Source organism: Megalobrama amblycephala, linkage group LG1 (genome assembly GCF_018812025.1).
Source record: "Megalobrama amblycephala isolate DHTTF-2021 linkage group LG1, ASM1881202v1, whole genome shotgun sequence".
NCBI classification, from domain to species: domain Eukaryota; kingdom Metazoa; phylum Chordata; class Actinopteri; order Cypriniformes; family Xenocyprididae; genus Megalobrama; species Megalobrama amblycephala.
In genome coordinates this window covers 72,176,974-72,417,327 of record NC_063044.1, presented here as the reverse complement: position 1 = coordinate 72,417,327, position 240,354 = coordinate 72,176,974, and the positions used below count along the sequence as shown (strand labels likewise).

The window sequence follows — 240,354 nt, the reverse complement described above, 5'->3', positions numbered from 1 at the left end:
AATATATTTCTTTCTACCCTATATTTTCTACATTCCAGGAAAACACACCTTTTCCAGACTCCCACATTCCCATAGTCCAGAAACATGTTTTCCTGCTATACATAAAGAGTACTTTAACCCACAGTGCTCCAACCTCAATCCACACAGTTTCACTGAATTCCTGCGGGATATCAAAGTACAGAAACATCTTTTCTTAATGTCAGGTTTAAAGAAAAGTAGTGTGTACCCCTAATTTCCTTTTCCCACCCAATTTGCCATTCTTTTATTAAGTCCTCTTTAATTCTTTCTCTCATTTCCACTCTCCCAATAACACATGAACTTCTCCTTCTATTCCTAAGCTCAATGTTATCCACCTGCTCATTCCCCCTCACCCTGTCATGCCCGGGAATCCAGATAAAACTGATATCGCAATCAAACCTAATCCTAAAAATCACATTCAAGATGTCATTTACAATATCAGGACGAGCTTTAGATCTTCCTGCTCTTAAATGTTGTAGAGCATCAGCAGAATCAGAGCAGATAATGACTTCTCTAGGTCTGACTTCCTCAATCCACCACAGAGCCCATAGAATTGACATTAATTCAGTAGTGAACAGAGCTTCCATTAGAAATGTGCCGTCCAATCTTCAACCCTAGCTGCTCCACATACACCCCAAATCCTGCTCTCCCACTAACTGGATCTCTAGATCCATCTGTAAAAACAATCATCTCACTGATTCAATGAAGATATTCCACTATTTCTGGTGTAACCTCCCACTTATCTTTTTCCTGAAGGAAAGCAAGCTCAATATTCAGTTCAGGCATCATCCGATAGGGCACAGGTAACCATCCTGCATGCTCTACAATACCTCCCTGTTCCATAAACATCTTCCTAGCTCTCTGATTTACTTTGACAACAAATATATTGTATTTATTATCTCCAGTAAACTCTTGTAACAGATCTTGCTGTGAAGGTATGATTTCACCCGCTGAGTTTTGCCCAGTACTGTAACCCTAAGTTAATGTGCTTTAACCATAAGGGCATTTCTCCCATTTCAGTGAGCAGCCATTTTCCAGCCAGACCTCTCATAACATTCAAAACTTTCACACTTTAACACAATTTTACCCACATGCACAGCCCAAGTCATGTGCTCTTCAAACCAAATGCCTAAACATTTAAAAACCTTCACCTTCTCCAGTGGAGACCCATACATACACAGCCCTAGATTAGGAAACTTTCTTTTAAAAACAAATACCATATATTTAGTCTTAGAAGCAGAGATTTTAAAGCCCCATGAATCCCCCCATTCCTCTACAGTTACTAACGCTCTTTGAATCTGTTTTAAATTGTGTGGTCTGTTAGGGACTGCTGAAGAAACATTAACATTTATAAAGTTGCGTCCAGAATTCTGCATCTGAAGGTTTCAGGTCAGTGTACATTTTATTTAATGGCAGAACATAAAAATGTAAATAAAACAAACACCTGTGGCACTTTGTTTTTCTGTAATGTTCAGCAGATATGACCTCTTGAGTAGCTTAACCAGCAAACCTGAGCTGCAGAAGCTGGTTGACCGAGGAAGTGTTGTGATTGAGCTGGTCAAGGGAACAATGGGACACAACAGCATCCAAAACACAACTTGTGCATCAGGAAAATCTGTAAATATACATGTAGTACTTCTGTAAGGGTGGAACTCCTACAGCGGTTCAGACTGTAAGGTTTGCCGAGCGACTAAAGAAACTTTATCAGTAAGATGTTAGAATACTGTACATTTCTTGTCTATTACCACCCACTGCAACTTATACCAAAGACGGAAATAAGCGCAGTTACAATAGCAAAATATGTGGGAGAGCGTTGCTATAGTGTGACAATATTGTATTGCAATAGGGAGAACATTCATGTTCATACTAAATCAAAACTAGTTAGCACATCATTTGTAATTGAAAGGGTTTAATGACAATATCTGATTATGGTTACACTTAAAATAATCACAAAATAGATGTATGAGATGCATAATAACAAAACAACAAATGTTGGTTTAAAACACCCCATTTCATGAAGAGTATTATCAAAATATTCAGTGTAACCAAATACAGAGATTCAATTGAATAAATGTCCAAAAACATTATTACAAGTCAAATGGACAAAATACAAAAGAAACATATGAAGTAAGCTTCAGAGTTGTTTCAAATGCATTAATGATAATACAAATTGTGTGCTTAGGTAGAATGAGAAATACTAACATTTTGATATTTAATTTGGTGAGACAAATAACGAAGTGATTTAGTAAGTCCAAAGGAAAACAACAACAACAACAACAACAACAACTGGATGAAATTCACAGTTATAGTGCAGTCTAGACTTAAAGACTTAAAAACAAAAACATTATATGCAAACATTTTGTGAGGCATATGTAGATGTAGATTTGACTTTGTGTTTGAAGATCAAATCTATGCGGCTGCATTTAGCTGTGGCTATGTGTAAATTCAATCATGCTCCAAACAAAGGTGAGGGAGTTTTACAATTGTGATGCAAATTTGGTCCTGTTGTAACAGGAAGCCAGCTTGAAGATGTGAGTATGAGGTGTGATTTGGCTCAAAATCCTTCTACACCAATGTTTTCGTTAAGGAGCATGATAAAGTGCAAAGTTCAGAGTTTCTGAATCCTGTTGTGAGGAAAGCATTTTCATGGTTAATACAATTGTGAATCACATTGTAGCCACATGGCAATTCTGTGCTCCTGTACATGGTTTTACTCTAGCTATATGGACAATAGCAGAGTTTTCCACTTAGGAAGCAAACAAATTCAACATAGTCACACATGCAACTAGAATTGCTACACAATTCCAGTACTACACTTATTATTCCAATTTACACAAGATACTTGGCCTAAAATGCATAGCATCTACAACCTATAATCTAAGTGTTTAATCCAACACTTACAGTAAAGCAATCATGTGTTTTAAAGAATAAACTCAGCTAGTCTTTGTGTACATATAGTATCACAAACAACTTTAATGTGTGTTCTATGCGCACAATGTGTTTAGCACAATCACAAATTTGGAAATACAAACAGGATCATTGCTATTGGGCTGCTAATCCACTAGCAAGTGAAGTCAAAAGTTGGAGGCCTTGCATGAACAATGCAGTTAACTCACTTAGAGTTTTACCTGCAAATGAGCTCTGATCTTTACTCTTAAAACGTGGTTTCCTACCTTTCTGAAAATAAGGTGGAGGCCTACCCCTACCCAGTGACCAGCATTTGTCCTCTGTATGGCCTATTTTCTGACAGGAACGGCAAAACCTGTTCTCTTTGCCACAGGGTTGTTTGCTGTGTTCTGGAGTTTGAGGGTTTTCATGACTCTCTAATGCTTGAACACCATGCGTTCTGGTACATGACTCTGCGCTATTACGGTGCTGCATCACCTTAAGAACTGAAATAGGCACACTTTCTTTAGCAGTGACCTCTGAACAAAACATTCCAGATTCATCAGAGCAAGTCACATCATCTAAGGAGTGAACATGCTTTTTAGCCCCATCACTGTTAAGCGTTTTGGGAGACTTTTGAGCATTTAGCTTAGCCTTGAGATCTGCAATGGTCTCTTTGTGTTTTTTACATTTTTCAGTCAGAGCTAACTGTTCAGCTAGTAAATTATCTAGCTGTGATTGAAGATCCTGAATCTTTGCCTCACACTTTTGTACCTCTGCATTTTTAGAATGCACTTCTTTACATTTAGCATCTATACATGAAAACAGAAATGTGGTCACATCATGCAGCTGTGCACAACTTATGAAGTTTAAAGCCTCAATTATTTCACCATGTTTTGATTTCTTTTGGTGTTTGCCAATTATGTCCCACCATTTGAGCATTTCATCATCTGAACATTTAATCCCAATGTATTGTTTCTTGAGTTTGCACAAGGTAGGCTCAACTTTTTTGCTCCATAAAGCAAACAATACTTCACTCTTTCCAGAAATTTTCCCTTTCATCCCTGAGGAGATCTGAATATCATACCATTAAACAATTAAAACAGACTTACCCATTCCTTGGTGAGATGGTCAGCTTTAATCCATTCACAAGATCAACTGTGAAAAAATGTCCTCATTCTGATGAGCAATCAAAGTAGATTTCAGAAAACTCACTGCAAGGGATGCCGGGTTTCGGCACCATCTGTAAGGGTGGAACTCCTACAGCGGTTCAGACTGTAAGGTTTGCAGAGCGACTAAAGAAACTTTATCAGTAAGATGTTAGAAAACTGTACATTTCTTGTCGATTACCACCCACTGCAACTTATACCAATGACGGAAATAAGCACAGCCCTTACGAAAAAGAAGTTTACTTCAAGTTCATTTTATCAAGTATACTTTAGTAATGTTAAAGTATATTTTTTAAGTATACTTTATGTAGTAAGTATACTAGTATCAATGTACTAGTAGTAAACTTGTAAGTGTACTATTTTAATACCGCTTGGGACTAAATTGGCCCAACTGAAGTATACGTTTAAGTGTACTATAAGTGTAACAGTAGTAAACTTTAAGTACACAACTAGTTCACAGTTTCGTTTCTCATTTGTACTGCATCTGTACTACAAGTGAACTTATAAGTATACTAGTAGTTTACTATTTTAATACTAGTAGTACATTTTAGTATATAAATTGAAATATACTATCAGTAAACTACTGTCACGATATCCAGTTGGAGTACCCTGGTTGGCCACCAGAGGGCACTCCAGCACGGACTACGTCACCAGTTTTCACTTCATTTCCCATAATTCACCCCTTGGACTTATCAGCCTCATGTCATTGCACTCAGGTGTTTTGTGTTTGCTCATTAGTTCGGTCTATTTAGTTTCAGTGTTTTTTTGCCTGTGTTTGTGGTTCGTTGTTTCCTGTTTTTTGCACTTTGTTTCTGGTTTCTGTTTTTGTGGACTGTTTATGCCTTGGACCTACCTCATTAAACTGCACGTGGATTTTATCATTTCGTGTCTGTGCATTCCGTGACAGAACGAACCACCCATTTAAGATCCAGCAGCATGAGGACTATTCTGTCAGGCACATGCAGGGAGCGTGTGGCTCTGCTTGGGGCAGTGATGGCGTTACGCCAGGAGGAAGAAGAGGTAGGATGCTTCGCCAAGGTCTTTTGGACAATGGCGGTGGGGCTGAGGTACAACGATGCGGCGCTGAAGGATATCCTTAATGGCTGCATTGACGATCCTCTACCTCGGTGTGAGATGGAAGGGCTACAGGACTTAGATTTCTGGAGATTCGCCGCCTATCTTCGCCATCGGGTAGATTGGGCCTCACCAAGTCAATCAGGCAGTGTGCTTGCTCCAGACCATGAATCCGTCTCTGAAGTCACCGGGGAGGTGGGCACTGAGCCTCAGCTTCACCCCGGTAAAGCGAAGAGGAGGAGAAGGAAGGTTTCCTTCGGACGTCAAGGCCCGGAGGCCGCCCCAGTCAGTGAGTCCACTCCAGAGCTCGCTTTAGTCAGTAAGTCCAGTTCAGAGCCCACTCCAACTAGTGAATCCACTCCAGAGCCCGCTTTAGTCAGTGAGTCTACTCCAGCCAGTAAGTCCACTCCAGAGCCCGCTCCAGCCAGGGAGTCCACTCCAGAGCCCGCTCCAGCCAGGGAGTCCACTCCAGAGCCCGCTCCAGCCAGGAGTCCACTCCAGAGCCCGCTCCAGCCAGTGAGTCCACTCCAGAGCCCGCTCCAGCCAGTGAGTCCGCTCCAGAGCCCGCTCCAGCCAGTGAGTTCGCTCCAGAGCCCGCTCTAGCCAGTGAGTCCACTCCAGAGCCCGCTTTAGTCAGTGAGTCTACTCCAGCCAGTAAGTCCACTCCAGAGCCCGCTCCAGCCAGGGAGTCCACTCCAGAGCCCACTCCGTCCAGTGAGTCCACTCCAGAGCCCGCTCCAGCCAGTGAGTCCACTCCAGAGCCCGCTCCAGCCAGTGAGTTCGCTCCAGAGCCCGCTCTAGCCAGTGAGTCCACTCCAGAGCCCGCTTTAGTCAGTGAGTCTACTCCAGCCAGTAAGTCCACTCCAGAGCCCGCTCCAGCCAGGGAGTCCACTCCAGAGCCCACTCCGTCCAGGGAGTCCACTCCAGAGCCCGCTCCAGCCAGTGAGTCCACTCCAGAGCCCGCTCCAGCCAGTGAGTTCGCTCCAGAGCCCGCTCTAGCCAGTGAGTCCACTCCAGAGCCCGCTTTAGTCAGTGAGTCTACTCCAGCCAGTAAGTCCACTCCAGAGCTCGCTCCAGTCAGAGAGTCCACTCCAGCCAGTGAGTCCACTCCAGAGCCCGCTCTCCCTGATACGGCCACGGAGGCCGTCACCGAGCTGTCCGCTCTCCCTGATACGGCCACGGAGGCCATCACCGAGCTGCCCGCTCTCCCTGATACGGCCACGGAAGCCGTCACCGAGCTGCTCGCTCACCCTGATACGGCCACGGAGCGCCCTTGGTCAGCCCTGCCGCCGCTGCCATCCAAGCCTTCTGCTCTGCCACCGCCATCCAGGCCTTATGTTCTGCTGCTACTGCCCAGGCCTTCTGAACCGTTGAAATTTGCTTGGTCAGTTCCTCCAGCGCCGCCCTGGCAAACAGCTAGGACTCCAGGCCTGCCAGTGCCCGCCTGGTTGGTTCCTCCAGCACCGCCCTGGCAAACAGCTAGGACTCCAGACCTGCCAGTGCCCGCCTGGTTGGTTCCCTCCAGCACCGCCCTGGCAAACAGCTAGGACTCCAGACCTGCCAGTGCCCGCCTGGTTGGTTCCTCCAGCACCGCCCTGGCAAACAGCTAGGACTCCAGACCTGCCAGTGCCCGCCTGGTTGGTTCCTCCAGCACCGCCCTGGCCTTCGGGGGAGCACGCTGGATCTGGCCCGCCATCCCTCCCCCTGATCCTCCTCCTATCCACCTCCCTCCTGAGTTTTTTGTTTTGTTAAGTGGAGCGTCTGGTATCCGCTCCGTAGGGAGGGGGTAATGTCACGATATCCAGTTGGAGTACCCCGGTTGGCCACCAGAGGGCACTCCAGCACGGACTACGTCACCAGTTTTCACTTCATTTCCCATAATTCACCCCTTGGACTTATCAGCCTCATGTCATTGCACTTAGGTGTTTTGTGTTTGCTCATTAGTTCGGTCTATTTAGTTTCAGTGTTTTTTGCCTGTGTTTGTGGTTCGTTGTTTCCTGTTTTTTGCACTTTGTTTCTGTTTTTGTGGACTGTTTATGCCTTGGACCTACCTCATTAAACTGCACGTGGTTTTTATCATTTCGTGTCTGTGCATTCCATGACAACTACTAGTTTAGTGTACTTGTAAGTACACTTGTAAGTTTCCTTTAAGTGAACATAACATCACACTTATAGTTTACTTTTTATATATTATTTGTGGCAATGTAAGTATACTACTATGTTCCTATTTGGGTATTATATTTTATACTTGAAATACCTTTAACTGTACTTGAACTCTTTCTATTTTAAAAACATCCTTTTTTTATTAACACTCAAATGTGGGTTTTTTATCAACACTTAAATGTGGGTAACATTTTAAATGAAAAGCTGAGAAAATTGCATTTTTGTCAAAGACTACGTCTGTGTGGGATTCAGAAAGATGATCAAACACAGGTAGAGTAGATTGAGTCCATAAACACCCCCAAAGCTTCATAGTCCTCATAGTCCACAAAGCGTTTGGCAGTTTTTATTTACATGCTGTTTAATGTTTATGATCACTTTATTTTATATTTGCATGAGTAATCTTCTATCGCTCGTTTCAGCTTATTCTTTTCCTGCGTTTTGATCTGGAGATTCTGTACTCTTTCAGAAGATGTAAAACAGCGCCCCCTACCATTATAAAGCCTGAAAATTCAATCAATGCCTAGGAAAGAGGGAAGTAAATTCCTATGTACACTACTAGTGGACTAGCCTACACAAAAATTCAGATACTCAGAATTTGGAATATATCTGTTTCTTTATAAATCAATATTTTCAAACAATGTACTTTTATACTATACTTTTACAAATATACTTTTAAGTATATCTCGATCAAAGACTGTGTCCAAGTATAGGCCAAATATACTTAGACTTTTCTGTCAGTATAAGTCAAGTATACTTAAGTGCAATTTTAAGTATATTTCTCAGAAGTACATAAAGGATATTTCTGAGAAGTAGACTGAAAGTATACTTTCTTGTTTTTAGTTTAAAAGAAGTATGCTAATAGTACACTTGAATAAACTTCTTTTTCATAAGGGAGTTACAATAGCAAAATATGTGGGAGAGCGTTGCTATAGTGTGACAGTACTGTATTGCAATAGGGAGCACATTAATGTTAATACTAAATCAAAACTAGTTAGCACATAATTTGTAATAGAAAGGGTTTAATGACAATATCTGATTATGGTTACACTTAAAATAATTACAAAATAGATGTATGAGATGATAAAATCATATACCATTAATCGTACACAGCATGTATGAAAAACTTACCTGAGAGAGAAAGTGCGTTAGGAAAACTGTTCTGCAGCATCATAAACAGCCGGATTGTCACACACATCTCCACACACAACATTTTAAATAAGGCACAAATTGGATTTTTACCAAAACAACGCACATCCGATCACATCTATTCTCTTCACACACTAATTAACAAAAACATCAAGGACAAACAAAGAAAAATATTTGCATGTTTTGTAGATTTTAAAAAAGCATTCGACTCAATTTGGCATGACGGTTTACTGTACAAACTCCTACAAACTGGCATTGGTGGGAAAACTTTTGACACCATACAATCCCTGTACACCAACAGTAAATGTGCGGTGAAAATCAATAACCACAGAACAGCGTTTTTCCAGCAGGGACGTGGAGTGAGGCAGGGATGCAGTCTGAGTCTGACTCTATTCAACATCTACATTAATGATCTGGCATCAGTGCTAGAGCGTTCTACTGTCCCCGGCCTCACTCTACACCACACAGAGGTCAGATGTCTGCTGTACGCAGATGATCTGGTCCTGCTGTCCCGCACACCTGAGGGTCTCCAGCAAAGCCTGTCCCTGCTGGAACAGTACTGTCATGAGTGGGCCCTGACAGTCAATCTGGACAAAACCAGAGTAATGGTGTTCCAGAAAAAGGCCAGATCTCAGGCAAACAAACACCAGTTCACTTATAAAGGCCAGGTCCTACAGCATAGCACCAGCTACAGTTATCTGGGCATCGACATCAGCACTTCGGGAAGCTTTGGTCTGGCTGTCAAAACACTGAGTGAAAAGGCTCGGAGGGCTTTTTATGCTATAAAGTCACGATACGGTCACTTAAAATTACCCATTAAAACTTGGATAAAATTATACAATTCAATAATTAAACCAATTCTTTTATATGGATGTGAAATTTGGGGACCAGTACAAAATTTTAGAAATTGGGATAAAACTTCAGTAGAAAAACTACAATTGGAAATTAGCAAAAACATTTTAGGGGTTCACAGAAGCACATCCAACGACGCCTGTAGGGCTGAATTAGGTTTGTACCCGCTGAACATTGAGATCCAGAAGAGATGTGTTCAGTTCTGGCATCACCTCCATCAGTCTGATCCTGATTCAGTCCAATATAAAGCCCTCCTCGCCAATGAAATCTCAGCAGTATCTCATCCTCTAAACACACTCGCTCTTCAACTTGTCCATGAAACTCAATTCCCAATTGACCACAGCTACAACCCTAATACTATTATTAAAGAAATTGACAAAAATCTAAAAGATACTCATGATGAATCACTAAAAGCACATTTTGAGATCCAAAATAAACTCCAATGTTACTCGACCCTAAATAGAACCACTAAATTGGCAAATTATTTATTAATCAAACAATTTAAAGAAAGACAAATCCTCTCCAAATACAGATTAAGTGACCATGATCTAGAAATAGAGAGAGGAAGACATAGACAAACATGGACAGCGAGAGAGCAGAGGATCTGTAGACACTGTGATCTACAGCAAATAGAGGATGAGAAACACTTCCTACTCATCTGTCCTAAATATCACAATGCAAGAGAAACATTTCTCTCCATACTTGGAACACTATTTCCATCATTCATTGAACTAAGTGATACTGAAAAAATGCCCTTCATGCTTGGTGAAGATGACAACACAGCTAGACTAGCTGCAAAATATGTGTTAGCCATTCACAAAATTAGAGATGGATAACTCTCTAGAGACCTGCTTTATTTATTAATTTACTAAGATGGATTTGTTTGCATTGCTGCATGTAACATGATGTATACATATATGTTTTGTTTGTTTGTTTATTTTATTATTTATGTATAATATGTTAATGCTTTGGCAACACTGTGATTCACAGTCATGCTAATAAAGCTCATTTGAAATTGAAAATTGAAATTGAAATTGAATTGAAAGAGAAATAGAGAGAGAGAGAGAGAGAGAGAGAGGGCAAGAGAGTGCCCGAGATCCAAGGAAGAAGAGCATAGAAAAAAGCAGAGCATAGAAAAAAAGACAGAGCGACAATTACAATCTTCTTTTATGCCTTCCTTGACCATGTGACTTAAACCCAAATGTGAGACATTCAAACTGACCAATTAGAAGATTAAAACTTCCCCCCACTGTACTAAAGGTGTGACCATTTGTAGACCCCCGATGTAGACACATCTTGGCCTACAGGCCTTGATCACTATCAACACCTTTGTGCCTTCCAAATGGCAAGAGAGAGGGGGTTGAAACAGTAAAGCAAATGTCTTTGTTCATTTTAAATTATCTTTGTATATTTTCAATTCTTACAATATAATCTTAGTGTAAGAGGTAAACAGATTTTGCTTGCTGTCGTCTATAGAGGGGCTAGGAAAGGATTTTCTACTCGAGCTCCGATTGCCCCCTTATAACAGGCAAAACTGTACAAAAAGCAGGAGGAGGAGGGATGCTGAAAGAACTAACAACAGGAAGAGGGAAGATGCTGGTTTTAAACCTTGGTATTAATTGGAAGATTTCACAGACAGGGCTTAGCTTAAAGGAACTCTCCACTTTTTTTGAAAATAGGCTCATTTTCCAACTCCCCTATAGTTAAACAGTTGAGTTTTACCGTTTTCGAATCCATTCAGCCGATCTCCGGTTCTGGCGGTACCACTTTTAGCATAGCTTAGCATAGTTCATTGAATCTGATTAGACTGTTAGCATCTCGCTTAAAAATGACCAAAGAGTTTCAATATTTCTCCTATTTAAAACTTGACTCTTCTGTAGTTACATCGTGTACTAAGACCGGCGGAAAATGAAAATTTGCGATTTTCTTGGCTGATATGGCTATGAACTATCTTCTCATTTCGGCATAATAATCAAGGAACTTTGCTGCCGTACCATGAGTGCAGGAGGCGCAATGATATTATGCAGCGCCTCTCACAAATGTCTCCATGGTTGCAAGGCACGCTCCCTGTACAAACAGGGGCTCACAGGCGCTTCCGCCTGCTGCACTCATGGTACGGCAGCAAAGTTCCTTGATTATTACGCCTAAATGAGTGTATAGTTCATAGCCATATCGGCCTAGAAAATCGCAACTTTTAATTTTCCGTCGGTCTTAGTACACGATGTAACTACAGAAGAGTCAAGTTTTAAATAGGAGAAATATTGAAACTCTTTGGTCATTTTTAAGCGAGATGCTAACGCTCTAATCAGATTCAATGGACTATGCTAAGCTATGCTAAAAGTGGTACCGCCAGAACCGGAGATCGGCTGAATGGATTCGAAAATGATAAAACTCAACTGTTTAACTCTAGGGGAGCCTATTTTCAAAAAAAGTGGAGTGTTCCTTTAAGATAGGACTAGTCCTTACTTCTATTATGATATTGAAAGTGAAAGTTATTTTAAGTTAAAGGGATAATTCAACTAAAAATGAAATTTACTCACCCTCGATTCTAAACCTGTAAACATTTCTTTGCTGAAGACAAAAGAAGATATTTTTAAGAGTGTTCATAACCAGTTTTCGAGCCCCATTGACTTCCACAGTGGCCTGGAAGTTTCTAGTATGCCAAGTAAGAAGTTGATTAGCTGGTTCAGGTGAGCTAAACTCTGTAGGACAGTGCAGGCCTCCAGCAGCAGGACTGGACACCCCTGGACTTGGTTCTTAGTCACCAAAACTGACAGAATTAATAATTAGTGAATTACACGCACTGTTTGCTGACACTTGAGTGATTCACAATGTATTTCACAGAAGTCAGTCATGTGGGCAAAATCATGAGGGTGAGCAAATAAATCTCATTCTTTATTGTTCATTTAAGCAACAGAGCAGAATACTGTTAATCTTAAGATACTTAAGTTATGTTTTAACAGCAAGCACTTTTTCACACAGGGCCATGAGGGTTTGGATTTTATTTTCCCTTCATAATAAAAACCTTCATTTAAAAACTGCATGTTGTGTTTACTTGTGTTATCTTTGATGATCTGAAACAATAAAGTGTGACAAACATGCAAAAAAATAAAAAATCACTTTTTCACACCTCTGTATTTATTGACATGGTTTTAAAGCTATTTGCTATCCTGTTTGTTGGCCTTAAAACATCTTAAACATGTACATATGTACACCAGGGAAATCTAGATTTTCTAGGGGACCATGCCCCCGTACCCCCCAAACAAACAACATTTTCTGACCAGGGTAATTATGAAACCCTGCGTACGCCCAGCTTATATTCTATCTAATGAAATCTGAGGTAAACGTGTATTACTGTGATCAAAAATAAATGGGGCCAAAGGTAAAGGTTGTGTCTCATTATTCTATTAATAACTACCGATTGATTTTGCATTTCTATCAGAAATTAAGAATTATTAGTGTCATTGTAAATTGTGGTGCAAATATCTAAGCTTTCTAATACTTAAAATCTCAAGGTTAAATCAGAAGATTTTTTGTAAAAATGTTTCTGTAACAGCTGCCAAAAAATAGTATATAGCTCCACTGTGGTTTTTAACAAGATTAAAAAAAATAAACTTTTCACAAATATTTTTAAAGCATTGTTTGTACCATATTTGTCACTGTTTTAATTTTAATATATAAAAATTATCTAGTAAAATAGTTGGATTTCAATGCACTTCTGTGATTGTAGACAATGCATGACTTTTATTTTGGAGTGACGACATGACGTCATAAGACTGCGCCGCGCTCCTGCATCTGTGATTCTGCTGAATAAAGGTTTGTTTTAAGAATTTAAGCTGTTTTAATCGACAGAAACAGTTTTGTAGTTTTAATAATTTTACCAGCAATGTTAAAATAGTTTATTTACTATTTAGTAACATTGTGATTCTTTATCTAACAGTAATGAAGGATATTTGTGTGAGTAAAGCTCATCCACTGATGAGAAACAGTAAACCTGCGTCTCATTTCTCTCTCTATATATCATAAATCAGTTTATCATGAACACGAGTTCAGTCTCTGGCGAGTCATGATGGAGAAACTGAACTTTTCAACTCCGAGTCAATTGAATCAAACCCTTTGAGAAATGATTCAGTGAATCACGACTCGTGCTGTTCGAACAGTGAATATGAACGAGAACAACAAACACTAACAAACTAACTAGGCTAATCATGTTTTCATCAAAGAGTAATCATCTAAATATAATCTATATTTTTTTTGCATACCAAATGTAGATCGTAAATGCCTGAAATATGAAGTTTATTAATTTGTAGTGTTAGTTTTGAGTGTTTTTTTTTAGTCCAACAGGTCCTTGAAGATTTTTAACTCTGTTAATTATTCTCTTCTTACAGATGGAGTTTATTAAAGAGGAGACTGAAGACATGAAGATTGAGTTTAATAAAGAGGAGTTTGAAGAAATAAAGATTGAAGAAACATTCAGTGTGAAACATGAAGATACTGAGGAACAAACAGGTTGGTTTTATTCTCACAGCTGAACTCAGTCATTTGATCATTATTAAAATGTCCAGCTCTACAGAAATAGAGAATATACAGAAGTATAATCTTACAGATAATATTACAGAATCCATTCATTCCAGCATAATATCATTCAGGTATAAATTCCTGTTTAATTGATCATGAAATNGAAACATTCAGAGTGAAACATGAAGATACTGAGGAACAAACAGGTTGGTTTTATTCTCACAGCTGAACTCAGTCATTTGATCCTTATAAAAATGTTCAGCTCTACAGATATAGGCTAGAGAATATACAGAAGTATAATTTTACAGAAAAGTGTCCTAATTCACTCAATTCACTTCTTCAAGTGCACTTACTTGAGTTAGGGTTTGGTTACTTGTAATTAAGCATTATTAACTCATTACAATAGTGAGTAAATGTAGTAATGTGTAACTATATCACTTTAAATTCAGTGTTTCCATTAAGGGTGCGTTCACACTTGTAGTTTGGTTCGTTTGTTTCATTTGGTCCGGACCAAAGAAGAAAAAAAAACATTTAGTCCTGGTCCGATTAGCATTCAGATTAGCAATTTTATCACCGAACCAAAAGATACCGAACCTTAAGGCACAGGGATACATTCACAACTTGATTGGTCGGATTTTATGATGCATTGCCTATTTTGAGACGGAACTTACCGAACATCCAAAACAGTGCTGTGTGCTGAGGTTAATGCACTCGTTCTGTGTGTATTTAGTGTTTTTAGGGTCTCGTCTTCCTGTTTTTGGTTCGTTTACATGTCTTTGGTCCGTGTTGCATTCATATATCATTCGAACCGCACACGAGTTCGTTCTTTTCAGCGGTCTCGGCCCGCTTGTTTGGTGCGCACCAGGGTTCGGATGGCAGCGTTCACACATATTCAAATGAACCTCACTAACTGAGCAATCGCACCAGGGTTTGTTTTAATCGAACCAAACGTGAACGCACACTAAATCTGATCCTGGACCACAAAACCACGGGTACAAATATACCCGCGCAAGTTGCAGAAAATGTTAGTAAATTAGTAAGCAGCTACCTAATTCAGTAACTTGCTAACTAATAATTTTGACGTGATATAAGGTAAGTAAGAGATTCATTGTGCAGTGTAACCAGGTTCATTGATTATTACAGGAGTTTACACAACAGTGCAGAACTTGAAGTTTGAAAATTATATAGATCGACATGATGATAACCAGCATTGGACGGGACAGAAATAACTAATAGACCTGCCACATATTCAATTACGTGTTATGGGTTTCTTTATTGTTCATCGACTTTGTCTTTGACTAATATTTTTATTTTCAAATAGTTAAACAAAACATTAAATTAGTTCCAATATTTTTTGCTTTACTAGTATCGAGAACAGTTTGTCATAATGTATGATTAAGAGCTCATATTAAAAACTGATTTTATAGTTAAGTCATGGCAATAAACTATGGAAGTTTCTGCTGCTAAATAAAAAATAAAAAAGGTAATTGCAACTTTTTATCTCAAAATTCTAAAAAATTCTGAGCTTACATAATTATGTATGATATATAAACTCGCAATTGTGTTATAAAGTCAAAATTATAAATTGCATAACTATGAGATAAACTCGCAATTGACCCTTCACCGGGAGTTTGATTGACACGCGATTTAACCAATCAGAACGCAGAATCCGCCATTTTGTCCGACAAAGCAGTCACGAGTTAGAAGATTAACTTTGGTGGAGTTAAACTTGAAAAATTGTGTATATTGACATCTCTGCAATGTATTTTTCACTGTGTGTGGCGTGACAGCGCCACGGCTTGTCGGACAAAGCAACAGTAACTAAGGGGGGCGGGTCTTTGCGAAGGGTCAATTGCGAGGAAAAAAGTCAGAATAATGAGATACAGAAAAAGGTAATTGCAACTTTTTTTTTAAATTCTGTGGCGGAAACAAGCTTCCATAGTCATAATGTATGATTAAGAGCTCATATTAAAAACTGATTTTATAGTCAGGGCAATAAATCATGGCAATAAACTGTACGCCTTTTAAAGACTTAGAGAGCAATATATTACTTTAGAGTGTGATCCTTGTCTTTTATTCCTGCCATAGTAAAATTTAAAATGTCCTGGAAAATGATCGCTGAAAAAGAGTGGGAACCCTGAAATGGTTATCGTGCCACCAGCTAGCAGCAATAAGTGTGGCACATAGTCAAGCCTTTAAAATGATAATTTTATAGTTACAGTATTTTCTGGAACATAAGTGCCTCTGCAAATCAGCTCCATAGCAGATTCTAAGCAATCAAGAGCTTAGAGAGGTACATTTAACCCTTATAGGGTCTTTGGGGTCTTTTTAGTCTTTGTCCAAATGACATGAAACTTTGTACAGGGATTAATACTTTCTAGATCTACAAAAAAAAAATAAAAAAAAAATGGAGTGATATCTTGTTTTTATATTAGTGTAGAAAAAAAAGTCACACTCAGGGTACAAAATGTAATTTTGTAACAATTTTTTTTTATTTTTTTTTTAAATAAACATAATTTTACTCTGTTTATTAATGTATTTACTTCATATTTTGGAAGATTTATCAGATCTTTTAAATTTATATAAATAAATCCTTTTTTTAGTAGGTTTTTATTCAAAAACAGCTTTTTATGTACAATTCACTTTATAAATTTCTAAATTTCATTCATGGGGATAACATGGATAATTTGACATGGTTTAGTGTAAGATTTTTGCTCATCTTTTGGAAAGTGCAGTTTTAAAAGTAAAAAATTATGCAGAGCTCTGCACAAATGTTGAAAAAAGTAATGAACAGAGTAAAATTACATTTGTTTTTGTTTTTTTGTTTTTTAAAGACAATTATTTTGTTACAAAATTACATTTTGTTGCCTGGGGTCTGTGGAGACCCCAAAGATCCTGAGTGTACTTCCCAAATGAAGACTGCACAAGGGTTAAAGTAGCTAGACAGATTCTGCCAGTGTTGGTTCAGTGTAAACAATGATGTACACCTGAGTCCTTAAGATGGAGGGAAGTTAGCAAGGGAAGGGCTGATCAAACACACCTGCCCCTGAAGATCTTAGTTCACTGCTTCAGGTGTGTTTGATCAGAGCTGGAGCTGAACTCTGCTGGAAATGTAGATCCAAAGCCACTGGAAGGCAAGCCTGCAACCTTTAGCCAAAAAAGCATAACGGCTAATGCTAACGCTCCGCCCCAGCGGTACGCAGGGAAGAAGACCAGAGGCTGTTTTTTGAATGGATGTCAATGGATGAGAGGCTTCACTATGCTGATTAAACAGCTTTTGTGGGGAAATAGTTAATCATTTAATTAATTGACAGTCTGTTTGCTGATCTTCAGCATGTTTTACACTAAACAATACTTTAGAATAGACGCGTAACATTTTTGAAGAGGTGCACGGCAGGCTGCAGCCTATGGCGTACCTACGGTGTACGCGTGACGCAGAAGTATAAATCAGTCTTAAGTCTTCAGGAATGCTTGAAAATTACAGGCAGGTATATTTGATTAGGGATGAAACTTAACTCTGCAAAAGAGTGGCCCTCTAGTACCAAAGCTGCCCATCCCTGATCCATAGGATACAAACATGTTGTTGGTTTTGATGCTTTAAATGTCTAAATTGTTTTGTCTATTTTTGTCCTAGACCTGATGGCACTGAAAGAAGCGAGTCATGAACTTAATGAAAGGGAAGAAGAGAAAGAACATTATAATTCAATGAGTGAAGAAAAATCAACAAAGTTTTCCTTACAAAAAGGAGCTCAAAAGACAGGAACTAAAAGTTATTTCACCTGCCAACAGTGTGGAAAGAGTTTCAGTCAAAAAGGAAACCTTAAGGACCACATGATGATTCACACTAGAGAAAAGCCTTACACCTGCACTCTGTGCGGGAATGGCTTCAAACGGGAGCAAAGCCTCAGGCAACACATGATAACTCACACTGGAGAGAGCCCATTCACCTGCCAACTGTGTGGAAAGAGTTTCATTAGAAATGTAAACCTTATAGTCCACATGAGAATTCACACTGGAGAGAAACCTTTCACCTGCCAACAGTGTGGAAAGAGTTTCAGTCAAAAAGGAAACCTTAAAGGCCATATGACAACTCACACTGGAGAAAAGCCTCAAGCTTTGATTCATTATTTTCTAATATCAAAATAAAATTGAACAGCTCAATATTGCAATAAATCGAGGTTGACACAACAGTTTACAAAGCTTACGCTACTATTACAAACTCAAAATTCCTATTTTTTGCACCCTTTACAGTTGATCAAATCTATCAAACCGAGAAACCAGAATGAGCTTTTATCATTTACATAACTTGTATCTCTTTTTAACTTTAAAAGTCACCTTTTATAGCGTTTTGTGTCTGCTGATACTGAAATGAATATGGATTCCTGCTTACTTTATTTGTTTTTGACTTGGTTAAATATTAACATTCTTCATGGTATCGTTTGCAGGGAAGAGAAGATATTTTATCCCATTGAATGATTATTTAGTGTTTTCACTTCAGTTTTGAAGAATTCTGTTTACAATGTTGATCTGGTTACCATGAGAACTGTGTCACGCGCTGCTGCTTCAGCCATCATATGGGAGAAAATGTCAGAATAAATAAATGTGTTCAACAAGCTGACAGAAGTCGATCCATTTCTTTGTTGGTAGGGTGTAAATATTCACTTTCCCATATGGCCGTGGAGGAGAATCGGATGGGCATTCAGCGGACAGACATCGACACACTGTATTTTTTTGTATTTATTTCAACAAATGACAACCAAAATCAAACCCATAGAAGCTTGTGAACAGTTTTTAAGTGGCTGTGTGCAAGTTATACTCATTCACAAGCCGAGTGAGAGTCATACTCGCAAATGTAATGTTAATTAGCCTTTCGCCGAGCCCCGCCCCCTTAGTTACTGTTGCTTTGTCCGACAAGCCGTGGCGCTGTCACTCCACACGCAGTGAAAAATACATCGCGGAACAAAGAGGATACTGACCACACATCGACAGACAAGACAGAGCAGGTTACTTATGATATTAAACAAAGTCCCAGCTTTCAAACCGTGTAGTTATTAAAGAAATTCAAACAATAAAAAACGTTTTGTTGCTCTTTAATGTGTCGTGACCATGGTCGTGACAGATTGCTTTAGATCCTCAGCTCAACCGCTCGTAAAAACCGATCTCTTCCTATTAGTCCATGAACATGAGAATGAATGTTGTTGCAAACGTGGAAAGAAGTCAATCCACACCGTTTTTCAAGTTTAACTCCACCGAGGTTAATCTTTTAACTACTGGCTGCTTTGTCGGACAAAATGGCAGATGCGGCGTTCTGATTGGTTAGATCGCTTGTCAATCAAACTCCCGGCGAAAGGTCAATTAAGCTGCAAGCAGCGCTGAAAGGGCCCTCGCACCAGGGCTAACCACCACCCACTGGCCTTAGGAAAAAAGTGAATAGTGGGCGACATGCATGTAATCGAGTAAATACAGGAGAATTATGGCAAAGTCATTTCAAAGTGGCACACTTCCCGCTGCCAACAATTGGCATTTGACCATAACCGAATATTGTGATATAGATGTGTTCAGGCCAGAAATATTATCAAACGTGTGACGTTTGGAGCAGATCGGACATTGTATGCCTGAGTTACAACAACTTCCTGTTTCATGGCGTTAATTGTATACATTAGCACTTAGAAAAAAGCTGCATGATTTAACGTGTCTCGCATGTTTGGTACTTCATGGCATATTGAAATGTGTTTCTGGTGGTGAATTAACATGTAAAGCATGCCATTTCCTGTTGCCAGCAGGTGGCGCTACGACTAACTGAATATTATCATAAAGAAGAAATGCTTTAGGCCAGGCCTGCGTTCCACCAGAGAATCTTCCGAACTCCTGAACTCCCTCCATATTTCGTGGCAGATTCGATGTTTCTTTGTCCCTTCAGATCTGGTCTCGAAGAAAAACTCGCAGAGTCTAAGTTTCAGGTCTCAGAAAAACTCACAGAATCGAAGTTCCAGGTCTCAGAAGTATTTAACTTTATTGTCAAGCAACAAAGTGAGATGCCAGCTCCGCATCTGAGGCTCCCTTAGCTGGGGCTCAGTTTTATACATTTTTCTTATCTCTTAAAAACACACCAAATTAATATCATTGGCTTTTTCTTATCTCTTAAAATACACCAAAGTAATATCATTGGCTGGTAATATTCACCCTAACAGTTATTTTCCATGATATCATCTACGGGGGCTCTTCTCCCACACCTCCTTCCCATGTACTCCCCGACCTTTCTGCCATAGTAATTGCAGGTGTTTCTTGTGTAAGAGAATTTTCTTAGTAAGGGTGACCAGCTTCCAGCTACTGTACATCTTTTGACTTCATTTCTCATGGGCCTTCTGCCAATTTGATGGTCAACCCTTTTCCCATTGGCCAAATGAAACATTATATCAAAACAGTCAACAATCCCCAGAGGCAAGAAGCCTTCACGTGACACCCTTAATAATGGTCTTGTTCATTTCACAGCCACCTGTTGTCTGGTGGAAAATTACCAACAAAATATGCTCAAGTAAACTTGTTTGACCCTTACAGTTACAAAGGCCAAGAGGGCCTCACAACACTTCTAGCTTTTATAGTAAGCAAACAAATTCTACAATTGTTTTCTATTGGATTGATAAAATACTCCATCAATGGTAAGTGTTGATTTGCATTGGTTCAGTGGTCTCTAGATCAGACGCTGGAGGAGCGCGGGGGCTGCGTTTGGGAACAGCTTTACGGGCACGGATAAGGTTATCGATATGGATAGTGAGTTTGATAAATTTGTCCAGACTCTTCCCCTCATCTCGGCAGGCTAATTCAGTCTGTAACTCATGAGACAGTCCCCTTCTGAAACATACTTTGAGTGTGTCATTCACCCAGTTGGTCTGTGCTGCAAGTGTACGAAAAGCCAGAGCATATTCGGCCGCCGTCTTACGTCCCTGAGTAAGTTATATGAGGCCCCCTTGCCGTCACCGGGATGATCGAACACCTCTCTGAACCTCTGTAAAAAAAAAAACTCATACGAGGGAAAAGCAGATCCATCGTCTCCCCACACTGCTGTAATCCAGTCAAGCGCTCTCCCCATAAACAATAAACAAATTAGAGCGATCTTACCGGCGTCAGTACTAAACAAGGCAGGTTGTTGATTGATGAAGAGGGAACACTGATGGATGAATCCCTTACATCTTGCTGGATCGCCGTCGAACTTTTCAGGCAGAGAGAGGCGGGGATTAGTCGTCGGCAGCCTCCCTGCCACGTGTGCAATGGCGGCGGGCGGTGGAGACACTGCGGGAGCGGTGAGCTGCAAGCCCTGGAGCGCTTTCACCAGTTCCTCCGTGAGATTAGTGAGACAGTTGAGCTGGTGCTAGAGAGCAGCCAGCTGACTGGCCTGGGCAGACATGTTGTCACACAGGTGAGAGAAAGCAGCTGGATCTGGGTTTGGCGAAGTCTTCTGTAATGAATCATCACTTAGGCTGGGATCCATTTGCATGCTTTTATTATAAACAGAGTGGTCGTACAGGCTTGGTCAAACAGGGGCAAACAGGGGTGACAGAGGCAGACAGAATCGTGGTCAAATAACAGGCAGAAGGTCAGGACAGGCAGATATCACTCACAGAACAGTAACCAGGCAGGGATCAAAGGGCTGGCAGCAAGGATCAGGAAACGGGGTCAGAGGTAGTCAGCAACAGGCAATCAAACAGGAAAATAACGCTCAGAAATGTTCACCTAGGCAAAACAAGACTTTGCGATGTACAAAGGTGTAAGACAGTCTTTTATAGTCCAGGTTATGGGTTACAGCTGGTAGTGCAATCAGTCCAAGGTATGGGCTTGTGGGAAATGTAGTGCAAGTGTGAGTGTTAGTATTCGGGTGATGGCTCCCTCCGATGGTCAGAGGAGGGAACCATGGAGTTCGTCTCTGTGACAATAACACATTATCAATTTATATTTCCAATCCATTAAAGGATTATTAGGCTGCATATATTAGGTCAGCCGGAACCGGGAACACTTCCTCTAACACCAGATGTACTCCTTACATCAGAAGAAGAATGGCATCTATGTTAATATTAGTCTCTCTCTTTATCCAGAGGTTTACCGTAGTCAACCAGATCCAGGCCGTTTTCAGGTGAGATCGAGGACCTGCACCTGGACACAACCACAACGCAGCCCTGAACTATCAGCAGAGATTGAGTCAACTAGATCATCCTTTGTGAAGGCCTCATAGACACAACAGCCAGTGGCACAGTTCCTCAACAAACCGTCCATAACGGTGTGATGAATACGATCCTCAACTGGATGGAACTGGATTAAATACTTTAAATGTTGCGATCCTATCGGACTTATGATAGTTACCTGAATCGTAACAAAGCACTTTTTGCCAGAGGAGAACTGGCCTCCCGACTAAGCCTGGTTTCTCCTAAGGTTTTTTCTCAATTTTATCACCTGTTGGAGTTTGGATTCCTTGCTGCTGTCACCTTTGGCTTGCTTAGTTGGGGACACTTGACATTTGCTATTCTGGCCATGCCAGTTATCTCTGTATGTATATTTTAGGCAACAATATAATTAAAATATTAATACTCATGCATGTGGTTCAGGCAACGCAGTCAATGATTATCTTCACTACATGTATATTTACAACCAAACAAACTAAACACCAGAATGGTATAAACCAGAACTATAAAACTTCCTTTTTTCATTTACATTTTTAAAATATTAAACATATGTGGTTCAGTCAATATGTGCATATAGTTTGCAATCATAAAACACAACTCTGTCTCATTTTGTTAAATGTCAGTTTTAATGATCAATAACAGCCATTATAAAAATATAAGCAAAAGGTACATTTACATGTATAAGAAGCTACAATAAACATTAAAGCAAACGGTTCAGTCAAACGTTCAAAGTCAACGCTCTAATAGACTACAACAGTAAAGTTAAATAGCCTAAATATATAAAGTTATGAAACTTTACTTTACCCTCAGCCAAAACGATTTTCCAGGGAACAAATTATAGATTAATGAGACCAAAGATTGCCTGTTACAAAAGATGAATTATATCTCATGTTTAACCACTACAGAGTCATCAGAGTCAGCGGCAATCATCAGAAGGACTAGCCGAGGTAAGGCTGCTCTCGGCGGTGTACATGAGCGCTGAAAGCCCAGTGATCGTCTGGATCTCACAACTCCGACAACGTCAGATCAAATTTTCAAATAGGCGCTTTCTTTATCAATAAACCACAGATTTGATCTTGGTGCTGTTGCTCTGTGTCTGCTGTTGAATTATCCAGTGGATGAGGAGCGACCCCTGATGTGATTGTGAAGCACTTACGGTGTACAGTAGTACATAGTAAAGTGCTATATAAATGCCTCATTCATTCATTAGTTATCCATTTTTTAATATGCGTTCTTGTCTGTTTTTGAAACGTCATCAGCTGCTGCCCGAGTACTGATCCAATTCAAAGTTCACATCTAGCCAAGTACAGTTCAAATCCCCGGATGTGTTCTTGATCCGACTTTTATAGAGGATGCGTCGAGAGGGGACTTGAGACAGCCAGGTATCCCAGAATGCATCTCACATCAACCAGCAACAGTTAAACTCCATGTCAAGACATAATAACATGGGGGACATTGGGGGTATTTTTCCCAAAGTCAGATGTCAGCTCCAGTCCACTACAATTTGGAGTGGTTAAGGCCGGGGTATATGTCATTTCCCATGTTCTGCTCCATCTCGCGCACAGTTGAGTGTGCAAGCCTTTCAAAGATAATTCTTTGCCTGTGAGCGCGGAAAGACAGCGCGCCATCAAGCCCCGGGTCTATTTCACTTTACGCGCCTGGACGTGTCTCACGTGCAGTCGTGTCCGTGCATCTTTCAAAGTATACTAAACCACAGATGCACGTGGATCACCGAGTTTGACACATGCGCAATAAAAACTTTTCTATACTATTACCAGACATCATGTAATTAATGGGACATTTGCTGCCTGAACACCGTTTATCCCTTCACAGTGGCGTATAGTGGATTATTGTTATTATTATGCTACTTTTATTATTAAATATCGCAATTCATTTAACCGACGCACTGCGAGCATAATAAAAGATTAGTTAGATGGTATACTCCTCATTTAAAAAAACAACTTGTTTAACCTTATAACACTCTTATCAGTCCCACTAACGGACCACTGGGTCGTTAAAGGGTTAAACTTGTTTGCTTAAAATTTTTGTGAATAATTTGCTGATGCAGGTACAAAAATATGTTTAGTAACTGCAAAAAAATATAAATAAATAAAACTTGTCGCCCATGGTGCCAACTATAGCTGGAGAGGAGAGATTTGGCTGTGGCTAACTTACACAAAAGAGATTTTTTTGTTCAGCACATAAAAATGAACTACTTATCATGATTTCACACTGTGGTGATGTGGTTTCTCCACTGCATGGATCTTCATGTGTATCTTCAGGTGACTTTTAATAGTGAAACTCTTTCCACACTGATCACACGTGTGCGGCTTCTCTCTGCTGTGGATCCTCTTGTGTGTTTTCAGAGATGATGACTTATTGAACCTCTTGTCACAGTGTAAACACTTGTAAGGTTTTTCTCCAGTGTGGATCCTCTCATGTGTTTTCAGATTTGATGACCGACTGAATCTCTTGTCACAGTGTGAACACTTGTAAGGTTTTTCTCCAGTGTGGATCTTCTCATGCCGTTTCAGAGTTGATGACTGATTGAATCTCTTGTCACAGTGTGAACACTTGTAATGTTTTTCTCCAGTGTGGATCCTCTCATGTGTTTTCAGATATGATGAATCACTGAATCTCATGCCACACTGTGAACACTTGTAAGGTTTTTCTCCAGTGTGGATCCTCTTGTGTGTTTTCAGATTTACTGACTGAGTGAATCTCTTGTCACAGTGTGAACACTTGAAAGGTTTTTCTCCAGTGTGGATCTTCTCATGTGTTTTCAGATTTACTGACTGAGTGAATCTCTTGTCACAGTGTGAACACTTGTAAGGTTTTTCTTCAGTGTGGATCATCTCATGTGTTTTCAGAGATGATGACATATTGAATCTCTTGTCACACTGTGAACACTTGTAAGGTTTTTCTCCAGTGTGGATCATCTCATGTGTTTTCAGAGATGATGACATATTGAATCTCATGCCACACTGTGAACACATGTGAGGTTTTTCTCCTGTGTGGATCCTCTCGTGTGTTTTCAGATTTACTGACTGAGTGAATCTCTTGTCACAGTGTGAACACTTGTAAGGTTTTTCTCCAGTGTGGATCTTCTCATGTGTTTTCAGAGCTGATGACTTATTGAATCTCTTGTCACACTGTGAACACTTGTAAGGTTTTTCTCCAGTGTGGATCATCTCATGTGTTTTCATATGTGCTAACTGACTGAATCTGTTGTCACAATGTGAACACTTGTAAGGTTTTTCTCCAGTGTGGATCATCTCATGTGTTTTTAGATTTGATAACTGACTAAATCTCTTGTCACACTGTGAACACTTGTAAGGTTTTTCTCCAGTGTGAATTCTCTGGTGCTGTTTTAAAGTTTTTACTGTAGTAAAAGTTCTCTCACACTCAAAGCACACATACTCTCTCACACCAGTATGAATTTTCTCATGTTTTTGTAAACTACACAGCAGTAAAAAACTCTTTCCACACACAGAACATGAATGTGGCTTCTCCTTTGTATGAACTGTCTGGTGTGACTTTAGGTCTGATGACCTAATAAATGTTTTGTCACATTGATCACATGTGAACGGTCTTTCTCCTGTGTGGATCCTCATGTGTGCTTTAAGGTTTGCTGATTGACTGAAACTCTTCCCACACTGATCACATGTGAATGGCTTCTCTCCTGTATGAACTCTCATGTGAACATCAAGACTTTGTTTGGTTGAGAAACTCTTTCCACACTGAGTGCAGGTTGTAGATTTATTTGCTCTTCTTTTCTTTAAAAATTTATTTTTAGTCTTTAAGCGACTCAAAGGTTTTTCTCCAGGTTTGTCATGATGTTTCTGCTCCACTTCACTCAGTTCTTCACTCTCCTCCTTCACTTCCATCAGCTCTGAAATGAAAGAGAAAAAAGTAATTTCATTTTCAGTAAATCAAAATAAAGAGAGAAATATGAAGTTAAAGGTCATAAAATTGAGACTTCTTGTGATAGACAACTGCTACAAAACATTACGATCATTTTGATGCATTTGCATAAATCAGTTGTATATGTCCCTGAAACTTTAACATTAATCTTCCGATCGTAAAGGACCAGCTGTCGTTCCAACGACAGAATCCAGTGGTCTGGTGAAGGTATAATGTGTGTACGTCTTTTCAGCGCTCCTGTGAAGTTCACTTAATTTTAGAATTTGGTCTCAATTTTACTTTAGCTGCTCGTTTAATCTGACTCCAATTTCAAATGTTTTTACATCAAGATTTACTGAATTCAGACAATCAGCACTGAATGGAGGTCTTCTGGCTACAGAATTTCCCAAATAGCTGCTCTGCCACCTTCCCTTAAATAATTCTTAATAATTTATAAATAATATTAAGAAAATAAAGAAAACATTGCTCTGAAATATTTTCAATCAATGACAAAATGATCTAATGTGATATTAACAGCCATATTTTGACATTTGATATTTAATTTATTTTCCTAAAACTGTGTAATTATTAAGGGCCGGTCACACTAGACTTCTCCTTCCACTGACTTCCTTTCATACACATGTGAATGTAAGACACTGGAAACACAAGATCAAGTGAAGTTTGCAGTAAAGTGGAGTAAATTGTAAGGCAAGGCAATTTTATTTGTATAGCACATTTCATACACAATGGTAATTCAAAGTGCTTTACATAAAGAAGAAGAATAAAAATAGAACATAAGGAATAGAAATAACAGTAAAAACAGAATTTTGCTATCTGGATGGATGAGCTAGGAAGTCTCAGAGAGTTTTTTGTTGTTGTTGTTGTTGTCCATCAGAGTGGATCTAAACGGATCTATCCATCAGAGCAGATCTGAATGGATCTTCCCCACACGACAGGACTGCTACCTGTTAAGGCACTTCAAACTGATACACAAAGTTTCAATCTCCCCTTTTGCCAAGACACCTCAAACTGCACCACACAGCCCTAATTCCCCCTTCCGGAGATATCTTATCTATGCAACACAGTTCAAATTTCCCCCTTTGGAAAGTGTCCTGACTGTAATCCAGAGATATCTTAACCATGCACCACAGCTCAAATTTCCCCATGGTTTGTACCAAATTTTAACCTAATTCTCCCAGCTCTTTCAACCAGACAGCAATATTTAAAATGCATTAAAAGTCAGAAAGTAAGATGATACGTAAAAGATATAAGATACATTAAAAATGAAATAAAAACAGGAAAAGGAATTTAAAAGAATAAAAAGATAATACGTATAAAATAAAATGCAAACAGTTCGGACATAGCACAGTGCTCAATCAGCAAATGCATAGGTAAAAAGATGTGTTTTGAGTCTGGATTTGAATGTGGCTACTGTTGGAGCACACCTGATCTGTTCTGGAAGCTGGTTCCAGCTGCGGCTGGCATAACAGCTAAAAGCAGACTCTCCTTGCTTTGAGTGAACCCTTGGTATTTCTAAATGACTTGATCCTGATGATCTGAGTGATCTGTTAGGTTTATATTCTATGAGCATATCTGCAATGTATTGAGGTCCTAGGCCATTGAGTGATTTATAAACAAGTAACAGTACTTTAAAATCAATTCTAAATGCAACTGGAAGCCAGTGCAAGGACCTGAGGACTGGTGTGATGTGTTCATGCTTTCGGGTTCTGCTCAGAATCCTGGCAGCAGCGTTCTGTACGAGCTGCAGCTGTCTTATGGTCTTTTTGGGAAGGCCAGTGAGGAGCCCATTACAATAATCCACCCTGCTGGTGATGAAAGCATGAACAAGTTTCTCTAAGTCTTGACTGGAGACAAAGCATCTAATTCTTGCAATATTTTTGAGATGATAATATGCTGATTTAGTTATTGTCTTTACATGGCTACTGAAACTCAGGTCTGACTCCAAAATCACACCAAGATTCCTGACTTGATTTTTAGTTGTTTGACCCCTAGAGTGAAGGTACGTGTTCACTTTGAGAACTTCATCTTTGTTTCCAAATGCAATGACTTCAGTTTTGTCTTTGTTTAACTGAAGGAAGTTTAGGCACATCCAGTTTTTAATTTCATCAATGCATTGGCACAGGGAGTCAATGGGGCTGTAGTCGTTAGGTGATAGGGCTAGGTAAATCTGGGTGTCATCTGCATAGTTGTGATATGCAATTTGGTTCTTTCTCATTATTTGGCTCAGTGGCAGCATATATAGGTTGAACAGGAGGGGTGCGAGTATTGAACCTTGAGGGACTCCGCATGTCATGGATGTCCACTCAGACTTATGGTCACCAATACTCACATAATAACCTCTCCCTTCTAAGTATGACCTGAACCATTTAAGGACCATCCCAGAAAGCCCAACCCAGTTTTCCAGCCTGTCAAGGAGAATGTGGTAATCGACAGTGTCAAACGCAGCACTGAGATCAAGAAGAACCAGCACTGATAATTTACCTGAATCTGTGTTTAGGCGAATATCATTTATTATTTTTATGAGCGCTGTCTCTGTGCTGTGATGCGGTCGGAAACCAGATTGAAAGTTGTCAAAGTATCCATTCAAGCTTAAGAACTTGTTCAGCTGATTGAAAACAACTTTTTCAATGATCTTGCCTATGAAAGGAAGATTTGAAATTGGCCTGTAGTTGCTCAATATGGTGTTATCCAGATTGCTCTTTTTCAGGAGGGGCTTAACAACTGCAGTTTTCAGGGATTTTGGAAAAGTCCCAGAGAGAAGTGAGGCGTTTACCACTTCTAGGAGATCTGCTTCTAAACAGTTAAACACGCTTTTGAAAAAAGATATGGGAAGTGTGTCAAGGGCGCAGGTTGATGTTTTAAGGTGTTGTACTGTTTCTTCCAAAATTGTACCATCAATTGCTTCGAAAACAGACATAATAGCTACTTTCTGAGGTTGTAATCTGATCTGTTTTACCCCGGTGCAGCTCAAGGATGTGCTGATCGCCTTTCTGATATTATTAATTTTCTCAGAGAAGAAGGAAGCAAACTCACAGCATTTGCTGTCTGAGAGCATTTCACTGGGGATCTGACTTGGGGGGTTTGTTAGTCTCTCTACAGTAGCAAAAAGATTGCGTGTGTTGTTTAAGTTTCTGTTTATAATATTTGAGAAGAAGGTCTGTCTAGCTTTGCCTAGTTCCACATTGAAAGCATGAAGAATATCTTTATAGATGTGATAATGGATTTCGAGTTTTGTCTTTCGCCACATGCGCTCAGCTTTTCTGCATTGTCTTTTCATATTTTGCACTGCTGTTGAGTTTCTCCACAGTGCTTTTTGTCTGCCACTTTTCTTCCTGACTTTCACAGGAGCAATGTTATCAATAACGTTCTGTACTTTTGAGTTAAAAGAATCAAGGAGAAAATCAACAGAGTCTGCAGATATGCTTGGTGTTAAAGATATAGCCTTCATAAACAGTGCACTAGTATTCTCATTTAAGCATCGCTTTTTGACCGAGACAGATCTAGCTTCAACAGTTGGAGAGATCAATATATCAAAGAAAATACAGAAATGATCAGATAGCGCTACATCCTTAATGACAATGGATGAAATGTTTAGACCCTTACTGATAATTAAATCGAGAGTGTGTCCACGATTGTGTGTGGGTCCATGTACATGCTGAGTCAGATCAAAAGTATTCAAAACTGTTAGGATTTCTTTTGACATATTGGATTCTGCATTTTCTATGTGGATGTTAAAGTCCCCAGTAATAGCAAAACAGTCAAACTCAGAGGAAATTGCTGACAACAGTTCTGTAAAGTCCTCCACAAAGGCTGGAGAGTATTTTGGAGGCCTGTAGATAACTATAAGTAGAATGCGAGGAGCACCTTTTAACACAATACCCAAGTATTCGAAAGACAAGTAATCACCAAATGACACTTGCTTGCATTGATAGACATCTTTAAATAGAGCAGCAACACCTCCACCTCTCCTAACAGCTCTGCAGACACTCATAAAAGTAAAGTTAGGAGGGGCTGTTTCATTCAGGATTGTTGAACTGCAACTGTCTTCAAGCCATTCATTTAGAAGCATAAAATCTAGGTTGTTTGTGGTTATTAAGTCATTGACTAGAAGTGATTTATTTTTAAGTGAGTGGATGTTTAAAAGTGCTAACTTAACAGTCTTACTTTCTGTCTCTACAGTAATCTTAGTTTGACGTGTAATAGGCAGCAGATTAAATGGGTTTGCCAAACGATTTGAGAAGGCTTTAGGCTTTCTATCACATAATAAAACAGAAATAGAGAAAGCAACAGGCACACTGGGTTCCCGCTTGTTCTGTAAACTTTTGATAAAGTCACTGTTATCATAGCGGGGACCCGACACACATCACTGAGAGCTGTTATCGGTTGTTTTTGATTCACCTAGAACAGATGGAGGAGGATGTGGGCCCTGGCGTTGTGGCAGGGGCCGAAAAGCTCTCGCAGGAGGAGGAGGAGGGCGAGCTGGGCCCACAGGCTTTGGTGGTTTCGGGGCTTGACGCTTTTTTGTTGATATCTGGGGGCTCGCAGCAAAAAAGTGGGAGAGTTTGGTTCCAGCATACACCAGTTCCTCCATTTTCTCTGAGAAGCACAGAAGAGGGGATGCTGGAGAGAGGGATAACGTGTCCGGTGAGAGGGGCTGTTGCTCTGGTGTTACCGGAGGCTGTAATATGTTGTCCTGGTTTCCCTGGCTGTTTTCCCGAAAGTCGTCCTTGGGTGCTAAATCTTGGAGCAGTTCTAACACGTCACTGGCTCTCTGTGAGCTCTGTGGGCAGGGCTCAGTCAGGATTGTGTCCGTGAGCAGTGGTTGTTGTGGCTGCATGGTGTTATCATTGACCTTGTGGGATGTGTCAACCGCATGTCCATTCAGGTGTTGAAATGAAGTCCTGTGGTCAGTTGTACTCTGTCCAGATGTGTTTGCGCCATTCAGATTGGCACACACTGCTGAAGGATGAAGGAGGGAGAAATAGATATTGTCCTTTAGCACTCTTGAGCCCAGTTTGTTTGGGTGCAGGCCATCATGAGTGAACAGTTGTCTCTGACTCCAGAACAGATTGAAGTTGTCGATGAAATTCAGTCCCTTTAAGTTGCAGGTTTTTTGCAGCCATGTGTTAAGCCCAAGCAACCGTGTAAATCTATATTATTATTGTATATTATTATTATTTGTTATTTATGTTTTTAAAAATATATCACGTCATATCTTGACGGTTACTGTGTCTGAATGGCTGACAGGGTTGTGAGTGTAACTTGAGCAAAATCTCTTCTTACAGTAACTTTGGTAACAGGGTTGATGAATGCAGTCATTAATTTGTGTAAAAACTGAGACAATGGATTGAGATTATTTTCATGTCCTCCCATCATGCTGTAGAAAAGAGCCCAGATGGTCACTTCCTGGGCGTCACAGTTTTAAGAAATCATCTGTCTTTAAAAGGAGGGAAATCATGTCAGAAGTAACAGGGTTGAGTGAGTCTAGACTTTGAGCATGTGAACTTTCTACAGACACGACAACGGTCCAGATATGATGTGATATATTTTTAAAAACATAAATAACAAATAATAATCACTACAAAATTTTAAAATATACAATCTACTCCACTTTACTGCAAAATTCACTTGATCTTGTGTTTCTGGTGTCCCACATTCACATGCGTATGAAAGGAAGTTAGTGGAAGGAAAAGTCTACTGTGAACGGCCCTTAATAATTACACAGTTTTAAGAAAATAAATTAAATACTACAGAAATATGCTCATGTTTTTAATTAAAAAAATGTGTAAGACTTGATTTTCTGCAAGCATATTTTGGCATCTTTGTATAGTTTGTATAGTCTCACTCAACATAAATAGTTTTTTTTTTTTTTTTTTTTTTTTTTTTAAATCTACAATTTTAACTTGATAACATGATAACGTGATAAAATCTAATCATATGTTACCAAAATAAAAAAAATTACCCCAAAAATCAATTCTGGCCTGGGTAATTAAATGAAGATGGCAGATCAGCCATTGCAGTGTGTCCCACAGTCAGGTATACATTTATTATGCTTAAATTTATGCTTTGAGCAATTTATGTATTTCTTATTTTTAAATTGTACTTGTTGGAAATAACAGCCACGCTTTGCAGAGTTTATTGGTGTTATTGCTTAGTCTGACTATCACCAGACCAAGCTCAATTTAAAATTGAACATTGGTCTGGGGAGTTTGCTATGTATTTCCTACTGCACAAGAGGCATGATCAACGAGCATTAGTCACGCAATTGGATAGTCCTACAACCAATCAGATCAACGATCCGGGTGACGTACTTTGCAGAGCAATGAGAAAACTCCAGACAGGCTTACCGTGTGTCTCAATCAGCTCCCTACTTCAGTAGTTAGGGCACTGATCAGGGAATCAGCCACATTCACTTTCATGATATACTGATTCACGACCTAGGGAACTAGGGAGCTGATTGAGACGCAGGTTTAGTTTGTATTGGTTTGTAGCATCGATCCGCGGTTTGCAGAAGCAGCAATGGCATCAAGCGATTTTTGCAGGTTGTGCAAAAAAACATGAAAGTGATCGGTATTTACACCCACTCGAGCAATTTGTTTGCTAACTAAAGAAGTCATTCAGCATCGTCGAGAGTTTAAAAGGCGACTCTGATACTGTTCTGGTTCAGTGTAAATGAACGCGGAATATAACCGCCCTAAACTACGTCATTGTCATGACAACCAAAAAGAATTCCAGTCAGCTCAGGCGGCACGAGATTCAAGAAGCAGGGAGACGAAACATATAGAGCAAATAATAAAAATATTGTCTACCATCAAGGGGCATTGAAGTAAAAGAGTCCTGTACTCACATCGTGAAGCAAACCACCAAAATAACAGCAGAGAACCATTGTGTGTCATTAATCGCTGTTTGTAATCTTCCTATGAAGAGACTGTTGGATCAACGCTCTGCTACATTTCTCTCAGATAAGGTAAATGTTTAACACAATCGGTGTCAATGTGATTGTGCATTGTTATATTGAAGTGACGGGTAGATCAGATGTTGAAAGCTGCTTGCCGCCGCTTCTCTATCGCCATCGTGTTATACCCGCCAATAGCGAGCAAGGTGGATAAGCCAGTCTGTGATTGGTTCCCGCAAAAGTGTAACAGCGCAGCAGAAATGAATGCATGGGTTTCCAGACTGAGTTGCCGAGCGAAATCAAATCGCCGGCAGATCAGGCTGGGTTTACCCAGACTAGTTATTGCTTGTTTTTCTCACAAACTGTGTTGTTGCTGTGTTGTTGTAGCATTAGTTTCGATTTGACCTATTCACGGACTTTAGGCTTTGCAGTGCTAATTTTCAAGCTGGGCTTGGCGGGAGAAAACATTCTTAAACTCAGGTAATTTAGAAGTGAGCAGGAGTTGCAAGCTGACAGTGGTGACGGCAGAAGCGCCTAAGTGTTTTGCTTAATATCTGTTGTGGTCAGTTGCTTCGTTTATTATTTGCTGCTAGGAAGGATTAATTCGTATCTGTGCCTGCATTTTCTACCTTGAATATAATTGTATTTAATTGTACTTGTTGGAAATAACAGCCACGCTTTGCAGAGTTTATTGGTGTTATTGCTGGTTTTTCGCACTTAAACACTGTGTTGTTTTAGCATTAGTTTCAATTTGACCCATTCACAGGTTTTAGGCTTTGCAGTGCTAATTTTCAAGGCAGGCTTAGCTGTCTTCTAGCACGTGTTAATAAGCAGTATATTATTGCGTGTGCACGCTGTCGCGGAAGAGTCAGCCTCCTCGTGTGAAGACCGACTCGGGTAAAGACCTGCGACTCTACCTGCGCTACTCCACCGAGCAACGACACTGATAGGCACTTAAGTTTCTTCATTTCCTTCACACTTTTCCTTATCCTCAGCATGTGCTTTCAACACATTCCTGCTGTCTCACGGCAACGCTCCACTAACCCACGTAAAAGGCAGCGCAATGTGTCTAACCTGCGCCCTATTTACTCCTCTTCTAACACTAACACTCCTCTCTCTGTCTCTGTGGGTCTATGGAATTGTCAGTCAGCAGTTAACAAAGCTGACTTCATTCCAGCCTTTGCTACTAATTCTTCTCTCAATATCTTGGGCTTGACTGAGACCTGGATTCGTCCAGAGGACTCAGCAACCCCTGCTGCTCTCTCTAACAACTTCACTTTCTCTCATACCCCTCGCCAGTCTGGGGGGGTGGGGGCACAGGTCTTCTCATTTATGACATTGGAAATATTCTGCACATTCCTCTCTTCGCAATAACTTATTTGAGTTTCATGCAATTACAATCTCAATTCCTGTCCAAATTCATATTGTAGAAATGTATGACCCCCCAGGCCAACTGGGTACCTTTGTAGAAGGAACTGGACATGCTGCTGTCCTCATTCACAGAGGATGGTAGCCCACTTGTAGTTTTATAAATTTGGGCACCCCAACAGAAAAATCACATCAATATTTAGTAGAGCGTCCTTTAGCAGGAGTAACAGCCTCTAGATGCTTCCTATAGCCTGTAATGAGTGTCTGGATTCTGGATGAATGTATTTTGGACCATTCCTCCTTACAAAACATCTCCAGTTCAGTTAGGTTTGATGGTTGCCGAGCATGGACCGCCCGCTTCAAATCACCCCACAGATGTTCAATGATATTCAGGTCTGGGGACTGGGATGGCCATCACAGAACATTGTACTTGTTCCTCTGCATAAAGGCCAGAGTACATTTTGAGCAGTGTTTTGGGTCGTCGTCTTGTTGAAATATCCAGCCCCGGCTTAACTTCAACTGTGCGACTGATTCCTTAACATTATTCCCAAGAATCTGCTGATATTGAGTGGAATCCATGCAACCCTCAACTAGGGCTGGGCGATATATCACATGCGATTCTCACGCGCATTTCGTCAGTAAAGCCGGTTCCCTGATTACCGCTAAATCGCCATCACCTGCTTTCAAATGGAGCGCCTTTTAATAGACAGAGCCGTAGTTCACTGACAAGCCACGCAAAATCGGGTTCATTATCGAAGTCGATTCATCTTCGATACTGAACGCAGATTGTCACAGCTGAATCATCAGACTAGGTAAGCAAGCAAGGACAACAGCGAAGAATGGCAGATGGAACAATAATAACTGACATGATCCATGATATCATGATATTTTTATGATATTTGTAAATTGTCTTTCTAAATGTTTCATTAGCATGTTGCTAATGTACTGTTAAATGTGGTTAAAGTTACCATTGTTTCTTACTGTATTCATGGAGACAAGACTGTCGTTATTTTCATTTTTTTTAAACACTTGCAGTCTGTATAACTCATTAACACAACTTCATTCTTTATAAATCTCTCCAACAGTGTGTAATGTTAGCTTTAGCCACGGAGCACAATAAAACTCATTCATAACCAAATGTCAGAATCAAACTTACATGATCTGATATGCTGCATGACAAACACTTTGTAAAGATCCATTTTGAGGGTTATATTAGCTGTGTGAACTTTGTTTATTCAATGTATTATAGAGTTGCGAGCTCGGGGCGGGGAGCACAAGGATTTAAAGGGGACACACACAGATTCGGCAAATTTTTAATGATGCCCAAAAATAGGCAGTTATAAAATTGAATTAAAAAAATCTATGGGGTATTTTGAGTAGGGCTGGGCGATTGTCACGCGCATTTCGTCAGTAAAGCCGGTTCCCTGATTACCACTAGGCATGTGACGGTATCAAATTTTCATGTTGCGATTAATTGACGAAGCTTTATACGGTATTATCACGATATTAAATTAAGTTGCAAAACAATTTTTGTCATAGTTTAACAGGTTTAAGAACTCTTTTTGTAATAAAACAAAAACAACTCTGACTGAAATTTTCAAACAGATTAAAATGCAAAAGAATTAGGCTATAAAGAACAACAGATAACACTTTACTCTATTTAATGCATTAACTAAGATTGAGCAATAGCTACATTTGTTACAGAAAGTGTTAGTTTTTGTTAATGTTAGTTTAGAAACACTGATCATTGTTAGTTTTATCTCAGGTCCATTAAATAAGTTATTTGATTTTAGTAATGTTATTAAACAGTAACTAAGAAATTAACATTAATTAATAATAATTAATACTTTATAAGTATTTTTATTCTCAGTTTAGTGATAATGAATTAACATGTTAACTAATGAAGCTATATGTTTTACTGAGCAATAACAAATAATCAGAACATTTCTAATCATTAGGGCATGTTGTAGTCCAGATTAAAATATAAAAATGTTTAGGTTTGAAAATAAATATCCTTTTAAGTCTTTTTTAAGTATTCAGTATTTGGTGCTGTGATGAACAACACTGAGATTACAAAAAAATGAATGGCTGTTTGAAGCAATTTAAAAACTTCACTAGCGCAGTTACTTTGTTTGCACGGTTTCCGTGGTAACCGCTGCACGCTGCTGTTCCATCAGCGCCCTCTGCTGTCAGAGAGTGAATGCGCACTTTCATTCAGCACGTCTCCTTCACTCGTTCCGCCATATGCACGTTGGGATTGTTTACATCTGAGCGCGTGTCCTTTTGACGCAGAATACAGCGGTGTTGTGCATTTTATACGATTGATGGGTAAAGTATTCTTAATTGCCTTATAAAAATTAATAATTGGTAATAAATTATTATTTACGGTATTCTGAAGTGCCCACGATTACAATATTGTGCATATTCATTATCGCGATTTATCGCATTACCGAATATCGGCACAAGTCTAATTACCACTAAATCGCCATCACCTGCTTTCAAATGGAGCGGCATTTAATAAACAGAGCCGTAGTTCACTGATAAGCTACGCAATATTGCGTTCATTATTGAAGGCGATTCATCTGCGATAATGAACGCGATATTGCATAGCTTATCAGTGAACTACGGCTCTGTTTATTAAATGCCGCTCCATTTGAAAGCAGGTGATGGCGATTTAGCGGTAATCAGGGAACCGGCTTTACTGACGAAATGTGCGTGACAATCGCATGCGATATATCGCCCAGCCCTAATTTTGAGCTGAAACTTCACAGACATATTCAGGGGACACCTTAGACTTACACTCACCTAAAGGATTATTAGGAACACCATACTAATATTGTGTTTGACCCCCTTTCGCCTTCAGAACTGCCTTAATTCTACGTGGCATTGATTCAACAAGGTGCTGAAAGCATTCTTTAGAAATGTTGGCCCATATTGATAGGATAGCATCTTGCAGTTGATGGAGATTTGTGGGATGCACATCCAGGGCAAGATTCTTCAAAATATCTTCTTTTGTGTTCAGCAGAAGTAAGAAACTCATACGGGTTTGGGACGACAGCAGAAATTTCATTTTTGGGTCAACTATCCCTTTAATGTTTATTCACACAAATCCAGTGCTGCTGATTTAATTTGTTAGTTTAATAAAGACCTTTTGAACTTATTTCAGTTTGAATCAGACTTTCACAGAACATTAACAAAAACATGTAAATGACAACTATGTAATTTCCACACCATTTCATCTGCCAGTGCTTACTGATTTCCAAACTACACCTGAACCACAAATGACAAGGTGAATATTTTCACTGGTTTCATCAAATATTAGCAGTTCACTGTTCAAAATGTTTTACACACTTGCCCTGCTGACTTTCCTCCATATGACACACACACATTAAATGGTTCTTTATAAAATAATTTTTTGCCTGATTTAATGTTCAATGCTGTTTATGTTTAATTTAAGTAAAGCACTTTTCAGCATTAAGATGCTCAAAGATTGTATTTATTTTTTCATTGTTCTCTATTCAGAAGTAGATATTGGGTTTAATGTTGCACAAAAGAGCTGGACATTTTAGGATCAATAAAACGGTGAGAATAAAACCAACCTGTTTGTTCCTCAATATCTTCAATCTTCATGTCTTCAGTCTCATCTTTAATTATCTTAATATCTTCAGTCTCCTCTTTAATAAACGCCATCTGTAAGAAGAGAATAACAGAGTTAATTGTCTAATGACCTGTTAAAAAACACTCAAAACTAACGCTGCATATTAATAAACACTTCATATTTAGGCATTTATGATCTACATTTTAGTATTTAGTGAAATATAGATAATTAAATGATTACACTTTGATGAAAACATGAGCAGTTTGTTAGTGTTTGTTGTTCTCGTTCATGTTCACTGTTTGAGCATCACGTGTCGTGATTCACTGAATCATTTCTCAAAGTATTTGATTCAATTGACTCGGAGTTGAAAAGTTCAGTTTCTCCATCATGACTCTCCAGAGACTGAACTCGTGTTCATGATAAACTGATTTATGATATATAGAGAGAGAGAAATGAGACGCAGGTTTACTGTTTCTCATTAGTGGATATGAGCTTTACTCACACAAATATCCTTCATTACAGTTAGATAAATAAATGCATTAAATAGCAAATTAACTCATTTCACATCGCTTATTAAAAAACAAATATATAATTCATTGAACTGTTTCTATCAATTAAAACAGATTAAATTCTTAAAACAAACCCTTCTTCAGCAGAATCACAGCAGATGCAGGAGGTCGGCGTAGTCTTATGACGTCATGTCGTCACTCCAAAATAAAAGTCCTGTTCACACACTGCAATCTAACTGTTTTACCAGATAATATTTGTATTAAAATAAAAAGGGACAAATAAGATACAAACAAACATGTTAAAAATGTTGTACGAGTTCATTCATGTGTCCATCTAAATTGAAACACAATTTTCTTTCTAAATTGTACATTAAATATACATATAGAAAAATGCAATTAAATAGGAGGCATACGGACATCACAAAAGATTATAATAATTAAATCAACACAGTATTACATTTCGTCCATGTAAATTAAATTATAAATGTAAAGGTTCTTTACAACAGACTCAAGGATGTTAAACATTTCTGACACCTTTGATTTGTTAATGTTTTGACATTTTCTTAAATTAAGTAAAAACTAAAAGTGGGTTTACAGTGGATAATTCTGGCTTTGTAAAGATGAAATTTACCCAGAAGACAAAGTAGTAAAATAGTGCAATCAAGTATAACATCCTTAGAATGAAAATCAGACAAGAAAATGATAGATTCAGTCATTTGTACCAGTTTGTTACAGCAGAAGAAAACTAACATGGTAATTTCTGACCAAAAAGATTTAGAGAATGGACACTGATAATACAAATGTAGAGTTGATTCTTCTTCAGGATTACAAAAAAAACATAAAGAAAGACACATTCTCAGAAAACCTGCTCAAAAATAAATTACAAGTGTAATACCTATGAGAAATTTTAAAATGGGGTTCTTTAATTTTACTTTGAATCAAATTAAATCAGAGTTCGGATAACAGATATTCCATGTAGATTGTGCTTTAGGGAAGGTTATTGAAGAAAAATCATTTCTAATAAAGAAGTTATTGAGTTAAGTTAATCACCTTATTAAAGTCTCTTAATGAAATTGTAGCACCTTTCAAATACACAACATCAGAAAAAGAGAGAAGGACTCCTTGAGCACTAAACAAATCAGAAACAAATATATTTTGACTCACCCATTCATTTAAAAAAAGGGATTTGTTACATTTTTCATTATTCCACATAATACACGTGTGTGGGGAAAGATTATGATTGAAAGCATCTTCCAGGAATCTAGAGCTTGTTTGTGGAAATTCAAGAGTTTGATAGGTAATTTTCTGCACTTAATATTACAAGATAGTAAGAATTTAAGGCCATTAAACACCACAGTGTTTAAAGATAAGGTTAGGGATCCAAAACCAGGGTAATCCATTATTAGAAACACAACTCTTAATCCAGTTAATTTTGAATATCTGGATGATAGTTTTAAAATCTAAAGCATTAAGACCAAATCTAAAGTGTTACCCTCCTAGTAACGTCTTACCAAGGACTTTTTTGAACACATTATTTTATTTCTCCAAATAAAACAGAGAGTCAATAGATTTAATAGTTTTATTATCAACGTCAATACATAGTGAAAGAGCAGGGTAAACTAGGCGTGATATTCCCTCAGTATTAGTCAGCAGGACTCTCCCGTCTCTCTGCAGTCAGCATAGTTTTTTTTTAGTTTTATCTAACCTTGGCTTAAAAATTTTAATGAAGATGTTCTGAACCTGATGTGCAAATATCGACCACAAGATATTTTACACGCCGTTTAACTGTAATGCCATCGACAGAAACTTGATCTGAATCATGGTACATACAAAGATTAAAATCACTTATGGCAACATAGACTTGTGATTCATTTTTAAGAAAAAGACTAACTGCTAACTGACTAATTATTAAAGAATTCTCTCCAATATTTATGCCTTGAATATTTGAGTGTTTTATATGCAAGCTTAGTAGCTCGGCAGCCAACAGAAAAAGAAAAGGTGATGGGGCATCCCTGGCCAATACCTCGATCCACAGAAAATCTGGGGGAAGTGCCGGAAACTAAGGAGACACAACTATTAATTCCTTTGTAAAGAGTACAAATCATTTTAATAAAGGATCTACCAAAAACAAACTTAGAAAGGGCTTCAAAAATAAAGGAATGCTCAACTGTATGGAAAGCTTTATAGAAGTCGATAAACCAAATTAAAGCCTCTTTGTTTATAAATTCAGAATAATCTATGATTAATCTAATATTATTAGAGATGTCTACCTTTTTAAAAAAAACAGATTGAGTGTTAGAAATTATGTCTGCTAAACAAGGTTTGATCTTTTCAGCATAAACAGAAGTCAATAACCTATAATCAGAATTAATTATCTAAAAATGTGTTATCCTTATTATGCTTGAGTATAAGAGAGATGAGGCCTTGTTTCATTGATTCTGCCAATTCACCTTTCAATGCACACTCAATAAGCTTATAAAGAAGATGCTTAATAAAGTCCCAAAATACTTTAAAAATATTCAAAGGGTAACCCGTCCGGCCCTGGGGATTTGTTATTTGGCATTCTTTTTACTATATTATAAAGATCATCTATATTAAAGGGTTCCTCACAAAGTTCTCTGTTGTGGTCATTCATTTTAGGAATCACAGATTGAATATTATGAAAAAAATAAGATGAAGCATTAGGGTCAAAAGAAGATTTATAAAGATTTTGATCAAATTTAAATACATGGGAAGAAATAAAAAAAGGGTCATTAAATAACATATTATTAATACAAAGAGAAGAGATTTCTTCTCTAGGTTGAAAAAGCAAGCAGAGTTTTTCCCCAAACTCAAGCCATTTTGCCCGTGATCTAATAAATGTGCCCTTTGCTTTCACTAGAAAGATAGTTTTGGAACCACACTACGTAATGGCGACACTCAAGCACCTCAGTGAAATGGCAATACCGAAAATGTATGCAGCGGTTAAAGGTCCCGTTTTTCGTGGTTTTTTTGAAGCTTTGATTGTGTTTATAGTGTGCAATATAACATGTGTTCATGTTTCGCGTGTAAAAAAACACAGTATTTTCCAAATAATTTACTTATCTGTATACCGCTGTTTCCTCTTACCATAACGTGGAGATGCACGCGCTCAGTGTTATTGTAAACATGTCTTTAATTTTACCCTATCAATCTGAGCCGGAATCAGACCCGGTGATTGGACTGCAGAATGAAAATAACAGCGTTTCGACGACATGGCGACAAACACACTCTACAAACGCAACTCTTGTGTATTCCTGTGGGCGGAGGTTAGTCAAAAAACTGTTTTAGTGACGTCATTAAAGAAGGAAGTAGAGGGATGTAGTCCAAACTGGCCGTTCGATGTAGGCGACTTCTGTTAAATAAAATATCTCGCTTGGCATTGAACTTTGAGCTTTAAAATTTTACAGATTTTATTTATACTCTAACAACAACATTACACACTAACTAAAGTTTGAAACATGGGATCACGAAGAACGGGACCTTTAAGAGCAATGTCGCAGCGTCTCTCCTGTCGGCAGAAAGAGTTGCCCTTACCTGTGACAGCTGGACATCCAGGGCAACAGACTCGTATGTCACTGTAACACAGTTCGTATAAACGGGAAGGAGGAGGCGGGAACCGGCGAACGTTCAAACAAAACTTTAATATATAAATAAACAAATACAAAACGAAAGTAATGCCGGCAGACCCTCGTGGACGTCTGCCGGCCACACAAACATAATAAAACATAAAATAATATCCAGGCCTGGTCCTCTCTCGTCCTCAACGGTCGTCGCTCCTCCGCGAGAGACTCAAGGCCGGTGCGCCTCCCAGGTGATGCTTGTTATCACTTGCGTCACCGGCCTCGTGCCGTTCCCTCACGGCTCTCGCCCGCCCTGGTCGCCACAGTCACCATCACGTGTTATCTGTTTAACTTTCTTAAACATGTTTCAGTGTGTTAATGAATTTCACTGTCGTCACAATGTTTGTAATTCCTGAAATGTTTTCCTCAAAAAAAAACAAACAAAAAAACAACATAATTTCTTTACAACTGAAGAAAGAAAGACAGTAACATCTTCAATGACAATAGGTTGAGTGCATTATCTGTAGATTTTTATTCTTAAGTGAACTAATCCTTTAAGAATTTTAAAGTGTTTTTCTTGCATTGACTACAGAAACCACGTACTAATGTACCGGATCATATCATTTGAAGTTTGCCAACCATCAGAAAAAGTACCCTAATTTTTGCAATATACAGAACAGAACATTAAATGTGTGTCACGGCACACACAAAGACAAACAGGGTAGGTCCAATTGCAGGTATTTATTGGGGAAATCCAGAAACGTAATCCATGAGCCAGTCAATAGTCAAACATCCAGGGAGACAGTCCAAACAAAACAATGACAGGAACAAAACACAAAGCAAACCAAAACACAAAGCAAACCAAAACACAAAGCAAACCAAAACAGAGACTCGGGAACATGAATGAAGACACCATGACAAAAGCAGAGACAAACCAGGTATAAATAGACAGACACTAATTGAACAAACACAAAACAGCTGGGGGCAATGACAATGAGATAATGAGTCCAGGGAAGTGAGTTATGGGTAATGTAGTCCAAGGGGTGAAAACAAGAGTCCAGGATGGAGTGCCCTCTAGTGGCTGACTAGGGCACTCTCACTAGTGATCATGACAATGTGCACTTCAATGTATTTTGATAACATTACAATTGCAACTAAATTTCACTTTAAGAGTGTTGGACATACATTTATGTTATACTGAGGCCATACTATTATTTTACTAATAGTGACATTAAAACATTTCAAGTATAATAAAATTGTATTGTAATAACACTTTGAGTGAGATGTAGTATGCTGAAGACATACTCCACAAACTGCTTGCAATGACATTGGAAGTACCTTCAACTCAGGCTTCTATTGTATTTTAGGTAACACTAAAATGTGCTAAAAGTGCCATTTAATTTAACTTAAAGTGTCATTAAAATACACTTCATGCAGGCTAAGACTTCTGTTTAATAGTACCTTGAGAGCACTGAAAAAAATTGGCATTTCGTCATAATCTACTTACAGTGATTTATACACCAGGATTAAATATTTGCTTTACACTGACATTTCATTTCATACAAACCACTTTATATACAAACAACTCCAAAATCTTGTGCTTGTCTAGATTTGAACCCAGGTCTCTCACGGACAAAGGCACTGTCTTTACCAGCTGCACCACCATGCAATTGCAGTGCATACAGAATTAAGCCCAAAGAATTAAACATTTGCTGCCTGAGAAAGTCTTGGATTGTTGGTCTTGGTCTGGATAAAAAAACAAAAAACAAATCAGTAGTACACAAAGTATGATATTTTATACTTTCAGAAATAATACTTACTGGCCTGCACAGTTCCATAGTTAAGTTTTTGGCATCTAGAGATGCACTTCTCTTCATTCGTTGACCTCTTTTTGCAGTGCTCCATATGTCTTTTCCTTGCAGAAAAGCTTTTTTTTCTCCTCCATATCTTTGTATACTGCATACAGAAGGAACATCTTTAAAAGAGTAAGGACAGAAAAAACTGCAGTATGCTCTTTCAAATGTTTATTTTTTATTTTATTTTATTTTTTTACATTGATGGTCATTAAACTCACAGACCCATTCTACAGAAAGACATGTGGTCAATAGCCAAGCAGAGAAAAGCAATCTGCAAGGAGAAAATGTTTTAGAAATGGAGAGGTGGACAAGTATGGGCAAGAGGATGGAGCAGGAGAAAATGGCAGCCAGTGTAGAGCAGGGAGAGGGGAGAGCCAAGAGAAATATATGAGAAAGGACAGGAGACAAAAATAATGCAAAGAAAGCTAGAAAGTAAAGGGAAGAGGTGATAAAGAAAGTGCTGAAGAGATGAGGAAAGTGCTGGAGAAGGAGGAGGAGAGGAGGAAGATGGAGAAAATAGAAGAGAGTAACAAAGAAGATCTCCAAGGGAAACTGTACATGAAAATGTCCTTGAAGGTAAAGGAGAAACATGTAAAGTATGGACTTATATTTAGTTATTGTCATAGACAATTAGTTTTATTCTGAATTTTATTTGCATTATATTTTTGTATTTGTATTGTAAAGAGAAGTCAACTTTTAGCATTTGTCCTCTATCACAGATGACACCTAATGATGATCTTATTTATCCTGGTGCTTCCCTTACAAAAGCACAAAGCCTTCTCTTGCTCCTGTCATTTGTGCTTAGACACAATCTGACTGGAGTGGCTCTCCAACATCTTGAAATTTTCAATGAACATTTTCTTGGCTTTGTACCTGCAACAAAATATCTTTTTTTATCAAGGTTATGGAGAATTTGGCCATTATGAGCCACACTTTTACTGCAGTAAGTGTGAGAGCTACCTAGGACCAAGAGAGACGCCTCTAAAACAGTGTTTTGCAAGCATGACTTTGATTTGGATTCAAATCTAAGAGTTGGTGTATATTTCCTTGTGCTCAGGCTATTATTAAACCTCTTATTAAAAAACCTCAACTAGATCTGAGAGATTTAGTAAATTACAGGCCAATCTCGAATCTACCTTTTCTGTCAAAGATACTAGAAAAGGCAGTTTCAACACAACTGTGCTCCTTTTTAGAAAGAAATGGAATCTGTGAGGATTTCCAGTCAGGATTTAGACCATACCATAGTACTGAGACTGCTCTCGTTAGAGTTACAAACGATCTACTCTTATCATCCGATCGTGGCTGTATTTCTCTATTAGTGTTATTAGATCTCAGTGCTGCTTTTGACACTATCGATCACAACATTCTTTTAAAAAGACTTGAAAACTATATTGGCATTAGTGGAATTGCTTTGGCATGGTTCAAATCTTACTTATCTGACCGTTATCAGTCTGTAGTAGTTAATGAAGAGATGTCGTATCGATCACAAGTTCAATATGGAGTACCACAAGGCTCAGTACTAGGACCGTTGCTTTTCACTCTGTACATGCTGCCCTTAGGAGAGATAATTAGGAAGCATGGTGTTAGTTTTCAGCTCTATATTTCCTCGCGCCCTGACGAAACCTACAAATTCACAAAACTAACAGAATGCATAGCTGACATTAAAAACTGGATGACAAGAAATTTCTTATTATTAAATTCAGAAAAAACTGATATCCTAATCTTTGGACCAAAAACTTCCTCACGAAAAAACCTTGAATACTCTCTAACACTTGACGGGTGCTCCATTAAATCTTCGTCCTCAGTTAGGAACCTGGGTGTGCTCTTTGATACCAATCTTTCATTTGAAAGTCATGTTCTACTGTAAAACCTGTAAAACCGCCTTCTTCCATCTAAAAAATATATCTAAATTACGACATATGCTCTCAATGACAAATGCGGAACAGTTGGTTCATGCATTCATGACCTCAAGACTAGATTACTGTAACGCTCTACTGGGTGGTTGTTCTGCTCGGCTTTTAAACAGACTACAGTTAGTCCAAAATGCGGCAGCTAGAGTTCTTACTAGAACCAGAAAGTATGACCATATTAGCCCAGTTCTGTCAACATTACATTGGTTCCCTATTAAACATCGTATAGATTTTAAAATCTTGCTACTTACTTATAAAGCTCTAAATGGTTTAGCTCCCCAATATCTAAGCGAGCTCTTGGTGCATTATAGTCCTTCACGTCTATTGCGATCTCAGAATTCAGGCCAGTTGATAATACCCAGAATATCAAAATCAACTGAAGGCGGCAGATCCTTTTCCTATTTAGCACCTAAACTCTGGAACAATCTTCCTAGCATTGTTCGGGAAGCAGACACACTCTGTCAGTTTAAATCTAGACTAAAAACACGTCTCTTTGCTCTTGCATACACATAACACATTATCAATACATAAACATTTTTTCAAATCCGTTAAAGGATTGTTACGCTGCAATAATTAGGTCGGCCGGAACCGAGAACATTTCCTATAACACTAGATATACCTGTACATCAGAATAAGAATGGCATCTACACTAATATCAGTCTCTCTGCTTATCCTGAGGTTTGCCGAGTGCTGGATCCAGGCCGTATCCAGATCAGATGGAGAACCTGTGTCTGGACCTGACTACAACGTAGCCCAGGAGACAATGGGCCTACAGATCCAGTTCTGGCTGCATCTATAATTCAGATTTTTAATCTCCGTATCCACCTACATATATTTATATATAATCTATTTTTAATCTCTATAATAAAATTGTATAATTCAGATTTTGATCTCCATATCCGTTTACATATATTATATATATCTTCCAAGGGTTTTTTTCCCTCCTAGGACTTTTTTCCCAATGTTAGCACGCTGGGTTTTTCTCCTAGGGGGTTTTTTCCACCCCTGGGAGTCAGCCGACATTGGCTTAATGTAGCACCATCTTGTATATGTTACATATTACCACGCTTGCTTGTACAGCTTATTTTTAACCACTTCTCTTTTTTCTGTGCTTCTAATATGTAAAGCTGCTTTGAAACAATTACCAATTGTAAAAAGCGCTATATAAATAAATTTGACTTGACTTGACTATATATCTATATAACTTTAACATATATACATGCCTGTCAGCGACTGCCCGCTGTGCCACCGTAGCTACAGCCAGCTGAGCCAGCACCTGGGGGTGAGCCACGGTGTCAGGAACAAGGCCGAAAGGAAGCTGCTACTGGCCATTCCATCCGGGAGGGTGGACGTTCGCAAGGGCACCTGCCCCCTGCCCGCCTGCGGTAAATACACCTCCCGGATGGACCGCCACCTGGCCACCCACACTGAGATCACGGTCGCGGCCCGCCGGAGACCTTCAAATGGAAAAAGATCATGGAGGGTCTTGCTCAGCTGCGGACCAGCAACCCGGCCGTGGCCATGGTCTCCACCCTGGACGTACATGGCGCGGAGGAGCTCGAGGACCCTAGCGTTCCTATGGACGAGGAGGAGGCGGCAGGGCAGCAGAGCGCCTGCAACGACCCCAGGTGCCGGGAGGAAAAGGAGGACCTCCGGAAGCAGGTGGACATTTTGAGCGAGTCACTCAGGAAGGTGACTCGCCGCTACCGCCTGCTGCAGAGGAGGTCGCGGGGTAAACCATCTAGCCAGCTCGCCCGAGTGACCGGCAGGCTGCTGTCTTCCCTTCGCCTCCCCGCGCCGGGAGAGGCCGAGGAAGAGGAGCCCTTGGCCCTCCCCTTGGAGGAGGAACCAGCCTGCCAAGACTCGGGTCCCCAGGCCCCCGCCCCCCAGCCGCCGGCCAAGGCGTCGACCTCCTACTCCTCCTCTCCGGAGAAGCACCCCTTCCCGGACCACGTGGCGGCCCTGAGTGAGTACCGCGCTCTGTCGCTTCTCCCCGTCTCGCTCTGCGGCCAAAGTTTCTCTCTCTGTTCTGACCCCATTGTGTGTTTTCTTTTCGCAGACGTCCTCCTCGAGGAGTACCGGAGCCACCAGGAGGGGGCCGCCATGTACCCACTTCATTGGGTACATGGCGGCGGGGCAGACGGACCTGGCCAGCCTGGGCTTCCTCAACCACACGGCGAGGATGTGGTCTTGGCACAACAGCCTGAACCAGGCCAAGATCGCGGAGCCGACTGTGCACCACTATCTCAAAAACGTGGCCCAGTTCCTGGCCTACGTGGAAGAGACCCCGCCGCCCACCTGCCGACTCTCCCGGACGGTCATGGTGGGGCTGAACCGGGAGATAAAGACGATCCGGTCAGTGCGGCGGAAAGTGGTCATGCACGAGGTGAGGGTTAAACAGGCCAAGGAGGGCCGCCTCATCGCCAAGGCCACTCTCCGCCAGTGCGTCGCCTCTGCCAAGGCCGCCATCCCTGACATCCTGGGTGAGTTTTTGCCTCCTCTCACACTCGTCTCTCCGACCTCGCACGCGCCTCGACACTTAACGCTTCTCTCTCTTTTCTCGCAGCCCGTCTCAGAGAGACGGCCAACAGGGCCCTGCATTGGTCCTTCTACGGGCACCTCACCGCCTACCTGGCCTGTATCTACGGCCATCGCGGTGGGGTGTTCCAAAACATGACCATTGCGGAGGTGGAGGCGGCCAAGACCGGATCGCAGGAGGGGTGCTTCGTGATCAACGTGAGTGCTTTTGTTTTTCTCTCTCTCTCTCCTTCTCTCTCCCATTCACGGTTCTCCCTCTCACGCCACACGCTTGTCTCTGTTTCCGCAGATCTCGACTCATAAGACCAACCAGGCCTTCGGGGCGGCACAGCTGGCCTTGAGTGGCGAGGAGTACGGGTGGCTGGCCGACTTCCTGGACATGAGGCCCTACTTGGTTGGAGGTGAACACGCGCACTACTTTTTCTTCACCTCCAAGCCCAGCTCGTGCAAGAACCTGAATCAATACTTTCAGGAGGCATGGGCTGGGATGGGCCTCCCGGGGAGTCCGACGTTTAAGGACATCAGGACCTCCATCGCCACTCACGTAAGCGTTCCCCCGCGGCTTTCCGCCAGTTTCTGAGTTTCTGACGTGTGTGCGTTTGTCGTTTCTAACCGTGCTTTCCTCTCTCCGTGCAGGCCAAGAACTCGCACACCCCGGGGGATCGCAGAAGGTGGCGCAGTTCATGTGCCGACCGGTTCTACGCCCTGAACCTGGATGCCAGGCAGGCGGCCGAACACCGCCGCCTGTTCGAGGAGGGTGAGGACGCCGCCCCGGGGTCCCCGAAGACCAAGTCGGGGAAAAGGCCGGCAAAGAGTTCGGGCAAGCGCCGGGCACCTGCCACCAGCCCGCCCACCTCCTCCAGCCCGTCGCCCTCTGGCAGCCCGTCGGGGGAGCAACGCCCGGGGGAATCCGCTTCCATAAGTCCTTCTTCTCTCACTGGGTGGGGGCTCGTTTAACCGTTTGTGCGTTGTGTGTTTGCTGACTCTTTCTCGTTTTTCTTTTCAGGAGACGACTACGCCGTCCAAGCGGCACAAACAGGGCACGCCAAAGAAGAAGGGATTCCCTCGGGCTCACCTATCACCCCTGAAGCGGATGATGCTGCTGAAGGTTGCCAAGAGGGCATGGAAACAAACCGTTTTCTTTAAAATTTTTATTTGCCTTTTTTTTATTGTTCTGTTTATTGTGTTCTCGTGTTCTTTTTGTGTTTTTTATTGTTGAATAAATGTTCCAAACGTTCCTACTGTCATGTCTTTTTATGATGCAACACACATTTTTTTTATACACGTTTAATTTAAAAACAATTGAGGGCAAAATAATACTGACCCAAAAAAAAAAAAAAACTGAAAAAAAAAATAAATAAAAAAAATATAAAAAAAATAATATTACTAAAAATATGCTAAAAAAAAAAAAGAAAAAAAATTATTTTAATTAAAAGTGGGCGGGGCATTTTTGATTAGTGGGCGTTCCCTGTTCATGGACAGGTGATTAGTTGTCAAGGGCTGCTATTGGTTAACAATGGGGAGTATAACTACCTCCATTTTGTGGATCTCATTACTGATGCTGACTCATCACGAAAGGTGAGATAATCTGTCATACTTTTCTTAATTTATGCAATTAAGTGTTATTATAAATGGCACGTCTGTACATTTTTCGACATCCATCGGTACAGTTGGGGTTAGTTCACCAGTACACGCCGCTCATAAAGCTGTATCGTGAGATTCTTATAAATTATAATCCGTACACATGTATTTTTGGGCCTAAACCTGAGCAGCCAGGTGAGTTATTTGAGCCAAGGTCCTGGAAGGTCACTGCAATAAAACAAGTAAAAAATGTTTAAAACAGTCATATCTTAGTCTAAACCTACAGTAATACTATCAAACTATATATCATTTGAAAGCTTGCAGTCTCTAGATGTTATATTTGTTGCCTGCTTTTCTCAAAAAAAAAAACAACTACACACGTACAGTAATTTATTAATGTTATAAAATTACAATAATTTTTTTTTTTTTTTTCCCTTTACAGATCATGCCGAAAAGATACAGCTCCGGTAAGTTGATCTATTCTGTGATCCTAGTTCCTTGTGCCATCACAAAGTGTTATGAATCGTTTATGACACAGTAATAAATCATTTTGCGTCATACACTGTGTTCGAACATGTTTTTTTCATTTTTCTCCTATTAAAATCGTCTTTTCATATAGCAGTCAAGTGCCTGATGTGCCCCGCGTGGATCGTCAACATAAGCAAGCATCTGAGGACGGTCCACGAAGTGGCCAACGAACAGCAGAGAGGACTCTTGGCCCAGCTTGGCCGCCACAGAGTGAGGCTGGCCAACCTGGTTTGCCTACTCTGCGGCAAGCTGGTGAAATACCCCAAAAGTCACTTGGAGAAAGGCCACAGGGGCATGTCGGTAAGTCAGTCTTAAACTAAAACTATGTATGAAATAGCTGTCTGTTTTAAAGAATACTGAAATGTTGTTTTTATAATGTTTAAGGAGTCATCGCGCTCAGAGACGGTGAGGTCACTGGAGAGGTCGGTGACCGTGGGGAAGCTCAAAATATTGAGAGATACAAACCCCGCCATCCCCCTGGTCCCCGACTTCTCCCAGCCCGAGGCCCCTCCTCAGGTGCCGGCCTCACCGAACACCGTGGAGCAGGAACGGAGCCTGATGGAGATATGGAGTAGGAATCGGTTGATCATCATCATCATCATAATCCTAATAGTTACTCAATAAGTGAACTTAAATTGTTAAATGGTTTGTGTTTCAGATGAACTTTTTCCACCGGCCCAACACGACGAGTTGTCGGCAGTCGATGTTGATTTTTATTTTAGTTGGTAGTGTTTTTAATTTGTTTTGTTCTCTATATTGTGTTTTTGTATTGTGTTATGCTTGTTTTTTAAATTAAAAAAGGTTCTTTTAATTGTCTTCTTGTCTTTTTTGGCTGCAAAACAAACTTGAAAGTCAGTGGAATGCATCCGAATGAGTGCGCCAAGCATGGCACATGTGGTTTCATCCATAAAAATGTATATAAAATGTAAAAAAGCATCTATAAGCACTTTTTCCGGGAACCCATTATTTGGCGGCCACTATGTAATGGGGGAAATGGGATGTCTTTGTATTCCCGGCTCCCGTTCGTACCAGAAGGTCCCAGACGACTTGAAACTTAGTGGGATGTATCCGACAGAGTGTGCTTAGTACAGTTACAGGGGTTTAATCCATAAAACTTTATTCAAAATATGAAACATCATCATCTATAAACACTGTGTCCAGAAACCCCTTATCTGGCAGCCATTACGTTATTGGGAAGTGGAATATCTGGAGTTTTCAGCTCATATCTCTGGAACGCTGTGGAGGAAAATTCTGAAATTAAAGTCAAAGGAAGGACTCGGGGGGACTCTATCCAACGCGCCCTCCCCCGAGGTCCTGGGCCCCGGGGTCCTGGAGTTACGGGCGGTCAAAGTCTGGGAGGTTTTGCCTTATATCTCGGGAACGCAACGACCCCTTGGCTCGGGGAGGGTCTTGTTGGAAAGGGCTCGATGTGTCCCGTCGAACGAGCCCGGCCCCCGGGGTCGGGGGCCCCCGCGGGAGCTAGAGCCCGCGAAAGTTCGGGACCCCGCGGATCCGCGATCCGCCAGGGGGTGTCCCCGGGGCCCGCGACGGATGTGTTCAGGTCGTGGGGCAGAGGAGAATTTTTGACCAAAGTCTGAGCGTTCTGGGGCTTTGCGTTCCCGAGTTATGAGCAAAAGATGGCCGAGAATAGCGCTTTTCTAAGGGGGCCGCCATTGAGAATAGCGCTTTTCTAAGGGGGCCGCCATTTTGAAAAGCGCCGGATCGTTTTGGTCGAATATCTCCGCGGAGACGCGGCGGATCGTTCTGAAATTTGAACCGTGTGTAGAACTCGATTAGACGGTTCTGCTAGGATAGCTTTATGGGTTCCAGAGTTATGGTCTTTTTTCCTGTTGAAACTTTAAAAATTCATATCTCGGGAACCGAGTGGCCCCGGAGCTCGAGCAGGGACTCGTTGGAAAGGTCTCGGGGTCCCCTGTCGAACGAGCCTGTTTTAATCACACAAAAACTTTTATTCATTAAATGTGAAATATAATTTACAAACACTGTGTCTTTAAATAAATTATGCAATACTGGTTCCAACTTCACACCCCTTAATTTCAGACTCCCCGATTGGTTGGCTTTTCCACCATCCTGAGGTTGGATCCAGGTTTCCCCATCCCTGATTGGTTGGCCCTAAAAGAGTATAAAAGGCTTCTGCCCCGACAATCTTTGTCATTCATTTACACTTTGCACCACATTTACATTCTCCACATTTACATTAATTTACACTTTTTTCTTCACCATACATCACTCTTTTTTATTATTATCATATCACACACCCTGACTCTCTCTCCACCATGGTAGGTGACGCCTTCCGCACTTTTGCTTATGGCTTTATTGCACTGTTATTTTATTTGTATTTTTATATTTTTTATTATATGTATATATATATATATATATATATGTATATATATATATATACACACACACAAGGCGATGCTAAACGGCGACTGCCCGTTGGGCCAAAACGAGGAGGAGGAGGTGGAGGTGGTGGAGGTGGCGGAGGAGGAGGAGGTGGCGGAGGAGGAGGAGGTGGTGGAGGAGGAGGAAGAGGTGGTGGAGGAGGAGGAGGTGGTGGAGGTGTCGGAGGCGGAGGTGATGGAGGAGGAGGAGGAAGAGGAGGAGGCGGAGGCAGAGGCAGAGGACCTGGAGTGGACCTGCAACTGCCCAATCTGTCAGGAGAGGCACGCGGACCTCCGGAGGCTGGTGGTGAGACTAACGGAGGTAGTCAGGAGATTAAATCGCTACAGCCTCCAGCTGCACAGGAGGCGCCGCCAGTCCGCAGTCCTCCATAGGATGGTGGTGACGCTGAGGGAGGCAGTTAGGGGCGTGGCTCGCCACAGCGGCCTGCCGCAGAGCAGGCACCGCCGGCTCACCGTCCTCTCCCAGCTCGTCGCCCTCTGGCAGCCCCTCAGGGGACCACAACCCGAGGGAATCCGCTCTCGTAAGTCCGTCTTCTCACGGGGGGCTTGTTTAATCCGTTTGTGTGACGAGTAGGTGTGTTTGATGACTCTTTGCCTTTCTCGTTTTTTTCAGGAGCCAACTATGATGTCCAAGTGGTGCCGCAAAGTGAGCACTCGGAGGAAGACCGGTGAACCAGACCTCGGGGGAACCGGACCGTTTCATTTTAATTTTTTATTTATATTTTCTTTGATTGTTCTGTTTGTTGTTGTGTTCTCATGTTCTTTTTTGTGTTTTTGTTGTTCAATAAATGTTTGAAACGTTCCTACTGTAATGTCTTTTTTTGATGCAAAACACATGCCTTATACACATTTCATTTAAGAAAACCTTCGTTCCAGAAGGTCCCAAATGACTTAAAAGGTAATAGAATGCACCCGACTGAGCGTGCTTAGTTAAAGGGTTTAAATCCACAAAACTTTACATAAAATTTGAAAAATCACCTATAAACACAGTGTCCACGAACACATTATTTGGCCCCACTACATAATTGGGAAATGGGATGTTTTTTGATTCCCCGGTTCCCGTTTGTACCAGAAAACACCAAATCACATGAAACTTGGTGGAATTCATCCGACAAAGTGCGCCAAGCATGGTACAGGTGGTTTCATCCATGAAAAATTATATAAAATCTTAAACATTATCTATGAGCAATTTGTCCAGGAACCCATTATTTTTCCGCACTACATAATTGGGAAATGGGATGTTTTTTGATTCCCCGGTTCCCGTTTGTACCAGAAAGCCCCAAATCACCTGAAACTTAGTGGAATGCATCCGACAGGCCCCCTCAATTCGTCAGATGCAAGTTTCGTCGCAAATTTCTACCGCCTGCGAACCCACTATTCGTTACAATGGCATAAATATAAAGTGGGATATCCGTATCTCGGCTCAGGAAGGGTCTAGCGCCACCTAACTTGCGCTCCTGTCTACGTCTCAGCGCCCTCTATCGGAATCCTGAATTTCGAGAAGATACGGTACCCTTTGAGTTTTTTCGGCCGAAATTTTTGAGTTTCCCGGATCTTCTTGAAACTCGGGATTCTGATAGGGGGCGCTGAGTCGTAGACAGGAGCGCAAGTTAGGTGGCGCTAGACCCTTCCTGAGCCGAGGTATGGATATCCCACTTTATATTTATTCCATTGAAACGAAATAGTGGGTTCGCGGGCGGTGGAATTTTGCGACAAAACTTGGTGCTACGGACTCGGGGGGACCTGCCGAGAGCCGTAAAATAGTTTTTATCGGGTTTGAAACGATGGTTCAACTTGATGAATGAGAATGGTTTAACTGGTTAGTGAACAATCATGACAGCGGCCAAATAAAGCGTTCCGCAGGGTTCAACATGGGGCAACAGGTCATTTTCCGACTATAGTGGGTAATCGGGCAAATAATGGGTTTTTGGGATGGGGCATGGCTTTTTGGGAAGTGACCGGTCCACCATTATACGAATGGCAGAGAAAGCTCGTTCGAGTAGCCAGGAACTGGGACGTTGAGTCTGCCACCCTCTGGATGCGGCCAGTACTGCCTCATAAGGGCCTCGGATTGGGGGCGCTCCCGTTTGACCCCTGGCGGGGTCAGGCTGACCGAAACAGCTCAGGGTGTGTCGGGGGGCCCGGGAGGGTCGGGGGAGCGCGTCGGCCGGCCCCCGAAAAATTCGGACCGGTCAGCGCACGGCGCCCAAAAACCCACGCCTGAGGACCCGGTACGTAATGGGGAATCGGGTACTTGGCCGGATTCTCGCACTACCTAGAGGGTAACCAAATGTCCTTTTTTCCCCAGGACATGTCCTGTTTTCATGTCCTATCCTGGCTGTCCTGGTTGTTTTTTATAAAGTGATGAAAATGTCCTGGTTTTTATTATTTTTCATTGGGCCATTAAATTGACCGGTGTTACGAGATTTTCGGTTTATAATGTTTTCATTAGTATGCACGATTTGTGCAGTCGATTGTAACTGAATAACAGATACTTTGTGTAACAGCAGAGCAACCTTCAGCTGTGATCTACAATGAGTTCAGCTCATACTCTTCCTTTGTACCTTGTGATGTAACAGCTGATAGGCCTATATACATTTCTTTATAACTTTCATGCCTCTTTGATAAAAAACAAAAAAATGCAGGGAAAGATCAGCTCTACAGCAAAATATAGAAGGGCAAGCAAGAAGGATGAGAAAGAAAAACAGGATGAAGAGGAAAACGAGGATGAAGAAAACAAAAAGTGTCTATATCTTTGGTTAGTTAGTTTTTGTAAGTTTGTGAGAGCTATTTTGTTAAATTTGGATCGCTAATATAGCAGAGGTATTTTTTAGTTATTTATTATTTATTTTTCTAATACAGAAGAGACATTAACTTGTCATGATACAATATGTTGAGTAACCTCTGAGAAGCCTATCTGAATTTGTGTATTTGGTTATAGTGTTTTGTAATATAACAATTTTATATCCATACAGAGGAGGCATTTTTTAAATGTATTGAAATTATAAGGCATCTTTGAGTAAACTTTGAGATATCATTTGAGTATTGCCGGGCAGAGTGCCCTGGTTTTTGGTAATCAAAATATGGTCACCCTAACTTACACGATTTACACCTGACATTTCAACGTTTCTTTAGACATAAGTCTATTTTTTTGTGATTAGTATTCACTAAGTTACAGTTAATTTTCTGAGAACTATCAGATTGGACTTCGTTCAGAGGGAGACGAGATCACGCATCATGTTAGTTTTCTTTATTTTACAAAAAGCACAAAGCATTTTGTTTTTACTCTGAGTGTACACAAATAAAAGAAGATATTCAACAGATTAAAATGGTGTATAACTCTTAATTGTATGTGCAACATTAACAGAGTATTTTGAGTCTCTTTCACAGTGGTAAGAAAAAAACTGCGGTGATATCGCCGGTGATACCTCAGAGTGTTAAATAAAATTAATGAGTACCTTAAGTGTTTTCAATGATGTGCAGTCTATGTATATCTGTTCACAGCTCAAAAAAATGTGTTCTGGAGTTTCATGACCCTTTAAGTACTTATTAAAATCAGATACTCTAAGACCTTTACTTAAGTTGTATTAGAATTGGTGACTTGAAACTTCTAAGAGAGTCATTTTCGAGTGAATCTTCATGTGACCCTTAAGGTCACCTTTAAATCTGAAACTCTTTCCACACTGATCACATGTAAAAGGCTTCTCTCCAGTATGAATTCTCATGTGGGCTGTAAGATTTCCTTTTACAGTGAAATTCTGTCCACACTGTTGGCAGGTGTAAGGCTTTTCTCCAGTGTGAATTCTCATGTGGATTTCAAATGTTCCTTTTTGACTGAAACTCTTTCCACACTGTTGGCAGATGTAAGGCTTTTCTCCAGTGTGAATTCTCAAATGGATTTCAAGTTTTCCTTTTTGACTGAAACTCTTTCCACACTGTTGGCAGATGTAAGGCTTTTCTCCAGTGTGAGTTCTCATGTGTCCCTTAAGGTTACCTTTAAATCTGAAACTCTCTCCACATTGCTGGCAGGTGAAAGGTTTCTCTCCAGTGTGAATTCTCATGTGTTCATTAAGGTTTCCCTTTTGACTGAAACTCTGTCCACACTGGGTACAGGTAAATGAGCTCTCTCCAGTGTGAATTCTCATGTGGGCTGCAAGGCTTCCCTTTTGACTGAAACTCTTTCCACATTGTTGGCAGGTGAAAGGCTTTTCTCCAGTGTGAATTCGCATGTGGACTTTAATGCTACCCTTATGTGCGAAACTCTGTCCACATTGTTGGCAGGTGTAAGCCTTCTCTCCAGTATGAATTCTCATGTGGACTATAAGGCTTCTTTTATGTGTGAAACTCTTTCCACATTGCTGGCAGGTGAAAGGCTTTTCTCCAGTGTGAATTCTCATGTGGGCTATAAGGTTTCCTTTTACAGTGAAACTCTGTCCACATTGCTGGCAGGTAAAAGGTTTCTCTCCAGTGTGAATTCTCATGTGTACTTGAAGGTTTACTTTCACAGCGAAACTCTTTCCACACTGTTGGCACGTGAAAGGCTTTTCTCCAGTATGAATTCTCAAGTGGACTAGAAGGTTTTCTTTAAGTGTGAAACTCTTTCCACACTGTTGGCAAGTGAAGGGGCTCTCTCTAGTATGATCTTTCAAGTGAACCTGAAGGTTTCTGTGTTGATCAAAACTCTTTCCACACTGTTGGCAGATGAAATAACTTTTATTTCCAGTCTTTTGAGCTCTTTTTTGTAAGGAGGTCTTTTTAGCCTGTATCGATCTTTTCCCAGTCATGAAATCATGTTTATCATGTTTTTTCTCTTCTTCCATTTCATTAAGTTCATGACTCGCCTCTTTCAGTGTCATTAGGTCTAGGGCAAAAACAGACATAAAACAATTTAGACATTTAATACATCAAAACCAACAACATGTATGATGATTCGACTATTCAGACGTTTTGTTGAATGTTGTAGTCGGCGGAGCGGCAGCGCTGTTTAGACGCTTCAGGACGCGCAGACGGGGAAAGCGCGCCGGCGCCCTCGTGAAGCTTAGACAGCGCGGATTAAGAACGCCGCTGCCTAGCATCCATCTGGCGAATCTCCGCTCTCTGCCCAACAAAACGGACGAACTCCTTCTGCTCTCCCGGACAAATAAGGATTTCTCGAACTCGGCTGCTCTGTGCTTCACGGAAACCTGGCTGAACGACGCCATTCCAGACAGCGTGTTAAGTCTGCCGGGCTTTCAGCTGTTTAGATCAGATCGCGACGCAGAATCAACGGGGAAATCGCGCGGCGGCGGGACGTGCTTTTACATCAACGAAAGGTGGTGTTCAGATGTAACTGTGTTAAAGAAGATGTGCTGTCCAGATCTTGAAACACTCTTCATTAACTGCAAACCGTTCTATTCGCTGCGGGAGATTTGCTCGTTCATTCTGGTGAGCGTCTACATTCCTCCGCAAGCGCACGTGAGCTCGGCTTTACAGATACTCGCTGATATGATCACAGAGAGCGAGCAACAACACCCGGACTCTGTTTTAATCATTCTCGGGGACTTTAATAAAGCGATTCTCTCACGTGAACTGCCCAAATACAGACAGCATGTTACCTGTCCCACCAGAGACAGTAATATACTCGACCATTGTTACACAGCAATAAAAGATGCATATCACTCTGTCCCACGGGCAGCTTTGGGGCTCTCTGATCACTGTTTAGTTCATCTCATACCAACCTACAGGCAGAAACTGAAATCAGCTAAACCTGTAGCAAAGACTGTAAAGAGATGGACCACCGAAACAGAGTGGGCTTTACAAGCCTGTTTCGAATGGACTGATTGGAGTGTTTTTGAAGCTGCTGCCACCGATCTGGACGAGCTCACAGAGACTGTTACATCATATATCAGTTTCTGTGAGGATCTGTGCATTCCTACAAAGACTAATTTATCTTACAACAACGACAAACCCTGGTTCACTGCAAAACTCAGCCAGCTCCGTCAGGCCAAAGAAGATGCTCGCAGAAAAGGGGACAGAGTCTTGTACAAACAGGCCAAATACACACTGGAAAAGGAGATCAAAGTGGCAAAGAGGAATTATTCTGATAAACTTCGGAATCAGCTCTCTTCTAATGACACAGCTTCAGTGTGGAAAGGTCTGAAAGACATTACCAACTACAAGACACCATCCCCCAGCTCTGTGGAGAATCAACAACTGGCAGACGATCTGAATGGGTTTTATTGCAGGTTTGAAAAATCACCATTCACACCTCCATCACCCCCCTCTCCCCCACACCTGCAATTCAGTTCAGTGAAGATGACGTGCGCAAGGTCTTCAGAAAGAACAAGAGAAGAAAGGCACCAGGCCCAGACAGCGTTTCACCAGCCTGTCTGAAAACCTGCGGTGACCAGCTGGCCCCCATCTTCACACAGATCTTCAACAGATCTCTGGAGCTGTGCGAAGTCCCCTCATGCTTCAAACGCTCCACCATCATCCCCGTCCCAAAGAAACCCAAAATTACTGGACTAAATGACTACAGACCTGTGGCTCTAACGTTTGTGGCCATGAAGTCATTTGAAAGACTGGTTCTGGCTTTTCTGAAGGACATCACTGGACCCTTACTGGACCCCTGCAGTTTGCTTACCGAGCAAACAGGTCTGTGGATGATGCAGTCAATATGGGACTGCATTATGTTCTCCAGTATCTGGACAGACCAGGGACTTATGTGAGGATCCTGTTTGTGGACTTCAGCTCTGCTTTTAACACCATCGTCCCATCACTCCTCCAGCCTAAACTAACTCAGCTCTCCGTGCCCACCTCTGTCTGTCAGTGGATCACCAGCTTCCTGACAGACAGGCAGCAGCTAGTGAGGCTGGGAAAATTCTCATCCAGCACACTCACCATCAGCACCGGCGCCCCTCAGGGCTGTGTCCTCTCCCACTGCTCTTCTCCCTCTACACCAACGACTGCACCTCTAAAGACCCCTCTGTCAAGCTCCTGAAGTTTGCGGATGACACCACACTGATCGGCCTCATCCAGGACGGTGACGAGTCTGCTTACAGACTGGAAGTTGAACAGCTGGCTGTCTGGTGCAGTCTTAACAACCTGGAGCTCAACACGCTCAAGACAGTGGAGATGACCGTGGAGTTCAGGAGAAACCCCCCTGCTCTTCCCCCACTCACCATCATGAACAGCATCGTGGCAGCAGTGGAGTCATTCAGGTTCCTGGGCACCACCATCTCCCAGGACCTGAAGTGGGACAACCACATCGAGTCCATTGTGAAAAAGGCCCAGCAGAGATTGTACTTCCTTCGCCAGCTGAGGAAGTTCAACCTGCCACAGGAGCTGCTGAAACAGTTCTACTCTGCCATCATCGAATCCATCCTTTGCACTTCAATTACCGTCTGGTTCAGCTCAGCTACCAAATCTGACCTCAGAAGACTACAGAGGGTAGTCCGGTCTGCTGAGCGAATCATTGGCACAACCCTCCCCACTCTCCAAGAACTGTACTTATCCAGAGTGAGAAAAAGGGCAAAGAAGATCACTCTGGACCCCTCACATCCAGCACACTCCCTCTTTGAACTGTTGCCATCCGGTCGACGCTACAGAGCCCTGAGCACCAGAATGACCAGACACAGGAACAGTTTCTTCCCTCAAGCAATCCATCTCATGAACACTTGACAAACACAGAACACACAACACTATTACACTTTATTTACTTAAAACACTTATTTATATCTCAATTTGCACACATAATTGTACATACAATTGTCTATAATATATATTGTCTTTTGCTTTTTTGCACTTTGTCTATCTTGTAAATTTGTATATTAATCTTTATTCTCTTTATTATGTGTCTTGTCTTGTCACTGTTACTCTGTTGCACTGTGGAGCTTCTGTCACTAAAACAAATTCCTAGTATGTGTAAACAACATACCTGGCAATAAAGCTCTTTCTGATTCTGATTCTGATTTCTATCCTATGTATCAGGGATGAGCAACTTTGGTCCTGGAGGACCACTGTTTTGCAGAGTAAAGTTTCATCCCAAATCAACCTACCTATCTGTAATTTTCAAGCAGTCCTGAAGACTGAAGACAATTTTGCTGGTGTGTTTGATCAGGGATGGAGCTACACTCTGCAGAATAGTGTCCCTCCAGGACCAGAGTTGCCCATCCTGTCTATAGATCTTATACTCAATACACCAGTGGTTTTCAAACCTGGTCCAAAGGAACTCACCACTGCACATTTTATATGTCTCCTTTATTTATCACATATGGTTAAGAACATCATCTTGTTAGAAGAGAGCTGACACTGAATTTGCAGCTTTAACCGCAAACTAATGTTCATCTATTGGGATAGAACTGGATCCATTATAGACCTAAATGTACTGAAATTAATTCACTCAAAAGCTCTTCTGTACGCCGGTGTGGTTACCGATCTCAGTACTTCCGTACCGCACCCAAGCATAATCCAACCGTGCCTCTTCACGTGGCCCAGGGCATGGTACGGAGCAATTACACTAGTAAAATGAACCAGACTTAAGGCCTGTACACACCGGGACGAATGTCGTGCGTGCGATTATCGGCAACTTTATTTCCTCGTGACTAAACAAAGGGCGCCAATGTGAGTGTGCACACCGACACGAAAAACGCCAGGCGTAAAAGCATCATTTTTTAAAAAACGCCTCGTTTTTGTTTTTTGGGGGGGGGTTTGACACGTCACGTTAAACTGGCAACCAATGAGAGTGGTGCTTTTGTTCATGTGCCTGGAGATGCTGAAATTACAGTAAAACACGACTTGGTGGCTCTCAAGCACGAAACGGTCTTGCTGAGCTCACACTGATACCAAGACGACAAAGAGAAAGTAAGTAGACGAAGAAGACCCCTACAAACCATCCCTGGGTCTAAAACAGCTCCTTAGCTTCCTAGGTCGTGTATCAGTATACCGTGTAAATGAATGTGGCCGACTCCCTGATCAGTGCCCTGACTACTGAACAAGGGAGCTGATTGAGACACACGCTATGGGTGCTGATTGTTTTGTTTTATCTTTTACATTGGAGAAATATAGTTGAGAATGTCTATTTCATAAATATGTTTATTTGCACTACCGTTCACCTGCACTACTGTCATTGTGACTTATTTGCACTACCGTTTCTGACTACCATCTCTCATGTTACATATAAGCCATTTTATATCTGCATTTTTATCTTCTTTAACTTTATTAAAGGTGCCCTAGAACTTCTATTTAAAAGATGTAATATAAGTCTAAGGTGTCCCCTGAATGTGTCTGTGAAGTTTCAGCTCAAAATACCCCATAGATTTTTTTAATTCATTTTTTTATCTGCCTATTTTGGGGCATCATTAACTATGCACCAATATATAGGTTGCAGCCCCTTTAAATCTTGTGCTCCCCCGCCCCCGGAGCTCGCGCTTGCCTTGAACAGCATAAACAGTTCACACAGCTAATATAACCCTCAAAATGGATCTTTACAAGATGTTCGTCATGATAGAACTTTTTGGCCTTAATTCTAAGCGGTATGTGTGGAGAAAACCAGGCACTGCTCATCACCTGTCCAATACAATCCCAACAGTGAAGCATGGTGGTGGCAGCATCATGCTGTGGGGGTGTTTTCAGCTGCAGGGACAGGACGACTGGTTGCAATGGAGGGAAAGATGAATGCGGCCAAGTACAGGGATATCCTGGACGAAAACCTTCTCCAGAGTGCTCAGGACCTCAGACTGGGCCGAAGGTTTACCTTCCAACAAGACAATGACCCTAAGCACACAGCTAAAATAACGAAGGAGTGGCTTCACAACAACTCCGTGACTGTTCTTGAATGGCCCAGCCAGAGCCCTGACTTAAACCCAATTGAGCATCTCTGGAGAGACCTAAAAATAGCTGTCCACCAACGTTTACCATCCAACCTGACAGAACTGGAGAGGATCTGCAAGGAGGAATGGCAGAGGATCCCCAAATCCAGGTGTGAAAAACTTGTTGCATCTTTCCCAAAAAGACTCATGGCTGTATTAGATCAAAAGGGTGCTTCTACTAAATACTGAGCAAAGGGTCTGAATACTTAGGACCATGTGATATTTCAGTTTTTCTTTTTTAATAAATCTGCAAACATGTCAACAATTCTGTGTTTTTCTGTCAATATGGGGTGCTGTGTGTACATTAATGAGGAAAAAAAATGAACTTAAATGATTTTAGCAAATGGCTGCAATATAACAAAGAGTGAAAAATTTAAGGGGTCTGAATACTTTCCGTACCCACTGTATGTCATTTGAGTGCACTATATCTGCAAAGAGTGAACGAAATAAAGTGAGTGAATTCGGACACTGATGTATCTGTGCGTCGGAGAGCTGGAGCTGCCACAGAAACCGCTCAACACTTGATAAAACTACTTTTATCCTACATGTTACTTCATAAAATAATATTAATAAACAATCTTAATGACTTTATTTTGTAATCATACATACCATACCTGCCAGCTTTGAAGTTTAATCGATTGTATGGTTTGTCATGCTTAATATGTGTTCATAATCATTAAATACTATAAAAAAAACTGAAAACAAAAATAAACACATTAACAAGTGTACAATATTTCATATATTGATTAATTTTAATAAAGTTATTTTTAGTTTGTTAGAATCTCATGCTCACAGATGACGTGGTCGTTGAGCCCCCTCAGGCGACTGTTATGATTGCATTTGAATGAATAAGCTACCTATAGATGATTAACAAATATTTTTAGGTCAAGTTGTTGTTTTCATACTTCTTTCTGTAATTTAATATTGACTGAAAAATATTACAGAACTATGAGTTTCAGTTTGTGGTGTATTTTTGTAAATTGTATTTAAGTAACTTGAATGTAAAGTAATTAGTAATCTGATTACTTTTTACATGTAGTAATCAGTAATGTAATCAAATTACAATTTTAATGTAGTAATTTGTAGTGGATTACTTTTTTTGAGTAACTTACCCAACACTTTATACAGTAGGGGTGCTGTTACTAATCCGAATCAGTAACAAACCTCCGAATCCAAACACAGACGAAGAAGAAGCAGAAACAAACGATAAAAGCTTTGACCCCGCATTCTTCATAACGCTTACGCTGAGTGTCCTACGCCTTCCCTATTTAAGTTACGGAAAAAAATGAAACTGGCGCCACGTTCGTTCCGTAAGTAGAATAGGGAAGGCGTAGGACATTCAGCGTAAGCGTTATGAAGAATGCGGAAGCGGAAAGTACGTTCAAGGCGATATTTTGTTTATAAAGCATAAACGGTTGTATTTTTTCGAAAATGCCCAATCGATTCACTAGATAAGACCCTTATTACTCATATAACTCGTATCGTTTAAAGCCCTTGAAGCTGCACTGAAACTGTAATTTTGACCTTCAATCTGTTGGTAGCCATTGAAATCCACTGTAAGGAGAAAAATCCTGGAATGTTTTCCTCGAAAACCTTCATTTCTTTTTGACTGAAGAAAGAAAGACATGAACATCTTGGATGACATGGGGGTGAGTAAATTTATCAGGAAAAATGTAGTTAAAAGTGAACTAATCCTTTAAGTCATAATAGCATAATGACAAATAGCATAAAGCATAATTAAGTCATAACAGCTCGCAGGCTATCAACACTCGGGTAATGACGGCGTAAATGACACTTCAGAGGCACTTGATAATTACAGGCAGGTGTGTTCGATCAGGATTGGATCTGAACTCTGCATGTATGTAGATCTCCAGGAACAGGATTGGGCATTCCTGCTCTATGTTCATCAGCTCATTATTAGAGACTCATGATCGGAAATGGATATTTCTAATAAATCTACAAAGTTTCCTGGGCTGCGTTCAAGTAGAGATTTTTAAGCCCTTCCCTTGCTCGCTTCCCTCCATCTTGTCAACTCGGATGACACTATTTACATTGAACGAGTGCCCAATACTGGCAGAATCTGTCTAGCTACTTTAAATGTAACTCTCTAAGTTCATGATTGCTTAATCTGTATGGAGCTGACTTGTAGTCAGATGCAACTTATGTTCCAGAAAATACTGTAAAGGCTTGAATGTTTAAAGGCTTGAATATGTGTGTTGCCACCTTTTCTAAATAAAAGAAAGAACAGTGAGCAGATCTTTTTTGTATTATTCGATTATTTTTTTTTGATCTTGCACCTGGCAAAGACGCTTTGAATGTGTTTGACTATGTGACTCTCTCACGCCACATAAAATGTACACATCAGGCGTTGTTATAGGAAACATGATCAAAGTTGCTGCAGAAACAAGGTTTTATTTGTTGCAAAGTGCCGGACAAGCAGAACATGACAATATAACAGAGAAAATGTTTTTAGACCAGTGAAGACGACAGCACAGAATAAAGCCGTCCGTACCTACTGCCGCTGCCTCATGAGATGCAGGAGTCCAACGCGGCTGCACAGTGTCATGATGTAATCTGTACTGCAAACCCTTCTTGTTGCTTTTTTTGGCTTATGCCTACTAATGCAATGCAATGAAACCAATGCAGATATTCCAGAAAATGAAAGAGTGGCATGAACACACAAATCGGATCTGAACAGCTGCGATACACAGTGTGGACGTCAAAAACTTTGGATTCGAATGTTTTTGAACTTATTTCAGTTTATATCAGAACTTTAACAAAAACATGTGATTGATAACCATGATAATTTTGTCACAATAATCACGGTATCTAATTTTCACATAATTTCACCTCTAGCCTCAATCTGCTCATTGATTTCTAACCTACACCTGAACCACAAATGACAAGGTAAATATTTTTCACTGGTTTCATCAAATATTATCAGTTCACTCGGTTCTACTTCAAAATGTTTTACACGCCCTGCTGACTTTCCTTCATATGACACACACATGAAATGATTATTGATGTAAAATGTTTCAATCAGGACTTATTTATTGCTTGATTTAATGTTCAATTACTGCTATTTATGTTCAGGTATGTTAAATGTTAGTACAGCACTTTTGAGCATGAACAGAAAAAAATACTTTCATTGTTCTCTATTCAGAAGAAGATATTGGGTTTAATGTTGCACAAAATATTCTCTATTTCTGTAGAGCTGGACATTTTAATAATGATCAAATGACTGAGTTCAGCTGTGAGAATAGAAACCAACCTGTTTGTTCCTCAGTATCTTCATGTTTCACACTGAATGTTTCTTCAATCTTTATTTCTTCAGTCTCATCTTTAATCTTATTTTCTTCAGTTTCCTCTTTAATAAACTCCATCTTTAAGAAGAGAATAATTAACAGAGTTAATGGTCTTAAATGGACCTGTTCAAACAACAACAACAAAAAACACTCAAAACTAACGCTGCAAATTAATAAACTTTATATTTAGGCATTTATGACTGATGAAAACATGATTAGTTAGTTTGTTAGTGTTTGTTGTTGTCGTTCATGTTCACTGTTTGAGCAGCGTGTGTCGTGATTCACTGAATCATTTCTCAAAGTGTTTGATTCAATTGACTCGGATTTGAAAAGTTCAGTTTCTCCATCATGACTCTCCAGAGACTGAACTCGTGTTCATGATAAACTGATTTATGATATATAGAGAGAAATGAGACGCAGGTTTACTGTTTCTCATCAGTGGATATGAGCTTTACTCACAAATATCCTTCATTAGAGTTAGATAAATTTATCAACATTAAATAGTAAATAAACTAATATTTCACAAAGCTTGTAAAAAAAAAAACTATAAATCAATGAACTTTCTTCATCGATTAAAACCGATTAAATTCTTAAAACAAACCTTTCTTCAGCAGAATCACAGCAGATGCAGGAGCGCGGCGCAGTCTTATGACATCATGTCATCACTCCAAAATAAAAGTCCTGTTCACACACAGCATTGTCTACAATCACAGAAGTGCATAGAAATGTAACCATTTTTTATCAGATAATCTTTCTAGTAATACTCAAACAGTGACAAACATGATACAAACACAAATGTTAAAAATGTTGTTTGAGTTCATAAAGCAGAGTTCATTCATGTGTCCAAATTGAAACACATTTCATCTCAGTGTGTTTCACCAATATAAAAATGTGGACAAGTTCATTTGATCCTAAACATGGGTATAAAAGGTGTAAAAAGTTATCTTTCAAGAATCAGTTTAAGTAAAAGATGCACCAAAATTAAATGCAATTCATTCAATACTAAAGTATTGCTAAAAGGTTCAGTCAAATTAAAAATGTAATCTTTCACATATTTGTTATTAAATCAATAGCAAGAAAAGTCTTCATTGCTAAAGGATTAGTCCACTTTTAAATAAACTTTTCCTGATAAATTTACTCACCCCCATGTCATCCAAGATGTCCATGTTTTTCTTTCGTCAGTCGAAAAGAAATGAAGGTTTTTGATGAAAACATTCCAGGATTTTTCTCCATATAGTGGACTTCACTGGGGTTCAATGGTTTGAAGGTTTCAGTGCAGCTTCAAAGGGCTTTAAATGATACCAAACGAGGAATAAGGGTCTTATCTAGAGAAACGATCTGTCAAAAAAAAAAAAAAATTATGCGTTTTAACCATAAATGTTCATCTTGAACTAGCTCTTTTCTTCTTCTTCTCAATTTGAATTCCAGCAGTGTAGACACTGCTAAGCGTATTACTGCCCTCCACAGGTCAAAGTTTGAACTAAATTGTCATATACAATATGCTAGTTCAAGTAACAACTACTTCAAACTTTGACCCGTGGAGGGCAGTAATACACTTAGCAGCGTCTACACTGCTGGTATTCTAATAGAGAAGAAGAAGAAGAGAGCTAGTTCAAGATGAACATTTATTGATGAAACATATTTAAAAAAAAAAAATATATATATATATATATATATATATTTCTCTAGATAAGACCCTTATTCCTCGTCTGGTATCATTTAAAGCCCTTTGAAGCTCCACTGAAACTGTAATTTTGACCTTCAACCGTCTGGAGGCCATTGAAGTCCACTGTAAGGAGAATAATCCTGGAATGTTTTCATCAAAAACCTTAATTTCTTTTCAACTGAAGAAAGAAAGACATAAACATCAAGGATGACATGAGGGTGAGTAAATTATCAGGAAAAATTTATTTGAAAGTGAACTAATTTAACAGCCCGTTTTGGCACTCAATTATTAGTACAAAAACAACTTACACACCTACAACTCATCAGTATTATGTTAAATAATGTTGGTGCCATAGGCAAGATTTTAGATTTCAAAAGATTCAAAGCTTCAAGAGTGTCGAGAACAGCGCCATCTGGTGCTTATTTAAAACATATCAGCCAGAAGCTTTTGGAAGAAGCTCTGTCAGATGACGTAACCACCACACGCTCCACAGTTTCAATGTTATGTGTACAAATAAAAGCCTTACACGTGTGTTTCATTTGTCCATTAAATAAATTAATTTACCCTTTAAAGTGTGACAATAAAATATAATATGACCTTACATGATTTAATATGATGTAATGTACTATTTATCTCTACACGCATTCACTAGTGAAAAAGGACATTGTGTTATACTATCATCTGTTTTTAAATGTGCTTATGATACTTTGATAGTGCTTGTGTAACTGTAGGAAAGACAGAAAGGGGATAAAATTGTGTTAATTGTTTTTATTGACCCATCAACCAGACTGAGCCAACGAGGACTCGTTAAGTAAGATCTGGGGTTCTAACCTTCTGATACGCAAAGCAAAACGCGCACGTGATTGGATAGAAAGTGATGCTTCATTTGTCATCGATCACGTGACCAATACACACCCCGATACGGGGCTTCGCCAGTGCCCAAGGAAGTCGACCGGAAGTTGAAGTCGGCCGCGTGCCGCCATCTTGTAGCAGAACTTCACTTGCGTTAGCATCCCATTGACTCCCATTCATTTTGGCGTCACTTTGACAGCGAATAACTTTACATCTGAGGCGTTTAAAGACTCCATTTGTCCATTATTTATTTCTAAAGATACACGACAATGTATAAAGGGCTCCATTACCTTCTATGTTACATTATGGCCCCGTAGAAACAGTTTTTGTAAAAATAGGCTAACGATTGCGTCATAACCACTCGACTCTCTGTCGCACAGTAGAGAAATTACCGTACAGACAGGAAGAGAAGCTCGCAGGCAATAGTATGCATTAACTTAATATGGCGTACTGGCGTTACATTTTAAAATACTATACAAAATAATTAATCAGAATACTTACTCCTGCTCACTCACGCCAAAGAAATCCCCGCTCAAGCTCGCCGTCTCTGCAAGATTAACGATGGCAGTTTTCACGCACAGCTACTAGATGATTTACATCTGTCAGACAGGTTGCTGACGTCATCAAGCTTAGTTTGAGTCTGCGCGTCAGAAACGGAAGTGCTAAAAATCGCTAAAAATGGGCTTCACTTGTCTCAATTGAGTTCCAATGGGGTCGCTGTGTCCATTTCTTTTACTGTCTATGGGCTTCGCTAGAAATTGTGTCGCATGCGCGATACGCACATCGAAGCCTCAGTGTCATACGTAACATCACTAGTTTGCCCTACGTTTTGATCCGGTGTTCGGACAGTTCTCTGCCCTGGGGCTTCATGTACAAAGAGTTGCGTTGAATTCATACTAAAACATTGTGTACAGACAAAGCTGTAAATGTGCGTATGCACAAAAAACAACAACAAAAAAACAGGTGTATGAGTCTCTGCATACGAAGGATCCCACGCATAATCTCTTTGTACATCCCAATTAACATAAAATTAAGCATGAGCACAACACCCCACCCAGTCTCCTCCCTTAATTAAATCAATTTTAATATGGTAATGAGTCCACTTTGGCAAAAGCAAGCAGCAAGAAACAAAACTTTACAGAAAGTGAATTGGAGGTGCTACTATTGGAGGTAGAAATGAGAAAAAATATTTTATTTGTAACTTTGTCTTCCGGAATTAATAACAAAAGGAAAAAATATGAGTGGGAGAGTTTGGCTTACGCCGTCATTGAGGTGGGATCTGAAAATCAGCCTGTAAATGATCTTAAAAAGAAATGGTCTGACATAAAGGTGGAAGTTTAACAGAGAACTGCTGCGCACTGACAAAGTGTGGGCAGAACAGGCGGTGGTAAAGGGGTCAATGAATGTACACCCTTTGAGCAGAGAGTTGCCTCTATTATGGGTGAACATACAGACGAATCTCAACATAACACCGACTGTTACGTAACAGTCAGGATCATTAATATGTACGCCCCTGATATTCGCATATGCCAGCCCATGTTCAAGGCATTAGACAAGGGCAGACAGTATTAACATCTGGATCTGTGCACAGCTGAATCATCAGACTAGGTAAGCAAGCAAGAACAACAGCGAAAAATGGCAGATGGAGCGATAATAACTGACATGATCCATGATAACATGATATTTTTAGTGATATTTGTAAATTGTTTTTCTAAATGTTTTGTTAGCATGTTGCTAATGTACTGTTAAATGTGGTTAAAGTTACCATTGTTTATTACTGTATTCACGGAGACAAGACTGTCGTTATTTTCATTATTAAACACGTGAAGTCTGTATAATTCATAAACACAACTTCATTCTTTATAAATCTCTCCAACAGTGTGTAATGTTAGCTTTAGCCACGGAGCACTATCAAACTCATTCAGAATCAAATGTAAACATCCAAATAAATACTATACTCACAAGATCCGATGCATGCATGCCGCATGCATGACGAACATTTTGTAAAGATTCATTTTGAGGGTTATATTAGCTGTGTGAACTTTGTTTATGCAATGTATTATAGAGTCGAGAGCTCAGGAGGGCAGAGAGCACGGGATTTAAAGGGGGCGCAGCCTGAATCAGTGCATAGTTAATGATGTCCCAAAATAGGCAGTTAAAAAAATTAATTAAAAAAAATCTATGGGGTATTTTGAGCTGAAACTTCAGACACATTCAGGGGACACCTTAGACTTATATTACATCTTGTGAAAGAACGTTCTAGGGCACCTTTAACAGTCACCTGAAAAATATCACTGACGCACTCACAGACATAAGCCACTCATTAAAGGAATTGGTAAAAAAATTAACTTTGTCTCCGATTACCATTTATATTGTGGCAATCACATGTTGACGGGCCTGAACGGCTTGTTGGTTGGGCTGCACATACATTGGTCCTGGGTCAGAGTCATCTGGTGGTGCTGCCACCTCACCATGTGGTATCCCATGCCCGTGTGCAACATTGTGCAGTACACCACAGGCCAGCACGATGCGGCACACCTTGTCAGAGCGGTATAACAGCATCCTAATTATTAACAGAACACTAATTATTTAACTATGCCAAGGTAAATTCAATTTTACAATATAGGGCACCTTTAATTTACAGCCCGTGATGTCATTAAACTTCTAGGAAAAGAGACACTCTTGGTGAAGAAATAGAGCAAGTCAATAGTTTTCTCTCCAGATGTGCCCTGACCACAAAGTATACGGCCAAGTCAGGTTTGTAAGCTGACTTATTATGATTTTCTATTGTACTTTACAGTAAGAACTGACATGCTTTCTGTCAATGCTATTGGGTTCAATCAACGTAAAGCCACATGGCCTTGTCTTCCAGATACAAAAAGGTATGTTCATGTATCGAAAAAGAATAAACTATTTGAAACAGTTACATTTTAACTTAAAATCCACCCAAAATGCTTCACAATTACCGCCATGTAGACATTGAATATGTTACTATATTAAATCAGGCAGGAAATTAACTTTTTGTTTCTTTAAAGGATTATTTTATAAAATGACAGCATTTTGTATAGCTGTTTTGCAGACAGTACAAAAGCCCTTGGATGTAACAGAGAGCCTGTACAAACCTTTGTAAAGCTTAGAAATAAAGCTTTATTTTAGTAAAAATCTAAATGTATTGTTTTACTGGTGCTTATGCATATTCAGATGTCTGAAAACTTAAAAAAAAACAATATTGTGGCTGAAAACACTGCATAGTTATGATATATGACAAGAGCTGAGCTGTCAAGAAAATATAACTGATCAAATGTGTGTGCGCAATGTGTAGCACCTTGACAATTTAGATATTTTCTTTGACAGTCCATGCGATTCCAGGCTTATAAACATAGCCCTTCTAAGAGATGAAACAAGATCGGGAAAAAGAAAGCTCAATGAGCAACAGGAACCGAGGAAGAAAGTGGTTTGTCTTCCCTATGGGAATGGATTCGTTCTTATACCGATGCTTCATGGCAGTGAAAGACACTAAGAGCTGTCTGAGAATTTCCAAATCTGTGTTAAAGACATAGTAATTTTTTCCACACAAATGTTCTGCTTCAAGGGTTGCATCTATATCGTTATTTAACGCAGGGGTCCCCAACCACCGGTTCGCGACCCAATGCAGTTCCCCTTTAAGAAAGCCACTGCCCAAATTTACATAGGGCACGATTTTAGAAAACATTGGTTTTGCACTTCCAGGTTCATCTAGTTTATAACATGAGTGTGAAAGAAACATAGTTTGAAAGTTGCTTAGGGGAGTAGCAAACATTTACAATAGATTTTTTATTTGACAATATTATTTAATTTATGTAATTTAAATTATAGCTTTAATCGCAATTGCCATGGGGCCAAAACCGCTCTTTGCTTTACCGGCCTTACTCAAATCGCCCAGAATATGTGTTTCATATAAGTCCAATACATGTCATATACAAAATCAGACCGATTATGGACGCTTTCATACTAAAAAGCACACATACAACTTACATGGGATTTTTGTGTCATAAATGAATACTGCATAAAGTCTTATATGAGTTTTACATGACAACAGTATGCAATTGTGTATGGTTTTAGTAGAAAATATAGGAAATTCATTTACAAATCATTTAAAGTTCTTAGAAAGAATCATATGCTAGTCATATTAAAGTCATATTTGATTTTTATACATTTTGTGTAATTTGTTTATATGTATTTCATATGTTTTTAACAGAGAAATGGTGTGTCTACTCTTAAAACTTTGTTTACACCTAATTCCATATATTACAGCATTAATATTACTATATGTCTACATATATTTTTCATACATGATTTCAGTCAATATTTCAATAGCTCTGTATGTATTAATCATATATGATTTCAGTCAATAACTCACACAAATTTGCGATGGAAGAAGTTTTATTTACACAAAGTAACAAAATCAAATTATACTCCACAATGAGTCATTTAGAACTTGATAGCAAACTGAACTTTGCTTAGGAAAAAACAACATACAACAAAAAACAACACCAAAATACCTTTAACATACTGCTATGCCCATCAATCCTCAAATAGCATTGAGGTTTCTGGATGTTTTTGTGTTTTATTTTTCACTCTAATTTCGGTAAGTTTGGCATTTATGGTTGCACCGATGCTGGAGGACACCACATGAGGCCACTTTTGCAACATTGCTCCTGTGAGACAAACAGATAAAAGGCAAAACATTGCTGTTGGGAAAGTGGCCCACAGTCCTGACTACATATCAAGTTAGACAAATCAACAGTAGCATGAGGGTGGTCCAGTTTTTGGGGATCTGGGCTTCCAAATAGAATCAGAGAGTTTGACAGGGACTGCCACTATTATGGCCCCTTGTGTTTTTCCACAAATGTAAAACTTTCATTAATTTTTAATTCACAAATTAAGATATTTTTGATGAAATCTGAGGGTATCTGATTCACACATAGGTAGCAACATCATTGCACCTCCTTTGACGTCCAGAAAGGTAGTTAAAAACATGTTTTAAATAGTCAATGTGACAACAGTTGTTCAACCTTAATGTTATGAAGGGACAAGAATACTTTTTGTGCAAAAAAAAAAAAAAAACTTTATTAAGCAATTTCAACCGTTGTCATACATAGTGAACTCAGTGCAGGCTTCGTTGTTTACATCCGAATGCCAACTCAGTATTGGTCGAAACTGAACATGTGATCAGCATGACGCATGCATGTGATGCTGAGTTCACTACGTCTGACAAAGGTTTAAATTGTTAAATAAAGTTGTTAATTTTTTTATTTTTTAAAAAGGTTGAACTGTAGTCACATGGACTATTTTAAAATATGTTTTTAACTACGTCATGTTTTTCTGCCTTTCTGGACATCAAAAGGTGCTGACATTGTGTGGATCAGATACCCTCAGATTTTATCTGAAAAAAATCCTAAATTTGTGTTCTGAAGATGAACGAATATCTTACAGGTTTGGAATGACATGAGGGTGAGTAATAAATGACATTATTGTCATTTTTGGGTAACCTAAACTTGAAGAGTTTCGTTGCAAAACGAGATATATCCATTTTGAGAAATGTTGGTTATTTGACATTATTATTTAAGACATCAACAGTCAAGTTCATTCAATTTTTTGTACATTAAACTATTACTTGAGCTCAGTGAAGGCCAGGGACACAATATTCTTAAAATCCAGGATATTTTTTATTTAATTTTATGTCCATAAATAGTTCATAAATAAGTCAAAAACCATGCCAAAATGCAACATATTTATCTTAACATTGTCAAACATCTTAAATTGGTTAAAAAAAACAATACATCATAAATACAGGGAGTATTATTAGGAATATTTTCTGTATATTTTTTTCCCACAAACCAATTCCAATCCACATCAATCTTAATAACTACTATTAATATTGTTTTTATTTTATAAGATTAATTGTTCAATAATAAGATTCTGAGTTAGGCAAGTTTTCTTTTACAGGCAAAATGAGCAAAAAAGAATTTAACATAAAAGTCAAATACAAGAAGGACAACACTAACATTAGAAATTGCAAAGTTAAAGCATGACCAAGGGACAGCAAAATTTTTCAGCGGGGTCAGACAAAAACAGGTGGAAAAGAAAAGACACGTTTGCAAAATAATTAAGAATTATGTGTGAAACCATCAGGAACCCTTTAGTCTCCAGCGCCACCATTTTCCAGAACTGCAACCTACCTGGAGTCTCCAGAAGTGCAAGGTCTCAGGATCTCAGAGACTTAGGTTGGCTAAAGAATCTAAAAAATGACCCGCACTGTAAGAATACAAGCATTAAAAATACATGAAACTGGTTTTTAGCTATAAACAGACAGCTGAATCTCCTGAAGGACCAGCACCACATCCTCTTGTACCACTTTGAAGAATTTATCTTCCAGTGGCAGTGTTTTGGAAGATCATTTTTAGTCCATCTCTGCAAGACAGACATTTCAGGATAAGAGATGGACTAAAAGTGAACTAAACACCTTTGCCAGATCTGGATAAATTCTTCAAACAGTGGTACAAGAGGATGTGGTGCTGGTCCACAGGAGTCACTCTCAAGCTGTCTGCTTAAGCATTAAAACCCAGTCTTCATGTATTTTATAACCTTCAGTGTGTTCTTATCAAGCAGGTCTTTTAGTCTACTCTTCCTGAGATCCCCTGCACTGGACATAGGTTGCACTGGTGGTGGCGCTGGACAGGGTTCCATGGTTTCAACTTAATTCTTCACCTTAATTCTTAATTATTTTGCGTTAACATGTGTCTTTTCTTTTCCATTTTTTGTCTGAGCTGACCCAGGCATTTTGCTCCCTTGGTCACTTTAACTTTGCAATTTCTAGTATTGCTGTATTGGTCCTTCTCATGAGTATTTAATAATTTTTGACTTTTCACTGAGTTAAATCTCTTTTTTGGCTCATTTGCCTGTAAAAGAAAACTGCCTAATAATTCTGCACACCTGAATTAAGCATTTTTCATTTCCAGCCTTCATGAACTTATATATCACTTATAAATGATTAAAAACAATATTAATAGATTATTAAGTTGATGTGGATTGGAATTGGTAAAATGTGCTTGGGAAAAAATATGATCAGAAAATCAACTCTTAATTCTGCACTCCCTGTATATGGAATAGTATATACAGATTGATTAATAATAATAAGATTCTGAGTTAGTTTTGGCCAGAACATACACAACATCATTTTTTTTTTTTTTTTTGCAAAACGCTATATATCCACCTTAGTATATTCTACTACTGTAATACCATTAAGAAAAGCTAGTGAATCATGTTTTGTTTGTTTGTGTGTGTGTGTGTGTATTTTCTTGATGTCACATGGCTTCAGGCCAGGTGTGCCTTTTATCTACTCTTCCCCCCTGTGGACTCACTTACAGCCAAAGCGTATTGTAGAAGGCTGACGTTTGCTGGGGCCCAGGCTTGCAGGCTTGATGTCCTCTCTTCAGCCTTCACTGTGGTCATCATGAGTCTGTTTATACTGCCCCAGTGTTGCCTCTCTTCAGGAGAGTGGCTGGTAGGTGGGACCGCTGAAGGTGGTTCTCACCCCCAACCCTTTGCCATCGATCTCCAGCACCCGGGCTTCGCTGATCTTGTAAGACCGCGTGGACTGTATGAGAGCCTTGGCTGCAGCTTTGTGGTCAAAGCTCTCCCAGTCCTTCCCGTACACATACACAGAGCCATGCTTCTTCAGGATGTTGGTGTATTTGTCTGGCAGGAGGATGGTGTCCTGCTTACGAATATCCTGCTCAATTCTTCCAAAAACTCTGTCAACAGGGAGAAAACTATGGCCACGGACAGGGAAGAAGCACTCCATTTTCACATCTTTAAAGATAGTGCTTCGTAGGCTGGACAGCATTCCCACCATTGTACTGTTCTTGTTCTGTCCATAGCAGGAATCGCTGAAGAGCCTCAAATGGCCAGCCTGTTGGACATCTTCGGCTAAACTGGTTCTCAGGCAGTGGTCCAGGGCAGAGGCGGTCATGTTGCTGTCTTTTCTATTTTGATTTTCAAGCCACACGTAGAGATGACAGTCACTCAGTGCCTGCAGACTCCTCTCTCCATGGTGGACCACAACACCAAACACATACATGTAAAGCTGCCTAGAGTAGTAGGTCTGGCCAATGGGAGACTTGGGCAGAGAGAGGTTCTGCATCATGTCAAAGCAGACAGTAACTGTGTCCTCCACTGCATTTAGCAATGTGTAGAACACCCGGGCTCTGCGTCGGTGGAGCATGACAGACACGATCTCTGCCTTCCTCTCTTCCTCAGTAAGGTGAGGATCTTTCATACGGAGTCTCGAGCTCATACAGGTGGCACAGCAGTCCTTTGCTGGATGCCCAAATCCCAAGTTGAATGAGGTGCAGAAAACATTGTAATACAGGGAGTAGCTGATGTCCCTGTGGTTCTGCTCCTGGAACAGCCGGTGCATTTTGGTTACTGACATGTCACTTGGGAGGTACTTCCGTCCAGGTGCACCACGACGAGCGTAGTGGCTGGCCTTGCACATGAATGAGGACACATGCTGAACTACTGCCTGCCTGTTCTCCATCTTCTCATCAACATTTCTGGTTCCACCCCTGCACTCTGGTCTGGCTTCACCATGTTGACTGAAGTATTTCACCACTCTGGAGACTCTGTCTTTACTAACACCTGTGGAGTACAGAAAAGGTATTAATAAGGTTGTCTGTGTTTTTTTTCTGGAACCTGAAAATCATAAATTAATTGAATAAAAGGCTACATCTCTGGCTTCTACCCAAGATTGAACAGGCCATCTTAGACTATAGTTTATAGCACCTGGGTTAAGGATGGGCATTTGAAGAAATCTTTTGGATCATCAGTGGGAAAATTAACAATAATTAATCAATTAATCGTAAATATTCATAATATTCAAAAATATAATGCCATAATAAACATAATGGGACTATGGCGTGTGCCAGTAATCCAGGGCAGTCCCTGAATGAAAAGGTCGGATAACAACTTACGGACGTCTGTGTGCTTGTGCTTCACATAGGGACAGTGGGCATTAAAAAAAAAAAAAAAAAAAAAAAAAAAAAGCACCGTTGCGCTGCCTGGCTAGCTGAGCTGTCAGAGCAAACAAACTGCAGGATGTTTATCGTTTCAACCATCCTTAAACAGCTTTGGACTATTTGTGATTAGTTACAATTTAAATAAGTAAGATTAAGTTAGTTAGATAAACGACTTGTAGCTTGTTACAGAAAGAGTGGAGGCTCCTTCCACACCGCTGTTGAAAACCAAACCTGTATGATCAGAGCGGGCGGAGCCGCGGTGTCACAGTTCTTGTCTCTGTTGCACCGAGTCCGCGACACAAGCTCGCCTCGCCCCGTCATATTTAATTAATTATTTCACTGTAATAATAATAATAATAATAATAATAATAGCTTATAGAGTTTATTGGTTGCTGTGAAAAAACAACCGTTTATTTTTCTCCATAACAACCTGTGCCCTTTATGATCCCTTATAATAAATCAACAACAACAAGAATTAACGTGAGGTTTTAGGCTATAAATAATAGGTGCAACCGCATAAATAAATCTTCAGATAGGCTACTCAGCTACATGTAAGAAATTATTTAAAAAATAAACTTACCAAGGACACTTAGAAATGTAGCCTTGCAGACAGGTATCTTGTGATGGGGAGGAGCGCAGGACAAAAGGCAGTATTTCACTGTAACCTCCCTGGCTTTCTTCTTGACATCAGCGGAGACTCGTACCCTGCTGCATTTGCTTATTGTTGACAGACGCAGGAGTATTTTATCCTGGTCCACTTTTGTAGCGTTTTTATACATTTTTGTGAAGTTGAAGGCTACATCTTCATCTGACAGTTTGTCGGCATGACACATACCAACATTAGGCCTACTCGCAGTCGCACGATGACCACAATTAATCTTTGGATGTTTTCCCTCCCCTGAATGCCTTGCCCGTTTGGTCTCCCCCCTTTGATGATTTTCTATAGATGCCTTCCTCTTTCTCCCAACAGCAGCTGGAATGACCGGCTCCAATCCGTCATCGAAATCCATAACGTTAGCTTGACTCTGAAGCTTTGATTCTCTGACTGACAGACAGCTGTTGATCAGTGACGTAGCCTACGTTACTGACAGCTCGCCTTATAAACAATAAAATGGTAAACGTTTTTTAGTTAGCCTATTGAATCCTCTTTTTAAAAACATATGTTTTTTTTGTTTTGATATTATCGTTAAATCACTGAGCAAACTCGGAGCACTTCACCGGCGGTGACTCTCTCCTCGCGTGACATCCTGAGCTCGCGCAGCATCCTGAACGTTCTATAGCCTAACCGTTATATCGCACTTTGTAAAGAAACTGGGCTGGCGGATATCGCGTTTTGTGAAAAAAATACATTTTGTAGTAGGCTTAAAATGTACATTTTTAAATCTTATTAATGGAATTCACACATAGATTAAGGTACATCTGAACAATGATTTCCAATAATAAAATCCAAATGTCAAAAAATGGCGTTTATCGCGTTTTGCAACGAAACTCTTCACTTACTCCCAGTGGTTCACTTTGTATATAATAATATTAATAATAACATCAACAGTAGGGTTTCAGCACTTCATGCTAATAATACCCTATAGTGTGACAATATAATATGTATCAAAGATATTCACTCTACATAATTACAATACTCTGTACTACAATACAATAAAACTGATTTGAAACTTACTGTAGATAGCTTCCACTTTCATTTTGTCAAGAGCCTGGAGTTGTGGCCCAGAATCCCTTGGATGTTCCTCGAAGATTGCTTACAAGGAGCACATCAATTGGGAACACTGCCGTCAGGAGTGTTCGCACAAAACAGGAGGTGGAGTTCGCATTCTGGGCCACGGTCCAAGCCAGTTTGTCAACGAATGCATTTGATCCATGAGAAATTTCCACCTGTTTTTAGGAAGAGAACACAAAAAAACAATTTAATATGCAGTATTGTATTTTATATATATTATGCAGTAGTTTTATATAGATAGCCTACTGATTAACACATTTTTCATTGAAAAGTGCGGTCTTCACTGACTAGATAAACTAATGCACTACCTGTTCTGTGGATGCTGCTTTCGGTGGGGAGGGCTCTGCATTACTCTTTGGCAAACCCTGTCCACCTTCCAAGTCAGAGCTGCCTGACGACTTTGAGGAACCCTGAGACTTCAGGGCCATCTTTACCTCATTTATCAGATTTGGAAGTTCTAGCAACAAAAATATAACAAAGTAACGTAAAATAAAGCAATCTCTTATACCTATTTACCAACTTGACTACCTCCTATGTGTACATATGGTCATGCAAGCTGACGAATTCAAAACGTTAATAATGCATTTTTTTAAAAGTAAAAATCATGCAATACCAAATGTTACAGAGGTTGGATAAGTTTCAGGTCTCTTGCAATATACTTGATAATGATGCAATTGCCAATAATTAATATGATTACCAATTATTCAATTCTTTGAACCAAGTTAAATAATAATATTGAAACAGAATGGCAGTTCAACAATAATTTAAATGTCTGAAGAGCAAAGACAGTAAAAACATAGTAAACCAATAAAGATTTTTATAGCTTTTACCAATTTGTTTTTACTGATGTTTTATAGCTGTTTACGGATTCACCACAACAGTAAAACAACTAATGCATGCCTCTAATGAGCATTTCTCTTAGTTTTTCATTGTCATTTCTCAGTGTTTCATTTTCCTCCTCCACTTCTTTCAGCTTCTTCTGAATCTCAGTCAACTTTGTGCCTTGATACTCATTAACAACCGCTCGAGCAACATTTCGCTGTGGTTTGAGAATCAGTCTCCTTTTCCATTGGGTCTATCATGGAACAAGAAACAAGAGATGGAGATGTAAATGTAAACAGACTGACATAAAATGACTTTACGGCATAGGATGCTACATGAGAGAATCTGAAGGCACTGGCAGCACATCGGTAAGCTTATGAACTTGCAGCCAAACGTGCCTCTGCTCTAATTAAATTTTTTTTAGTGTTAGATTTCTGCTGTATTTGGCCATGCAGTCGTTTGGGTGGCTCGCCAATGTATTAGATTTCTCTAATACATAAAATAAGTAAGCTTGACCAGAGTCCTTGTGGGGAGAAGAATTTATTGAAGGTAGTAGTGTAGCACAGTTCTTCAGCAGCGATGTCAGCGTGTCGGCCTTCAAAACATCTTAACCCAAAGTTCTGTCTGTGGGACAGAACTTTATACATGACATCAAAAGGGCTACAAACAATAGAACACTGTTAGGACCTCCCACAGGAGATCGATCTACCCTGCGATCTACTCTGAGCAATGCTGTTTCTTTGTCATTCACACCCATCAGTTTCTGTGGGCCATACGTCTGTATGGGCCATTTGGTTCACGCCTTACAAACACAGACAGTTGATTGCATCTGAGGCACAGTCACAATGTAAATGCATCTAACATAAGATAAGGAAAATACACAATCTATCATTAGCAATAGCAGGTTTCTTCAAGGTTCCGTTAGAATTTATTTGTATAATTGTATTAATATTAAACTACTTAATTTAATGAATTTTAATATTGTACCAATTTATTTTATTTTTTTTTTTTTACTGAAACAGAAATTCAATTATTAGTTTAGTTGAAAACCTAAACTAAAAATGAAAATAAATTTGCTTAATCAATTGATTAAATTGTATTAATTTAAAAATAAAACATTTAAAATGTAACTATATAAGTTATTTTTATACAAACATTTTAATATAATTTTTTCCTACTCCAATTTGTTGATTTGCGTAATATAAACATTTAAATTATGGCTGTAATAACTTGTTCTCATGACAGATTAATTTAAATGTACATTAACGAAGACAACTACAACAGGTTTAGTCAATATATAATGAATATACAATGATGTATATATTTAGCAAAATGCGATTATAGGGTTATTTTATCCTAGCTAACTGTCCAGTTTATGGTCACTGAATGGCTTTTTGGAGGTAAATGTTACTATACGTTTCAAATTGTTCTCAAGCTGTTTTACTGTGGTCTTTCCTCAGTTGAAACACTGATTAATCAATTACATGAATCACAATTCATTACAGTAAATTGTTCTTATCTTCTGATTTTCATTCATGTTTTTTTGCTGCTGTTGTAGTTAAGGGGCCGTGGGCTGCCACGGCAGATCAGGGGCCCTGGACGGCCATGGAGGGTCAGGGGCCGTAGCAGGCCTTGGAGATGCTGAGAGCCCGCCCAGGAGTCCCCCACCCCCGGGTATTAGCTCTATGAACTCCTCCACATACCTCTCCAGTGAACGTCCAACCTGGAACAGTCCAATGAGCAAGTTTTTCGCAGAGGTGGCGGAAAGAGGCTGTGGAGGAGCAGGAGCCTCGGTATGACGAGCCATTGGGGGTACAGGGACCAGGGAGATACCCATCTCGGCTCTTGTGGATGTCCGGCGGTTATGGTCTGTTCTTCTGTTACGTGCTGGTGTTGTAGTAGAGATGTTCAAATAATTGAGGTTTTAATTTTTGGTCATAATCGTCCAGCCCTACTCTCAATTCAGACTTTTTACCCCCTCAGAATGGCATGATATATAGTCACAACTGTGTGTCAAAATTAGAGTTGAGAGATAAAAACAATTCTGAGAAAAGTCATATAGGGTAGGGCCGCCCACGCACCGCGGTGTGTGCTGTACGCCCATGCCTGAAGGGTAAGCTAGTAACTGTTTAATCAATGCTGGTTTTACAGTTATAAAATGCTAAAATAGTGCAATAAAGATGAATTCAACCCCCAATATCCACATGAATTATGACACTTGTTTACTGATATTTGTTTATTGACCAGAATAAACCAATAATTATTGTAAAAGTCATTAAGTGCCATAATTAATGATAAAAGTATTAAGTAGAAACTTTTACACCAGATTCTAACATTTAATAGATGAATTACAAAAAAACTTAATAGATGAAGTACATTACTACACAAATTATGTATGAGTTGCTAAGTTTTTGATTACTACTTAATTTTTGCTTATTTATCACATGAAATTTGGGTCCTTCAAATGTTTAATCAACTTTTAATAATGGCTAATATGTTCTTACTACATGTTAAGTAATACTTCAAAAGAATTATTAAGTAAATTGTGTGTGATTATATGCATGAAATTAATTTGCCCCTGGTTTCACAAATAAGGCTTAAGCCTAGTCGCAGACTAAGATGCATGTTTGAGCTGTTTCAACTGAAAGTAACTTACACGACATATCTTAAAATATGTCACTGCCATTGTTCTGTCTCAAGATGCACACCAGTAATTTCTTTTCTCTTGTTATTGTTTATAAAAGCTACTTAAATGCCCTCATTGAACCTAGGCCTAATCCTGTCTGTGAAACCGGGCCTTGGTGTCAGAGGAACACGAACAGTCTTACCGGAGTATTATTCAACATCAGTTTCATCTCAATCTATACATCTCGATGGCGGAACTGAGGCCCGTTTCTTAGGCAGTGGCTTGTCCCTTTGATCAGACTCCAACTGCAACTCCAATTCCTTAATCTTAGCATTAGTATGATATCTATTGCCTGAAAAATTATTCAAAGAGGGAAAGATCAGATTAAGGCACTTTAAAGCAAATTAAACAATAATTAAAATTTAGTGCACTTAATAATTCTTGTACATATTATTGTGCAATGGTAGTTACACAACTGACAAAATTACTTGCCTCAACAGCTTATTATTTATTGGACCTGACAAAATATTTTAAAAAAAATATTATAGAATGAATGTATTTAAAATGCACATAAACTTCAGCACAACTTATAATTCTGAGTTTAGGTAACTCTGGATTTCCTTAAGGGTTTCCAAGTTAAGTACGTGACGGTGAGAAAACATGTCAGAGGCAATGGGTGCAGAGTCTACCCTAGTGAAAACCCATTAATATTCAGTAGTCAGCATTTGAAGTGGATCAAACAAGTTCATCGAAGTTGTCCTTAGAAGATGGTTTTAGGACAACTTTGGTTTTGATCCGCATCAAATGTTGAGTATTTACAGACATACTGACATAAATATTTTAATTAAACTTTATTTGCAGTTCTTCTTTATTGCACTATGCATATTTCTAAATATTAAGCCTAAAATGTGTTTAATATCACTGTTAGTAAGGATAGTATGATCACTGTATAATTTGAATGCAAGATATATATACTTGTACTAAAGTATACTTGCAATAATTCCACTTTAGCATAATCAAATATATACTTAAGTATATCTTTAGTTGGTCCTCAACACAAAAATACTTGTTCCAGTTTCGCACTTTACTTTACTTTATTTATTTAGAAAGGGACCATGTGCAATTTTTAACATAAATGTTTCCATTCCATGCATTGTACCGAGTTTAGCTAAAAGCTAATTTTCACCCGCAGTCCCCTGGCAGGTCAACATAAACAATAAAGTAACAAACACACACAATATATATATATATATATATATATACACACACACAATAAAACATACACATACTATCAGGACAAGAAAGCAATTAAACAACCACCATGTCAATGTCTATTTAAGTATACCAATTTAGCATACTAAAAGTACAATTGCAGGATATTTATAAAAAGTACATGCAAATGTAAATGCAATTGTAGCACACTTAGCATAAAATAAATGTATTTCAAAACGATTTTAGTATATTTATTTTTCACAAGGGCAGTCTGACAAATAGCATGATAGTACAGTTGTTAATGTGATGTGTATTTTTTGATGAATGATGCAACAGTTTAGTTTGATAAAATGTGTTTGTACTGAAAATGTTTCTCAAAGGATAATTTTCAGGGTTGTGTCAGATGTTTAATACAGCAGAATGTTATATATGTATATGTTATAAATAAATACATTATATTATGTTATATTATAGATTATATTATATTATACTATTATATCTTTCATTGTGGTTACAGAAGTATATGAGAAAAATGTATATAATTAACTTTGTTTTATAAGTGATACTGTCACTCATTGGACTATAAAGAAAATACTTTAACTGTTTTAAATGTTTATGAAAAAAATAATACACAGACTGATGGTGAAGCAGCAGCAGCTCCGTGTGTTGTGCGTTTAATTTACATTTATTTCTCCCCTCATCAGCCGTTGAGGGTACTACATTTACATGGTAAATAAAACCCATAAATTGCAGTTGCCGAAAAGTGATTACAGCCTCTATTTATTGAGTGAACTGTTCTTTCTGCCTCAAAATGATTTCAAGTTACTGATCTGCTGCAAGTTATCCTAATTATTTTACTTTCAGTACCACTTTTTCATCATATTTATTTTTTTTTTTTCAGTGTTATATTCTGAATAACATGAGATGGGAATATCATTAAATGATTTTATTTACAATTTTTTTTAGGTTAGGTTCAAATTAAAATGTAGTTATATAATATCTTTTAAAATAACAAAAATGTTAAAGAAATAAATGATCACAATAACTGATAACATTTCAAGGTTCACAAACAGGACATACGTAAGTTTTGTGCTTCCTTGTGCATTGAACGCATTTGCAGTGGAACCACCGGGGACACATATCACAGCCAATCTAAACATGTTGACAAACATATTTTGAAGTCAAGCATAAATATTTCTGTAATCCATATCAAACAATACTTAAATGAACATTATTTCACCTTCAATTAATATGGCAAATTTAATAAAGGTCTGACAAAAGACAACATACTTTTTGGAATGCTTACCCAGTTAGTCACTTTTTGTTTTTTCCCACTGCTTTTTTCCCCACATAAATAGCAAAAGTCCTTCAGCTCAGCTAGTCGAATATCGTGTCAAGGCAGAATAAACAATGTTATCATAAAACATGTTCTTAAAACACAAGTATTTACAAACAAATAAGTGATCACATTTTTACCAACACTGTTAAATGGTTAGGGTGCCAAAGAATAAATGAATATTTGAAATTTGAAACAAGGACTTGTATCTAAAACATACCAGAGTTCTGCAGGAGAGAAGCAGCTATAGTCATTCTCAGGGCAGCCACACTTTCTGCAGCTGTGGAAAAGTGTAGCGGTTCATGCTTTAAGAAACATTCCGCAAACTAGAAAAAAAGAAAAGGGATTATGTAATTGAGAATGATATGTTTGTAATGTAAACAATGTTATTCCAATAAGTTACAACAATGGGTTGCTATATAATAAAAAAAATAGTTATGTTGCAAAAAAGGTTGAATTTGTAGTGGACAGCAGGCTGGATGGCATTCCTCCAAATGACCCTGTCATCTAACTGAAATTTTTACATTATCCAACACTTTTGTCAACAGCTGGTGGAACACCACAAAAAATTGTCACAGAAATTGCCAAGGGGTTGTTAAATTTTGTCAAAGGCATAGTTCACCCCAAAATGACAATTTTCTCTTTATTTATCTATTTAATTTTCTCTTGATGGTGTTTAAATGCTGCAAGACTGTCCTTCTTTAATAAAATACAAGTGAGGTAATTCTAAAGAAAGATGTCACATACTCTTCATAGCATCTCCTTGTGTGCTTTTTCAATGCAGGTCCCATTAATTGCAATATTTTTAAATAAAAAACTTTATTCTCTCTTTATCTTTATAGTCCATTTATTGTCCATCTACCATCCAGGGTGACCGTCTCCATTAATGTTTACCCCTGGTGTTACGCTGAGGAAAGAAATTCAAACAGTATATAGCATTATGATCCATTTAACTTGCTTTCAGGACAAAAGTCCCACAGGAACTGTTGGCACAAATGTGGTATCGTGTCACATGCCCATCCGGGCACGTTGTAGCCCTTCTGTATCATGAAGGTCCTGTAATATTTAAGATTTTTGTTTTATGATTATGGGATAGCAACACAATAAGAATTCATTGTATATACTGTAGGTACATATGACAATAAAAATCTTGAATCTTGAATTTCTTAAATAAAATTGAATATTAAGAAACACGTTTAGAATTTTAGAAGATCTTGTTTAAAATGTTGATTTACCTTGTCACATTCTGACATTTTTTAATTTTTACTGTGGTCTCCCCTAGAGGATCCAGGAACACAGCCCTGAAATTTCAGATGAAATAAATTCTACATTTAATGCACAAACATTTGGAAGTGTTGTGAGTAAGGCTGTTGTGTGTTGTGATAAAACAGTAAGGCCGGGTTTACACTGCATGCGTGTGCGGCGCGTTACACCAGCCGCTTCGCTAAAGATAGGCACCTCGCCTATTTTTGACGTACGCCGCATCCAAGACGCGCAGCTCAAATACAAAATAAAGTCAAAATAATCACCCTGAGTAAACTCCCGCTCATATTTCACATCACTAGGAGGCCAGAAACTGAAGACAAGAGATTCGAAGTTGAAAAACTTGAAATTTCTTTGTTTTTGTTGTCCATAACTGGAATATTAAGTGTAAAATTATTATTAACTTCATCTGTATAGATACAGCAAAATAAATTATGGCATAGCAATAAACACAATTAAACCGGACAATATATAACAATTTAGCCATTAAAAACATGAAAAAAAATCAACAAAAACAACGTTGGACAGGCAGATCTAGTGGTCTCGCGAATCCAGCCGCTTCGCTTCTGAAATGCTTCTGGTGTGAGTTGACACCGCTCAGAGGACGGAACAAAACCATGCCGAAGCCGTAACGCAACGCACACGCGTGCAGTGTAAACGAGGGGTAGGCTCTACAACATGGATTATATATATTGTCAAGGTGACTCCATTACTGGTGTCCCAAGGTAAAAGGAGGAAGAGGTCACTTGGAATCCCCCCACCCCGGTGTATAATACACTGTCTGTATGAAGATCACTACAGAACTTACAACTGTGTTAATCACATTTATATTGCAGTTTGCAAATAGTTGTGTACTAACCTTGACTTTTGCTCTTTTATATTTCCAGATGTCGCTCATTTTGAAAGAATCAATCCATGCAGCCTTTTCTGCTGAATGCTTGTTGTATTTCTGTACCAAAAGGTACATGTTGGCATTCATGACCTGACAGAAATAAATAAACACATTAGTAAATACGAATTTTTATTAGAAAAAAAATATTCACAGAGGTGATCTTTTTAACGTTGTGTGATAGAATTAACGTGAGTCGTCCTGTTGGATTGGGTTGGTTAAATGCTCATTGATTGTCCTATCACGGTGCAGTGGACAGGTATAAATTTGGCCGTCAGGTGGTATGGCGTCACGAGTCACGCCCCTTTGCTCTGCGTCATTTCTAATCGCCGGCCAGGTATGTTTGGTGATGTTGGCTAACTGTTAGTAGTGCGCTGTTTCATATTAGTATTATCTTTGTTTAGAGCTGTAGCTTGGGACAAACCTTGCGGCTGGTGCTTGGTTGACGTGGTTTCTTTTTTTGCAGGTAAGTGTAACCGCTGTATACATTTGTTTAGTGCAAGATGACGTTTGTAAGGGCTGCGTCTATTTGTTTGTAGTTTCAATACATGCGGTTTCCTGACGCTACAGACTTATTGTCTCCCGTTGTGTGCTGTATTACCATTGACGTGAGCTCACGGATGCACGCATACGGTATGTGGTTTTAAAGTTTGTTAGTGTTTATTTATAAAAGAATGTGTTTTATGTTATTGTTAATTGTATTATAGATTGCGTTGCTGCGTATCAGCGGTTCCTTGTTCTCCCCTGTGCACATATTTTACGCAGATTGATAGAACGAGCCCGCAGCTTTCTGGTTCACCGGTGCACTTAATGGTAACGTGTGCTAGACATCTGATTCAACCGATTTACAGTGGTATGTGTTGGAAGTGATAATAAGCTGGCACTTGGGTTGGGCTGTCTGATCTGTCTTTATATTTTAAATTCACAGGTAGATTCGCGCCTATGGGCCATTAAATCTCGTGCTGTCGGGGCTTCGTGGGAATTATCATCCAGGGGCGCTGTTGCTTTGCCTGTCATTTCGTACATTTGTGGTGTTTTCTTTGGTTTTGTTGTTTTTCCTCTGTTGTATGTTTGGTTGTAAAGTGTTTATTATTTCTTTTGTTTAATGTTCTTGGTTAATTTATTTTGTTGGTACAACCTTCTTATAATTCTTTATTGTATATTAAGTTTATTTTGTGTATAAAAGAGGGATTTAATATCCTTCTCTTTTCTTTTTATTTGTTTCATTATATTGTGATTTTGTATTTATGGGTGAAAGGCATGATTAAGGGTTAAAAGTGCCTTCACATCCCTTGCAATGACGTGCTGGATGCAGTGTGTTCGTGAATTTACCAGTGATTTTGTTGTGACTATTCTCAAGTGTAACACACCATCTCTTTGTTACAGGAGCTGAGTGCTGAAGGTGGGCAGATTTTGGTGGTGGTGTTGCTTCGTTTGTTCGTTCGTGAGTTAGTGAGTTAGTTAGTTAGTGAGTTAGTGAGTTAGTTAGTTAGTTTCCACACAGGTGTAACCAAATTGTGCTGTGGAGGCCTATTAGTGCCCTTACTCCCTCCTGTTGTGCCTCGGCTCCTGTACTTATTCCTTTGCGGTGTCTGAGAATGCAGGTCACCCATATTGCATTTTATTGAGTTTATTCATTTTTGTTTTCTATTGTTGCTTCAGATATTTTATCTTTTAATAAAATTTCATAATTGTTTTACCCACGTCTTCTGCCATTTCTTGCACACGAACCTGTGTTGCCCAAGGGCAAGTTATTATCTCTGGCAAAGTGCCAGAGTGGCGTAGTCGCTTCATTGTTTATTCCATCAGTGTGAGTCTTTTATGGAGCGGTTGATGATGATGATGATGATGATCAGGTGACGGTGATTTGTAATCCGGGGATTGAGTGCTCTGGTATTGGTGCTCTGGTGATTGAGTGCATTGTGATTGGTGCTCTGGAGATTGAGTGCGCTGTGGATGGTGAATGGTGGAACCTGACGTGTCTGTGACAGTACACCCCCTCCCACGGCCTGCTCCTGAGAGCCGAGGACCCCGGCATCGTGGTGGTTGTCCTCTTCCGCGTGGAGCAGGCTTGTCGGGATGGTTGGCGTGGAAAGCTTGAAGAAGATTGGGATTGAGAATGTCATTTCTGGGGACCCAAGAGCACTCTTCTGGACCGTAGCCTTCCCAGTCCACCAGATATTCCAGTAGACCACCACGGCGCCGGGAGTCCAGAATCTCACGAACCTCGTAGGCTGCACCGTCATCCAGAAGAAGTGGAAGGGGTGGCTCGGTGGCTGCACGAGAGATGAATTGTGGTCCTCTGTCTGAAACGATGTCTTCGGGAATGCCAAAATAACGGAATATGTAGTTGAACACAAGTTCAGCAGTTTCCATTGCGGTAGGTAGACCTCTCAGGGGAATCAGACGACAGGCTTTGGAGAAGCGGTCTACTGCCACCAGGATGCATGTATGGCCATCAGACGCTGGGAGATCCGTGATGAAGTCCACTCCCAGGTGTGACCAGGGTCGCTCAGGAACGGGCAGAGGATTGAGCTTGCCGGCTGGAAGATGGCGAGGGCTCTTGGAGATGGCGCACTCCCTGCAGCCCTGCACGTACCTTCTGACGTCGTTGGCCATGTTGGGCCACAAGAAGCGCTCTTTTAGCAGCGAGAGGGTCTCATTGACCCCCGGGTGGCCAGTGCCTAGTGACGTGTGAGCAGAGTGAATAAGTGGAGTGCGTCGTGTCCGAGTGATGTACTGCAAGCTCGGTGGACAACCCGGCGGAGCGTTGGTGGAGGCATTGGAGGAGGGTAAGGTCCCTTTTGACCACTCGATGGGACTTATGAAGATGGATTCAGTAAGTATGGTTTCGGGAGTTTCGTTCTTTTCTTCTGGAGCATGGAGACAAGATAAGGCATCAGCCTTAATATTCTTGGAGCCAGGACGATAGGAGATGGAGAAGTCAAATCTGGAGAAGAACATTGCCTAACGGGCTTGACGAGGATTAAGTCTTTTAGCAGCTTTGAGATATTCCAAGTTCTTATGGTCAGTTAATAATAATAATAATAACTTTATTTTATATAACGCCTTTAAAAGTGGCTTTCTCAAAGCGCTTTACAAGAAAACATAACAGAGAAAACAACACATTTAAATACAAAAAATACACATCAAAGAAATAGAAACAAAATAAAATGATAAATCAAGTAAAAGCAATCCTAAAATAGTATGTCTTAAGAAGAGATTTAAAAGTCGCTAATGTGTTTGCTTCCCTGATGTCAGCTGGGAGAGAGTTCCAAAGCCTAGGAGCATAGGAAGAAAATGCTCTATCACCCCTGGAGCGAAGCCGTGTCTTAGGAACAACTAAGAGTCCACTCTGAGAGGAACGCAGATTTCGACATGGAGTGTAAGGCATTAAAAGATCAGTCAAGTACTGAGGAGCCAGATCATGCAAAGCCTTATATGTTAACATAAGGACTTTAAAATCAATACGATACCTGACAGGAAGCCAGTGCAAAGACTTCAAGACAGGGGTAATATGATCACCAGCCCTGACCCCAGACAGAACTCTAGCAGCCGAATTTTGTAAATACTGAAGTTTGTTGAGTAATGATTTAGATACTCCAACTAAAAGACCATTACAATAGTCCAGACGTGAAAAGACAAAAGAATTTATCAACTTCTCAGCCACAGCAAAGGACAACATAGGACGTAAACGTGCTATATTCCTGAGGTGAAAAAAGGATGTCTTAACCGTATTCTGAACAAAAGGCTCAAATGACAGCGTGGCATCGAAGATGACACCAAGATTTTTTAGTTTGCCTTGAAACTCCAAGGTGACACCATCAACAGACAGATTAAGAGAACCACCAGCATTTCTCAGTTGATGAGGAGAGCCTAAGAGCATAATGTCCAGTTAGTACCTGGAAGGGATGTTTGGCTCCCTCCAGCCAATGCCTCCACTCCTCTAAGGCAAGCTTGATGGCCAGGAGCTCGGCGTCACCGATGTCATAGTTGACCTCCGCCATGTTGAGCTTGCGGGAGAAGAAGGCGCATGGATGGAGCCTACTTGGTGTCCCCTGCTGCTGCGAGAGTACCGCTCCCACTCCTGTGGTGGAGGCATCCACTTCCACGATGAATGGGAGCTCAGGATCAGGGTGGACGAGGAGGGGAGCGGTGGTGAAGGCTGTCTTGAGGGCTTCAAAAGCGTTGGTGGCTTCCTGGGACCAGGACAGAGACTTGGGCTGGTTGCGGAGTAGATTGGTGAGTGGATGGACAATGGAGCTGTAGTTCTTGATGAAACGGCGGTAGAAATGAGCATAGCCAAGGAAGCGCCGGATTTCTTTGATGGTGGATGGTGTGGGCCAGGTGGTGATTGCTTCCACCTTCCTCTCGTCCATCCGGATGCCACTGTGATCGATGTTGTATCCCAGGAATTGAACAGATGGTTGATGAAATGAACATTTTTCAGCCTCGAGGAAGAGTTGAAACTGTTGTAAGCGCTGAAGTACCTCCGCAACGTGGTGGCGATGTTCGGCCAAGCTCCGGGAGTAGATGAGGATGTCATCTATGTATACTAAGACAAATTTATTTAGAAACTCCCGGAGCACCTCGTGGATGAAATCCTGGAATACGGAGGGGGCGTTGACAAGGCCATACGGCATGACGAGGTATTCGTCATGGCCGGTGGGCATGACGAAGGCGGTCTTCCACTCATCCCCCTCGCGTATCCGGATGAGGTTATACACGCTGCGGAGGTCCAGCTTGGTGAACACAGTGGCACCACGGAGATGTTCTAGAGCTGCTGGGACGAGAGGAAGGGGATACCGGAACTTTACGGTGATCTTGTTCAGTGCACGGTAGTCAATACATGGCCGCAAGCCTCCGTCCTTTTTAGCCACAAAGAAGAAACTTGAAGCAGTAGACGGGTGGATGTATCCTTGGTTAAGGGCCTCTTCAATATATTCCTCCATGGCCTTCTCCTCCAGTACAGACAGGGGGTAAATCCTTCCCCTGGGTACTGGCTCACCCGGTAACAGATCGATGGCACAGTCCCATGGCCGGTGTGGAGGCAGCTTGGAGGCTCGTTGCGGGCAGAAGACGTTGCTGAAGGGGGCGTAACAGGCTGGTATGTCCACTGAACGTTTCTCGACAGGACTTTCAATGGAGGTGGTACAGATGGAGATGTTGTTGGAACAAGGAGACTTGGGAACAGGAAGCTCGGAGAAACAGGTAGGAAAGCAGTGGTCGCCCCACTTCAGGACTTCGTCCGTCTGCAAGGAGATGGTTGGACTGTGCTGCTCCAGCCACGGGCGCCCTAGAACCACGTCAGTGGTGGATTCCTCCCGAACCAGCAAATGTATATCTTCCACATGAAGAATTCCTTCTCGCAGTTGAAGGGGACCCACACATCGACTGACCTTCTTACGGCTTAATGGTTTACCCGTGATGGAGTAGATTTGGTAGATGCTCGGAGAGGGCGAGGTTTTGAGGTTGAGTTGTCGGCAGAGGGTGCCGGAGATGAAGTTTCCTGCGGAGCCTGAATCGAGGAGCGCCACCACTGGAACAGATACATCAGCAGCAGTAAGGTTTACTACAGTAGTGAGTGGCTTCATTTTCTTAATGTAGGGAATAATAGCACTCACCACGGGTCGAGGAGGATGAATGGGACATGCAGAGATCGCATGTCCAGGAGAGCCACAATATAAACAGAGATTTTGGGTAACTCTTCGTTGACGTTCGGCAGGAGTGAGTCTGGAGTTATCAACTTGCATAGGTTCATTGGCTGGTTCTGGAGAACTGACGGGTTCGGATCGATGGAGACGGTTGATGGTGAGTGACTGGCCCTGGTGTTCTTCAATACATGACTGCATACGAGTACCTACGAGGATGGAGAGTTGGATGAATCGCTCGAGGCTGATGGAATCCTCGTATGCAGCGAGATGCAACCGCACCCTCTATCGTTTGGATAGAGGTGCGGTTGCATCTCCAGGACCAGTTCACATTGCAGGAGGAATCCGCTGCAGTCCTCCGCCGGTCGGGTCATGGGACTGGCGTGAACTGTAGGTGAAGGTGTGAAAAGGATCCGGGTGACTCATGTTGAAATCCAGTTGGTAAAGTCCGGTCTTCTGTTACAGTACAGGGACACGGAGGCAGGAGTAAAACACACAGTGGTATTTATTGATGTTCAACAGAGTCAAATGGTAATGCAGGTGAGTAATACTGATCTATAGGAAGCAGAGAGGTAATACTGTCCTTTTATTAACATAGGAATGAATGATGATGCTGACACAGGAGACTGGAGACGGGGAACACTCACACACAGACGGAGTAGCACACGAGGAACACTGGAGACGTTGGAGACAGGTAAGTAGACTGATGGAGTCCTTGAGGTAAGCATTCAGGTGAGTGAAGTGCAAACGAGACCGGACAAGGAGTGTGTGTGAGTGTGAGTCTTTTATGGAGCGGTTGATGATGATGATGATCAGGTGGCGGTGATTAGTAATCCGGGGATTGATTGCGCTGGTATTGGTGCTCTGGAGATTGAGTGCGCTGTGGATGGTGAATGGTGGAACCTGACATGTCTGTGACAACTTGACATCGGCTGATTGCCCACTACACTGCAGTTTATCACGTATGGCCATGTATTTCTGTTGAATATTGAATATTTCAGCCATGTTGAATAACGTGATTCGTATGGAGGCGCGTTACGACCAAATTAATTAAAATATGCGAACGGAAAAATCAAGTGATCCCAGAGCGGTTTGTGTTCAGATTGCGTGTTTTTAGCGAACCGTACCATAAGATGAAAGCGAACCATACCGAGATCACCTCCCAAGATGGTCTCGGTTCGGTTCGTCTTTAAGGGGTCTGAGATCGTTTGGAGTGTTCACATATGGGCCAGAAATCACACAAACCGTGCTCAGACCTCTTAAAAGGACCAAGTGTGAAAACACCCTAAGTAAACTTTATTTTACAAAATGGAGAATTTCAGAATTTCCATTATTTTTATCTTTTAAAATCCATTTTGGACAAAAAGCTTAGTATAATAAAATCACCAAAACAAGTCTTCATGTTGAGAATGAATAGTACACAAACTTTTCTAGAACTGTAAAAAGTTTTTTTTTTTAAATAAAGCATTCATTAATTATTTTATGATTAACATACTGTCTTAAGTGCACTCATTTATAGTCATAAATTACAAACCCAATTCCAAAAAAGTTGGGACACTGTACAAATTGTGATTAAAAACAGAATGCAATGATGTGGAAGTTTCAAATTTCAGTATTTTATTCAGAATACAACATAGATGACACATCAAATGTTTAAACTGAGAAAATGTATCATTTTAAGGGAAAAATAAGTTGATTTTAAATTTCATGGCATCAATACATCTCAAAAAAGATGGGACAAGGCCATGTTTACCACTGTGTGGCATCCCCTCTTCTTTTTATAACAGTCTGCAAACGTCTGGGGACTGAGGAGACAAGTTGCTCAAGTTTAGGAATAGGAATGTTGTCCCATTCTTGTCTAATACAGGCTTCTAGTTGCTCAACTGTCTTAGGTCTTCTTTGTCGCATCTTCCTCTTTATGATGTGCCAAATGTTTTCTATGGGTGAAAGATCTGGACTGCAGGTTGGCCATTTCAGTACCTGAATCCTTCTATGCAGCCATGATGTTGTAATTGATGCAGTATGTGGTCTGGCATTGTCATGTTGGAAAATGAAAGGTCTTCCCTGAAAGAGACGACGTCTGGATGGGAGCATATGTTGTTCTAGAACTTGGATATACCTTTCAGCATTGATGGTGCCTTTCCAGATGTGTAAGCTGCCCATGCCACACGCACTCATGCAACCCCATACCATCAGAGATGCAGGCTTCTGAACTGAGCGCTGATAACAACTTGGGTTGTCCTTGTCCTCTTTAGTCCGGATGACATGGCGTCCCAGTTTTCCAAAAAGAACTTCAAATTTTGATTTGTCTGACCACAGAACAGTTTTCCACTTTGCCACAGTCCATCTTAAATGAGCCTTGGCCTAGAGAAAACGGCTGCGCTTCTGGAGCATGTTTAGATATGACTTCTTTTTTGACCTATAGAGTTTTAGCCGGCAACGGCGAATGGCACGGTGGATTTTGTTCATGACAATGTTTTCTGGAAGTATTCCTGAGCCCATGTTGTGATTTCCATTACAGTAGCATTCCTGTATGTGATGCAGTGCCGTCTAAGGGCCCGAAGATCACGGGATATGGTTTTCCGGCCTTGACCCTTATGAACAGAGATTGTTCCAGATTTTCTGAATCTTTGGATGATATTATGCACTGTAGATGATGATAACTTCAAACTCTTTTCAATTTTTCTCTGAGAAACTCCTTTCTGATATTGCTCCACTATTTTTCGCTGCAGCATTGGGGGAATTGCTGATCCTCTGCCCATCTTGACTTCTGAGAGACATTGCCACTCTGAGAGGCTCTTTTTATACCCAATCATGTTGCCAACTGACCTAATAAGTTGCAAATTGGTCCTCCAGCTGTTCCTTATATGTACATTTAAATTTTCCAGCCTCTTATTGCTACCTGTCCCAACTTTTTTGGAATGTGTAGCTCTCATGAAATCCAAAACAAGGCAATATTTGGCATGACATTTCAAAATGTCTCACTTTCAACATTTGATATGATATCTATATTCTATTGTGAATACAGTCAATAATAGTCAATAATATTATGCCACTTATCATACTCCACTGAGGTGTGGTCTTCTGCATCTAAAAAGGACTTGACAAAAATACAAGTTGTGCAAAATAAAGCAGCAAGACTTGTTCTGGCCTGCTCAATCAAAACAAGTAGAGATCAGATGTATTCTACTCTTTCGTGGCTCACGTTAAACCAAAGAATAAAAGTTACTTTAAGCACCATGATATTTACATTTACATTTATGCATTTGGCAGACACTTTTATCCAAAGCAACTTACATTACACTAAACATTTGTATCTGAGTATGTGCAATCCCTGGGATCGAAACCATGACCTTGGCATTGCTAGTGCCACGCTCTAACCACTGAGATACAGGAAATGATATATAACACACTGACAATGAAAATGCCAATTTTTCTGTTTAATCAAATAGTGTACTGTAACTCTGTGCACAATCATAACACCAGAAAGGCAAACAATGGTCATATAATGACCCCCTATCCAAAAGCTAATTTTATGAAGAAAACCGTCCTGCATAGAGCTATGTCATCTGGAATAACATTCCCATTGACATTCGTCAGCTTTGTAAACAAGCTGTCATTTAAAAGTAGTCTAAGGTGTTATGTGTTGATGTAGGTTCTTACATGTCTTGATTAATGTAATTATAAATCATACTGTATTTATGTCTCGTCCTGTTATGGACCGGAACCAGATTTTATGTATGTATGCATGTGTGTGTGTGTATGTGTATGTATATATATATATATATATATATATATATATATATATATATATATATATATATATGTGTGTGTATATTTATCTACTGTGATGATTGATATGTTGTTGTTGTTATGTAACATTTTAGAATGGACCCCAGGAAGACTAGCTGATTGCACAGACTTTCAGCTAATGAGATCCATATAAATGAACAAATAAACGCAACCTGGATAATTCAACAGCAGCCACAGAGCAACAGCGCCAACTATAGGTGAAGAGGAGAGATTTGGCTGTATATAACTTACACAGATTGTTGCTGAGCACAAAGATGAACTACTTATCATGATTTCAGACTGTGGTGATGTGGCCCTTCACTGCATGGATCTTCATGTGTATCTTCAGGTGGTTTTTAATAGTGAAACTCTTTCCACACTGATCACACGTGTGTGTGCAGCTTCTCTCTGCTGTGGATCATCTCATGTCTTTTCAGATGCGATGACTTATTGAATCTCTTGTCACACTGTGAACACTTGAAAGGTTTTTCTCCAGTGTGAATTCTCTCATGTGTTTTCAGATGCGATGACTTATTGAATCTCTTGTCACACTGTGAACACTTGTAAGGTTTCTCTCCAGTGTGGATCCTCTCATGTGTTTTCAGATGTGATGACTGGTTAAATCTGTTGTCACAGTGTGAACACTTGTAAGGTTTTTCTCCAGTGTGGATCATCTCATGTGCTTTCAGATGTGCTAACTGACTGAATCTCTTGTCACAGTGTGAACACTTATGAGGTTTTTCTCCAGTGTGAATTCTCTGGTGCCGTTTTAAACATCTTGCTGTAGTAAAAGTCTTCTCACACTCAAAGCACATGTACTCTCTCACATCATTGTGTATTTTCTCATGTTGATATAAATAACACAGCTGTGAAAAACTCTTTCCACACACAGAACATGAATGTGGCTTCTCCTTTGAATGAACTCTCAGGTGTCTCTTCAGGGCTGATGACCCTAGAAATGTTTTGTCACATTGATCACATGTGTGTGGCTTCTCTCCAGTGTGAACTTTCATATGATTGTTAAGATGTCCTTTTTGTGTGAATCTCTTCCCACACTGATCACATGTGAACGGCTTCTCTCCTGTATGAACTCTCATGTGAACCTCAAGATATTGTTTGGTTGTGAAACTCTTTCCACACAGAGTGCAGGTTGTAGATTTCTTGGCTTGTCTTCTTTTATTTAGAAATGCATTTTTAGTCTTTAAGCGACTCAAAGGTTTTTCTCCAGGTTTGTCATGATGTTCCTCCTCCACTTCACTCAGTTCTTCACTCTCCTCCTTCACTTCCATCAGGTCTGAAATGAAAGAAAAAAAAAAGTCTAGACTGACTGCATCTTTAAATGTGTTATTATCAGTGTCCTACATGATTCACTCAACCCTGTTACTTCTGACATGATTTTCCTCATTTTAAAAACAGAGGATTTCTTAAAACTGTGACGCCCAGGAAGTGACATCATATGGGCTCTTTCTACAGCATGATGGGAGGACAAGAAAATAATCTCAATCTATTGTCTCAGTTTTTACACAAATTAATGACTGCATTCATCAACCCTGTTACCAAAGTTACTGTAAGAAGAGATTTTGCTCAAGTTACACTCACAACCCTGTCAGCCATTCTGGAAAGTTCAGTTACTTCATACATTTTGGTGTTACAGTTTATTCCTAAAAAAATAACAATGTTGAAAACTGTATTGAAAATGCTAAATTCTGGTAACACGATTGCAAATTGAGAACCAGGTATGAAAATGTAAAATAAATATTTAGTTTGATCTGATGTTGACAATCAATATGAAAGTTTCTCAAACCTCCCTTTACTGAGCTTTTGTTAGAAAAGAACATTGTTTAATTTCATAGTTTTACTGTTTCTCTAAATGTGCAGAGGTGTTTGAATCTTTCTAACATGAATGTTGTTCAGCATCATGAACAAATGAAGAATAAACACCAACCTCTTTGTTCTTCTTTAGTATCTTTAGTGTGTTTCATTCTGCAGGGTTCTGGATCACTCATGTTCTTTGCAGTTTTCAGCTCTTCCTGATGCTTCAGTGCTCTTCTGATGGGAATATTCCAGCATTTATTGATGAACTGCAGTGGGAGGAGCTTAACTGATGATGTGACTGCTATAGGAGGAGCTTCATTAAGTGAATTGCAGTGGGCGGGGCTTTGTTGACTGAACTGCAGTTTGGTTGGAGATGATCTGCCCAAATCAAAAATAAATCAGTTACTGTGTTTGTTTTTATAGGGTTAAAGTCCAGAGATCAAACTAGTGTCTGCATCAAATGAAATGGACAAAAGTGATTTTACATAGAAAATTCACTAAATGAAATGTGTCTGTTTAATGTTTCAAATGACTTTTGTGAAAACAAAATGTTTTAATGTCCCATCATCATTTAGTGTAACAGATATATTTAATGCAAAAAGGAATCAGTTATTTTGATCTGTACTTAATAAAATATATATAAAAGAATAAGAGATCATACTAAATTTCATTATTTTTTAAATGATTAAAAACTTCTTGCTGACAAATTGGTGAAAACTGGTGGTTTGAAGGATAGTGGCAAAGTCTAAAGATTTAAAATGACAATAAAAGAGTATTTTGGGCTTCACTGTGATCCTTCAATACAGTGTTTGAATGTTGTCAACTGATTCTTGTTCTGAATATGCCTGACAAGTTTTATTTCTTTTTCTTTTCTTCCTTTTTCAATTAATTAATTATTTTTTGCTATATTAACCCTTTTTGTATTTCACCCATAAACTACATGCATTCAGAATTTATATTGGTCTATCGTAAAGAAACTGATGCTAATTCAGAACTTCATTCTGTTTCTCCATTAAAATATTGACAGATATCTAGAAAAGTAGTAAAGAACTGTAAGAAAAACAGTTAAAAACAAAAAGATAAAAATAACTGTTCATATTTGAGGTCCACAAATCCCCTCAGTCTGTTGAGAGCAATGAAATGAGCTTTAAGTGTCAATTTACAGCAGATCTGAAGACATCAGCATAATAAATGAGGTGAAAACAGGAACTATTGACATGAAATAAAGAGTGTTTTCAGCAGTTTCTCTGTTAATATTGATGATCCTCAGACTATCAACACTCATTCAACAAGACATTCAGATCATCTCACTTTATTCTGAGTGTTTGCTGTTAGAAACTGATTATTGGAGTCACAATATATGAGAAAATCCTATAAACTTCTTTAATTAAAGATAATACTGTTATTTCTCACAGTATGACACCAATAATACAAAAATAAACACTAATGACACTCATCTTCAACAACCACTGCTGCTAAACATTTTACCAAATAAAAACAAAACATTTAGTTTTAGATAAATTAATCTGATTAATTGCACAATGTGGTGATTAATCTAATTAATCACAATTTAATCGCATGTCAAATTTGGCTGAGAAATTACCCCCAAAAGATCATCTAAAAGACATTACAAAAAGTAGCTTTACATTTTATTTGATTCAACATGAGGGTGAGTAAATTATAATTATTCATTATTAATATGGAAATATGATTTATTTATTGACGTTATACTCTAAAAAAGAATCTAAAACTGCCAGTAAGTGGCAGAAAATGTCTCAATGAGTGATTCATTGAGTCCTTTCCATTCATTCAATTCAATTGATTCGTTCAAACGGCTGATTCATTCAGGAATTAAGTAAATGGCTATCTTTATGAGTGCACCACTAAATCATTGATTCACCTGATTTCATTCAGAAACAAAATGAAAAACTGTTTAATAACAACATCATACTAAATTAAAAGCAAAACATTCATAATAGTTTTAGATAAATGACCATATTAATAAAAAACATGTTCCAGAAAGTGACAAAGTAGTTCCTTATGCAATGATGTCCATTCAGTGAATGAAAGCTTTACAAAAACTGCAAATAGTTTAAGTAGAAATCTAAAATCTCTGAGTTTTTCTCTAAGTGAGATCTTTCCAGCAGGATTTGTGAGTCTGAGATGGGGAGAGTTTTCAGTTTCTGCACATAAAACTGTTACATGTTAAATCTCTAATTACTTTATTACAATGAATCTTATCATAAAATCAAACCATGTTTCATAGTTATAGTCAATTCATAGTTATTTAGCAGCAGTGGTTGATGAAGATGAGTGTCATTAGTGTTTGTTTTTGTATTATTTGTGTTTTATCCACGTCATGTTGTGAGAAATAACAGTATTGTCTTTCAATAGAGCAGTTTATAGGATTTTCTCACACATTGTGACTCCAATAATCAGTTTCTAACAGCAAACACTCAGAATAAAGTGAGATGATCTGCTAATGATCTTGTTGAATGAGTGTTGATAGTCTGAGGATCATCAATATTAACAGAGAAACTGCTGAAAACACTCTTTATTTCATGTCAATAGTTCCTGTTTTCACCTCATTTATTATGCTGATGTCTTCAGATCTGCTGTAAATTGAATTTAAAGCTCATTTCATTGCTGTCATCAGACTGAGGGGATTTGATTACTACAAATATCTATATTTATTTCTGTCTTTATGTGTAGAACTTACAATTTTCCTTACCATTATCCATATTTGGAATAATTTCGTTACATTATATTGTTATCATTTATATATAAAAACAAACCCCGTAACTGATATATTCTTTTATTTTGGCAGATCAGCTCCTCCCACACTGGGATTCATCATCAGTGAAGCTCCTCCCACTGGAATACATCAATAAATGCTGGGATATTCCCATCAGACTAGCATCAGGAAGAGTTGAAACCAGTAAAGTCTGAGTTTATTAAGGAGGACAGTGAGAACATGAGTGATCCAGATCCCTGCAGAATGAAACACACTGAAGATACTGAAGAACAAAGAGGTTGGTGTTTATTCTTCATTCGTTCATGAAGCTGAACAACATTCATGTTGGAAAGATTCAACAACACATTTAGATATGCAGTTCATCTAATATTCAACAAATGGTCAGTAAAGTGAGATTTGAAAAATGTTCATATTGATTGTCAACATCAGGTCAAAATACAGATTATTTTACATTTATTTTATATCTGGTTCAAAATTTGCAATAATGTGACCAAAATTTTAGACATGTTTCAAAAAAAAAAAAAAAATTACACCAAAGTGTATCAAGTAAATTCACTTTCCAGAATGGCTGACTGGGTTTTAAGCTTGACTTAAGCAAAAACTGAATTATAGTTATTGATAAAGTTGTATTTTTCATAAAATCTAGAAGTTATTCATAGTTATATAGATTATTGTTCTTACAGTAACTTTGGTAACAAGGTTGACGAATGAGGTTGAATCAACACTGGTCAGTTTGTGTAAAAACAGAGATGATGGATTGAGATTATTTTCTTGTCCTCCCATCATGCTGTAGAAAGAGCCCAGATGATGTCACTTCCTGGGCATCACAGTTTTAAGATGAGGAAAATTCATAACAGGGTTGAGGGTCGAAATTCACTTGAGTTACTTTAATATACTGAAAATTAACTATTTTTGTTGTCATTTCAGAGCTGATGGAAGTGAAGGAGGAGAGTGAAGAACTGAGTGAAGTGGAGGAGGAACATCATGACAAACCTGGAGAAAAACCTTTGAGTCGCTCAAAGACTAAAAAGACATTTTTAAAGAAAAGAGCCAAGAAATCTCCAACCTGCACTCAGTGTGGAAAGAGTTTCTCAACCAAACAATATCTTGATGTTCACATGAGAGTTCACACAGGAGAGAAGCCGTTCACATGTGATCAGTGTGGGAAGAACTTCACACAAAGAGGACATCTTAAAGGTGCCCTAGATTGTTTTTTTAAAAGATGTAATATAAGTCTAAGGTGTCCCCTGAATGTGTCTGTGAAGTTTCAGCTCAAAATACCCCATAGATTTTTTTTAATTAATTTTTTTAGCTGCCTATTTTGGGGCATCATTAACTATGCACTGATTTTTTCAGCACGGCCCCTTTAAGAGATGTGCTTCCTCTGCCACACGAGCTCTCGACTATATATACATTGCATAAACACAGTTCACACAGCTAATATAACCCTCAAATGAATCTTTACAAGATGTTCGTCATGCATGCTTCGAATTATGTGAGTAAAGTATTTATTTAGATGGTTACGTTTGATTCTGTGTGAGTTTGAGGCTGTGCTCCGTGGCTAACGGCTAATGCTACACTGTTGGAGAGATTTATAAAGAATGAAGTTGTGTTTATGAATTATACAGACTGCACGTGTTTAAAAATGAAAATAGCGACGGCTCTCGTCTCCGTGAATACAGTAAGAAACGATTTTAACTTTAACCACATTTAACAGTACATTAGCAACATGCTAACGAAACATTTAGAAAGACAATTTACAAATATCACTAAAAATATCATGATATCATGGATCATGTCAGTTATTATTGCTCCATCTGCCATTTTTTGCTGTTGTTCTTGCTTGCTTACCTTGTCTGTGCACAGATCCAGCCGTTAATACTGCCTTTCCTTGTCTAATGCGTCGAATGGGCTGGCATTATGCAAATATTGGGGTCATACATATTAATGATCCCGACTGTTACGTAACAGTCGGTGTTATGTTGAGATCCGAGTGTTTTCCGGAAGTCTTTTAAACAAATGAGATTTACATAAAAAGGAGGAAACAATGGGGTTTGAAACTCAATGTATGTCTTTTCCATGTACTGAACTCTTGTTATTCAACTATGCCGAGGAAAATTCAAATTCTGATTCTAGGGCACCTTTAAGAGTCACATGAGAGTTCACACTGGAGAGAGACCATTCACATGTGATCAATGCGGGGAGAGTTTTGCATCAAAACAAAATCTTGAGACTCACAGTGCAGTTCACACTGGAGAGAAGCAGTTCGCATGTCATCAATGTGACAAAACGTTTCTCTGGGCATCAAACCTGAAGAGACACCTGAGAGTTCATACAAAGGAGAAGCCACATTCATGTTCTGTGTGTGGAAAGAGTTTTTCACAGCTGTGTAGTTTACAAGAACATGAGAAAAATCATACTGGTGTGAGAGAGTACATGTGCTTTGAGTGTGAGAAGACTTTTATTTCAGCAAACCAATTAAAACTGCACCAGATAATTCACACTGGAGAAAAACATTTCAAGTGTTCACACTGTGACAAGAGATTCAATCAGTCAACAAATCTGAAAACACATGAGAGGATCCGCACTGGAGAAAAACCTTACAAGTGTTCACACTGTGACAAGAGATTCAGTGATTCATCACATCTGAAACGGCATGAGAAGATCCACAGCAGAGAGAAACTCTTTTAAAAATCAGCTGAAGATACACATGAAGATCCATGCAGTGAAGGGCCACATCACCACAGTCTGAAACCACAATAAGTAGTTCATCTTTATGTGCTGAGCAAGAAAGTTATTTCCTTAAAGCCATAATATGTGGCAGGACAGTTTGGTGGTTGCTTGAAAAATCTAAAACTTCTCCTGAAACTACAACAGAACAATCAAATCACTGTTAAAACAGACTGTATGGATTCTTCCCTTAAGGTCAGTGTGACAAACTAGTGACTTACACTTAGTGAACAAACTGCCATGTTTCTTTCTATTATTGTCATTTACAACATAACAATAAAACAACCTACAACTGACTATTAACTTGTTGTTGCTCATCTTCATTAGTTTGATGATAAATCTCCCACCATTTCCCATCATCATCCCTTCGATCTTTTGCAGTAGTTCTTGTACCTGAATGTCTGATTTACTCTTGACTCTCGTCCTCCACATTCAGTCAACAGTACAATCTTTTAGTTTTAGATGTTCATCAATGCATGTTCCAGATCCTCCAGTTCATCTCCATGTGTGAACAGAATCATGATGTACTTCTGAACTTCAGGACCAAATAAACACTTCGAAATCCAGGATCCTCTAGAGGAATGGTGAGCAGAACTGAACTGAGACCTGCTGAACAACCAGAGACCAGCTGCTCTTTCATCATCTCCAGGGGCCAGTTATTCAAACGTAATCTGATCGGATTTTGGATATCGGATTGGATCAAATCTTGAAAATGGGTTGTTCAAAAGGAAACAAGGATTCTGAAATCAAATTAGATCACAAAATCCAATCTTGGTTTTGATCTGGATAAAACCTTCAGTTTGTGTTGTTCAAAACTTGTCAGTAGGATTTGGATAACTTTGATCCAAAAAAACAGGATTATACTGATCCCAACAGAAGGGTGGATTTCAGGAACAAAAATGTGATAAAACTTTAAAACTGGTCAAAAAATACAACTTTTATATCATATAATATACATACACACATTTTTATTTTGCTCTTGATTAGTTTAAGTGTTAAAAGTAATAAATTAGAAGTAGACATTAGCCTACATATTTAGCCTTTCGGTAACCTACTGTAAAGTTAAAAAGAGATTTTGGTGCCATAAAACAATCCTCAAACAGCTGTAAATATCCAACAAAAATATTATATTTAATTCAAAACTCATATTCTTTCTATCAGCATATCCCTTTAGGGGCTCCGTCGAGTACTGCTAATCCAGATTTGGTTATCTGGAAAAGTGTGTATCTGGATCACAGTGATCCAATCCAATTTTTCTTTGAAAAACCAGCACAAAAGTAAGATGGATTACCTGATCCTGGATGGCAAAACATGGGATTTCCAAATCCAGATCATTCTGATCCAGATTAAACTTTTTGAACAACTGGCCCCAGCTGCTCTTCATTCAGATCTGGATCCAGTAGATCTGGAGAAATAATCACATGCACCTGCTTTTCTGTGTTTTACCATCACACACTTCAGACTCATGCTCTTTAAACCTGGTATCTCCTGGGCCCGGTTTTTCAAAAGGTTTAATCCGGATAAAATTGATCCGGATTTAGTAATTCTTTTTTTGCGATCCGTGATCATGTAATCCAGCTTACTTTTGGAGCCAGTTTTTAAAGCAACATCGGATTGGATCAATCTGATCCGGATAGGAACTTTTCAGGATCACCAAATCTGGATAAAAAAATAAATAAATAAAAAAATCTGGATTTCCAGTGCTCTACGGAGGCCCTTAAGGGACATGTTGATAGAAAGAATATGGGTTTTGAATTAAATATATTTTTGTTGGATATTTACAGCTGTTTAGGGATTGTTTTATGGCACCAAAATTTCTTTTTACTTTAGAGTAGGTTACCGAAAGGCTAAATATGTAGACTAATGTCTGCATTTAATTTATTACTTTAACAGTTAAACTAATCAAGAGCAAGATAAAAATGTGTATGTATATTACATGATAAAAATTTTGTATTTTTTGACTAGTTTTAAAGTTTTACTACATTTTCCTCCTGGAATCCACCTTGAAATCCTACCCCTGTTGGGATCAGGATAATCCTGTTTTTTTGGATCAAAGTGATCCAAATCCTACAAAAAAGTTCTGAAAAACCCAAACTAAAGGTTTGATCTGGATCAAAACCAAGATTGGATTACGTGATCTAATCCGATTATGTAATCCGTTTTTTCTTTTGAAAAACACATTTTCAAGATTTGATCCAATCCGTTATCCAAAATCCTAGTGGATTACTTTTGAAAAACCGGGCCCTGGGGCCAGTTGTTCAAAAGTAATCTGATCAGATTCTGGCTTTCGGATTGGATCAAATCTTGAAAATGGGTTGTTCAAAAGGAAAAAAAAAGATTCTGAAATAAGATTAGATCACAAAATACAATCGTGGTTTCTATCTGGATCAAATCATCAGTTTGTGTTGTTCAAAACTTGTCAGTAGGATTTGGATAACTTTGATCCAAAAAAAACAGGATTATCCTGATCCTAACAGGGGGTAGGATTTCAAGGTGGATTCCAGGAGGAAAATGTAGTAAAACTTTAAAACTGGTCAAAAAAAACAACATTTAGGGGGACTTCCGGTATGCTTTGTGGTGAATAGACGTGGTGGAAGTCGCTCCGTGAACATCCATTGTTTTTTTCAGCAGTATTCATTTATTTTGTCTTACACATACCAAATATTCAACTCTATTTCATACTCATAAAGAAGAATGCCCAAACCAGGAAAATCGGGACGAAACATTGTAGAAATGCTGACTGACAAGGGGAGCGAGCAGACAGCTAATGCTAATACTAACGTTACCGCTCCAGTAGGAGAGGAGGAAGTGATCACGGCAGATTCCTTGAAAGACTTAATTTCATCCACCATTCGCTCTGAAATTTCATTGCTACGGTACAAATTTTTGTCTGAAATTCGCTCTGCCGTGTCTACTCTACAAACAACCCTGTCTTCGCAAGCCCAAAAGATCGGGGATATTGAAACGGCACTTAACGATTCAGATGGCCGTTTGATAGTGGTGGAGAAATTGTGCAACACATTACAAACAGAAAACACTAGCCTCAAACTCAAGCTTGACGACTTGGAGAACCGCTCGCGGAGGCAAAACTTAAGGATTATTGGAATCCCAGAGGGATCGGAGGGGCAAAATCCAGTTGCTTTCATGTCATCATTCTTTACTGAACTGTTTGGAGACGGCGCCTTTAAGCGTCCTTTGGAAATCGATCGGGCCCATCGTGTCGGTCAAAGGTCTCAACAAAATACATTTCCTAGACATATGCTGGTCCGGCTCCACCATTACCAAACCAAAGAACTCATACTGAAACTGAGTCGTGAGCTGGGCTCTTTGGAGTTTAACGGTGCGATTGTTCATATTTTCCCGGACATGTCTGCTGAGGTGGCAAGACGCCGTGCTGAGTTCAAAGACGTGAAAGCTGCACTTCGCAATGCTGGCATCACCTATGGAATGTTGCATCCCGCTAGACTCCGCGTTGATTTCCAAGGACAGCATCAAATATTCCACACTCCGCTGGCAGCGATGGACTTTGTCAGTTCTGTCATTAAAACTACAGCGAGCAAGGTGTGACGGACATGATCTAAATTTGGAAAGAGTCTGAATCTGCCATCCTTAAGTTTAGTAAGTGTTTCTAAGCTTATGTTATGAAAAGTGAGGTAGCCCACACATAAGGTTTCTAAGTTTCTAAAACTGTCCCCCGTTGCATAACAGTCCTTTGTAACTTTTGGTTGGATGCCATGCATCGTATACTGTTGTGAGAATAAATAGTATAACGTATTCCTGTTCACGGAGCTCTGCCGAAAGGGCAGCTAAAGTTTCAAGAACTAACGTTAGTTAACTTTTTTTTCTACACCTGACTGTTACGTTCCTTTCAGTTAGGTTTGTTAATGTCACAAATGTTAGATCCTGTGTCAGTTTTGGGCACATGCATTGTTTTTGTTTTGTTTTGTTTTGTTTTGTTTTTTGCTTTGTTTTTTTACCTTCAGCTGTCTCTTATTTGGCCGGCCCTTTTTGTCGTGTTCTCTGCAAAAATCTGTTTCCCCTAACATAATTAAGCTAATGTTTGTTACCAATGTATAATATAACTCAGGGGAGGGAGGGCATGGTTAAATTAATTAGTTGGAACATAAAAGGCTTAAACAACAGAGTTAAAAGTGTAAAGGTTTTTTCCAATTTAATAAAGTTGAAGGTCAATATATTTGATATATGTTTTTTACAGGAAACCCATCTTAAGAACTAGAAAGTCATAAAAGCTTGATGAGGTCATGGGTGGGACAGGTGTTCCACTCTGGATTTAATTGTAAAGCTAGAGGTACAGCTATTTTAATTAATAAGAATACTCCATTCAATCCATCTAAAGTTATTTCAGACCCCAATGGTAGATATGTTATCGTCTCAGGCACTCTTTATGATAATCAAGTTGCTTTAGCAAGTGTTTATGCCCCTAATTGGGATAATCCAGACTTTTTTGTAAAACTTTTTTCTAAGTTCCCAGACCTGAATTTTTACCAGTTGATCATGGGAGGGGACTTTAACTGTGTTTTGAAGATTGATCTAGACAGGTCATCTCCCAAACCAGCTCCTTCGTCTAAGTCTTCTAAAACAATTCATTCTTTTTTGGAGTGGTACGGAATATCTGATATATGGCGTCTTTTGAATCCTACTTCTAAAACTTTTTCTTTTTTCTCTCCAGTCTACTGTACTTATTTACGTATCGATTATTTTATCATTGACAACAAACTTATTCCTTTAGTAAAGTCTTCCTCTTATGATAGTATAGTCATTTCTGACCATGCCCCAGTAATTCTCGAACTGTCCCTCCCTGGTGGTTGTATGACCTCTTCTGTTTGGAGAATGAATGTGCTACACTTATCAGATAGCCACTTTGTTGAGTTTATTTCTGAAAAGATCTCTAGTTTCCTTGAGATGAACTCTACGGAAGGGATTTCTGCATCTATCCTTTGGGAAACACTCAAAGCTTACTTGCGTGGAGAAATAATTTCTCGTTCTGCCTATATTAAAAAGTTGCGTGATAAAAAGCTCAGTGAACTCTCTAAACAGATTGGCAAATTGGATCAGAGGTATGCACAACATCCAACCCCAGCACTATATAATGAAAGGGCTTTTTTGTTATCGGAATATAACCTTATTTCCACTAGCCATGCTGAGCACCTTCTACTTAAGTCTAGACACCATTTCTATGAGTTTGGTGATAAGCCAGGTAAAGCACTTGCATTGCAACTTAGGCTGCAAACTGCAAAAAATTTGATTGCTCAAATCAAAACCCCTGTAGGAAATATTGTATCAGACCCTCAAGAAATTAATAATCAATTTAATTGTTTTTATTCTTCTCTGTATCAGTCAAATTCCCTCAACGATTCTAATCTTATTGATAATTTTTTTGAAAACCTTGATGTCCCTCAAATCAGTAACGAGTCCAAAACTAAATTAGATGATCCCATTAGTCTAACCGAAATCCTGCAAGCTATTACACAGATGCAGAGTGGAAAATCCCCGGGCCCAGATGGCTTTCCCACAGAGTTTTTTAAAAAGTTTCCTCTTCAGCTTTCCCCACTACTTCTTTTGGTCTTTGAAGAATCCTTAAACAATGGGCATCTTCCCCTCTCCATGCGTCAGGCATCGATTTCACTGATTTTGAAATCCAATAAAAATCCCCTGGACTGTGGTTCATATCGTCCAATTTCACTTCTCAACGTGGATGTGAAAATCCTGGTTAAGATTCTCTCTCTAAGGTTGGAAACCGTTATTCAAGATATCATCCATCCAGACCAAACAGGCTTCATAAAAAATAGACAAGGCTTTTTTAACCTGAGAAGGCTGATGAACATAATTGACACCTCGTCAGATTCATCTATACCAGAGGCCCTAGTCTCTCTTGACGCGGAGAAAGCTTTCGACCGCGTTGAGTGGGACTATTTATTTTATACATTAAAAAAATTTGGGTTTGGAGATAAATTTGTGTCGTGGGTAAAACTCTTATACTCTTCCCCTTTGGCATCAGTAAAAACGAATGGTATTAGTTCTGAATATTTTTCTCTTCACCGCGGGACAAGACAGGGTTGCCCCCTGTCCCCACTTTTGTTTGCTCTCGCTATAGAGCCTCTTGCAATTTCTTTTCGTACTAATTGTAGCATAACTGGCATTCTTAGAGCAGGAAAAGAACAGAAAATCTCCCTCTATGCCGATGACGTAGTTCTATATGTCTCTGATCCAGAAACTTGTCTTCCCAATGTTTTGCATATTTTAGAACAGTTTAGTAGTGTTTCAGGTTATAAATTAAACTTGCATAAGAGTGAGTTTTTCCCAATTAATTCTGCCGCAATGGTACTTTCAACATCAGCTCTTCCATTCAAAACAGCCTCAGATAACTTTCGTTACCTGGGAATTACAGTAACATGGAAGCATGTAGATCTCTTCAAACATAACTTTATTCCAATCTTGGAGAGAATAAAAGAGGATCTAGCTAGGTGGACAACCCTCCCACTTTCACTTGTAGGTAGAATTAATGTTATAAAAATGAATGTCTTACCCAAATTTCTCTTTCTATTTCAAAATATCCCAGTATTTATACCTAAAGCATTTTTTAAGTCACTAGATCGTGTTATTTCTGATTTTATTTGGAACGGAGGTCCTGTAAGAATTCAGAAAAAATTTCTTCAACAACCCAAAAGGTTAGGTGGATTTGCACTTCCTTGTTTCCTATTTTATTACTGGGCGGCCAACATTCGTAGCATTTTATATTGGAGTCAGTCACATTACGGTCTTTGTCAATGGGTTCCGGCATGGGTTGAAATGGAATGTGATTCTTGTAACCGTGTCTCTTTACATGCTTTGTTATGTTCTTCAATACCTATTAAATTTTCCCATTATTCTTCCAACCCTTTAGTACTGCATAGCTTAAAAATTTGGCAACAATTTACAAAACACTTTGGCTTCCAAGCAATGTCAGGCCTATCTCCTATATATAAAAATCCCTCTTTTTTATCCTCCATCTCAGATGGTGCTTTTGCATTATGGTTTAGAAGGGGTATTGTAAATATTTATGATCTCTTTCACGAGAATACTTTTGTAACTTTCTCATATCTATCAGAAAAATTCAATCTTCCAAAAACTCACTTCTTTCGATATCTCCAGACTCGTGAATTCATAAGAAATAAGTTTTCTCACTTCCCTCATGAACCTCCTAAACAAGAGATTGATAAAATTTTGGACATTAAACTTTCTAAAGGTGTTGTCGCTAATATTTACACAATAATTTTTTCATTTACTTCATTCTCAGAATCCTCACCTATGTCTAGAATAAAACAGAATTGGGAGTCAGATCTTAACCATGTTTTTACTGAAGAGGAATGGTCTAAGGCCCTTCGTCGTGTACATACCTCCTCTATTTGTGCTCGTCACTCATTAATACAGTTTAAGTTGTTACACAGAATCTATTGGTCAAAAGACAAACTATCTAAAATAAACCCTGATTTTGATCCCACTTGTGACCGATGTCGACAAGCTCCGGCTACTCTTTATCATACTTTTTGGCTTTGTCCTGCATTGACCTCTTTTTGGACATCAATCTTCAAGTCAATTTCTGACATTTTTATTTTAGATATTGAGCCGTGCCCCTTAGTGGCGCTATTTGGTCTGAATCCCATAAAGGTGTCCTTATCACTCGTTCAGTCAAATGCCCTAGCTTTTTGTTTAATTATTGCTAAAAGGCTTATACTAATGAACTGGAAAAATCCTTCCCCACCCAGTTATCTACATTGGATGCACGACCTATTACAGTTTATTCAAATAGAAAAAATTAGATTTACAATGCTCGGCAAAACAGATCTATTTTACTTGATTTGGCAACCTTTCCTCTTATACTTTAAAAAATAATACTTTTTTTCTGTAAGTAACCTTATATGTAGCCCTGCCTCTACATTTAGCCCTGGCTGATCTTGTCCTTTCTCATGTCCCTGATTGATTAAGAAGCAGAGAAAAAAAAAAAAAAAAAGGGGATAATAGTTGTATCTGGTTCACGGTTGGCAGTGATTGTATAATGGTTGTATTATGAGAGTAACTGTTAAGGACTACATCCATCGTAATATACATACACACATTTTTATTTTGCACTTGATTAGTTTAAGTGTTAAAAGTAATAAATTAGAAGTAGACATTAGCCTACAGCCTTTCGGTAACCTACTGTAAAGTTAAAAAGAGATTTTGGTGCCATAAAACAATCCTCAAACAGCTGTAAATATCCAACAAAAAATATTATATTTAATTCAAAACTCATATTCTTTCTATCAGCATGTCCCTTTAGGGGCTCCGTCGAGTACTGGTAATCCAGATTTGGTTATCTGGAAAAGTGTGTATCTATCCAATTTTTCTTTGAAAATCCAGCACAAAAGTAAGATGGATTACCTGATCCTGGATGGTAAAACATGGGATTTCCAAATCCAGATCATTCTGATCCAGATTAAACTTTTTGAACAACTGGCCCCTGGTATAGTGTTTCCAGATGAGCTTTTCCCAGAACCATTTCTGTCCATTAGAAGATTCCGGATCACTGGATTATCTGGATGAAAGTTGGTCTCTGAAATGTCTGAAATAAAAACATGGAATATGGGATTTAAGTTAATGTCATTCTTCTCACTGGAGGTCAAGAGTAAAAAAAGAAAATGTCTCTGTTTCACAAACAAACATAAAATATTGTTTTAAGTGTGTAAATGAGTCTTAAAGCAGAAGCATGTGAACTTTATATCCACTGGAATAAAAAAAACTGCAATCGTTTAAAAAAACTCTATATTAAGTTACAAGTGATCAATCCAATCAGCTGATCTAAACAATGATCATTCAATATTGGAATTAAATGTTTTAATGTTTGATCTGAGAGCCTGTTCACATTCAGGCTGGATTGAGTCTGAATCAAATCTGAATCAGTGTTTTATTAGTGAATTAGACATATTTATCAGATGAAACTCGCCTGCAGTTTCATTCCTCACTGAAAAACACATTCACACTTACAGAAGATTCACCTCAACAGTCCAATATAACAAACAATAATACATTTAATGTGGAATATTACAAATAATCAGATAGCAAATAGTATGTGAAGCAGTACTTGTATTTGGCGTGCTGTCTGAGGAGAGGGCTCCGAGCTCGGTATTTGGCCCGAACCCAGAGTACTCCCCAAAAATTGCAAACCAATGCAGGACAGCAGCCAGAAACATTACTGATGACCCTCAAAAATTACTCTGCATAGGCTGATTGTGCTTTTTGGAGGGTTAGTTTGAAGGGCTGGGAAAGTTCTCGTCATATTTGATGAAAACAATGCTGCAGCAGTGACGGCAAGGCGAGTTTAGACAGGGCTGAACTCCTGCGGCAGTCGAGGTAACATCACTGCTGCGGCAGTGGAGAGAATAGCCAGAGGAACTGAGCTCCTGCAGGAGTCGAGGTAACATCACTGCTGCGGCAGTGGAGGAATTGGCCAGAATAACTGAGCTCCTGCAGGAGCCGAGGGAACATCACTGCTGCGGCAGTGGAGGAATTGGCCAGAGGAACTGAGCTCCTGCAGGAGTCGAGGTAACATCACTGCTGCAGCAGTGGAGGAATTGGCCAGAATAACTGAGCTCCTGCAGGAGCCGAGGGAACATCACTGCTGCGGCAATGATAGAAAAATTCCACTGTATTGGAATAATGGTATTAGTTGAGTTGGATATGGTGGCTTGCAGGTATGTGTGAGAGAACAAGCTGGAGCTGAAACTAGCTGACAAGTGTTTGTTGGGATTCTTTAATATGGAATATGGTTTGAATCTGATGCTGGGAGAGGCCTTTTTGGGTGGCTGTAGTTGCTGCACACTCCCACTGTGCCCAGCCCACCATCCCCGGTTCCATCTGGTGATCACTCTGTCTGAGCCACGGAGCCTCAATTGCCAGCCCCCACAGTATATTCTGGTGAGCCACAATTATGCCGCTCCTTTCGGACTAAATGTTCCTTGTTTTTTGTTCTCTAGCCGTCATTATTTCCCTCAGAGGAGTCGAAAGTGGCATTTGTGATAACATTATCGGGACGAGCAGCGCTGTGGGGAACGGCAGTTTGGGAGTGACGTCATCCGTGTTGTGCATCATTTCAGTATTTTAATGCAGAGATCAAGAAAGTGTTTGATCGCTAGGTCTCTGGGAGAGAGGCGGCACAAGCATTGGTGGACCTCCGTCAAGGAGAGAGAACTGTTACGGACTATTCCATTGAATTCCGAACTCTGGCGGCAGAGTGCAATTGGAACGCGGAGGCACAGTGGGATATCTTTCTGCATGGGCTGGTCGACCGTATCCAGATGAATGAGATCTACACGCTGGATTTGCCTACTACATTAGACGAATTGATTGATCTGGCAATCTGGGTGGATACGCGGCTGCAGCGTCGAGATCAGCGTGCTTATAACAGTCGGATGTCTGCTGTGGAAAGGGAGTGTTCCAGCGCGGCTGTTGATACGGTCGGCCCCTCGTTTGCTGCGACTCTCCTCCCGGTAAGACTGCAGTGGGGTGGTGGGAGTCATAGGTGTGAAGCCCTCGTGGACTCCGGAGCGGAGGGCAACTTTATGGACATTAACTTGACTTAAAAGCTCAACATTCCTGTGGATTCACTTACTCATTACTCATCTTACTCATCTGATATCCATCAATGCTCTGGGTGGACAGCCGCTGTCACCCATTACTCATTCCACGGGGCTGGTGAGTCTCACCACACCCGGCAACCACACGGAGAGAATTAAATTCTATTTTACTGACACTGCCTTGGTTCAAGTGGTGCTGGGGCATCCGTGGCCTCCCAATGGATGTGGTTTCTGACAGGGGGCCCTAATTTGTATCCAAATTTTGGAGAGAGTTTTGTCGTTTACTGGGTGTGAGTATCAGTCTGTCTTCTGGTTTTCATCCTCAGAGCAGCAGCCAAACTGTGCGGGCCAACCAGGACCTTGAAAGAGTGTTGCATCTCATGGGTAAAGTATGCACATAACTCGTTACCAGTGTCATCCACGGGCCTTTCTCCGTTTGAGTGTAGCTTAGGTTACCAGCCACCTGTGTTTCCTAGTCTGGAGTCCGAAGTTGCGGTCCCCTGTGCTCACGCCTTCATCCAGAGGTGCTGTCTTACTTGGAGAAGAGCCCGAGAGACTCTCCTCCAAGTGGGAGCGCGCACTAAGGCTCAGGTCGATCGCCACCGGTCAAAGCCTCCTGTCTATGTTGTGGGTCAAAAAGTGTGGCTTTCTTCCAAAAATATTCCTCTCCACTCCATGTGTAATAAATTAGCTCCCAAATTCATCGGCCCATTTACTGTCATTAAAATTCTTAGTCCAGTGGCAGTCCATCTCAAACTTCCTCCGGCGTACAGGAGAAATCACCCTACCTTTCATGTTTCTAAAATAAAACCTGTTTTTTTTATTCCACCATTAATCCGCCTGCTCCGGTGGAGGAGCTCCAGAGCTTGTTTTGTTCGAGTGGGGATTCTCATCCAACCGTGTTTCTCTGGACTGCCGTCTGCCTGTGTGGATCTCAGCCTGCTGCAGTCTTGTTGCCACCTAAAGCCTGTCATCTTGCATGTGTCTGACCATCTTGCCCTGTTTTTGTGGATTAATAAACTGTTAACACTCGCTACTGGATCCAGTGTTTTTTCCTGACACATGTGGATTGTTTTGCTGTGATCTACTAGTACAAATGGAAAATTTGTTCACATGAGATCTCATTACAGTGGAGAATTCAAATGTCACAAAAGCGCTGTTCATCACCTCTGTGACTGAGAGCTTTGAAGGTATGAAGGGTGTAGGGATCAAAAAAACTATTTTTTGGAATGCACTTCTGTGTCATCTTAACATGACAATCAAGGAGGAGTAGATTGTGCAAGCTGCACCTTTTTTTAACGTTAGTTTATATACAGTTGTGGCCAGAATTATTAGACCCCTTCATAAATATGATCAAAGATGACTCTAAAAATAAATCTGCATTGTTTATCCTTTTGATCTTTAATTTATAAAATTAGCAAAAATCTAACCTTTCATTGAAGGAAAAGAATTGAAAGTGGGGGGGAAATAACATTATGAAATAAATGTTTTTCTCCAAAACACGTTGCCCACAATTATTAGCACCCTTTTATTCAATTCTTTTTGCAACCTCCTTTTGCCAAGATAACAGCTCTGAGTCTTCTTCTATAATGCCTGATGAGTTTGGAGAACACCTGAGAAGAGATCAGAGACAATTCCTCCATACAGAATCTCTCCAGATCCTTCAGATTCCCAGCTCCATGTTGGTGCTTCTTCTCTTCAGTTCACTCCACTCATTTCTTTAGGGTTCAGGTCAGGGAACTGGGAAGACCATGGCAGAAGCTTCATTTTGTGCTCAGTGACCCATTTTTGTGCTGGTTTTGATGTTTGTTTTGGATCATTGTCCCGACGGATGATCCAACCACAGCCCATTATAAGATTTCTAGCAGAAGTGGTCAGGTTTTGATTTTTTATCTGTTGGTATTTGATAGAATCCATGATACGATATATCTGAACAAGTTGTCCAGGACCTCCAGCACAAAAATAGGCCCACAACATTAAAGATCCAGCAGTATATTTGACCGTGGGCATGGGGCACTTTTTATCCATGTGTGCACCAAACCCATCTGGTGGGTTTGCTGCCAAGAAGCTCTTGTTTTAGTTTCATCTGACCATAGAAGCTTGTCCCGTTTGAAGTTCCAGTCTTGTCTGACAACTGAATAAGCTGGAGATTGTTTCTGGATGAGAGCAGAGGATTTTTCTTGAAACCCTCCCGAACAACTTGTGGGGATGTAGGTGCTTTTGATAAAAAATTTTTAGGCTTTCTGAGATTCAAGACTCAACTAATCTCTGCAATTCTCCAGCTGTGATCCTTGGAGAGTCTTTGGCCACTCAAACTTTCCTCCTCACCACACATTAGGATGATTTAGACACATGTCCTCTTTCAGTCAGATTTGTAACATCTTTAGTTGATTGGAACTTCTCAATTATTGCCCTGATAGTGGAAATGGGCATTTTCAATGCTTCAGCTATTTTCTTACAGCCACTTTCTATTTTGTGAAGCTCGACAATCATTTGTTACACATCAGAACTATATTCTTTGTTTTTTCTCATTGTGATGAATGATTAAGGGAATTTGGCCTTTGTGTTTCCTCATGTTTATACTCCTGTGGAACAGGAAGTCATGGCTGGCCAATTTCATGTTCATAATCACCCCGGTGAGCTAAAAAAATTTAAATATGAATGGGAATATACTTCAGAGATATTTTACTCATAAAAAATTCTAGGGGTGTTAATAATTGTGGGCAATGTGTTTTGGAGAAAAACATTTATTTCTTAATGTTATTTTCCCCCACTTTCAATTCTTTTCCTTCAATGAAAGGTTAGATTTTTGCTAATTTTATGAATTAAAGATCAAAAGGATAAACAATGCAGATTTATTTTTAGAGTCATCTTTGATCATATTTATGAAGGGGTCTAATAATTCTGGCCACAACTGTATTTATTTATTTTTGGTTTATCGCACCATATTGTATATTGTATCTATGAATTTGAAACATTTAAATGGACTGATTAAGGGAGCTATAAAGTATTTTTGTGGAAGTGCAATGTCGTTTTGACCATGTTAATGTACCAAATCTTACTTGTATAAATATTACAGTAGTATAGAAAAATGCTATGCATACATTTATAGGTAAAATCTAACTCTGAGTCCCCTGTACCCATTCTGTGACGTCAAACAACTTCCCTGTGCAAAGGATCATGGGGGCCCAAAGTGTCCATCATTTGTACCCTTTGGCCAGTTTTGAGCACTTCGGTTTGGAACGACCCTTCATTATGGAGGCCATGGTTATTTTCACCGAAGTGCCCTTCGGAGGGCGATATATCCCGTTTGGAACGCACCGCCTGTGTGCCATGCAAAGGTGACAATGGTAAACCGGTGACCTCAGGTGGGGAGTAGCAGGAAACAGCAGGTGCAGGATACATGACAATATATACTTTCACTCATGCTGATTGGGTAGATATGTCGATTACTAATTGCTAACAGCTGGCTAAAGTGACGTGATGATTAGCCAGATTTTTTGAACGTTGCTCCTCCAGAATTTTGTTAATAAAACATTAAGTGAAATACTATAGCTCCATGATTAACCATTTAACTATAATCTTCAACTTGCATGTATACTTGCAATTTACTTGCAAGTATACTTGCATCTAAAATACTTGCATCTAAAACATGAATAACGATTTCCCTCAACAGAAGACGACATCAGTATAATCAAAGTGATCGTATAATCTGACGACAGATGTAAATATACACATGCATGAACAGATAGTTCATGCACGCTAGTTAAACATGCTTAATTAGTTGCTTAAATTAGTTACAATAATGTCAACACTCAACAATTAAATGCCAGATTACAAGCTAAACTTTCTCATAACTGTATATCAACAGTAAATAACTCACTTTACAAGATGAACGCACCAGAGACTAGTGAGGGAAGGAAATTGTGCTAGACAAAATGCGGCTAGTTTAACAGTTTTACCACAAATATCGTCTTACAGATGATTACCTTGGAAGCCAAAATCGAAATCAAAAATAAAATTAGCTTAATATCACAGGCCTAAAGTGTATGCAGATGTTTGAATGTTTAGTTCTCTCCTGGCTCTCAGCTGGGCGCTGGTGTTCCAATGGAACGTTCTATTGAGTGTCGCTTCTTGTTAGTGTATATTCTTTGGTATAAAGCCCTGTTCAGACCGCCAGTGACACACAGTGACAAAGCGACAGTGACCGTTGGCGACAGAATGTCATTCTTGATTCAGCCTTTTGAATGAATCGTTTGAATAAATAATTCAATGGCTCACTCATTAAGACAGTCACATGCCACCATCTACTGGCGGTTTAATTTCATGTTTTAAAGTATAAATTTCCCACCAACATTTCTGTTGTAGGCGTGTCCAGCGATGGGAGACACGCAACGAAAGTAAGGAAATCTCTATTTTTATGCAAATGACGAGTGCATTTTGTGAGCGACACAACCAATAGTAGTGAAGGCTCTCTGGAGCTCACGTCACCATCTCGAGTGCAGGCAAGACAGACAGGAATAGTTCCGGAACGATTTCACTGTACATGCATGGATATAATAAAACAATGCGTGGAAAAGAAACTGTCGGCAGTCTTGTGAATTTGATTAATACATTTTGTGTTGTTAATTATATGATGTTGTGAGCAGTTTAGCACTGTTACAGTTCATATTACAGTTTCCCTGCATTGTGTTGATTATTAGGGACAAGACAATTGTATAAGGTTTAATGCACTGAGCTCTGTGGTCACAACACTCTACTTTTAATTACTTTAAACCTAATTCCTAGTCAAACTTAGAATGATTTCTTAGTTTTTACCAATGACATTAGAGCGACAGCACTTAGGAACGCCCACAAGTGACTTCACAGTGCAGAGACTAGTGACATGCAGCGAAAAAGTCGCTGGCGGTGTGAACAGAGCTTAAGCTTGAGTGCAGAGCCAATATTCTTCTTGTGTTTGTGAGTTATGCTTTTTACAACAGGGATTGGGGATCTGAATTTTAATCTTTTTATAACTCTGAGAAGAATCTGCTGAAACAGTGAATGTTAAGTCTGTTTACTGTAACATTTAGATAAATAGGCATGCAGCATGGTTTGTGCGGAAATGAGGAGGCTGATATGTAAATTAGTAATGATCAAAACAAAATTTATAACTTGATAATTTATGTTTCATTGACCAACCGAGTGCAGATCTGATGACACACTGAAGTGATAGTGAAAGCTGATTGACCTTAAAGTGGTTAGTTCACCCAAACAATGAAAATTCTGTCATCATTACTCACCCTCATGTTGTTTCACACCCGTAAGACCTTTCGTCAATCTTTGGAACACAAATTAAGACATTTTAGTTGAAATCCAATGGCTCTGTGAGGCATTCATAAGCAGCAATGACATTTCCTGAAGCAGTGTTTTGAAATCGGCCGTCACTAAATAAGTTGTTATTTTGATTTTTTTGGCGCTCCAAAAATATTCTCGTCGCTTTATAATATTAATATTGAACCACTGTACTCACATGAACTGATTTAAATATGTTTTTAGTACCTTTATGGATATTGAGAGAGGAAGTGTCATTGCTCCCTATGAAGTTCGCTTTGGCAAGCTGTTTTGAACTTCCAAAAAGAACACGTTTTGGCCTGATTTTGTTCAAAATGACGTCACATCAGTTCGTTCTTCGATTTCGTTTGAAGTATACCGGGAACTTTATGTACCTATCACTGCATTTGCCACTGTACGCATCTGAAATAAACATGTTTACTCCGGAGGGAGAAACTGCCACTAAATATTTCACAGTGTTGTTGGCATAGTTAGTGACTGTATGATGCACTTCTAGGGTCCAGGTTTTTGGCTTTCTGCAAGACAATCAATTACACAGGTTGTGTTTGAAAAGTGTCCTTTAAATGCTTGGGGCAACATCGCTTTGATTGTTTCACGACCACATATCATGCAACCACATAACAAGATCCTTGGTGTGTTCAGACATTATGTCTGTCCAGATTCCAACCAGTCTTGCTGACCTGACCTGATGTTTTAAATTGTCGTGCTAAATCAGCCGTGACAAAGTTTTGCCTTAGTCGGTCCACAACCGACATGAATGGTGAAGTAGGGGCAAATACTTGCAGGCAGGATACAAGGGTTTTAAACTCAATGAGTGGAATCCCTGTATACAAGAGAGGGTCTGCATCATTGTTCAAAGTACTATCTGCAACAGGGCCTGATAATGCTGGCAGTGGTGGAGCACTCATTCTGCAGGTGATGGTACGGCCCTCTTGAACAGGTGTGGTCTTCTATCTCTGGGTCTGACCACTGTGTTTGGGCATCACAGAGCATGGCTCCTCATCCCAATCCATCTAGTCAAGCTCATCTGAGAGTACAAATACAGTTCACAATTATTAGGGCATTAGAGACATTATCACTTTACTTTTTTTGGGTCGTCTTTCATAGCCGAACCACAAAGTAGGATGCGGGTTTTCCTCTGTTAGTTTTTTGTTGACGAAATGAAATGTACATGTACAGTGTTTTGGGTGGTCTCTTCAAGTTTAGGTTTTTCAGCCACAATCTTCTGTATTCCTTGTTTGTTGGTAGGTGAAGGAACCTGTACCGTTTGTCATAAGAACAATCCCTCAAGGTTAATCAGAAGATTTTTTGTAAAAATGTTTCTGTAACAGCTGCCAAAAAAATAGCTATATAGCTCCACTGTGGTTTTTAACAAATTTTCAAAAAAAAAAAAAAAAAAAAACATCCCTTCTTTCTATTTTTTTCACAAGTCACACCCTGTATATATACATACTTGTAAACACTGACTTTTAATGTGTTTCAGTTCGGACACATGAATGAACTCATAACCATATTTGTCTCTGTTTTAATTTTAATATATAAAAATTATCTGGTAAAGTAGTTGGATTTCTATGCACTTCTGTGATTGTAGACAATGCATGACTTTTATTTTGAAGTGGCGACATGACGTCATAAGACTGCGCCGCGCTCCTGCATCTGCTGTGATTCTGCTGAATAAAGGTTTGTTTTAAGAATTTAAGCTGTTTTGATCGACAGAAACAGTTTTGTAGTTTTAATAGTTTTATCAGCGATGTGAAATGAGTTTATTTACTATTTAATGTAACATTGTGATTCTTTATCTATCTGTAATGAAGGATATTTGTGTGAGTAAAACTCATATCCACTGATGAGAAACAGTAAACCTGCGTCTCATTTCTCTCTATATATATCATAAATCAGTTTATCATGAACACGAGTTCAGTCTCTGGAGAGTCATGATGGAGAAACGGAACTTTTCAACTCCGAGTCAATTGAATCAAACACTTTGAGAAATGATTCAGTGAATCGCGACTCGTGCTGCTCCAACAGTGAACATGAACAAGAACAACAAACACTAACAAACTAACTAATCACGTTTTCATCAAAGAGTAATCATTTAAATATAATCTATAATCCTTTAAATACCAAATGTAGATCATAAATGTCTAAATATTAAGTTTATTAATTTGCAGCGTTAGTTTTGGGTCATTGAAGACTTAGAACTTTAATTCTCTTCTTAAAGATGGCGTTTATTAAAGAGGAGACTGAATACATGAAGATGATTGAGTTTATTAAAGAGGAAAGTGAAGATATGAAGATAATTATTAAAGATGAGTCTGAAGACATGAAGATTGAAGAAACATTCAGTGTGAAACATGAAGAAACTGAGGAACAAACAGGTTGGTTTTATTCTCACAGCTGAACTCAGTTATTTGATCATTATTAAAAATAATGATCAAATATAATTTGAAATCATTTGAATCATCTCTCTCTCTCTCGACACACTGACCTCATGTTGAATTTCTGCACAGGCACATTTCAGTACATTCACGCTGTTTTACACACATTCAGGACAATGTTTGGATTTGTCCTGTGTATGTTTCTGTGTACTTCAGTATATATGCAGGTCAAGGCAGTTGGTTTAGGGTTTTTGTTATCTCCATGTGGTTCTGTTCAGTATTGTAACTGGACTGGTCTAAAATGTAAACAAGCTCTTTTCTGTTGCTACACTATACACTGTGGATTCTCAAACGAGTTTTGCTGTGTTTTTTTTGTGGGGGTGCTTTAGTGTACATTAATGTATGAATTATTTGGACTCATAGCATTTGGTGATTTGTTGTCCTTTTGGACTTGGATAAAGTTGGTTTTATATTCGCACATTCGGACATCTGTATTCAATAGCCTTGTTAATCACACTACATTGGACATTCACAAGTAAATATGTCATTAAAACAATACTTGCCTATTTTGATCGACTGTGAAAAATGTTGTAAGTTGACAATCGTTGGTTGTCAATATCATGTCGCTGCTTAAAATTCGCAAACATTAATTTATTGCACATTTATTGGAAAGTCTGAATTTATCAGAAGTCTGAATGTGCGAATATAAAACCAACTTTACCCAACTGTCCTTTTGGAGTCTGCAAGTGTCCTCTTTTTGAAAAGACACCAAAATTTACCTTAAAAAGATGAAAAATACAGTTTTGTGAGAATCACACTTCAGTCTGGTGTATGCTTAATTTCACGATAAGTGTGAGATTAATCGTGATTAATTGCGATTAAAATTTAATCTATTGACAGCTATAATTTTGATGTTAAATCCACTATTGTATTATATATATATATATATATATATATATATATATATATATATATATATATATATATATATATATATATATATATATATATATATATAATTGTTCTAAACACAGTATTTAGTTTAATTACATCAGAAGTAACTGTAATTAAATTACAGAAAAAATAGGAGTAATGGATAATTTGACATGGTTTAGTGTAACTTTTACCAGGTTTGGTTAGTGGTGTCTAAAATGCATCTTTACGCACAACTGCCAGCCAGCATGAAGAGTTTCTTGAGAATCCAGAGACACCAGCAGCTGTTTGCTGCTCAACACTGGCTTTTTTATAGCTGCCCTTTTAATACAATTAATTTTTTAATTTTCGGCCTTTATCTGACCGAGTTCTGCTGTGCTCTAAATCACTCACAAATCTTATGATAATTCGATAATCTCCATTCAGTTTTCACACAATATTAGTTGTTTTCATGCCTTTTGCACAACATTGCACCATTTCATGCTTTTCATCTTTAGAAAGATCTTTCTTCCTCCCCATATTGAATGAAAACTGTGACTTGCTTAATAATGTGGATCAACCTCTAAATATGGTTTCCATAGACCTGGCAAATTATTTTGTCTGAGATTGATACAGTTATCTAAAAAGACATGGATAAATAAACAAACATACATTTTCTTAGAAAAACTAAAATCTGAATATTTATTATACTGAAATCTTACTGATATGTCACTTGCATAATAATTTGTGAGTGTATGTACTCCGACGCCACCATTTATTTATTTATTTTTTCTAAATGACCTGTTAACGCGACACAAAGAATGTGGGCTATTTGAAATGAAGAATACCACATCCTCCGCCCGAAAGAAGGACCCTTGCCACACACTCGCTCTTGAAGTATGCTCTGATCCGGAGGATGCTCCACACCCTTTTTCCTGGTGGCTTTATCTGGTCTCCCCATGTCATTTACTGCAATGAGACCAGGTGTTTATCATTTGCACTTGACCTACTTACGCACCGCTCGTCTCCTGCCTCTCTCTCCCGCTGCTGAGGCCACACACTCGCTCTTCTCCGTTCTAACAGACCAATCACAGCACTTGTGGTCTGTGTAGAATTGATGCGTTACATTATACCACAGAGATGTTGCACATCAGGCTACGCATGGTACTCGCAGCCTACAGTGTACACGTGACGCAGAAATATAAATCGGCCTTAAGTCTTCAGGAATGATTGAAAATTACAGGCAGGTGTATTTGATTAGGGATGAAAGACAGTGGTCCTCCAGTACCAAACCTGCCCATCCCTGATCCATAGGATTGGATAAGGTAGGATAGGATAGGGTATAGAACATACACGTTGTTGGTTTTGATGCTTTAAATGTCTACATTGTTTTATGTCTATTTTTGTCCTAGACCTAATGTCACTGAAAGAAGTGAGTCATGAACCTAATGAAAGGGAAGAAGAGAAAGAATATTATGATGAACGTCATGATTTCATGAATGGAGAAAGATCAACACAGGTTTCCCCACAAAAAGGAGTTCAAAAGACAGGAACTAAGAGTTTCACACACAAAAAACACCTTAAAGTCCACATGAGAATTCACACTGGAGGGAAACCATTCACCTGCCAGCAATGTGGAAAGAGTTTCAGTCATAAAGGAAGCCTTAAAATCCACATGAGAATCCATACTAGAGAAAAGCCTTTCACCTGCCAACAGTGTGGACAGAGTTTCAGTCATAAAGGAAGCCTTATAGGCCACATGAGAATTCACACTGGAGAAACGCCATATATCTGCCGACAATGTGGACAGAGTTTCAGTCAAAAGGGAAGCCTTAAAATCCACATGAGAATCCATACTAGAGAAAAGCCTTTCACCTGCAAACAATGTGGGAAGAGTTTCAGTCATAAAGGAAGCCTTACAGCCCACATGAAAATTCACACTGGAGAAAAGCTTTACACCTGTCAAGAGTGTGGAAAGAATTTCAGTAATAAAGGAAAACTTGAAATTCACATGAGAATTCACACTGGAGAAAAGCCTTACACCTGCCAAGAGTGTGGAAAGAGTTTCAGTGAGAAAGGAAACCTTACAGTCCACATGAGAATTCACACTGGAGAAAAGCCTTACACCTGCCAACAGTGTGGAAAGAGTTTCAGTCGAAAAGGACACCTTATAGACCACATGAGCACTCACACTGGAGAAAAGCCTTACACCTGCACTCTGTGCGGGAATGGCTTCACACGGGAAGGAAGCCTTAGGGAACACAGGAGAATTCACATTAAAGAGAAGCCATTTACATGTGATCAGTGTGGAAAGAGTTTCATATATAAAGGTAACCTTAAGGTCCACATGAGGATTCACTTGAAAGAGAACTGAACTTTTTGAAGTCGTTGCTGTGGAAAGAGCAGATGTGTAAAGAGTACCTGAAAACAATTCTTGAATAAAAGTACAGATACCTTATAATGAAAATTACTCCATTACAAGTGACCATTTCTAAGACAACTTGAGTAAAAGTCTTGGAGTATCTGATATTAACTGTACTTAAGTATTTTACTCATGCTGAATTTAGGCTCAAAGATGCACTAGTCCAGAAATGCCAGTGAAAATAAAAAAAATATTTGATTAATGGAAATCATGTTTATTTTCTAAAATCTAAATAAAATTGAACAGCTCAATATTGCAATAAATCAAGGTTGACACAACAGCCTCTTAAATGTTAAAAGTGTAAAACTCTTGCAGTTCTCAAAGCTTATGCTACGTCCCATGTCTTCTCTTTTCAGCTTATGGAAAAAGCGTAATTGACACGATGCCAGTTTACACCTTCTTCGTAACTTGAATAAGGAAGGTGGTCTCGTGGAAGCTCAATATTTGACTTCATAACTTGTTTAAATAGTTGCATATAATCGTCTCGAGTAGAATTGTTCTGAATTTGATAAAAATCATTCGAGAACAAATCGAACACCTGTGATTCCTCAACCGAATCGATTCGCTGTCTACCCCAAGATTCACAGCCCTAATATTTACCCTTTATTCAAATATTAAAAATGTCTTAAAGATTTTGTAAGCATATTGTGTAGTTGTGCTTGGAGTCAGTTGTTTTATTTGTGTTTAATTGTGTGATATCATTTTAGGCCAGGCTGTCATACAAAGAAATTATGAGCACATGCAAAAACGAGAGAGGACCAATTAAATAATTTCGATGCAATTCAATTTATGCTTACCACCCCTCGGATCATTAGTAGACGAGGGAGACAGATAACTGTTTACACCTCTGGGGCCTGATGTATAAACATTGCGTACGCACAAAAAAGGCATTAAAATGTGGGTATGCATTTTCCACACATATATCAGGATTTATAAAAAATAAATTGGGCGTAAGCAAAGTAATACAGTTAAACAATGATTTTAAGTTCTGTTTTACCTCTGATATACACATCTAGATTAAATATGCCACTCTCAACTTTATTTCTAGAGCATTTTTAGAAACCACAGTGGGTACCAAAGTGCTGTACATGAAAATGGCAAAAAATAAACAAATACATACAGTTTACAACACATTATTAAAAGCTAAGGAAAATAAATAAATTTTTAACACCCACTGAAATGACCCTAGAGGAACTGCCGGACAAGACTGATCATTGGAGCGAAGAGATCTCAAAGGTTTATGTAAACTAATAAAATCAGAAATATACTCTGGTGCCAGGCCATGGAGAGATTTGTAAACATACAGCAACACTTTATACTGGATTCTGGATCAAATTGATAATCAATGTAATGAAATCCATACAGGAGTAATATGGTGGTTTTTTTTGGTACCAGTTAAAAGAGTTCTGAACCAGCTGCAGACAAGAGAGACGACTCACACCAGATACAAAGAGTTACAATAATCCAAACGAGAAGACACAAAGGCACGAAGAACCTTCTCCATATCTTTGAAAGAGAGGATGGACATCAACTTGGCTATTGATCTAAGATTTGATGATCAAATTTAAGCTCAGTCAAAAATAAAGATTTTTCACAAAGGAAAGTTTTTCCCCAGGAAGCAATAACAGGTTGTTATTAGAATCCATATCACATCCTCAGACAACAAACTCTGACTTGTCTTCATTCAGTTGGAGAAAGTTGTTTGCCAACCAACACTTCACATCAGCCAAACAGTTAAAGAAAGATTTGAGAAGATAGCTCCCCATGTTTTATAGAGAAGTAAATTTGGGAATCATCAGCATACAGATGGTAATTTATACTGTGCTTACATGGTCGACTATATTGAAAGCAGAACTGAGATCTAACAATAGAACAACAGGACTACCTGAATCTACATTTAATAAAATATCATTTGAAACCCCCAATAGAGCTCTGTGCTATGACCAGCTCTGAAGCCTGATTGAAATCTATTGAGATATTATTTCTAACATTCAATTGTACAAATACAATTTTCTCTAATTATCTTTGAAATAAAAGATCATTTTGAAATAGGACAAACGTTATTCATGTCATAGGCATCAAGATTCACAACTATTGACAATTGATAACACGCTTGGACTATTTGAGTCCACCACCTCCTAACTAAAGCAGATGAGATAACATCACATGAGGAACAAGTAGGCTTCATTTGTGCAACTATGTCTTGAAGTTGTGACAGAGACACAGGAACAAAACTCAATTTTTTCAAAGGAGCAACAAAAGTAGCAGGATCATTACTAACAGATGAAATCCGAGAGCAAATTCCAACAATCTTACCAGTAAAAATTTTTACGTTTCACATGTGTCCACAGAAAAAGAAATTGAAGGAGGGACAACTGGTTAAAGTACTGTAATAGTAGAAAAGAGTATTTTTGAATTATGACAATTCTTTGAAGTAATGTCAAAAAAACTGTTTGATCTAGCTAATTTAACTACTTTTTGAAACTTCATCGAACAACCTCTCAAAGATTTATACGAGACTTGTAACTTATCTTTGAGCCATTAACGGTCAGCCCTCCTGCACTCTTGCCTAAGAGTATTGCTATTGCTGTTCAACCAGGGCTGAGTCTTGACTTTCTTCTTCCTAGATTTCAAAGGAGCCACAGAATTCAAAACATCAGAACATGAAGAGTTAAACTGGATACTCAACTCCTCAGGTCCCATACCAGAACAAGGACTGAAAAACATCTAGCACCCGAGATTAACAGCAACAGTACCATCATTAGCCTGACCATTAAGAAAAAGTAGGGTTAAACAAAACAGTCTTGTGCTCAGAAAATACAGTGTGCAAATTGCTGACACAACACACCGTGATAGACCAAATGACTAACAGATGACTAAACTCTGGTCTGGAAGGATAACACACATGAACATTGAAAGCTCCCAAAATTAATATTATCTGAACATGGAATAACCAATAAAAAAATCACTTATAAAATCTCCTCTTTGAACCGCCACCTTAACATGGTGGAGGGGTTTGAGTGCCCGAATGATCCTAGGAGCTATGTTGTCGGGGGCTATATGCCCCTGGTAGGGTCTCCCAAGGCAGACAGGTCCTAGGTGACGGGTCAGACAAAGAGCGGTTCAGAAGCCCCTTATGATAAGTTTTAAAAAAAATAAGGTCCGTTACGTCGCCGGTATGGTATCATACGGTATACGGTATGCCGCAACCGGGGCCCCACCCTGGAGCCAGGCCCAGGGTTTGGGCTCGCAATCCCCGAACCCGGTAGCGGACACCGGAAGTAAGGGATGCCGTCAAGCTGAAGGAGGAGTCCTATCGAGCCTGGCTGCCTTGTGGGACTCCTGAGGCAGCTGACGGGTACCGACAGGCCAAGCGGACTGCAGCCTGGATAGTTGTGGAGGCAAAAACTCGGGTCTGGGAGGAGTTTGGTGAGGCCATGGAGAAGGACTATTGGTCAGCCTTGTGGAGATTCTGGCAAACCATCCGCCGCCTCAGGAGGGGGAAGCAGTGCCCTACTAACACTGTTTACAGTGGAGGGGGGAAGTTGTTGACCTCAACTAGGGATACCCCGGGCGGTGGAAGGAATACTTCGAGGATCTCCTCAACCCCACCGACACGTCTTTCTCTGAGGAAGCAGAGGCCGGGGACTCAGAGATGGACTCGTCCATCACCCAAGCTGACGTCACAGAGGTAGTTCAGAAGCTCCCCGGTGGCAAGGCACCAGGGGTGGATGAGATCCGCCCTGACTACCTTAAGTCTCTGGATGTTGTGGGTCTGTCTTGGTTGACACACCTTTGCAACATCGAGTGGCGGTTGGGGACAGTGCCCCTGGATTGGCAGACCGGGGTGGTGATCCCTCTTTTCAAGAAGGGGGACTGGAGAGTGTGTTCCAACTACAGGGGGATCACACTCCTCATCCTTCCTGGGAAAGTCTATGCCAGGGTACTGGAGAGGAGAATTCAGCCGATAGTCGAGTCTCAGATCCAGGGGAACAATGCGGTTTTCGTTTTGGGCGTGGAACACTGGACCAGCTCAATACCCTCTTTAGGGTGCTGGAGGGTTCATGGGAGCTTGCCCAACCAGTCCACATGTGCTTAGTAGATTTGGAGAAGGCATTCAACTGTGTCCCTCGTGGTGCCCTGTGGGGGGTGCTCTGGGAGTATGGGGTTCGGGGCCCTCTGCTAAGGGCTGTCCGGTCTCTGTACGACCAGAGCAGGAGCTTGGTTCGCATTGCTGGCAGTAAGTCAGATCTGTTCCCGGGGGATGTTGGACTCCAGAAGGGCTGCCCTTTGTCACCGGTCCTGTTCATTATCTTTATGGACAGGATTTCTAGGCGCAGCCAGGGGCCGGAGGGAGTCCGGTTTGGGGACCATAAGATCTCGTCGCTGTTTTTTGCAGATGATGTTGTCCTGTTGGCTCCATCAAACCAGAACCTTCAGCGTACACTGGGACGGTTTGCAGCTGAGTGTGAAGCGGCTGGAATGAGAATCAGCACCTCCAAGTCCGAGGTCATGGTTCTCAGCCGGAAAAAGGTGGTTTGTCCTCTTCGGGTTGGTGGAGTAGTCCTGCCCCAAGTGGAGGAGTTTAAGTATCTTGGGGTCTTGTCCACGAATGAGGGAAGGATGGAGCGGGAAATTGACAGGCGGATCGGTGCAGCTTCTGCAGTATTGCATTCGTTGTACCGGTCTATCATGGTGAAGAAGGAGCTGAGCTGTGAGGCGAAGCTCTCAATTTACCAGTCAATCTACGTTCCTGCTCTCACCTATGGTCATGAGCTTTGGGAATCCCTGGCCTGGGAATGCCTCGGGATTCCCCCGGAAGAGCTGGAGGAAGTGTTAGACTGCTTAGACTGCTGCCCCCGTGACCCGGCCCCAGATAAGCGGAAGAAAATGGATGGATGGATGGATGGACTATTCACTTTGTGCTTCAGATCTGTTCACAGTACCTTGCTTTTGTGACAAAATTGAGCAATTAAAAAGAAGTCACTGGAATTGCTTTAAGTGTGACTGGATTTTGCACAGGTGAAATGCATTTGAAGACCATCTACAGAAACGTAGTAGGAGATAATTGTCATTACTTTTCATAATACTCTTAACTGGTTATTGATTGCTGTCACGGATAGGGCATTTAGAGTTGGTCTACAGTATGTGTATATAACCTGGACAATAACTAATAATTAAGCCTGGTGCATAAAGTGAATGTTACACTAATCAAACTCACATGAAAAGGAGTTTCATGCAACATCAGATCCTGTGTACTGTGATGATGTACAGCAAGGTGTCTTTTTCACAGCAAAAATAGTAGAGACCAAAGTTCTGCAACACATGTGCGTCATGTACGCTGCCTGGCCATCCAATGTTTATGTTTGTGAACCTGAAAGTAAGAAGTCAAGTCACCTTTATTTATATAGCACTTTACACAAAGCAGATCGTTTCAGATCAGCTTTACAGTGATATACAAGAAAATAATAATCAAAAATAATGATCAATGATGCATTAATTCTGCTGTAAATCACTTCTAAAAACACATTTGTCATTCCCCGGAATTCAGTTCAGTGTTGATTTACCAATGTTGTTCACTATTGGTACTTGGCAACATGCAGTTATTACTACAGTAATATTTTACGTCTTGAAGAATGTTTATAATCTTACCTGCCTCAATGATCAACAACTGCTTGAAGTAGGATGGAATGCCAGCCTTTCCTATTTAAGTAGTCTGATGCGTTGTCTCTGGGGGATAACATTGGGATTTGGGTCCCATCTATGGCCCCAGCACACTGAGGGAAGCCAATTCTCTCTTCAAACCCACGCGTCACCTCATTCAGTCTCTCTCCGGTGGGAATGCTTATGTGCTGTCGAACATGCAATTTCAGCCCAGGTGCCACCTCATGCACGCATTACCAAACTATAGCTTTGCTGACACCGAAGAGATGACCAATTGTGCGGAAGCAGTCACCTGTAGCAAACCAATATAGGGCCAGTGCAACTCTTTTCTCCACGGGAATCGCTGCATGTAGCTGTGTGGTTTTGCGAAACAATCGAGGGTGGAGTAGATCGCAAATATAATGGAAAGTTTGTCTTTGCACACGGAAGGTGCAGAACCATTCGTTTTCGCGCATTTTTCCCACAACAGCTGGCAATGTTCTCAGACCTATATATTTCTTTGTACCCTTACCATTACGGCATCTATCCACCTTATTACTAATTGCAGCATCCTCATCCTCCCCATTTTATGAGATTTGTAAAATCTCCCGTGACTGAAAATGTTTTTTAAAAGAAAACCCACCACTTCAGGTCGACTTGGTACAGGAGCCATCCTATTTTCTTTTTTTCCGCAGTAAAGACAGATACGATCGGTTATCTAGACACAGAAGCCACTTGATGTGGACAAGTGTAAACGCGCCGTGTCCTGATTGGCAAATTATCCGATCTGCTTGATCGGATCATGGTGATCGCATATTAATGCCAAGTGTAAACGCAGCCAATGTCCCTACAACAACAGACTGCCGTGCATCCAATACATAATTTTTTCAAGAATGTTGTCTTCAATCTTCAAGAGTCTATGCCATGAACGTCACATACTTTTGAAAAATCCAGTGTTCAGTTCCTGATAAGCACTCGTTGTTACAAACATGACTGCTTTCTTCTTCCATGAGAGAGTTTGGCGTCACAGCGGCTTTGTTTCTTGGCAGACCGTTAACAGATGTGACACACTTCTCCTGGAAATCCTGGAGAATGCATCCAATCAGATGTTGACTCTAAAACTCCCAAAGTGTTTCCGATTATGTGCATCAGACATTCAGCCAATGGTCTGTGGGCATGACATCTGAGCCTGAGGCTTGTTTTTTAGTATTTATAACACAATATAATTAAGTAATTATCATACAAACAAGAGTTCTGTTTTGACTGTTTTGTTCTAGTTCATCAACTAAAATAGTTTCAAAGTAGAATAACTGCATCTACTAGCATCTAACTGCATCATTTGAATGTGAAAGTGATAGTAGTTTTCATACTTAATAGTATAACTTTTTTTGACATTTCTATATTCTAAATATATTTAAACTATTAATCGCATTACTTGTGCAAATGTAGCAGAGTAACTGTATTCATGCCATCTGAGCTACATTAAACGGTCTGTGTAAACTCATCCAAATTCCACTTCAGATGCAGCTTCTCTGCCACCTCTGCAGTGCAAAGATTTTGTTTATACTGATTTAATTTGATTTGTGTTAAAGCTGCTGTCTGTAACTTTTGAGTTCAAAATTTACAAATATTATATTATGAGAATCTTCAACATGAATCCATTTTTCAAACCGTGTTTTTGTCTTACCCTGAATCATTATGGTACACATATAATAAGCATTTATATTCAGACCATTTCAGACCGGACTGGTAGGACCCGCCGCAGAGTATCACAGTAACTGCGTGACTCGCCATAGACATACACGGAGAAAAGTAGCTCTGAATACAATGATTTCCGTATACAAGGATTTCCGTATACCCACTTAAAAAGCGCAAGGATACGTAACCATCTAATAAATCACAAAATATGGTTTGTTGCTTTTAAAATGAAACAAAGTCTCATATTTGTCAAAGTCTCAAGTTTCATATTTTGCCCATTTCACTTCAGAATTAAAAAAAAAAACATATACCGTTTTGGCGCTCTTTAATGTGTAACTTAGTGACAGATCGCAGTATATCACTGTCACTGTCATATATCAAATGTCACTGGCTGTTAAAGTCTTTTGTTGATTATAATAAACTGACATGTAGATAACACACACAAGCCGTCTTTCAGAATGCTCTTGTATAGCCTAGATCAGATGCATACTATATGCATTAGTGAGTGTGGCGGTGCTTATGGGGTGTCGCTCTGCGATGGGTAAGTATGAGGCTGGGAGGGAAAAATCACAGTATACTCACTACAAAAAACTAGACTACACCACTGACCATACCTCAGATCTGAGTGAGCATCAGACAGACACTGATTCACCACAAGAGCTTTTCAAAGCTCCTGTACTCCAGTGCAGCTGTGACCAATGAGTCTTCCAGCATTCTGATGAAGGATGAGTGGGAGGAGCCTAGAGTAATCAGGCCAGTGATCAGCTCCATTACTACATCTCTCTCTCTCGCTCTCTCTCTCTCTCTCTGAATGCGTTTTCAGGTTGAAGTCGATGAAAAAAGAAAAATTGAAACCAGGCATTAATTTTTCTTGTTTTTCGTGTACTTCTTTAATAGATACTTTTGCTAAATTATGCTTCTGCTAACTGATCGGTTCAAGGTCAGAATTAATGTATTTAGTATTATTAGAGTTAATTGGCATAAACAACAGAAAGCCGTTCATCATGTTAACATGTAGTGTTTGGCGCACACTTTACTCTTGTTTCTCTTATCCGCCTGTTCCAGACTGGCAATGTTTCAGAGAAGAGCAGATTCAGGCTGCAACAGAGGCCACATAGGACAAGAGTGCAAGGATTACTCTGAGACTTTCAGTGTAGGATGACCCTGAAGCACATATTCTCATTCCAACACACAACTATTTACTATTTTTTATTTTAGTATTTAGTAATTTTTTTTAATGGTGCATATTATGTGATAAAAATGATTTAATTGTGTATCTTTCTCTTTAATAGGAGGGACATCTATAAAGAAGATAGTTGTCCCTTTATCAATGAATGAGAGTGATTTCTGTGATTTGCTGACAAGGACATTTCCTGTCCTCAGAGCTCAGGATATTGAGCTCTGCAACATCGACTGGCACATTTTGTTGTTTATTCTTACTTGCAGCCAGCAATTCAGCAGGAACCCTCTGAAACGCAGAGTATAACAATTCTTTGACAAACTGGTTCCGTGTGTGTATCACACCAATGTACATATTTTACGACAGCAGATCAAAGTTATTAATTATGAAGGCTATATTCAATATAAACTGGTACTATTATTTTTCTTCAAAACTATCTAAAAACATTTAATGCCTGTAGGAATAAAATTAATGCTTTTTAATGCCATTTAAGGCCTTAATTTTCGGAAAATCCATTTAATGACTTTTTAATGCCCTGCGGATACCCTGTGATAGTGTAATGGAGAGAGAGAGAGTTTAATGCGCACTCATTGTGCTCTGTAATGTTTAGCTTTTGTGGTGATTTGTTTGAGGTGAAAACGGACACAATAAATAAACGCAATCAGTAAAGTTTTGGTCATCATTCGGATGGGGTCCGCTACACTTATGAAAGTTACATGAGTTATTTAGTCAAGAATAGTGTACGAATCTTTTGTTATTTGATTAGCATTAAAGTGCAGACAGCAGCGTTAGGATTAGCAACAGTCATTATACAGCTCAGTGCCTTAATAAACCAGTTAATTAATAAACCGTTGGTTCCTTATATCGGCCTTTCTCCTGCTACAGCCAATATGCCTATGGTTGTAAATTGAGCAAAAATCTGCATATAACTATCGGTGGCTGATACATCGGTGCATCCCTAATCATTTATAAACAACCAAAAATATGCTGCTTGAGAGAGCAGAGGTCATAGTTAGTGTTAGTGTTTTGTCTACATCTGAGTTAAAAACCCAGGGCTGGATTTCCCAATAACGTTGTCCCTCTCGCTCTAAAGGCATACCTTAACTGAAGATATACCGTTTCTAGGTGTGTTCCCCAAACTATACCTTATGAGGTTGCTTAAGGTACACCTTCTTAAGTGTGACGTTACCAGGTGCTGTCCATGGCGGTGGTGCTGAATTGTTTGATATCGATGGCTCGAGAATCGATAATTCACTCTATGCAGGGGCTGCTTTATGTGAAAAAGCGGTGTTCTTTATAAAAGAAGCACTTCAGAAATAGTTGAAATTACATTTATCAGGACTAAAAAAATAATCCAAATTGCAAACTAAATCCAAACCTTGATATGTTATATAATTAATAAGAAATGAGTGTGAGAGCCCGCAACCTCATGGCCAAACACATCGTGCCTCGACCCGCTACACTGGCAGTATGCCTTCACTGGTCGTTGAAAGGGTCATTTATGTTATCAGAATATATTTGCCATTGTGTCTTCTACTCCTGAGTGACCAGCAGCTGCATCACATTATTGGTGTAAATCACTAATTTCTGTTATTGGATGAGCTACTCAATAAAAGCGCAACATGCAAAACATCTGTTCAACAGCTATTATGGCAGAGAAAAAGCAGAGAAAGAGGAGAGCCCCCAGCTTTACTCCAACCGAAATGGCCAATCTATTAGATGAGGTGACACACCACAAAGATATACTTTTTTCTCATTTTTGGACAACATTACTAACAAAACAAAAAAAGATATATGGGAAAGCATAGCCGTGAAAATAGCAGCATCAAGTTTCAACCCACAGCGAGAGTTGGGAGTGGCACGATTTTGCCAGTGCAGCCAAAGTGCAAGGTGCTGCAGTCCAGGAGAGATCGGGCAAGAACAGGTGGTGGGCCCAGCTCTGTGCCTGCATTCAGCCCCAATGAGGAAAAGGCCCTGGCAATACTCAGGAGAAGCAGCTTCACAGGGTATCTCAGGGGGTATAGATCTGAGAGGTGTTGATACTACCATCCTTGTCCTCTTCCACCCCCACGCCCTCTTCCCCTGCCAGCAGCGGCAGGGCTTCTCAGGCACCGGCGTCACCACAGCTGTCTGCACCTTCATCAGCCTCCACTGAGGTTGCCCAGCACCAGCAATCCAGCAGTGGCTCCAGAAAGCGTCCTTTTATCCGATGCGACTGCAGTCAAGAGCTGGTAAAGCTCGAAAAGGAGAAGCTGGAAGTGCTGAGGGGGATCGAGAAGAGTTTACAAGAGGCCAACAACCTCGCCCGGGCCACGCTGTTACATTAATATATTATTATATTATATTACATTATATTATATTATATTATTAATATTATATTATACCCAGGGTTTAAATTGGGCCCGGGCCATCTGGGGCTGAGCCCCGGCACATAGGCTTATATGGGCTTGACATTAATGTTTAATATTTTGATGGGGCAAGAGAAAGAGATTTTTACTTGTCCTGATTAAAACATCAATAACAAAAATAGCTAGGGAATCACCAAAACGCAAGCATGATTCTATTACATTTAGTATGTAATTGGTATGTAAGTGGCAATTGATAATGGATATTAATAATATATAATGTATAATTTGCTGACAGTTTGAGCTGTTGAGGCCCTCTTGGTCATGTGATGTTAGTAACTATCATGTTATAAATATAAAAAACTCACATTTTGAATTTTTACAGCAGCATGTTTTCTTTGTGCTGCACTCATTTGTTTCGATTTCTCCTCAAGAGGCTGCGATTTCGATTTGGATGTGTTTTTAGTACCTTTATGGATCTTGAGAGAGCAAATGTCATTGCTGGCTATGTAGGCCTCATGGAGCCATCGGATTTTAACTAAAATATCTTAATTTGTGTTCTGAAGATTAACGAAGGTCTTACAGGTGTTGAACGCCATGAGGGTGAGTAATAAATGACAGAATTTTCATTTTTGGGTGAACTAACTCTTTAAGGTCTCTTGGGTCATGCATATTCTTATCTCCTCTGAATTCTTCTTGTGGGTTGCCACCATTAATGATACCCATTCATTGGACTCCGAGACTAAGAACTCCCATATGGACCATTCTTTGTAATTCTGCTTCAACCCTACCCTGCATGGCTGCTGGGATTTTTTGTGTGCAGGTTTTACAACTGTTGGTCTCCAGTTTCATTGAATATGTTACTGGAATTTTCTAATCTTGTCCTTGAAAAGGTCTGGATATTCAGAATAAATTTGGCTTGCAAAGCTTGAAACTTCATCTTTTGTGATGAATTTCTTTATTGAACAAAACCAGTTTCATTTGTAAACATTCTGGTAGACCTATCAATGGTTGTACATTTCTTTTGTACCATGTAGAATGAGAGGTTATATGCTCTTTCTGATGAGTGGCAGGTGAAAGTAGCAAAGCCTGCTGTGTGTATCTCCTCACCTCCATAGGCTATGAGCCTGGTGCTCTTCAATGAGCTTAATTCCTTTACATTTTTTTATTTTTATGAACAAAGCTTAAGAAATGTTGCCATCAAATACTAATGGTTTGGGTCTTCGGAAGCCTTCTGCCATTTCTAACAAGGTAAGCGAAACTTTCTTGTTTCAAGTGTTTTCGAATGAAACTTGACTTTCTTTAAAGGCCTTTCTCCTTTCCACAAACCATCTTCTAACACCATGATGAACGATGGACACATAATCAGTTATAAATTACATTAATACTTTACTGGAGAACTGTATGTGTTACGAGTCCCGGGCGTGGAACACGTAACGTTAAACAGATTACAAAAACCCCTGAATTATCAGAAGTAGTAAACACAAGAAAAGATCAGTGGCTTTCCTCAAACGCAGCTTGTAGCGTCTTTTTATTGACATCATATCATCTTGACTTTATACTTATCAATATCACAAAATACACTATTAACACATCTATAGTCTTTACTGTTATATTAGTATCTTTTAAAATGAAACCGTTACTGTACAAAATGATCACCGTCACTCTCATAACACATACACACTACTTTAAGTCTGAACAAATATACAAATATACACTTTCTGAGTCATTTTTATATTAATAAATTAGCGCATACTGAAATGTATTAGTTACATGTGAATTAACTACGATCGCAACAATCAACCGTTTTACCCTTACTCACATTTAACTCAAACAAGTTAGTTTTAAACACATAGGAAATGTGAACTGACATGTCATATATTGGCAATGACACATTTTTCATTTCTTTTATGAATATATACCTGAATTCAGGGCCGGTTCTAGACATTTGGAGGCCCTAGGCAAACTTTATGTTGGAGGCCCCCGGTCCACACCCCTCCTAATAAAAAGCACTTTATTCCTTACCTTTTATTCTTTACCTTTTTATTTAACATCTGTTATTAAAACATCTGTTATTAAAATTAAAAAAAAATTATATAGCTACACATTTATATATATTTGTTTTATTTTTATATGTCCATATTAATCAAACTTTAACTAAGGTAATCTCTTGTTTGTTGAGGATGCTATCTTTTTTTTTTTTTTTTTTTTTTTTGGTAGTAATTTTTTCAGTAATTTATTTACAGTAGCCTAACAGACCTACCCACTATTTGGGATAACAAACTGTAGGCCTACAGTAAAATGAAAGAAAAGGAAAATCACTTAAGTAAATGAACATCATGCCTTAATCATTTTTTGGACAGGATTTTCCCCTCCTGTTGAGCCAATTTAAACTATATTATCATATGTATTGCAATGCAATACTTCAAATATGCACTACACACTCTTAAAAATAAAGGTTCCAAAAGGGAGTTTTTACACAGTGATACCATAAAAGAACCACTTTTGGTTCCCCAAAGAACCTTCCAGTAAACGGTAGTGCACTCTAAAAAAATGCTGAGTTAAAAAAAAAAAACCAATTTAGGTTGAAAAGGGACAAACCCAGCAATTGGGGTGTTTTAAACCAGCGGTTGGGTTAAATGTTTTTTTAACTCAACTATTGTGTAAAAATGACTGTATTGCTTACTTAAAATAAACCCAAAGTATGCTGAAAATTAACATGTATTAATATGTTTAATAAATGAACATTTACACTCTAAAAAAAATGCTGGGTTAAAAACAACCCAAGTTGGGTTAAATATGGACAAACCCAGCAGGTTGGGTTAAAGGGCACATATTATGCCCTCTTTCACAAGATGCAATATAACTCACTGGTCTGGTCAAGTTTCAGCTTAAAATACCCCACAAATTTGCCCCTATTTGGGGATGAGCAAAAACATGCCTTTTACTATATTACTATATTGCTGGCTAAAAAAATAAATCCAAAATTGGTTGAAAAAAATGGCTGGGTGAAAACAACCCAATCCCTGGGTTTGTCCATATTTAACCCAGCATTTTTTTTTTTTTTTTTGAGTGTATTAACAAGTTTAATGAATAATAATTAAACAATCAACATTTAAGTTGCTTATTAATAAATGTTCCCCTTTTGATTATTGTTGCCTCTAGTAATTAGACTGATTTTTAATTTTTGGTTCATTTTAAGCCAGCCATATAGTCATTTTTAAACAGTTGGGTTAAAAAAAAACTGCCCAGCAGCACGTTGGGCAAACATTTAACCCAACCGCTGGCTTTGTCCATTTTCAACCCAGCATTTTTTAGAGTGTGGAACCATTTTTTCCCACAGTAAATAACCTTTTGTGTTATGTGTAAAGGTTCCGTGGATTTTAAATGTTCATGTAACCACAGAAGAGTGTAGGCTACACAAATCAACTACTATATGGTAAAAGTGAAAGAGATAAAAAGAAAAATTCTAAGCATAAATACTTAATTACTTTATAAAATTGTACCCTGATTTTTCAGTAAACATAACAACAATATGTATGTTTTGAAAACCAAAAGTAAGTATTGCGTTAGAAAAATAATGTAAACAGCAGAATTTAAAAGATACAGACAGTTGAGATACTGTTTTTGAAACATTAAAAAAAGTACTCTAGTGCTGTAATGGCATATTCTAGCTCTTTGACTTTGAATACGAACTTTGCTTTTACTTCAGTATGTAGTCTGCTCCCGATGCGATGTCATTCATTACGCACAAATTTAAAGTGTCGCAGTCTGGACGCGTCGACGGCGCTCGTGCTCTTTTAAACTCATAAACCGGCAAATGATCTATCCAGAAATAACGCCGATCGACAGAACACGTTTATTTTTAGAATAGAGATGACGACAACTCGCACACCTACATTACGAACTGCACTTATTTGCGTCCCTGTTTTGGCGTTTTGCTTTGCACCTCACGAAGGATGTTCATTTCGGCGCAATCATAATTCAATGACTTAAAGCCAGTCAGCTGCAGAAAAGTTGCATTTTCGTAACTTTTTTTCATGTGTTTAGAAGGTGAGACCCACTTTGATACGGTGACAATAGTTGGTTTCATTACAAGTGAGAATCACTGTGAATTCATTTATATCCAATGGAAAAAGAGCCTTTTGCTAGGGGGATCTTACGGCAGTGGAGGCAGGAGGCCCCTCCTCCATGCCCGAGGCCCTAGGCAACTGCCTGCTCTGCCTATAGGTAGCGCCGGCCCTGCCGCCAAGTAAGCAGCAAAGACGTTCAGTGGTCTCAAACTGCCGGCCCGCGGGCCATTTACGGCACGCCCACCACCTCTACCCGGCCCGCAACTGATCTCAAAAATAAAACATAATCCGGCCCGCTAAATTATTATTATTATTATTATTATTCTCTAGTTGCTACCTGTCTGATATGCAAAGAAAAAGTCGCCGTTCTAAGGGGCATTCACATATCGCGTCACATAAGCGGCCGCGCCACATTCTCCTTTCCAATGCGCTTTCGCTCCAGTGGCGTCTGTCGTTGCTATGCAACCATGAGCCGCGCTCTCAATCGCTTCTATTATGAGCGCGCTTGCCTAAATTACAGTAAAAGCACTTGACTTTAAGTCATGAGCGCCGATTTAAACCACCGAAACGCGTCCGATGCAGCCATTAAACGTTACCGATGCTTAAACGGCATCTTGGACAAATGTGGCCCAGCTGTGTGAGCACAAGCGCTGCAGGTGTCTGTCAAGAAACAAAGTGTACAAATGTATTCAGGGATTGTATTTGTTCAGTACAGTGTTGTTCAGTGCAAGATTTTAATGTTATTTAAGCTAACATGAAGTAAGGGAAAATACTTCCACTAGATGTTAAAAACTAATAATGTATGTAACAATGAGAGATTTTTATTTTTTTGGCAAAATAAAGTTGATATATAGTTCCAGTTTTTTTGTTTATTTCTGACCCCTCCACGCCACAAGTGTTGCTGGTTTTGTTCCTAAATTACTGATTTTTTATTCCATATATCTTGTTGGATGTGAGAAGTCGCACCAGACTATTTCAATTAATAGTATTATATTAGTAATAGTATTATATAATTATTACACTCTGTAACAATGAGAGAGACACTGCTGTTTACATTTAGTATGGTAAATAAGATATTTATAGTATAGGTATAAAAATATTTTAGTAGGCCTAATGAAATTTGAAGTAAATGAGAAATAATGCAAAGGAAAGTAAATTTTCTGAAATGTTGCGCTTTCTTGCGCTTGAAGGATAATATGGCCCTCCTATGAGGTGTCAATCACAGAAACGGCCCCCCGACAATTTGAGTTTGAAACCCCTGGTTTAAATAGATTTTTGTGTGTGGTGGTGCTGTGGGTTTCAGGGATGTTTAGATAACTATAAACGAGTTAACGTTCACTTTTCATAAAAATATTTAGCTATCAGATCGGTTAAATGCTTCAGTTTGTTGTCACTATATAATAGGCTATATTAAAACAAATGGAAGCCTTTAAACTGATATAATACTGTATATCAGTTTAAATACTTAAATATTATATTATATTTTATTATATTATAAATACTTAAATATTATATTATATTTTATTATATTATAATGTAAGCCTAATAAAAAATTGATCTCACAAGGGGATTGTTTAGGACTCCTTGCCACAAAACATCTTGAAACCTCCTGGTATATAAAATCTGGGAAATTCATAAGCAATAAACATGTAATTTTGATGGTTTAAAGGTGATAGAGAGGATTTTTTCGTCGACTGAGAATCCAAAGACTGTTACTGAGTTTTTTAAATGAGCGCATGCGTAAGAACAACCCCCCTCCTTCACAACACATTTCAAAGGAACGCCTCCCAAAACTCATGCACGAGTATTGGAACACGAGTGTTTACCACCGGCATTCGCTGTGTCGTGTTAGTGGATTCATTATGTCGGACTCACAGCAGGTAACTCATAATCTGCAGTTGTTACTCCTGTCTCCTGACAAAAACATTGCATGCGGCGCCTGTGGAGTGTGGAAAGTCACTGGAGCATGCAGCCGCGCACATCTCGCACAAGGAACGTAATGGCAGTGATTGACAAGCCAGAGGGCCAATCGTTTACGCGATGATCGCGTAAACGATTGCCTGATGTTTTTAAGGCCCTACCTCGTGCACAGATGATGTATATTAATATTATTACTTTCAGTGCACCTAATAAATAGTCTTTTATCAGTTAGTAAAGACAGTTTCAAGTAATATTGCAAAAATGTATAAAACAAAACATCTTCTTTAGCACCTTTAACACTGTCTGTTGCTAATAATTGACTGTACAAAAACACATTATGGTTGTCCTAAACCATCATTGTAACTGCTCATATTATATTATTATAAAGAATTGAACTGTCCTGCAGGAGGACAGAAATTATTTTTTAATAGAATTTCTTGGTAAAGACTGGTACAGTTAATACAGCAATGTGAAAAAATCTCAAGTAACCTAAAATGTGCTTAATTTAGTGACTGAACTGCTTGTTTTCAAACATATTATTTAATAAATCACTAAGTTACATCAAGGGTCAAATAAAATAGAAACAGCACATTAAAGTTAAATGTTATAGTTGCATGATAAAACCATTTTTTTGTGTTTGTGTTTACGTTCATTGTACAGGTCTGATATAAAATATGTTTTTGCTCAGGTGGCCAAAATGTGCGCTCAACAGAGAAAAGTTTTGCTCAGCGAGAAAAAAAATTAGAGGGAACATTGATAGCGGCGTCCTTGAACTCGGATATTGACTCGACATAAGGTAAGATGCTGTAGTCGTGGTCAGAATCCAGAGGGAGTGCTGCTGTGACATCAAATTGACGAGAAGCTGGAACAACTGTCACTGCCAACATGTTGGTTCCATCTCTAATGAGACAGTTCCCTGTTCCATTTTTCACTTGATGTCTCACTAGGAGGCGTTTGTATGCAGCTTTGAACTGTCGGGCAGTTGGGTTGTTGTTGTAGCCTCCACGTGCCCTAACTGCAGAAAAGAACAGCTCAAGATGATCCTGACTGAGTTTGTAAGTAAGGAGATACTTACAAGGGGCCTCCTGTGCTTCAACCAGCTCTTTAAAAATGTTGGAAATGCTTCTGGAGCTGGCAACAAATCCAATGTGACCCGTTTTCCTAGGGCCTGCATGAAGATGTCTCCCAGAGCTATCTCTGAGCTGCAGAAGGAAATTTTCAGCTCTCTCCAACAGACTTAGCATGTGAAGTTTATTACAACTTCTCAAAGGAGCTTTGGAACCCTTTGCCAGAGGATTCCTGCTGTTGAGAACATCAAAAGCTAAATCGATTGTTCTCAGAAATTCAACGGTTTCCTCAGAACCATGAAACTGAGGCAAGTGGAGCGCCTTGTTGCAGAATTCAAGAGCATCTGCAACACTGCTGCTGAAAACTTGAGCGGCAAGATTTACCTTCATCTTCTGATTCCTCCACTGAATATGTGCCATCTTCAGCTTATTACCCAGCCTCAAGCCCTCCGTCTCCTGAAGTTTGTTGAGGTCTTCTAGGTATTTCCACCTAATCTCTTTGCCACTGCCTGTCTGGAAAACACGTCCATCAGCAAAAGCATTCCTCAAGAGTTTTATCATGTGACACACGTCAAAAACCACATGTACAGCCTGCTTTGGATTTGCAGGGTGAGGAAAGAATGGCCTCATGTTTCCAACTGTGATATTGGCTCCAAGAGCCTGCATCATGGTGAAGTGACAAAACGGTCCATCACATGTCAGGGAAACAACGCGCACTCCAATGTCATGCAGCTTGTAAAGACACTGTGTGACAATATTTGCTCTCTCTTGTCCGCTTAACCATCAAGGAGAAAGTAAGCCACAGGGATTTTCCAAGATCCATTAACAGCTACAACCATAAGGACCAATGCATCCTTGGCTACTGGTAAAGAGTCATCATCTTTGCCACATCCTACATCAACATACCCATGGAATTTCCCTTCAGCATATTCAACATGCTTTCTAATGGCCATCTCATCCATCATAAGGGCACAAACAGTCTCCTTACCATCTTTCCTTCCGTCCTCCACATGGGATTGTAGGGCAGCGAATGATGCCTCTGTAAAGCCTGGGTCTGCAGGAATACTGCTGTACCAAGACCTGATTGTTTCAGGATGAGGCAGAACACAATCAAAGCTTTCACGAACAAACTGATAAGCTTTTGGAGAGTAGAAATGGAGAGTCATGGCAAAAGATCTCAAATTATCAGAGATTCTTTGAGATTTAGTCTTGCACTTGGCCCTTGTAAGAATTTCTTTAGCAACACCGCTAAAGGAAGCCTCCAGCATATCAGCACAGCTGGTGGAAATAAGCAGCTTCTCTTTCAGATCAGTGACAACTGAAGAAAGAGACTTCACTTTCTGTTTCAGTCTTCTGACTCTCTGCGTTTGAAGCTTCAATTTTTTCTTGTAAGGACGCAAGCTACTTTGACCAAATGACACCTTCCTCTTTAGAGGACTGTGGGATTTTTTCAGTGTGTATTCACCATGATCTGCAGAATGGCTATGGCTGCAGCTGGCTACACTCATCTTGACTGTCAGTGGTTCACTGCGAGTGCAACTGATGTAATCATGGTCATGACTGAAGTTCCTGCATTTAACAGCTTGTGTGTTAGAGTCAGTCTTACTTACCGTTGTGTTCTTACTGACTCTGGTGTGCCTCACCTTGACCTTTGCCTGGCAATGGGGGTAGAAGATGGTTGGCACCGCGTCTGCTTTAAGGGTGTTTCGTCCCTGAACAGGGATGAAACAGTCCTGTGTGAAGGGAGCAGAGGCGAGAATACTTCTTTGGTCTCCAGTTCTTTCTCTTGACATAGTGTATCCACTGCTGCAACCTGTCTTTGTCATTGAAGGGGAACCTGACAAGAAAAAAGCATATCACATTGTTCAAGAAAATGAATTAAATGGAAATTAATATCATTTACATTTAATGAATTTCATGTCATTCAATTCATCCAATGAATTAAATGGAAATTAAACCAAAAGGATGAGAAGTGATGGATTGTTTTGTTTTTTTTCTCATAAAATATCTGCATGCCATGCTACCCAAAAATGATCTCACTACCCCCCACCCCAGTTTAGAATCAATTGCAATGACAATGCAAAAGCTGATCTGTCACTCACAACCAACCAAAACAATAAAATGTGGCTGTGGTGGTATATTAAAATTGATAGAAAGCATTCAATTGGGCACTATAGGCTATCCCATACACAAAAGAAATATATTGAAATATATTTTAAAGTGTCAAAAATATATGTGGGATATATTTCAAATACATTGAAATATATTTGCATTGTTGTTCACTTATATTTATCATTTTGAAATATATTCTGAAATATAACAAAAATATATTGTGAAATATATTTACATTTATAACATGTAATGTAAAATATATGACAAAATATATGGTCATAAAATGTTTAGCTTGCTAAAGAAGGGTAGAAAATGTATTTTGATCATAGTAATTCCTCTACCTTTTCCCCTATACACAACAGTAGGCTATATTTCACTACTGAATTATGACACACAGCTATAATATATTGTACTGTACTTACATTTAAATTACTGCAATGTAAAATGACAGATAGTTCCTTTCCTAGGACTATTAGGCCATATTAGGTGGCATGTACCTAACACTAAGTGGAATTATTAGATTTATTGTTGTTTTATTGACATCTTTCCTGAAGTCATTTAAATATTGAAAATATGCACAATATTTATGATGCAAGTACAACAGTGACACTCCTACAGTGAAGTGCACTTAAACAATAGATAGAACTCAGTGTCTAACACTGCATACACACACTATTAAATAACTGTATTCAATTCTGTTAAAATAGGGGAAAAAAAACTCTGCATTCTGTGTGTTATTACATAAAATTGTCATTTTAGGCCAATAAAGTCAGTAAAGAGGAGGCCGTGGCCTACTGGTTAGGGCTTTTGGGCTTGTAACCGAAGGGTTGCCTGTTCAATCCCGACCAGTAGGAAAAATGTGGGTGGGGGAAGTGGTACAGCACTGCTCTCCCATGCCCACATCCACGGCTGAAGTGGTCTATCTAAAAAAATAAACTGAAAATGTGTTTGTTTGTGAAAATGTTAACTTTTTACATTTCAAAATATATTTCAAATGAAACAATTTGCAAAAGTTAAAACATATATGAAAATATATGTAAACATATTTACATATATTTAACTTAAATATATTTATTGGGCCAATTTCAAATATTTGCATATATTCCAAAAATATATTTCAAATATATTTATTTTGTGTATGAGATATGACACACACACCCATATGAATATGCACGTACAGACATGTGCATGCACAAACACACACATTATGCACATACACTCCCTATATTAACAAATATATATGATTGACAGCCATTCATTTAAAATAAACCTGTTGTTGTGGCATATCACTTAGAGTACAATTAGTTTTTGGGCTTGGTTTCTGAATTGCAGGTGTTTGAGTTCGTGACCTATGGTCATGACTGCAGCTGGCTGCTGATGAGGCCAAAACCAGCACATCCAGTGCATTTAATTTTAATTTACACTATTTTATATATCCTCTATATTGACAAAATATAATCTATATTTTACTTATAGCATTTTATAGAAAATAAACATGATTGAAATCAGATACTCTTACTGTACTTTTACTTAAGTAACGTTATGGTGATTCAAAAATTCATAATCTTGCATTATACAGATGGAGAAAGTGTACTTACCTGAAAAAGCTTAACTCGGAAGAAGAGACTTGCCTCTTAGAACACATGTATGCTACACAGCAAGACATTTTCGCACGAGGGAAAATATGCTAGCAACAAGTAAATTGAAGTAAATGGGAAGATGAAATCACGAAAAGAAAAAAAAAAGGCAACAAACAGTTAACACACTGAATTAACAAAATACCACCTATAACACAATACTTAGATGTCTTGAATGATGATCAGAAGTTTCCAAGGTCGAAGTATCACGGCTTTCCAGAAATAAGGGCTCAGACTAGCCAGGTGTATATAACGTTACATTAAGTGCAAGCAAGCTGAACTCGAACGCTCAATGACGCATCAGAATAAACTCACATATGTCTGTGTGTGTGTGTGATTTTGGAAATCAAATCGTATTGTATAGTAATAACATAATATAATATAATAACATAATATAATATAATAATATTATAATAATTATATATCATATCATATTACGCAATATATAATTATGACATCTTACATTAAAACATTATAGGCCTGACAATGACGAGAAGACGCCGGATGGCAAATCGACTTTTAGTAATGGCACTGATTAAACCCACTGCTTATCACTCAATAAAAGAATCACATTGCTAAGTGTTTTTTTACATCGTTTGGTTTAATGCAATTAACATTACTTTTTGCGAGTCTGACTCTCAGTCCGCTCGTGAATTAGTAGAACTTGAACATTCAAATGCTTAACAAGAATGAAGAAACGCTTAATGCACCGTGACAAACACAAAATTCTGTACATATCTGTTAAAGCATACGGTGTGGAGAACGCGCTGCATTCATATTCAGGGCTCGTCTGCACATCTTTTAATATAATGTCATAATACACTAAACCAGCGTTTTTAAAATGTGCCTTGCAGAGTCACTACTAAACTGTTGACAAGCTCCTAGGGTTTTGATTTTGTTTGTGTTGAAATAAATATAAAAATACAGTGTGTTCGTGTCCGTCTGTCCACTGACTTTGACCCATAATCTCTGATTCTCTGGGATCGTGGAAAGGAATATTTACAATGACAACAGTTGTATGCCTACTCAATATGCTCGTTTAAGCGCCATTTAAACATTTTCCAACAAATAAATGAATCGACTTCTCTCAATTTGTTGAACACATAGATTTATTTGAATATTCTTTATTTATTTTTTTTTACTATACTGTAAATAAGCAAATGTACATAATATGATAATCGTACGTGTTCATACCGTGATACATCGTCATACTGGTATATTGTTACAACCCTAGTCACAATCAGTATATAATATGAGTATTTGGTTTTTGTGAGAATTGGACATTGATTTTCTGTTTTGTTTTTTTTGTTTTTTTTAAGTGTGACAAAACAAATGACAAGACAAAAAAGAAGGCAGCAGTCCAAAACACGCACAAAAAAAAGAATTTAATGGATATCCTAAAAGAAAAAAAAAAGGTTGTCCAGAGCAGTTTTGAATCAAACATGGAATATGTCCCCATAGCTGTGCACAAGGAACTGCAAGACAAATATTACAACCTCAAAAAAAGGATGCGAGAGGAGGAGATGGCCAATGAAGAAAATGGGAAAAAAATTAAATGCTTAAAAGAAGAAAAAAGGGAGATGAAGGCAGAACTGCTGCAACTAAGGAAACTAAACTTACATCTCCAGGAGGAGCTCTTCCTAAACAAGAAAAGTGAGCGTTTTCAGACTGTTTAGCCATTAATTTGAACATAGATGGTTCTTAGAAAAAAATTGGAAACTTTTATTGCAACTTGTAGCCTGCATTTTGATTTGTTTTGTTTTGGGTGACAAAACTAATAAAAGTGTTGCTTAATATCATATTACAGTAACAGACAATGAGACCTCTTCTGCAGTCCACACTCCACTTCTACAGCGGGCAGAAAAAACAGCAGATATGCAAACTGCCATAATACCCAAAAGTAAGCATTTCCTAAATGTTCTTAATTTTACATACATGTTTTAACATTCTTAGAAAGAATTGAACACTTTCAAATGTAACTTAAAACCTGTGATTTTTCTCTTTTTTGGCAACAAAAAAAAGTATTACTTTATCTTATATTACAGTAACACAAAAGACCTCTTCTTCAAGCCACACTCACCTCACGGAGCATCATGGTCTAGAAGAACCAGCAGAGGAGCTAACTACTGGAAGATGCAAGGATGGCAAGGTTTCAGTCATCATTTCATATTGAATGACAACAAAAAACAGAAAACTATATAGATGAAACAATTTTATTGGTAATTTGGCTGTTTTAAAATACATTATGTGATCAAAAGGGTAGCAGCAAAGAAGCAAACAAATGTAAAGGTCTGACACTTGGCCATGCGAATACAACAATGACATGATGAATTTTCTAATTGCCATATGTCGTCATCTATCGACATTTAGTGACATATATAAGGCATTAAAAAATTTAAAAATTGGCATTAAAAAGGCATTAAATAGCATTAAATTAGATTTAATGAAACCTGCAGGATTTATTTATTAACACACTAAATAACTATTACTTTCTAAATAATTTGTACATTTAAATATTTTATTAATCATTTACTTACACTTTATAAATGATCTTATGAACCACTGATAACTTAAATAACTGGCTTGTAAATAATGTAATACTTAATTTAGAAATGATAAATTGGTCATTAATAATGTATAAAAATATAATTATTAAACATTATAGATATGGTTATAAATCAAGAATAAAGTGTTTATAGCTGTATTTATAAACTGCTTAGTAATTAGAGGTGGTTAATCTGTCTGATTTCCCGATTCGATTCGATTACGATTATTAAAGTCCTGATTCGATTACAGTCGATTTTCGATTATTAACGATTCTCGATTAGCGATTATTGATTTTCCATTTCACAACAGTAAACGAAAATACACTACAAAGTGATTGCAGTATTAAAAAAAAGTCAGCTACTGAATTACTTAACTCTTTTATTAACAACAACTCAAAGCACTTTCTGTGTCGTCTAGTTATAACTTCAGAATTATTTGTATGTAGCTATGTTCTGTAGAACACAGAAATTAATACATCACATTGTGTTGTGACTCATCAAGTTGAACTAAACAATAACAAATAAATGAAAGGCTTATTTCCTTTAGGAAGTAGATCAGAACCAACATACTGTAGAAATTGGACAATTTTCTTCTAGAAAGACAACGTGTTCAGGTGGAGGAAGACTGCAGGTTGCAGTCAAAACATGTCAAGGTAAAGAAAAAGTTTTTTCTCCACCTGAACACCTTGTCTTTCTAGAAGAAAATTGTCCAATTTAATCATTGAGAAGACAAAATGAACATTTTTGAACAACTTACTGTAGCTTCAGCTTATATACTGTACTGTAGAACACAGTGACAAAATGCAACACACTAACTTGTGAGCAATCAAGTTGTACTAAACATACATAGCTCTGGAATGACCAGATTCTTATGGAGGAAGACCAGCTGGTCCACATATTGTGGCGTGAGTGTGCTCCGTTGTGCTGACAATTTTGTCATATCGTGGAGAGTGCGCTGATTCGGTGGGATGACGGGCTTCAGGCGGTCGTCTTTAACCCACCCTGCCTCCTCTGGATGAAAGCGGGAAATGTGGGCCCTCAAGTTGCTCGTATTGCCGCAGTACTTCAGTTTAGTGTGGCAATGTCGACAGATGGCATGCGTTTAATCGAGCCCGATCACACGAAAATGCGTATAAATAGTACGAGTTTGTAATCTCGTGGAATATATACACCAAAATGAGTTTTGGCGTGCTTATGGTACGCAGTTTTTCGCGTGCATATGATACGCAATTTATGGCGTATTATACGTACGAACCCCCCACCCCCATCCTACCCAAGAGCGTATCATATACACGCCATAAAGTGCGTATCATATGCACGCGAAAAATCTGCGTACCATAAGCACGCCAAAACTCATTTTGGCGTATATATTCTACGAGATTACAAACTCGTACTATTGATACGCATTCTCGTGTGATCGTGTTGGTTTTATCAACATGTTTAGAGCTCCTGCCATGAAAACCAAAATGAATCCACACGCTTGCTTTGAGCTCAGATGGAGCTGTGTGGATCGGTTGGTTGGTTGCTCGTTCCTGTTTCTTCCATTTTACACACCTGCTCTGGCTGCCGTTGCACGGGCTTGCTAACTGGAACTGGGCGCGTTCGTGACGTTCAACTCCCGGTATAACATTTTTTACAAAATAAAATAATGCAAATTTAAAATAAATAAATAAATAAAAAATCGATTTTTGAAAATGTAATAATCGATTCATACTCGTCCATAACATACTCGCGATTAATCAATAATCGATTTTTTTCACCACCCCTATTAGTAATGTCTATTAATGCTTTATAAATGATGAATTGACTATTTACTAAAGCTTAACTAATGATTCATAGCATGAGTTATAAAGTGTTACCGAATTGTCTTATTCTGCATAGTAATCTGCATTTTTGTTTTTTAGGATCTAGGACATGGAGTCATGATATCCACAGAAAAATGGGACATCGTGAGGAGAGTTGTGGGTGACTCAAACTTCTGTAAGAGCCTGGCTGTCGTTATATGGGGAACCACAGTCCTCAAACAGAGGAGTGTGACCGGCATGAAATGCAACGCTAAAAAAACTGCTGATGCAAAACCACCTCTGACTCCTGAAAAGGTCTCAGCTATCAAAGGTAAAACTGTCAATTATGTTATGGGTGTGACATTTGAAATCTTAATTCTCATATGAATCCTATTCATTACTAATATATTAAATAATCTGTTTATATTCTTCAGTGCTTACTGATAATACTTTCCTAATTATATCTCTAGTTATCAAGCATTATATGCTACTTGATTTGTACTTCAGAGGGGTCAGATTTACAGTCTAACATTAGTCCATCAGTTCTTGAATTTCACTTCTTGTTTATTTGTCTGTGCACTGTGTGTGTTCCAAACAGAGTGTCTGTCTCAGAGGCTGAAGGAAAGAGGCCACACCTCAGAGGAAATAAATAAGCGCCTCCTAAGTGTACGAAAATACCTGGCTGAGAAGATCAGTGACATAAACCGGATAAAAACTGTCAGTGGTAAGTATTCACATATCCATTTCTAAATGTAATGGCAAATTTCTCTAATAATATCTTTTTCATTTATTTGTTCATTATCACATTGGGTAACTTTTGATCAGATTTTTTCTTTAACACAGTTCCTACACTTCTTGAGTGCTTATGTAATGTTATAAAATGGATAATTCCTGTCCTTGATTATGATTGTAGGGTTTTTCCAAAATTCAAAAAAAATTTGGCGGCCGAACAAATTTTTGTCCCACTAAAGCTTTATCAGTTATTGTGATTTATGAGTGATGCGGATGACTGCTGCGCTTGTGATAGGGTGTATGTTACATGAGCAGAGAGCTTCTCCCTCGTGCATGCACATTCTCGGTCTTAAACTAAGCACTGTCTCTGCTCTCCTTCCTCCCACATACTCATCCAAATCAACTGGTATGATGGTAAAAGTTTGGAAGGAATCAAATCCTTGTTTCAAGTGGCGCATTGGGAGAATTTTTTCCTGAATTACCTCTGGGTGTGATTTAGGGGTGCAATGGTTCTCGGTAAAAAAAAAATCCAACCGTACGGTTCTCCACATATGGTTGTGAAACCCTGATGTTGTGTCTTTTCTTCTTAGTAAGCAATAATGACCACTGACGACTTGAAATGAAATAAACAAACTGTTTACTGAAGTTTCTTTGAACTGGATAACACATATGCAGCACACACACATTGAATCAGTCACATGTTTTTTTTCTGCGCACTCTCACTTGCTCATTATGCATTATGGGTAGACTTTTCTTAAAGCTGAACAACCCAATATATAACAATTTAAACTTTATCTGTTATTATCAATGACAATTAATAAAACATTCTGTAATTGCAATTATTATTCTAAATTAATTCACAACATCCTCCCCCCCATGAACAACTGTTCATCAACTTAAATCTCTAATGCATAAAGCAGTTGAATGCATCTCTTTAACACAGTCCTTGTGGATGTACGAACAGCACAGGATCTAACTTTTTCATCTCTGCCTTGAAACAGCTTTTCACTTCTTCCTAACTTCCTGCTTTGTCTTGGCATGTTGGCATCTCCGATGAGAACTATGTCACCTATCTTTAACTCAGTAGGTTTTTGTGTGTTGCAGGAATGCACAGATTTCAGGTCCAGTAGATAGTCCTTTCTCCAGTGATTCCAGAGATAGTCATGAGTCGGTTCCTGTATCTACACCGTTTTGTCATGTCTTCTTTACTGACAGAGGGATGATCGTGGTCTGCTGAAAATTGTTTTGGGGCAGTGAAGTAAGTCGCTCATCAACCAAGAAGTGTGCAGACGTTAGTGGTTGTGGCTCATCGATCTCATTGTGGACAAAGGTAAGGGGTCTAGAATTCAGTGTGTACCTCTGAGAGGAGTGTAGACATTTCTTCAACTGTGAGTGATGCTCTTCCTAGCACCTTCCTCAGGCACATTTTCACAGACCTTACAAGCCTCTCCCAAAATCCACCCCACCAGGCTGCTCGTTCCACAATGAAACGCCAGGTGATGCCCTTCCCTGAGAAGTATTCCAGCAGTTGTGGATCTTTGATGGCTTGCCACAGCTCGCTAAGGTCTTGATTTGCTCTTTTAAAGGTTTTGGCATTGTCTGAATAAATGACTCTGCACAGTCCTCTTCTGGAAACAAATCGCTTGAGTGCTAACAAGAAACTTTCAGTTGACTGACTTGAAACCAGCTCCAAATGCACTGCTCTAGTGACGGCACATGTGAACAGAGCAACATAAGCCTTGCATTGCACACGATCATTCTTCACATACAGTGGACCTGCAAAGTCTACACCAGTTACTACAAATGGAGGGCTTTCTGTTAATCTGTCTCGTGGTAATGGAGCAGTGTCCTGCTGTGCGGGCTTTGCCTTGAATCTTTTGCACACAGAACATTTGGACAGAATACTCTTCACAATTTGTCTGCCTCACAAAATCCAGTGTCTACTTCTAATTTGTACTAGCATGTCTCTCAGACCGGAATGCATGATAAATTCATGGTTGTGCTGAACCAGCAGCTCACAATATCTATATTTGCTGGGAAGAATCCATGGATGTTTCTCTTTGTAACTAAAGTCTGACTGTTGCAGTCTGCCTCCAACACAGAGCAATTCATCTTCGTCAAGGAATGGTTTTAGGTCTCTGATTTTTGAATCAGAGTTCAGGGTTTTACCAGCTTTCAGCAAATTGATTTCATGGCTAAAGCTGCTATCTGGAGTCACTTTTATCCAGTACTTCTCAGTCTCAAACATATCATTGACAGTCAACTCCCCGCATCTCTTGGATCTTGAACTTGCATTGTGCACAAACCGTTTGATCCAAGCAGTGACTTGCAATACTGTGTTCAGTTTGCTGTACTTCATTAAATCAAGCAAAGTTTCCATTTGCTCTTGGTCACTGCTGCTACTGAGTTGAACGGTGATTTGCTGATCTTGCTTTTGCTCATTAGTGACATCTTCATTACTTTGTTCTTCATCGCTCTCTTCCAACAGATTCGGTGTAGTCAGAAATGAAGGTCTTTTCCACCACAGTTCACTTTCCTTCAGTTTAGCTGCAGTCTGACTTCTGGTGGGGAGGTCAGCTGGATTGAACTTGCCTTTACAGTGAGACCACATTGCAGGGTTGGTTAGACACTGGATTTCAGATACTCTGTTTGACACAAACTATTTCCATTTGTGAGCTGGACTGCGAATCCACTGCAGCACGATCATCGAATCTGTCCACATGTGAACTTGATGGAGCTCCATATTCAAAGGCTTTAACAGGCTGGTTCCTAGTCTTGCTCCAATCACTGCTCCCATGAGTTCAAGACAAGGCAGTGATATCTTCTTCAGGGGGGCTACCCTGGACTTTGAAGCAACAAGGCATGTGGTCTTTGTTCCATCATCAGCTACTCGCAGCAGGTAGGCAACAGTACTGTAAGCTTTCTCGCTTGCATCACAGAACACGTGGAGTTGTTGTGCATCGTGTCTGTGCACAGATTTTATTCCATACCAGCGAGGAATGATGATGTGGTGGATCTGTGGAAGTTCTGAACACCATCCTTGCCAGTCTGAATTTTATCAGTATGCTGAGCAAATCTGGATTCAGTCATTTAGTGAAGGAGAGCCAATGTCATGTGATGAGGCATCAAACAATACTCTGAGCTTTGTGGTTACCTTGTCTTCCCACAGAACAGCATGATGAGGCATGTAGTACTTTACAGCATTTGGAGACGACCTGCCCTCCACCACGTCTTCGACGATGCCCTGCTCAAGGTAATCATTCACAACTTCATTGTATCTGTGATACAGCACTACATCTGACTGCAACTTTCTTCAAAGTCCTTCAAATCTTTTCTTTGCAATTCTTTAGTTATCTGGGAGTTCTGGTTTGTCAGGTCGCCATGGCAGCTCCACTTCATATCGACCGTCTTTGTACTGAGTTGTCTTTTCAAACAGGTGAAGAGCCTCCTCCTCTTCAGGACTGTCTGTCTGCTTCATGTTGATACCAAGGGACTCGATTTCCCAGAAGGCCTTCAGACGTTCTGAGACCAGTGTGTCTTCGTTAATTTGTACGTGCAAGCATGCTGCATCAGAAACACTGGACATTGTGACTGGGCCCTGCACTGACCATCCAAAAATGCTTTCAATGGCCACAAGTGCATCTGTGATTCTTTCTACTTGGCCTGATACTATACTCCAATAATAGTCCACACCAATGTGCTTTGGCCCAAGACAAACAAAGCATTGTCCCATTTTCATTCATTTTTCTTTCCGTGCAGCAATGTCAATTTCTGGACACAGTTCTGTTTTGTGTGCTGCACTGTCACAGAAAAGGCAGTTCGGTGTTCTTTGACTGGTGGTTTGCAGTACTGCAGCTGACGGCATGTGATGCTTTTTATGCTTCATTTCAATTGATGTGTCTGGTCTTTTAAATGGTTTGTGTTAGCTTTGACTAGAGATGTTCCGATACCCCTTTTCCATTCCCGATACCGATGCCGATACCTGAGCTCAGGGTATCGGCCGATACCGAGTACCGATCCGATACCTGGGTGTGTATCTGTAGCCTATATATATATATATACTACTAGCCCTGTATGAATTGATAGAATTATTTATGGTGTGCTTCAGACTTATCCCTTAATAAAACAAGAACAAAAACATACAGTGAACTAGAGTATTTTTATTATCTGACATACATTTGTCAGTTATATTATTTATTTATTTTAAGTGAAAAAGAACTTCAAATGCAGTCACAAATCTAACACTGTAAACTGAAAAAGGTATATTAGTTTTACAATATAACTATAAAAACAGTGCAACAAATAAATCTAGGAATATAATTAGGCTATATAAGAAAATAATCTCTTTAAAACTTGAAGTCCAGAAACAATTTTGTTAAATAAAAATCTCACGTTTTCGACGACTGACAGCAGCTGGTCATCCAGAACAATAAACCCGACAATTTTGTCGGTTATCTTTGTCTTTTGAAAACTTTTCTCTTTGTTTGAATGAAGCTGGCACGCCTCATCCTTCTCCATCTTAAGCGCGTCAAACGCCCGAATCGCTCAATTCGCACCGCGTCATTCACGCGAATCGCGCCGCAGGGAGTCAATTCGCGTCTTTGCATTGACTTAACATGTAAATCACACGCGCTTATCGCTTCATTCACGTCTGGTGTGAACGCAGCATTAGCCTTTATGTAACCATCGTGTTGCGCGGGGTGACGCGTCTTCAAATGCTTTATTAAGTTATTTGTGTTAAAGTTGCCAATACTTGTGCCACTTGAAATTGCAGCATTGCATATGAGACATGTCGCCGTTTTACTGGTCTGAAATACTGCCAAACAGCAGACATACTGCGTTTTCACTTCTCCGCTGCTCTAAACAGTGGTTGCTTGTGGCAACACAGCACAACTTCCTGTGTTTGCATTCTGAGCCGCGAAGAAGAATTGATTTCCGATTTTTGCTTGCTCCGAACTTCTGTTTTGCTCAACGTGCCATTTTTGTGAATAGCGGTTTCAAACTGATTCCAAAAGTCTTGCCACAAGCTAATTTCACTGCTGAACTTGCTGATTATTAACTTGGGTAGCTTAACTGTTTGTCAGTCACATGTTCTTTTTCTGCGCGCTCTCACTTGCTCATTATGCATTATGGATAGACTTTTCTTAAAGGGTTAGTTCACCCAAAAATGAAAATTCTGTCATTTATTACTCACCCTCATGCCGTTTCACACCCGTAAGACCTTCATTAATCTTCTGAACACAAATTAAGATATTTTAGTTCAAATCCGATGGCCCCGTGAGGCCTGCATAGGGAACAATGACATTTCCTCTGTCAAGATCCATTAATGTACTAAAAACACATCTAAATCAGTTCATGTGAGTACAGTGGTTCAATATTAATATTATAAAGCGATGCCAAAAAAACAAAATAACGACTTATTTAGTGATGGCCGATTACAAAACAAGCATCGGAGGACAATGAATCAGTGTATCGAATCATGAATCGGATCGCGGTTCAAACCCGCCAAACGGCTGAAATCACGTGACTTTGGTGCTCCGAACTGCAGATTCGACACGCTGATTCACAATGCTCTGATGCTTCCTGAAGCAGTGTTTTGAAATCGGCCATCACCAAATAAGTCGTTATTTTGTTTTTTTGCCGCACCAAAAATATTCTCGTGGCTTTATAATATTAATATTGAACCACTGTACTCACATGAACTGATTTAAATATGTTTTTAGTACATTAATGGATCTTGACAGAGGAAATGTCATTGTTCCCTATGAAGGCCTCACGGGGCCATCGGATTTGAACTAAAATATCTTAATTTGTGTTCCGAAGATTAATGAAGGTCTTACGGGTGTGGAACGGCATGAGGGTAAATAATAAATGACAAAATTTTCATTTTTGGGTGAACTAACCCTTTAAAGCTGAACAACCCAATATATGACAATTTAAACTTTATCTGTTATTATCAGTGACAATTAATAAAACATTCTGTAATTGCTATTATTACTCTAAATTAATTCACAACACCTGACAAAACAATAGCTGAAAATCCTGTTGTTTTCTGGGTCTGGTGTCAATTAAAGCTTTTATTGGACTAACAAGGAAGTTTTCAGCTCTAAAACTTAAAGGATATTATTAAAGTATGATGACCTCAGTTCATCACCCCTTTAATTTAAATCATGTATACTGATCATTCATTTATAGGGAAATATATTTTCTTTCCATAAGGGAAAATTCCCCTGTGCCAGCACACTATTTGGGTAGATTTTGCTTTTCCAGTGAGCATTAATGGTACATAAGTGGAGCATTCACTACAAAAAAATGCTAAGTAAGATTAAAACCTGAGCACTAAAAACGGAGGGGCAGGCAGCATATAAATTAAGTTAATATTTTGGGCTTATATTTTCAGCCTTTTTTCTCTTTCAGTCAAAAACCAAAAATGCTATTTTCAACAGAAAATGTTGGTGCACCCCTAACCAGAACTATCTGTTTCATAAATTAAAACATATACCTGGAGAAGGTTAAATAAAAGATGACTGTCATGCTATGAACATATGACTAATGGACAAAAGTTCACAGCTGTCAAGATATCTTGAATCTGCTCAAAGTACACCCAAAGTGTTGAATGAATTAAGGCATGATGTTTTGTTGACAACTAAGTTCTTGCAACTTCTTTGAGACTCCCATATAAATATACAATGTTTGGATGATCTCATATACTGATAATGTGGTTTAAGAGGTACATTGTCCTAATGAATTCTCCTTTTTTGCAGGTCTAACCCAGCCACAGTGGATACAGTGATGCTACAAACATCATAGTTCTTTTCGTTTATTGTTTATCTTATTCTTGTAGTTCTTGTATACATTAATTAATAAAAAGGTCATTGTTATTTTTTTGTGTCAGATATTTATTCCCAGCTTAGTTAAGTAAATACACTGGTCTTAATCCTAAATTTAATTTAGATTACAGGTGCATGTTCTTAATTCTTTGCAAAACACAACCTGAGCTGTTAGCTTTTGAAAAGTTGGTGTGCAATTTATACAAATTAAAATTATAGATTTGAAGTTTTTTTTTAAGCAACAAGGACAAAACCAGTGTATAAGTGTAGTAATAACTGAAAGTATTTAATTAATTAATGGCCTAATTAAAAGCAAATAAAGACCAATACAATTTGTAATGGAACCATTAGAACCAATACAAAAACTGCAATGGAAATCATTAAATATTTGCAAATAAAGACCAATACAAATTTGTAATGGAACCATTAGAACCAATACAAAAACTGTAATGGAAATCATTAAATATTTGCAAATAAAGACCAATACAAATTTGTAATGGAACCATTAGAACCAATACAAAAACTGTAATGGAAACCATTAAATATTTGCAAATAAAGACCAATACAAATTTGTAATGGAACCATTAGAACCAATACAAAAACTGTAATGGAAATCATTAAATATTTGCAAATAAAGACCAATACAAATTTGTAATGGAACCATTAGAACCAATACAAAAACTGTAATGGAAATCATTAAATATTTGCAAATAAAGACCAATACAAATTTGTAATGGAACCATTAGAACCAATACAAAAAATGTAATGGAAACCATTAAATATTTGCAAATAAAGACCAATACAAATTTGTAATGGAACCATTAGAACCAATACAAAAACTGTAATGGAAACCAATACAAACCAATAAATCCTAATGGAATGTGCCCAAAACACACTACGTAATGGAAACCATTTGGTAATGGTTTTAATGGTTAATGGCTGATGGTTTGTAATGGTTTTGTATTGGAAACCATTAGGATTTCTGTAATGGTTTCTATTGTTTTTTTCAGCAGGGACATTATAACATGCTTAATGTGAAAAAGCTTAACGTGGCTTAATTTACTAATGCTAATGCTTTATTAGTTTGGTGTTTACTACAGAAAAGCAGATGAGCCCAGAATATGAACGCAACACATTTAACACAAGCATTTTCCTCCCATAAAGAAAACACTTAATGGACAGTGACTTAACGTGTAATAATATGGGTTCTGTTCATATTCTAGGCTCATATCTGCTTTGCTGTAACTGTTACATATAGTTTTTATGGGAGGAAAACGTTTAACGTGAAATTAAACGCGTTGCGTTCAAATTCTGGGCTATTAGCATGATGTTTACTTACATTACGCCACATTAAGCGTTTTAGAATGTCCTGAAAATGGGACAAAATGGCGCTCCATTTCACATTCGTTTACCACGCTGGTCAGTATATGCATATAGTTCATACCACAGCCAGCGTTCACCATTCTAATATGTTTTTAACTGTATAATATAAATTTTAACATCTTCCTCCACTATTTCTCAGTCACTACTGTACTGTCCGTGACCTAATGTCCCAGAATGCAATGCGCTGCTGACGTCACGTTCCCAGACTCTATAAGAAACAACAACACGGCAGTCTCTTTTAAATTAACCGGGCAAAGGTTGACATTCATCTGCTGAATGTATGTGTGTGCGCCCAATTTCTTTCTAGAAAAATAGATAACGTTAGACATATAAAGTTCCCACCTCAATAATAAAGCTGTGAATTTTTAGTGCAAGTGCATACAGGCACGTCTGCTTCATAATACAACATTAAAGCTACCTTTTAGTGAGCAAACTTGCCTCCCTCGCCTTTTGATGGCTTGGAATTCTAATGGGAATCGGATATGCGTGTTTAGACGTAGGTCGCATGTCCAAAGATCGGATATGTATCGGATTTAAAACCATATATGGAAATGGCTTAGATCAGATGCGAAAAAAATCGGATCTCGTGTGGATTTGTGTTTACACGTGTGCAACTAATTCCGATCTGTGTCACAGATGTGAGCAAAAGATCGGATATTTTGTGCCAGTGTAAACACAGCCTCAGTAACTTTCATAAACGTTCACTTTAAAAAAAACATTACTTGTGTGCATCTTAAGACAACATATTTATGATAGGGCAAGTTACTTTCAGTTAATACAGCTCAATTATGCATTTTATTCTGGGACCAGCTTAAGCCCCGTCTATGAAACTGGATGTAGTTTTTAATATATGTTGATAATTTCACATTTAATCTCCAATTTTCTTTTTTAATCAAACACTTCACAGCCTTTACTGTGTGCCTTTATCTGTCTATATAGATGACTGCCATTATCTACTTCAAATTTGAAGCAATTGCTTTATTGATAGATAGATAGATAGATAGATAGATAGACAGATATTAAATTTTATAATAGTCTCATGTCTATATACATATGACTGCCATACTCTAAATTTGAAGCAACTGCTTTATAGATAGATAGATAGATAGATAGAATATACATGATCTAAATAGTGTATATATATATATATATATATATATATATATATATATATGTGTGTGTGTGTGATATATTTTATAGAATTTTTTTTTTTTTTACTTTTTCTTTTTTTGAGGGGTGTTTGCAACAGTTCATTTTATTTATTTATCAGTGAAAATTATTGATGCACTATTTTATTCACTGTTAACACATTTCATTATGTTGTTTCAAATTGGCTGCCTCAGCAAGAGCACATAAGACATTTATGATAATCAGTGCAAGCAATAACTAACCGGTCAGCTGACTTTGTGCATTTAAGGTGGAACCATCGTCTGCAAATAATGCACAAGATATATTAATCTCTGTGCTTTGGGTCACCTTTACACGTTGAGCTTAAGCAGCGAACCCAGTCTTTGGCATCTCTGCTGTTCAGCTGTAGTCTTTTCAGGGTACCAGTGTAATCTGCTCTGCTTACATGTACTGTCTGTTTGTATGTCTGTACTTCTTTTTTTAAAGCGTTGCCGTTTTTCCTGTGAGAGTCCTGATCTTCGGAGGCTCATACTTCTCAATAAGGGAATGAATCCACATTCTTGCCTTTAAGCTGTTGATTGGCCCTAATGGTGTGTTGTCAATGATATCACAAGCATTCACAATAGCAAAGACACCACAGTCATACCCATTTCCTTGTTGTGGAGTGTTCACTACATCTGAGGTTTTCCATTCAGAAGCCTGAAAGTTTTCTGTTGCTGAAGTGTACATGCAAGCTTCTTCTTTCAACATGCTGTCCACCAACAAGTCTGATTCATATGAGCACCCAAACTGGCAAGTATCTTTTTCAGCATCAGACTGCGGTGTCTCCTCAGACATAGCAGCTGTATCAGAACACTTATACTGCTCTGTTTTTCCTCCTCCTTTTCAGCATCCATAGGAATTGGTGGAATGTTGTCTTCCAGAGAGCCAGGCATTGAAGACAGTAAGGAGTCTGGTGCCGGGTTGACCAAATAATCTAGTCTTTTGTTCCGGGGTTTTTCCAGCCCGATTTTGTTTCATTGCCTCTCCCTCTCTTCCGCATCACTGAGAGGCTGTATGTTCGCTATGTAGCAAAGTGAAGCCCCGTAGCCATTTCTACTGCAAATATGTGGTAGCATTTCCCAGTGCTGGGACAAGAGCATAATGCACCATTGGCAGTATTTCGAACTGATTCGTCCACAAACACTCAAGATGGATTTAGACCAGAAGACATTTCAATGACTGTCTTAGCCAAAGATATCTAGGATGACGTAAGTTTAACTTCAACTTTGCATGGCTCATTTTCTGTGTTGGCACTGATCCTTTCCACAATAAGAAACTGTGTTGGCATTGATCCTTTTCACAATAAGAAGAGGGTATTTTCACATCTGTCACTTCTACACTAAGGTTCTGCTTCATTGCATAATTTTCCAAGCCACATTTTACCCTCTGAAATTCAAATAAAAAGTATGACTACACGTAGTACAGTGAGAGCACCACTGCAAGTTCTCACCATTCATTTTGGGATTTAATCATTTTGTGGATGCTCTCACTTTTATTGTTTGTTAGTGTAAATGCACAGGATTGTTTAGTGTAGTATGCAGCCATGTTTTCACAAATGTCTGCTTTCAGATGATGGTCAAAGTACCACAGGAATCCTTCTGACCATCCTTTAGTGAAGGCATCATAGCGGGCGTTAAAATCAAGATGTGGCTGCGGCAGAACACTACACTTATATTGGTGTATTAAAGTTTTTTTTTTTTTTCAAAGCACCTACAATTCCTTTTTCCCCGTCAACTGTCACTTGTATCTGTCCATTCCCAGCTTTCCCAAAATCTCAGTCAAAAATTTCTCATCATGCTGCATGAATTTACGTTCATATATTATGAAGCCAACTGGATACACTGGGTCATTGCCAGCACAGACACATAAAAATCCCCCATTTGAAATGTGTCATAGCTAATCATTTGTGGGTAAGCAAACCTCACTGATTCCTCCAAGTTTGCACATGCCAAATCAATGTCCGTCATCCCTGCATAAACAAGAAGGTCCGGGAATGTAGAAATATGTGGTTGGTATGCCAATTCATGCAAATTAAACAGTTCATCTTGTGTGAAATACCTGTGGATTAACATGAATAAAGTTCATATCTCACTCTGGTTGGCGTTTCATGAGACAATCCTGTATGATATAACATTTGTTAGCTAATAGATAACTCAAAATCATGCGAATAGCATATCGTACGGCCCACACGATATAACTTCACATTCCTAATCCACATACGCATAAAACATGCAACAGAACACTGTAAATAGTCTCAGTACCATTTAAAATAAGATATTTAGTCGATTTATACACCTTTTAACTTAATTCACTTATAAAATGCAGAGCTCAGAAAAACGCTTACCTCTCCCCAGCATAACCAATGTGAACTGGCGAGAGGCGCGCAGTCACTTGAAAATGGCGTCAGCAGAGCGCCAGAAGAAAATGTCAAAATAAAAGTCAACCGTATAAATAGTGAACCGTAGAATCAACATATTTTAAAGAAAAATGGAAATAAATATAAAATATAATAAAAGGATTTTAGTGAAAAAGCAATGTGTTACATTTAACTTAACTCGTTACACATGTTTTAGCCAGGACTGTTTTGTAGATGTTTGAATGGGCTTGACCTTGGTCATTTAGAAGAATGTCAGAGAAACCCGTTTTTTTTTTTTGTTTGTTTTTTTTTTGTTTTTTTAGGGAATAAACACTGTCTGTTTTGGCACTTCCATTAGGGTTTTCACTCTTTTTCTGCAATAATTTTCAAGGACTTTTCCTGGACATTTTCAATTTTACCACAACAGGAATAAAAGACTAGGATCATGCCCTAAAAGACATAGCTAGTTTATTGCCATGACTTAACTATAAAATCAGTTTTTAATATGAGCTCTAAATCATGCATTATGACTATAGAAGCTTGTTTCCGCTAACAGAATAAAAACTAAAAAATAGGCAATTGCAACTTAGTTAAACTTTATATCTAGCTATTTGGACTTTTAATCTCTTGAAACTGCGAGTTTACATAATTGTGATTTGATAATCGCAACTGCAAGACAAAGTCAGAATTGTGTGATATAACTTGCAATTCTGACTTTTTCTTGGAATTGCAAGTTTATATCTCACAATTCTAAGAAAAGAAGTAAGAATTGCAGAATATAAACTCTCAAATGGCAGAAAAAAAAATCATAATTGTGAGAAAAAAGGTCAGAATTGCATGATAAAAACTCACAATTATGACTTTTTTTTTTTTTTTTTCAAAAAAAAAAAAAAAAAGATTGCCAGTGTCAATCATTGGAACTGTTTTAATGTTTTGTTTTACTATTTGAAAATAAAAATATTAAAAATAAAAATATTATATATTGTCAAAGACAAAGTCAATGAACAACAAAGAAATCCATAACATATAATAAAATATGTGGCAGGTGACATCTATTTTCTGCCAGTAAGTTTTGGAAGATCATTATCTTTGCAAGACGGACTTTTCAGGATAAGAAATTGACTAGAAATGAACTCCTAAAACTTACTGCCAGATTCTGGAAGATTAATTCTTCAGAACAGTGGTACAAGACGATGTTGTGCTGGTCCTTCAGGAGTCACTCTCAATCTGTCTGTCTATAAAACCTATATATATATATATATATATATATATATATATAAATATATATATAAAACAGTCTTTTTGTATTTCACTATAATTCAGTATGTGATTCTTAAAAGGGGCTAAAGAGGATCTTTTCGTCGACTGAGAAACCAAAGACTGTTAGTGAGTTTTTGAAATGAGCACATGCGTAAGAACAACCCCCCTCCTTCACAGCTCATTTCAAGGGAACACGAGTGTTTGTTTACCACCGGCATTCACTGTGTCGTATTAGTGGATTCATTATGTCGGACTCACCGCAGGGAACTCATAATCTGCAGTTGTTACTCCTGTCTCCTGACAAAAACATTGCATGCGGCACCTGTAGAGTGTGGAAAGTTAGTGGAGCGCACAGCCGCGCACGTCTTTCACAAGGAATGTCACGGCAGTGATTGACAAGCCAAAGGGCTTCGCGTAAACGATTGGCTGATGTTTTTAAGGCCCTACCTCGTGCACAGATGATGTATATTAATATTATTACTTTCAGTGCACCTAATAAATAGTCTTTTGTCAGTTAGTAAAGACAGTTTCAAGTAATATTGCAAAAATCTCAAAATATTGCATCCTCTTTAGCACCTTTAAGTGGTGGTCATTTTTTAGGATTCTTTACCTAACCTAAGTCTCTAAGATCCTAACACCTTGCACTTCTAGAGACTCCAGGTAGGTTTCAGTTCTGGAAAATGGTGGCACACTTAATTCTTCACCTTAATTCTTAAAGGGTTAGTTCACCCAAAAATGAAAATTCTGTCATTTATTACTCACCCTTATGTCGTTCCACACCCGTAAAGACCTTTGTTAATCTTCGGAACGCAAATTAACTTATTTTAGTTGAAATCCGATGGCTCAGTGAGGCCTGCATAGGGAGCAATTGAATCAGCGGTTCAGAGCGCCAAAATTACCAGACTTCAGCAGTTTGACACGTGATCCGAATCATGATTTGACAAAAAATATTCATAACGCTCCAAAGCTTCCTGAAGCAGTGTTTTGAAATCCGCCATCACTAAATAAGTCATTATTTTGTTTTTTTTTTGACGAAAGCAACACTACTGGCAAAACTTGGTAAGTACTGTAGACTATCCAAGCCTTTTTAGTTGTAGAATTTTGATTCGTCCCAGTAACTTGTGTACGTAAAAATTATTGTCAGTAAAAGTGCTTTGAATCTGTTCATCCAAATGATTAGCTCCAATACTAGCAGTTACCATTTGTCTGTTGTACAAATTTACTACAGTGGGTGGCAACAAATGAGCACCTTTTATGTGTTTTGAGTGAGTAGTTGCATTAATTTTTACTGAAATACAAAAGTTCTTAATCAAAGTGGAGGAACTGTGTATGTGACACTGCAGTGTTTGAAGAGGGTGTGACATACTTTGTAAAAACAAAATCACACCATGTCTTCCCGATACAGGCCAGAACATCTGTTCATCAGACCGAACACAGCAATCTACCAAACCTCTCCCCTCTCACTGACAGAGGAGGAAGAGAGGCCCTCATTCCTCCATCCCTTGAAGTCACCGGGCTAGACCAGGACCTCTTTTCCCGGGGGATACCTGACACTTGAAGGGATGGTGGAAAATGTAAGTAATTTGAACCTTGTCAGAACTCTATCAAACTCAGACAAAACAACAACAACAATGTATTTACAAGTTATTTCTAAACATTTGTAAGTTATCATATTGACTTTTAATGTACCATTATTTTATATCCGCAGGTTACGAGGATGACCACTGTTGAGGGCACGGAAGTCCCCATCTTGGACTTGGCCATCCAGAGTGGATCTAAACACCTGGACGTGTCCCTGTGGCATGATCAGGCCCTGAACAAGATTCACCTGAACGACAAGCTGAAAATTACACACCTAAAGGGGAACAAGTCTCTTAAATTCAACTCACAATGTACACAACAGTAGAAGTATGTCTCATACAGAGCCCACTGTCCTGAAAAATCATCAAACACCTGCTTTAAAGTTTCAAGAAAAACAAAAGACTTTGACTAGATTTTTATGGAAGTAAATTAATGCCAAATGTTTTTGAAATGAAAAATACAATATTACAATACATGTAATAATGCATATAAATGCTTTGGCAACACAATTTAAATTTTGTATGAGCAGGAAAAATAAAATTAAAGTGTAACATTGTGTGTTTGAGAGAGTAGGGCACATCACTGCTCGACCTGACACCTAGATGAACACTTTACAGTTGGTTTTGTGACTGTAAATCATTCTCTTTAAACGCTATTGAAGGTAGAAACGTGAATACCAATGGCGTAACTTTAGAGACGGTCCCTAAATTTGCGAATATCAAACGTTCAGCGTCAAACTAACTTTATGCCAGTATCTGCTTTCTTGGAGCCTATATAGTATAACCTATATCACAAATGAGGTGCGGGTTTGGTCTTTATATCACTGTACAAGTCCATTAAGCTGTATTAAGAGTTTTATATGACCTGATGGCAGGGGAATCCTATGATGAATGAGGGAAACCAATGCGTCTGTCCTCTGCACTGCATTTATTCACAGCTTAGAGAAAACATTGGTCACAGAAGAGAAAACATCGACCTATTCGCCAGTTTTAAGTGTCAAAGGGGAAACTGAAAAAGTGAGTTATTTCAGTATCTCAGAATATCTTAAAGTCAACAATTATTATAGTTATTCTAAATGACATATCAAGATTTTTTTTCCAGATAAATCACGATTCATGATTTTAATCACAATTTTTTTCAGTATGATTTTACAAGTAGTATAAACTGAGCAGTACAAACTAATTTCCCCATTTTAAAAATGTAGCCTTACAAGGTAAAAAAGAAAAAAGAAAAAAAAAAAGAATGACAGATCATTGAGCCAAAGAAGGAGTGATCTAAGATTAAAATTATTTCATTATTTTCTTTTTGTTTTTAAAACCAGCAATGCAGGGGGAATAAGAAACACTGCTGTATTACACTTCTATAACATTTTAGTAGTGATCCAGACAAGTCTAATATCACAGTGTTGTTAATGTACCTCTAGTACTATAACTGCTGAGCTGTCATTGTGCAGATACAACCAGTGAAGATGACCGATGTGTGCAAGTCAGCCATGTTCCCATCCTGGACCAAAAGCTGCTGAAGTTTCTCTCTGGAGAGGCGAGGCTCTGTGTGAACTCTGTCTCAAAGACGAGGTGGAGCTCACACACCTCAAAGTCTTTCTTTTGGGGATTATCACTGAGGTCACTGAGGCTCATATTCATAATGCATTTAAAGGGATAGTTCAACTAAAAATGAAAGTGGGTAAATCGCTATTTTTACTTGAGTGAAATCTCGTTAACAGGATGTCAAGCCAGATTATAAACTGTATTTTCTTTATAATGGAGTGTATGGACATAACTGGAGTGTCCGAAGACAATGGATCCCTCACTCTCCTCTGCAGTGATTTTCAGGAGTTCAGCTTTCCACACAAGATGTACAATGGAAGGGTGGAGGATTTAATTACCAACTCCCAACAACATTGAAAATCCAGCATATACACAAACATGTGCTGGATGTGGAGTTTGCCGAATCAGATGAGAATAGTCTAGTAATAATAGTGTAGTAAAATAGTGTGTTCAATTTATATAACTCATTTGAACTGTCAGTTTGATGTTTTTATTAATGGTTATGTCTGCTTGTTTAATATTTACATACGTGTTTTTGTTTCTATGTTTTAATATTAATTTGCATTCAAAACATTATTCTGATGTTTTTATACACAAATGCATTAAAAAGTTCCTCTTAATTATGTCCAACAGCAGAGCACAATCTAGTGTCAGTACCAGATACTGATATTTCCTGCAGAAGGAGCAAAAGCCCTGGTTTACAACTCACTGTAATATGCAGAAAAACTAATTTATTATTATTATTATTATTATTATTATTATTGTAATATAACTTAAAAACCCTCTATAATAATGATGTGTGATGAGCAATAAAAATGATGTGATACACAGGGGAATGGAGTGTATATAGTTAAACTATTTTTTAAGAGAACAATTATCATTTCCTGGGATTTACTGATTTTTTTTTTTTTGAGCTGTTGAATTATTTCTTTAAGGCAGGTTAGAGTTTTTTGTTTCAAACACCCTTCTTCGCCTCTCTTTATGCCTTCTTCGGCGCTCAGTCAGGCCGCACTAGTGACTCTAGAGCAGCTGTTCTCCTCTCTGAATGTGTTTTAGAAACATCATAGAGTGCTTGTCTCCTTCTGTGTGTTTCTGCAGAGGGGATAGCAGTGGAGGGACCTGGTTGCTCTTCTGGGAGAAGCTGTTCTTGGGAGCTTGAGGCCTGTGCAGTTGAGGACTGTGAAGCTGTAGTCTGGGATGAGGTACTGTTGAACAGAGGAGTTGAGCATATTGTTCCTGATGGTGGACTCTCAACTCCACATTTCCCAAATAAATCTTCCATTTGCTGTGAGAAAGCATGTGAAACAGTGTAAATAGAGATGCTTAAAAATTATTTTTAAATGTAAACCCAGAGATTCTGCAGCAATACAATAAGCACTGCAACCTTGTAATACTCCCATGTAACTTTTCCCTCTCCTGTTACCCGACACCGGTCTTTAGCCCTTTTGTAGGTAGTTATCATGTTGCCAAGTTTTTTTCCCCCACAATTTCTCATTACTGATGTTGTAACCTTTTTCTTTGAAAGCTTGCCTCAAGCTTTTTGTAGACTGGATTTTTATTTCTGTGCAGATGCAGATGGATTTGTGTTAGGTCAAGAAGCAGCAGTGTGGTCCTGTGTGTGAATTCTGTGAAAACAGCACTTTATAATTGTGAGAGATGAACTTTGTATACATATTGGACATTTTGAAACAGTACATACCTTGTTGGTAATAATAATATTGTATGCCTTGACACTTGTGTAGTTTGAAGAGTCAAACTTTTCAGTGCCTTTTGGCCTGATGTTTGCCTTTAGGTGGGAGAGCTCCACATGATCCACCAACCAACGCTTCATCTCTCCATAATGAGACCTCATGGAGTTTGGATCCACACCTCAGACTAAGGTTCAGGATAGGAACCTGGGCCCGAGTCATCCTGGCCACTTGCACCTGAAAAATGACAATGTCACAGATGAGGACAATACCAGAGTGTTTTTCAGTCTTGGTCAGGGAACCCCCAACACTGAATATTTCAAGTGTATTCCTTATATTGTATTCCCAATCAAGGTTAATTTGAGGTGTTATGGGACTCAAGGACCATGACTGAGAAACACAAGTACAATAGCTTACAGTTGCCTAGGGTAAGTAATCAGAATAATGTACAAGATAAGTAATTTATGCTCTTAAATTCACTTACTTTTTCAATCTTTCCCTCCAGACTGTTAGAGAAAATGTCTTCAACAATGGGAAGGGGGTAGAGGGCCTCCTTAGCAGCTCTTTCTGCTGACTCCACTACAGACAATGGAGCTGTTCTGAATTTTGAATGTACGGCCGCCCATATTTTCTGGAGAGGGTGTAGTTCTTGACTACATATGACCCACCCTCTTCAAATTCTGGGTCGCTACCATTTTTGATGGACATCTATACGTTATATATATGTCTGACGACTATAGGGGGTTGACATCCTTAGAGAAATGCAAAAAAAAGTAAAAAAGTTAGTTTAAAATAAATAAATAAAAATACAAAATGTGCTCAAAATTACTATTATAATCTGTTCTCTCAGAGACTGTCCAACTATGTCATTAAGTAATTTCTGTCACATCTTCATATTTGAAAAGTCTTTTAAAACATAACTATCAAAACACTATTACCATTACTACATTTTCTTTATAAATTCTATTACTGTACTCTATTGCATTTTTTTTTATTGTTTTCTTTATAATATTGTTTTATCTTTTGTGTTAAGGGCAGCCTCAGACAGAGTTTTTTCCCCCTTTTTTACTTCACAGGGTTAATTTTATTTATCACATAGTTGATTTATTTAATGAAAGTCATTAATAAAAAAACTGCCCTTTTTCCAATTCCCTGACATGTTTTTTTTTCTGAGGTAACTTTGTCACAAGAAATTTTAATCAACAGCTTTCAATTAATAAATGAATTACATTAATTTCTTGTGAAGTAAAAGATTGACAAAAGGGCAGCCTCTGACAGATTCATTTTTTAACTGAAAATGTTTAACTTTCTCTGCTTTTTATACTTTATATTTCACAGGAATTTATTTATTTAATGAACTATCCTGTCAGATACTGGGAAAGTATTATTTGGAATGTCTTAATATTTAAAATTAATTTAAAATTATTAAACTTTAATATATGTGGATACTCTGATCTTCACTGTAATAAAATGAAATATAACAAACACTTTTTTTGTCAATTGTCAGTTTTAATGATTAATAATAGCCATTATAAAAGGTTTAAGAATATAAAATAAGAAATAAAGCAAACAATTCAGTCAAGCGAAAAACAAAATTGTACAAAATTATATCATTAATGTATATATTATAGCCTACTAAAGCGCTTATTTTAATTTTAGTTATGAAACGTCACTTTGCCTTCAGCCAAAAAGATTCGCCACGGAACAAATTATAGATTCATGAGTCCAAAGATCGCCCGATTAGATATACAAAACACAAATTATGTCATGTTTAACAGAGTCATCAGAGCCAGGCGGCAAACGTTAGAAGGACTAGCCGAGGTAAGGATGCTCTTCAGGTGGGGCACATGAGCGCTGAGCTCCCGGTGATCGCCTGGATCTCACAACTCCGACAACATCAGATCAAAGCGCCTTTCTGAAAATATCTTTAACAATAAATCACACATTTCAGCTTTAAACCAGCACATTCTCGCCTGAAAAACTGATAAAACTACATATAATGACATAAATAACAGTAATATGTTTAAATTTCCCGGGTTTTCTCCTTTATTGTTGATGCTTGCTGGTAGTCGCCGCTTTATAGTTTGAACAGCAACAAGCACTACTCATGATCAGGCTAAAATGGATATGTTTTTATACAAATTAATTAATTCATCAAAATTGTTAAGATTTTTATGAATTTGAAATGTCTTATAAATTTAAGACGCTTAACTTACCTGACAGAAGCGAGATCAGGGGCGAGAGAAGAGGATTTCCTATCCTAACTAACGCAAAGATCCCGCAGTCTCATTGGTTATAATCAATCACGTGTCGAAGAGCTGATAACAGGTCATCTAAATTGTGTAGGTTTAAAATTTCTATTACTTTCAAATAATAAAATGGGTAAATTAATCAGTCAATTAGGTTTAGGTTTTATTGGGGAAAGTTAATTTCAATACATTTATTTACATTAATATCTTGTTTATTCATTTTTTTCATAAATACATAAATACAATCCAATAAATAATTGCATTTAAATAGATTATAATAAATGTAATTCATTAAAATAGATTTACAAACATAATAAATACAATTAGTTTAAATAAATACAATTAATTTTAATTAACTTTATTAAAATAAGTTAATTATATAAAATCCATTTAAAATTATTTCATTTAAATATATGCATTATAATGAATACAATTCATTTAAGTTATTTTAATACATAAATTATAATAAAAATCATTTCAATTTCAATAAATACATAATTATAATAGGTGTCCGATGTACTGTAGGCATCATGTGCCTCGGTGTTATCGTCTGATTGGACTGCTGCCAAGTTCAAGACCACTGACCCCCAATTATTCATTTCATCATTCAGCAGCAACAACACCCAGCTGAGGTGAGACTTTTTACTTTTCTACAAACTGTGTAAAATTACAACTTCACAACTAAACAACAATAAATTCTTCCAATAAAATAAGTGATGGGGCCTGTATGACAGTGACAAGACAGGCTGACATGTTTTATAATAAGTTAAATTAATGACAATTTGGTCCGAGAGGAAGTTTTCTGACGTATTTTTTTAACTCGACCTAAAATGAGTTTGACACACCTGGACTAAAACCAACTGTAGTTGTATAATTTGCATACTGAATTGCTATAGAGACAGAGTGCATTTATTATAATCGTGCATTTATTATAATCGTGCATTTATTATATTTTTGTTGCATTTTCTTTACATAAATAAGTTAAAGGTCACTAAGGCTCTTATACACAAAGGTTGAATTATGATAATATTTTGAGGTGTCCCTCTGGCGTGATGAGGTCCTGCTTGAGCTGAGGAAACTCTCAGACCTGCTGCCAGATTTAATTCGTCCAGCCATTCAACTGTGGAGGTACACAACATACATTATCATCATGGAGACAAATTATTCTCTAATGGATTTTTCCTCATTTTTCTACTCTTGTGAGTGTGTACCAAGTAGATATACATTTTTGAACTTTTTATACGTCCATTGGTATTTTCATAATATTGGCAACACTTTAGAATAAGGCTCTATTAATGTTAATGAATTACATGAACACTGAGCAACACATTTGTTCCAGTACTTATTAATCTTTGTTACAGAGGTTAGTTAACAAAATACAACAGTTCCACAACTTTCAGTGTGTTTTAGTAAATGTTGAAATTAGCATTAATGAAGATTAATGAATGCTTTAGAAGTATTTTCATTGTTAGATCATGTTAACTTATGTAGTCAACTAACATTAATAGTGTTCATGTCTATTGTTGTATAAGGCCTTGACTGAGACTTCTGTTTCTGTTGTTACATTTCAGAGGGCTGAAGCTCAAACAGTTGTCACCATCGGAGGAAGATGGAGGTGTCATGGTGCTGTTGTCTGACACCTGCGAGGAGTACAATGTCCCTGCAGCTCTAGCCATGGACATCAGTGTGGATCAGCTCCCCATTACACTCAAATTAACACACAATAAATACAATGTACAATTTATTGAGCAGTTGGGGGATGTTATGGAGGAGAATTTTGAATGAATTTGGCTGTTTTTTGATGTAGTTTTTGCTGTGGTTGTATTTTACTAGTTTCATTTTTTTTTTTTTTAATTAGTTTATTCAAGTTCATGTTCATTTTAAATTTTAATCTCCAACTCTGTCTCATTTTGTTAAATGTCAGTTTTAATGATCAATAACAGCCATTCTAAAAATCTAAGCAAAAGGTACATGTACATTTACAGGTATAAGAAGCTACAATAAACATTAAAGCAAGCAGTTCAGTCAAACGTTCTGCTCCATCTCAGGCACAGTTGAGTGTGCAAGCCTTTCAAACATAATTCTTTGCCCATGAGCACGGACGTGTCTCGCGTGCAGTCGTGTCCACGCATCTTTCAAAGGATACTAAACCATGGATGCACGTGGATCACCGAGTTCGACACGTGCAATAAAAAAAATTCTATACTATTACCAGACATCATGTCATCAATGGTAAATTCTCTGGGCAGGATCGGAGAAGAAAAATAGAGCATCCACCATTGCAACATAGTTCAGAAGATACACCAAGTGAACATGAATTAAAAAACGATGGGGAAAGCATGCCTCTGAGTTTATTCGTCTTGTTTTGAATCGCTTTTCAGTACTGTGTGTATTGCCACCTAGTGGGCTCTTCCGTCTTGCTTGTGCATGCGCTGTTGCATGTGCACCATCTGCGCGGTCACGAAATTTGGGCTGCACGCGGGCGGGGTATGCGGCTGGCCACGAGCCTGCCACATGATGAAAATTACGAACGTCAAATTCACAAACGAGGACAGCCGAAGTATACCCGGGACTACAGTGATCACAAAAATTCAGCTGCAGGCTGCCACTGTTCAGAGAGCAAAGCTAGTCCACAGTCTAGTAAACGTTTCTTTGTTGTGCCGACTGAAAACACATGAGAAACATCATGTGACTGGAGAGACATTGCAGTACTGAATATTGAACAGTCACGCATGTGGATTTGGATTAAACAGGTAATTGCTTTGATGCCATGCCTGAACGACGTTTATTCCTTCACAGTGGCGTATAGCGGTTGGGCACACAGGGCTGTTAAATTATTGTTATTATTATGCCACTTTTATTATTAAATTAATATTGCAATTCATTTAACCGACGCACTGCGAGCATAATAAAAGATTAGTTAGATGGCATACTCTTCATTTAAAAAAAACAACTTGTTTAACCTATCGTCCCGCCAGCGGACCACTGGGTCGTTAAAGGGCTAAACTTGTTTGTGAATTTTTTTGTGAATAATTTGCTGATGCAGGTACAAAAAGACATTTTGTAACTGCAATAAATAAATAAATAAAACTTGTAGCCCATGGTGCCAACTATAGCTGGAGAGGAGAGATTTGGCTATGGCTAACTTACACAGAAGAGATTTTTTTGTTCAGCACATAAAAATGAACTACTTCATTTCACACTGTGGTGATGTGGTTTCTTCACTGCATGGATCTTCATGTGTATCTTCAGGTTACTTTTAAAAGAGAAACTCTTTCCACACTGATCACACGTGTGCCGCTCCTCTCTGCTGTGGATCTTCTCATGCCGTTTCAGAGTTGATGACACACTGAATCTCTTGTCACACTGTGAACACTTGTAAGGTTTTTCTCCAGTGTGGATCATCTCATGTGTTTTCAGATCTGTTGACCGACTGAATCTCTTGTCACAGTATGAACACTTGTAAGGTTTTTCTCCAGTGTGAATCCTCTCATGTGTTTTCAGATGTGATGACAGACTGAATCTATTGTCACACTGTGAACACTTGTAAGGTTTTTCTCCAGTGTGAATCCTCTCATGTGTTTTCAGATGTGCTAACTGACTGAATCTATTGTCACACTGTGAACACTTGTAAGGTTTTTCTCCAGTATGAATCCTCTGGTGCACTTTTAAATCACTCCCTGTAGTAAAAGTCTTCTCACACTCAAAGCACATGTACTCTCTCACACCAGTGTGTATTTTCACATGTTTTTGTAAACTACACAGCAGTGAAAAACTCTTTCCACACACAGAACATGAATGTGGCTTCTCCTTTGTATGAACTTGCTGGTGTCTCTTCAGGTTTGATCCCCAGAGAAATGTTTTGTCACATTGATCACATGTGTGTGGCTTCTCTCCAGTGTGAACTTTCATATGACTCTTAAGATTTCCTCTTTCTGTGAAACTCTTCCCACACTGATCACATGTGAATGACTTCTCTCCTGTATGAACTCTCATGTGAAGCTCAAGATGTTGTTTGGTTGAGAAACTCTTTCCACACTGATCACATGTGAACGGCTTCTCTCCGGTGTGGATCCTCATGTGACGTTCAAGACTATGTTTGGTAGTGAAACTCTTTTCACACTGAGTGCAGGTGAAAGATTTCTTGGCTCTTCTTTTCTTTAAAAATGTCTTTTTAGTCTTGGAGCGACTCAAAGGTTTTTCTCCAGGTTTGTCATGATGTTTCTCCTCCACTTCACTCAGTTCTTCACTCTCCTCCTTCACTTCCATCAGCTCTGAAATGAAAGAGTAAAAAGTAATTTCATTTTCAGTAAATCAAAATAAAGAGAGAAATATTAAGTTAAAGGTCATAAAATTGAGACTTGTTGTGATAGACAACTGCTACAAAACATTACAATCATTTTGATGCATTTGCATAAATTAGTTGCATATGTCCCTGAAACTTTAACATTAATCTTCCAATCATAAAGGACCAGCTGTCGTTCCAACGACAGAATCCAGTGGTCTGGTGAAGGTATAATGTGTGTACGTCTTTTCAGCGCTCCTGTGACGTTCACTTAATTTTAGAATTTAGTCTCAATTTAGTCTCTAATTTTACTTTAGCTGCTTGTTTAATCTGACTCCAGTTTCAAATGTTTTTACATCAAGATTTACTGAATTAAGACAATCAGCACTGAATGGATGTCTTCTGGCTACAGAATTTCCCAAATAGCTGCTCTGCCACCTTCCCTTAAATAATTCTTAATAATTTATAAATAATATTAAGAAAATAAAGAAAACATTGCTCAGAAATATTTTGAGTAATATATTTGATCAATGACAAAATGATCTAATGTGATATTAACAGCCATATTTTGACATCAACTTTTAGATTGATATTTAATTTATTTTCCTAAAACTGTGTAATTATTAAGGGCCGGTCACAGCAGACTTCTCCTTCCACTAACTTCCTTTCATACACATGTGAATGTGGGACACCAGAAACACAAGATCAAGTGAAGTTTGCAGTAAAGTGGAGTAGATTGTATATTTTAAAATTTGAGTGATTATTATTTGTTATTTATGTTTTTAAAAATATATCACATCATATCTCGACCGTTGCCGTGTCTGTAGAAAGTTCACATGCTCAAAGTCTAGACTGACTGCATCTTTAAATGTGTTATTATCAGTGTCCTACATGATTCACTCAACCCTGTTACTTCTGACATGATTTTCCTCCTTTCAAAAACACACAGGAAGTGACATCATCTGGGCTCTTTCAACAGCATCATGGGAGGACAAGAAAATAATCTCAATCCATTGTCTCAGTTTTTACACACATGAATGACTGCATTCATCAACCCTGTTACCAAAGTTACTGTAAGAAGAGATTTTGCTCAAGTTACACTCACAACCCTGTCAGCCATTCTGGAAAGTTAATTTACTTCATACATTTTGGTGCTTACAGTTTATTCCTAAAATTAGCAATGTTGAAAACTGTATTGAAAATGCCTAAATTCTGGTAACACTCCTGGAAATTGTGAAGCAGATATGAAACAAATGGAAAATACGTAAATATTTAGTTTGATCTGATGTTGAAAATCAGTATGAAGTTTCTCAAAATTCCCTTTACTGAGCTTGTTAGAAAAGAACATTATGTATCATTTCATAGTTTAACTGCAAATTAACTGCAAATCACTGATGATGTGAGTGCTGTGGGAGGAGCTTCACTGGTCGTGCCCTGTAGTGGGCGGAGCTTCACAGACTGAACCACAGATTGGTTGGAGGAGCTGATCTGCCCAAATCAAAAATATCAGTTACTGTGTTTGTTTTTATAGAGACCAGAAATTTTAGTATCCGCATCAAATTAAATGTACGTAAGCAAATTTAAATAGAAAACCCATTTTTTTTTGTTGCTATATTAACCTCTTTTGTATTTCACCCTTAAACTAATTGCATTAATCATTTATATCCATCTATTTTAGAGCAAATGAGGCTAATTCAGAACATTTAGTTTCTCATTCTAACTTTATTTTGTTTCTTCATAAAAATAATGGCAAATATCTAGAAAAGTAGTAAAGAACTGTAAGAAAAACATTTATGCCATGAAGACAGAAATAAACATATATGTAACCATCAACCCCCCCCCCCCCCCCCCCCAGTCTGTTGACAGCAATGAAATGAGCTTTAAGTGTCAATTTACAGCAGATCTGAAGACATCAGCATAATAAATGAGGTGAAAACAGGAACTATTGAAATAAAGAGTGTTTTCCGCAGTTTCTCTGTTAATATTGATCATCCTCAGACTATCAACACTCATTCAACAAGACATTCACATCATCTCACTTTATTCTGAGTGTTTGCTGTTAGAAACTGATTATTGGAGTCACGATATATGAGAAAAGACTATAAAACTGATCTATTGAAAGATAATACTGTTATTTCTGATGATATAACATTAATAAAACATTAACACAAAAACAAACACTAATGACACTCATCTTCAACTACTGCTAAAGTAGAAGTAATTCTACCAGATATTTTACACAGTGATATATATATATATATATATATATATATATATATATATATATATATATATATATATATATATATATGTATGTTTGGGATGACCAGAACCCTTCCTAGAGCGGCCAAAATGAGCAATCTGGGGAGAAGAGCCTTGGTGAGAGAGGTTAAAGAAGAGCCCAAAGATCGCTCCAGAGATGCAGTCGGGAGCTCCAGAGATGCAGTCGGGAGATGGGAGAAAGTTGTAGAAAGTCAACCATCACTGCAGCCCTCCACCAGTCGGGGCTTTATGGCAGAGTGGCCCGACGGAAGCCTCTCCTCAGTGCAAGACACATGAAAGCCCACATGAAGGACTCCAATATGTTGTGAAATAAGATTCTCTGGTCTGATGAGACCAAGATAGAACTTTTTGGCCTTAATTCTAAGCGGTATGTGTGGAGAAAACCAGGCACTGCTCATTACCTGTCCAATACAGTCCCAACAGGGAAGCATGGTGGTGGCAGCATCATGCTGTGGGGGTGTTTTTCAGCTGCAAGGCAGGACGACTGGTTGCAATCGAGGGAAAGATGAATGCGGCCAAGTACAGGGATATCCTGGATGAAAACCTTCTCCAGAGTGCTCAGGACCTCAGACTGGGCCAAAGGTTTACCTTCCAACAAGACAATGACCCTAAGCACACAGCTAAAATAACGAAGGAGTGGCTTCACAACAACTCTGTGACTGTTCTTGAATGGCCCAGCCAGAGCCCTGACTTAAACCCAATTGAGCATCTCTGGAGAGACCTAAAAATGGCTGTCCACCAACGTTTACCATCCAACCTGACAGAACTGGAGAGGATCTGCAAGGAGGAATGGCAGAGGATCCCCAAATCCGGGTGTGAAAAACTTGTTGCATTTTTCCCAAAAAGACTCATGGCTGTATTAGATCAAAAGGGTGCTTCTACTAAATACACGCATGCAGCTTAGAGGGAACATTGGTCCTAAGTATTCAGACCCTTTGCTCAGTATTTAGTAGAAGAAAATATAGCAGAAAAAATAATTGCTGCGCAGAGAACAGAAAATGATTGTAATAGTTTAAATGAGAAATAATTGCAGTGCTCTGGACAACCGCTATAGAGTTATTGTCGCTATAGAGTTGGAACCGGTGAATGCGGTTTTCAGGTTCCATAGAAAGAGAACGAATGAGCGCGTGTGAGTTGGCTGGCCCTGAGCCAAATCAGTCGCGGTAAGAATACTGTCATGTTTGTGGACTAAATACATCAATACGGGAGGCGATGCGAAACGAAAAGAAATGTGAAATAAAACGTCATGTTTTAATGAAAAGTGGTGGAAATAACGGATGATGAGCACAGAATGCTAACAAAACTCTGAGACATTTACAATCACACACCCATCACAGGTGTAGTTTGCAAACTCAAAATACATCAGTGATATACCTCAGTTTAAATAGATTATTGTGTGTGGTGGTGTGGGTTTCAGGGATGTTTAGATAACTATAAAAGAGTTAACGTTCACTAAAAATATTTAGCTATCAGATCTGTTTTAGTTCTTTAGTTTGTTTTCACTATATAATATATTAAAACAAATGGAAGCATTTAAACTGATATAATACTGTATATCAGTTTAAATACTTAAATATTATATTTTATTATATTATATTATATTATAATGTTAGCCTAATAAAAAATTGATCTCACAAGGGGATTGTTTAGGGCTCCTTGCCACCAAAAATCTTGAAACCTCCTGGTATAGAAAATCTGGGAAAATCATAAGCAATAAACATGTAATTTTGATGGTTTAACACTGTCTGTTGCTAATAATTGACTGTACAAAACACATTATGGTTGTTCCAAACCATCATCGTAACTGCTCATATTATATTATTATAAAGAATTGAACTGTCCTGCAGGAGGACAGAAATTATTTTTTAATAGAATTTCTTGGTAAAGACTGGTACAGTTAATACAGCAATGTGAAAAAATCTCAAGTAACCTAAAATTAACCTAAATGCTTAATTTAGTGACTGAACTGCTTGTTTTCAAACATATTATTTAATAAATAAAAACACTTGTAGTTCGGTTCGTTTGGTTCATTTGGTCCAGACCAAAGGAGAAAAAAAAAACATTTAGTCCTGGTCCGGTTAGCGTTCAGATTGGCAATTTTATCACCGAACCAAACGATACCGAACCTTCAGGCATAGGGATACATTCACAACGTGATTGGTCGGATTTTATGACGTATTGCCTATTTTGAGACGGAACTTACCGAACATCCAAAACAATGCTGTTTGCTGAGGTAAATGTGCTCGTTGTGTGTGCGTAGCGGTGCGTAGCCAGATATTTTGGCCAGATGGGAACTCATAAAGAGCTTATAAAATGTGTAAAGTAGTCAAAACACCGGGCAAACTGATGGGCAAACTCGCTTCTATGACGAGAAAAACCGACATGCGTGAGGATTCTGTCCTTTTTAGTGTCTTGTCTTCCTGTTTTTGGTTCGGTTACATGTCTTTGGTCCGTGTTGCGTTCATATATCATTCGAACCGCACCAGAGTTCATTTTGGAAGCGGACCGAGACCCATCTTTTCAGTGGTCTCGGTCCGCTTGTTTGGTGCGCACCAGGGTTCGGATGGCAGCGTTCACATATGTTCAAATGAACCGCACTAACCGAGCAATCGCACCAGGGTTCGTTTTAATCCAACCAAACATGACAAGTGTGAACGCACCCTAAGTTACATCAAGGGTCAAAAAAAATAGAAATGGCACATTAAAGTTAAATGTTACAGTTGTATGATAAAAATTTTTTTGTGTGTGTGTGTGTTTACGTTCATTGTACAGGTCTGATATAAAGTATGTTTTTGCTCAGGTGGCCAAAATGTGCGCTCAACAGAGAAAAGTTTTGCTCAGCGAGAAAAAAAATTAGAGAAAACATTGCTTAGGACCATTTGATATTTCAATTCCCTTTCAGTCAGTCACGTTCGATGTATGTCAGTAGTGACCGACGAACTGGGATATCGCAAGAGAGCCCCTATCAGCTTCGAGAGAACTAAAACAAGCCAATGAACATTGGCGTGCGATTTTGCATAATGTGCACCGCCCACATCCGGAGGATATAAATAGGAAGCAGATGCAACTGCACTCTGTCTTTCGCTTCGGAGCCATACTTTGGTGTCCTATAGCTACTGAGAAACGCAAGCCTCTAGAAGACTCAGCCTTCGTGTTGGAGCTACGACACTGCAGCGAGATCGCGAGCTGGAGCGGGCAGAACTTCTGCTGTTATAATTACAGCGTTCCGCCGTAAATCCCGTTGTTGTGTGTGCGATTTGGGCTGGTACTCCTGTGTGTTTACACACTCGTGACACTCCCTGTGTGTCTCGACACAAAAGAGCTATATTTCCCCTTCTAAAGAGACCTGGTCCCTGCTGATGGGCACAATCGTTGCATCACGTGTTTGGGCGTTCAGCACGCTGAAGCAGCGTTTGTAAATGGATCATGTTCACATTGTGGGAACATGACTATCGCGGTGCTGAGGTCAAGACTTTCGTTCCTTGGTTCTCAGGGAGCGGGGGTCTCCTCCCCTATACCCCGTGCGGCCGTTTTTTCTGGCTCCGGTCGGAATGACGGTCCGCCGGTGTGTAGGCAGGGTGACTTGAGGATCACGGTTTGGGCTTCCCCGCCGAGCGCTGCTCCGCGGGCCCCGGCCGCCTCTTCAGCACCGCAGCCTATGGTGTTACCACCGTGCCGTGCTGGGCCTTCTTCGGAGCGACCGGTGCTGTCCTTTGGTGCACCTGCGGAGGATCAGATGTCGATCACGGCATCGGAAGGTGAGCAGGAGTCCTCGGGAGAGGAAGACTCGGCCACGCTGCTGCCCCATGGGGCTTCAGCCTTTGTCGAGTCTGATCCTGAGTTGACGGCTGTGCTTTCCCGGGCGGCCGAGAAGGTCGGGCTCGCGTGGAATCCTCCGCCGTGTCCTGGTTCTTCTCGGCTTGATGATTGGTACCTCGGGACGGGTCGCGCTGGTCCTCAGTGACCCGCCCTGATGCCTTTCTTCCCGGAGGTGCACGATGAGGTGACTAGGTCTTGGCGGACGCCGTATAGCGTCCAGTCAGTGTTGAACTGCCTGAGTTTGCTCAAGCGCAGGACAGCGGTCCCACTGAAAGATTTTCAGAGGCTCCTGGGGCATATGGCATCCGCAGCCGCAGTTAAGCCGCTCGGATTGCTTCATATGAGACTGCTTCAACACTGGCTCCACGACCGGGTCCCGAGATGGGCGTGGCGGCGCGGCACATTCCGTGTCCCTGTGACACCGAATTGCCGCCGCACTCTCACCCAATGGTCAGACCCCTTGTTCCTGCTGGCTGGTGTTTTCCTTGAACAGGTGTCCAGGCATGCTGTGGTTCACACAGATGCCTCTGCCTTGGGGTGGGGTGCCACGTACAACGGGCATGCAGCTTCGGGACTGTGGATGGGACCACAGCTGCATTGGCATATCAATTGCCTCAAGTTGCTGGCAGTTCGTCTTGCGCTGGGCCGCTTCAAGGAGCTGCTGACAGGCAAGCACGTTCTAGTCCGATCAGACAGCATGGTGGTCTACGCTCCCGTCGCATGTCGCAACTCGCCCGCCATCTCGTTATGGAGTCACAAGCATCTGAGGTCGCTTCGTGCCATTCATGTCCCAGGTGTGCTCAACCGTGCAGCCGACGAGCTCTCACGGCAGCCTCCACGTGCGGGTGAATGGAGACTCCATCCACCTGGGGAACAGATAGATCTGTTCGCCTCCCAGGAAAATGCCCATTGACAGTGGTTTTATTCCCTGACCGCAGGTACCCTGGGCACGGATGCTCTGGCACACAGCTGGCCCCGGGGCCTTCGCAAATATGCGTTTCCCCCAGTGAGCCTTCTTGCACAGCTTCTGTGCAAAGTCAGGGAGGTCGAGGAGCAGGTCTTGTTGGTGGCCCCGTATTGGCCCACCCGGACTTGGTTTTCGGACCTCATGCTCCTCGCGACAGTCCCTCCTTGGCCCATTCCTCTGAGGAAGGATCTTCTGACTCAGAGAAGGGGCACCCTTTGGCACCCGCATCCCGACCTGTGGAACCTCCACGTGTGGTCCCTGGACGGGATGCGGAGGTTCTGAGTGATCTCCCGCAAGCGGTTGTAGACACTATCACTTCCGCTAGAGCTCCTTCTACTAGGAACCTCTATGCGTTGAAGTGGAACCTATTCGTTGAATGGTGTTCTTCTCACCGAGAGGACCCCCGATCTTGCTCGGTCAGATCCGTGCTCTCCTTCCTGCAAGAGGGGTTGGAGCGAAGGCTGTCTCCCTCCACCCTAAAGGTGTATGTTGCCGCCATTGCCGCACATCACAATGCAGTCGATGGGAAGTCCCTGGGAAGGCACGATCTGATCGTCAGGTTCCTGAGGGGGGCAAGGAGACTGAATCCTCCTCGCCCTTCCTCCATACCCTCTTGGGATCTCACCTTAGTTCTTATATCTCTTCGGCGTCATCCCTTCAAGCCTTTGCAATCAGTTGAGTTAAAAGAACTGTCGCTGAAGACCGTCCTCCCGGTTGCATTGGCCTCGCTCTAGAGGGTAGGGAACCTGCACGCATTTTCGGTCAACGAATCGTGCCTGGAATTCGGGCCTGGGGATTCTCAAGTGATCCTGAGACCCTGATCCGGATATGTGCCCAAGGTTCCTACCACTCCCTTCAGAGATCAGGTAGTGAACCTGCAAGTGCTGCCTTTGGAGGAGGCAGACCCAGCCCTAGCTTCGCTCTGTCCAGTTCGTGCTCTGCGCGTTTACATGGATAGAACTCAAAGCTTCAGGACCTCAGATCAGCTCTTTGTCTGTTACAGAGGCCAGCAGAAAGGGAAGGCTGTCTCCAAGCAGAGGATGGCCCACTGGATATTGGATGCCATTGCCCTGGCATACGATTCCCAGGGTGTGCCGTGCCCGTTCGGGTTGAGAGCTCACTCCATGAGAGCAGTGGCCTCTTCCTGGGCATTGGCTCAAGGCACCTCGCTAGCAGATATCTGTAGAGCTGCGGGCTGGGCGACACCTAACACGTTTGCTAGGTTTTATAGCTTACGTGTAGAGCCGGTTTCTTCCTGTGTACTCGCTTCAACTAGCCAGTAGACGCGTTGAACCCGCTCTAATTGTCGGCTTGCAATGCCATTCCCGCCCCCTGGGCCGGATACGTGCATCCTTTGACTCCAGTCGTGTTCCCCGCTTGGCGAACCCTGTTGAGTTCCTCCGCCTCCCCCTTCGGCTCGGACATTGCGGAGTGTCTGATGCCAGGCCAACATCCATCTCTGACGTTGTCTGTTGGCTGAGTTCCATATGTTGTGACTCCTCTACGTGAGCGGTCCCATATATTTTCCACGGTCTAACTCCCTACGGTGAGCCCGTGTCTTCCCTTAGCAGAGCCAGTTCTGTTGTCACCTGTCAGATGAGTCTCTCCCTACTCAGGTGGAGCCATCCCAGGGACTCCATATGTGTGCTGCCCCACGGGCCAGTCCATATGTGTTTTCCATGTAAATTCCTTCCCCACTGGGTAGGTAGTGGCCTCCGCAGCGTCCCCTACGGGTTCACTTCCCCAGTGTAGTCTAGTTTACTTGGTGGGTAGATCGGAACAGCAATAGACTCTCTCAGCGTTAGCTCGCCCCCTTCACCGTCCCATGGGTGCGACGGGTGGCCGGGCTTTTGCCGGGCACTGGAAGGGGTTTTGTAACTGTGGCGTTTTAGTTGGGATCCCAATTCGTCGGTCACTACTGACGTACGTTGAACGTGACCGACTGAAAGGGAACGTCTCGGTTACGTATGTAACCCTCGTTCCCTGAAGGAGAGAACGGAGACGTACGTCCCGTCACCAGTTTCTGTACCCTCGCTGCAGTGTGGACACCGTATGTCTCCTCAGCGAAAAACAGAGTGCGGTTGCATCTGCTTCCTATTTATATCCCCTGGATGTGGGCAGCGCACATTATGCAAATATCGCACGCCAATGTTCATTGGCTTGTTTTAGTTCTCTAGAAGCTGATAGGGGCTCTCTAGCGATATCCCAATTCGTCGGTAACTACTGACGTACGTCTCCGTTCCCTCCTTCAGGGAACGAGGGTTACATACGTAACCGAGACATTTTTCTTTTTTTAAATATCTGCAAAAATGTGAACAATTCCGTGTTTTTCTGTCAATATGGGGTGCTGTGTGTACATTAATGAGGAAAAAAATGAACTTAAATGATTTTAGCAAATGGCTGCAATATAACAAAGAGTGAAAAATTAAAGCGGGTCTGAATACTTTCCGTACCCACTGTATTAAACTTTGACAAAGAGTAGCTTTTATTGCAAGAGGACACTTGCAGACTCCAAAAGAACACCAAATAACCAAATGCTATGAGTCCAAATAATTCATACATTTATATACACTAAAGCACCCCCACAAAAAAACGCAGCAAAAAATGTTTGAGAATCCACAGTGTACAGTGTGGCAACAGTAAAGAGATGCTGTAGTGTTACGATATTGAACAGGACCACATGGAGAAGGCAAAAAACCCTAAACCAACCTTGACCTGCATATATACTGAAGTACACAGAAACATTTACAGGACAAATCCAAACATTATCCTGTATGTGAAAACAATGTGAATGTACTCAGGGGCGTAATTTGCGGGGGGGATTGGGGGAGGTAACCCCCCCAATATTCAAATCCATCAGTTACAACCCCCCCAATATTTCAACATGAAAATCACAGTAGATCTATACTAACATATGTATCATTCATTTATTTTGTAACAATAATTTTGTTTCTAATCGAATATAAGTTTGTCATAATAAATTATCAAAAAAGTACCCCCCTTCCATTGAACTGATTGGTAATGCCCAACCAATGCGCATCGCATTTTCAACAAAACAACGCGAGTGGAGCTCTAATGTTTGAATGGAGAGCACAGGTAGCACCAAAAAATGAAGAGAACCGTTGCCCAGCCAACTATATTAAACTTCTGTTCAAAGAGGGAAGTTAAAAAGAATAAAGCATGTACTGAGAAGGAGGTATGAAAACATTGTAATAGCTAAGTACACTCCACATATATTTTATCTATCTAATCCATTGCAATTTAGCCATAACTATCAGTGTAACTGTAACCAGTACCAAAACAGCCGTCTGTTTTACTTCATTTTTCAATAGTTATCAGTGACAAAAGTATTCACATCTGTGTTTGTTTTCTTCCTTAATTAATTTGACTTTTGAACAAATTGGCTGAATGAACGATTTAAGTAGCTCACTCATTAAAACGTCGAATCACTGCCACCTACTGGCGGTTTCAATATTTAACATAATTTCTTTCTTTTTAGAATCACTCCTTTATGTTAGAATTTGATGAATGGTTATAGATAAATTCCATAAAGTTATGATAGATAGATAGATAAAGAAGAAATAAATTATCCAACGCTACAGATAAAACAGATTTTTTTTTTTAATTAAAAAAAATAATAACAGGCAGCATACCAACGCTCAACCCCCCCAATGTTGAAACCAAATCTACGCCCTTGAATGTACTGAAATGTCTCTGTGCAGAAATACAACATATGATCAGTGCGTCGAGAGAGAGAGAGAGAGAGAGAGAGAGAGAGAGCTCATACATGATTTGTTTGAATACAATGGACTAAAATAATGGACAAAATATCTTAATAGAACATGATCTTTACTTAAGGTTATTGCACACTGAGTCCGAAATTCGCATGCAAAACTTTCGCACATTAAAAAATAAATTCGACCTCACGTTATGTCAATCGCGTTTGCACGCTGCCTCCGAAACTTTCGTCAGTCAAAAAAATATTCGGATCAGGTTCGATTTTCTGCGTTTTTCGCATCCGTGGCACGCATTTTGAGAGACGTTTTGACAATTCAGAGCCACCGTACGCAAACGCAAAAATCCAGAATGCCATCTGACAAGTTGATCCATGTCTTCTAAAGCACAAAACAGCAGCACTGAATGACAAACAATGTGCGGAATACAGAGAGACAGAATATAAAGACATATTGTGCCAGTAGTAAAGCATCAAACAGAGCCACTGACATCCTAAAGTAATATTTGAAACGCTCGGATAATCCCGCAGCTCCTTGATGAGGTGAATTCTCCTTTCTCTCTATGCAATCTCAGGATTGAACGGACCCAATATTTCCTCTTTCTTTTTCTCTTTTTAAGAAGAAAGGAGACAGCTAATCGTGCTCACTGCTGCTTGAAGACTTCATTTTGTATTGTTTTGTGATTTTTTTCGCAACGCATTCATTAATACGCATCGGACTCAGTGTGCAAGGTCTCTGTGTGTGACAAATTTTTAGGATTGCGAATACGAAAAAACGCATGCGAAAATTTCGGACTCAGTGTGCAAAGGCCTTAAATATTGCATCATTTTGACTCATACAGTGTATTGTTGGCTATTGCTACAAATATACCCATGCGACTGGTTTTGTGGTTTGGGGTCACATTTAATGGAAACACTGAATTTTAAAGTGATGTTGTCTTACGGGTGTGGAACGGCATGAGAGTAAGTAATAAATGACAGAATTTAGATTTTTGGGTGAACTAACCCTTTAATTACAAGTAACCAGCCCTAAACCAAACCCTAACCCTTGCTCTACAGTAAGTCCACTTGAATGAAATGACTGAGTGAATTCAGACACTGAGTGCACCGGAAGAGCTGCTGATTTCATAGTTTGTGCTGCTGTTTATAATCATTTGAAACTGGAAATTCGTTCAGCAGGTGCAAATCTTAATTAAACCATTTCATGATCAATCAAAAATAAATTTATATCGGAATGATATTATACTGGAATGAATGGATTCAGTAATATTATCTGTAAGATTATACTTCTGTATAATCTCTATTTCTGTAGAGCTGGACATTTTAATAATGATCAAATGACTGAGTTCAGCTGTGAGAATAAAACCAACCTGTTTGTTCCTCAGTGTCTTCATGTTTCACACTGAATGTTTCTTCAATCTTTATTTCTTCAAACTCCTCTTTATTAAACTCAATCTTCATGTCTTCAGTCTCTTCTTTAATAAATGCCATCTGTAAGAAGAGAATAATTAACAGAGTTAAAAATCTTCAATGACCTGTTGAACAAAAACAAACACTCAAAACTAATGCTGCAAATTAATTAACTTCATATTTAGTCATTTATTATCTACATTTGGTATTTTAATTAATTATAGATTATATTTAAATGATTACACTGATGAAAACATGTTTAGTTAGTTTGTTAGTGTTTGTTGTTGTCGTTAAAGTTCACTGAGCAGCACGAGTCGTGATTCACTGAATCATTTTTCAAAGTGTTTGATTCAATTGACTCGGAGTTGAAAAGTTCAGTTTCTCCATCATTACTCGCCAGAGACTGAACTCGTGTTCATGATAAACTCATTTATGATATATAGGGAGAAATGAGACGCAGGTTTACCGTTTCTCATCAGTGAATGAGCTTTACTCACACAAATATCCTTCATTACAGTTAGATAAAGAATCACAATGTTACATTAAATAGTAAAAAAAAACTAATTTCACATCACTTGTAAAACTATTAAAACTGTTTCTGTCGATTAAAACAGTTTAAATTCTTAAAACAAACCTTTATTAAGCAGAATCACAGCAGATGCAGGAGCGCGGCGCAGTCTTATGACGTCATGCCGTCACTCCAAAATAAAAGTCATGCATTGTCTACAATGACAGAAGTGCACAGAAATCCAAATATTTTACCAGATAATTTTTTAAATAAATTAAAACAGTGACAAATATGGTACAAACAATGTTTAAAAAAATATTTGTGAAAAAACAGAAGGGGGATGTTTTGAAAAGTTTTTTTTATTTTTTATTTTTTTTAAAACTACAGTGGCGCTATATACTATTTTTGGCAGCTGTTAAAGAAACATTTTTACAAAAAATCTTCTGATTTAACCTTGAGATTTTAAGTATTAGATAGTTATTAATAGAATAACGAGACAAACATTTACATTCAATCGTGTTTTGCCCCATTTATTTTTGATCACAATAATACACGTTTACTTAAGATTTCATTAGATAGAATATAAGTCGGGCCGTACGCAGGGTTTCATAATTACCCTGGTCAGAAAATGTTGGTCCCCTAGAAAATTTAGATTTCCCTGGTGTACATATGTGCATTTTTAAGACGTTTTAAGGCCAACAAACAGGATATCAAATAGCTTTAAAACAAATACTGTGGTGTGAAAAAGTGATTTTTTATTTTTTTGCATGTTTGTCACACTTTATTGTTTCAGATCATCAAACAAATTTAAATATGAATCAAAGATAACACAAGTAAACACAACATGCAGTTTTTAAATGAAGGTTTTTATTATGATGGGAAAATAAAATCCAAACCCACATGGCCCTGTGTGAAAAAGTGCTTGCCCCCCACTGTTAAAACATAACTTAAGTATCTAAAGATTAACAGTATTCTGCTCTGTTGCTTAAATGAACAATGAAGAATGAGATTTATTTGCTCACCCTCATGATTTTGCCCACATGACTGACTTCTGCAGAAACACGAAATATGGAAATACATTGTGAATCACTCAAGTGTCAGCAAACAGTGCGTGTAATTCACTAATTATTAATTCTGTCAGTTTTGGTGACTAAGAACCGAGTCCAGGGGTGTCCAGTCCTGCTGCTGGAGGCCTGCACTGTCCTACAGAGATCAGCTCACCTGAACCTGCTAATCAGCTTCTTACTTGGCATACTAGAAACTTCCTGGCCACTGTGGAAGTCAATGGGGCTCGAAAACTGGTTATGAACACTCTTCAAAATATCTTCTTTTGTCTTCAGCAAAGAAATGTTTACAGGTTTAGAATCGAGGTTGAGTAAATTTCATTTTTAGTTGAATTATCCCTTTAACTTAAAATTACTTTCACTGACATCAATAAATATCATAATAGAAGTACGGCCTAGTCCTATCTTAAGCTAAGCCCTGTCTGTGAAATCTTCCAATTAATACCAAGGTATAAAACCAGCATCTTCTCTCTTCCTGTTGTTAGTTCTTTCGGCATCCCTCCTCCTCCTCCTCCTTTTTGTACAATTTTCCTGTTATGGGGGGGCAATCGGAGCTCAAGTAGAATATCCTTTCCGAGCCCCTCTATAGAAGACAGCGAGCCAAATCTGTTTACCACTTACACTAAGATTATATGGGCACATGAACTCATGAATTAAATATTGTAGAAATGGGTTCCAGATGTTTGTAAATATGGACATAGTTTTCTTATTGGTGTATGTATATAATGTGATGTATTCTGATCATAAGAATATTAATCCAGCGTTTAATATGTATAACATTTTTGGATTTCCAGTTTAGTAGAATTATTTTCTTGGCTATAGTTGAGAAATAAGAAGAGTATCTTTATATTTGATCGGGAGGTTATGGACTTCTCTACTGTTGCCGAGTGAACAGAGTTTTGAGTTAACCCATGTGACCATGATTTAGGGCTCTGTATCTGCTTTTGTCACAGCGCATTTCTTCAGCAAAGCCGGTTCCCTGATTACCGCTAAATCGCCATCACCTGCTTTCATGGAGCCGTTTGATAAGCCACGCAATATCGCGTTCAATTCGATTGTATCGCCGCTCCATTTGAAAGCTTGGCGATTTAGCGGTAATCAGGGAACCGGCTTTACTGAAGAAATGCGCGTGACAAAAGCATTCGATATCGCCCAGCCCTATGATTTCTCTCTGCCTGTCACAGTGTTTTTCTTTTGTAATAAATGTTTTTCTGTAAATTGTCTGCGCACAAATGATAATAAATGAATCTTAATCTGTATCAAGTTATAATCTGTATCACTGCTTTACCTGGTAGCTCAAACCACTTCCAAGAAGGTACTTTTCCTGACCTGCTGCTACATCTACTGGGGCCTGTTTGCTCTGTAGCTCACAGGTGTCCCTGTCAATCCTCTCAGTAAATCCAAATCCTCATCCGTCACTTCAGTCAAGGCTCTGCAATATGCAAAATTCTTGTCTACTTGTGTCATAAAAGGACTGGTACTCCAACGCCACAGTATGTTACATGGTTTATCATATTTGAAAGTATAAAAAACAGCTCACCTGTCATTGCTGTAGTGACAGAAGAAGGGTTTCCGTTTTTGGTTTGTCTTCGCCTTCGCCACCACAACAGCTGTTACTGGCAGCAGTGTTATTTTTCTGCCTCTTGGCTATGCCACTGTTGGGGCAGGCATGTGGAGGACTGGACTGACACACTACTAACATGTTTGGCTTTACAGAGGTCCAGGGTATAACTCTCAAAATGGATCTTTACAAACTCTTCGTGATGCAGCACATCAGATCACGTTAGTATGGTATGTATTTTGTGGATGTTTGTTAAAATTTGATTCTGAATGAGTTTGATACCTGTTCTGTACCTGAAAATCTCCTGTTAAGCCAACATAAAAAAAACTTAAAAAGCGCTGTTTATTTCATTTGTTTATTCTGTTGTATTTATTTGTGCTATTATTCATAATTTGATTATTTGTTACTATCTTATTACTTACAGTACTTGTGTAACAATATTTCAAATTTAAGTGAGTTAATCTAGTAGCTTTTGGTGTCATAACCTTATTCCTAACCTTATTTATTTAGGTTACATGTATCAAAAACAGTGAAAATAATAACTAGGCTTAATTTATAGGCCCATTTTGTTTTCTTTTTTTTTATTGTAGGGCCAGTGAGAATTTTGGAAGGGCAAATAAAAATTTGAACCACTGGCCTGACCGGGTAGGTAGAAAAAATCTTGTGTTGAGCCCACGTAGACTAACCATGTTCCGTACACTTTTCACCATTCACCCACATGTCCGTGACCATCCATTGTTGAGAGCCAGACAAAAGAACCTGCTGCATGACTGGATTTAATAGGAGAAACTGCAAAAACGCGAGTAAAACAAACGATTACACTCAATGTTGGACTCGAAAGTGTTCCTTACAACTTGTCAAATAAACCTAATCCATGGATATTGACATGCAGCCTGGAGTCGTGTTTCCTGACATTTATATGTGCCTGATTTCGACGCCGGGGAAATACATAAAGCAAATCTGCCTGTGAATATTTTATATAACTACAATATAGGTAGGTTTAAATCCATGTAATCACTTTTGCTTCTTATCTTGTGTTAAAGGTAGTAGGCTATCATGTTTCAAATAAATGATTTTGGATTTTGACCAAATGCATTTGGCATTTTATATAACAACCTAATCCAATCTAATTTGGTCTGTTTATATAAAATATTAGATATAGAAAATATTTTTAAAAACAAGATGTTCTTAAATGATTAAACATTGACCAAGCTATGATAAATACGTAATGACATTTTACTTATGCAGGTTGTACTGAAAGATTCAAGTCCCGTGGAGTTTGTGCAACACAGCTGATTTTCTTCAATGATTTACTTTTTCCTCCCCTTTTAATTAAATGTACTATGGCCCATCCATTTTGCAAATATTCTGCTTCAGAGACAAAAACTATTGAATTGAAATAGGACAGTGGTTCCCAAACTTTTTAGAGTGGAGTACCCCCTGAGGCATTTACCATCCCTTCTGCGTACCCCCTCTTCCACTTAGACTGCACTTTTTCCATTAAGGGACAATATTTGCCCCCTAAATGGACATTCCAGTGCATTTTTTAATCTTTATAAATACCTTTACAAAATGAATAATGTTTTAAATAAAAAATGTTCAAGAGAAATATGCAATGATGATAATGTGAAAATTGACTATTTTAAATACTAAAACCGCTAATAGGTGGCGGTAAGTCACTGTTTTAATGCGTGAGTCATCCTGTCATTTATTCAATAATGAACAAGTTGAAATCATTGAATCAGTTACTTTCACAAACGATTCGTTCAAAGCCACAGATTCGTTCATGTATTTAAGCGGTTTTAGTATTTAAAATACAGCTGTGTGCTGTAGTTCTGCCATGGCTTTCATTGCAACTATTATTTTGTTGCAAAATAGAGCAAATACTAAAATTACTGTGAAGAACATCATCTCCAGACGGGTTAATTTTTGACCCTGCAGAGCCGTGTCAGTTTGGGTTGATTGAGATTAAATGCCCGCATGTCAAAAGCTATGTTGACTGGCCATACCTAAATATGAAGTCAGGCAAGATGGAGCTAAAAGAAACACTTGCAAGTACAGGGGCAGATGCTTATCACAGGAATGAACTGGTGTGGTTTTGTAGTTTCAGCCCAAGATGACATTCTCATCCAAAGAATATATAGAGGTATATACACTGGTGTTTTGAAAGTGATCAGAGAAAAAGCAGACCGTTTTTATTTCTATGTCTACTTACAGAAATCTCTGCTTCAGGAGTAGGACTGCAACTAATGTTTCCAGTTCAAATGTTTTATGCTCTATTTAAAAGTTAAAATGCTTTTTTTTTTTACTAAAAGTGAAAATTGAAGATGTTTTTTATTATTAAGCACAAAACTGTTTTGATACTGAGCACCCCAAATAAAAGACCCATCATTTATTAATATTGTAGAGAAGGCAGTAGAGAAGGCACTACAACTGCCTCTTTAACAACTGTAATCTGTAAATAAATTATTACATGACCATGCCTGCCTTTTTTTATTATGTTTGTCAAAATACAAATCATATCAGAGGCAATTTGCAAAGTGACAATGCCCCAGCTTTAGTTGAGTCCCTGTCAAGCAAAAATGGAAGGTTGTGTCATGGAACAAATTACATTCCATCCCAAATTGCAGTCAATTCCAACACTACTGAAACAAACAATGACTAGCGCAGATGTCTCAAATAGGGTGGACAAACTTGTCAATGACTAGCAAGGAGTTTATCCTCTTGCCAAGGCACAGAAGCTGGAAGGTCTTGTTTTGTTGGGATGCTCTCGAGAAAAAGTCCTAGTTCACAAGGATAAGGTCCTAATGCTCCCAGTCTGTGATCTCTGAAGAAGATGAATACTCTGCAGAGATATACCGACAACTGTAAACAAAAGAGAAATATGGAAAGGAGCACAAACACAACAGTTTTACAGTTCATCTAAGAAATAGTTGCATTGGAAAGATTGTGTCAATTGTAAATATCATACATGATCACAAAAACAATCCACTGATCCAAGTTCAGCTTTTACAAACTGCAACTGCTGGTTTTGTGTCTGAGGGCTCTCCATCCCTCATAAAAGAAGTGGTGCCAACTGCAACAGTGATGACTGTGAAACCTCTGGAAATTGTCTGCAAGGTTGTGCGCATAAGCTTCAAAAAACATACTATGTTGCAACATAGAGCTGGACTGATGTGCATGATGTTACTGCAACTGCAAATTCCATCTATAAAATGTATATAATTTCTAAATTTATATAATAACAAAATGATAATACTGATAATGGTGCTAATAATAATGATGATACTTTATAAATTATTTTAATTACCTTAATTGTATTTATTAATAGAATTAATTCAAATTGTAATTACCTTGCCAACTTTAAATAAAAAAATGAACTGTTTAAAACTTTGTGTTAAATTATTTTACAATACAGATTTAAATATGTACAGCATGTTTTCTCTCTCTCTCACACACCCCGCAGAGTCGACATCCCACCACACGGGACCGGTTATACCAGCAAAACAAACTCAAGAGTCACTGACTGCACCTTTCACATTAGAATAAATACAAAAGTAAAGATTGGACAATTGACATCTGCCAACTGCCCTCATATAGCTGCTGTTATTTAGAGCTGTAAACAATAAATAAATTAATAGATAAAGAGAGACATGAAAAAAAGGCTTTTTAAATCGCAATTGAATTACTAACTGGAATAAATCTGTGACATTTTTCTCAGTACCAGCCAGGTTACATGTTAAGACTTTCTTATCCTAACACCCTTGAACATCCCACTGTAGTTGCAGAAGGATACAAGTATATAAGTCTAAAGGATTCAATTTTTGGACACCCTTGGTCAGTTGCACCTTCGGGAATGCCAACATCATCTGTAAATTTAAGACAATGGTCTTTGAAGGTAGGAAATGTGGTTATCTCATGGTCCGTTTAGTTTCTTCCCACACACACTTTGATGTTAAAACTGATCATGTCACTTGAAATGCCATCCCAGGAGGGAACAAGATATCCTTTAAAGTCGGTTCACATCAGCTCTAAAGAAAAGGAGAATGCCCCATGCAAGAATATATAGATTAAACATTGTAAATCACATAGTAGATAACACTGTTTAACACATAAAGCTGAATTTGAGATTCCATTTTTATAGCTGATTCTTTACTGCCTTAATTCACCTGTTCAGATTTAGAGTATAACTTAATTTATTTTGTCTATACAGTACAATTACATTCATTCACTGTGACTGATTAACATCTAGGAAAGATCTTGCAGTTGCCTCATTCAAATTCACATCTTCAGAATCTGTATCGACAAAAAGATAAACATAGCATCTATCAAAAACAGAAAACATTGTTCAGTTCAGACAGAACCATCTGTTCCAGCAGAAACATGTTTTCATTGAGGGTAATTGTAATCTAGCAATGAAATACTTAATAAAGTACTTAATAAATAATATCTTCTTGTCACACAAGGTGATGCCACTCATAAACATGTGCTTCATCTACAAACCTTCTTCAAACTCTGGTGTCTTGTTGTTGTTTGAAGATAAGTATACATGTTTTCCATCAGTAAGGGCACTTGTTTCTCTCTAATTTGTGATTTGCTTTTGAATTATTGGTGTCACCATCTGAATTAGACATTGAAACTGATCAGGGACCAATCTAGCAATATTCTGGAAGCTTTGAACATCTTCCCACTGAAGCTCTTTGCACAAACTAAAGTAAGTGCCCCGTCTTCCCCGTCTCAGCAATCACGGCTTCACCCACAGCCTCTTTCATTTTACCTGCCACTTTTTTCATGCGAAGAATGACACGTAAAGACATTAGCAAAAGTAAAATTTTGATTGCCGTAAGAGGATCATCCATTATTTCCCAGTCAGACTTGACTCTATCTCTATTATCTGACTCAAAGTTTGTTGGTGTCTGTTGTGTGAACACAAATCCAATGGCTAACTTGTTCATTGGCATTTGCTGGCGTTTGTCGGTGCGGTGTTAATTGGCCTTAAGGGCACTTGTTTACCAAACCCTTAGTGATGAAATTTTAATCTTTGTGCCATCTCTCCCAAAGGTGACCGCTTTGCATGTGGTTTTGTTGGCCACACACATGCAGTGGATTGGCGATGGGCGAGTGTACAGGCTAGGTGTTGCCATCTAGAGGGGAAGAGTACACAAAATACTTAAAATAAAGAATGTTTAAAATATATATCAATGACTTTACAGGATTGTACTGTCAGAGATCGGCAATTAATAACTATATTTGTAGGTAATGTAGTAATAATTTTAGGTAATGTAGTATTGTCATTAAAAGGTTAGTTCACCCAAAAATGAATGGTAGAGAAATTAACATTTAATTCACGGGCAACAGCTCTGGTGGACATTCCTGCAGTCAGCATGCCAATTACATGCTCCCTTCAAAACTTGTGACATCTGTGGCATTGTGCTGTGTGATAAAACTGCACATTTTAGAGTGGCCTTTTATTGTGGCCAGCCTAAGGCAATAATCTGTGCAATAATAATGCTTTCTAATCAGCATCTTGATATGCCACACCTGTGAGGTGGATGGATTATCTTGGCAAAGGAGAAGTGCTCACTAACACAGATTTAGACAGATTTGTGAACAATATTTGAAAGAAATAGGCCTTTTGTGTACATAGGAAAAGTCTTAGATCTTTGATTCAGGTCATGAAAAATGGGGGCAAAAACAAAAATGTTGCGTTTATAATTTTGTTCAGTGTATTTCGCATGTCTAAGTCAGGTACAGCTTATTTGGCTTTGTGTAATGTTAACCTGACCTTCAATATCAGTGAGGTAACCCTCAAACCAGTTGCTGTATCCTTTTAACAACACAGCTCGTGGGATTCAACATCCATTCTTGGCCCATTTTTCCACATCTAAGATTGTAAATAGCAGCAGCAGCTCCAGGTTGGTAGTCCAAGGCATTGTTGTTTACCTTTGCTTCTGGGTTTCTTGAAAAACAAAACTATCAAAGAGGTCATAAGATATGTTTAAGTGCTCTAATTTTTATCAATGAATTACATGCTTAATATATATTTTTTCTTTATCTTTTCCCCCTGCCCTTAGGTCTGAGATAATGACTCACTCTTTTCTTGTGTTCTGATCAGGAAACAAATGGTGGTCCTCCCTATCTATCAAATATCTATTACAGTCAATACACAGTAAATTATACAAAACAAATGTGCAACTGTAAGAAATGACAGCAATCAGCATACAAATCATGGACAATGACACTATTTTCTTTAAGAGCTGCTGTGCAGCCAAAATTATATTCCAGTTATCACTGTAAAGCTGCTTTCCACTGCTTTCAACTCCAGTCCACTACAATTTGTAGCGGTTAAGGGCCGGGTATACTTCATTTCCTGTGTTCCGATCCGTCTCGTGTACAGTTGAGAGCACAAGCCTTTCAAAGAAACTCCTTTGCCCTTCAGCACGGAAAGAAGCATTCGGCGCATCACTTCATGCTTCTATTATTATTATTTCATCAATCATAGCAAATCACCACTGCACTGCGAGTACAATAAAATATTCGTTAGATAGCTTACTCCTCAATTAAAAACAACTCGTTTAACACAAAATACTTCTCGATTCACAACAAATACAAAAAAAATCGAACTATGGGCCACAAGAGAAACATTAAGAAAATAAATTAATTATTCTCTCATCGTCTCCAATAAAATATCACACACTACATTTCCCATCAGCCCCGTACCTTGGTATTAATCACCACACCCAGCTGCAGCACATTACCTGGACTATTTAAGCTGCTCGCATCCTCGCACTCTTTGTGAGGTCTTGTACTACTATGGGGGCAGGCGATCGTTTGCACTCCCCTTTCACACACTCGCTGCACAAACGACTTGGGTGATTGACACATTGAAAGTACTATTTCGGAGGGGTTTGTCTCATGAATTACAGAAGATCTCTTTGAGAATTAACAGGTTTAGATGTTTAGATTTGGTCTTTAATATCACCACACTGTCTTACTATATTAATACTCCGTAAAAACCTGGTAAAAATGACTGGCGTGTAATGGAGGAAAATGTTTTGCCCTCCAGGTGGGTGTTCCTGTACAGGTTTGATGTCATGTGAAAACTGTCATTTGGTATTTTGGTTACATAATATACTTTATAATCTCATTAACAGGGCAACAAGTTCAACCCATGCTCGCTTTACCATTTGTCATGTTATATTCTTTTATAATCAGCATTCTAGCACTAACCCGTGAGATGCTGACAAAGCAAGAAATGATTCTTGACCAGCACCAGTCCATTCTACGCCTCCTGAATTCAAAGGAACTCCAGGACACCAATTATAAAATTGAAGATGGTCTTTTGCCAGTGAAAGACCCACAGGGCCTCAAGACACTAGAGCAGAAATGGCAAACAAGTGATTTCAAAGAAAAACTGAAGTTTTTAGGAAGTTTTCACAGGGATTATAACTAAATATTTAAATGAATAAAAATATTTATGTTGTAAAAAATTTCAAAAATACTGTAGCTGTGTGTACATTTTCTAATGTAAATATCACTTGAAGTTTGTCCACAAGAATTCAAAATCTTTGTTACACATATTCAGATACAGTTCTAATAAAATTACTCTTTCCCATCCTGATCTGTTGCATTTTTTTTAATACTAAATTGTTTAAAGCTGCAGGCTGGCATTTCGTCAGTTCATTCCATCTAAACGGCATAGATCTGGGGTCAAATTTTTTGTTTTGTGTGATGTGCTTACTGGTTTTGTGCAGGATATGATCATTTACTCCGGATCTACCAGTGACATCCAACATTACCCAGGACTTGGAATTTCTGGGTCTGTCGTAATGACACTACTGGCACCTTACTTAAGGAAGGGTCATGTCCTTTATGTGGACAATTGGTACAGTAGTCCCACACTTTTCCAGCACCTCTTGTCTCCTGGCACTGGAGCTTGTGGGACTGTGCGTGCAAACCAGAAAGGAATGCCAACATTTACCTGTAGGATGGCAAAGGGTGAGGTGGAATTCAAGGAGAATGGATCGCAGTTGGCAGTCAAATGGCATGACAAGAGGGATGTTCGTGTCCTCACCACAGTCCACCCAACTGGTATGGCAGCCACAGGGAAGCGTGATCACATCACTGGTCAAGCAAAGATGAAGCCAGTCTGTGTGCTGGAGTACAACAAAAAGATGGGGGCAGTTGACAAAGCTGACATGATGACTGGCTTTCTTGAATGCACCAGAAAGTCTACAAAGTGGTATAAGAAGATTTTCTTTCACCTACTTGACACGGTTTTGCTCAATAACCACATTGTCTACTGGCAAATTACTGGTGAGAAATTTATACAAATCATCTAAGAATAACTGTAATCAAGATAAAAAGTAATTACATGTTAAATAATGTAAAATGAAGTGTTATTAAAAATGTACAATAATAAACAGACCACACTGTCACATACAATTCTCTCATCCTCCTTACTCCCTATTGATGTGCTCTACTATGAGTAGGAAAGGAAATCACCTCCCTGCAATTCAGGAAGAACCTGATGAGAGGGCTGCTGGAGGAGTACAGCACATTGCGGTGTCCATCCAAAGGAGGGCGTCCTGCCTTAGACACTCCTCTGTGCCTTACAGCCAGGCATTTCCCATCTGAAGTCCCTCAGACCACTTCCCAGGGCAGCAAGACCAGGCGGCACTGCAAGGTCTGCCTCTCCAGCACACGCAAGAGCAAGCAGAGGCGCCTCACCAAATACATGTGTGTGCCATGCAACACTTCCTTGTGTTCTGTCCCATGCTTTGAGGAGTACCACACACTGAAGCATTATTAGTTAGGCCTGTAAAAAGTCAGAGTATATTTATTTATTTGTGTTTGGTGATACTATTTTGCTTTATTAATTGTAATTATATTTGTAATTTGTTTTGTAATTATATTAGTAAGTATAAACATATGTATAATACAGTTTGTTATAGGGCTGCACGATTAATCGTAATCGAATCGAAATCGCGATTTGGCTTTAGTGCAATTATGACAACGCAAAGGCTGCGATTTTTATGATATAAATATGTACACAGCGTGTTAGTGAAGAGCTGCTCTGTGATCAGTAGTAAATTACGCTCCATCTTAGAGCACTGCATTAGAAATACAACACGTGTCAAATATACAAACTTTTCAAACATGAGAAGCCTTTATGAACTTCTTTTCTAATAAAAAGACAACATTTAATGTGTTTTTACTCCAAACTCACTTCATAACGTCAGTTGAGTGTTTGAAATAGCATTTTGATTAGCATTGGATTATAAATATACATTATTATTACGGAAATACCCGAGAAGGCTTGAAGAAAAACATATAAATCACGTATTGTTGTAGTTGTATGTTTATTTTATTCATACCCATTCATATTTATATTTATTCTACCTTCTTTTTATTCAGTCACAGCGATATCATGATGCCCATTTGATTTCCTGGAACAGCGTTTGTTATATCGCGTATATTTGGAGTATCTGCTCAAGGGCGCCCTCCGGCGTTCAGTATGAAACAGACATGTATAGTGCCAAGTACTTGAAGTAAAGCTCACTCAATCCTATTCAGGGTAAAAATAGGAAAAAATAATTCCTCTCTCTAAAGAACTTTGAGGAAAACATATAATCAATATTTTTTTCTCCAGCGTACAGAAGTGTACAGGGTTTTTTCCCCCACGGTGGATGCATAAGAGGCACGTAGTTCATATTAAATACATGGACTCCATTTTTGATTTTGCATACCTCCTGACAAAAATAAAGAAATTATTGACAGATTTTTATCATAATAATATTATATTTGATAATAAATCCTTAGACCTTTCTAATGATTTATAGACATACTGCTGGCATGTTAACAGGTAACCCCACATTTTGTCATACAAAGTTTTCATTTTATTTTCTAATTATTATAGTTATATTTATAATTAAATACTAATGCTAAATACTTTAATAATGAAAGTTATTACAACAGTAATATTTTCTTATTTGGTTTAGAATTTTTATTTAGCAATAATGATAATAATAATAAAAAATAATTAGTCAAAATAAAGCAAAGCAAGCCTGGTATTGTTTATATATTTATTTTTTCATTTGTTTTATAAAATCGCATTTTAAATCGCAAATAGATTTTTTCTCCAAATCGTGCAGCCCTAGAGAGAACCTATACTTTGCAGGTGCAAGAAACACACACCCATGGCATGCTGCAAGGGAAGGAGTGAAACACACCCACAACCCTCTCTTTTTCATCTTTCCTTCCCTCTCTCTCTCTTCTCCTCTCTTTCTCTTTCCACCTCCTTCACTGTGAAGTGCTACTAGCACACATCCCTTCCACACAGAAATCTCACTCACTCACACATACACACGGCCATGTACACACTCTCTCTCACACACACATATGGACACTCATTCCTGTTACTAAATGTATTTATATTTCTAAAAAAAATTCTTAAAAAAACCCCACTGTTTTTATCAGTTTTGTTTGATCCATCATTTACACAATTGTTAAATAAATTAAATTATTTAAAAAATTATAAACTTGAAGCAAAAAAATGTGTTTTGCGTTTTTTTTTATTATTAAAATACACCTTGCCTTAATATAATTTATCACAAATATCAATTATTTGAACAAATAACCAACCATTTCTTCAAAATAAGCACTTTCTTGAGGTGAATACAAAGGAGTTAGTGGACAAGCTTTTAAACATGCTTTTTAAACAGCACGTAAGTTTTGATAACAGGACTGAGAAAACATGCATCCATCTTCTGCTTTGAAACCTTGTAAAAAAATAAAGTTGCCTGAGATTGACCAATACACATTCTGAATATTTAAACGTGTGTAGTATTAGATTCAGTGTTGAAAAAAGATAAAAAATAAAGTTTAAAAAAAATTTTGAAGAGTTACAACAAGCAAATGTCACCCATTTGGTGGAATGGCCCTTCAACACCTCTGAGGCTGACATTGTTTCTGCTGCTGCTGCCAGTGTCTCTGTGCACGGACAATTCTGTCAGTTATGTCACGTGAGGCAGTGGCGCCTGCAGCCATACAGCTGTACGTACAGTGCGAACCATGTTTGTATCTTTTTTTTTTTTTACATAATTTTTTTATTGATTATTAAAAGCTATTAGCATACACTCATGACATATTAAGAAAGCAAGAGAGAATGAGAATAAATAAAGGTGTGCATTTGTTCATACTCGTATGATGGACCACAGCCATAATTAGCCTGCTATGTGGTCAAGAGAGCAGCGACAGTCCAGGACTAGACAGAATAATGGTCAGAAGAGACTAATTGAGCTGAGAAGCAGTGGAAAACAGGGCAGAGACCAGTGTTATCTTCGAGATATAATATATACGTTAGCTAACGATATGTAACACTGTGCTCAGATCACAAAATTAGATTATCATATATCAGGCAACAGCAAGTATAAAGTATGGGGGCGTGACGTCACGGGTCTAGCGCCGCGATGGCTGATGGGAAAAATCGACATATTGTGAGGCCACTTGTTCTGACATGCCGAGGAAGTTTTGGTCATGGGAAGAACCTGCTGTGTTGTTGAATGTAATGTCCGTTCACACGATCGACGGGGCAGAAAATTAGACAACAGACTTTCTTTATATTGTTTTCTGGCCTGGATATCCGCCATAAGACGCGCGGACATACACTTCGCAGACATCCCAAGATCACTTAAAGTGTGTTCCAGGCATTTTCATTCAGGTAAGTGTATAAACCTCACTTAGCAAATGATCGTGTTCTCATTTTGTTCTGTTACCGAGAGGAGTAGTCATTGGTTTATCTGCATTTTGTAACTAAGCACTATTCTGTCGACATTGAGGCAAAGTGAGCAAGCTAAGTTAGGCTAGTTCAAATAAAGTGTGCTGAATGCATGTGATTAAAACAGAGCACTCAGCTGAGCCACTCAGATATTACGAGGTGGAGCCCAGCCACATATAGCTATTTTTGATCATTGTGACTGAAGCAAGAGAAATTATCTTAAAGGGATAGTTTAAACATGACATTATTTGACTGACAGACGGCAACGGTTGCAGTTAAAAATCATCATTTGTGTTCTACTGAAGAAACAAAGTCACCTACATGTTGGATGCGCTGGGGGTAAGCAGATAAACATCACATTTTCATGTTTGAAACATCAAATTTTCATTTTTTCATTTTCATTTTCCTTTAAGTGAAGATGGCAGATCAGCCTTTTGGGAAATTCTCTTGGGGCCTCATCAAACATGGTCAATATTCACAACACAGAAATTTCATCATTCAAATGAGGATGAGCCCCAAACCCACCCAACTGTGCCAATGGTCAATATAAAAACAGGCCATTGCCTGCAGATCTGCTACAAAGGCAAGAAGAGGTCTATCAGGGAATTTGTCGACCTTGTTAACGATTTGGATTCTGATGTGTTAGAAATTCAGTTTCTTAGGAGAAATGATTAAATGGGATTCGATTACATCCTGCCTACAAGGAGGATAAGTCATGGGTGGAAAAAGGACAAGTAATCCAGCACCTCAATCCTTTCCTTGACAACAGAGGCTGTTATCATTTCAAAGAGGCAGTACTGGCAGAGTGAAAGAAAAAAAAAATTAGTTAAGAAGAAAATTCATGAATTATATGAAAGTGTTAAGCATGAACGAATGAAATAAATAAGTTCCTTCACCCTTCCTCTTTTCCACTTTTCTCTCATATCATTTTATGATATAGGATCCAATCTGAACTGTATAATGAACTGTATAATTCTAGGTGTGAGTTTGAAACCTGGGGCTGCAACCTGTGTGCCCCTGAGCAAGCCACTTAACCCAGAAATTTGGGTGGGGGCAGTGAACAGGGAACTATACTTCAAGGCGCCCTAGAATCAAAAATTGAATTTATCTTGGCATAGTTAAATAACAAGTGTTCAGTACATGGAAATGACATACAGTGAGTCTCAAACTCCATTGTTTCCTCCTTCTTATATAAATCTCATTTGTTTAAAAGACCTTCGAAGAACAGGCGAATCTCAACATAACACCGACTGTTACGTAACAGTCGGGATCATTAATATGTACGCCCCCAATATTTGCATATGCCAGCTTATGTTCAAGGCATTACACAAGCCAGTATTAACATCTGGATCGCGAGATTTAAAGGGGCCGCAGCCTGAATCGGCGCATAGTTAATGATGCCCCAAAATAGGCAGTTTAAAAAATGGGGTATTTTGAGCTGAAACTTCACAGACACATTCAGGGGACACCTTAGACTTATATTACATTTTGTAAAAACTGGTTCTAGGGCACCTTTAAGTCACTCTGGATAAGAATGTCAGCTAAATGACAAATAATGTAATGCAAACTGACAACAATAAATCACCATAGTAGACACTGTCATTGAAATAAATGCTGTTCTGGCAACCACATTAAAAATCTTCAGAAGAATTTCAGACTGTTTTCTTAATGTTAAAACTGCCATTCAGAGTAATTTTATGGGTCAACAAAAGTGCCATGATGGTTTGATTGTTGATTTCTCAAAAATATTTTATTTAAATTGTCAATGCAATCAGGGGAATTTGCAGACAAAATATGTTTTTCTAAAATATATTTACCCCCACCCCCCAGAATTTTCAGTATAGTGTGCAATTTTCTGTGAATTTTTAAGTTGAATGTATAAATATTGATATCCATATATTATTGAAGTCAAAACTTCTCCAGGGCCCCAAAAATCCTCAGACCCCTGAGGGTTAATGTTAAGCAGAGGCACTAATAGGGCAGGCACTTGCCTGGGGTCCTGCATTTTGAGGGGCCCCCGAAGGCTGATCAACAGTCAGAAATGTTAATATAAAGATGCAGCAACATCTCTGCATTCCCTTTAGTTGTGGCCCCCTCTCTCGTTACACTGGATATGCTTTTGCCGTCTTTTTCAAACTGAATTAGAGCTTAGTTAGAAAATGCATGATTTGGTTTGTTAAACATTAAGAGGTTTATCCATCTGGCATAGCCGCCCGCTCGTTAACGTAGATAAATGTTCTCTATTAGGCACATATCCAAGGGCATTTTTGCACCCTAGAAGGGCACTTCGAGAAGGGGACGCCATTTGTAGGGGTGTTCCAGACGAAAGTGAACAACTGAATCCCTTCACGAAGGGCCCTTTCTCAAGGCCGTTAGTGAACGGTACATGCGATGGTCACTTCAAGGAAGTAATTTGATCATTTATGGTCATGTGACCCATCGAATACTAGTGATTCATTTTAAAGTTAGATGGCGGGAGAGTTCGAGTTAACTTGAATTGCTCTGTTTGTAAGCTTTTCGTGATATATTTCACACATTTTTGTCATGTTATGTTTAAATAAGTTGCATAGGTAAGAAATGTGTTGAGTAATGCAGCGTCCAAAGATGAGATGGCAAGATTTAAACTTGAGAACAGTGAAATGTCTCACAACACATTTTTTTTTTTTTTTTAAAGTTATATAAAATGTATTTTTATTTGCAACAGTTATGTTAAAAGCAATAATAAAATGTCTGTCTTAAGAACAGCTAATCAGCTGATGGACACAGTGCCGTGTTGTCATGGGAACATCCCAGGTGAAGATAATGAAGAAATTACGTTGTCTTCATTGCTCTCTTCGCCAAGTGCGTTCCAAACAGCTTTATAAAACCTGCTCCCTCCAAAGTACACACTTCAAGAGCTCTGCCCTTCGAAGAGAGTAGGGCATAGGGATGCTTGGAATTTGCCCCAAGTGTTTGTGTGAAGCATGGAGCACACTTACTGCATGCCAGCGCTGGTGCGATCATGTGCATTTTTCCCCCGATCAACAGTGGAAACAGCTTAAAATGCTCCATTTATGGGCATACAGAAAGATTATTACATCATTCAAAACTACTTTTATTTGTACGGTGGAGCATTGCTGCCACATACATATTTTTTCCACTCAATTATATTGTAAAATGACATCTTTTCTCATTATAGCGAGATATGACGTTAAAACGATTTGTGGAGTATCTAGATACAAGTAGCGTTGCTACTAGCTTAACTACATTTTTGTTGTATGTATATATATATATATATATATATATATATATATATATATATATATATATATATATGAACAGGGTTGGCAGTATGTTTAAGGTATGGAGACAGAGTTCAATTCATTCCAAATTGTTGCATGCTCAGGGCCTCAGTTACCTCAGGGCTGACTTACCTCATTATCTATTTCTGCACACAGTGCTTACACCTTTTACACCTATTGTGCGTGTCAATAAGGTGTAAACACACACACACACTTATAGTGTACACAATACTCGAATGCAGCTCAGACATTACACACAAATGAGGTCTAACACAGTGTGACTGACTGTGTCTCTACAATCTGAGTCCACGGCGCACACGGTCATACTGCCATGGTACCTCGCCAGCAGGTGAGACAAAATATTTTCTGAATGTGTCTCTAATGTGGAGATGCGCGGTTGCCCTTGGCCTCTGGAAGTCCTGTAGAGACGCGTTACCACCATCGTCAAAGCCAAAGATGGCCCCAATATTTCCTCTTTTTAAGAAGAGAGAGGACAAAAAAAATCATCCTCACTACTTGAAGAAGGCATTTTGTATTGTTTTGCGAATTGTTTCGCAACGGATTCATTAATATGCATCAGACTCAGTGTGCAAGGATTTTTAGGATCACGAATACGAAAAAACAAATGCGAAAATTTAAAAGGCCTTTAACACCTCTTGAGCACAAGTGGCCGTGCATCATACGGTAGCCAGAGTTGGGGTTCTGGATTTCTCCTACATTTCTGTCCAGATCATCATGTGATATGTCTGTGTGTAGGTCAGACACTCTGCAGTAATGGGGAAACAATGGTACGACAATTAAAAGAAAAACACAATTCATCACAAGCCACAAAGACAGGAACTAGTTCCAAATTCACTAGTTCCAAATACATTTTCTCTCTCAAGAAGTTAATGTAAGTACAGTGGTTCAATATTAATATTATAAAGTGACAGGAATACTTTTTGTGCACCAAAAAACCCTAAATAATGACTTTTCAACAATATAGTGATGGGCTGATGTCAAAACACTGCTTCTGAGCTTTACAAATCGAATCAGTGACTCGGAGCGGCAAAGTCACATGATTTCAGCAGTTTAGCCGTTTGATAGGAGATCCGAGTCACTGATTCGATTTGTAAAGCTCTGAAGCAGTGTTTTGAAATCGGTTATCACAAAATATTGTTGAAGAGTCATTTTGTTTTTTTGGCACACAATAATTCTCGTCGCTTTATAACATTAAGGTAGAACCACTGTGCTCACATGAACTGATTTAAATATGTTTTTAGTACCTCTATGGATCTTGAGAGAGGAAATGTCATTGCTGTGAATGCAGGCCTCACTGAGCCATCGGATTTCATCAACAATATCTTAATTTGTGTTCTGAAGATGAATGAAGGTCTTACGGGTGTGGAATGACATGAGAGTGAGTAATTAATTACATTTTCATTTGGGTGAACTAACCCTTTATTTATAAGAAATTGACAAGATTTTTGTTACATTTTAGATTTCCTCCCTTGCAACTGTTGGGGGCCATGACACAAAACGTGTCACATGGAACATCCTTTCCCGCAATTTCCATGATGATGTTGGGAGGGAAGTCTGGTTAGTCAGAGAAAGTTTTAACTAAAGATTTAGAGCATGGTTGGAAATCCCTGATTTAAACATAGGTCTGTGTTACTTACCTTTGAATGAATTTATATATTTTGCAACAAATCCATCCTTTTCTTTACACATTTTTGCATAATATACAGCCTCCTCGTGTTTTTTTTTTTTTTTTTTTTTTTACCTCTCCTGGGTCTTATTCCTGCCATTTTCTACAAAGGTCCAGAAAAGCAAGTAATTGTTTGTGATTTATTGTTTTATACATAATATCATCTAACATAATGAAAGAAACATTCTGTGAAAACATATCCTTGATATTTTTAATACTGAATAATAATGAAATTGATGATTTGACAGACAGGGTTACATAAATAATTATTTCAGTAACGTTAGCATTCAGATTAGATTAATGGGTTACAGTTGGTAATTAATTATCGTGTACAATTTTACAATGTAGCTTTATTTTTGTTTACTTAGGAGTATTCCACCTAAGGAGATCAGAGTTAAATATGCAGTTGGGATTGTGACTCTGTTTCCCTCACTCAAGGATCCATATTCCAGAAAAGGCTATGTGAGTTCTCTATTTTACTGATAAAATTAATTTAAGTAGGAATGCATGGTATTATTGGCATGCCATATAATTATCACTACTTTTTAGAGTGTCTTTTGTGGTCTGTTTATATATTTCATTTATAAATGTAAAACTGCCTTTCATGTAAGTGCTGTCATTTTTAAATGTATTGCTTATGTTGTAGGAACACTTCTATGATGCAGAAGGTAACTCAGGATATATAGCCTGGAGACTGAAGACAGTTCAACGTAACAACCATTGCAGCAGAACCACTTCTGATGATAAATGTGAGAGGAGGGGTCCTCGAACTGAAAGAGTGTTTTCCACAACAGAAAAGCAGCTAGAAGGAGATCGCTGTCAAGAAGCTATTTCATTTTCGAAGTGACTGCAAAGATGAAATCTACTTTCCAGTATCGCCAGAAAATGATCCATGATCCTGAAAAATCCTCATCTGTTCCCAGAGGAAAATTTTACTGCTCAAAGTATGCTTTTCTATAGCTCAGGAGACAAATGTGAGATTCTCATCTAAGCCTTATTTTAATCTCTATTTTGTCTAAAATGTTTCTCATATATTTCTCCTAAAATTCACTAGGAGCAATAGGTGAGACAGAATAATCAGAGGGAGTCATACCTGAGACTAAAAGGAGATGCCTTGCTAATCTCAATTCTGTGTTTTTAATGACTCCTTTATTTCTCCTTTGAAAAAGAAAATGAGCAATACTGGAGCAATATCCGAGTCTCTCGCTCACTCTCCCTCTCATTCACACAAACACACACGCACGCACATGAATTACTAATTCAATCATATGACCTTTTCCTCCTACCAGACTAGATTCACCATTCTAAACAACACAGATCATCCACTTCAGAACATCCTTGATGGACCAAAGAAACAACGGACGGGAATGCTACTCTCTCTTCACTGCAGGACAGACAGAAGATCTATCCACAACCATCAGGCTTTAAAAATCTATAGCAAATGGCAGATTAGCTGATGTAATAAAGAAATAAAGAAATCTGAATCTGAATCTTTATTTAAATCAAAATAACATTAACAAATTTAAAGACATTTTAAAGACAGCAAAAACTGTTTAAACATGGTCATTACAAAATATGAACTAAAGTGCTTTTTTTTTGTAAAATTAACAAATTTAAAGACATTTTAAAGACAGCAAAAACTGTTTAAACATGGTCATTACAAAATATGAACTAAAGTGCTTTTTTTTGTAAAATTCTGTTTTTAAAACAGTAACAATTTTAACAATGTTATGAGCAGTGGCAGGCCAGGTTTACAACAATTCACAACAATAAACTTGAGTCTCTGACGCCAACATACATAATTTGAAAACAAGGACTTTTTGTGAACATTGTCATTTCAACAAATGTCCCATATTTACAGTGTTGTGGCCCTGATGCGGCATTTGTTTATGAAGGCTTTTTTGACCTTACTTTTTTCAACCGGTGTCCAACCATCCAGTGTACTACAGCGCATGATGTAAGCTGCAAGCATAAAAGAAAAGAAAGCACAAATTACAGATTGCATTGAGTAACCGCAGTTACCACAACAGTATTGACAACTTTTTTCATCCTGATACGACAAAATTCGCATTGTAATATCTCTATGGATCACACATTAGGAAATGCAGCAAAACTGTGAGGACAGTGAAACAATCATAACACACAACGTAGCTATGTGATATATGGGTATCCAACACCTCTTATTGGGTTCCCACACATTTTTTACCTATGAATTTTCACAACTTTTTCCACAAATTGTTAACAACCACATGAGCAACAAACTTACTTATAATTGCATTGACTTTGAACTTATCCAGGACTCTCTTCCCATCTGGCACCTTTCCGTGTTTCCCAAATGCCACAGCATTCTGGCACTCCTCTGCAGTAAAGAATTCATCAAAAAGAAGATGGAACAAGCGAAGGCAGTCCTTCTTTGCGGATGCATGGATTGCAGCCAGGTGAGTCGAGGACAAGAAGAGGCCACTTCCTGGATATAGCTCCTGCTGCCGAGATCTGCCTTTTGGAGCCCAAACACCAGCCTGAGGTTGGATCTGTTCCACTTTGTCCAGAAAACTTCTGAATGCATCGAGGTGCTCACCACCTGTGACACAAAAGATGTATATTACCTTACAGGGACACAGCAGCATTCATTAAGTAAAAAAAACAAAACAAAAGACAAGTTTTTAAAAAGTCCAAAATATTTCATGATTGGATAAGAGTTTTACCAAATTGTTAAAAGCTTTTAAGATTTAGCTTAAGCATCAAATAACTCCCAATGTCCAAAGTAAGACAATGTAGTAGAACTTTAAACATATACCAATATAAAAACATAATTACAATTTTATGTTGCACAATTTAATACACTAGATTATTACCCACGTTTTTTTTTTTACACAACTCTTCTGAATAGATATTAGGTGTGTTAGAAAAACTTTGAGAGAAAAAAAGAAGTGTTAAAAGAACAAGTAATTGCAACAGAGAAACAGAACATACTTACTTATGCCACACAGCACATCATGCAGTTTGGCCTTTTCCTCCACTAATTTTTCCACCTCTGTCTTGCATGCTTCGCATGGCTTCCACGATCTGTCTTCTGCTGACTCAGGCGAAATGAAACATGGTTCTCTTTCTGGAATTGGATCATGTTCGATGATTAAAGCATCTGCAGATGAGCTTGAAGTCTCATGTTCAGAGGTGCTTGTCTGGCTCTGGTCCCCAAGAACAGCAGGTTTTTGATGTGTATTAGGACTGTGCAACATTTTGAGGAAGCTTTCTTTGGCTGTAGGAGCTGGTGGCTGTCTCCGCTGATCCAAATCTGCCAAAACAGGCTGCTGTTGTGTTTGGTCTGAAGGTGTGGGTAGTGCTGTGTGAGGCTGGTGATGCTTTGAATACTGCGAAAGCCTGGAATTGTGTGGAATTGGAGACAGAGTAGTTCGATACTGGTTGAGCGACTGGAATGGTGAATGCTGGTAATGTTGTGGCGTATTTGGTGATGACTGGGAAACTGGAAGTTGGTACTGTGGCCAGGCAGTTGCATGCTGGAGCTGTGGCTGGACAGGTAGAAATGACTCTGTGGGTGGAGGCTGGTACACTGGCCAGGTTGTTGGAGGCTGAATGACATTTTGGTCCAAAGTATTTAGGTGATCCTGTGCAGAGGTGGACTGGCCTGCTTGAGGTAGGAATGGAAGGTTGTAGAATCTTTGTGCAGCTGCATCTCTTTTTTTCATGTCCTTCTTAGTCGCCTTCTTGGTATCCACCGTTTTGTCAGCTGTTCCAGTGAAGTCTACTGTAGCTTTGTAGAACTTATTGTCAGACCATCTTGCAAGTACTTCTTCTCCTGGTGTCAGATCTCTAAAGCAAGCGATGGGTTTATCATCTTTGTTAAGTATATCACAGAGATTAAAAATCTTTGCTGTGTATCCATCTTCAAAGGTCAAAAATACAAAAAGTCCTGAAAATGAACACAAAGTAAACAAAAAGGAGATTGTGAGTAAATCAGTGCAGGCTAAAAATCAATCTTATTTAAACATGCTACTATATCTTTATTGTCTTATTTCTAACCCTCTTAGCAAAGCAACAAAATGACCTCTTCACTTTAGCCTTCGACTAGGATTAACTTTATTCTTTTAGCACTTTCAAATTTATTTGCTCCTGCAACTCTTTGATTTATGCACTCTCTATTCTATTTTTTCAATGTTTTTAATCCCTTTCATTATTTAATTATCACACATTTTATTTGTTTATTTATTTATTTATTTTACACATTGTCTATGAAGAGTATGGTGCAGGAATACTTTTTTGTAAAGAACTTTGAGCTGCAATTCCTATACAAATTATTTTATCCCTTAAATTTTGAGATGACTCGCAAAATTCAGTCACTAAAATGTACAAATAAGTTTCACTCCTTTTTCATGACATTCCTTTAAAAATTCCTGTAGGCTATAATCAATATGTGTGCCTCAAGCTACCAATATACAGTATTTATAAAAATTCCAGTAATAAGAGACCAAATACTGACGAATATTTTGGTTAGTAAAGTGTCCAAAGTACGTTAAAAATAACCACTTAAACCAGTTTTAATACTTAACAAAATTAGCTAAGCCGTAGTATAGTAAAATAACTAAATTACCATCTTGGTTATCTCTGGGGGAGCTGGGGTCTGGTTCATACAAACTCATCTTTTTCGGAGGGTTTCGCGCTCTTCTGGGCAGTTTTGTATTAGTTCCTTCTGCACTCATTCTGTAAAATAAACAAAAGTACAACACATTTAATTATTGGGGTCTCACTGCACGAGATCAAATTTTTCCAATCACACACAATTTATGTAACTTCAAGAATGTATAGCTACAAAATACGACCAGTTTTTTCAGAGAGTATCAGAACCCGCATACACTCGCCATTTAAAATGCCTAAATTATGTTTTAAAAAAACATGTTGCTCATGGGATGATATTAGACTCAAAAAGATTAATGAATGCACACACAATTATCCATGTACTAGATAAATGTTATGAATGTATCCTACTAGCCACAAACAAATTTGAATCTGTGGAATTCGGGTTTGAATGATTGTGCAGCGATTTGTACATGTTTGCGAATAAAACTGTTCTGTTCTACATTCATAAATCATAAATTGCTCATTCAATAAGTAATTGTGCATTTGTGAATCAGGTGACACGCATGCATTTATTGACGTGTTGTTCAAGTGGATCGCGTTCGGTTCATTTGGATTTTGAGACTTCCTTTCCGCAGTTTTTAGCTTGTATGATCCACACGCAACTGAAAGGCAAGGCAGGCAGCTACCACTAGATGGCAGTCGCTGAATTACCGAGCTGGTATTGCCTACAAATCGAATGGCATTTGTTTGTGGCTAGTAAGATACATTCATAACATTTATCTAGTACATGGATAATTGTGTGTGCATTCATTAATCGTTTTGAGTCTAATATCATCCCATAGTTGCTTACCTTCTTTTGAGTCTTGCAACTGTTTTTTCCTCCATTCCGACTGCCCGCCGCAACTCCATACGTTAACTAACGCGCGCCTTAACCTCGTTGATTCAGCAGCGCCCCTCCACTGTGAATTAACCAATGAGGATGCAGCATTTGTGACTGATGGCGCTCTCTTCTAATGCTGACGTCGGGGCTGCATCATCTACAAGGTTCAAGGTTCACAGTGTTTTTGCGCCAACTGAAGCTAAAAAAAAAAAAAACAAAGGTGGCGGTTCAGCATCTATAAGCGGTGAGTGACTTTTTAATAATAGAATAAACTTACTTGTGTTTTCTTTGTAATTTAAGGTTTTTGTGAGCTTTGTAAATGTACAACACATTATCTTTTAGTACTTGATTTTTTGTTTTTACATAAAAAAAATCTAGTTTTATTTTTATTTCAGTTAACTGAAATAGTTCTTACACGCCCATTATTTCAGTGTCATATAATTTTGTTTTAATTTACTACAATAATGAAACCCTTATAATGAAATGGTTAGTAAAATAAGTGATTGTCACATGCCAAGAGTTTTCACTTGTGCATTCTGTACCAGCTAATGAATGTTACAACTGCGATCATTTTCATTATGATCATAATTTAGTCAACTTTATGTTAATCAATTTCTATTTAATAGGAAAGGTTGCACGTGTGTATAATTATTCATTTAATGTAACCCTTTTCAGTCTGAAAAAATTTAATATATTTTGTGCCCTTTTATGAACATTCTGTACCTTTTTTTTCTGTCAACCACAGGTTATTTTCCCTGCAGCCTCCGACTCCAGTCAATATTGCTCTTCCATAGAGGTTACTGATACATTTAATAGTAGGGGGGGTAAGTGTAACACTATTTAACACTGTGTATTAGACTGCACTGTCTATACCACCATCATCAAAGAAGAGCATCTTCTATATTTGTGTGTGTGTGTGTGTGTGTGTGTGTGTGCGTGTGTGTGTGTGTGTGTGTGTCTACAGTTGGAGCTACATATATTTTTAAAAAAATAGAATGGCGCAGAAGTACAACTCACGCTGGAGGAGAAAGGTGAAGAGCCAGCAAAATACTTGCAAAAGATACAGAAGAAAGGTTGGGAAATTTACATTTTATTGTTTTTATATTGTCATCTGCAGTGATTGATTATAAGCACATTCACCCAAGTTCTGTATTTACGTACCATTTGAGGTGTTGGTACTTAACTTGCCACTTGATATTTCCACTCCACTACATTTTAGGGAAAAATAATATGGTTGCACTTTATTTTACAGTACGTGTACTTACATGTACTTATAGTGTACTTACAGTGTATTTATCTAAGAAAGTTCTGGTAATACAAGGTAACTACATGGGGTAGGGTTAGGTTTATGGGTAGGTTCAGGGTTAGTACCTAATTATTACATAGTTATTGTAATTACTATAATAAGTACATAGTATGTACATGGAGAACAGGACTGTAAAATAAAGTGCTACCAATAATATTTTAATGTTTACTACACTACATTTATCTGATAACTACCGGTATAGTTTCCATTTGCTTTACAGATTACATTAAACTTCAGAGTCAAAACAGCACATTTTCCGATTAATTTACATGAATGACTTAACTGATTCAGGTCAATAACAAATCTGATAATTGGCCAGGACATAATCAACCAACGCATACATGTAAATATTATGTAATTTACTTACACTTTTGAAACTGAAGTACATTTACTGTGATATCATATACTTTCATCTTCTACTAAAGTCTTTTTCATGTGGGTAACTAGCTTTTACCAAAGTCATATTTTAACAACTTCCCTTTTACTGAAGTGTGTCTTTCAGGTAATTTATAAAAATAAAAAAATAAAAAATATATATATATATTTAGCTGCTATGTTCTTTACTCAGCTACATTTCATCAGCTCCATTGGTTCTGACAATGTTCCTCAATAATTTTATATAACAATAAAATATTTGTTTGAAATGACAAGTCTGTTAAGATCACCTTTATATGTGGAATTAGCAAAATATTAAGAACATGTCTGACCTATGTAGTAGTGTTCTACAGCACTACAAAGTACAGTTTAAAAAATGGCCATCCAAGTAAATAATCACCTCTTTTAAACAGTTCCAATAAAATGTTAATATTTTAATCCCCATGAGGGGAGAATTTATAGCAGGATTTCCTACAGTATATACTGCATTGTTGTAACCTAGGTATGTCTTATAAATTTGCATGTGAGTGTTAAATATGCTTAATGTATTATCATTCTCGGTTTTCTGCAGGACACACAAGGACAGGAAAATAGAGGTAAAACATGTGCAAAAATGTAAAACAACTAACTCCATTTCCTTCAGTCTCCAAGATGGCATGTAGTTTATTTATTCTGTGGAAATCGCATGTTGCAAAGCTTTAAATTTTGATCGACTGGAGCGTTAATTCAAATAAAAGTTAATGTGTCCAATAAAACACTGTTACTGAAGTGAGACCTTCAAACCTCACTTGGGTTGTCAAGGGTTTACTGACAGCTCAGGTGATTATTATAACACTTTAATAGTCTAGTAATTAGTAATGTGTTTAGCATAAGTATAATGAAAAATAAACATGTTGAGACTAGTAAGCCATAAATTCACCAATCAAGTAAAAGCAAATTAATCAATTGTTTTTTTTTTCTAGAAGCAACAAACTGGAGGTCAGATGATTGCAGCACCGAGCAAGTGACCAGATCTGCTAATTTGGAAGATTCTTCAAACACAAATGTGTGTAACATCCATTATGCCAACCATTCATCCCAATGCTATGGACACACAAGTGAGATGCATCACTCTGGTCTTAATGTTGAATCAGAGCCTGAACAGCCTATTTACATGCAAACATTTCCTGAGCACCTACCTGAATTTGTTGAAGAAGGGACTTTAGATGACAATGCGTTATTTGATGAAGACTTTTCAATTGATGATGACCTCTCATTTGAAGACAGTTTTGAGCTTAACCTAGAGGAGGGAACAGAACTCGAAAGCTCTACAAACACTGTAGATCATCCACTGTACAGAAATGCACCAATTTCTGTTGCAGAGAGTCTTCTCCTCATAATGACTTTTGCAAACAGACACAAAATAACAGGAAAAGCTCTCAGTGATTTGCTTACATTAATATCTCTGCACTGCCCCTCTGATACACAGACTGAGTGTCTTAAAAATTTACACAAATTTAAACAGTTATTTGATGATCCCTCCTCTCTGCTTTTGCACACATATTGTAGCTCATGCTTCATGATTGTTGAGAGTATAGACACCCAGTGTAAAACCTGTGAAGCCAATGTGTCGATGGAGGGGTCAACCTCCTATTTTATTGAGGTTCCCATTGAAGCACAACTGAAGAGATTGTTTGCTCAGGAAGGTTTTGAAGAAAAACTTAAGTTCAGGTTTAATAGACATAAAAAATGTCATGACAGTATTGAAGAAATATATGACGGAAAAACCTATCAGAAATTAACTACTTGCAATGGGCCTCTCAGTGATTCCAGAAACATTTCGTTAATGTGGAACACAGACGGTATACCTATTTTTAAGTCTTCAAAGTTTTCTGTTTGGCCTTTTTATTGTGTCATAAACGAGTTAAATTTTGTTGAACGCACGAAACGAGAAAACATGATATTTGCAGGTGTTTGGTTTGGGGATTCAAAGCCGTCAATGTTGACATTCCTTGAACCACTGTGTGGCACTCTGAACAAAATTGAAAGAGAAGGAATTTCTCTTCAGTTTGCAGGAGCTCAAGAACCTTTCATATGCAAAGCCTTTACAATTGCAGGAACCTGCGATTTGCCTGCAAAAGCTTTGGTACTTAATACTGTTCAATTCAATGGACATTTTGGGTGTCTAAAGTGTGAACAGCCAGGTCAAACAGTGAAGACTGGAGAGAGAGGTCATGTCCATGCCTTTCCTTTCCAGAAGACAGATCCAAAAGGCCCGCCTCGTACTCACAAGGGGTTTGTAGATTATGCTAAGATGGCCTATGATTCCAACAGCGTTGTTCGTGGGGTGAAGGGACCTACGTTTCTCAGCAGACTAACAAGCTATGATTTGGTCTTGGGCACAGGTATAGACTACATGCATTGTGTACTACTGGGAGTAATGCGTCTATTGATGTTTTTGTGGTTTTCCACAGAGTTCTCTCGATGTGCATTCAGTATGGTCAGATCAATCAAAGAAGTTGACAAACGTCTGGAAGAAATAAGGCCACCATTTATGATTCGATTCCCTCGTTCTGTGTCTTCTCACAGGATGTTCTTTAAAGCATCTGAGTATCGGTCCATTTTGCTGTTTTTCGGGCCAGTTGTATTCCGGGGCATTCTTGCAGGACTGTACTACAACCATTTCCTGCTCCTTAGTGAAGCAATCTTTATTCTTCTGATGGAGTCAATAACCCCTGCTCAAATAGATCATGCTGAGAAACTACTCTGGAATTTCTGTTCTCAAATGAGTGGACTCTATGGTGAGCGATACATGACAGCCAATTTGCACTTACTTGTCCATTTAGCTGATAGTGTAAGAGCTCTTGGACCTCTGTGGACACACTCTTGCTTTCACTTTGAAGACAAAAATGGGTACTTGCTCCGTCTTATACATGGAACCCAGAATATACCTGCCCAAATGGTAAATGCTGTAAAGACTATACAATATCTCCCTAGCATCACACAAAACATAAAGCTGAACATAGTAACTACTGAGTTTTTGGCCAGAATGACAAATAGCAATAGTTATCAACCAAGTAATGTTGTCAATATTGTGGCCATGTTAGGGGCATCATTCAATAGATGTCTTGAAACTGATGATATTTTTCTTCTGGAACAGTTTCTTGGTCAGGCTTTACATAGTAATGTGGTCAAGGCATATAACAGAGCTCAAATAGGGAAAATAATTTACACTTCCCAGCAGTATGTCAAAGCCAAAAGACGAAACAATTACACAGTGTTATTTTGTGATGGTGCGCAGATCAAATATGGACAGATTAAATTATTGTGTTCCTACAAAGAACCCAATGAAGGTCAGAATGAGATAAAACTTGCGTTTTTGAATGAATTTGCAGTTGCAAGCATAAATCTTCTACAAGATACTTTGACAGGTGGAACGTGTTTCCATATTGTTAGCCTCCTGGAAGTTCCTGTGAGAAAGACAGTGGTAGGACTTGAAAGTATTTTGGCAAAGTTGATGTTCATTGATTTGTCCTCGATGCCTGGTATTGTGTTTGCTGCACATTTCCCTAACAAACTTGAAAGGGACTAAAGATATTATAAAGTCAAAGATATGATCTTATTTTGAACAAAAGGGCCCATGATTTAACTAGTTGAAAATCCCTACTGAAAATGTAAAATATGTTGATGGACAACTGTGATGCCATCTCAACTGTTTTATATGGGCAAATCTATTGTCATACAAAAAGGTCACTTTGGGGCTAACATGAGAAGATGCATACATCTGAATATACAACATTAAAATTATTAATGATATGAGTTTTTGGCAGTTAAACTTTGATACATCTGAAATGTTGAAATTGTAATTTCTTTGCTCTCAAGTTACCAATAAATTACTGTTTTTAATTTTGCAATGTGTTTTGTGTGGTTAATAAAATTATTTTACTGAATTACATGCAGTGAAATATTTCAAATCATTTATAGAAAATAATATAAAAGAAGAGGGTCTTTGTAGCCTAAAATAAAAGATTTACAATTAATTTATTCATACAGGAATACATTATATTTAAAAAATCATGTGGATTAAGATATCATATGAAACATCCAAGACAGTGATCCAAGTCTTAGAATTCAATGAGCACTTGTGGAAATCTCTTCCTTTGCTCTATCTGAGTTAAGCATGAGATGCATGAATTGAAGCTGGGATAAGATTATATTGAGTTCATGGAGAGAACTCTGTCTGAGATCACAAAGAGACACAGAAGTTGAGAAACTCTGAGCATTATATTAGAGCTTGTTGAGATCTATTCTGAAACTTAAAAGGAGACTAAATAGTTTGCGCAGCTGTTCAGCGAGCCCTGTCAGTCGGATTTACAGCACGTGAATTCATCCATTTCTCCATGTATTTCTCCAAATCAATGTAAGTAAGTGATCTGGGAGAAAAATAGAGTAAACTTTATAGTTACTTATACTATGTGTGTCTGATAAGAATAAAACACGTCGGCAAATTATATTTGAATTGATCGTTACTGCAGCTACCATAAACATCACTATGTACTTTACAAATTCTAAATGTATTGTTTTATGAGTACTTATGTATATTTAAATGTCTGACACCTAAAATAAACATTATTTTGTTGAAAACACTGCATAGCTGTGATAAATGACAAGCGCTGCTGAGCGCGTACGTCTCTGGCTCAGCCCCAGCCAAAGCGCGAAAGCACAGTTTGAATCTGGCAGTTAAGTGACGTCTCTGAACGTTATAAATCCCATATTTGGGACCGTAGCTACTCTCAGAGGCACAGAAATAAAAGGTTAATAGAGGTGGGCACAAAAATGACCTAATTTCCTCTCGTTTGTCGCGCCCCACTTGTCATGTCTCTATTCCGCACCAGTGGGGCACGCCCCACACTTTGAGAAACGCATCTTAACGCATCTTATTTTGACTTATCAGATAATGTTGGCCAGACGTCAATCAGTTACTTGATCCAATTACTTTTTATTAATCATAATTACAGTAATTTTATGTAATGTTTTAATAAATGTCCCTCTTGGGCTAACATTTTCCTTTACAAATATTAGGGATGCTCCAATTGATCGGCTATCAACTGATAATTGCCTCTAATGACTCGATTGGCGATCTCTCAATTTACCCAATCTCAGAAACCAATCTCATGCTGAAAACACAAAAAGACGCGCCTGCCGTGAGAGGTATGGCACATATGACAAGCTTGCAGAAGCACCATTTCAATCTGTAAAATGATGTACAATTCATACATATTTACTAAATAACTTAAAAAAAAAAAAATCAGTAATTTGAAAACTTTGTGAGATATAATTTCACAAACACTTTAATTACCACAAAGAACCGCTGTTAACAATTGGTCCCTTATGGACTCCTTTCCTTTGGAGTTTTTCTTTCTGAAACTAATTAATACAATTTTGATCAACTAACTCTTTTGGTTTATTAGGGGGCAGCCCTAGAAACAATGATACTGTCTGGTTGCAAAGATAGTTGGTTTGTTGCTTCACAAACAATCAAGAACCATCAGCTAAAGAAAAAAAAAAGTCTGATCATACCTATGGTGTCTACTTTGCTGAACCTTCTCGTGACAATATAGTCCATGTTGCCGTTTTCACATAGATTCAGTTTGGTGAGGTAGACTTCCACCTTACAGTGTTTTACAAACATCCCCACTAGCACCACCTGAGGAGGAAGAACAAACATTATCAACAGTGCCAATCACAGACACATCTGTTGAGCGTGTGAACAACAGCCAATCAGAGGCGTTTACGAATCTGCTCAACAGCGTTTAAAGTGTTACATTTTTAAAATCTCAGTACTGACTTGCCCTAGTGAAAAAAAAGTATATTTTATTGTATTTTAAATATATTCCCTTTTTCTATAGTACACTGCAAATATACTAACAAAAAATTTACTATCATTAAATATATAAAAAGTATATTAGTATCATATTTTCACAATGCAACTTTTAACACACTTTAAAATAATTGTACTTTAGTATATTTTCTAAAAAATATATTTTAGAAAAATATACTTGAAGTGTCAGTTCAGTTTATTTTTTAAAAGTGTATTTATTTGCACTTTATAAAAATATATTTGAGGTATATTTTAACAGTGTGCTGGAAATGTTCATTGTAACAATGCACTGAAAGTATATTTAAAAAATACATTATTTAATATCCTGAAGTTGTAGTGTATCTAATGTTAAATTTGAGTATATTTTTTAAGTTTACTTCTTCATCCTTGGAATTCATTATATTACTTGTGCTTATTTATTTCAGTATGAATGCATTACAAGCCCATTTAGTATATGCAGTGTAGCCTATACAATTTCCAAATATGTGTAAATGTTTATTAAGTTTACACTGGCAGAATCATTTTACAATCGTACACACAAATCTATATTAAACAACACACCAGCAGCACAAGTAATGCGAAAAAATATGTCGAGTGGTTAAACTTATCGGAATTCAAATGTCTCTTCAACTTGGTCTGTGACCAATCAGATTTTGTTGCTCACTGCCTTCAGCCAATCAGAGCTGCTGACGTCACGGTCGTCGTCTGAATCCCCTCGCTCAGTCACTCAGGTGAAGTATAATGTCGCAATGTATAATTTATTTAATAAAACACTGAAAGCGCAATACATCGCTCAATCTTGGGGATTCTGACCAGTTCAATCAAGTGACGTCGCAGACTGACCGTGATGGCGACGACAACCGGCTAATCTAATGGCCTACGCGATCCTGAAAGAACCGGAGAAAAGTGCTGCTATTGGGAGGTGAGTTGTAGTCTACCAGTTAACAAACTTTATTTTATTTTCTTTAACAAACGGAGAGCGATATTTCGGCTTGATATCTCTTTTTTGAGTTTTTGTGTGGTGGTTTATGGCACATGTTTGTATGCAGCACCAAAACATTCATATGATTGGTCAAATTGGCCCGTATTCTGTACGATATTAATTCATAAAGTGTTTTATGCTTGACTATGTACCGAAAACAAGATCGACATGCCATTCTGATACAGTTCCTGCTGCTAATCCTCATTTACTGTTCAAAATAGTATTGGTTCAATGTAGGATTTAGACAGACTATTGTAAACGTGAATAAAGAGTTGAACATAAAGTGTCTTATATCTTTGGTATATTCTGTCAACAGATGCTGTTCTTCACGAGTCTCTGCGGTCATCATTGTGCCATCAGACACAATGAGAAGCTCATCAGAAAATGGAATATAATGTGTAATTTGTATTTGTGTATAGAGGGTCACCATGGTCCAATATTTGTTTTTCTTTAATGAAAAACATGGTAAGTTTTGCTGAATCTAAGTTTAAATAAAAACTATTGGATTTGTCAATGAAATATGTCTCTTCATTAGTGATGTTGTTACATTTTATTTATTTTAATGGCCTTGAAAACAAATGCATTCAACTTTGGGAAAATGTGTTAAACTGTATTTAAATAGTAGCACAACTGTATTGTGTGAGATTATGTAATTCAAAGTACAGTAGTCAACATTTGAAGCGGATCAAAAAGTTAGGACAACTTTGATTAAAGGTTTTGATCCACTTCAAATGTTGACTATATTATACAAAGTATAAGTAATAACAAAGTGTATTGTTATTGACTGCAAAGTGTGTAATGTTTAATATTTGGAATAAGCCAAAGGTACTGAGCATACAGTATATACTATTACCTGTAAAATAATATATTCAGTGTATATTGCTTGTGTTTTCTGAAGACACTCGTAATTATTTTGTAATGTACTTAAATCACAAATAAAGTGTACTTATAACACAAATAAAAGTATACTTATAACAGAAATAAAGTATACTTATAATACAACATATATTATAACAAAAAATATATACTTTTAACACAAATAAAGTATACTTATAACACAAATTAAGTACACTTTAATATCACTAATCAAGCATGTAATTAGTCCCTACACAGACATATACTTAAAGTGTACTAAGTATACTTGAAGTTGTTCCAATTTAGCACACATAAGTATACTAAATATACTTAAAGTTGTATTTTAATACTACTTAATTTCAACTTAAATATACTTAGTACAAAATTAGTTGTTTCAAAATAGCACACTTTAAATGAACTAATCATTAACACACTTGAAATATACTAATAATTAGTCTTGCTGCAAGTATACTTAGTATACTTTTTTTCACTAGGGTGGTATCACAGTCAGTACTTTTGACAACACTACCCATGAGCCTCTCAAAGTGTGTTTCCTGCTTTATTATCAGTCATTTATTACAATCAGAGCGGGTTCTCTTCCATGGACAGCGTTACCTTCCGAGCGATGGGCTCCTGTCCGTCAGTCAGCCCGTACCACCTCACAAGCTTATTCCAGCCCTCCGTGGGCACAGCGATATAGTCCAGTTCATCGATGAGGTGTTCCTTAATGTCCATCTTATCTCCAACTACAGCCGGGAGACAGAAAATGCCAAGCTAAAGGTTACGTATGCAAACCATACATAATATTCATAATAAATGAAAATATTATATAATAAACATTCATTATTCTTTTAAAACTACCGGGGAGCACTTACTTAAACTTCCACATTATGTCATAAATTACTTGGGCCGTAACGGCATATCGCGCCACAAAATACTGGAATACATATGTGTATTGTGTATAGTTCACCCAAAAATGCCAGTTCAGACAGATTTCATTTAGGCTTTTATCACCATCACATAAACATTGGACATACAGAGAGTGCATCAAATATGGTAAAGCTCAAATCACCAATCCAAATCAAACCCAATCCAAACCAATTCAAGTTCACCCCTGATGTAACACCAAATTCAGCATTAGAGCTGCACGATTAATCGTAAACAGATTGCGATCTCTATTCGAACACCCCCAGACCTGCCAACCTTGGAAATTTTTTTCGAGTACCAGTGTGACGGGACCGGATACGGAGTTTTGGGGGGGGTCATATATTTTTTTTACATTTTTGAGAATACAATACACAAAGCACACACACACCCATCTTCGTTAATCTAATTTTGACTGTTAAAGTTTTTTTTTTTAATTTGAAAATTAAACATTTCACTACACCTGCTCAAAAGCATTTTTTTAATTCATGATTAATATTGCTTTGCATAATGTGTGAATCGCATTCATACATTTAATATGGACTAAAAAATTTAGTTTGCAATTTCAAGTAGGCTGTATTTACATACAACTAACCTAACAGTCGAGTCTTTTATACAGGTTTTGAAATGAAAACTAGTCTAAAATTAAGAAACCCTTAGAAAAGAGTAAACATTGAGTTTATATGTGATTCATTTAAAATACTTAATTTATTATTCCAATATCCAAATATGATACTAAATCAGAAAAAAAATTGTAACGTGCTGTCTTTGAATTATAAACAAGACAAACATTCACTGAATAAAGGTTAGCCAATACAAACATATTTATAGAAAACAGTTCACAATGAATAGAAAGGACCAATAAGAGCAAACGCATCGAGTATTCAAGAATATCAAGTAGAAGTTAGTCCTACATATAAGGAGGGGTTGTGTTAACTAAAGCGTCCTTCATTTACCCAATCATAAAAACACGGGTGGATAATTAAAAATGTTTTCTGACAAAAAAACAAAAAAAACAAACAAGCAAGAACAAGTTTTAAACCAAGCAATTTTCATTTTACAATGATCCTCGCTCTCACCTTTGTGTTTATGAGAGAGGGCTCGCGCAGCACTGAGACAACGGTACTTTATGCATAAGTAACTAACGTGCTAGTTTTCATACAAAAGCAGGCTATATAACATAATTAGGTACTTTAGTTAGTATGTACACAATAACGCAACACATGTAGGCTATACGTTTCTCAACACTGAGAATAAATAAATAAACGCCTGTTTCTCCGGACTCGCGCTTGTCAGTCACACATCACAACATTTTCATAATCACTAAGCCATATAGCGATTTCAATTTTATTTAGATTTGTTGTTCAACATTACTTGAGCATTTTATACCCGTTTACCTCAAGGAGTCAGAAGTGACTGCTGTACTGTCCTCGCTTGAGAATTCAGTCACAGACGGCAGGAGTGGAAGGAGGATTGAGCGGGATTTCGATTTGCAGTCTCTTTTTAATGATAGGCCGTACGCATTTGTTAACCATCCCCGCTTGCTATTTGGGGAAATGAACCCAGCACTATGATTGGTCGAACTGAATTTGAGTACTACACGTGCACAGAGGACTCACCGAGTTTTTGCGTAGTATAGAGTGACAAATCGTACCAGCGTACTTTGAGGTCAAAATGCGTACCCACTACGCAAAATGCGTACATGTTGGCAGGTCTGCACCCCCGCGATCTAATTTGTTAATGACAGTGATTCACCTGTATTAATATTTGACAAAATCACACATTCAAATCTGTGTTCGTGCTGCCGCTGAGCCAGAGAACAGTATTGAACCATGCAGTATTTATTTATCTGTTTTAAATATTCACAGAAGTACTGAGATTAAGTGTTTAAATTTAGGATATAAACACTGATGTCTACGATAGTGATCAAAAATAGAGCAAATCACCTTTTGGTACTTCAAATTACAGTTGTATCAATTACATCTTACGCCAATAGGTGGCGACAAGTGACTGTTAAAAAATGTTTTTTCCATAGTTTCATTCATTCGAAAGATTTATTCAAAAACACTGATTCATACAGTAATGAAAAAAGTATTAATGAGTCAATTCATTAAAACACTTTTTTTTTTCAAATTAATTAATTTTTTCCAGCAATTAATATTTTGTCAGAAGCTCTAGTAAAGAAGATGTTAATTTGTTTATTTGTTCAGAATTTATTTTATTATTTGAAACCAAAAAAAATCATGATTCTTATTTTATCCAGAAACGTGCAGCTCTATTCAGCATATTAATGAACTGTATTTTTGTTCACCGTTTACCACGTCTTAGACGTAATTATTAAAACTTTGCATTTCAACTGTACGCTGGCTTTGTTGCATCATGAGAGTATTGTATTGAGAGTATTGTATTGTGAGATCTGGCTGTTTGTCCATGAGTTCCCTTGCTGAAAGGATAACAGTATAGTGCAGGGTTTCTCAAGACTTGCCCTGCAGAGTTCAGCTCCATCCCTGATCAAACACACCTGAGCAAGCTAATCACGGTCTTCAGGATCACTAGACACTCACAGGTAGGTGTGTTTGATCAGGGGTGGAGCCGCTCAAACCTCCTCAGATCACATAACAGTGGAAAATTAATAGAAATGCTCATTCTTTCTAAAGAAATGTGATGTAAATGTATGAAATATTAAAATGTATATAAATATATGAGTCTTTTGAACTACAAGCACTAATGGATTAGTTTTGTGCAGTCCTGTGATCACATAAACCGAATCAGATGTGGCAGAATAAACATGTGTGATTGTGAATGACTCCAGTGTGTAAGACAAACCGTTGAACAGGCTGTAGTTATTCACGGGTCCAGGAGAAATGTTCTGGCCTCCTGTCTGACGTCTGTCAAAACCCACATATTTCTTCCACTGCTTGAACCAGTCACTGCTCACCAAATACCTGCAACAAACAGGAAATGACTCGAATATAATGCTGCTGTTTTGCGAATACAGCCCCAGGTCTTTATTCACCATATCAGAGAAAAAACAAACAAACTCGGGTTTGATTTGGGTATGCTAGAGCCTATATACTACATCTGTGTAATAACTAAAAGAATATCATATTTTCTGGCTAGTTTACTTTAGTTTTTTATCATACTTTCACCCGAACTGAATAATTTAATCAAGTTTAAATGGGTAAATCTAACATAAATACTTCTGATTGATCATTTTCTTTACTGACATATTCCAATTCTTGTTAAAACACACTAGATAAGCTTATTCTGTGCATTTTGAGCACTTTTTGTGTGAAATCATATTATTTTGTCCATCAGAAGTGTTCTTTCACTTTAATTGAGTGTCAACAGCGCAGCAAATATAGATTTCGGTGCCGAATCCCCCGTTACACTTGACGCTCACACACGGCTCCTGCTCCTGGTGTGAATGCACTCATTGGGTAACATGCACAGCGAAAAAAATAGGCGCTGCTCACACTTGCGGCCGTAAGACGATGGCGAAACATTTGGTTTCAAAGTAAAATTGCCTATTTAGCAATATTTTGCATTTAAACCCAATGCTAATAGGGAACCTACAATACGGAAGCTCAACGTCCACAAGAATTAATTGAAAACACTCACTCTGCATCATTATGCGAGGTGCAAAAGAAGGATATATGCGTATATATATATATATATATATATATATATATATATATATATATATATATATATATATATATATACCCAGACAAAAGTTTGGAAACATTACTCTTTTAATGTTTTTGAAAGAAGTCTCGTGCTCATCAAGCCTGCATTTATTTGATCAAAAATACAGAAAAAAACTAACATTGTGAAATATTATTACAATTTAAAGTAATGGTTTTCTATTTTACTATACTTTTAAAATATAATTTATTTCTGTAATGCAAAGTTGAATTTTCAGCATCATTACTCCAGTCTTCAGTGTCACATGATCCTTCAGGATTTATACTAATGTGCTGATTAATTATGAGTGTTGGAAACAGTTGTGCTGCTTAATATTTTTTTATAACCTGTGATACTTTTTTCAAGATTCTTTGAGGATTTAAAATATAACTCTTCAATATACACTACACTTCAAAATTTGGGATCAGTAATTTTTCTTTTTCTTTGAAAGAAATTAACACTTTTATTCAGCTTCGGATGTGTTAAATTGATAAAAAGTGATAGTAAAGATTTGCATTATTAGAAAAGATTTATATTTTGAATAAATCCTGCTCTTTTTAACTTTTCCAAATATGGATCCTGCAAAATAAATACTTATAGGAACACTTCAGCAAATCCATGCAAACACTGAAAACATGATTCTTTCTTTGAATCAACCAAATAATCTGTTCTCATGAATAACTAGGTGTTATCAAAGCTGAGTCATAATAAGTAGAAGTAGTTGTGCAAGTAGTGAGTGTGAGTGTTTTGACTGAAGTGACTCACACACACAATCATGAATCTGATCATTAGTGACTGTCTGAAGGATCATGATGATTGATTCTGATCTCTGCATGATCATCGTGATCGATTCTGGTGTTATTGATGAAACACTGACAAAGTCATCTGAGCTCGAGTTTACTTTTGATCCGTGTTATCTAGTGTCTCACCAGGTCTCTCCTCTGCGCAGCGGCGTCTTCAAGAGCGTCGCGATCTCTTCTCTCTGCGTCTCCAGATCCACCGCGCCGTCCTCCGCCATCTTCACGCGCACGCGAACTGGCGTCACTCATCCGGCAACAGACATGCACGCTCAGCGCAGAGTCACGCATGCGCACTGTTTACGTGCGCACCAGGTATGAGTTTTGGTAACACTTTCTATGATGCACATGCTTATTATGAATTATAGCCCCATGTATACTTATTTATAAGTATTACTATTCAATAAATATATTTCAATATTGTTGCAGTGTTTTGCTAGTATGTAACATTAAAAAAATACTTTTGTTTTCAACTGTTTGTATTAATAATTTGTTTTTTTCCCATTATTTTATTGCAGGAATTATTGTTCATTTGTTACATTTACAAATAAACAACTTAAAATGTATATTGAACACATCATCTTCAAGATTTCTTAACATTTGCTTGAGGAAAATTGCATGTTTTCACTTTACCATAACTGGGTCATTCTACAGAAACGTCCACTTTTCTGTCCCTAGCCTTTACAGAAGTATTACACTTGATAAAACACTTTAGGATTATTATTTTTTTATATTTTAAAATGAAACAATATGTTTTTTGAACAATTAAACCTTTTTGAGCCATAAATGTGGCAATATTTGTTTTTTAACTAATTATAAAAATTCCAAGTGCCACAAAAGTGCTTGTCCCCACAGTCATGTACAGAGGGAAAGTGCTTTATTTTGAAGTCAGAAACAGGATTTTCTGCCATTTAAAATACAATAATGTATGCATAACTAGCAAATATATAATGTAAATGACATAAAAAACCCAAATGCTGAATAAATATTATGAAATATTTAATGAATGTGGTTGTCCCCTGGTGTTGTGTCATTGGTGTTACCTTTAACAAAAATCTCTTATTTTGAAATAAAAAAATCACACTGATGACATCACTTGACTTCCTCCTTATCATTTCCTGAAGATCAATGAAGAAAGGCACATGGTAAGCCCACTATCTCTTTTCAGTTATCAGAAATTTTAATTATAAAATCATATTTTCATATGAAGCTTTTAGTTGAAGTCACTGGTGTGACCTACTTTATTGTTAGGGAATTTAAAAAAAACTAGAATACAAATGGATTAATCTATTTAATTTAGTGAATATATCGTGATTGACAACATGTGGTTTGACACCTTGCCTCAGCCATTTTGTAAAATGCATTTTTCATAAAAAATGTCACTGGTGTTACTGTCACTGGTGTTACCTTCCTTATGGGTAACACCAGTGACGATCAGTAACACCAGTGACACCTATTTATAGATTCACTTTATTCAAAGCTATTTATTTAGTGCTTTTGCATAAAATAGCACTAAGATTTTGTGATTCTAACTTTTCTTTATCATTGTTAATCCTCCTTTGGTCAGGTGTGGCTAAATTGAGGGTATGGCTAAATGAAAATGTGAAACATAGTTATAAAAGTGCATATCCCATGCAATTCTACCACACACACACACACACACACACACACACACACCATTTACAGTATCCCTAATCCCTATTCTTCACATTCACACACAAAGCTTGCGCACACACACAGAAAAAGAGACACATACATTACACACTTTCCGTAATCCCTATTCTTCATATTCACACACACACACACACACACACAAACACACAAGAGACATACATACACATACAGTGAGAGAGCGAGAGAGAGAAACAAGCTAGGGTGAGAACTTTTTTAAGAAAATATTTTTTGATTTACAGACAACTACAACAAGGGAGGAGACAGCGTAGGAGAGATGCACAAAGGAAACAAAGGGAAATAGAGCAACTGAAAGATGGGATCTTGAGTTGGAAACGAAGATATGAAACAGTAAAGAAACGTAATACACAACTGCAATGTGCAAATCTTGACAGCCCAGAAGTCAAAACACAAAAAAATTCTTCAAGGTGAGCAGGTCAACACCCAAGTCAGAAAAGCCCTGAAAAACCACTTTGCTGTTTTGGGAGCACTGAAATACAAATACAAAAGTTTTAAAGACACAAAGTCAAAACAAAGTCTTGAACAGCTGGTATCAGAGAAGCTGATCAAAAAATATAAATGCAAGGCATACTGCAAGAAGCTCATTGGTTGTGATTCTTGGATCTTAAGAAAATCAAAGCAAGTCCAAGAAACTGCCATACAGGAGACTGTAAAATCTGTCAGACAATTTTTTTTCCTCAGGGATGATGTCAGCAGACTGACTACAGGGAGAAGGAACACACTAACTGTCAAGAAGGTTAAAAAACAGAGGAGGCTACTGTCTGATTCTTTGCTCAACCTCCACAAGAAATATGTATCTGAGCAACAACAAATTTCTTCTGCTTTCTTCTGCCGTCAGAGACCATTTTGGGTGGTTGCACCAAATGAGAGAGACAGAGAAACATGCCAGTGTAAGACACACGAAAACCTGCAGTTCATGGCCAACAAATTATACAGGCTTGGCATTTCAGACTCTAGAAACTTAGAGGAAATGTCTGACAGCACTGTCTGCAGCACCTCCAAGAAATGTGCATATGGTGATTGTTTGGACTGCAAATTGTCTGCATATCCCTTAAACAGTTCTTCAAGTAGGGTGGTGACTCTAAGCCAATGGTGCCAGGAGAAGGTGAACATCTCACTGCAAGGTGGAGAAACAAGAGTAAGCACAATCACTGTCAAAAAAGAGACCCCAATACAGGAGGATGAGATGGTGACACAATTCCAGGACAGGCTCTTTAACTTCAGGAGACACGTTTTTAATATTCGCTGGCAGTAGAAGGAGTACAGGAATCTCAGAGAGAGCCTCACCGCTAAAGACTGCCTCATCCACATTGATTTCAGCGAGAACTATTCTTGTAAATACTCCAACGAGATCCAGTCAGTTCACTTTGGAGGGTCACATCAGCAGGTGACCCTCCACACTGGAGTGCTCTATCTGGTAAACCAGCCCCCCATGCCCTTCTGCACCATCTCCCCCAGTAGAAGGCATGACCCACCAGCAATATGGGCTCATTTGGACCCTATTCTTGATTTCCTGAAAAAGGACCACACTGATGTCCAAAACCTTCACTTTTTTAGTGATGGCCCTGCCACCCAATACAAAAACCACTCAAACTTTTACATCATATCTACAGAGCCACACCAGAGGGGTTTCTCGACTGTGACATGGAGCTACTTTGAGGCAGGGCATGGGAAGGGTTCTCCAGATAGAGTGGGGGCTGCACTGAAGAGAACCGCTGACAATTTAGTTCGTCAAGGAAAAGATATCCCTGATGCACAGAGCTTTTTTCAGCTGCTAAAGGACACAAGCAAGGTGAAACTCTACTATGTGAGTGAGAAAGAAGTTGAGAAGAAGGATGAAGATTTAAGGCAAGTGTCCCTGTTCACCCTTAAAGGCACTATGAAAATGCATGAGGTCCTCAGCATTTCTCCTGGCATTCTCAAATACAGGGACATAAGCTGTTTTTGCCAGGCTGCTGAGGGGGTGTTTGATTGTCCATGCCACAGCCTAGAGGAGGTTACTCTTGTAGCTATGGATGCAATCAATCAAACAGGCAAAGATTTCAGACCCAATGTCATCGAACAGCATCACAGTGGGCAGTGGTGTGTTGTGCAATATGATGATGATCCCTACCCTGGCATCATCCTGCAGGTGGAGGAAAACCATGTGAAAGTCAAATACATGCACCGCAACGGAGTGAATAAGTTTTTCTGGCCAAGCCCCAGAGATGATGTTAACTGGTACGGTGATGACCAGATCATATGCCTGATTCCAGAGCCCCTGGCACTGAATAAGCGGTCAGTTCAGATTGATCGACAGTATTGGGAGTTCATTATGGGGCAGTTGGGCAAGTAAAATAAGGCACCATGAAATGTTGAATGGGGACAGTTCATAGTTTATCCCTCTTATTCATAACCTAATATGGTAGCCTGACATAAAAGTCAGAGATGATGTTAACTGGTACGGTGATGACCAGATCATATGCCTGATTCCAGAGCCCCTGGCACTGAATAAGTGTTCAGTTCAGATTGATCAGTGGTTCTGAGAGTTCATTATGGGGCAGTATGGGCCAAAAAATGCATCATGAAATGTAAAATGTAGTTTGAAGTTTACCCCTCTTAGTCATAACCTAGTATGGTAGCATGTCAAAATAGTTGCAGTTTGCAACTATTTTTTTTTACAAGTTTAGACAATGTACTTGGTACATTTTTGTTGCTTTCTAATGGAGTTAAAAATGTTTTTAAAATGTTTCTTATGAACTTTTACTATCTACTTTGTCCAAATGTCAATTATACTCTTTGATTTTATGCCAAATGTAACAATGTAATCTCATCTACTTAATTATAGCTGAAGAATAAAGATCTTTGTTCTTAAAGTAAGTCACTGGTGATTCATTGTGTCACTGGTGTTACTGTTGATTTTTCCTGTCACATTAAATAAAATGTGTCATATGTGACATGGTAGTCATTTTACATTCAAGTCAAGTCAAGTCAAATTTATTTATATAGCGCTTTTTACAATTGGTAATTGTTTCAAAGCAGCTTTACATATTAGAAGCACAGAAAAAAGAGAAGTGGTTAAAAATAAGCTGTACAAGCAAGCGTGGTAATATGTAACATATACAAGATGGTGCTACATTAAGCCAATGTCGGCTGACTCCCAGGGGTGGAAAAAAACCCCTAGGAGAAAAACCCAGCGTGCTAACACTGGGAAAAAAGTCCTAGGAGGGAAAAAACCCCTTGGAAGATATATATAATATATGTAAATGGATATGGAGATCAAAATCTGAATTATACATTTTTATTATAGAGATTAAAAATAGATTATATATAAATATATGTAAGCGGATACGGAGATTTAAAAATCTGAATTATAGATGCAGCCAGAACTGGATCTGTAGGCCCATTGTCTCCTGGGCTACGTTGTAGTCAGGTCCAGACACTGGTTCTCCATCTGATCTGGATACGGCCTGGATCCAGCACCCGGTGATGAGTGTGCTCATCATACCACGGCGTTGGATTAGTTTCCTTAATCTTCTTTAGATGTAAAGGAGCGACTGCATCTAATGTGCTGGAAAAGAGAGAGCCAATAGTTTCTGTTGCAGCATCGAGTTCTTCTAAGTTGTCAGGTATACTAAGGCGATGAAACTGCTCGGGGAGATTATTTATAAAGCAATCTTTAGTGGTAGAAGTGATGGTTCTACCATATTTATGGCTGGGTGGTGGTTTTGTAGCCTTGGCTAACTGTATTATACACAAGACTAAATAATGATCTGATATATCATCGCTCTGCTGTAGAATTTCAACAGCATCAATATCAATTCCATGCGACAGTATTAGATCTAGGGTATGATTACGACAATGAGTGGGTCCTGACACGTGTTGTCTAACTCCAATAGAGTTTAAAATGTCTGCAAATGCCAATCCAAATGCGTCTTTATTATTATCTACATGGATATTAAAATCACCAACAACAAGGACTTTATCCGCAGCCAGTACTAACTCTGATAGAAAATCAGCAAATTCTTTGATAAAGTCAGTATGGTGCCCTGGTGGCCTGTATACAGTAGCCAGCACAAATGTCAACTTACATAATGTTACATAAAGCACCATCACTTCAAAGGAATTATATTTGAAATTCTTTTGAATGATTCTGAATATATTACTATAAATTACAGCAACACCTCCCCCTTTGCCTTTCTGTCGAGGATTGTGTCGATAGTCATAACCTTGAGGACTAGACTCATTTAAAATAATGTAATCGTCTGGTTTTAGCCAGGTTTCTGTCAAACACAGCAAGTCTAGTTTATTGTCTGTGATAATTTCATTTACAATAAGTGCTTTTGAAGAAATAGATCTAATATTCAGTAACCCAAGCTTTATCATTTGTTTATCTGATTTATCTGTGATTTTCATTTTTTGAACATCAATTAAATTTTTACCCTTAAAAGGTTTCGGAAGTTTTTTGTATTTACTAGTTCGAGGTACAGACACAGTCTCTATGTGATAATATCTAGGTGAAAGAGTTTCTATGTGCTGTGAATTATCTGAGTTCTGTGACGTGAGGCAGCTAGCAGACGGTCGGTTTAGCCAGTTTGTCTGCGTCCTGATCTGGGCCCTGGTTTGTCATGTTTCAGCTCTAAGACTATTTGCCAAATTTCTAGAAGAGCAGCACCATCCCGGGAGGGATGAATACCATCTCTTTTCAACAGATCAGGTCTGCCCCAAAAGCTTTTCCAATTGTCTATGAAACCTATATTATTCTGCGGACACCACTTAGACAGCCAGCCATTGAGTGATGATAACCTGCTAACTATCTCATCACTCCGACGAACAGGAAGAGGGCCAGAACAAATTACTTCTGCTGACATTGAATTTGCGAGTTCACACACCTCTTTAATGTTAATTTTAGTGATCTCCGACTGGCGAAGTCGAACATCATTTGTGCCGACGTGAATAATAATTTTAGAGTATTTACAATTAGCATTAGCCAGCACTTTTAAATTTGCTTTGATGTCAGGTGCTCTGGGCCCCGGCAAACATGTGACTATGGTGGCTGGTGTCTCTATTTTCACGTTCCGTGTAATAGAATCGCCAATAACTAGGGCACTTTCAACAGGATTCTCAGTGGGTGCGTCACTGAGTGGGGAGAACCTGTTTGATGTTCTAATCGGAACGGAAGAGTGGTGTTCTTGCCATTATGCCGCCTCACAGTCACCCAGTTAGCCTGCTGCGTGGCTTCTACAACCGGAACCGAATGTGCAGTGTTTACTAGGCTAGTCGCATCCAAAGCAGTATCTAAGGCCCTTTCATTCTCACTATCCTCAATTAAAGTTTGAATGCGTGTCTCTAATTCTGAGATTCTCTCTGTCAGCCTGACAATATCCCTGCATTTATCACATGTGTAAGTCTCACTGCTGACAGAAAGAGCTAAGCTGTACATGTTGCATTTAATACACATGATAATCGTCGGACATGACTGACCGTGTTTTTGTAGAGTAGTCTGACTCCCCTCGCCGTCCGAAAAACTGCATCGCACACGGGACTCGCTAGCTGGATGTCTCGGTCGCTTGCAGGTGCCTGGGGCAAGGGTGATGTGCGGGACGCTGTACCTCACGGTGGATCTATGAATGCCGGGCAGCAAGGTCTCCACAGCTTCCCGATCTGGCGAGGACAGATCAGAATAACATACATCGGATAAATCCGCCATTAGATCGACAAGGAAGGTTAGTTTAGAGGAAAAAAAAATAGACAGTAGCTAGCAGGCTAGCGGGCTATGGCTGACACTAGGTGATTACGCTGGTAGATTACTAGTAATAAATCGTTCCGTTTAGTAATACTAAGCAATTGGTTAAGTAATCTAGTGAAAAACAAGAAAGTTATATTATGTGAATAGGAATAAAGAGAAGGATTTAGGATAAACTCCACGAAGCTCCGAGCGTAGGTCAGACAGCAGGCAGCAGCGTTGAGCAGCGTTGAACCGGAACCTTCGGAACCTTCAGCGTTGAACCGGAACCTTCAAACAGCACTTCATTGAATTCTGCTACACTCAAGAATTAAGGTTTAAAGGATTGCATCATTACTTGTTTACAACTATTTTTCAAATAATTTCATTGTTATAGCAAATACATGGTTGCACAAATGAACTAACATCATAAAATCACACTTTAAACAATTCTAATTAAAATAAATAACACATAATCTTCTTATTTTTTGCATTATCATTATTATTCTGTTACTCTGACAACATGTGCTGAAAAAATATTTAAATAATTTTTCATTAAAATGTTTAAAATTGCAAGAGAAGTAAGGTAACACCAGTGACAAAAAAAATGGTCCAAGTGGTCTTTAAATAAACGCACAAAAAAAAAAAAAAAGTCATTAAGCTGTCATTTATGTGTCTTTATATAGTCAAAGGGTATTCTAATAATGTGGTCTAAGTTTAAATGATAGAAAAAGAAATATATTTTAAGACATTTTGCCATACCAAAAGTGGACGTTTCTGTAGAATGACCCAACTGTATTATCACTCACAATGAGTATTTATAAGAGCACAACACAGCTATTAATAACAATATATTCAATTATTTGAAAGAAATATATTTTAATTACTAAAAAGTCATTGTAACTAATTAATACTTATAAAGTGTGTAATGGATTATGAGCATGTGCATTGAAAAAGCAAATGCATGTCTTATAAGTAATTATACATGTAATTAATGTAAATTTAACTATAACTGTTTTTATAATGCAGTATAGGTCTTAATGAGTCTTAATAAGTATATTATATATTATATGAACTAAAGGAGTTTTTTTTTTTTTTTTGGCTTTTAAATACTTAAAGCTTTAATGAGAAATTAATTATGTAACATTATATATTTTATCACTGTTTTCCAGCCATGGAAAATTGTTTGCCCACTTCTGAGTCCAAAGCCTTCCTGAGAGGAATCTGCAGCCTGTTTTTATAATGCAAAAAAGGGGGTTTGAAGAAATCTCAGGTAAAAGCATATACTTGGGAATCAGAAAATGGCATGTTTTCAGCCTGGAGAAGGCAGTGATTCAGTCTCCACAGGTTTTGTAGGTTTTGTTTGAGGGGTTGCAGCATCAAGCCAAAGTAATATTTGTTTTGTGCTTTTTAACATTCATGATATTACATTTGTGTTGTTATTGTTTAGCATATTTTTTATCCTCTTTTGTGTTTTGTTATTTCTAAGGTGCGTGTCATGATGGATGTGAAATAGGGCTGGAACGACGCATCGGTGTAATCGATAACGCACTGTTTATCTTCATCCATAATCCCCGTCATGTTTCACACTACGGCTGTCACGAATCCTTGAATAATTCAAGTACTCTACTTTAAAAACTCCTTGATTGCAATTTACCCATGTTGAGTAACTGGTCGTTTTACGCTAGCACAAGAAGCGTGTATGCGACGAATAACGTCAGAGAAATGTATAATCGATTATGGTCTATCACATTTAGGAGAATAAGATCTATTCTTATCTAACAATAAGATTTGAAAGCATGAGATCAAAGTCTCCACAGCCGTCCTCAAAAACACATGAATGTGCAGGTCACACACAACCAGAGCAAATTCAGCAAAGCATCATTAGAGATGGCGTTAAATTACCTTGTGTCTCAACGCACATAACATTAAAATAATAATGAACTAAAAGAGCACTGACCTGTAATCCCTGACTGCTGCAGATTCATTTCGGCGTTGATAGTGTTCACACCGAAACACACATAAATCTGACAACATATATCAGCTGATGTGTTTTGAAAATCTCTGTGTTGATTTGAAAAGGAATTGGATTGTATTTGAGTATTTATATATATTTTATCTTTTGGTAACACTTTAGAATAACTCACGCTATGAAGCATTAGTTAAGCATTAGTAAATAATTAATTCATCATTTATAAAACATTAATAGACATTAGTAAGCCATTTATAAATACAGCTATAAATGCTTTGTTCTTTATTTATAAGCATATCTATAATGAGTTTAATAATTGTATTTTCATACTTTATTAATGATCAATTTATCATTTCTAAATTATGTATTACATTATTCACAAACCAGTAATTTAGGAGTTGTCAGTGGTTCATAAGATCATTTAGGAAGTGTAAGTAAATGATTAATAAAATATTTAAATGTACATTTATGCATCTTATTATTTAGACATATAGTATTAGTTACTCAGTGTGTTAATAAATGCTTTATTAACATATTCCCAGTGTCAAAACTACCTCGGTACTAACTTTAAAACATTAGAGAACAGCAGTAAAGATCACTGAACCTTTAAATCTAATTTATAAAAGCTTTACAAAGCATAAATAGTCCTCACTTTAGATGAGCTCACAAAAATAGTTAACTGACTACTTCTAAATGTTTTATAACTACCTGAATTAATCATGAATTGCAGTAGGAATATGTGTTAATAAAACATTTACTAACACACTAAGTAACTATTACTATATGTGTCTAAATAATAAGATGTATAAATGAATGTTTAAATAGTTTATTAATTATTTACTTACACTTACTAAATGAACTACTGACAACTCCTAAATAACTGGTTTGTAAATAATGTAATACTTAATTTAGAAATGATAAATTGAGTATTAATAAAGTATGAAAATACAATTATTAAACACATTATAGATATGCTTATAAATCAAGAATAAAGCAATTATAGCTGTATTTATAAACTACTTACTAATGTCTATTAATGCTTTATAAGTGATGAAATAACTATTAACTAATGCTTAACTAATGCTTCATAGTGTGCAGTTATTATAAACGGTTACCTATCTTTTTTATAGGTTGGAATAAACATGGTGGAATTTCTTCATCAGGAAAACCCACAAAACACAATCCTTCTATCCTGGCCATGGGAAACACCCAGCAGACTTGTCAAACATTTGTAGTCATCAATGGACAAGCTCTAGAACGAAGCACACTACTTGCAGCTGTTAAAGGTACAATCTGTAATATTTTTTTTCCGCTAGAGGTTGCTAGAAGCCTATTCAAAACAAAGGCGTAGTTTGATGACGCTAAGTTTTAGAGCGGAAACTTGGGACATGTGGTCTCCATCTCAACCGCTTCCACTTTTCCGGTCATGAGTATGAGGTTTACGGGAGCTGTCCTTGTCGACAGAACCAGCGGCAGATGGTAAACAGTAATTATGTTCCATAAATAAGTAACACAATCCACCATAAAACATGCAAGAAGTAAATAAGGAACTGCTTGAAGCAAGCTAGTGGTTTGGTGGACGCTAGACACTACTTCCGCATTTGTCCACGACACTGTTGTCTTGTGGTTTCTACGTCAGTAAAGGCGGTAACAAAGGGTAACTGACGTCATTGACAGGCGACTGCACTGCCCCGTGTCACTGTTCAGAATGGGAATTTTCTCATGATTTACAAGTAGTTGAAAACATTAGAGATATTGTTAGTAATCACAAAATATATAACACTAGTCTAGTGGTTTTTGGATATTTTACTGCAAATATCTTA

General features: G+C 38.5%; 8 protein-coding genes across 10 annotated transcripts; 4 read left to right on the top strand and 4 right to left on the bottom strand.

Annotated features, from left to right (window-relative positions):
• Positions 1 to 22,607: 22,607 nt before the first annotated feature.
• LOC125246711 (zinc finger protein 271-like) lies at positions 22,608 to 26,306 on the bottom strand. The gene has a single exon (XM_048157679.1). The coding sequence runs from the start codon at positions 25,885 to 25,887 to the stop codon at positions 24,220 to 24,222; it is 1,668 nt and encodes a 555-aa protein (XP_048013636.1). The 5' UTR covers positions 25,888 to 26,306; the 3' UTR covers positions 22,608 to 24,219.
• A 21,404-nt stretch (positions 26,307 to 47,710) lies between these two features.
• Positions 47,711 to 49,405, top strand: LOC125247288. Its single transcript, XM_048158553.1, has 4 exons — positions 47,711 to 48,124; positions 48,208 to 48,377; positions 48,469 to 48,723; positions 48,816 to 49,405. Exons 1-4 carry the CDS (start codon positions 47,767 to 47,769, stop codon positions 49,134 to 49,136), a joined length of 1,104 nt encoding a protein of 367 aa, XP_048014510.1. The 5' UTR covers positions 47,711 to 47,766; the 3' UTR covers positions 49,137 to 49,405.
• Positions 49,406 to 56,087: 6,682 nt separating this feature from the next.
• On the bottom strand, positions 56,088 to 178,121 carry LOC125246416 (zinc finger protein 271-like). Of its 2 annotated transcripts, XM_048157357.1 has the most exons (5): positions 175,979 to 178,121; positions 97,627 to 97,907; positions 97,212 to 97,458; positions 64,411 to 64,427; positions 56,088 to 57,281 (listed from the first exon to the last, which is right to left on the bottom strand). In XM_048157357.1, the coding sequence occupies exons 1-5, from the start codon at positions 176,791 to 176,793 to the stop codon at positions 56,299 to 56,301; spliced, it is 2,343 nt and encodes a 780-aa protein (XP_048013314.1). In that variant the 5' UTR covers positions 176,794 to 178,121; the 3' UTR covers positions 56,088 to 56,298. The 2 variants fall into 2 exon arrangements, with proteins under 2 accessions (XP_048013314.1, XP_048013323.1); XM_048157366.1 differs by lacking the exons at positions 56,088 to 57,281; positions 64,411 to 64,427 and adding an exon at positions 103,015 to 103,032 and having other exon boundaries at positions 97,071 to 97,545; positions 97,627 to 97,867; positions 175,873 to 178,121.
• On the top strand, positions 121,674 to 128,456 carry LOC125247210 (gastrula zinc finger protein XlCGF8.2DB-like). The gene is made up of 3 exons (XM_048158442.1): positions 121,674 to 122,389; positions 124,714 to 125,631; positions 128,351 to 128,456. Exons 1-3 carry the CDS (start codon positions 122,233 to 122,235, stop codon positions 128,452 to 128,454), a joined length of 1,179 nt encoding a protein of 392 aa, XP_048014399.1. The 5' UTR covers positions 121,674 to 122,232; the 3' UTR covers positions 128,455 to 128,456.
• Positions 148,724 to 159,341, top strand: LOC125247674 (BEN domain-containing protein 5-like). 2 transcript variants are annotated; one of them, XM_048159115.1, is made up of 6 exons: positions 148,724 to 149,051; positions 149,206 to 149,298; positions 149,444 to 149,547; positions 151,849 to 152,059; positions 152,327 to 152,452; positions 159,225 to 159,341. In XM_048159115.1, exons 1-6 carry the CDS (start codon positions 148,787 to 148,789, stop codon positions 159,251 to 159,253), a joined length of 828 nt encoding a protein of 275 aa, XP_048015072.1. In that variant the 5' UTR covers positions 148,724 to 148,786; the 3' UTR covers positions 159,254 to 159,341. The 2 variants fall into 2 exon arrangements, with proteins under 2 accessions (XP_048015072.1, XP_048015077.1); XM_048159120.1 differs by lacking the exon at positions 159,225 to 159,341 and adding an exon at positions 153,565 to 153,605.
• Positions 178,122 to 210,515: 32,394 nt separating the features above from the next.
• On the bottom strand, positions 210,516 to 214,451 carry LOC125246789. Its single transcript, XM_048157825.1, has 5 exons — positions 214,348 to 214,451; positions 213,511 to 213,620; positions 211,879 to 212,832; positions 211,168 to 211,482; positions 210,516 to 210,863 (listed from the first exon to the last, which is right to left on the bottom strand). The coding sequence occupies exons 1-5, from the start codon at positions 214,404 to 214,406 to the stop codon at positions 210,757 to 210,759; spliced, it is 1,545 nt and encodes a 514-aa protein (XP_048013782.1). The 5' UTR covers positions 214,407 to 214,451; the 3' UTR covers positions 210,516 to 210,756.
• A 134-nt stretch (positions 214,452 to 214,585) lies between these two features.
• On the top strand, positions 214,586 to 220,087 carry LOC125246295. Its single transcript, XM_048157245.1, has 5 exons — positions 214,586 to 214,621; positions 215,123 to 215,201; positions 215,342 to 215,450; positions 216,630 to 216,654; positions 217,021 to 220,087. Exons 3-5 carry the CDS (start codon positions 215,373 to 215,375, stop codon positions 219,627 to 219,629), a joined length of 2,712 nt encoding a protein of 903 aa, XP_048013202.1. The 5' UTR covers positions 214,586 to 214,621; positions 215,123 to 215,201; positions 215,342 to 215,372; the 3' UTR covers positions 219,630 to 220,087.
• A 1,385-nt stretch (positions 220,088 to 221,472) lies between these two features.
• On the bottom strand, positions 221,473 to 229,449 carry LOC125248170 (ubiquitin carboxyl-terminal hydrolase 15-like). Its single transcript, XM_048159864.1, has 4 exons — positions 229,296 to 229,449; positions 227,506 to 227,624; positions 224,371 to 224,501; positions 221,473 to 221,744 (listed from the first exon to the last, which is right to left on the bottom strand). The coding sequence occupies exons 1-4, from the start codon at positions 229,382 to 229,384 to the stop codon at positions 221,586 to 221,588; spliced, it is 498 nt and encodes a 165-aa protein (XP_048015821.1). The 5' UTR covers positions 229,385 to 229,449; the 3' UTR covers positions 221,473 to 221,585.
• Between the last annotated feature and the right edge of the window lie 10,905 nt (positions 229,450 to 240,354).

What these genes read in the sequence shown, in the direction of transcription:
- LOC125246711 (XM_048157679.1), bottom strand. Translation starts at nt 25,887, where the DNA reads ATGGAAGTGAAGGAGGAGAGTGAAGAACTGAGTGAAGTGGAGCAGAAA.
- LOC125247288 (XM_048158553.1), top strand. Translation starts at nt 47,767, where the DNA reads ATGGCGGCGGGGCAGACGGACCTGGCCAGCCTGGGCTTCCTCAACCAC. An exon ending in CGCCATCCCTGACATCCTGG is followed by an intron (nt 48,125 to 48,207) that starts GTGAGTTTTTGC and finishes CTTTTCTCGCAG; the next exon opens with CCCGTCTCAGAGAGACGGCC. An exon ending in GGACCTCCATCGCCACTCAC is followed by an intron (nt 48,724 to 48,815) that starts GTAAGCGTTCCC and finishes CTCTCCGTGCAG; the next exon opens with GCCAAGAACTCGCACACCCC.
- LOC125247210 (XM_048158442.1), top strand. Translation starts at nt 122,233, where the DNA reads ATGGCGTTTATTAAAGAGGAGACTGAATACATGAAGATGATTGAGTTT. An exon ending in AGAAACTGAGGAACAAACAG is followed by an intron (nt 122,390 to 124,713) that starts GTTGGTTTTATT and finishes TTTTTGTCCTAG; the next exon opens with ACCTAATGTCACTGAAAGAA. An exon ending in AAAGAGTTTCATATATAAAG is followed by an intron (nt 125,632 to 128,350) that starts GTAACCTTAAGG and finishes TCTTCTTCCTAG; the next exon opens with ATTTCAAAGGAGCCACAGAA.
- LOC125247674 (XM_048159115.1), top strand. Translation starts at nt 148,787, where the DNA reads ATGGATATCCTAAAAGAAAAAAAAAAGGTTGTCCAGAGCAGTTTTGAA. An exon ending in AACTGCCATAATACCCAAAA is followed by an intron (nt 149,299 to 149,443) that starts GTAAGCATTTCC and finishes CTTATATTACAG; the next exon opens with TAACACAAAAGACCTCTTCT. An exon ending in GAAGATGCAAGGATGGCAAG is followed by an intron (nt 149,548 to 151,848) that starts GTTTCAGTCATC and finishes TTTGTTTTTTAG; the next exon opens with GATCTAGGACATGGAGTCAT.
- LOC125246416 (XM_048157357.1), bottom strand. Translation starts at nt 176,793, where the DNA reads ATGGAAGTGAAGGAGGAGAGTGAAGAACTGAGTGAAGTGGAGGAGAAA. An exon ending in GAAAAACCTTACAAGTGTTC is followed by an intron (nt 97,908 to 175,978) that starts ATACTGTGACAA and finishes TACAACCTGCAC; the next exon opens with TCTGTGTGGAAAGAGTTTCA. An exon ending in AAAGAGTTTTTCACAGCTGT is followed by an intron (nt 97,459 to 97,626) that starts GTTATTTATATC and finishes TCAGTCAGTTAG; the next exon opens with CACATCTGAAAGCACATGAG.
- LOC125246789 (XM_048157825.1), bottom strand. Translation starts at nt 214,406, where the DNA reads ATGGAGTTGCGGCGGGCAGTCGGAATGGAGGAAAAAACAGTTGCAAGA. An exon ending in GTTGCAAGACTCAAAAGAAG is followed by an intron (nt 213,621 to 214,347) that starts GTAAGCAACTAT and finishes TTTATTTTACAG; the next exon opens with AATGAGTGCAGAAGGAACTA. An exon ending in TGATGTGCTGTGTGGCATAA is followed by an intron (nt 211,483 to 211,878) that starts GTAAGTATGTTC and finishes TTTGTGTCACAG; the next exon opens with GTGGTGAGCACCTCGATGCA.
- LOC125246295 (XM_048157245.1), top strand. Translation starts at nt 215,373, where the DNA reads ATGGCGCAGAAGTACAACTCACGCTGGAGGAGAAAGGTGAAGAGCCAG. An exon ending in GCAAAAGATACAGAAGAAAG is followed by an intron (nt 215,451 to 216,629) that starts GTTGGGAAATTT and finishes GGTTTTCTGCAG; the next exon opens with GACACACAAGGACAGGAAAA. An exon ending in ACAAGGACAGGAAAATAGAG is followed by an intron (nt 216,655 to 217,020) that starts GTAAAACATGTG and finishes TTTTTTTTCTAG; the next exon opens with AAGCAACAAACTGGAGGTCA.
- LOC125248170 (XM_048159864.1), bottom strand. Translation starts at nt 229,384, where the DNA reads ATGGCGGAGGACGGCGCGGTGGATCTGGAGACGCAGAGAGAAGAGATC. An exon ending in CTGCGCAGAGGAGAGACCTG is followed by an intron (nt 227,625 to 229,295) that starts GTGAGACACTAG and finishes TGTTTGTTGCAG; the next exon opens with GTATTTGGTGAGCAGTGACT. An exon ending in TAACTACAGCCTGTTCAACG is followed by an intron (nt 224,502 to 227,505) that starts GTTTGTCTTACA and finishes TCCCGGCTGTAG; the next exon opens with TTGGAGATAAGATGGACATT.